The sequence below is a fragment of the Eumetopias jubatus genome, unplaced genomic scaffold, assembly GCF_037043125.1.
Source record: "Eumetopias jubatus isolate StellerSeaLion01/CBP00866 unplaced genomic scaffold, mEumJub1_p1.0 scaffold_13, whole genome shotgun sequence".
Lineage (NCBI taxonomy): Eukaryota > Metazoa > Chordata > Mammalia > Carnivora > Otariidae > Eumetopias > Eumetopias jubatus.
The window spans coordinates 38,710,286-38,998,643 of record NW_028274819.1 but is presented as its reverse complement, the minus strand read 5'-3'; the positions used below and the strand labels follow the sequence as shown (position 1 = coordinate 38,998,643).

At 38.5% G+C, this 288,358-nt stretch overlaps 2 protein-coding genes and 1 non-coding gene across 6 annotated transcripts; all 3 read left to right on the top strand.

Annotated features, from left to right (window-relative positions):
* Positions 1 to 34,856: 34,856 nt before the first annotated feature.
* On the top strand, positions 34,857 to 34,963 carry LOC114220062 (U6 spliceosomal RNA). The gene has a single exon (XR_003611510.1). It is a non-coding gene; the product is annotated as a U6 spliceosomal RNA (small nuclear RNA).
* A 52,440-nt stretch (positions 34,964 to 87,403) lies between these two features.
* Positions 87,404 to 102,584, top strand: HTATIP2 (HIV-1 Tat interactive protein 2). 3 transcript variants are annotated; one of them, XM_028117712.2, is made up of 6 exons: positions 87,404 to 87,451; positions 87,940 to 88,197; positions 90,767 to 90,874; positions 98,856 to 98,993; positions 101,047 to 101,108; positions 101,858 to 102,584. In XM_028117712.2, the coding sequence occupies exons 2-6, from the start codon at positions 88,003 to 88,005 to the stop codon at positions 102,081 to 102,083; spliced, it is 729 nt and encodes a 242-aa protein (XP_027973513.1). In that variant the 5' UTR covers positions 87,404 to 87,451; positions 87,940 to 88,002; the 3' UTR covers positions 102,084 to 102,584. The 3 variants fall into 3 exon arrangements, with proteins under 3 accessions (XP_027973513.1, XP_027973514.1, XP_027973512.1); XM_028117713.2 differs by having other exon boundaries at positions 87,405 to 87,451; positions 88,002 to 88,197; XM_028117711.2 differs by lacking the exon at positions 87,404 to 87,451 and adding an exon at positions 87,461 to 87,665 and having other exon boundaries at positions 88,002 to 88,197.
* A 3,369-nt stretch (positions 102,585 to 105,953) lies between these two features.
* On the top strand, positions 105,954 to 243,007 carry PRMT3 (protein arginine methyltransferase 3). Of its 2 annotated transcripts, none has more exons than XM_028117704.2 (16): positions 105,954 to 106,049; positions 106,290 to 106,425; positions 107,996 to 108,078; positions 109,527 to 109,576; positions 110,188 to 110,290; positions 116,895 to 117,054; positions 118,380 to 118,521; positions 122,832 to 122,897; positions 131,645 to 131,766; positions 150,801 to 150,900; positions 176,119 to 176,197; positions 190,558 to 190,745; positions 193,369 to 193,455; positions 226,106 to 226,156; positions 226,344 to 226,431; positions 240,728 to 243,007. In XM_028117704.2, exons 1-16 carry the CDS (start codon positions 106,022 to 106,024, stop codon positions 240,835 to 240,837), a joined length of 1,593 nt encoding a protein of 530 aa, XP_027973505.1. In that variant the 5' UTR covers positions 105,954 to 106,021; the 3' UTR covers positions 240,838 to 243,007. The 2 variants fall into 2 exon arrangements, with proteins under 2 accessions (XP_027973505.1, XP_027973506.1); XM_028117705.2 differs by lacking the exon at positions 240,728 to 243,007 and adding an exon at positions 233,946 to 234,182.
* The last annotated feature ends 45,351 nt before the right edge of the window (positions 243,008 to 288,358 follow it).

Below are 288,358 nucleotides of genomic sequence, written 5' to 3'. Positions count from 1 at the left end.
CTCTGGGTTTCTTGGTCAAAATATAAAAGGGATTCAGCCTACTCCATAGGTCGATGCCCTGTGTCAGATGTCTAGCCCTGTTCCCATCAGCTGTGGCAAGGAAAGGGTGTCACACTATATGAACCTGATTTTCCAGCAGGGGTGTGGAAAGAGACACTGCCAAAGAAAGAAATATGGTGGTGAGGTGTGCAGAGTCAGGGAATGAAGTGGTCAAGATCATCATCTTTTAGCAAGGACTACGTAATCTAATATAAGTAGGGTTTTTGTGGCAGATCTTAGCTGTAGATAGTGCTCAATAAATATTTGGTATTTTTGGTTATTAGGCAGACATTGTCCAAATATTGTCACTCCACTATCTTTTCCTCAAAGAATAAATAATCTACATTTTAGACACTCTGAGACAGTACATGCAATATTTTGGACAAAATTAAACTTGGAATCAATGCTGAATGATTGTCATAAAAACAGTTCAGTATTAATACTGAAAACTATTACAGAGGAATCTAGATAGAAAAGATAATTAGTAAAAGCATGCAAACTCTCTTGTCTAGAATGTGCTCAGAGTAAAAGAAAATCATTAATAAAATAAATAGTTTGAATTTATATTGATAAAAAATTTAATTCACAAGGGAGAATCAATAGAACTTTTATGGGTCAACTAATGAAGTACCAAAAATATATAAAGCCAAAATTGTGTGAAACATAAAGAGAAATGGAGAGAGACAAAATTATTGCAAAAGATATTATCATTTTCTGATATCAAGTAGACAAAAAGGACAGTACGCAGAATATAATTCTGAAAATGTATGTAACAGGGCGCCTGGGTGGCTCAGTTGGTTAAGCGACTGCCTTCGGCTCAGGTCATGATCCTGGAGTCCCAGGATCGAGTCCCACATCGGGCTCCCTGCTGATCAGGGAGTCTGCTTCTCCCTCTGAACCTCTTCCCTCTCATGCTCTCTATCTCTCATTCTCTCTCTCTCAAATAAATAAATAAAATCTTTAAAAAAAAAAAAAGAAAGAAAATGTATGTAACAAAGCTTTTTAAGCATCCATGGATCATGTAAAACATTGAAAATATACTGGGCCACAAAGAAAAGCTCAACACATTTTAATAGCATTAAGTGCCCTTTGTAATTGAAACAAAAGTTGAAATATACAGTTTTCTAAACAAGTGAGTGAAAGAAAAAAATCAAAACTTTAACAATTGTTTAGAAAGTGGCATCAGTGAGGGATGCCTGGGTGCCTCAGTCGGTTGAGGGTTGAGCGTCTGACTCTTGGTTTCAGTTTGGATCATGATCTTGGGGTCCTGGGACTGAGCTTCTCATCTGGCTCTGTGCTCAGTGCACAGAGTTGGCTTGTCCCCCTCCATCCCGCTCTACCCCTCCTGCTCTGCCCCTCCCCCTGCCCCTCCTCCCATTCACGCACATGTGTGCACTCTCTCTCTAAAATAAATAAATAAATGAAATCTTTAAAAAAATAATAAAGTGGTATTAGTGAAAACACCAAATATCAAACACTATTGGATATGAAAAAGCTGTATCTGGAGCAAGACTGCTAAGCTTAAAGGTATCAGCTTTTTAAAATTTTTTTTAATTTAAATTCAATTAATTAACATATATTATTGGCTTCAGAGGTAGAGGTCACTGATTCATCAGTCTTATATAATACCCAGTGCTCATTACATCATGCGCCCTCCTTAATGTCTATCACCTAGTTACCCCATCCCCTCACCCCCTCCCCTCCAGCAACCCTCAGTTTGTTTCCTATGATTAAGAGTCTCTTATGGTTTGTCTCCCTCTCTGATATCATCTTGTTTTATTTTTTCCTCTCTTCCCCTATGATCCTACATTTTGTTTCTTAAATTCCACTATGAGTGAGATCATATGATAGTTGTTTTTCTCTGATTGACTTATTTTGCTTAGCATAATACCCTCTAGTTCCATCCACGTCGTTGCAAATGGCAAGATTTTTCTTTTTTTTTATGGCTAAGTAATATTCTATTGTGTGTATATATATATATATATACACCACATCTTCTTTATCCATTCTTCTGTCAGTGGACGTCTGGGCTCTTTCCATAGTTTAGCTATTATGGACATTGCTGCTATAAATATTGGGGTGCAGGTGCCCCTTTGGATCACTACATTTGTATCTTTGGGGTAAATACACAGTAGTGCAATTGCTGGGTTGTAGGTAGCTCTATGTTCAACTTTCTGAGGACCCTCCATACTGTTTTCCAGAGTGGCTGCACCAGCTTGCATTCCCACCAACAGTGTAGGAGGGTTCCCCCTTCTCCGCATCCTTGCCAACATCTGTCGTTTCCTGATTTGTTAATTTTAGCCATTCTGACTGGTGTGAGGTGGTATCTCATTGAGGTTTTGATTTGTATTTCCCTGATGCTGAATGATGTTGAGCACTTTTTCATGTGTCTGATGGCCATTTGGATGTTTTCTTTGGAGAAATGTCTGTTCATGTCTTGTGCTCATTTCTTGACTGGATTATTTGTTCTTTGGGTATTGAGTTTGATAAGTTCTCTATCAACTTTGGATACTAGCCCTTTATCTGATATGTCATTTGCAAATATCTTCTCCCATTCTGTCGGTTGTCTTTGATTTTGTCGATTGTTTCCTTTGCTGTGCAAAAGCTTTTTATCTTGATGAAGTCCCAATAGTTCATTTTTGCCCTTGCTTCCCTTGTCTTTGGAGACGTGTCCAGCAAGAAGTTGCTGCCTGTGTTCTCCTCAAGGATTTTGATGGATTCCTGTCTCACATCTAGGTCTTTCATCCATTTTGAGTCTGTTTTTGTGTATGGTATAAGGAAATGGTCCAGTTTCATTCTTCAGCATATGGCTGTCCAATTTTCCCAACACCATTTGTTGAAGAGACTGTCTTTTTTCCCAATACCATTTGTTGAATAGACTGTTTTTTCCATTGGACATTCTTTCCTGCTTTGTTGAAGATTAGTTGACCAGAGAGCTGAGGGTCCATTTCTAGGCTCTCTATTCTGTTCCACTGATCTATGTGTCTGTTTTTGTGCCAGTACCATACTGTCTTGATGATTACAGCTTTGTAATAGAACTTGAAGTCCGGAATTGTGATGCCACTGGCTTTGCTTTTCTTTTTCAACATTCCTCTGGCTATTCGGGGTCTTTTCTGGTTCCATACAAATTTCAGGATTATTTGTTCCAGCTCTGTGAAAAAAGTTGATGGTATTTTGATAGGGACTGCACTGAATATATAGATTGCTTTAGGTAGCGTAGACATTTTCACAATATTTGTTCTTCCAATCCATGAGCATGGAACGTTTTTCCATTTCTTTGTGTCTTGCTCAGTTTCCTTCATGAGTAGTCTGTAGTTTTCTGAGTAGAGATTCTTTGCCTCTCTGGTTTAAAGGTATCAGCTCTTAAATATAACAAATAATTAAATGGAACACTATGTTTAAGAATAAATGAAATATTATATATTTAACCAAATTGTTCTCATAAAAACTTGTATGTGAATATTTGTAGTAGCAACATCCATAATTGCTAAAAAATGGTAACACCCAAATGTCCATCAGTTGATGAATGAATAAGTAAAATGTGGTATCTTCACATAATGGAATATTATTCACCAGGAAAAGAATGAAGCACTGAATTCATGCTGTAACATAGATGAACCTTAAAAAATAAAGCCAAGTCAAAGAAGCCAGATACAGAGGGTCAAATGTTGGATGATTCCATTTATATGAAATGTCCAAAATAGGTAAACCTATGTAGAGAGATAGCGCATTAATTGTTGCCAAGGGTTGGGGCAGTGACAAATGCAGAGTAGCTGTTAATAATAGGCATGAGGTTTCTTTTTGGAATAATGAAAATTTTCTAGAATTAGATAGAAATGATCGTTGCACAACATAATGAATATACTAAAAATCACTGAATTGTGTACTTTAAAAGGGTGAATTTTCAGAGTATACAGGTCTTTTACCTCCTTGGTTAAGTTTATTCTTAGGTATTTTATTCTTTTTGGTGCAATTACAAACGGGATTGTTTCTTAATTTCTCTTTCTTCCACTTCATTATTAGTGTATAGAAATGCAACAGCTTTCTGTATATTGATTTTGTATTCTGCAACCTTACTAAATTCATTGATCAGTTCTAGAAGTTTTTTGGTGGAGTCCTTAGAGTTTCTATATTTAGTATCATGTCATCTGCAACTAGTGAAAGCTTTATTTCTCCCTTACCAATTTGGATGCCTTTTATTTCTCCTCTACCTCTCTTCCTCCTTTTTGTCTAATTGCTGTGACTAGGACTTCCAGTACTATGTTGAATAAAAGTGGTAAATGGGACATCCTTGTCTTGTTCCTGATCTTAGAGGAAAAGCTCTCAGTTTTTCCTTATTGAGTATGATGTTAGCTGTGGGTTTTTCATATATGGCCTTTATTATGTTGAAGTATCTTTCCCCTAACACTTCTTTGTTGAGAGTTTTTATGGTGAATGGATGTTGTACTTTGTCAAATGCTTTTTCTGAATCTACTGAGATGATCATACGGTTTTTATCCTTTCTCTTGTTAATGTGCTATATCACGTTGATTGATTTGTGAATACTGAACCACCCTTGTAACCCTGGAATATATGGCAGTTGGTGGTGGTGAATGATTTTTTAATGTATTGTTGGATTCAGTTTCCTAATATTTTGTTGAGGATTTTTGCATGTATATTCATCAAAGATATTGGTCTGGAGTCCTTTTTTTTTTTTTTTTTTGATAGTGTCTTTATCTGGTTTTGGTATCAGGTTAATGCCAGCTTTGCAGAACGAATTTGGAAGTTTTCCTTCCTCTCCTTTTTTGGAATAGTTTGCGAAGAAACTATAAAACTATATAAGGAACTTAGGCAGCTCAACACCAAAAAAAAAAAAAAAAACCCAAAAAGCAAAAAATGATCTGATTAAAAAATGGGCAGAGGATCTGAATAGACATTTTTCCAAAGATGACATACAAATGGCCAACAGACACATGAAAAGATACTCAACATCACTCATCATCAGGGAAATGCAAATCAAAACCACAATGAGAGCTCACCTCATACCTGTCAGAATGGCTAGAATCAAAAGACAAGAAACAAGTGTTGGCAAGGAGGTGGAGACAAAGGAACCCTCGTGCACTGTTGACAGGAATGCATGTTAATGGAGCCAGTATGAAAAACAGTAAGGAGGTTCCTCAAAAAATTAAAAATAGAATTATGATACAGTAATTCTACTACTGGGTATTTACCTGAAGAAAACGAAAACACTAATTTGAAAAGATATATGCATTCCTATGTTTATTGCAGCATTGTTTACAATCACTGAGCTATGGAAGCAACCCAAGTATCCACCAATAGATGAATAAAGATGTGGTGCATCTTCTTTATATATATATGTAATATTTTTATATATATTCCTCAGGCATAAAAAGAATGAGATCTTGCCATTTGCAACAACATGGATGGACCTAGAGGGTATAATGCTAAGTGAAGTCAGTCAGACATAGAAAGACAAATACCATATGACTTCAGTCATATGTAGAATTTAAGAAAAAAAAAAATGAACAAACGAGGAAAAAAGAGACCAGAAAACAAAACAAAACAAAACAAAAAAACAAGACTGTTAAATACAGAGAACAAACTGGTGTATGTCAGAGGGGAAGTGGGTGGGAAAAAAGGGGGGGATGAATTTTATGCTGTGAAAATTATACCTCAATAAGAAAATATGCAAAAAAGGAGAAGAAGAGAAGGAGGAGGAGAAGAGGAGACAGCACTCAGACAGGAGAGCAAAGGAAGGGGCACTAGCCGGGAAGCTCCTATCTCTCAGCTCCACCCACGCTCATCCTTCTGTGCCCCGCTTTGTGATGCTGGGCCTGCATTCTGGAAACCACCTTCCCCTTTTGCTAGTGGGTGCCTAGGAGGAGGAACTGGCGGGAGATTGGAAAGCTGAGGAGGAGGAAGAGATGTGTGTCCGCTGTTGCTCACGGGATCTGTCGCTGTCACCTCACAGTGGTTCCTCGGCATGGCAGTTGCATTGTGTCCCCTTTCCTGCTTCTGTCCACACTCCCCGAGCCAGCCTCATCATGCCCCCTCAAGGAGCCTTGCAGTAGCAGATAGCAGCCCATCCTCAGAGACCAGGTCCTAAGTTCCCAGAGCTGTCTCCTCTAAGGATGGCGGGTTCTAAAACCTCCAGCCCCTTCTTTGTTCCCCCTTGGGACTGGAAGCTGTGTTTGTATTCAGTGGCTCTGTGCCCATCTCTGAGACCCCTCTGCCCTGTAAGTCTTGGCATACTTATTTCACTGGTTCCTTATGACACATTCTCTCTGTTCGCATAACTGTTGCGGTTTCTCTATTTTCCTGCTAGGATGTTAGAGGATACAGCAGGAAATAATGCAATGAAACCAAAAGTCACTGCATTAGAGAACAATGTACAGTTACTGAATGTACTGAATGAACTGAATGTACAGTTACCAAGCAGTAGTAGTTCTGGGATAAAATCAGTAAAAAAAAGACAAGCCTCTGCAAAATCAGATTGAGAGAGAGAGTAAGAAGACAGGTTTCAAAGCACAGGAAAAGATAAAGAGGTGTCCAACTTTAGTTTCTGAATTGAATTAAGTATTAATATACTCAAATTTAGCCCACAAGAAAAATACAGCTGGAATTTCCCAATGGTATTGCATGCAACACATTTCCACATTATGGAACACTGTTCTAGTAATATGTATGACCTGAAAAATGTGTCCTATAGTCAGATAAATGTGGGAAATTCTCATATCTTTCCCGTGGAGATTCACAAGGCTTATTTGCATGTTAAAGGCTCTCAGGATCTCTGCTATAAAGAAACCCTGTTGAAGGCATTTCCCCAAATATTTTCCAAATGTATTCAATGTTCTGCAGATACTCTTGACAGCAGCATGGAAACACTGCTGTAAATCTCCTCATTCATGAAGATGGGTGGAAGAATTTTTTTAAAATGCTACTACACAGAATTTGGTAGTACCTTTTAACCAAGTAAAATGTATAACGGGAATGCAAGAATAGTCTGCTATAAGAAAATATGTAAGTAAAATATATTATGGCAAATCAAGAAAAAATATAACTAAGTCAATGAATGTTGAAAAGGTGCTTGATAAAATGAGGACTTATTTCTGATTAAAATGCCTAGAATACTAGGAATAGATTAGTACTTCTGTAACCTAATTTAAAAAATGCATATCAAGCCAACTGTCATTTATCACATTCTGAGTCAGATTAATCATAAAATAACTTTACTGCAATATTGAGTTAAAAGAAAATTTAGGGGCGCCTGGGTGGCTTACTTGGTTGAGTATCTGCCTTCAGCTCAGGTTGTGATCCCATGGTCCTGGGATCGATCACCACGTTGGGCTCCCTGCTCAGCAGGGAGTCTGCATTTCCCTCTGCCCCTCCCCCCTTCTTGCTCACTCTCTCTCAAATAAATAAATAAAATCTTTTTTAAAAAGCAAAACTTAAATATTGTACAATAAAAAGATCATTAAATAAATTATGGCATGGCCATCCAATGTAATTGTTTGCAATCATATTGAATATCATTTTTTTTAATTGTGGTAAAACACATATAACCTTGGGTGCCTGGGTGGCTCAGTTTGTTAAGTGACTGCCTTCGGCTCAGGTCATGATCCTGGAGTCCCGGGATCGAGTCCCACATCGGGCTCCCTGCTCAGCGAGGAGCCTGCTTCTCCCTCTGACCCTGCCCCCTCTCATGTACTTTCTCTCTCTCTCTCATTCTCACTCTCTCAAAATAAATAAATAAATCTTTAAAAAAAAACACATATAACCTTAAAATGGACCTTTTTTACCATCTTAAGATACATGATTCCATGGCATTTGTTACATTCATAATGTTGTGCCATCATTACCATCATCTAGTTCCCGAATATTTTCATTATCTCGAAAGAAAACTCCCTACCCATTGAACATTACTCCCCATCCTTCCTCCCTCCAGCCCCGGACAACTGCTAATCTGCTTTCTGTCTCAATGGATTTGCCTATTCTAAGCATTTAATATATTTAGAATCCTACAATATATGACCTTTGTGCCTGGCTTCTTTCTTTCACCTAATGTAATGTTTTCAAGATTTATCCATGTTGTATCATGTATCAGTATTTCATTCCCTTTTATGCATGAAGAATATTCCAGTGTATGGCTATAACACATTTTGTTTATCCATTCATCAGTTGATGGATATTTGAGTTATTTACCCCTTTAGGCTATTGTGCATAGTGCTGTTATGAACACTTGTGTACAAGTCTTTGTTTAAGTGAATATGTTTGTGCAGGAAAAATTACAAAGTATTATACAAAGTGAGAAAAGGCCTACAAAACTATAATTATAGTAGAATTCGATTTTATATTCTACTATGTAAAGACTAGATGCATAGAAAAATCCCCAAAATAGTTACAGTAATTGCTACCGAGTCACAAATCTATGGACGATTTTTATTTGATGTATCTTTTTACATTTTTCAAAATTTCTACAGTTAACATTTATTTATTTAACAACTTATTTAAGGAACAGTGCATGGGAAGTGAGAAAATAGAGGTAGTGTCACCTCTTCTTTTGGGGACCATGTCTGGCACAGATGATAGGTGATGTGGTACTAGTGGAGGATGAAAAATTGCAGGATTTGGGGGACGCCTGGCTGGCTCAGTCAATAGAGTGTGTGACTCTTGATGTCAGGGTTGTAAGTTCAATCCCCACATTGCGTTTAGAGATTACTTAAAAAAAGAGGGAAAAAGGAATTGCAGGATCTTTAAAAAGATGGATGATTTGAACATATTTGTAATCTGCACAGAAGAACTCAGCAAAGAATGAAAGGGTAATGATGTAGAGGACAGAGGAAGAACAAGTTTCTGATCTTAGAGAAATCAGAGAAGGGGGTAATCAAGGATAGAGATGAAAAGACTGGCCTTAAAACAGGAAGATATGCATTTTTCTCTTAGATTCAAGGGGTTTTAGGTCAGAGTGCAGGCAGGTAGGAATTGGGTGTAGGTGTGTAGAGAAAAGCTGGAGAGATTTCACACCTAATAGACTTAATATTCTTAGTGAAATAAGCGAAGTCAGATGCTGGGAAGAGTGGAATGAACTGGGCTGTAAGCTTGAGAAATTAAAAGCTTAGGATGTACAACGCAGGCAACCAGGGACACCTGCTTTAATCTGTTGTTTATTGCCTTCATTGCGTTCTAAAATCCATTAGTCATACTTCCACTTATGAAAACTTTCCTCCACATAGATTCTTTTCTTTTTGTTGCAAATTTTGTCCTGTTTTATAGATGCACTAGCTCCTAGAGCTTATTGACATTACAAATTGACATTGGAGTTGTTTCTGTAGTTCTCCTTTGTTTCTTAGGTCTCCCTATTTTCTTATTCCTTTATCGGTCCTTTCTTTTGAATTGCTGAATATTCCTGTGTATGCAAAGAACTCTCGCAAAGAACTCTCTCCTTTTGCTCGTCTTTACAGTGGAAAGTTTTTTCCGGCATTGAAAGTTCTGTGATTAATTATGTGTGACCTTTATATAGCTCTTTAAGCTCAGATGAAGGGGAAAGTGCACACTTCTGAGTTACTATAGTTTTATTCTTTGAATCAGTTAGAATTAGGTTTGGCTGGATCAGACATAGGAAATAACAGTATGGAGATAGAAATTTTAAATGAGATAGAAATTTGTTTCTGTCTTATGTAAAAACCTGGGTGTAATCAGTCTAACACTGGTAAGGCAGCTCTCTCTTAAGTCCTCAGGGACACAGGCTCCTTGTAGCTTTGCCACCATAAAGGTGTATTCCTTATTCCCAGGGCCCAACGTAGAGTTGCAGCCATCACACCTACATTCTCAGTAGCAGGATGGAGGAAAGGAGAAAAAAGAGACTAAAGGAGGTTTATGGAAGCTGCCAGGTGATACTTCTACTTACATCCCAATTGGCCAGAACTTAGTCACATGACTGAACCCTAACTGCAAAGAAGACTGGGAAACGCTCTTTTTATTCTAAGCAGCAATACACCCTGCTAAACATTTCATTACTTAGGAAGAGAAGGAGAATGGCTCTGAAGGGCAAGCCATGATCTCCGTCCATCTTTCACTGACCAGACACCATGGAGCAGAAGGAAGCAGCCACCAGAGGGTCAAAGCAGGGATATTTACTTCTTGTGTGTGAGTTGTTTTTCCCTTGGATGTAGTTGTCTGAATTAACTTCACCACATTCTTCCCTCTTACTTGCAGGACACTCTTGCTGAGAACCACCTTTGGCAGACTCTTCTGTGTATTTTGACAGACCATCCATCCATGTCAGGTATGGTCTTTTGGAGCAGGATCCTGATGCCTTTTGAATTATAGCACTCTGCCCTTTTACAGCTTTAAAAAACTTGGAATTTGTCCCTTCATTGATTACTGCCAGAAATGCTGCATGCTAGAGACTGTTTTCTGGGCTCCATAGGGGTCTCTTCCTTTACGACTCAGTCTTTTTTCCCACGTGGCGTATTGTTGGTCCCTCCAGAAATATGGGAGTGCTTACACTGTAATCTGCAGAAATTCCTTAAAATTCTTGACATGTGAGTGGTACTATTCCCTACTGTCCAGTGAGAAAATGGATTTTCCTCACAACAGTTGATTTTCTTTGATAATTTTAGTAGAAATTTTGTTGCACGAGGGGAAGTTAAACATAAAGCATAATATCCCATTCTTCGATCAGAATCCATTTTTTGTCTTTCTTATGGTGTCATAGATTGTAACTTGGCATGTAGCTCAACAACTAGCCTGCATCCAACGTTGAGATATTAAGATGCGTTAAGACTTTTAAAAGGATTGGAGTCACTTTTTCCAGGAACCTCCAGAAAAGATAAACACTACTGCGCTTAGAGAAGTCTGGGCATGTTGGATCATAAACCCACCTGACTAACCTTAAGGGAGGGGGAGTGTTTGTAAGGATGTACATAAACTGAAACTAGAACCAGAAAACTACCTGTGCTACCGGTATCTGCTCTCTCAGTCTCTCTTATGGGCCATTTGGTTTCTCATAATGATGTTGCTGCTCTTGTTTATGTCTGAGCCAGTCACCTAGCTGTCTGCCAACTGGCTTTCTCCTAATTTCAGTATGTCCATAGTCCCAAGGGGACACTCTGGCCCCAGGTCTACCTTGAGATTTCTCTGCTCATCTCTAGCAATTATTATCTTGTTCTTTTCAAATTCCCCAAAGAAGAATCTGATTAGCTCAGCTCAATTTTGCTAGCAGGCTTTTCAAGCATAAGTCACAGGTCATGGACAGGCTGCCCTCAAGCCCAAGTCCACCTCAGTTCATGTCAGCTGAGGTGTAGAGCAATGTGAGAATCATGTGGTACAGAATAGGCCTGTTTAGAGCAGAGGGGCTGTAGGTCTTGCTGGGCTTGTCTGCCATTGGCTCTGACCCCGGTTGTGTCTCAGACTGTTCCACGTTCATTGACTCCCTTAGCCAACAAGAACAAATGACAATCTCCTTAATCAAGCATTCAAGGTTTTACACTCTTAACTGTGTCCACCTTGCTAGTCATGCCTCCCACCCTCACTCTCTTTGGCAGCTTGACGTTGCCCCAAAACCCACAATACAAATTCTGCCTCTGGGCCTTTGCTCATGCTCTGCCTACCTTGCCTTCTCCCCCACTCCTACCATCCTTCAAGGAGCAGCTGAAGTGACTCTTTCTTTATGCCAATGACAGCTAATATTTATTTGGCATCAGCCATGAACTAGGTATTCTCCTAAATATGTTACATGTATAATCTCATTTAATTCTTTCTCCGTATCTTCCAATGTAGGTATTATTACTCTCATTCTACAGGCAGACAAGAGGAGGCTCCGAGAAATTAAATTACCGACCCAAATTCACCCAGGGAGTAAATGTCAAAGTTGGGATTCTGAACCCAGGGCTGTCTAATTTTAAAATCTATACTTCTTCTGAAACCATGCTTGGTTGTAAAGAATTTCCTGATGACTTGAACCCATGGTTTTCTTGCCCTCTTTTGCATAGTACCCGATGTCTCTTCTGAATGACTGATTTGACACTTAACAGATGATTACTTATACTACTGATTGTCTTTTGGGGTGTGAACTTCCCCCTTCAGCTGAACTCTAAGTTTGTGGTTTTCAATGGGTGCAGCTCTGTCCCTAGGAGGCATTTTGGGAATGTATGCAATGTGGGGATTGAGCATCACATTGATCAAAGAGGATCGCTGTTATTTACTGTGCAGGGGTAATGTGTAGGACATTTCCAGGCAGTGAAGAATTATCCCATAACCCACAAGACTCTTCTATGTTCCATTAGACATCAAAAGTTAAAAACTTGTTCATAATTAGCCATAAGGTTCAAACCTAACTCTGCTTTAAATATAGACATCTAGTAATCTCTGTACAGTTTTAACATGTGGAGAATTTTCCAGGAGTACAATGACCATTGTTTGGTGGGGGGGGGGGGGGTGAATGATTATACTTTGTTTAGCTTGGTCTTTGGCCAAGAATTTTTCACCATTTCAGAAAATTACATCTACTGATGACAACACTGCTTATGGTATTTGAGTCTCCAACAAAATGCAGCCATTACATTACAGTCAGTTTTTATGCCAATTCCATTTACCATGATTCTATATGTAGAGGAAAACTTTTGACCTCTCTTAAACTAGTAGCGTAACCTACCTCTAGTATTCACATATTAAAATACATGTTGTTTTATTATAAATTATTTTCTTTTTATTCCTCCTTTATATTACTGATAGGGCATACATTGTTTTTTGAAATTATATATGTAAGTAGGTTATATCATATATGATAATATCTATGTTTCAAAATAAAGGGGATGTTAACATGATAATGTTGGGAGAGAAGAGGACAGAGAAGTAGGGCTGTAACCCCTGCGAGGACAGCGACCAAGTGTCATGCTGTCTTGATTTCCCAGAAATCCTGGTAGTACTTTGCCTCAGGGAGACTTGTGCTAATCCTAAAGGGGGAACACGGAGAATCACGCACAAATGTGTTCATTCTTATCAGAGAAGGAATGCTGGTGGGCTCAGTAGGGCAGCCTCCTCTCTAGCCCCCAACCCTACTGATTTTTGAAGATCCACACACCAATCAGCATGTAGATTCCAACCTTTCTGGTTTTATCAAGGAAGTGCGTGGTATTTAAAAATTGAGATCTCAGAGCTGGATCTCCCTGAAGTTTGCATATTGTGTGGAATGATGTTCCAGGGGAATGCTGGGGGGAAGGGAAGGATGAGGGCGCTGCCATGACTCTTGGACTCATCTTCCTCTTTCTGGCTAGAAGAAATCTTTTTGGAAGAGGAGGGTAAAGCAATCACTTTGTTTATTTCACCCAATGAAATAGAAGATGAACAAGGACTACAGAACAAAAAGAACAATAATAAAAGTCTCATATGATTTCCTTCCCAAGTATTCTGATGCCTGTTGCCTTAGGGAACTTAAAAGAGAAGTATAACAACATGCGTCTACCTAGGACATTTTAAAGAGTCGGTTTATAAGTATTAATGAAGAAGTATTGTCTCCTTTACCGAGAAGCCAATTTAGAGGACTCTGAATGGCAGATGGGTGAATGTCCTTCAGAAGCCAGTGACTGGCTTAAAAGGGCTCCTAAGAGTCTGGTAAATCCAAAGAATTCCATAAGAAAAACAGTAATAATATCATAGTAAAGTCTACTTTTCTATTGAGCTCTGTTTCCTACTGGGCGTCTTACTAAATACTTTACATATATGATCTATTTTAACCTTTGAAAGAAAAGAGCCTGTGAGATAGATTATTATTAGCTGTATTTTATAGTTGAGAAAACTGTGGCTCAGAAAGGCAAGTGACCTGCCCAAGGCTCCACAGGTTAGTAAGAGGTGGAGCTTGGATTCAAATCCAGCTTCATGCAGCTCCAAAGTTCCTGCTCTTCTAGGACATTCTGAAGACAAACATGCCCCCAGAGTTTCTATGCCCTGCAGGGATGCCCTTCTTTTTCAAAACCAAAAGAGACAGGGCTCAGACAACAAACAGAGCCTTTTTCCCTCCAGAGGAAAAAAAAAAAAAGTCTCCTCCAAGCCAAATAAATAAACCCATAAGAAGAACAGGAAGAAGGCCTGAGCCACTGGAAGTTGGCCTTCACCTGTAGAAGAAAGCACAGATTCATCCTGGGGACAGACGGCCCAGTTTTTTTCTCTTGTTTTGGAGAGAGGCTTGGCTGTCAGGCTTTGATTCAGAACAGGAGTGCATTCAGAAGCATCCTCTGGCGAGGCTGGGAAGCTGCTCACATCCCCGGAAAATTCAGTGGGAGAAAAAGTTTATGGAAGCGAGTAGGAGTTTATTCAACAGTGTCTGAGCCCTTTCAGAACCATGAGTGAGTGTCTATAAAGGGGCAGTCAAGCATAGGCTGGGAATTATCCCTGTTGGGTGCCTACCTGTGACAGGCCCTCATGAGCTGCTAAGAGGCTCATTCAGTGCTCAGGGGACAATGGCCAGTGGGGACAAACAATTCGGAGGAGTCTATCATTCTGGTGGTGTTATCTTTAGCACTGAATAAAACCGGAGTTCCCCCTTTCTGCCTCCTAGTCAGCACTATTTTTAGGAGCCAGTGGTACTTTTCAACTCTCTTTCAGGATTTTTCAACAGGTTCACAAGGGCACGAAGTGCAGTATATAAAAAGAGGATAATGACTTGACTTGAGTGCAGGAAAAGGCCCAATGAACAGAGCAGCCAAGCTTGCCGGGACGAGAATAGATGAAAGTTTGAAGAAGAGTCAAGAAGAAATGGCATTGTCTGCATGGTGAGACTCCCCATTTTCCATACAGTACTTCCGAGATGCCAAAGTAGACTTTCTCAAGTTCAAAGTTTAGAGAAGAAAGAGTCAAGTTTGAGCAGTTCTGAGTAAGCAATGGGAATAATGCTGGGCGGCCTTCTGTGTTCACAGAGGTGGAGCGCCTTTACTACCTGATCCTGACGCGGTAGCTTTCTTTGTGGGGTCTGCCTTACGGTGGTGTGACCTGGGCAGTCACACAGGACCCTGTGCGTGGAAGGGCCCTGCACTTGGTTGAATGCCCTGCTCTAGCCATCCTGAAAGGGACCCCACATTTCTATCATGCCCTGGGCCCAGCAAATCAGGCAGCTGGTCCTGGATTAGAGAGACAAAGAACTGTCATATTACACAGTCCCAGACACCAGGCCTTGCTGTGTCAGAATTATATGGGGAGTTAAAAGTATAATTTATATTTTATAAATCCCCGACTGGTAGAGCCAGTCCTGTTTTTTGGTTTTTTGTTTGTTTGTTTGTTTGATTTGGTTTGGTTTTTTTTTTTTTTCATTTTATATGTTGTTCCTGTTATAGGAAGAAAATTGGTGCTGGATTTTCTTTTTTAATGCATGCTATTTTAAAATTCCCCAAGGAGATAGTGGTCTTTGTCCAAACCTGTGCCTGCATTCTCTGGTTAATTCTATACCCCATCTTCCACATGGGATTCCATATTCAAGATTCCCTCATGTGATTCCATGCATGGTCAGAGGCTCCGGAAGAAATGAGGTCCTTGCTGAAGTCTAGGGGGAGTTGGTTTCATCCTGCGGAGACTTTTTCTTCATCTGCTAGGTATGGAAAGGAACAAAAGAAAAGTCAGCCTTCCTGTCTCTCAGAGAGCAAAGATCATAATACTTGCTGTTTCATAAGCCCAATCACAGCACCATAGCTGGTGACAGCCAGAAATAAGACGACATTTGCAGAAAGCAAAAGAGAAACACACATTAATGCTGTGGGGCAGTGTCTCCCTGGACTGGAATTGGAAGCCTGCCACATTAAACCCAGAGTGGAGCCAAGGACATACCCTGGATGATGCCCTGCTCAAAATTAAAATTATATATTAATGACATTTTACCTAAGTGACTTTGGATCTGGGCGCATGGGGGGGATACGAAGAGAGATATCATGCCAAACTATGTGATATGTAAACTTTCTACCCTTTAAGACTTTTCTAATTTTAAGAGGAAATTATTATAAATAGTACAATAATGACAAGAAATAGGAAACATACTGGATAATGATTATAGATCTGGCTTCCAATCTTGATTTCTGCATTTCTGACCAGGACGATGGGCAATTTCCTAACCTCACTGATCCTTGGTTGCCTCACCTCAAAAAGATGGAAGTGATAAGGCCTATCCTACACCCCAAGGTTTTTGTGAGTCTCAGATGTGGCTAATGTGTGCCTTAAGCCGCTCAAAAGTGGATAATGTGGTCATAAATGGTTACAGGCAATGCTTAGCCCTCCAGACTCTCTTGTTTGGACACAGAGCCCTTCCCACCTCTGTCTCCTCCCACCTTCTCTTCCTACTTCGGCTTCTCAGTCTAACAGTGCTCGGGGAGTGTGTCTGCCTCACATCTGGAATGTCCACGCTGCCTGCAGGAACCAGAACCTCTGTCTCGGAAGGGTTCTGGAGGCCCCACTCTCAACCCCAACAGCCAGTCATCTTCAAGGGGTTATCATCCTAATGGCCATCATTCCCTCACCACCGGAGGGTTACCTCACAGATGGAGGACCTAGTCTGTGGGAAAGAAGAGACCATGACTTATCAGAACATATGGTTTCTTAATTCAAGTTAAAATGTCTGAACCCTGTTGCATCTGGTGCCATTTTAGTTTGTTAAAAATGCCACACAAGGCTGTGACTAAAGGGGAAGAAATGGAGAAAAATACAGTTATTACACACTCAAGAGCCGGGTTTTGCGGCTCATTACCCAGTGGCCTCCGTGACTAATTAGGTTTTGTCACTGTTGCTGGGTCATTATGCCTTAATTTTTTTGCATAGTTATTCAGCCGTCACTTGAGGAAAAATGAAGTAGAGAAATACCCTTCTCTGTCTCTCCTGCTCTGAATCACTCAGGCTAAAAACTCTCCGGGCAGAGAGTACCCGAAACTGATGAAATGATCATTTTGCCACAAAGGGACAAAGGAGTGTTAGTGGATTAAAGAAGCGCTTCTTTATCTGATGGTATAGACCTCATTGAGGAGTGGAGGGCGCAATTCAGTGGGGAAGATCATTAACTTTGAAGTCAGTCATCCAAAGATAATGTTTGTCCCTTTGCTTCTTTGTTGCCCAACTGGCCTTAGCAACCTCTATTTTTTAACTCATCCTTGAAAAACTGGGGGAAAATGCATAATAAAATAAAGGCCTTAGGTTTTCTACAGGCCGGAGGCCTAGGTTAATTTTTGCTGGCAGCAGAGGAAATTGAAGATACCATGGTATTAGCACAGTGGGGTTTGTGTTGGGTCTGGGATAGTAAAAGGACCCATGGTGAGAGGGGAGACATTGGTGTCAATCATGGGGTGGGACGCCACAATGGCCGGTAATTGGCGTGGGTCCACCTTCTACGTCTGTCCCGCTGAGCCTGCAGCCCCCCGGCCCACTCTTGAGCCCCATCGCTAACAAGTAAACAATTTATCAGGGTTAGGTCTCCTGCGGGTTGCCCCATCACACGCTCCATTCAGCCCCGGTAACCCCCCCCAACCCCCGTGCCAGGCCTGCCACACACACAAAAATTTACGTACACCGTGCAATTTGGGGCAGACGCACCATGTAACAACAAATTTACAACAGGCCTACCATGAAAATGGCTGTGTCAATATAGCTGCAAACTGGGGTAGCAGAGCAGCTTGAACTGGTGGCCCCCAGAGGATGTCCGAGGAATAGGGTCACAGGCATCAGATCATATCAGAGCTAATGATGACCCTTGCATTTTTGACACAATAACTCACACAGATGTTCACTAGAATCAATCAATGTCTTGTAAAGAGCCGCACCATTTTAATGTCATTCTCTGGGTTTGTTTATTCTGAGCTTCATCTTTTTGAATGGGTTGGGGCTCTTCAGGAACCAGAGTGTGGGGCTTGGGGCCTGTGATGAGGGTGTTGATGGAGTTGGCTCTCGTCTAGAGAATAGGGCACTAGACTGTTCGGAAACCAAGCCAAGTCTCCTTCACCAGGTGTGTGACCTTGTTCAGCTTACTAGTTTCTTGTCTGATGGGCATGTTTTGCAGATTGAATGAGGTTTTTTGTTTTTGTTTTTTTTTTCTTGAGCTCTATGTCCAGTATAACACATAAATCTATATAAAAAGAGAAGTAATCTTTATTGAGAATCTCCTATGTGCCACGCTTTATGTCACATACCCCCAACTTCTGGGAAGGAAATGTTGTCATCTACCTTTTCCAGATTCGGTAAGCAAGGCTTCCAAATGGAAAGCGAATAGCAGGTACCAGAAATACAATTTAGCACCAAGTCTGTCTGCCCAGAGTTTATTCTGTTTCCATGCTGTTTTGCTAGGAACCAGGTCCTCTTAGGGAATTTAAAATACACAGTCTCATATTCAGAATGATAAAACAAAATTCTGCTTCCTGGAAAATATTTCTTTGGTGGGTTGGGATGGGGAGGGAAATTCCTTTAAGATGGGCAGAGTTTGCCATTATCAGGTTTTTATCTTTATCAATTTCAAATGTTTTGTCATGGACTTTCACTGGGAGGTTTTTTGTTTTTATTTGTTTGTTTTCTCTCAATCCAAGACACACTCAATTGCTATACACACCATTATTTTATATACCACCAAGAAAGGAAAATTCCTGCCATTTATAATTTTCAGGTGCTACTAGTTATAGGACTTATCCCTATTTGAGTGATATTAAAATGTAGAAAAATTGTGCATTTGGGAATCAAATATGTGTACTTGGATCTCAGCATCATGGGGCTGGTGAAGTTTTCCAAGTTCTTCTTGGAAAAAGCCTTGGCTTGATTTGCTGTTTCCCGTCTCTTTCTCAGAGGTCTGGACAAATCAGTACTTAGTAAGTGTCGAGGGCACAGAAGTCGGTGCATAAACAGTAAAAGAATAAATGAGTAAATGAAGTGTCTGATGTCTTAACCTTCAACTCCTGAATGAGAGCAGAAACTGCACTTTGGGGAGGAGTATTTTCTGTCCTGTCCAGGTGTCCAGGTCGTGTTTCATACTTTGACATAGAGATGAAGGAGGTCCAGGCCAGAGCACCAACCTCTTGGTGTTCACAGTTGCAAGTCTGGCTGATCCTGATTCCCTGCAGTCTTTGTGTAGCCTGGCCTGCTGCACTCAGGACAAAGGAAGGGAGAGGGACAATCTCACCAGCCAGGAGTCTCAGCGCCATTGCCCTTTCTAGCAGCTGAGACAAAGGAGCAATTTTATGCTAATCAGCATACATGAAATGAGCATTTTTTACAAATTTTACTTCTTTCTCTTGGAAACCCGATAAAGAGGTGGAGGCTGTAGAGCCACATTCTTCAGGGGAGGCATGTAGCTGCTGGGGCCTTGGTCTGGAATGCGTGCAGGCAGTGGAGGACTTGACAGAACCCGTCTGGCCTGGCCAACTCTTTAGTTGGTTCTTCAACCTGGGGCTCTCTGCATTTGTGGGCAGGGCCTCAGCGGGCATGGGCTGTCTTTGTGGAAATGAAACTGATATACTCACCTTTTTGAGGCGAGAATGATCCGTACTGGGGGTAGAAGGGAGTTGTCTCCCAAATCAGAGGCAAAGGAAAGTAGAAAAGAGCCCACATTAAGCAGACCTACACGAGGCAACTATACAAGGAAGACTTCCAGCATAAGGCAAGTCCTTTGAAAAAGCAAAACGCTTACACATACTCTGGTGGGCACTTTCTGTCCTTTACACTGTGTCCCCAACCTCCTAGATCCCCTATAAGCCTTCCAAACACTCATGCTCCTGCTGAGCAGGCTCTGAGCTTACCAGATCCCACCCTTGACCCTTGCCCATGCTGCTCCCCTACCATTGCGGTTGCCTTTATCCATCGGCCTTATCTACATCATCTGTCACAATCTTATGCATTTGCTTCATGTTCTGAGTCAACTGTCACCTCCCCCCCCCGCAATTTTTCCTGATTTCCCCTTATCAGAAGGGATGTCGTCTTTCCTTCCTGTTTAAAGATAAACTGAGGTGTATTAAAATTTTAAGAGTTTATCTGAGAAAACAGTGATTCCAGTTGGCTACACCAAACCAGAGGTGGTTAGGAGTCCTCCACCAACAGGAGCTGGGTAAGGACCTTTAGAGAGGAGCTACAAGCAAAGCAAGGACATTGTTTGATTGGCTCTTGCTCAAAGCCTAGTTGGCTCTTTCTGACTGGTTGTCCTTAGGTTTTGATGCTATAACCTTGAGGCATTTAGAGACTTAGATTTTGCTTTGCTTATGTAGGCCTCCTCGTTTCATTTAATACTCCTTCAACCCCAGGGCTACTACCTTAGAGTCTCACTGCATCTGTGTGATTGTCATTTGTGTCATTTCAGGGATACAGCTTAGGACTGCCCAATACTTGCAGGTTGCCGTGGCCTGCAAAGGACTGTGTCTGGGAGAAAGACCCTCTACCAGGCGAAGTAGGACGCTAAGACAGACACAGATATAGACACTTACATGCACTGTTCACCAGGCTGAACACAGAGCAATTTTTACAACTTTCTTAAAATGAAAAAAGAGCATCTTTAATGTTGAAAAATACAGAAAATCAAAAAGTTTTAAACCATTGCTGATCAGACTTTCAAACGCCACTTGCCTTGACTTTCAAATACATTCTTAAATTTTCTGCAGCTGTTTAATTGGGCCAACTTGAAGAGTCTTCTACTGGTCAAAGCTGGTACGATTTGAGTATCAATGGGACTAATAATAGCAATGGGTTGAACACATTAAATAGATTTAAATTCATAATTCAAAGTGCTAATCAAAAGATTCCAAAACAGAACTTCATGTGTGATCTTTAGAAGATCCTACAACACCAACTCATTATTCTAAATAAATAAAGGGAGAGAATAAAGCATTGATCCTGCCTTCCTTGTATGATTAGGCCAGCATAGTAATATCAGGGAAGACTGATCCCTGGTGACACATTGTAATGTATTCTTTCATTTCCACATTCACTCCTTCAGCAAACACATATTGAACCCTCTCCCTGCCAAGCCCTGTGCTAAATGCTGGGAATATAATGAATCTGAAGATCAGAATTTATCCTATTGACTGGGGCAATGTTATGACCAAAGGTAGGCACTATGTGATCACAGTGGTGCATCAGGGAGGGTCTGATGGATTGTGTACCTGTCTTCTACCCCTCCTCAAAGGCAAGCTTCTCAGGGTATTTGGATCTCTTCTCTTTTGCTCCTGTGACGGGGGCATCAGTGGTGCCCAGTAATAGTTTGGTAAATCAGCCTGGGCTCTTAGCTATAAGCCACAGAAAATATCTCTGGCAAACTTAATCCAAAGAGGAACATGCCTTAAAGAACAAGGTAGATCACCAAACTGATGGGCAAGTTGGGGGACCAGGCTCAGAACGACGGTTAAGCCGCAGGAAATAGTGCTAAGATCGTGAGGTGGCAATAGTCTCATGGGGATCTCAGATGTCGATGCTGCTGCAGGCGTGACTACTTCCTGGGTGTGTGAGCCCCACGGGAGCATTGATCATGTGAGGAGAGGGCGTATCTGACTCGTCATTTTCTGCTGTGGGAAGTAGAGCTGGGGCTCATACTGAGACCATGGGGGTACTTTCCCCCCCAAAACAGGAAGGTTGGTGCTTACTAACCAAAAACAATGACAAATGTCTGCTACAGTTGTTTGAAATGACTTATCGATTAGAGATGCCTTTTTCCTATCAATAAATATCTGCACTGTGGGAGAAACCCAAGGAGCCTAAATGGGTAATCTGCTTCCTTTTTGTTCACCTGCCTCACTTCTGGGGGTACCTTTGCATCCTGAACTCCACCTCTGCTTCCTTTCTCTCCTAAACCCTCCAGTTGGAAACAGAGGGACCAGGAGCACCACGGTCTGTAGGACTTTCAGCCGGAATGGCTGCTCAGCCAGCTGGCTGTGGGGAGGGGCACTCTTCAACTCACAGAAAACTAAGGGTTGAGGCCTTCCAGTGGAGCCTAGCCTCTCATCTGGGCAGAATCTCTTCTTTCCTGGAGTGCTTCCCTCCAGGAGAAAGCATGTCTTGGATGAAGTGGAAGAATTGGGATCTTTGAAATTATAACAGTAATTATCAGTGGGTCACATGTAGCGAGCACTTACTATATGTTAATCACTGATGTAACTTTGCATGATCATCTCTTTTATTTATTTATTTTTCATAATCATCTCTTTTAATCTTCATGATAATGCTATGAGGTAGACACAATTATTATCTGCATTTCATAGGTGGGGAAACTAAAATGCGGAGTGAAGTAACTGTCTAGGTCATTAGCAGAAATCCTCACCCAGAGCTTATGTGCTTTCAAAGAACCACAAAGCCTGAAGTATCACCGAGGAAACTACAGTTGTGTTTCAGTGACTGATTTGCAAAGCTGGACTTGAACCCATGTCTGGCTCACACTAATGCCTATTGTTATGAACTGACCTAACCCAGTTCGATCCATGAATAACTCAGATTCATTTTGGTAGATAGTTGTAGTTAGTGGTGGGTAAGTTAGCTTCTCTCCCGAATCCTGTTACAAGATTGTAATGTCGGTAAGTCTTAGACTAAATTCTGTACACACAAAGATATTTACTTACAGTTCTGGGTAGTTTCTACACTCTATCCTGTGAGCTTGATTAGACACCAGCTCTCTGTTCTGTCAGGTGTAACAACCATAATGCATATGAAAGATTCACCGGCAGCAGACACAGCAACATTTCTGGGCAATGTTCTCTGCCTTCTAGGTGGCATCACACAATCAGAAACTCTGCTAAAGCAATGGCTAGATGCAGGACCAATTTAGAGGTCAGGCCATGAGTGCCATTCCTCAGGGGTTCAGAATATAGCCTCAGTAGATTCTTATACCTTGTTCACACAAGGATGGGGTGGAAAACTAACCCTAACCTATTTTAGCCTTGAATGCCTCTCACTTTACCAATGAGAGCGATTTCCTAACATTTGTAATACTATTTAACAGGATGTTTGTTCCACTGATAATAGCCCCCTGTTTGATGCCCCCATGCCAATTAGCAATGTGTGAATTATCGATCAAGAATGATTTGGCCTTTTCTGGAGTATAGCATTAGCTGACCACTCGTGGGTAGTTCTTTCTTGACAACCTGTGAGCTGATCACCCCTGAAGTTACAGTTGAAGCTACTTGGCCCTTCCATACTATCACACAGATTAGACGGAGGTATTTTAAGGTGCAGCAGACATTGGAAACCCCATTCTGCTGACCACCAAACTGAGGTGTCAACAGAAAAAGTCCCATAATCATTGAAGCAGAGAGGCAAGGGTCTTTCTTTAGTAGTTGGATAGGTCCTAGCCTCATTTTACCTGTGAACCTCAGTTTCTTCATCTAAAATAGGACTGACTATACCAGCCAAACCTAACACCATACAGGATTGTTGTTGAGTTCAAACAAAATGTAAGTTGTCATCCCATCCTCCCAGCATGTCTCTGTCTACTGACTTGTTCCAAGGTTCTTGGAATCACTTATTTAAGTTAATTAGAGACTGAGGCTCTACAAACCCTGAAAGGAAGAAAATGGGGTTTAATCTCCAATTTAGACTCTCTGTGATATCTAAATGTGGTGAAAAATGAAATTAAGCAGAATATCCATTTTACCAATACAGGACTTAATATTCATATATTTTGAAACATCGCAAAGTGTTCTTGACTTTTTTTCACATTTCATCTGAATGCTGAAAAGGCCTGGTCTGAGCTTTGGTTTGGACATTAGCCCTACTAATTAACATTTGCCTAATCCCCCCTGTGGTTCCAGGGTTGTGTTCTCAAAAAAGGTGAAAAAGAGCTAATTATTAGGGCTTTGATATGAGAGTCCAGACATCCAGAGTTTCTCCCTTATTTCAGTGTCTTTGGTGGTGCAGAGACAAAGCACTTGGGAGATTAACTCAATGTTTCAATACCATGTTCCATTCTTTGTTGTGCAAAAGGGAAGATTTTAACTCTTTTTCCTAGAATGGAAACCCTTTTCCTCTATGCAGGAATACACACAACCAAGACTGTCTCTTGCATTAACTTGATCTATCTTCCTTTGGACGGTCTCCCTTTCACAATTAAAAAAAATAGAACAAAGTCTTATTGAAATTAATATTTCACTCTTATCTCATTTGCTCCCTGCTCTGTGGACCCTTTTCTTCATCTGTCAAAATAGACAAGCTGATTCCCCACCTAACTGACCCATGGATATTGTGATAACAAATTAAGTACTTGAAGTGAGCCAGCTTTAGAAAAGAAAGTCTAAAGTAATTAAGCGATTATCTATAGTGTATATGTGAAGTTTTCATTCATGCATTTGTATCTTTATGTATTTATTTAATGAATTCAGCAGACATGTATTGCATGCCTTCTCTCTGCAGGGTAGAAAAGTGAATAAAATATAGACCTGTCTTTAGTGGGAGTCCAGTATGCTGGATACAGATGGTTCTGTTCCTTCTCCCTTTTTTTTTTAATTGCTTTTTCCCCCCTCTCTGAATCTTCAATATCCTCTCAAAAGCAACACAAACCCATACTGTTTTGGCTGGACTCAGGGTTGAAGTAACAAAAGTTGGCTCAAGCTGTGGATATGATTACTTACTAGGGGAGAAAAAGCAGCAAGTGATTCCACATTCATTCCCCTAGGAGAAAAGTTCTTTCTTAGCAACCCAAAGAGTAAAGCATTTAAATTCTTTCAATGGTTCCAGTTTTGATGAAACAAAAATGGTATAAATTCATACAAATATTTTTCAGTTTAACTCAACTCCTATTTATTGAGTGCCTACTAGCACTCAGGTGACTACAATTGCATTGCTGTTGTTTTCTGTCACAAAGGCAGTGGACAGTAGGTGTTGGATAGGATGTATAATTCATGCCAAAATACGTCTAATCATGAGTGTCTTTGGAAGGTATCACACATATTTGACTTAATATTAGCAATATATCTGGATTATTCATTCATGTTTTCATTTTTTGACCTGGGTAAACAAAACAAAGCGAAACAATACAACACAACAACAACAAAAAAAAAAGAAGAAGAAGAAGAAGAAGAAGAAGGAAAGGAAACTTTGTGATTCAAAAATTGCAAATGTGTCCCTGAAGCCATTCACACAAGAATGCTGCTGCAAATTTGACATTGATGATACATTCATTGTTGCCTGGCTTTAAGTGTTGCTAAGTTGCCTGCCTGTGTTCCCTACATCATTGATCTCTAAAATCTTTCTATTGTGGAAATTAGATAGTTGTATTTCTGTTTAGTCATCAAGTGCAAGGAAGAACTACTCTATGGTGCAATTGGCATTTGTAAAGGAATTCTCTGAAGTAGCTGTTATTACTACACAGTCTGATGCATAACTGGTTAGTTTCTTCTCCTGGTGGCAATGGCTGTATGGGAGAGCATGAAGTTTGAAGTCAAGTGTTTCCTTATCATCTGGTACCTGCAGGGCCAAGGGAAATAATTTCTCTGCAGGATCTCAGCCTCTTTATCTAAAAGTGATAATAATGTATGCAACTTCCAGGGTTCTCATAAGGATAAGTGAGATGGCGTATGCTATTGTGATGTGTAAGGAGCGATACAAATATTAATTGCACTTGTCACCTTACTTCTAATTAATGAGCATTCGTTAAGCTCTCGGTGCTAGCTACCACATTACGTTGCCTCAGGTCCTCGTGGCAAATTGATGTTATTATCCCAAAATTAAAGCTGTGTCCTTGTTTTGTTTTGGTTTTTTCCTACTACGTTTACTGCCTTTCTGCAAATGCTTGGACTGCCTGGATTCCATAAGCTCGCTTGAAACTCTTTCCATGATTCAGAATTGTAGTCCCTCTTGCAATCTCATCCAAGGAACATCTGCTCTGAGAAGCCAGTCAATATTGTGGAGAAGTTCAAAGAATGCAGACCATTAGTAGTGTCAGCTTTACAACCGGGAGGTAATGGCATTAAAGGAATGGTCATAATACCCAACAATAGTGACCTCATTAACCAGTGATTTATCATGATGAAAAGACCTGTTTAACCTTTGGTCTCCACAAGCTTTCTCCTTTTAACAAAAAGGTCTATTATTTCAAGTTGTCAGGAGATAATTTGTGAGTTGTTAAAGGACAGATTCAATTACTCTTAAGACAATTATATGGAAACCGTACTCACTGCAAGGTGCCTGCACAACAATTTTTGTTTTCTTTGGTCATTTTTCTGGGAACAAAAAACACGGGCGTTTGATGAGTTTTGCTACAAGAAACAACTGCCATTGTACCTTCTTAGGGCCCTGCTGTAGATATCTGATTACAAATTGGGCTTTCTTTGGAACTAGTGTAAGGGGAATTTGAATGAGATGGGCTCATTGACATATAAGGTGACGTGTCAAGCTCCTCTGTCAATTTCATGTAACATTTATAGAGGGCCTATTCTGACGTCAGCCAAGTTGGGCTTTGTGGTAGGGGATACAGCAATGGATAGGCTGGGCTCTGCCTTCCAGAAGGTCGGAGACTTCTATGCGGATGTTCTCTCAGCTTGCATTTTTTATCCCCCTTCTAATGGTTCCTGAGATGATTGTGTCCCTGTAGGTCTCCTGCTGCTCAGATCTGGTGGTGGCAGGGGGTTGGCTTCTCTACCCTAAGGAAACTGATCAGAAAACCAGGGAAAGAGGTAGAAAAGAGATAGAAAAGGTGCCTGTTTGGGGTTGTGCAGATTGCTTGGAAGGATTAACTTTGCTGGGTGAATTTCGTCCCTGTGTTCCAAATGGAGGAATGAGAAAAACTATAACATCTGTGCCATTCCAGATCTGGGCCTCTTTAGAGCAGAAACTGTCAGTTGTGACAAATTGAGCTCAATTGTACAGAGGCTTTTGTGAGGTAGACAAATGTCCATCAGGGTCTCAAATGACCACCAAACTCCGTTCACTTGTGCTTTCTCTCTAATTTACACCCTGGGTCCCTGAGGTGAGAGACCCTGCTATTTGATCGCCTGACCACAGTAAATAACCCCAACTGGAGAACTTTTAAATGAAGATGTTTAGAAAAAGTCCAGCTTTCAGAGTGTGATGGCAGGCATTTCAGTTACTTGCTCACATTGTTTCGTTACTGATGCAGGAGGTATAAGAGTTATGTATAACTAGGATCATCTTTGATGAAGCTTGTATTCCACGGTAAACCTGAAACCCAGAGTTTGGTTATAGGTTAAAATTTTTGATGCTGTACCTAAGAAAACGTGTTTGCTTATTATTCATGTTGCTCAGATTCCTTGTATGTTATTTTGAATTTTTTTCTTAAAGACTAATTTCAAATTTTTACCCTAGGATTTTCTTGGGGAATAGAATTCCCCATTACCTGGTTTTAGTTGCTTGTGAAGTTTTTTATTTTTGTTTTAAGAAAATTATCTTCTTTTTTCCAGAAACCTAGTAAATCATCCTTGATTTCATTAGGAGGGAAATAATAAACAATATCCAATTTTAATGTAATAAATATTTGTACCTGATTATATATCATTATATGGATTTCATTAAAAGAAATGCATCTAGGCTCTTGAAAGACCTTGAGAGCTAAGTAATTAAACAACATAGTAGTGAAAAGAGAGGAAGGACCTAATAGAACCCATTCTTAAACTGCCATTATTAATTTAATCATTCTACTTTTGAGTGCTGTGTACCTGCTAACTTCCACAGAAGTTCTGAGATAACTTAAATAAAGTTGCAAGACAGATTTAAAAAAAATCATATAAAGGAAGGATTAAGTAATTATAAACTAGAGATAAAACCTTTGGCTTAAACCAAAGGGAAATATGATAAGTTACATAAATCCTATTTTGTAATAAACAGAAATACGTGGGCTTATCAGCAAAGTCAGACTTTTTGTAAAAAAATTCCAGAAAAAAGTTTTTTTTTTTTATTGGTGGTTGGGTTTAAACAATTAGTTTCAAAATGAAAATCATTTAGATCATTATCTCTTAAGGTTCTGGCCTTCACATTTCAGCAGACAAAAAGATTGGAAACTAGGATCTCTATATACACCTTATATTCCACCACTTGACTGTACAACAAACCAGAAGAAATTAATGCTGTGTCTATTATCTCAACTGAAAAAACCTAAAAGTATATAAGTAAAAACAGGAAAAATTTTAAACAAAAACCTAAGACAATAATTGAGAACAGAGGTTTATAAAAATCAAGCTAATTATCTAATTACCTAAGGAAGAAAACCCAACTGAATGTTTCTTGATAATTACTGACATTACTGGCTTTGAAATCACCATTTTGAAGAACAATTCTTATCATAAGATAAGCTATACATTCTTGGAGGACACAGATTTTACTTTGTTCATCTTCCCTGTTATAGACTTATTACATGAGCAGGGACACAAAAAACAATAGGTATCTGTAACCTTTGGCTAGGTTAAAGGGAAGTGGCCAGGATTGGTGAAAAGGACTAGGGTAAGGAGATTTCTCTGTGCATTGACTCTGGCAAACACCCTGAGCTTTGTTTGTTTGTTTGTTTTAAATAAACCCTTGGTAGAATCTCAAGGTTTTAAAACTGGAAGGTTCTTCATGTTAAAGTTTTGATGTGTCCAGGCATTCCCTCCCTCCACAAATGCCAATTTCAGAAAGAGTTGAGAATTAGTCATAGATTGCCAGTAGAGCCGCATTGGAAAATAATCTTGTATTTGAGACCCAGTGGAATTTCTAGAATTGTTACCTGCTTATGAAGAGGAGATTGGGTCTGCAGAACGGAGAGTGATCCAAACCAGTTACAAGGGAAACAACACACACAGACACAGGTGGGGCTCTACACCTGCCTCTAGAACGGTGCTTCTAGAACTATCTGTGCTGAAGAACCAGTTTTTCTCTTTTTTATTCCCAATCTATAACAGACCTATAAACGTATCAAATGCAGTAGCAATGAAGTACTAGGCAAATGAAATGAAGAAAGCAAAGACTTATAAAACACAAATTGAGGTGTTTATTAGGTATAAAATTATGTTTTCATTAATATAATTAAACAATAGAGGCAAAAAAGAATTACAAAACTGTATATGTAGTTCACTGAAAGGGTGCCTGTAGGCAATTATTATATAGAATTACTATTACCCTCATGACTTTTTGCCACTCCTAAATCATAACAAAACAAAAAATTATGACTAAAATAGCAATTCCCCACATTTAATGCCTATATGCACACTTTGAGTGCACATTGTGTATATCAATAACTTTTATAAGTCAAGTTTATTGAAGTATAATTTACACACAGCAGAATTCATCCTTTTTTAGGTGCACAGTCTGGTAAGAATAAAGGTGTACAGTTATGTGACCAATCAAGATATAGAATATGTCATCATCCCAGGAAGTTCCCTTACAATTAAACCCTTCTCACTGCTTCCTCCTTGGCCACCACCGATGTGATTTCTGATACTATGATTTTTCCTTTTCCAAAATGACATATAAATAAAACCGTATATGATATAGCCACATGTGTCTAGCTTCTTTCATTTAACATATTGCTTTTGAGATTCAGCTGTGTTGTTGCTTGTATCCATTATTTATTCCTTTCCATTGCTGAGCAGTGTTCCATTGTGTGGGACATAGTACAATTTATTTATCCATGCACAAATGGATGGACCTCAGAGTTGTCTCTAGTTTTGGTCAGTTATGGATAAAATTGCTGTAAACATTTGCACACAAGTCTTTGTGGAGACACATGTTTTCTTATCTCTTGAGTAAATATCTGGGGTGGCTGTGTCTTATGGGCATTGTGTATTTAGCCTTCTAAGAAACTGTCAAAGTTTTCCAAAGTAGCTTCCCATTTTGCATTCCTGCCAGTGATATATGAGAGTTCATTGCTCACCAGAACTCTGTATTGTCATTTAAAAAAAATCTTAGGTAATGGTATAATTGTGGTTTTAATTTGTATTTCTTTAAATAACTACTGAAAGTGAGCATCTTGATATGTGTTATTTTGTCACCCTGGTCTCTTATTTGGTGAAGCATCATTTTTTTTTCAAATTTAAATATTTATTCATCACGTATAAGGAATATTGTATTACATACTGAAGATGAATAAGTCTGAAGGACATCATGGTCTACTGGAGATAGGTATTTAGATAAATAATTGGAATGTGATATGATAAAAATATGGCCCAAGCTTGACATACAGAATCACATATGCATGAAGATAATTAGACTTACTCTGCAACATAAGAACAACATAAGCAAAATGAACAATGCAGTTGGATCATTTTTAAATGAAATTTTTCACTTTAGAGAATTTAGATAATATAAATACAAAAGAGAAAAGTCACTATTAACATTTTGACTTGTGTATTCCACTCTTTCTATTTTTTGTTAATTTATCAAATGGGCTCATACTACATCTATTTTTCTCCTTAAGCAGCTTTCTATGGTATTAAATATTTTCCTACAATGTCATTTTAATAGTTGCAAAGGATGCAATCATGTGTATATTCAAACATTTTTAAAACCAATCTATTATATTTCAGCTGTTTCCAAGTTTTTATACTTATGAACAATGATGCTCTATTGAACATCCTTGCAGTTGTACTCTTGAACAAAGTTTTCTTTAAGATAATTTTTTTGCAGGGAAATTTCTGAGTCAAAAGATATAAATATTTCTGAATTTTTAGTGGGTATTATCAGATTTTCCAGTAAAGTGGTATAAATTCATATCTACCATCAGCATAACAAAGATGAACACTGCGGGTAGTGTTTTTAAAATTAAAACGAATGCCGATTTCCTTTTAAGATTTTTTTTTAAAGATTTATTTATTTATTTTAGAGAGAGAGCGTGAGTGGGAGGGGCAGAGATAGAGGGAGAGAAAATCTCAAGCAGACTCCATGCTTACTGTGGAGCCCATCACGGGGCTCTATCTCATGGCCCTGAGATCATGACCTGAGCCGAAACCATGAGTTGGACACTTAACCAACTAAGCTACCCAGGTATCCTCAAATTCCGATTTTAAGTTGCATTTATTTGACTACTAGAAAGTTGAATATCTTTTCTGATGTGCATTTCCTATTTCTATGAATTATATCATGAATTTCTCCTTATGTCCTTGGTCTATATCTCTAGCTAAATGTTCATCTCATTTATTTGTAAGAAGTTTTTTTTCTTTTAGTGATCTACCATAATGCAAATGTGTTTTCTCTTGTCATTTGCTTCTTTTCATTATGTTCCTAATATTTTCTTCATTGAAGTTTTAACTTTATATGTTTTAACTTGTCAACATTTCCTTATAGATCTATATCAGAATTCAACCTTGTCAAGGCCTCTTCCACTCTATGATTAGTTGAATATTTATCTTTTACATTTAAATAAATGGAGCATTTGGAATTTATCTGGATATGTCACAAAGAATAAGGATTTAACTTCTTTCCCCAAATGATGAGCCAGTTGTCCCAGCTCTACTTATTGATAATGGACCTTAGATCTTTTTCTCAGCATTTCGAATCACATATCAAGTTCATTATATACTTAGGTAAGTTTCTGAACTTATCATTGTGTTCCAAAAAATTTCCTGTCTTTTCTAAAATGAAAATGCACAGTGCCACACTATTTTAATTACTATAATTTTATAATATGTTCTAATATCTAATCTCTAGTACAACCACCTCTGTGTCCTTCACACTGTTTATAATACTTCCAAAAAGTGTTCTAGACTATTCTCAGACCTTAATGTTCTGGGTGTACTTAAAATTATATTTGAGTTTTAAAATATCCAATTGGAACATTTATTGAAATTTCATTAAATTTATAGATTAATCTGAGAAGAATTTGTATCTTTATAATAATCAGCCTTATCACTGAAGGACATGCCAGGTCTCACCATTTACTCAAGTTTTCATTTATGTTCTTCAGTAAAGTTTTATAGTTATTTTATTTATTGTATTTTAATTCCAATATAGTTAACATACAGTGTAATATTAGTATCAGGTGTAGAATTTAGTGATTCATCACTTACATACAACATCTGGTGCTCAACACAAGTGCCCTCCTTAATACCCATTACCTATTTAACCCATCCCTGCACCCTCCTCCCCTCTGGTAACCATCAGTTTGTTCTCTATAGTTAAGAGTTTATTTCTTGGTTTGTTTCTCTTTGCTTATTTGTTGTTTCTTAAATTACACATATGAGTGAAAGCATATGGTAGTTGTCTTTCTCTCATTGACTTATTTCACTTAACATTGTACTTTCTAGCTCCATCCAGGTCATTGCAAATGGCAAGAGTTCATTCTTTTTTATGGCTGAGTAATATTCCTCTGTGTGTGTGTGTGTGTGTGTGTGTGTGTGTGTGTGTGTGTGTGTACCACATCTTCTTTATCCATTCATCTATTGATGGACACTTGGGCTGCTTCCGTAATTTGGCTATTGTAAATAATGCTGCTGTAAACACAGAGGTGCATATATGCCTTTGAATTAGTGTTTTTGTATTTGGGGGGTAAATACCCTGTAGCATGATTACTGGATCATAGGATAGTTCTATTTTTAACTTTTTGAGGAACCTCCATACTGTTTTCCACAGTGGCTGCACCAGTTTGCGTTCCCCCCAACAGTGCAAGGGGGTTCCTTTTTCTCGACATCCTCACCAACTAGTTGTTTCTTGTGTTGTTGACTTTAGTCATTCTGACAGATTTGAGGTGATATCTCATTGTAGTTTTGATTTGCATTTCCCTTATAATGAGTTATGTTGAGCCACTTTTCATGTGTTTGTTGGCCATCTGGATATCTTTGGAGAAATGTCTGTTCATTTCTTCTGCCCATTTTTTAATTGGATTCTTTGTTTTTGGGTGTTAATTTGTATAAATTCTTATTTTGTAAACCCTTTATTGGATATGTCATTTGAGGATATCTTCTCCCATTCCATAGGTTGCCTTTTAGTTTTGTTTGTTTCCTTCTCTATGCAGAAGCTTTTTATTTTGATGTTGTCCAAATAGTTTATTTTTGCTTTTATTTCTCTTGCCTAAGGAGACATATCTAGAAAAATTTTGCTAGACATATCTAGAAAATTATAATTATTTTAAATATGTTTGGGGTGCCTGGGTGGCTCATTTGGTTAAGCATCTGCCTTTGTCTCAGATCATGATCCCAAGGGCCTGGGATCAAGCCCTACATGCTTCTCCCCTGCCCCTCCCCCTGCTCATGCTTTTTTTCTCTCTCTCTGAGAGATAAATAAAATCTTACATAAATAAATAAATAGGTTCTGCAATTTTTGCTTCATCCAAGGTATTATATCGTTGTTCTTGTTATTACTACTGGCATCTATTTTTCCATTATATTTTCCAACTGGTTGGTACTTTTCTATAGCAGTCTATTCATAATTATTCAGTAATAGACAAAATAGTCTAATTAGTTCCAATAGTACTTTTTCTTTTGGTTAAAAAAACTCATAAGATAAAATTTACAATTTTAACCATTTTCAGTGTATAATAGAGCGGTGTTAATTATATGCATATTGTTGTGCAACAACATCTATAGAACTCTCACCTTGCAAAACTGAAACTCTATATTGGGCGCCTGGGTGGCTCAGATGGTTAAGCACTGCCTTCAGCTCAGGTCATGATCCCAGAGTCCTGGGATCGAGTCCCGCGTCAGGCTCCCTGCTCTGCGGGGAGCCTGCTTCTCCCTCTGCACCTCTCTCTCTCTCTCTCTCTGACTCTCATGGATAAATAAATAAAAACATTTAAAAAAAATGAAACTCTATATCCACTGAATAACAACTCCCTTTTCCCCTCTCCCAGCCCCTTACTTGTAATTTCTCTTTCTATTGGTTTGACTACTGTAGATGCTTCGTGTAAGTGGGAGAGCACAGTTTTTATCTTTTCCTAACTGGCTTATTTCACTTGGCATAATGTTCTCAAGGTTCATCTATGCTGAAACATATAACAGGATTTCCTTGTCTTTATTTTCTTGAGTTTCCCATATGGCCAATTATATAATCTATAAAGAATTACAACTTTCTCTACTTTTTCGATTTTTTATTTCATTTCTTCATCTGGTATTTTATTATTTAGAAGAATCTTGCTGAGAATTTCAGGTAATTCCTCATAATGTTATATTTTAGTAGCATAGTAAATTACATTATTACTTTTTTTGTTTATTGAGGTTTTTTTAAAATCAGGAATGGATGTTAATAGATTATTTTATGTTGAATCATTTTTGAAATTTTAAAATAAACCCTATTTGGGTATGTTACATCACTCTTTTAAACATATGCTCAAATAGGGGTGCCTGGGTGGCTCAGTCAATTAAACATCACACTTGATTTCAGCTCAGGTCCTGATTTCAGGGTTGTGATATTGAGCCCCATGTCAGGCTCCATGCTGGACGTGGAGGCTGCTTAAGATTCTCTTTCTCCCTCTCCCTTTGTCCTCCCCCCATATATATATTGTGTATCTCAGCAAGATTCTTCTAAATAATAAAATACCAGATGAAGAAATGAAATAAAAAATCGAAAAAGTAGAGAAAGTTGTAATTATTTATAGATTATATAATTGGCCATATGGGGAACTCAAGAAAATGTATGTGTGTGTGTGTGTGTGTGTGTGTGTGTGTGTGTGTGTGTGTGTATATATTTCCTACAGTTTGCATTCCCACCAACAGTGCAAGGGGGTTCTTTGCACAATAGTTCTTTGCAACTATTTTAATAGTTGCAAAGGATGCAATCATACAATTGTGTGTACATTCAAACATTTTTAAAATTCACCCTTTGTAGATGTATAGCTCAATGAGTTTTGTGATATGTAATGACCAACCACTCAAGATATAAAATAGTCTGATCATCCCCAAAATGTTACCTCATGTTAACCCCTGGCAATTCTGACCCTGTTGCTTATAGTTTTGTCTTTAAAAAAAACATATCATATAGTGCCTGTTTGGGCAGCACATATACCAAAATTGGAATGACACAGAAAAGATTAGCTTGGCCCCTGAGCGAGGATGACACACAAATTTGCAAAGAATTTCATATTATTTTAAAAAGTCTATAAATATTAAAGGGGACTCTTTGAGTGGAAAGACCAAAAGTGATAAAGACAAAAAAGAAACAGAAAATCTCCAGAAACAACAATGAAACAAGTAATAAAATATCATATACATGGAACCATATAGCATGTAGCCTTTGTGTGTGACTTCTTTGACTTGGCATGATGCTTTTGAGATTCATCATGTTATTACATGTATCAGTAATTCATTCATTTTCATTTCTGAGTAGTATTTTTCATTGTTGAGTAGTTGGATTTAACAAACTTTATTTATCCATATTTACCAGTTGATAAACATATGGGTTATTTCTGATTTTTAGTGATTATGAATGAAGTTGCCAGCTACAATCACCTATAGGTTTTATGTATATGCATGTCTTCCTTCCTCTTGGGTAAATAGCTAGGAGTGGAATTGCTGGGTCATATGGTAGGCACAAATTTTACCTTTATATGAAGCTGTCAGATTGTTTTCCAAAGTGACTACACTGTTGTATATATTCACAACAATGTATGAGAGTTCCATTTGCTCCACATCCTCACTTGCACTTCTTACTGTCAGATTTGTTTTCTTTTTCTTTTTTTTTTAAAGATTTTTTTTTTTAATTTACTTGACAGAGAGCTAGAGCACAAATAGGCAGAGCGGCAGGTGGAGGGAGAGGGAGAAGCAGGCTCTCCACTAAGCAGGGAGCCCGATGTGGGGCTCGATCCCAGGACCCTGGGATCATGACCTGAGCCAAAGGCAGATGCTTAACTGACTGAGCCACCCAGGTGCCCCATGCTTTGTTTTCTTTTAGCCATTTTAACAAGTGGCATCTTATTGTGGTTTTAATTTGCTTTTCTCTCGTAATTAATGATGTTAGCATGTTTACATGTGCTTATTGGTCATTCAGATCTCTTCTTTGGTGATGTGTATGTTCAAATAGTTTGCTAATCAAAATTTTTTTCTTACTGAGTTATAAAGATTTCTTTAAACATTCTGAATATAAGTCCTTTATCAATTTTTTTGCAAATATTTTCTCTCTGTGATTTGATTTTTTTCTTAGAAATGTCTTAAAGAACAGAAATTTAAAATTTTTATTAAGCCCATTTAGTCAGTTTTTTTCTATTATGATTCATAGTTTTTCTGTCTTAAATTTAAAAAATATTTGCTTGATATAAAATCATAAAGATATTTTCTCATGTTTTATTCTGGGAATGTTATAGTTTTAGGCTTTACATTTAGGTCTGTGACCATTTGGGGTTAACTTTTGTTTATGTGGTGAATAAAAATTGAGATTTTTTTTAATTTTAATTTTTTTGACATATAAATGTTCCATTTTTCCAGCACCATTTACTGAAAAGACTACACTTTGTCCACTCCATTACCTGGACAGCTTTGTCAAAAATCAGTTGACTATACCTGTGGCAAATTTTTGGCCCTCTATTCTGTTTTATTGATCTACATATCTATATTTACTTGACTATCTCATTATCTTTATTAGTGTAGCATTATAGTAAGTCTTTTTTTTTAAGTATAATTGATACACAATGTTATATTAGTTTCAGGTGTACAACAGAGTGATTTAACAAGTTTATACATTATGTTCACCTCAAGGGTAGCTACCATCTGTCCCATTACATCCCTATTACAGTATCATTGACTGTGTTCCTTATACTGTTTCTTCTATTCCTGTCACTTATTTATTCCATAACACGAAGGGCTGTATCTACCTCACCCTTCACCTATTTTGCCCACTCTCCCATGCCCCCTCTTCCCTCTGGTAGCCATCAGATTATTCTCTGTATATATACCTCTGATTCTGCTTTTTTTGTTGTTTATTCATTTGTTTACTTGTTTTTAGATCCCACTTATGAATGGAATCACATGGTATTTGTCTTTCTCAGTCTGATTAATTTCACTTAGCATAATACACTTAGCATAATACCCTTTAGGTCCATCCATGTTGTTTCCAAATGGTGCAATCTCATCCTTTTTATGGTTGCATCATATTCCATTGTTTATATATACCATCTTTTCCTTTTCCATTCGTCTATTGATGGACACTTAGGTTGCTTCCATATCTTTGCTATGTAAATAATGCTGCAATAAATATGGGTTTGCATTTATCTTTTCAAATTAGTGTTTTCATTTTCTTTGGGTAAATATCCAATAGTGGAATTATTGGATCATATGGTACTTCTATTTTTAATATTTTGAGGAACCACCATACTCTTTTTTACAGTGGCTGTACCAATTTACATTCCTGCCAACAGTGCATGAGGGTTCCTTGAAATTAGTTGATGTTCTGATTTTTTTTCAAAGTTGTTTTGACTATTTTAGGTACCATTTTTTTTAAGATTTTATTTATTTATTTGCTAGAGAGTGAGAGTACAGGCAGGGGGAGCAGCAGGCAGAGGTAGAAGCAGGCTCCCCGCTGAGTAAGGAGCCCGATGTGGGACTCGATCCGAGGACTCTGGGATCAGGTGAGGTACCAGATTTTCTATGTTAAATTTGTAATAAGTTTTTGATTTGTAATTTGTGTAAAGTATCCTAGTGGGATTTTGATTGAGATTGATTTAAAATACAAAGATCACTTTGAGCAGAGTTGACATCCTCCCAGTATTGAGTCTTATAATCCATAAATATGATATATCTATTTATGTAGGTATTTAATTTCTCTCATCAGCGTTTTATAGTTTTCAGCACGTAAATCTTGCACATATGTGGTTAGGTTTATTTCATGGTTTTTTTCATATTTTTTGGTGCTATTGCAAATGGCATTTAAAAATTTAATTTCTGATTGTTCATTGCTAGTAGATAGATGTAATTGATTTTTTATATTGACTTACATATTGCAACCTTGCTAAACTCACTTGTTACTTCTAGGACCATTAAAAATAGATTATGTGGATTTTCTACTTAGATGATCATATTGTCTGCAAATAAAGAGATTTCTTTCTTTCTTTCCAATTGTTTTATTTCTTTTTCTTGCATCTTCGCACTGGTTACAATCTCCAGTGTAATGTCGAGTAAGAGTAGTAAAAGCAAACCTCCTTGCCTCCTTGATTTTAGTGAGAAGAGCACTCCATTTCTTTCTACTAAGTATAATGTTAGTTATAGGTTTTCAAAGATGGCCTTTATAAGCTTGAGGAAGTACCTTTCCATTCCTAGCTTGCTGAAAATGTTATATCATGAATGGATGTTGGGTTTTGTCAAATACTTTTTTTTTGCATCTGTTGATATGAGCACAGAGCATTTTGTTTTTAGTTCACTGACATGACTGGTTAACTTTCAAATATTGAATCAACCTTGCATTTTGGGGATAAACTCTATTTGATCATGATGTATAATCTTTTATATTGATGGATTCAATTTGACAGAATTTTATTAAGGATTTTTGTTTAGCATCCATGAGATTCTTTTCCTATAATGTCTTTCTCCGGGTTTGCTATCAGGATAATGCTGGCCTCATAAAATGACTCAGGAAACATTTTCTTCTCTTCTATTTTACGTAAGTGTATGAAATCAGCATATTTCTTCCTTAAATGTTTGATAGAATTCACCAGCGAATGCATCTAGGCCTGGAGTATTGTTTTATGGCAAAGTTTGGATAACAGATTCATTTGCTTTAATAAATAAAGGGCAGGGGTTCCTGGCTGGCTCAGGCAGTAGAGCATGTGACTCTTGGTCTTGGGGCTGTGAGTTTAAGCCCCGCGTTGGGCATGGAGCCCACTTAAGAAAAAAATAAACAAATAAAAAATTTAAAAAATTAAAAATGACACTTTTAAAACACAGTTATGTGCCTTCTATGAGCAAGACACTGTAGAGCTGTCAGGGACACCAAAAGAATATAATCTAGGATCTGCTATAAGCTGGAGAATATCGTGCCTGAATGTTCAGAAAATAATAAAGGACAATTAAAATTATCTATTTATTCCTGAGTAGTTTATATCTTTCAAAGAATTTGTCTATTTCTCCTAAGTTATCAATTCACTGGCATAAAGATGTTTATAATATTATCTTATTATCCTTTTAGTTTCTGTAGGGTCTATATTGATGTCCTCTCTTTCATTGCTAATACTGGTAATTCGTATATTCCCTCTTTTTTGTTTCTTGATCAACATGGCTAGAAGTTTATCCACTCTATTGATCTTTTCAAAGGATAACTTTTAACTTTATAGATTTGTCTCTATTTTTTTAGTTTTATTGATTTCTGCCCTTATCTTTATTATGTCCTTCCCTTTGCTTGCTTTGGTTTTAATTTGATCTCTTCTTTTAAATTTTATAAATGGAATCTTAGATTATTGATTAAAGAACTTACTTGGTTTCCAATATAAACATTTAATGCTATATATTTTCCTCTTGACTACATCAATATTTAGTTTTTAATGTGAAAAATGAACTTGCTCCATGCTTAGGTTGAATTGACAGCTTTCTAACTGTTTAATGACAGTGTCTGCATTTCTTGTCATGGATTGGTCATAAACATTTTGGTCAGCAGGTCACATTTGAGTATCTCTGCTGTAGATCATGGGACCTAGGTTCTAACCCGGGTTTGCTCACTACAAGAATTAAAAAGTGAGGGCTGGAAGGAGAGTATAGTGCCTATGACCTGTGGGCCAGCCAACCAGAAAGAGAAAAGGACAGGCCTTGTGGAAACAGCAACATTTAATGCCCTACATCACCCAGGAGAGAGAAGTGGCTGCAAGGAATCTAGCCCTCTCCCACCTTAGGGAGTAGTCATTAGGAGGAAGGGCTGTCATTCTAACATCCAGAAGAAAGTAGAAATTCTGGTTCTACAAACCTATATAAATAAGGAGAAAGAAAGACAATGAGTCTACTCTCCTTCTCACTCTCCCATTACCATCCACTTTCCTGATTCACTCATCTTAGAAATAAACTACATTCGATAGTTTCCTTGTTTTATTATTTAAATTCAATTAGCCATCATATAGTACATCATTAGTTTTTGATATAATGTTCGGTGATTCATCAGTTCAGTGTAACACCCAGTGCTCATCACATCACGTGCCCTCCTTATTGTCCATCAAGTTACCCCATCCCCCCCACCTGCCTCCCAATCCGCAACCCTCAGTTTGTTTCCGAGTCAAGAGTCTCTCATGGTTTGTATCGCTCCCTGATTTCTTCCCATTCAGTTTTCCCTCCCTTCCCCTATTGTCCTCTGCATTATTTCTTATATTCCACATATAAGTGGAACCATATGATAATTGTCTTTCTCTGATTGACTTATTCCTACCTAAGCTCACAGTGCTTAAGTGCTATGCATAAACTCAACCAGCTTGTTAGTGTTAACAAGAGAGAATGAAAGATTTCTTGACTCTTAGCTTAATATATTCTTTCCATAATGGTACGTTTAAATGATCTTTCCCTTGCCTTTTAGCTTATAATCAAAGTGAAGAGTGAAGGGGTGTGTGTGTGTGTGTGTGTGTAGAGAGGAAGAGAGAGATGTGGATTTTCATTATTCAAAGGTTTTGATTAGTTAACCTCTGGTTAATAGAGATAAATGTCATAGCAAAGATTTCTGTGTTAAGAAATAGGAATTCAAATATACCATTTTGTCAACAGTGAGATATGTCCAAGTCACTGAATTTTGGAGCTGGGATCTGTCTGACTCAAAACTGTGCTCTTTTCACTTTGTCTCATTGCTTCTCACATGTGATTACAAGCCCCAAGTCATAAAGGCACTTGGCTTTCAAGTCCCAAAGGCATAATTTTCTTGCTATTTTCTCAATTGCAAACACTTGTCCCCAGAGTACTGACCCTGGGACATAGGGCTCTGATTGCCCTTATTCTCACTTTACAAGAGGAACGAAGGTTTTCACGGAGTAGTGTTTGAAGCTGAAACTAGTGTTGAAAGAACAGTTGCTCCTCTTACTAAATTGTCCCAAGAGCAAGGAGTCAGTTTGCTCTCTCCTCCCAGTCAGCCTCCCACCCCCAACCCACACCCCTTTTTACCAGAGCAAAGGAGTATGCATCTATCTGCATAGTCATTAAAATGCACCAAGTCTCAGAACTGGCTTTCTGTCCCTCTCATTCTACTGCCTGACAAAGGATTTGTGACAAAAGACCTTCTTCCCGGTTTGTAAAACAGTTGTGTAAAACTCGGACTGTAAAGTCACAGTTGACTGCTTTAATGTGGAACAGCTGGGAGGGTGTAGACACACTGGCAGGTTGAGACAGGGACTGGGAATGGTCCCCCATTCTGCGAAGGGTCGACTTAGTCACACCACCTGCTGCCCCTATTATTTCAAGAGCAAACCAGTCATGACAGCCTCAACAGACGGACACACGGCACCAGACGGTGCAAGGGAAGTTAAGAAAAGATAAATTAAGTGATCAATAAAGATAAGGGACCTGCTCAGCACTAAATGGTGCTGACAGACCAGACAAAACATGAAGCAAACGGGCATTTGATAATGTGGGGGTGTGCGGAGCTTAGCGTCAACCTTCATAGTATTGACATTTCGGAGACCACTGGGACATTGGCAGTGGATTTTCCTGGCTGGGCTGACTTGAGTTGGAGATGGTTGCCTTTATCTTTCCATTGTACATGTAGAAGAGTTCAGGGTCCATTGTAGAAGTGTACTAAGCCATATACATGGAGGAGGTCACAGCTGGCATTGACCTAAGCCAAACTAGATGGTGCATGAGGGTGAAATTTGAAGTCTAAGGTCCACAAAGATGCCTCTTCTTTTGACTTATTTGCTGAACATTCACCAATTTGTTCATTGCATCTAATCTTGAACAAGCATGTTATGGACTAGGCACAGTGCGAGGCCATACTGGGTATGGGTATATGGTGGTTGTAATGGTGATGATGGTACAAAATTGCTGTCATTTCCCTGGAGGATGTTATAGACTAATGAGAGATACAGCCCTCCCACTCCCAACACTCCATGCCCCCAAACCAGTTCAGATATAATCTCTTGAGTACTATAGTAGAGGGGTGTACAACATTCCAGAAAGTGACTCAGTTGGCTTAAAGGAATCAAGAACATGTTTACAGAAGAGACCAAGAGGGAGAAAGCTCAAGGAAAGACATTTTTGGCAGAAGAAACAGCACAAAAAGCACAGATAGGACAAATGTGGCCTTCCTTCCCAGATCTGGATCTGAGTTCTCAAAACCACAGGCTGCTCAAGGGTGAGTGATTTAAATAGTATAGTTTTATTAATGTAAACATGAGCAAATAGTAAAGAGAACAAAAATTCAAATTAATTTTTTGAGAGAAAATCTAATGCTTCCAAGAAATTCTGGGCTTTTCTAGAAGGCTGCTTCAGGCTTTGTCTCCAGATATTCTTGGGGTCTGTGCTTATTCTTCTCTGCCATAAGTAGAAAAAGCTGAGACTTGTGCATCAGGTCTTCAGTTTGGTGTAGCTAGAAAATGAGATGTCTGGAAGGAGAGGTTAGGATGGACAGGAGAAGAGAGCAGGAACAAGGCTGGTCAGAGGGGATGTGGCCATACTGAGAAAGGTCTCCATGCCTCATGTTTAGATGAAGTTTTACAATGTACAAAGTACTTTTACAGAAGTATTTCCTCTGACCTTCATCATGACCCCATCAATGACTTTGAAATGGGGATAACATGAGCATATCTGTGGAATTTGTTGTTTAATATTTGAATTTAAGAAAAGCTCTCTGGCTTTTGTAAGAAGAACAAACTCTCTGGAAAGATAAGATGAGGAAACTAAAATTTTTGAGGGCCTACAGATGTGCCAAGCACTTTAACATTCATTATCTTACAAAGGTTTGACCACAGCTGACAGAAAACTCAAAATAAAACTAGCTTAAATAGGTGCATTATTTTTAATTAATCATAAGGATATTTAGAGTTAGTCTTTGCAGGGCTGGCATGGGAACCACACGGTCTCTGGATTTAGGCTCCTCTAGCTCTCTGTTCGGTCACCTTCAGGGGCCAAGAAGTTTGTTGAGTTCTAGCCATCATGCCTTTGTTCCAACAAATAGGAAAAATTAAAGAAGGGCATGGAACACTCCTAATTAGATCTCATTGGCCCAGATTCAGTCGTGGGAACACAGCTAGCTGCAGAGGATGCTGCGAAATGTAGTCTTCTAAGCAGGCAGCAATGTGCTCAGATAAAAAGGAAGAGAATGGATCCTGGGGTTGACAACTAGAAGTTTTGCCACACAATCACCATCTAGGTGAAGAAGCAGTTCAGAGAAGGTAGATGATTTGTTCCAAGTCACAAAAACCATAAAACTGCAGAGCCTAGGCTCAATTCAAGTTCTTACTGAATCTGAATCCGAAGCTACTTCTACTCTAATGCTCCACTTGGACCTGGGGTGGTGGTGGGTAAGGAATGAAAAACTTAAAGCTGAAAAATAGGAGTACATTGAATAGCATATTGAAGGTATGAACTGATGATAAACTCTTATACCATATATTTATAATAATGAACTACCATGTCTTGAATCTTGGCCACCTATAAAACTTTATTCTACATTAGCTCATTAATTCTCCCAAATTTGGGAGATAGTTATCATTAGTTCTTATTTACAGATCAGGAAACTAAGACTCAGAGAGGTTAAATAATATGCCCACATAGGATTCTCTGGTCTATTTTTATGTCATGCTGTCTCTCAATGTATCATTAGAAAATAAATTTTGATTTATATAGGTTTTTATTTATCCACAGTTTTTCTGAAATATTTCTATATTTAATTTAGATCTGAAAGGAAGTCCTTATGATTCAATTTCCTTTCCACTGGTAGTGGGGACACTGAAGCACAGGAGTGTAACAACGGCACCCGTGGCAATGACAGTGATTAGAGTTAGTGTGTTGAATGCCATAGGGTAGGTGAGTGTCCAGCCTTGTCTCCCAGTGCCTGCCTCCGTGACCCCTGTAAAGGGAAGAAGCATTGCTAAGAATCTACAACATTGAATGGGTCATGGTTATCAATGGACACGGTCACTATGTTAAAACACCGCTACCATTTCCTGCTACCTCTGTGTGGTGAGCAGATCCAGACAGGGCTCTGGGCACATGAGCGTGGGCCCAATCATCTCTCTCCTCCGCTATTTCTTCCTCTCCTCCCGACCCCTCCTCTCTTTGCTGCTCCTCTTCCTCTTTCTCTCTCTCTCTTCCTTTTTTTCCCCTATCTTCCTTCTTTCCAAACCTGAGCAACTTTTTCTCTCTCTTGTTTTACTTCCTTTTCCTGTAAATCCCCCAGAAGGTAGATGATTCTGAGATTGAAACTCAGGAGGAGAGGAGAGTGTAAAGTCTCTGCTTCGTCCTCAAGATGAAACCGTGTGCTCTACCAAAGCTTTTCTGGAACACAGAACAAGGGTATGCCAGTGGCTAATGCCAAAAGGGCACTTTGATTTCCATCCACTTTTGTTCCTCACGTGTTTAACTCCCTCAGAAGGAGGGAGAGTGCAGGGCAGGATTTGGTGATGCCTGGGTTCCTCACTCTGATAGTATCAATTCTTCCTTCACCAGTAAGAAGAGTTTACCGTGTGCCAGGCACTGTGCTCAGCACTTTATATGCAGGACTTTACACAATCCACACATCAGCCATCTAAAGGAGTCACAGAGCGAAGGACTTGCCCGGTGCATGGCCACCACTGCCCATGGCCATGCCACCAGGATCAAAATCCAGGTCTGTCTGATTCCAACCCTGCTCTTTCTGATGGCGTGTATCAGTTCCCTCCAAAGTGCAAAGGGAGCCCACATGTGCCAATCAGCCCTGGCCTGGGAGCTGTTGCAACCCTAAATTAAATGGAAGATCCCCAGTTTTTCAAAAGCTGCTCCAATCGTGACCATCCTAGTCTTTGACTAATGCTTTGCACCTGTGAGCTGATTCCAGAGCAAGCTGGACATGGAACCGTTTCCTTTTATGAACTGGGCTCCCTGACTCTAGTCCTATAAAGGCTATGATGCAGTCTTGTTGTCATATCTGCTCAGTAGGCGTACCACATCCAAACTTGATCTCAGCAAACAACTGGAAGTGTTATGCCAGGGTGTGGAAGGTTCTAGAGGCAGCCATCTTACGCCTCATTTCGTTGTTCTGCCTTCATCTAGCCAAGTTTTTCTTAGCAATTTCTGGGCATCTTTTTTTTCCCCCACGTGACAATTACTGATCTAAGTAAGTGAGACATTGGGATGTCATGGGAAAGCTTATAATGGAGTGCCTGAACCACCAGTCCTCGTCCAGGCTCTTCTCTGTGCTAGACTTAACTTCTCTGCACACCAGTGTCTTCATCTGCTTATTAGAGGTGACAAAATGCTATTGGGCCCCAGTGAGTTAGTAATGCACAGCCATGTCTTGTAAAATAACCTAACAAATGTCATTTTTTGGTAATGATTTTCACTCTCGAATCTGAGCTTTTTCAGAAAAGAGACCATGTCTTATTCACCTTAGCTTACCTGTCACCAGGAAGATTAACACCTAAACTATCAGATTTTTATAAGAATTAAGTGAAAAACTCTCCGTAAAGCACCCAACATGGAGCCTACATTAAAAAGGTGGGAAATGAATATTAAATCTTTCCCACTCAACTCCTTTGTTTTGTGTCCCCAGCTCTTACCACATACTAAACATTAGCAAATATTGAAATAGGCAGTACAACATATGGATTATTAACAACAACAATAATCATCATCAATACTTGTGCAGACTCTGCACCAGGCAATATTCTAAGCGTGTTATATATATCCACTCACTTAATCCTCATAACTACCCTTCTAGGAGAGTCCTATTATTATCCTCATTTTACAGATGAGGAAACAGACGGGAAGAGGTCAGTTACATTTCCCAAGGCATCATGCTAACACCTAGCAAAGTCAAGATGTGCACGTAGACTTTCTGGCTCTAGAGTTAAGAGCGTGGATCACAGACCATGCGTTCAAGTGCAAATGGCCAACAATTCTTTACAGCTCTTCCCATCAAGAAGCAGAATCTATTTTCCCACCCACTGAGCCTGGACTGGCTTTGTGACGTGCTTTGATCAACAGAATACAGGGAAGTAACTATGAGTTCTGGGCCTAAACCTCAGTAGGTGTTGTAGCCTCTGCTCTCACTGTCTTGAAAGGCTGTCACTATCTGAACAAATCAGCATTAGTCTCCTTAAGGATGACGTGGAAAGAGGACCAGACATCCTCGTCATCCCACTTGAGGCCCAGACCCGTAAGTGAGGCCATCCTAGACCATCCAGCCCCAGCCACCCCAGCCCAGAGCAGCATAACCTTCTAGCTAAAAGAGAGAATCATGAGAAATAATAAAATGGCTATTGTTTTAAACGATGAGGTTTGAAGTGGTTTGTTATGTAACAGGAGGTTGATCTGCTTGGAGGCCGTGCATCCTTGGGTAGGCTGCTTAGCCTCGCTGACCTCAGTTTCATTACTTACAAATGAGAGTGATTATTTCCACTTCACAGGATACTGCATGTTTGACATGCTGTATGGTAAGTAGGTGCTCAAAAAATGTTCAAATTTTCCCCGTGAAGAATATATTATGCAAAGATAAGCTTTGGTGGCATGCAAAGTGGCTAGAAGATCAATTTGTAGATCAGGATTACAAAAATGGAAGCACATGATAGAGCACAAATGCTTGGAACAAGGAAGGGGGTATATTGAATTTTTGCTAAGAGGGGATTTAGAGCGTCACTTGCATGGTTGGATTTGAGGACCTTTAAGGTTCATTCTGTTCCTGAGATTCGACGAATCACTTGCATCAAGGATCATATGAGCTGGGTTAAAACTTTTCCTCTCTATCTTTCTAATTACATTTCCTTTACTGCACACTGATAGTGCCCTGTTGGGGTTGAAACTATGCGTGCTTTGTTGAGTGACTGTTTCTACCTCTAACATAGCAGAGAGTAGGGGCTTAAAAATGTTAGCTGAATTGAGCATGTAGCACAGAGGATCCAAATGCTTTTACTAACAATGTTACCAGGAATGGACAAAATAATTAAAAATAATAAAGGCAGAGGGAGATAGAAATGGAGAGTTTTGTTTTGCAGTTGGTAAAACACACATAAATATGCTCATAGGATGATTAGGATGTGGTGTTTTTATTCATCTGTTTTTCTGGCTTGCTTGCTTGGTTTTTTTGTTTGATTTGTTTTTTAAAGATTTGATTTTACTACGGGAAACCTTTTATAATGACTGGTATTGCTGATTCTCTGTTGCTTATGGGGGTCTCTTTGGATCCCTTAATCTCGCTAAACAATTTATCACTAAAAACCCTGCAAATGACCGAACTCAAACACTCAGACTTGCACTTGGTGGATGTTTTAATGTGTCCCTTCAGTGAAGACATATCGTAGCATAAACCCAATTGAAATGGAAAATTTCAGCAATTGATAAAAGTATTTGCACTGCAAGTTTCATATTAGAATTGGGGGGGTGCTCTGTGTAGGGGCTGTGGCTTTTAATAAAGAAAACTAAAAATACAAAATAAACCTTCACAGAATCTAAGTGAGTTGAAATATTCTCCTATACTTCTCCAGTATTTTTATGGAAGACAGATAAAATTCCTCATCCACATTTCCCTCCTGTGTTCCCTGGCTTCAAACTCTGGCCTTATGATCCGCCCACATTTCCCTTCTTCACTCTTCGCTGGTGCAAGTCATCTCCCGGCTTTGCAAACCCCAGCACTGCTGATGAATAAACATAGTTCTGTCTGTGGCGCCCCATACATTTTGGAGACAATGTTCAGCTTCAAAGTTTTCAGAATTGCCTGGTCGGTTTTGTTAACGACATTAGTGGGACCTCATTGTCGGAGTTAGGGGCGAGACAATGGCGCATCTCTTACATCATCAAGCACAAGGAGCTCTGTCTCCAGCTGTACAAACAGCACAGGAAATGGATTTTTTCTTCGTGTTATTTTTCGTCTATTAAAATTATGCAAACCCGGCAAATACAACAATTGCTTTGTTAAGACTCCCGAAATGTCTAACCATTCATTTCCCAAGTAAGGAGCCTGCGGTGCGTTTGATGCTGAGGATTGTTAATCCCAAATGTGGAGAACTAATAAAATAATCAAAAAAGGGCCCCAGAAGTGTTGATAAATTTCAATTATCTCTTGCTCTGTCTCCCAGGATTGGACTAGCAGGATGGAACTGCCTTCAAGTAGTACTTGAGTCGGGGCTGCATTTTCTCTTCCTTGGGCCCCTAGGCCCCGACGTCTGTCCTTTGTGGCTGAATCGCCTTAGCAGGGCTGGCGTTTGGAGGTGCTCAGGGCCAGAGGAGACAAAGCAGGCCCGCCGCACAAAGGCGAGGGAGCCAAAGAAAGCAAAATTGAATCTCTAGCACCCTGCTCCTGAGTAAACAGACAAAACTAATGGGTCTGCCATTTCTCCTCCCATCCAATTACTGGGTTCCAGTAGAGAGAATATGGCAACATCAGCTCACACAAATCCTAATACTCTTAATCCCTTCCATACATATAAACCTCACATCCACCCACATGACTTCATTACCCAAACCACCCAGGCAGACAGTGTGAAGGAATGGGCCCACCAGCTGCAGAAACCTGCCTTCTTCAGGTTTTAATCAGCTAATGAGGGATATGCAAATGAAAAGCTTATGGGATTATGCCTTGTCCGACAGCAGTTCACCCCTAGTGATAGAGGACTAATACAGGTGTTAGTAAACGGGTTATTAGACCCGGCCTAATTTAGGCCTATTCATGCCGCGCTCGCACTCTTAGCCTAAACATTTGCCCTTGTCCTGAGGGCCCAGCAGGAGCCATCTTCAGGCCTGTGGTAGGTCTGACATGAACTCCTCGCTAAAGATATGAAGTTAATAAATCCGGCCATTGGGTGTTTAGGCATACACAGCGACATGAGAGTGGCCTCTGGTAGGGGCTCTTTTTTCTTTCCCTACAGGAGGAAGGGCCTGAGAAACTGCTGGGCAGCAGTGAGAGGGAGTTTTACTCAACATCATTTACCACTTACTTTGATTCACAAGGAAATAGGGACAGAGACAGTGGTATATTGGTAGATGGTTGACAATCAGCTCTCTGGAGGAGAAAAAAGACCCTGATTTGTAAGTCCACTGATTTCCATGGAGTAAAGGCTCCTACCATGGATCATGTCTAACTGCTGATGTGATGTCAAGCGTCTTGCAAAAATTCTCAAAAAATTAACCATCAGCTCTTGCAAGCCAGTACGAGCTGGCTCCGGTGCACCACGGGATGCAGACCTGGCCCTCACGTGACCTACGGTCTAGCATAGTCATTCAAATTGAGCCTGGGAGCTGGACGCGGGGCTTGATCCCGGGACCCTGAGATCATGACCGGAGTGGCAGGCGGGCACCCAACTGAGCCACCCCGGCACCCCAAAACTGTTTTTACTTTACACTAAGATGCAGTTTGCCTGTTTTCATAGATTGACATTTGCCCTGATGGTGAAAAACAATGGTGATAAAACCGGAGGCTGAGCACAAACCAATGCACGGCTAGAACACCACCGTTCACTTGCAAGAAAACAAAAACATTCCAGCCTCTCTTAAGAATGAAGAGTAAAACTCATTAATTTGATCAAATCTTGACCCTTGAATACATGTCTTTTTAACATTCTGTGTGATGGCCTAGGAAGTGCATATGAAGCACGTCTTCATACCAAAACGTGATGATTACTTCCAGACAAGCCCCGTGTGATGGTTCAAGTTCTGAGCTGAACTTAGTGGCTTTTTTCATAAAATGCCATTTTTTACTTGAAAGAGCGACAAACTATGCTTATTCAGACTTAGGTATTTGACAGACATTTTCTTGCAAAGGAATGAGATGGGCCTGTCATTTCAAGAAAAACAACTCACAGCATCTGTTGCTAATGGTACAATTTGAGATTTCAAGCAAAAATTCAAACTTTAGAAAGCTGTATCCCCACATCATGAATTTGACACATCCCAATATAAAGACTTTTTCAGGGAGATTAGTGGTGATATTAATGCAAGTGATATTTCAGTGTTGAGTAATGAAATGTGTTAACATTGGAAGATTTGCATAACTTAGTGGGCTAATTTTTTCCAAACGATCAATGCATGATATTACAAAATCAGTCATGGATAAAAAAAAATCCTTTCAGAATGCCAGATAGACCAATGAGTTTTATTGTAACAGAGTATGAAAATCCCATTAAAATAGTTTCAACTTCCATGTTGCAACTAACCTTTAAGAAATTACTACTTGTTTTGTTTAGGTATAATGTTGAAGAATAAAGTCCAGTTATCCAGAAACGGTTATTAGAATACTCATTTTTCCCCAACCACATTATCTATGAGGTCAGATATTCTTCATATACTTCAACCAAGATAACATATCCCAACAGACTGCATGCAGAGGCAGATAGAATTCAGCTGTCTTCTACTAAAGCCAGACACAAATGGGATTTGCAAAAATCTGAAACAAGGTCGCTCTCTTTACCAAACATGTTTTGTTCTGGAAAAGAGTTACTCTTCATAAAAACATGCTATTTATGTTTTTTATTTATATTTTTTAATATTCAGAAAAGTTTTACTGCTAATAATAATAAAAAAAAAACAAGAAACAACTCCAATGTCTACTGACAGAATGGATAGATAAATTGAGGCATATACATAAAATCTGATACAGCAAAGAAAACAACTCTCAGATATAATGTTGAGTGAAAAAAGCAAGCCCAGAGACTATGCACAGTCATTTATAGAAAGTTCAGTTATGAGCAAAGATGAGCAATATATGTGGTAAAGCAATAAATCGCAGTAAGCGATTGACAAATATAAAATACTAAAAGGCCTAGTGTAACATCAAAATTTGGCCAAAACCAAATATCACCATCATGGAACAAATCTGTGAGATACAAAAACAAACCTGAAACTTCATTTTTAAAATTAATTATTGCTACATTTTTTAAAGGTTTTTTGTATTTATTTGAGAGAGAGAGAGAGCATAAGCAGTGGGAGGGGCAGAGAGAGGGAGAAGCAGACTCACCACTGAGCAGGGAGCCTGCTGCTGGGCTTGATCCCATGACCCTGGGATCACAACCTGAGTCAAAGGCAGACGCCTAACTGACTGAGCCACCCAGGTGCCCCTATTGCTACATTTCCATTAGTCAACATGTTAGTATTCACATTTGTTTCGTTTTATATTCAGAACAGGAAAATGATTTTTTTTTAATATGTATAAAACACTGTCAACTGCCAACCTGTTCCTGTGGACACTGAACGACACATTTATGACCATATAGATGCTCACTGTCAACTGAGGTCAGTGCAAAAACAAGATATTTTTAGGGTGCCTTCATTTTCTTTAGCATTTTCTTCATTAAATTCTTTACATTCTTTAGCATAGAGGAGATTGCAGATGATTTGCCATGGATGTGTTATGGTGTTTTTTCATGAATAAATATTTTTAAACTTTTCGGTTTTAACTTTTAATACTGAACACATCAAGAGATATAACCCTTACAAACCAAAACCTTTGGGATTCTCAATCATTTTTAAGAGTGTACAGGGGTCCTGATACCAAAAGTTTACCCACCATTGGTCTAATGGAACATTACCTTTCGTCTTGAAGAATCAGTTGGAGTTTGCCTGATGAAGATGATGGGAAGGAGAGGTCAACAAAATGGGTAAGGGCAAGAGGACATGGACTTGGGCTTCCTCAGAAGAGTCAGTGTAGTTGCAGTTGGGACATGGGGGACAGGCAGGGCTTGTGAAACTGCAGGGTGGGTGTTCCTCGTCCCCTGCCTGCCTATTTTGTGGCATCGAGGAGCCACATGAAGCCTTTAAGCAGGGTCACGACCTAACCTACAACTTAGAAAGATCCTTCTGGCTCCAGGCATCTTAATCAGGGGCCAAAGGCTGATGAGTGAGAGCCCAACTTCAGAAATTTTCTTTAGCTGGCACTGTGTTCTGAGAGTTTAGAATTTGACAGCTGGATTGTTCCAGGCCCCCTCATTCCCTGTGGTCTCACACTCCCCCTCCCCCGTGTTTATGTTATCTTCCTAGTCCTGAGATTGGTGTAAACCTGAGAACACCGCCAGTGGGGAGATGGTGAGGTCCTCAACCAGGGGTACACTCTCTTGACTGGGCAAAAATGGGAATTTCTCTGTGCTTTGCCAGGGTTCTCTTCAGCCTGAGAGCTCTTGAAATGCCAGCGAAAAAAAGAAGGAGGGTTTGTGTAAAGAGCAAAATCAGGCTTGGAGAATTTTAGATCTCTTTAAGATTTCTCTAATTTTCTCGTGGTGAAAGACTTTTGCATGTTATGACTTGATTTTCTACAAACTATCTCTTCTGAGAAAATAGTAAATTTACATGCCTGTTATCATAAGGGATATCTCTTACTCTCTTCATCTTCCAATAAGTTGGACTTTTAAAAATTATAACCGTTTTTTATTTTCCAAGGATTAGTGAGACATAATAAAAAGCCTGGGGTGGGGGGGGGAGGAAGGAAAGAAAGAAAAAAATCACCTCTAATCCCCCTCCGCATGGCTTTTATTATTTTTTTCATGTTCTCTCTCAGTGTTGGTCCAGAAGCATGCATAATGATTACATAGATGTCATCGTAGCATAGAAATAATTTTATATTCTACCCTTACTTTTCATTAAAATGAAGAGTAAAATGGACCTACTTGAGTGCCTGTGGGGTGCTAGAGATGGCTAGATGTTGTAGCATTCTTTCTCTTATTGGTTCTTACAAGTTACTTATTACAGTGGGTATCAATCAGACTTTGACATGGAGGTTACGTGACGTAAGTAGAGGCTAAACTAATACTAATTGGTTATCAAGTTAAGCAGCTTGTGAATGACTGAGGAAGGATCCAAACCTTTCTCTGGCTGCACATCCCCTTCCCCTTTTCATTGCTCCATCATCTCCATGGTAACTTGTGTTGGCTTCCCTATAATCTAGTGGATTATAAACTGCCTGAAGGCAGAAACCCTGTTTTACTTGTCTTTATCCCCAGAACCTAGCACAGTGTTCGGCAGGTTGTAGGTAGTTAATCAGTATTTGTTGAATAAATGCAGCCCCCGCACCCACCTTTTCCCAGAACTCCTGAAGAGTTTAGGGCTAATGAGGGCCTCCTCCTCCTCATTTACTTTATTTAACAAAATTTAATCAAACTGATGCAGCCAGCCCGGTCCGGGAACCCAGGGGAGGGTCCCACAGGACCAGCCAAGAGGATCCTTGGCTTCACACAGGATAGAAATCAAACGCAAGCCAGAGAAAGTGGAAACAGCTTATTGAGTAGCGTGAGTGACAGGGAATAGCAGACGGAGTGTTTGGGAGATTGGGAAAGGAGAGAAGAACGAGACTCATTGTTGCTTGGGATTAGGGATTTATATTGGAGAAGGGTCTAGGGTATGTGTAAAATTGCTGATTGCTAAATTGCTGAAGGAAGGGTCATTGATGGCAGTGTCAGCTGAGGTTTGTTTGAAGCAAATGTCTTGGAACATGTTTGGGATCTGGCTCTTAGGTATTGTCAGGTGTTTGGGGCTTAGGACAAAACTCAGAGAATGATTAGCTTTCTTGCTTCCTGCTTGGAGTGGGAACATATCTTCTGTAGCTTATTCAGAGGCAAAATATGGAACATGAGTCAATGGGGCCTAGCAGAAAAATAGCAGAATCAAAGCCTTTCTAAAATGGGAGTCCCAGGGCACCTGGGTGGCTCAGTCTGTTAAGCATCTGCCTTCGGCTCAGGTCATGATCCCGGGGTCCTGGGATCGAGCTCCACATTGAGCCTGCTTCTCCCTCTCCCTCTGCTCCTCCCCTCTGCTCGTGCTTTCTCTCTGGCTCTCTCCCTCTCTCTCAAATAAATAAAATCTAAAAGTAAAATAAAACGGGAGTCCCTTCAGCTCTCTACTTCAAAACTAGTATGTACTGGGCCCTTGACCGGGTACAGGGAAACAAAGACCAAAAGCACCCTGGAGGGAGGAAGGCAGGATACTGGGAGGGATGTTTTCCGTGCAGGTGTCTGAGGACAGCAACAGAGGGAAAAGCAGCTAGGGATGTGTGGGATCATCTGGGACGGCTCTCCAGGAGAGAAGGCTTTGTTCCATCTTCCACAGAGAGCACCTCAACCTCCACCAGCCATCTTTTGAAAATGTGCACTTGGCTACAAGAGACCAGAGATGAGAAGGATTTCCTGTTGCTAAGGGTTGGGATTTCAGGCTCATTTTCTGCCGTTGAGGCATTTTATTTTATCTTACACAGAAGGACATAATTCACATTGTTGTTTCCTGTATACCATATTGAGATCCATTAAGGCATCTTGCAATCTGAAAGAATTCTATTTGCAGTTCCCTCCATAAACAGAATAATTGCCACCACCACTACCCCTCTGCCATTTACCTTTTTATCTGGCTCTATACACTAAATTTTCTAAATTTTATAGTTTATAGAGTTTGGAGTTAGTGTCATGTACCAAAGTTTTTGGCTTTTAAAATTTTCTGGCCTGTCATTGCAAAATCGAGGTAAACTCTTATTCGATGGGTGCCTAGTTTCATGAATTTGCTAATGTGATTCTTTGTGTTCTCTCTATACCGACATCTTCAGAATTCAGAGAGGTGATATGAGAGTTCTGGTGCTAGATGAAATTGGCCAGGCACCTTTGCAGAGCATGTTGCACAAATACCTGAAGAAATGCTTTTCTCTCTCTTCAAAAATGTCATTTTCCAGGCGCATGATCTCATTGCTATAGAATTCCATCTTTGGATAACAGCATAGCCAAAGTCGGTGCTTAAGTTCTTTGCAGGATGACTGCAGAAAAATTGTTCTGGCCTTTGGAGTGTGTGGGGTTATGGGCTGGGGGCAGGTGTCCAAGTACACTTCTTTCCTCCAGCTCTTAAATTGTCTCCTTCTTCCTGCCCTTGCCCCAAAGCTGGATTTCACTGGAGAATTCATTGGCCTAAAGTGCAGAAAAGATATTGGAAGTATTTAGATGCCGGAATACCAGGTGATCACAGGTACTTCTTGGCAGTTCTGCTTGATCTTGGTGGAAAAGTAATTCCAAATGAAAGATGTTGAACAGGGAGCCATTCCCAGAACACAAAACAAGCTTTATTATTTTTTTATTTGTAATCTTCTCCTTGAAATGGGGAAATTTTTAACCTTTTTGGTTCCCTTGGAGAAGAGAGGACCCAACTAGATTTCTTGAATTCTTCCTTACAAAGGTCTTTTTTTTTTTTTGGTTCCCTAAGTACTTTTGCTGTTGGAAATAAAGAACTCGTCAGACTTAAGTCCTTCAGCAAATGTTCTAAACACCTAATTTGGGCCAACACCTTGTCCCGGGATTGGCCTGTTAACCTTTCACCCTTTACCCAGGCTGCCATGGGGGGATGATCCTCTTAGAATCCTCCCTAGGCAAGGCCACAACATGGGATTCTTAAGTCTATTTAACCTGGGGATTTGGGGGAGGCGGCTTTTCCACCCTGCATTGTTCATCATTGCCGTTTGTTTTCTATAGTTCCTCCCAATTAGTTGGCCAGGGCTTTGAAAACACATGTGATTTTAATGCCTTGTAGACCATTCCTCTATTCTGACAGGGAGAAACGAGAGCAGGCTCATGACACTTTATAAGATGTCATCATGCTTGCAGATCCAAGCGTAGTCCATAAAGAAATAGGTATCCCACATATTACATCGTACACAGACAATAACTGACAGGTGTAACACCATTTAGAATTTATAAATTATTTTCGATGTCTAACTTCCTTAGCTACTTAAAATAAACCTGTGGAGTAAGTGGCAATTATAAATGCCAAGTTTGCAGATGAGTAAACTAATGGCAAGGAAAGTCCAGGGACATTTCCAGAGTCACTTAGTTAGGTAAACCTTTTTTTTTTTCAGATTTTTTTTTTATTATTATGTTATGTTAGTCACCATACATTACATCATTTGGGGGTTTTTTGGGGGGGATCTAGTACATTTTTATTGTTATGTTAATCACCATACATTACATCATTGGTTTTTGATGTAGTGTTCCATGATTCATTGTTTATGTATAACACCCAGTGCTCCATGCAGTACGTGCCTTCTCTAATACCCATCACCAGGCTAACCCAGACCCCCACACCCCTCCCCTCTAGAACCCTCAGTTTGTTTCTCAGAGTCCATAGTCTCTCATGGTTCATCTCTCCCTCCGATTCCCCCCCTTCATTCTTCCCTTTCTGTTATCTTCTTCTTCTTCTTCTTTTTTTTTTTAACATACAATGTATTATTTGTTTCCGGGGTACAGGTCTGTGATTCAATAGTCTTATTGCCTGTTTTCCGTTTCCTATCTCATTGGAATAATAAACTTTTAAAATTTAAATAATTTGCTGTTTCACTTGATTAATTCATTTTTCTTAATAAATAACAACCAGCTAAGGAAAGTAGGACTTACCATGATTCTCCTGTTCTCACAGTGTAAGATTGGCAAGAGCATAGAAAAATAAAAGAAAAATAAAGCATTGGAGTCAAATAGAAAATCTCAAAAATAGTAAGATCTAGTGCATTTGAGAACTTAAGATATGAGATGTTTGGGGCACCTGGGTGGCTCAGTTGGTTAAACATTTGACTCTTGATCTCTGCTCAGGTCTTGATCTAAGGGTCATGAGTTCAAGCCCCGTGTTGGGCCCCATGCTGTGCATGGAGCTTATGTAAAAAAAAAAAAAAGATATTAGATGTGGCATTCTATTTCAGGAAGAATACATGTTTCATTTTATAAATGGTATTGACTACCTTCCTGGAAGAAAAAGACCCCCTTATACACACCAAATTGAAATATTACAGATGGATTACATATTTTAATGCTTTAAAATAAAATTAAAATTTTAGAAAATTTGGGAAAGCATTTGTAGAAACCTGTTATGAGGGAAACCTTCCTATTCATAGGACCTTGAAGCCATGATGGAAGAGAGATTTTTTTTTTAAAGATTTTATTTATTTGTTTGACAGAGACACAGTGAGAGAGGGAACATAAGCAGGGGGAGTGGGAGAGGGAGAAGCAGGCTTCCCACTGAGCGGGGAGCCCAATGTGGGGCTCCATCTCAGGACCCTGGGATCATGACCTGAGCCGAAGGCAGATGCTCAACAACTGAGCCACCCAGGCACCCCGAGAGATGTTTTTTAAAGTGACAAATATACCGTGACAAAATTAGAAAGCAGTGGTAGCCTAGAAAAAAATAAGAAATACATGACAAACAAAACAATGTTTCTACTATTCTATATGCTCCCATAAATCTTAAAAGGCAAACCTTAGAATTGAGCAAATAATATAAACAGGAAATTCACATAAGAAAAAATCCAAAAGTCCTAAAATATAAGACAAAAGACTTAACCTCAGCAATCAGGGAGATGCCAAATATAGTAACAGTGAAGTACCCATTTTGACCCATCAAATCGGCAAAACATAAAAAGAGCAATACCATTGTGAATTGGAGAAGATGCTAGAAAACTGCCATTCCCACAAATTAATGGGATATCGGAATTTGTCTATTACTACAGGCTTTTTGGAAAGTAATCTGGTGATACATATTAAAATAGACTTCATTTTAATGTATTAAACTTCCATTAGCTCAAGCAATCCTGCTTTAAAAAAATACGTTCCATAGAAATAAAAACATTAAAATAAGGTTCTAAGTTCAAGGGTGCTTATTATAGCAATACTTATAATCATAGAAACAAAAATAAAACCTTAAGTATTCATGAATAGTGGTATCTAGTAAATGGTAAAACAAATGAGTATATCTACTCTATGGAATATTTTTCAGTCTTTAAACAAATTACTGTATATCTTTATCTCTTAACCTAGATGGATCCCATGTATTTATTAAATGAAAAAATAGAAATTAATCTGGTATGATACATTTTTACTTTATAAAATTTTACAAGTTGTGTGTGTGTGTGTGTGTGAGGCTATTTGTGTGTATTGTGAACTTATCAGCCAATTTAGTCATGCACTAAATGTTACTAGGGTCATATTAGTAAATAATACTAACCTCTTAAAAGTTTTAGATAGGTTTGGGGCACCTGGGTGGCTCAGTTGGTTATGCATCCGACTTTTGGTTTCAGCTCAGGTGGAGATCAAGAGGTGGCGATCTCCTGGTCTTGTGATGGAGCCCCGAGTCTGGTCTCTGCACTCAGTGCAGAGTCCGCTTCAGATTCTTTCTCCTTCTCCCTCGCCGCTTGAGCAAGCATGCGTGCAGGCACTCTGTCTCCATTTGATAATATTTATTTAATAAATAAATAAAATCTTTAAAAAATAAAGTTTTAGGTAAGTTTAATAAGCAAGTCTCAGACTCTATCCCACTGCGTATATGAACATTTATAACAAGCAAGCACACACAGGTCATATCACCAGTTCTAGAAGCTCAGCTAAGTCCAGCTCAGTCCTTTAGTTCTTTTCCTCACCATCTTGCATGACAGGTTCACTTGAGCCAGATGTGACAATATGGCAGGAGCAGAATTCTGTTCTTCTTGTAGTCTGTATCAGGCCATCAGAAATTCTCCCAAATTGGACCAGTACTTTTTTTATATAAGATTTTATTTATTTGTTTGACAGAGAGAGAACACAAGCAAAGGGAGTAGGAAAGGGAGAAGCAGGCTCCCCGCTGAGCAGGGAGCCCAATGCAGGGCTCTATCCCAGGACCCTGGGATCATGACCAGAGCTGAAGGCAGACGCTTAATCGACTGAGCGACCCAGGCCCTAGATCAGTACTCTTTAGGATCAAGTCTTAGACACCATCCCTGAGTGAGCAGGGTATAGGCTTTGCTAGACATTTAAACCCTATCTGTGGGGCGCCTGGGTGGCTCAGTCGTTAAGCGTCTGCCTTCAGCTCAGGTCATGATCCCAGGGTCCTGGGATCGAGTCCCACATCCGGCTCCCTGCTCTGCGGGGAGTCTGCTTCTCCCTCTCCCACTCCCCCTGCTTGTGTTCCTGCTCTCGCTGTCTCTCTCTCTCTGTCAAATAAATAAATAAAATCTTTAAAAAAAATTAAAAAAAAACCCTATCTGTGCAGGGAAGTGGAGTGTCTCTAAAAGAGTTTAGATAAGTCATATATAATTGAATACCACCAATTTCACCAATGAGAACCCATTTTAAACATCTATCACGCTAACAAGCTACTAATTTCACCTGTGAAAAACCCATTTCTAACATTTACTATACTAATCAGTGAAATGTCTGTATTGATCAAAGATGAAGATTACTGATGCAGTTACAGTAGCCATATCTGAATTAGGACAGCTGACTTGGCTTGTGACTTAAACCAACTAACACAAACGACTATCACATTGTCTGGGTTCAAGCATTTTGAAACAAATTAGCTACATCATAACAGTATGATAGGGAGGAGGCAGGGTGTTCCACGCAAGAACAATTCATACTGGTTGAGCAGAAATGGGATGAGGATGGAGCTAGAATATTAACTTAGTCTTTATAGACCTTTATATCATTTCCTTTGACACAACACACATATCATTTTTGTACTTTAAAAATCTTAGAAACGTATTTTTGAAAGAGGCAGTAACTTTTTACGAGTAAAAGCAAGGATTGCCTTTGCACAAGCTCTTCTTTCTACATAGAACATCTCTCTCTTGTTCGTTAGCAGTGTTCTGCCTCCAGTTCTGATTCTGAACCCCATTTCCTTTGGGAAAGCTGCAGACAGTCACATGCTTGTTCTCGATGCTCCTAAAGCGTTCTAAATATTGCCCAGCAAAAGATTCATAACAATTCCTATTTGTCTGTTTTTCCTGTTATATTATACATTTTATACATGCCTTATTCAATGCTATGTCTCCTAGCACCATGCCCAATAATACTAAGTGCTTGCAAATCTGTGCTGAATTCATGAATGAATGAGGAAGTGAGTGAATGTTGAGATACAGCATTTAGTTTGCTTGTGGGACCTTTGCCTTTACAATGCTTATGAAATAGGCTTAATAAGATTTCAACTTTCTTGCTCAGCCAATTTATTATCATCGTTTCATGCAAGAATATATGCATCACTGGCATAATTTTCAATACCAACATCTGCAGTCCATAAGGAAGGAATAAAAATCTCCTCCTACAAGTTGTCAGGCATCATGGAGTAGGAGGTAAAATTATACTACTCCATACCTATATTTTGAGTCCTGGACTCACCATTTATTAAGTGTGGAATTTTGAAAGAGACTTTTAACAACTCACTCTGAGTTTCAATTTTGTCATCTGTAATATGGAATAAAAATCACTACTTCAAAGAATTATGGTAAGGATCAAATGAGTGTGGAAACGCTCTGTGAACTATAAAGTTAGAGATACATATTTTTGATTATAATGAATGTAGGATGAAGTCTCACATTTCCTTCTGGAGCATTAAGGTTTTTCCATTGTTAGGACTAGGTGCACCATATTTAATCTTTTGGGCACCTCAGAAGGGAAGAATCATAGGATCATAAAATATTAGAGTCTGAAGGGATCACAAAATCCTAGGCCATCCTCCCCATTCTGTAGCTAGGAAAACTAAGGTCCAAAAAAATGTTCTGACTTTACTCAGGCCATAGGGCAAGTTGGTTCAACTGAGGTCATCATATGCAAAGGATCGTCTTAACATCTTTTCACCAACTCACTTTTTTGTGCTGCAAAAAGAAACTCATTTCAGGCAGAATTTGCCTTGCTTTGACAGAAAAAAGTACTCTTAATCCCAAGCACAACACAAAGACTTCTTTGAAGAATTTATTCATGTGTTGAGCAGTGAATTCAATTATTGCAATGACAAATGCAAATTTCCTTGAAAAAAATGTGTCATCTGTTGGCCAATTCATAAACGAATCTTACTGCACAGTCTCCATGAGCTTGTGCAAGCCTTGTGCAACTCCAAGGAAACAAATATTAATGGCTATGAAAAAAGCCACAAAAACTCTAAAGTCTGACACAATAAAAAGAAAGACTGTGAACCACAACTCTGCCTTCCCATTGATACTGTGTTTGGGGAATTGTTTTGGGAAGAGAGCTTGGGGTTTTGTTTTTAGTATGGTGACAATAACTATCCCTTACATTTCTGAAGGCCTTCAGAATTTTCAAAGCGAGATCACGCACATTCTCACTTTGATCCTCTCAACAGCCCTGTGATGGAAGCATGCAATTTTCTAAGAAAATCCACTCATGTTTTTCAACTGATCTCCTCTTTTGTTTCAGGCATATTGCGACTCAAGGAGCTACAAGTCTCAAGTGCGAAGAGTCAGAATAATTCAGAAAGACAAACATAATGGTTGAGTTTTTCTAAAGGAGCTGTGTGTGTGTGTGTGTGTGTGTGTGTGTGTGTGTGTTTATGTGAATGATAAAGAAATAATAAGCAAATGTGGGAGGGAGTGGTGGAGAATAAGAATTCCAGTAACCTATGGGAATAGAATACATGTGACAACTGGATTTGCTCTTTTAAATTGTCTATTTATATGCTTCTCTTCAGATAAGGCTAAAGACTTTGTAACCTCAAAAAGATTTTATTTATTTATTTGTCAAAGAGGGAGAGAGAGAGAGAGGGAGGGAGGGAGAGAGAGAGAGCACAAGCAGGGGGAGCAGCAGGCGGAGGGAGAAGCAGGCTCCCCGCTGAGCAGGGAGCCCGATGTGGGACTCTATCCCAGGACCCTGGGATCATGACCTGAGCCGAAGGCAGATGCTTAACCAACTGAGCCACCCCGGCATCCCAATTTTGAGGAATTTTTAAGTTTAGCATGGCAGTGGTAGTCATGGTTGGATGATTTCTTCAGTAACAGACATCACTAGCTATGCAATAGCAACATTGGGACAATATAATATGGTGAGTAGGAGTGTGGACTCTGGAGTCAGACTACCTGAGTTCAAATCCCAGATTCAAAACTTACTGGTTGTGTGGAGTTTGGGTAAGTCACTAAACCTCCCTGCTTCATTTCCTCTTCTGAAAAATAGTTATAATAATAGTACTTACCTTATAGGGTTATTGTGAAAATTGAATGAGTTAGTATATATAAAGTGCTTGGAACAGCATCTGATACAAAATAAGTACTATATGTGTTTGCTATCATCATCATCATCATTGAGCATCAACATTGTTTCTGAATCTATGTCCCCGACCTCTCTTTGAACTAGGTATTAGAGTGCAAGGTGTGTCTTATGATGTACAAGGCTTTATAGTTTGGGGTCAGTGTTTTCTGAACCTTTTCACATAATAAATTGATGTGAAAGGATTTTGCAACCCATTTTGGAATTTCTTACACAGGGATTAGGAGTCCTGGCTCTAGAGCCAGACGACATGCACAAAATCTCTTCTCTACCTCTTGCAAGCTATATGATTCTGGGCAAATTATTTAATCTGACTGGAGCTTGGTGTAATAATGGTACCTACCTCACTGGGTTGTTTGATGCTTAAATGAGATAATATACGCAGAGAGCTTACCAAAAGGGCTCCATATAGTTGTAGAATTTGTCAGCATAAGAGGAGGAAGAGAAATATACTTTCACTCAGAAACTAAACTTCCAGGGGCACCTGGGTGCCTCAGTTGGTTGAGTGTCCAACTCTTGATTTCGGCTCAGGTCGTGATCTCAGGGTCCTGGGATTGAGCCCCACAGCAGGTTCCATGCCCCACGTGGAGTCTGCTTAAGATTCTCACCCTCTCCCTCTGCCCCTCCCCCCACTCACTCTCTCTCTCTCTCTCAAACAAATAAATCTTTTTTTAAAAAAAGAAACTAAACTTCCATTAAAAAAAGAGGAATCAAAAGAATAGCAAAAATGTAACAAAAACTTAACTGTGCCAAGTCTTATACTAACTCTGTATGTGCATTATCTCATTTAATAATGATGATAAATATATATATATCACTCCTGGTATATTTCTCTCATCTTTTATTCTATGACACAATTTTGAGATCATCTTTTTTCTCTGTCTTTTTCTCTAAACAATCACTCTCAGCTGACCTAGACTTATGACGCTTTAGTAAGAATGTTGAAAAAGTGAGAACTGTGTCAGTTTCTTCAACAGTTTTCATCAAGACATCAAATCTCCATCTTAAGGTGCTCAGGAAGGAAGGACATTATGCACTGTCCTGCTAAAATGTGCCCTCCATGGTCAACGATGTGCTTACTTAATGGCACAGTGGAAAAAATATACATGGGGAATGAAAATAAAGAATGTCTCCTTTTAAGTGCTAACACATCTTGGACTGATCTCTTTTTTATTTTTTATGAGAGTATAGTTGACACACAATGTTACATTAGTTTCCAGTGTACAACATAGTGATTCAACAAGTCCACACTTTATGCTCTGCTCACCGCAAGTGTAGCTACCATCTGTCACCAGACAACTCCGTTACAATATCATTTTTCTGTGCTATACCGTTTATCCCTGCAATTTATTTGTTCCATAACTGGAAGACTGTCCCTCCCACTCCCCTTCACCCATTTTGTCCATCCCCTCATCTCTGTCCCCTCTGGCAACCACCAGTTTGTTCTCTGTATGTTTGGGTCTGTTTCTGCTTGTTTGCTTGTTTATTAATTTGTTTTGTTTTTTAGATTCCACGTACAAATGAAATCATATGGTATTTGTCTCTGTCTGACTTATTTCACTTAGCGTAATACCCTCTAGGTCCATTCATGTTGTCACCAATGGCAGAATCTCCTCTCTTTATATGGCTGAGTAATATTCTATTATATATCTATATCACATCTTATTTATCCATTCATCTATCATTGGACACTTGGGCTGCTTCCATATCTTGGCTATTATGAGTAATGCTGCAATAAACATAGGGATGCATATATCTGTTGAAATTAGTGTTTTTGTTTTCTTTGAATAAACACCCAGTAGTGAAATTACTGGATCATGTGGTATTTATATTTTAATTTTTTGAAGAACCTGTATATTATTTTCCACAGTGGCTACACCAATTTACATTCCCACTAACAGTGCATAAGAATTCCTTTTTCTCCACATCCTCACCAATACTTGTTATTTCTTGTCTTTTTGATTCTAGCCATTCTGAAAAATGTAAGATGATATCTTATTGTGGTTTTGATTTTCATTTTCCTGATGGTTAGTGATGTTGAGCATTTTTCCATGTGTCTCTTTGTCATTTATATGTCTTATTTGGAAAAATGTCTATTCAGGCCCTCTACCCATTTTTAATCGGATTATTTGGGTCTTTTGTATAAGTTGTATAAGTTCATGATATATTTTGGATATTAACCCCTTATTAGATATATCATTTGTGAATATTTTCTCCTATCCAGTAGGTTGCCTTTTTGTTTTGTTGGTGGTTTCCTTTATTGTGCAAAGCCTTTAATTTGTCATAGTCCCAAGAGTTTAGTTTTGCATTTATTTCCCTTGCCTCTGGAGACATATCTAGAAGAATGTTGCTGAGGCCAATGTCAAAGAAATTACTGCCTGTGTTTTTTGCTAGGAGCTTCATGGCTTCATGCCTCACATTTAGGTGTTTAATCCATTTTGAGTTTATTTTTGTGTATGGTTTAGGAAAGTGGTTGGACTGAATTCTCGAGAAGATTCTCAGTTATAATCCCTGTGGTCTTCTTTGAGAGCTAAAGCTGACTTAAATAGATAAACAGCTAGCCTCAAAAGCAACTTGATTGAGGTATTGATCATCCTTTTGCTCTGAAGCAAATTCTGGATTGTATGTATGCCTGTTATAGGTAATGTTGTGTATTTAATCTAATAACTAGACGTAGGCTTTATGCTTTATTTTCACAAACAATCTAGATAATGCAGACTTTTTTTGGCTGAAATTATCTAGACCAACATTGCAGTGAGAGAAATGTTCCATATCAGCAATATTCTATATGGTTGTCACTGCCCACATGTGGCTCTTGAGCACTTGAAGTGTGGTTAGTGCAACTAGAGTATTAACTCTCTAATTTTACTTATTTTAATGTAAATTTAAATAGGCAGGTAGCACAATTATCTGTTGTTCCGTGACTGCTTCTTTTAAGGTCTGACCACTGAGAGAACCTGGGAGCAGAAAAGGGCCTAGATGAAGCAAAACCCAAAAGAGTAGCAATCTAGTGCCTGGATCTTGGCTCCTCAAAACTTTCTCTACTAAAAGGAACCAGAGTTCCTTTGAGAAATGACTGATTCAAGGGCTGGGGCAAAGAAGATATAAGATGAGCTCAGAGCCTTGTTTAATCAGAAAGCAAGGATGTGTTCAAAGAATAATGGACACATGTTAAAAAGACACAGAAGAGTTCTGGTTTTGATCCAAATGGAACAAGCATCCTGCACTCTATTGCTTCCATTGACTACAACTAAAACCCTGGACAGAATGTGTAAAGCAACTATTAGAGGACTCTGGAAAGGGGGTGGAGCAGCAGACTGTGGAGGGAACCAATGTTTGAGGGACGACCCAGATGCGAACCTCTAAAGTTGCTTCCCTTTTTTGCTCCTAGATATTCTGTCTCGGGCTCTAGGGCAGCCTAAAACCTAGAACTACAAGTGGGTGCAGACAGGAAGGGCTTTAAGAAGAGTCCATGCTTTGTAACCAGAGGGCTTAGAGAGGGGAGTCCTGTGGGACACAAGTCTTTTAACTTTTCCACTCTGAATGAGAGCCAGCAAGGGAATAGCAGGTCGCCCCACCCCCCCTTCAGTGACAGCAGCAGTGGAAGTGGCCCTGGTAGTGTGAAGCTTCTAAATTTTCCCCACCCTTTATCAGGTGAGCTCCGTTGGCCTGGGTAGAGGTGCCCACTTACAGGGCTGAGCCCTTGTGAGTTTCCATCATATAGCAAGTGAGCACCAGCAACAAAGGGTCATTACTGACATGCTCTTTCTGCCATGGCCAATAATTCAAGACAGTCTTATCTGCTTGAGTTGAAAAAGCTGAATCCTTTGTCAGTGCTCTGGATAGTACAAACAAAGGAAGGAGACAGAATACAGAATAGAAAATAATATTGGGGTCTTGGTATAACCATGCAACAGGGAAGACTGACCCACTCTATTGCTCCCAAACACCTGCTGCTGTGTACTCCCTATCTGACTGTTATAAACAACCATCCATTGGGAGGCAGCCTGGAGGCAAGAGAACATCCACTGTTTCCACCTCAGGCTATTATGTTGCTTATAGAGGCCAAGGTGGCACCTAGTGATCAGAGTGGGAATAGAGTAGCAAGACTATTGCTAAGAGACAGAAACCACAAGGGTGGTGTCTACATTCAGGGACCATGAACAGGATTTCTGGCTTTGGGCCTTCGTCCACTGTCACTAACAGAACACTAACAGTCTAGCCCCCTATCATGGTTTTAAGGGTTGTTATTGCCAGAGAGAGATTGCAAGCTTCCAAAATAATGTGTTGAAATTGATTAGCTTCTTTTGCAATCCCTAGATGCCAGAGCTCAGAGCAATAGAAGAGAATTGCTAAAGCAGTGCAGCCTTCAGAACAGGAATTCCCTCAAAATGTACCTCCCTGGAGCGGCCATGAGGCAAAGGACAGTGAAGCTTCCATCACTTGCAAACTTAGCCTTTGCTAATACAAACAGAACTTTGTTTCTCTCTTTTCCTGGCTAGGATGTCTCAAGATCCTCCTCCCATATCTTCCCAGGCCCAAGATCTCCTCGGTCATCCCTCCAAGCTCATCCCAACCCTGAGAGTAGAACTGAAAGCAGAGAAGGAGGAGGGACCATATTCCCTTTGGACCCAGCTGACATCTGGATGTTCAAGCCTGGCCTGATACATTTTTCCCACTTTAAGAAATACCCCAGCTCTGAGAAACTTCCTCACGACTGATTGCAATTTCCTTATTATCTGTTAAACTGGGAGTTTGAACTAGATGGGTGTTCAGGTTTTTTTTCTCCCCAGATTCCTCTGGGACATGGGACTCAGGCATCTCATTAACTAAAGTGCACCCGATTTAAGGAGCCATGGCATATGAATGGGTCCCTCTAATTCCCTGGCACAATGCCACGGTTGCAGTAGGTTTCTTAGTGACTATTCCATTGATTACTAATCTGGGGCAAAGCCAACACAACTAAACCTTTCTCCATATAGGTTCATTTTGCCTTACTGTTCTTGCCTTGGGCTGTTGTAGTCTTTTGATGAAGGTCTTAAATTAACAAGCTCGTTTCACATCTAGAACTAAGACAACCCTTCCTGTTCTCCCCATTCCAAATGAGAACAATTTCATCCCTATCACTCCAAGATCCCTTGTCCCCAAAAGCTCAGATACCAATTAGCCCCCATTGGAGATTAATAAACAATACAATAATGACAGATAAAAAGACTAATTCTTTGGCTGAGAGAATCACTTTAATTAATTTAATCCCGGCTGAAAGATCAGCTGTGCTCAGGCCTGCTCACCAGCAGGGTCCATTTATCCCAGTCTGTCCCTTCCTTGAAAGCCAGGGTGTGCTTGGGAGCTGCACTTAAGCAACAATGAGAAACAGATTGGACTGTCAGGCTTCATTAAAGGTCATCATTAGTATTCCAATTTGAAGACCGTCGCTCTAGCTCAACCTTTCACCAATTCTTCCCTGGCGCATTGTGAAGTTTGGTTCAGCTGTGAAACGTGAAAATTCTCCCTGGGCTCCCCGCACCAGGATGAGTATCATTTGACGCTTCTCGCTCTGCAGCTTAAAGAGCAAATCCCCCGGGGGGAAGTGACAGTCCCAGGACTCTATCTGAAAATCAAGTCCTGTGCAGCTGCCTGGGATCCGAACATTTCAAGGGATGGGATTTTCTAGGAGTCAGCCACAGCAATCAGAAATAGGACTTGTCATCTTCTCTGGGAATCTGATCCAATGTTCTCTTGAAAACTAGCTGAAAAAGACTTCTTAGTGGAACCCCAGCTAGTGACAAATAGGAATCACCATTATTACTCTAGGCCAAAAGCTCGGTAGAAGGACAGGAAACCACCCCCCCACCCCGCCACGGTCTGCCATTATTGCCCTCAAAGCACAGTCTCAGCTGGCTTTGGGGAGACAGTTTTCAGCCTGCTCACTGAGCACAGGATATGAAATGGGCATTTTCCTTCTCTGCAAACAGCCAATTTTTAACTACGTTCCCTCTGCTGAAGCAATTTTTATTTTTAGGTGATTGTGCGCATAGGGGTAAATTTTACATACTTTTTACCCTTTTTCCTAGTAAGTAGAGCAACAGCTTAGTCTCTGCCTGTTTTTGGAATTAGGTCACGTCCTCTGGGTGCTGCTCCATCACCTGTCTTTTCTGACTCCTCCTGCCAGGTTGTTTTCAGCGGCTTATTTTGGTTGTTTTTCTCTTGACCCTTTGAACCCGCTTTTCTCACATCTTAGTTGGTGCCGGGCCATGCTGTTCCTTTTTAAAACTAGGGTCTCTTTTGCACTGGATTCTAATCTCCAAATGAATTTGTCTCTGGAATGGATCTTAACCCTTCCTTCCCCCTTCCTTCCATGCCTCCCTTCCTTCTGTCTTTCCTTCCTTCCTTCCTTCCTTCCTTCCTTCCTCCCTCCCTCCCTCCCTCCCTCTTCCTCCTCCTCCTCCTCCTCCTTCTCTCTCCCTCTCCCTCTCCCCCACATTCTCTCTTCTTTCACTTGTCATTGTTCAGGTCGGTAAACAATGTCTAGGAGAGACAAAGTTAAACAGGAAAATAAGTGGACTGTCAACCACATTTGTCAACAAATACCTGATGTCCAGAGTGGTGTGTTACCGAGGACAAGGTTTCACTGGGGACATTTTCACAAAATCAGGGGAAAAGTAACTTTCAAGTAACTGCACTTATAAATGAGCCAACTTAAGCCTAAGTCTACCTTGCTGCAGTGGTTTCTGTTTCTGTTCGAGTGTCTTCTGAAGCTGTATATTTTGAATGGTCTGGCGTTAACCATAAGGATGAAGTCTTAACATTCACAGATCCCTCTGATGAACTCAGCTTCTGACAAAGCTCAGCTCATGGGCGCCTGGGTGGCTCAGTCGTTAAGCGTCTGCCTTCGGCTCAGGTCATGATCCCAGGGTCCTGGGATCGAGCCCCGCATCGGGTTCCCTGCTCCGTGGGGAGCCTGCTTCTCCCTCTCCCACTCCCCCTGCTTGTGTTCCCTCTCTCGTGTTCTCTCTCTCTGTCAAATAAATAAAATAAAATCTTAAAAAAAAAAAAAAAGCTCAGCTCATGTCAGTGTTTCTGTGGGGCTTCCTCTGACACTCCCCTCTCCAATTAGAAGTCAGAGCAGCCTCATCTGTGCCCTGGAGCTGTCCAAGTACATCCTGAATGAGAGCAATTTTAGCACGTCATTCTAGCTGCTTGTTTATGTGTCTGTGAGTAACCTGCAAGCAAGGATGGCTTGTAGTTGTTCTCATTTGCTTTATTTTTTAAATTCTTATACCCTTAGCACAGGCCTGGCCCAGAAGGAACATTCAATACAGATTGACTCAAAGAAATTATAATCACCACATGGCTCTCAGCCCTCAGTCCACTGGATTGTAAGTTCCACAAGGACACAGAACGCAAAGTCTTGTTCACTGCTGTATTCCTTAGTGTCTGGGTGTATAGTAAATGATCAAATGATCAAATAATAGTTTTGGGGTTCCTTCCTCATCACGCAAGGCTCTATCCTTCTGGAACCTGAAGCAGGAATCATATTTTAAGCCTCTCATCTCTGCTCAATGGCAATGTTGATAATAATGGAAATCCCTGATTATTTATGCAACACTCTGTAGTTCACAGAGCTTGGCTGTATAACGTGTCCTGTTGGACTTATGGTACCAGTGCCTTTTGGAGGTAGTGAGTCAAGAAAAAGGGCGATGATCTCTTGGAGTTGTGTTGCTAGACAGATCAATCAGTTGATGGAGTGCCTGCTGCCTGGGAGATAACAGGTGCATGAATAGTCATCAAATGAACAAATTAATGATCATGGATTGAATTCACAGCGCTGTGTTAGGGGTCCTGGGAAATGTTTTTTAAAAAGGATAAGATATAGGTCTTTGCAAAATAGGCTGAGGGAACCCTCAGCAACTTTGTGCCCTGCCCTTCTGGCCCAAAAGGGCCCTACAGCCTTTATTCACCTGGATATCTGTGCTGTGTGATTATAAGTCCTACTAGTTATGAGGCGAAGAGATCCAATAAGTCATTGATACTTTAGTGTAAATTAGTGATAAAAGCTCCCACCATAGGTTGAATTCTGCTTCTCAAGTGTCCAGGGTAGGGCCGTGCATGGAGTAGGCAGTCTATAGATGAGTAGAATCTGATTGAAACAGGAGAGGAGGAAGAGGACCCAAAGAAGGGTCTTATCAATGGAAGGATTTGCAATATATCCTAAGGCAGCAGGGCCTGCTTGGCTTCCCTTAAAATCTAAACAGTTATTTTCCCTTTCTTCACCTAATCCACGCAAGATCCCATGCATTCTGCAGAACTGTAAGATAAAATAAATGCCCTTTGTTACAAAGCCTCGAGTTTGGGGAGTGGTTTATTATGCAGCTTTATCGAAGCAATAGGTGACTAACTTAGTGTGGCGCAGGTGCCTTGAGGGGCTGGTCTGGCTTCGGGCGGGGGAGCGGTTGGGTTGGGAGGTGTGGATGAAGCGGGGGAAACTAAGCAGGTGGCGCAGGACTGCACCCCACTCCAACCACAGCAGCCGTACTTTTATCTACTTTACATACCAGGCGTTGAAGAAGGGCGTCTGAAGCAAAAACATTTTCAAACCAGAGTGCTATTTGATCTCTAATGGTTTTTACAGATTGGAGTTTCTAGGATCCTATGAAGACTTCCCAAGTTCTGAATTTAAATCTCACTAGAAATAAATGTGAATCCCAGAAATAAATACTATAAGGAAGGAGAAACAGCCTTCCCCACTGGACATTTCCTAAACTGCAGAGGTTCTGTCTGCTCATCAGACGCCCTGCATGTCACCTAAATGGGACCAATGAGAATTTGGAACTTCATTTGGTCCCTTCTTGGTACTCATTGGTGGTGCTGTCTGGCCACCCATATCATGCTATCTTTTAAACCTAGGGGGTCTTTTCCAGATGGCAGGCTCAGTGTTCTTTGGAAAATGCTTAATGCAGAACCCCCTGTAGTTGGCAGTTGCCATTATTTGGCTGCCCAGCCATTAGTCCCACTACTTTTTTTAAAATGCCTTTATTGAGATATAATTCATAAAGCAAAAACTGAACATATTTAATAGGTACAATTTGATGAGTTTAGACATATGCATACACCCATGGTACCATCACCACAATGACGGTAATAAATATCCTTCACCTTCAAAAGTTTTTTGTGTCCTCCTTTTTTCTTGTGGTAAGAATGCTTAATATGAGATGTACCCATGTTAATAAATTTTTAAGTGTGCAAAGCCATGTTAATTATAGGCACTATGTTGTATCACAGACCTTTAGAACTTATTCATCTTGTGTACCTGAAACTTTGTACCCACTGAACAACGATTCTCCATTTCCAGCTCCTGGTAACCACCATTCTACTCTCTGCTCTTGTACGTTTGACTATTCACATAAGTGGAATCCTACAGTATTTGGCTTTCTGAGACTGGCTTATTTCACTTCATATGATGTCTTCCAGGTTTATCCATGTTACTGTAAGTGGTAGGATTTTCTTCTTTTTTAAGCCCGAATAAAAATACAATTTCATTGTATGTATATGCCACATTTTCTTTATCCATTCATTTGTTGATGAATACTTGGGTTTTCTCCATATCTTGGCTATTGTAGATAATGCTGCAGTGAACATGGACATGCAGATATATCTTTGAGATCCTGATTTCAACTCTTTCGGATATATGTCCAGAAGTAGAATTGCTAGATAACATGGTAATTTTATTTTTAATTTTTTGAGGAACCTCCATACTGTTTTCCTTAGGAGTTGCACCATTTTACTTTCCCACCAACATTGCACTAGGATTCCAATTTCTTCATATCCTCGCCAATGCTTATCTTTTTTTTTTAATAATAGCCCTCCTAACTGGTGTGAGGTGATAGCTCATTGTGGTTTTGATTTGCATTTCCCTGTTGATGAGTGATGTTGAGCACGTATTCATGCATCAGTGGCCATTTCATACATCTTCTTTGGAGAAATGTCTTTTTGAGTCCTTTACCCATGTTTTAATCAGGTTACTTGGTTTTGTTTTGTTTTTCTTTTCTTTTCTTTTTTTTTTTTTTTTTTTGGCTATTGAATTGTAGGTAGTCTCACTTCTTATTTCCTTTCTGGATACTTCCCTTTTCTGTGTAGTCTTGGTAGGAAGTAGTAGCTAGCTCCTATCCTAGAAACCCAAGGTGCTAGATTTCACTCTCCATTTCATGTACAATAGAACAAATATGTGACTTCTGGTGGATCCATCTTGATCAAGTAGTGCAAGGATTTGGGAGAGATGGATGTCATCTGCATAGACTTTGGACTAGACTGTTGGTGTGGCCATTCCTGATGCTTACCCTTCCAGGAGTCTCATGCTTCCTTTACAGTCTCTAAGCCTGGTCCCTCAGCCTCCTGTCAATTCTATGAGCACCTAGTGTCTACCTAATGGGCTTCTTTCTTTTTTCCCTAATATAGCCAGAGTCTGTTTTCATTGATGCAATAAAAAATTCCAATGATACTCTCTGTAAGTTCACTTTCCATCTGCCTCTTCCTCTATAGATTCCCATGGGAAGAAAATTGTAGATGTGCTAAATGTCTGAAGGGAAGAATACAGGCAAGAGACCAGAGCTAAACATCATGTTTATAGAGTCTCAGACCTCAGTTTCTCACTGAGTACATTTAGAATAAGAATAAATGGACTTGTGCTTTACCAAGTAGTTAGCTAAAGCCCTATAGTCATTATAAGCTGTTATAGGAAAATCTGGAATAGACAATGTTCTTTCAACCTTCCTCCTTCAGGGCTATCCACTGGTTCCCAATCTTTAGTGTGCCTAAGAGTTATCTGAAATTTTGTTCAAACATAAACATCCTGGATATCCTCTCCCCACCCTACATCCCAAGATTCTACTTCAATAGGAGATTCTGATGAAGGTGGTCTCGGGATTAAACTCTGAATAACACAGGAAGCCAGCCTAAAGATGAAGCCATTACACAAAGAAGGAAAAATTAGAGAAATTCAGACAGAAACAATGGTAGAGCCCTATTCAAGCTGTGCCTAAAATCTCACTCCACCTATAGAGTTGAGAAAGAGAATACATTCCCTGTGTTATTATTTTTAAGACTTTATTTATTTATTTTAGAGAGAGGGAGCACTAGTGGGGGGAGGAGCAGAAGAGGAGGGAGTGGGAGGGGGAAAGAATCTTAAGCAAACTCTGTGCTGAGTGTGTAGCCCGATGTGGGGCTCGATCTCACAACCCTAGGATCATGACCTGAGCTGAAACCAAGAGTCGGAAGCTTAACCAACTGAGCCACTCAGGCGCCCCTACATTCCTTGTATTATTTAAGCCAAAATTAAAATTTTGGTTTTCTGTTACTTAAAACTGAAGGCATCCTAACTGGTATGAAAATACTTTCATCTCATACATATGATTGCATAATCACAACTACCCATGAAGAAGGTTTTAGTTTTATTCCTATTATCAGATGATGAAACTAGCTAAAAAAGCTGGAATCTTTGCATAAATCAAGCATAATTTAGAGCCAGATCCATGGAGGTAGGTCTTCTTGAGGCATAGTGACCCTCTATTATGGAAAATAGGATTGTTACCCCTATTGATACTGATTTTGCATTCCACTACCTTCCTGAAGTCTTTTCTGAAAACTGGGCCCATTCTGATATTCATTATGTGCATATAATTTGGTTTTTCTTACATAGCCTTATGTTTCAGTATTTCCTTTTTTCTCCAACTCTCTCATGAGTTTCTTAAAGACAAAGACCACATCTTGAATCCCTCACATTCCCCAGAAGATGCTCGACCTAGAAGATTGCCAATTATCGGCTGACTGAATTATAACAAAAGGACAGGTAAACCCAAGGGTAGAATAAACTGGTTTATTCAAATGTGTAACTGAGTTCCAGTAGTTTCTGACACATAGTTTGTCCTTAAAAATTTTCACTGAATGAATATCAATTGAACTTTTCTGTTATAATGAGACTCCATGTCCATGAATTGGAGAATGGACTTTTTAGCAAAACATTGACAAACTAACAGTAGGTTAATATAGGGTCTCATCTTTTCTTCAAAGAATAATGCTTTGAGATTGACAAATGCTTTGAGATTGAGTAATTTGAAGATTCCGTGGGATGCTCTTAGCATCAGTGCTAGTGGCACTAACCATGAAATGTTTGTAGCTCAACTTTCACATAATTTAAGATCAATATTTCTGCTTTGTTGTGCAGTACAGAGCAAGAACTGCATTACACTCAATAAAAATTACAGCATACTCAGACCACAGGTTAGGACCCATAGGGCAAAAAGATTTAAAAATTAAGGAATCGAGAACCAAAGATTGAGATTCTAGATTTTATAATATGTACCTGCCATGTTTTAATAGTATTAATAATTACAAAATCTTATATGTTGCCTAAGTCATAAAAGTTCAAAACTATGCTCTTAACTTGGCATTTCAACATGGCATGGTAGAATAGAAAGTAATTGTTTTAGACTAGAACACCTGATTCCATTTCCAGCTCTAACACATACATGGTATGGATGGACCTTAGGCAGGTCATGAACCTGAGACTTCTTTCCTCTTCTGTAAAATAGAGATGACACCAAAACCCCACTCCACTGAGTCATTGCAAGGGTCCAATTATGCAATAGGTGATGGAAAAGTACTTTATTAAATATATCATTTCGGGTGATTTGTGTGGCAAGAACAGAAATGTCAAAGTAGCTTAAATAAAGAGAGAAGGTATTGGCTTTCATAACTGGAAAGCCCTGAGATGGATTAGGCTTTGCTCTTCTCTGTAAGTGTATTTATCATTAGGTTGGTTTCATTCTTAGTTTTACGATGGCTGCCAGCAGTATGCTGGGCTATGGACTTCCTTGGGTTTTCCTGGGAGGAAAGATGCTTCCTATAACCTTCAAACAAAAGTTCTAAGTTTTCTTGTGATTGGACTATTCCTGAATAACAAGAGAGGTCAGGATTATTCAGACTGGTGTAGAGCAATCAGGGCTAACCCCAAGACCAAAAGATGAGGTCAATATTACCAAAAGTACAAAGATGATAGAAAATGAGTAAAGTTTTCCCAAAGGAAAGTTAGGAAACTAGGGGTGGGGGGGAGGAAATAAACGCTGAGTGGTTACAGATCTTTACTCCACTGTATACAAGCACAGCTTTATAGTTTGATTGATATTAGTATCATAGCTCAATTTGTTATACATCTGTGTATTTAATCTATTTTACAGTTTTGCTTTAAGATATTTAAGTGGTTTAACTCATGCTATTTCCTTCCTTACTTTTTGTTGCCACTTCTCAAATTACTGCAGTGCTTCCATAATGAGAGTCATATACACATTTGATTTGTAACATATGGAAATGCATGAAAAACTGGAAAGCCCTATGCAAATGGCAGATACTTTCCCTGCTACTTTGCTTGTCAATATGGGCCTTTGGCTTTGGGGATGGTGACTACCATGTTAGGATTGTGTGATTCTCTGGATGGCCACATTCCTTGGAAGCTAGATTTATTCATAAAGGATATGCATTATAGGTTCCAAGATGAAACTCCTCCGCCCAGGCCTTATAAGACAATTTAGCCTCAGGCTTTTTTGAACAGGTGGCTCATTGGCTCTTAGTATAATAATACTAGTAATTTTGGTAACAGCTTTATTTGTATAATGACTGACAGTTCACAAAGTGTTTAAGAAGTCTAGGAGCTGTGGATGGATGTGGAAATTCTGTAGAATTTAGTCCTAGGTGTCAGATCCCTGAATGAGTGGTATGTCTAGTGTAGACTGAGAACGATCATAACCAAAATTCCTAGTAGCATAATTATTTAAGATCTAAACCCAATTTTATTTCTTTATAAACTTCCTAAATGTCTGCAGTCTTGTAATTATTGCATGTTTTCACATACCTTAGCTCATTTGATTCTCACAATCTCTTTTGAGGTAGGTAAGGATTATTAGTTTATTTGCTTTACTTTACAGTTGAGGAAACTGAACCCCAGAAAGGATAAAGGACTTGCCAAAGGTCAAATAGAAAGTGTCAAGTCCAGATCTTTTGATTCCAAATTCACTGTTCTTTCTACATGCATATCAGATTCACTTTGGACTCCAGGAAAGGACTTAAACATTTGTGTTAGTAAGCGCATAGAATCAATTAGTAAGATAGGAATAGAATCCTGGGGAGTTTTACAAGGTCAGAAGTGTCTCCACCTTAATCCCAAGAGGCTGCAGGAATGGCTTAAAAACTCCAACTCTTAAATTCTGGAATTCTGGAATCCATATTTCAAGGGCAGATCATCATTCCAAGAGCTTTGATTACACTGTTAAGAATGACCTACCCATATTAAAGCATCTGTTTCTGACAATTAGCATGTTTTACTAACAATTAGGTTCACTTTTGAACCATGACCGCAGAGTGAACTAATGTTCTCTGGCAGTCCATCTTATCCCAGGGAAGGAGTAATACCATCCAAATGAATTCATGTTGGCCCTGTCAGAAGTGTGTGCTCTCCTCCACGCAATTCCAAGGGAAAGGGCCATCCAACTTTAAATTGAGGAATTTGGTTGGCAGATGAAGTCATTCATGGGGCCATTAACCATAGTTATCCAAGTTGATAACCATTACTCTCTTAGAATGGGTTTGATTTGAATCACTAGTTTTCCTACAAAGAACATATTTTTGGTTTTCATCTTTACTCCTATATACATACAGTCCTTGCAACTCAGATAGTTGCAGTGAATATTTCTTTTTTTATTTTAAGATTTTATTTCTTTGTCAGAGAGAGAGAGAGAGAGCATGAGCAGGGGGAGCGGCAGGCAGAGGGAGAAGCAGACTCCCTGCTGAGCAGGGAGCCCAATGTGGGACTCGATCCCAGGACCCTGGGATCATGACCTGAGCCAAAGGCAGATGCTTAACTGACTGAGCCACCCAGGCATTCCTGCAGTGCACATTTCTTTACCAAAGCACAATACATTTAATATGGTAATTTTGATATTCATTTTTGTAGAATGTTAGAAAACTGAATGATGGGATGCCTGGTTGGCTCAGTCGGTTAAGCATCTACCTCCGGCTCAGGTCATGATCCTAGAGTCCTGGGATCCAGTCTCGTGTTCGGCTCTTGCTCACCGGGGAGCCTGCTTCTCCCTCTGCCTGCCCCTCCTCCTGCTTGTGCTCTCTCTCTCTGTCAAATAAATAAATAAAATCTTAAAAAAAAAGAAAACTGAATGGTGATTTTGTAATAAGCAGAGTGAATTAAAGCAGATGCTTTTGAAGTTACAGGGGAGGGTGGTAACATGGATGTGTGGGGGTTATTTTTTGTTGTATTAGCACAACCAGGCTATTGCCAAAATTATCTCCAAATAAATGCTCATATTTTGGATGTTTTATCTTAATAAGCATGTAAAATTATTTTAACACAACAAGCACATGTTTATCTTAAAATTTAATTACTATGTTTGCATTTCATTCCAGTCATTTACATGTAACTGGATTTGTACCAAAAAGGGTATAAGGCAGGATGCTACATTTTAATTAAAAAGTAAGATTTTTAAAATGCATATATAGAGAATATTTCAGATCAACAGAAACCCAAAATACTAGCAGCTGATGTTTCACTCATCTTTTTGTTTATGTACAGTTTGAAAATAAACTCAAGTCTTTCCACTTTCCCATTCCCAAATGAATTCTTGATTCAGCCTGAATGTGTCCAGGCGAGTAGTGATGGTAGAAATCTTTCTGAACCTGCAGAATATTTACTGCTATTAAGTGTTAGACTCCCATGCAACAATCCCTAGGGGACCGGGGAGCTTCAGTGACTCCTTCTGGTCCTTGGTTCTCCTTTCTTTAAACTCGCCCCAGACAACATTGACTTGCTGACTGATTTATCCATAGCACAGTGATTTATTATGATTGACATCATGGGAGGATGGATGTTGTATGCCCAGGTGAATTATATTCACCAATTAAGGCTTAGCAGTCTTTTATATTGGAAAAATAAGGACTACATTATTATCATTACTACTGTTATTAGATCAGGTATGGGGATTTGACAAGAAAAATGGGATTATGAATTCTTGGCTTGCTGGGCTCTACTCATAAACCTTTCTTTGTTGTTGTGGTTGTTTTTAAGATTTTATATATATTTTTAAGATTTCATTTATTTCTTTATTTGACAAAGAGGTTGAGAGAGAGAGCACAAGCAGGGGGAGCGGCAGGCAGAGGGAGAGGGAGAATCAGGCTCCCCACTGAGCAGAGAGCCCTACATAGGGTTCGAACATAAGACCCTGGGATCGTGACCTGAGCCGAACCGACTGAGCCACTAAGGCACCTCTTAAGATTTTATATTTAAGTAATCTCTACACTCAACGTGGGGCTCGAACTCACAACCCCACATGCTCCACCGAATGAGCCAGCCAGGCGCCCCTCCTAAACTTTAACATCTTAACGTATAATAGGACATTTTCATCTGCTGTGTTTCTGCAAGAACTCTAATTTCTATATTCCAGTGAGTTATATTATACTGATCTCCATAGTCAAAGATGGTTTTTCAGCATGAGAATGAATGTGGCAGACCCAAACTAATTACACTTTTCACCCAGGAAGAGGAGGAAAATGAACTGTCTGCTGTTGTAATCAGATTATGTATTACTTGTCTTGTTCAGAAATGGGAAGCATTGTAACAATAAAATTTGGCAATAATAGTAATCAGTTCTGCTGCAGCTATTATGTCCCGAGCACTTCCTGTCTGTTGTCCTTTCCAATCCTCGCAAGAATCCTGTGTCCCAGGGCATCTATTCTACAGAAAATTTGTACCCTTTTACCAACTTTCCTCACGTCCCCTACTTCCCAGCCCCTGACAAACACCATCCCGCTCTCTGTTTTTAGTTTGACTTTTTTCCTTCCCTGATGGTATGTTTGTCATTGCGGTCAGCTTTGAGATATTTAGCACTGCACTGCCCTCTTGTGCTTTCCTCCGAGTTGACAACATCAAGACGAGTAAAATCCCCTCACCCCCTTCCTCCCACGCAATCTTTCTTTTTCCACTTCAACAGTTGAGTTTGCCACTAGTTTTACATTTAAATTGAGGTTTTCGAAGGCTCTTCGCAGATAATGGTGTCTTTGTCCACACTGGAATCCTGAATGCTTCCTCCCCTGCACTCAAGATTTTCTCCCCTTCATTGCTCTCTTAACAGTAAATTGCATAAAAGTAGTAAAAAGACCCCAAACCAGCCAGTTTCTAAGAGCTCAGATGTTTGAAAGACAAACTGCAGTAGTTATCAAGCTAAGTGGTTGACTGTGTTCTGACAATTCATTTTTATAATTACTCAATTATGAATTCCCATTATAAATAATTAATCAATGTTAAATGGATCTCCTGAGAGGAAACACATTTGACAAATGACCAAACTGATGAAAACCCCAACTCAAAGGCATACTTAAAATGACTTAAGAGGAAAAGAAACAGAAATTCTTCAAAATGACAAAAATGCTAAAAGATATATAAAAAAAACTCTGTCCCCAAAGTAAACCAAAACAACCAATTTTTGTAAAACCAATAACTGAGAAAAATTAGTTTTTTTCTAATTTAGTTTGCTCACCAAACCATATTTTGACTAAATTGTCCTAGGAGCCAACTTAATTTCAACCAAATTGCTTTCTTTCAAATCATATGTAGCTAAATTATTTCCAATTTGCATTTGGCCAAATCTTATGCTACCCTTACAAGCCAATCAATATAAGACATTCAGTCATCAAAATGAGATTTTTTTTAAACCTCTTTTACCCAGAAATGGCATGTATGCATTAAATTTATGTCTTCCTTTGTATATCTTGCTTGGTTTTTCAGCCTTTTCATAACTGTGTAATTTGATCCTCACAAAAAGCTGAGAGATCATTCCTATTTTACACCTGAGGAAATGGAGGTTCAGTGAGGCTAAAGGATTAGTGGCAAGTCTAGGATGAGACCCCAGATCTTTTAGGCTCTATGCTATGGCCAGTTCCATCACAGCAGTGACAAGAATGTAAACCCTTTTCCTTAAGGATGGAACGGAGAACAGAGTTGGGAACATTCACATTCTGTTGTGGTGTACTAAGCAGGAACTCACAGGATCCTGCTGTGGAATCTGAAGGAAAGGAGCTCCTTTTAAGGATAGAGTTGAAATAACTATCAGTCAATATGTGTGTGTACGTGTATTCATTTAGCTCCTACGATGTGATGATATCAAAGAAAGAAACAAAAAGGGATTTTTTAAGATTTTATTCATTTACTTGAAAGAGAGGTTTCTTTAGTGCCTATATTATGTCAGGCATCCTCCTAGGTGTTGAGGACATAACAGTGAACACCACAAAGTCCTGCCTTCATGGACTGTTCATTCTAGTAAGACTGTAGTAAATAGGAGAGCACAGTAGGTAATTGAGGGATAAATGTGGGGGCTCTGAGAGTGACCTTGACCAATACTCAGAGAATGGAAGTCAGTGAAGGTTCTAGTGTATGGAAGTGTGCCTGTGACATGGAGTCTCAAATGACTGAGGTCATACTTTCTAAACGTGTTACAAAAGCGCATATTTTTGTCATTTCTGGGGAATATCAATTTTATAGTAAGAGTAGGAGTAGAAATGTTTTTAGATCTTGATGCTTCCATTTATTAGCTGTGTGACTTCGATGGGCTCCTTAATGGTTTTTACTGTTTCCTCATCTGTAGAATGAAAATCCTATCAGTACCTGTGTCGTCTCTACCTCATAGAGCTATTATGAGGATTAAAAGATAAGACAGAAAAGACATGGAAAGTACTTTGCACAGTAACTGACACACATTTAAGAATTAATAAATATAGCCGCTGTATCAGTCAGGATGCTTTTGGTTGCAAGTGATTGAACCAAAAGAGAATTTATTGGCCTGCATAATTATATCTCCGTCTGTGATTTCTGCTGGACTCCCAAGGATGGGTAGTATCTGAATAAGAATGAATAGACACTGAGCTCTTAAATCTGAATGGGTCCAAACACTTTGCATGAATTATCTCAGTGAATCCTCACAACACCCAAAGAGATAGGTACTGTAACCACCCCAGTTTACAAATAAGGGAAGTAGGGCACAGGGAGCTTAATAGCTAGAAAGTGGCAGAACTGGGAATCAAACCCAGCTGTCTTACTCCAAGGCCTTTGTGCTTATCCCTTCCACAGACTTCCTCTGAAGAGTTTAATGGTGAATAGATGAGGAAGATAAAGAGAGTTCCAAAGACCATTACAAAAATTTTGACTTGTGAGTTACTAAGGAATTCAGCGGAAAATCGTGTGTTCACTTTTCGTGGCACCGACGGCATCTGACCAGCAGGCACCTACAAAGCAGCTAATAGATGTTTGCCAAATGAATTCATTCATCCCTAGAAAAATCTCCTTTACTTCTGCATTCTCCAACAATGCTTAATTATTTGTTTTTCCATTTGTGAACTACCCACCTCGCCCAAAAGTATTAGCCAGTAAACTTATGCATATAGTCATTTCATTAAAAAAAAAATCAAAAGAACTGATAGCATCCTTATACTACGTGAAGACCAAAGATTTTTCTATCCTGGGGGTTCCGGGAAAACACGTTTCCGCCTTCTTTGGCGCCCCCTGGTGCTTTGTGGCAGAAACTAATCAAGGGTGCCGAGGCGGGCAGGACTGGAAAGGCGTGAAACTGAAATTGGATCTGTTTTCTACATAGTACACACACACCCTTACAGATCACACGTTTGTTTTCTCTCTCTGAACGCTACTGCAACCAGTGCCTGTGTCAGGAATTGTAAAATATTATGTGACCTGGGCTTCCCTAGTTCCCCTAGGCCGTGATCTCCTTTATCAGTTTGACTTTCCTTCCGCTCCTGTTCCTAGATTCTGTCACAGTACTTAGATTTTTTTTTTAAACAAAGTTTACAAAGTTCTTCCCTGTAATAAGACATGTATTCAGTGCCTGTTTTATGCTAGATACTAAGTGCTTTATTTGCATCATCTCATTTAACCCCCTAACAAAACCTCCATGAGTTAGGTAATTATTATCATTCACACTTTACAGATGGGAAAACCAAGGAATAGAAAATCTAAGGAACTTGCTGAAAGTCACTTAGCTAGCTGGTGGCAGAGTCGGGACTTTAAACCAGGTGCACTAATGCCATGGCATATTCAGGTAATTAGCCTCTACTGCCTTCCCGTGTCCTGTCTAATTGGAATTTTGCCATCAATCTGTGCAGTAAGCTGGTTTTGCTGTTATCCCCCCCCTCATTTATAGATGAGGAGACTACAACTAAAGACTTGACCAAATGTACAGCTAGTCAGTGTATAAGCTGGGGCTTATAACCTGAAATCCTATGCTCTTTCTATATTGCACAGAACTTTAAATAACCAAGGATGATCGTTATTTTAGAAAGTCTCTCATATGCATTACTTCCTCCTCTTTCCTGCAGTGATTCTCGGGTCCACACCTTCATCCCATGGGTTACTCTGGCGAGGGCTTCAACCACAAACCCTCTTCTGTCTTTATCCCTTCTCTGCACACCCCTGCTAGCTTCATCTTCATCCACTAAATGTGGAGCTCATCGAGCAACTCTTTTGCTTAAATTTGACTAACATTTGTCCCGTTTGCCATCTGTAGCGGGTTGAATGGTGCCCCCCACCAAAAGATATGTCCACATCCTGACCCTTGTGAATGTCACCTTGTTTGGAAAAAGGATCTTGACAGATATAATTAAGTTAAAGATCTCCAAATGAGATCATCTTGGATTACCTGGGCAGTCCAATGACTGTCCTTGTAAGACAGAGAAGACACAGACACACAGAGGAGAAGGCCATGTACAGACAGAGGCAGAGTGAGAATACTGTAGCCATGGCCGTGGAATGCCTGGAGCCACCAGCAACTGGAGGAAGCAAGGAACCGTTCTCCCCTACATCTTCCAGTGGGAACGTGGCCCTGCCACCACCTCGACTGCAGACTTCTGGCCTCCAGATTTGAGGGAGAATAAATTTCTGTTGAAGCTGCCCATTTTGTGGTCATTTGTCATGGAGGCCCTAAAACACTAGTATACTGTCTCTTCACTTCTTGACATTTAGGGCTCGAGACATCGGTGGCTTCCCCACTCATCCAGTCCGATGTCTCAGATAAACCCTCTGCTCCAGGCTGGTGCCCCTTCATGGTCTTCTGTATGGGACCCTCAGATCCCTAATGTGCTTTCCCTCGTGTTGCTTTCTCTTTACTGGAAAGCAGACATGCTATTCCAATAGAAGTTTTGGTAACTCATCAATCTCCCACCTTTGATCTTTTAAATGCCATCCATTTAGTACACTTACCCTAGATTACCCACCTGGAGTGCCATTATCTTTCCTATCTTGGACCCTGGCTAAAACAGAGGGTGAAGGGCTGGAGCCGCTCACAGACTTCAGGTTATCTTGTGGGGTCTGAGAGAAGATCACATGAAGGAGACTAGAGTCAAGGGAGCCAAAGGGACTGAGTCCTGGCCCTGTTGGCTGAGACCTGACTCTAGGCTATGCCCAAGGCTGTCACACACACTAATTTTTCATTTGCATGAGCCAGCATATTTTCTTTTTTGCTCCAAGCATTTTGAGTTGATATTTCAGTTGCTTCAGACAGGAAGAGTCTTAATTAGGTATAACTAAAAATATAGCTGAAAAGTGAAGATGCACGGATCCCTGATCCTAAAGAATCTCCATTTGACCTTAACACAGAATTACCTTCCAGTTCTGTTTCCATGAGGCCCAATCCTACAGCAGATAATATTTTCAGGTTTCTCTGAGATTCTGTCTCCCTTACACAATATGTGTATTCTCATAATATTCGCCATCTTTACTCAAGTAAGCATGGGTGAGTCTCTGCTCCTTCAAGCAAAATGAACATAATAAAACAGTTCTCTTTTTACAGATAACAAAATGGAGGCCAAGATAAATGAACAAACGTCATTTAAGTAAAGGTGATGTCAAACCTGAACTTGGCAGGTGGGTCTTCTCGCCCAGGATCTTTCTGTGTTCCTTTTCCCTCCTTCCCTTATGCTTTTCTCTTCCCATTTGCCATGAACTTTTGTGGCCTAGGACATGTCACATCATCTCAGGGCCTTGAAGCTTGCCAGCTGTCAAAGAAAAAAAGTCATGGGCTTGTCTTTTTCTGAGTTTCCATCTCTTGTCTCTATACTCACTTGGCATTTAGCATGTGCAAAACCCTATGAAGGTTTTGGGGATGCTTGATAATGTTAACATGTACTTTTATTTAGCTCCTCAACTATTCATAACTTGCCTTTTCAGGTGAGAGTAAATATATCTGGTATCTGATTCATCTTGGAAAGATCTATAGTGCCTAGTACAGCATTTAGCTCACATTAAAAAAATCAGTAAGTACCCACTGGCAAGATTGACTCAAAGGATTTTAGGCAACTGCTGGCTAACCTGCGGAAACAAAATTAAGGTGGCTCCAACATGATAGAAGTTTACTTCTCTCTCACTGCCCACAGGAGGGCAGGCAGTCCAGGGTGAGTGAGTGTCTCTGTTTTAGGAAGTCATCCAGGGACTCAGGTTCTAACTTCTTGCTCTGCTATCTTCTAGGGTATTTTTCTTCCCATAGTCAGAGCTGGCTCACTAGCTGGCTCACTGGCTCAGAATGTACCACATTCACGTTCTGGCCTAATGATAGCAGGAAAGGGAAAGTGAAGGGAAAGCAGGTAACTTTCTTATTAAAATGTGATTCAAGGGGCGCCTGGGTAGCTCAATCAGTTAGGCCTCCGACTCTTGATTTTGGCTCAGGTCATGATCTTTGGTCATGGGCTCGAGCCCTGGAACTGGCTCCGTGTTCAGCGGGGAGTCTGCTTGAAGCTTCTTTCTCTCCCTCTTCTGGCCTACCCACCCCCCCCCCCCATGCTCTCTCTCAAATATATAAATAAATATTTTTAAAAATGCAAAAATAAATAAAATGTCATTCAAACAGGTACATATTATCTCTGTTTGTAGCTCATTGCCTAAAACATTGTCACATAGTCACATTGACTTGCAAGTGATACTGGGAAATATAGACTCTAAATGGACAGTCATGTGGTCAGATATAACTTGGGACTCTCTTGCTAAAAGAAAGACGAGGAGCCACTTAATCATTTAACATTCACTAAATGACTAAAATTAAAAAGATTGATGATACCAAGTGGGTAGGAGAATAAAATGGTATGTTCACCTGAGTGAACTCTGGTCATTCCTCTCGTAGGTATTTACCTAAGAATAATGAAAACGTATGTCCACAGAAATACTGGTACAAGAATGTTCATAGGAGCCTTATTCATAATAGCCAAAACCAGGAAACAAACCAAGTGTCCATCAACAGGAAAATGATGCAACATGTTGTGGGATATTCATACAATGGAATGCCACTCGGCAATACAGAGAAACAAAGTACTGATACATGAAACATCCAGGGCTGGTTTACCCATTTGGCACAGCAGGCACAGTGCTCAAGCCCATGAGAATGTTCTAATTTCTTTAAAATCAGGAGGAAAAATGAACTTTTAGGCTGAAGAAAACATTTTATTAATGTTAATTAATATGGACATATTTGTTTTTATAGCAACACAGTTATAAAAATTTTTAACTATTTTTTATTAAGAAAGGCCCCATGAGGTCATTAGGGCTTGTGAAGGTCATAATGTAGCCCTACAAACAATAAGAATGAGTCATAAAAGCATTATGTTGAGCAGAAAAACTTGAGGTACCAAAGAGTATATGCTGTGTGATTTTATTTAATGAAGTTCTGTAACAGACAAAACTAGTCTGTATTAATAGAGATCAGAAAATGGTTGCTTCTGGGATGGGGAGGGATTGCCTAGAAAGAGGAATGAAGGTATGATTCCAGGATGACAGAAATGTTCTACATCTTCTTTTGGTGGGTTACCTAGGTGTATACACAATTGTCTAAAATCGTGGAACTGAACTGTTAGGACCGGTGCATTTTATTGTATAGCAATTATGCCACAACTAAGAAAAAGGAAGAAGGGAAGAATGGACACTAGAGGGAAGTTAATAATCTCTGCAACAGATATGATGAATGAATTCTTGAGACAGCGCTAGCTGACAAGATTTTAAGTTGCATTTTAGTAGAAAAGCTGTAGGGACTCAAAGAGAAAGGTCTAAGCACCATGACAGGCCACTGGGGAACGAATCACTCTGCTCTGTATCATTCAAGGAGGTTTTTAACTGCAAGCAAGAGAAAGTAGCTCTGGGCATTTAAGCAGAAACAAAATTTTTGGAAGAAGAACAGAAACTATAAAGAACAGGCTCTGAAAACAGGCAGGAATTGAGGAGGCAAAACATAGAAACGATCATACCATTAGTTGGCTGACAGATCAGAGGATGCCCTTACCCTATGCCTTTGCCCACCCAACCAAACCCTATCTCAAGCTTTCACTGCATCTATTTATTGCTCCCCAAAGCGAAAAACCTATATGGCAGTGTCCTGACTCCCACTTACTTTGGAATTCCCAAAAATAGGGATAGAGTTTGAATGCTGGGCGGCCCCAAATAACCAACGTTTATAACACAATCTATCTCTGTAGTTTAGATTCCTACTTGTGATTCTAACTCCCTGTCCAGGACTTTCAAGATCCAGGGTGTGTCCAGTGTAGATTGTTATGTTCTAAACACCACTGATCTGGCTTGGGAGAGGGAACCACAGGATCAGATGTGGAAGATCACCCTGGCTCACCATCTGGGACCTGGGCAGGGAAACCAGTTCCGCTGGTGAGCTATGGTGAGAGCGAGAGTTACACAAGAAAAATATCTGAAAGGCAGATAGGACAGGGCTTGGTGATTAAAATGGGCTATGGAGGGGCGCCTGGGTGGCTCAGTCGTTAAGAGTCTGCCTTCAGCTCGGGTCATGGTCCCACGGTCCTGGGACTGAGCCCCACATCGGGCTCCCTGCTAGGCAGGAAGCCTCCTTCTCCCTCTCCCACTCCCCCTGCTTGTGCTCCCTTTCTCGCTGTGTCTCTCTCTGTCAAATAAATAAATAAAATCTTTAAAAAAAAAATGGAAATAAAATGGGCTATGAAAAAGCCAGGAAAAAGGAGTCAAAAGGGACAGCCCAAATTTCTGTCTCCAAATTGAGACAGGAGGGAGGGGTGAGGAGTGTGAGAATGCATAGGCACAGTGAGACCCAAGAGAGGCAAGGAGGAGGTTTGTTTCATTTCTGTTTGGGGTGGCTGGGTGGGAAAGTTTAAGGTTTTGACGTAGTGAACTTCAGACAGAGCTGTCCAATACACAACTGAAATGACACGTTTTAGAAAGAGACCAGCGAAGGTCCAGTCTATTGGCTGAGGCCATGCGTAAGGGCGAGCTTAGCCTGGGTGGTGACACGAAGCGCGGAAGCTTGCGACACCGCCTGGCGCCGCGCACGTGTTCGCGGCCGGCCAGGCCCAGCGCGCAGACACCCGTCCGCGCCCACCCCCTCCGCCCTCCCCCAGGCCCCGCCCCCACTGGGCGGGGCGAGGCAGTAGCGCCGCAAAGTCACCGGAAGACACAATCGGGTAGGCGCGGGCTCAGCCGCCTGAGACCCCCGGGCGCACCTGGGAGGGGCACCAGCCAAATGGGGCGAGGGGACGGGGAACCGCCGGGAACGGGTGATGCCGGGACAGCCGGGCCCGCGGCGCTGAGCGCGGCCGTGGCGGCTGCGGCGGCGGCCCTGGTCGCCGCCCTGCTCCTGCTGCGGTGTGAGGACGCGGGATCGGGGGCTGGCGCCAGGTAACCCCTCCGCGCAGGGGGCCAGGCTGGGCCCTCGCACCCCAGTGGGCGGAGAAAGGAGGAGTTGAAACCGGGAGTACCGTCGGGGAACGAGGCCTCTGGGTGCCGTGGCACCTTTCTCCTGTTAGGGCCCCTTTGGAGGTGTAGATTGGCTCAGGTGCGGTGGATGGCCAGGGTGTCACGCCCTGCAGGAGATTCAGCACTTTCCCCGGGGCCCAGACTGCGGAGAATAACAATACCTTTTCCAAGCAAATAAACCACCATTGTTCCCCAGGATAAGCAAGGGCCATTCCTTAAACATCCCAAGACCAGCCGCTATCGATGTTATTTCTGCAGCATGGCCGAGACTGAGGCGCTGCCGAAGCTTCGGGAAGACTTCAGGATGCAGAATAAATCTGTCTTTATTCTGGGCGCCAGCGGGGAAACCGGCAGAGTGCTCTTAAAAGAAATCTTGGAACAGAGCCTGTTTTCCAAAGTCACACTCATTGGCCGGAGAAAGCTCACCTTCGATGAGGATGCTTATAAAAATGTGGTGGGTATTTGAGCTGGGACTCAAAAATGTAATTGCAGTGATTCTTCGGGGTGAACATATATTCATGCCTAAAGGCTGAACATTGCCCGGCCGGTGGTGAAGGAGAGGTGATCACAATGTGGCCGAGAATGGTCTGTGAGAGGCCCTCTTGGAAGCTGGAGTCCTGGTATAGGCCCAGGTTGGCCTCCTCACTCACTGTATGACCTTGGGCAAAGCCCTTCTCACAATCTAGACCTCTATAAGGCCGGCCTGGCTTGTAATGAGGGCTTGGAAGACAGAGAAGAGCAAGTTTTCAGGGCCATTCAAGCTGGGTTCTAGAGACAGTCTGGTAACCTGGGGCCATTTTCTCAACCACTTTGCTTGTTTTATTTACCTGTCCACCCAATATTAATGTCAGTGAATTGCAGGCAAGGTCTCTGGCAATAAAGGTGAGATTATTCACCTACAAGAATTTCCCTGCCTAACTTCCCAGGGCTGCAGCCTTGTAAGTGGAATATTCTCTTCATTGTCACACTTTCATGGTTAACCAAATGACATGCCAGACCTCCCCTAAATATTTGTAGTCTGAGCTTTGTGGAGATTCCTTTCCCCATGTAAAGGGAGTTGTGAAATGCAGTAAATTAAACTATAATGTAATCCTGAGACCCCACAGCTATAGACATTGGTCCCACAGGCTTCACAGGTGGACCATTCCAAATACCAAGTGGTCTCACAAATAAATGTTCTTAATCCCTGTAGGTCCATGGTCAGGTCATTTTATGTCTATCTTATGTCCATCAGGACTTTACTGTTTAAAATGGACATCTTTGCTTAGACTTAGTTAATATGTGGTCTTCACAGTCTGGCTTCATGGAGTGTGTCAAATACCTCCAGTAATTAGAAACTGAAATTGAGTTCTGTGCTTTGATAATCGAGTTTTGGTGGCACGTCTTTTGGTTATGCACTTAACGGGAACATACTTTTCTTTAGCATACTCACAGTGCCAGAAAAATCCTTTTGAAAGAGCTGATGGTAAGGAAGGAAAACTACATTTTATTTGAACTCCTGGATGATGGGAACTTCTCAATCTATCTTTTTTAAGTTTCACAACAAACTTATGAGGTTACGTGGAGGTTCTTTTTTTTGTAAGATTTATTTATTTTAGAGAGAGAGAGTGCATAAACAGGAGGAGGGACAGCAAGAGAGGGAGAAACGGACTCCCTACTGGACTGGGCTTGATCTCACAATCCTAAGATCCTGACCTCAGCCATAACCAAGAGACAGACCCTTAACTGACTGAGCCACCCAAGCATCCCTACATGGAGGTTCTTTTTTTTTTTTTTTTAAGATTTTATTTATTTTTTGACAGAGACAAGAGACAGCAAGAGAGGGAACACAAGCAGGGGGAGTGGGAGAGGGAGAAGCAGGCTTCCCACTGAGCAGGGAGCCCGACGCAGGGCTTGATCCCAGGACCCCAGGATCATGACCCGAGCCAAAGGCAGACGCTTAACGAATGAGCCACCCAGGTGCCCCTACGTGGAGGTTCTTAAATATGAGTGAGCACGAGAATTACAGAGGGTGCTTATTAAAAGTGCATTTTCTGCTTCAGAAGTATTGGTGCAACACCTAGGAATATGCCTTTTTTATCAAGCACTCACTGGCTGATTCTAACACAGGTGGTTCACGAATTGGACTGAAGGAAGGATTATCATTCCCATTTTGTTGCTGGAAAAACTGAGGCATATGACTTGGCCAAATAACTTGGCCAAAATTACATGCTTAGTAAGTAGCAGGCTCAAGAGTTAAACCGAGATCTTTGAGATTCCAAACACCATTCCTTGCCCTGACATTGTACTTCACTAGTATCCCTCCTGGTAGTACAGACAGGTCTTTTATTTTTCCAGAGAGAAAATTATAATTGAACCTGACTTTAGAGATCTGAATCACTTACAGTCCAGTTATGTATACTGTGGACATATAAGTGCATTGTTGATTTTGAATTCAGATTAATTGCTTTTTAGTGGGGGAAAAATGAGCTTGCAAAAAATTTTTATAATATGATTATGCATTTTCCTTAATTTAATTTCTATTTATCTTATTAAACTTGGTTTGTCTCCCAGCAAAGTATCAATTTGGTAAATAGCATCTGTAACAGTCACTTGATCATAGGTCTTAAAAGCTACCCAGTACCTTATTTATATTGTGTAAATTATTAAATGTATCCATGCTTCATATCTAATGCCCCAGTTTTCTGCCACTCTGCACAGTGCTGCTCTAGCTCTATCAGAAGTTTCTTACTAAGTAAAATAAGCACACTATGTGGAATCGCGATTCCCATGCCCTAAGAATCTGTCCTACTAAATCGCGATTCCCATGCCCTAGGAATCTGCCCTACTAAATAGACTAACATGGAAAAGATAGAAGGAGATTGGCAGAAGAGATGCCAGAGCAAAGAGCTTGCAAAATCTGATAATAAGCGGGCAGACTCTTCACTTATGTTTTCTAATTTATTCTTTAAATCTAGAGGGGTATTTTTCTCTCTCTCTTTTAATAACATCAAGTTATATACAGCTGTGTCCTTGTTGTCTAGAACCAAGAAGTGGTGGACTTTGAAAAGTTGGATGACTACGCTTCTGCCTTTCAAGGTCATGATGTTGGATTTTGTTGCCTGGGTACGACCAGAAAAAAAGCTGGAGCGGTAAGGAAGACATAGACCCCTTTCCCTTTGCTGTCTGGTAATGTCAACTATTCCTTTCTTGCTTACTCTTTTTCCTTACATCCGTAGTGCTTACATGTAATAAGCTCTTATCATTTATGATTTCATATGCTGCCATAGCCTTTGCTATACTTTGAATAGTACTGATAAATTCATCTTTCCTTCAAAGTAATCCTTGAGTTCAGTCCTTCGTGCTGGAGACATCATAAATATTTACAAGGTCTTGCCTCTTGCAAATAATTGCTATCACTCCGTCCCCTGACTAAGGCAGACCATTATGTCTGAGTAAAAGTAAATGGCTCATGCTGTTAGCAATAAGCTTTTTTTTTCTTATAAATGTTTTAAACTTAAAGCATTCTCTCTCACATATATGATTTGCTTCAACCTGTTTTCATGCCAAGTTTTATTTTTTATTTTATTTTTTTAAAGATTTTATTTATTTGACAGAGAGAGACAGCAAGAGAGGGAACACAAGCATGGGGAGTGGGAGAGGGAGAAGCAGGCTTCCCACCGATGTTTTCATGCCAAGTTTTAAACTTATGATATAGAACATCAGAACAGAGGCACGATTCAGCTAGCCTTTAGTGATGACTCAGCCTTCAGTGGTGATTCAACCCCAGTGGTGATTCAGCCCTGACTGACGCAGACTGTTCTAATCCATGTTTTATCTTCTTTTTAATGGTATTCTAAATCACATCAGCCTCTGTCCAGAAGTCCTAGGTTACTATCTAGTTAAAAGTCATTGCTTACTATGTAGAGCCTCAGCAAGTGTTAATACCTCTTAATTTATACCTTGACTATAGTTTATTCCTCTTGCAGAGGATTGTTGGAGCTAAATGTGTTCATTTATTTATTATTATTTTTAGAGAGAGTGTGCAAGAATGGAAGTTGGGGGGAGGGAGAAGGGAGGGGCAGAGGGATAGAAAGAATCTCAAGCAGGCTCCACGACTAGCGTGGAGGGCGAAGTGGGGCTCGATCTCACAACCCTGAGATCATGACCTGAGCCAAAATCAAGAGTTGGACGCTTAACCAGCTGAGCCACCCAGTTGCCCCTAAATGTGTCTACTAAGGTATTATGCTATTATGGTAGTAGTATCAGGATGCTACCATGGGGCCTTATCATAGACTTATAAACAGGCCCATGTATCAGAATCATTAGGAGGGCACATGGTTAAGAACTATTGGTTTATACCAACTAAGGAGTTCAGCTCAAATGTTTTTCTCTGGCCCTGTTGGTGATCCAAAGAATAATTCTATTTATGCTTTTGGTAGGGATGTATTTCCAAATCTTCTGCAGTTCTGTCATGTCCACTTTGGAACCCAGCTGGGTTTTGAGCTCTGTGCTGGGAAGTATGGATTATAGAGAAGTTTGACTCGCCCAGGAATTGGCACATTGTGTCTCCTAGAAAAGGTCATTATCCTGCTCAGCAGCTGGTACAGTCATTTCTGTCCCAGCAACAGTCACAAGCAATGTGCCCTCTAAAAAGCACTGAAAAACTTTTGTTCTAGTACACTGCAGGTTGAACTGTCTCAGGTGCCAAACTGATTTTGGTGGTTACTCAGCAAAATAAAAATGACTGCATTAGGCATAGAGCAGTTGATTTTCATCACATAAGGCAAATCTCATTATAGGGTGCTGCAAGAAAAAGTCGAAATTGCTTTGTTGCATTCAAATTTTGTAAAGCAATTTTAATCAGAGGAATTGTATGTCTTCACTATCCGGAATATTTTTTTTAGGTGAAGTTGGTTCCCCACCCGTCAGGCTACTCAATACCTTTTGTTCTCCAAAATCAGTTTGAAAAGATAAAAGTATTCATGGTAAGCAAGAGAAAAAAAACTAGTAAGCCAAATATAACCTCAGAAATGAGTTGGAGGTTAAATGGTTTAAGAGGATAGTGACAGAAAGTAAGCTGACATTTCCTCCAGAATGTCTTTTTTAAAAAAGATTTGATACTAATTTTGATTGGATGCAATATAAAGTTTGGAGGTCGGGATAACTTCAGGCAATTTAAGAGGTGACGGTTCACAGGTGGTTAGGTAATAATAGTTATTTGATGGGGGATTGTGCATTTCCAAGCTCACCCTACCTGGTATTCTGGGTCAGCAGCCCTGACAAAGAGCTCACAAAGAGCTCATCAGGTAGATACTGAGAAGCTAGTGCAAGCCTGGTGTCATTCTGTAGCTGTTTTGTAACTGGAATAGCCCACAGTTTTCCTTAGCGGTAGAACTTTCCAGTAGAAAAACTTCAAGAAATTCAGGGTTTCTGTCTCATTATTGACACCCTTGGGGTAGCCATCTTATTTCCCTATGATCTTCAGTGTGTGAATTTGCTGAGGCTCTTACACAAAGCACCATACCCAGGGTGGCTTAAACAACAGAAGTCTAGTGTCTCACAGCTCTGGCAGCTGGAAGTCTGAGATCAAGGTGTTGGCAGATTTGGTTCCCCTGAGGGCTATGACGGAAGGAACTTCCAGGCTTCTCTCCCTGACTCCTAGATGACCACCTTCTCTCCATGTCTCTTCATTCGGTGTTTTTCCTGAGGGTGTGTGGCTATGTCCAAATATCTCCTTTTTATAACAGCACTAGTCCAGGTAGATTAAGAACCACCACTCTCAGTATGACCTCACCTTAACATCAGCAATGACCCCGTTTCCAAATTAGGTCACATTCTGAGGTACTGGAGGTCACGACTTCAACATATGAGTGTTGGGGAAGACATTACAACCCATAAAATTCAGGCTATTCAGATTTCCCCTGAAACTGGTGTCGGGATAGGTCCGTTAGCTTTTTCAGCTGTTTGGAAAACCATTTCATTTAGTCGTGTTAGATGCTGATCTTTTTCACACTCACAGGCCCCAGTTGTCCAAAAGTGCAGTGGCTTCCTTACTTGGCCCCAGTCCAGATCTACTGGGTCAGAATCTCTAAGGCTGGAAGCTTGGCAGCTATTTTTAGCAAGCTTCTTGGGAAATTCAGACACAGCCAAACCTCCTCTTGTTGGACCTGCTTTCACAAAGCATTAGGATGTGTTAGTCTTCCTCTCCTGCTGCTTTTCTAGGTACTGGAGTCCCATATGGCCTTCACCTGGCTTTAAGAAGTAACTTGTGTGCTAGTGAAGGTTGTAATACCCTTTGAAAACCAGATCTATTTTGGCCTGGGGTGTGGAGCAGAAACTCACAGATGTCACTGAGAATAGCAGTTTCCCCCTATTTGTCTTCAGAGAAGGATGTGGTTCGTGAGTTTGAGGTGGTGTAATGTGGTTTCGCCTCTGCATTGGCTTCCTCACGGTCCAGGTTCTTGGATTCTGTTGAATGGACAATGCTGGTAATGCAATTAAAGCCGCCGTTGTAACATTTATGAGGCATCATTAGAGTCTCCTGGCTTCTGATTCGAATCAGAATGAAACATTCTTCTAATCCAGGGGCTTGCGGACCACAGGCTGTGGGCCACATACAGCCTACCTGTTTTTGTGTAGCCCATCGAGCTAAGAATGTTTTTATATTTTTAAATGGCTAAAAAATGTCAAAAGGGGAATAATATGTCATGACATGTGAAAATATAAGAAATTCAAATTTCAGTATCCATAAATAAAGTTTTATTAGAACACAGCTGCTCTCATTACTTTATATATTATTTGTGGCTGCTCTGGTACTGTGATGGCCGAGCTGTGTCACTGTAACAGAAGCCTGCAAATCTGGAAGTGTTTGCTATCGCATCCTTTATGGGAACAGCTGGCTGCCTCCTGCTGTAATGTGTACTGTTTGATTTGATGTAGAAGGGGCTTGTGAAGTCATAGGGCCCCCAGTGACTTGAGGCTCTCTGTTTGGATACCAAATAGCCATGGGGCCTTGGGTGTGCTGGGTCACTCCCCTGGGCCAGTGCCTCCTCATCAGTACTGAGAAGGAGGTGACCACTGACCCCGTTAGCCTGCAGAATTCTTTGACTTCCATCACCCAGAGAAAAGAATGCCCCAAATGGAAACATTTTGTGAGGACGTAGAGATGGACTCAGGAATCTCAGGTATGTTTGGTTTTCTTTTTCTATCCAGAGCTTTTTCTCTAACCAAGATCTTGGTTCTACCGCTGTACATCAAATATAGAGATGCCTTCCAGAAATACAAACAAATGGGGTCTCAGATTATACCATTTGTTGTTTGTCAGCATCTCTGTCTTCTAGTCTAATTTATAGGGCTGGCTTGAAATGGGAATAAAGAAGAAAGAATTGAAGCAGGAATATGGCTAAGTGCGCCCCTTTACAGAATGACAGATCCTCCCTCCTTGGAGAAGGGTGCCCCGGATGTTGAGTCATTGTGGCATGCTCTCTGGTCGTGCCCGTCACTGCTGAAATACCTTGTTAGGAGAAGTTGTTCTCAAGCCAACGTGTTCCTAGTTTTCAGGACTGTGTAAAGATTAGAAGAAATACTTAGTAGCTTTGGATTTTAATAAGATTTAAAGAGTAATTGGAGAATTTGTCTCCCTTGATTGTGGAGCCTGTGAAGGTAGCTCTGCTGGGTCATATTACATTGTGCTTATTCTTTTGAGTGGGTGCTGGGAAAGGAAATTTATAGTGGGAACTTATTTAATCAATTCCTTTTTCTAGAAGGAACTCTGATTCCTAGCTTAAAGTAAGACACACTGACTATAGAATCATAAAGACACTGTAACAGAATGGACTTAATGCTCTCAGAAGAGATGTCTTTTCTCCTGCCATATGGTTAGGGAAACTAAATATGGTTTTTCTGGGAAAACACATGAAAACTGTGTTTCTGGGATATGAAGTAGCTTGTTTCTTCTATTGTTTTTTTTTTTTTTATTTTCACCGTTAGAGAACAAGAAAGGATGTTAATAAGATTTTAAAGATAGCTTCCTTCTATCCCTAAATGGAATCTTCCTCACTGCAGAGAAAATTAGTGTGTGTTGCTATCTCCAAGTCTGTCACCAGGATCCACGCTTAAGTTTGGTTTCTAAGTCCTTGAAAGCTGTTGACCCCTTTGCTTTTGAGTTTCATTCACCAGCTAAAAGGCCACGCATCAGGGTGGGGGAAGTGAAATTCAAAAATTGTGGGCTTGGAAAAGTGCAGATTTATAATCAGCTTGGGGGCTCGGAGGATTTGTGAAATCATTTTGGATTAACAGCCATTGATTGCTAATAAAACAATATTTAGCTTTGTCCAGAGAACAGCAGTGGAGAAAGGTCCGGGCACCTTGTCAACAGGGCCCATTGAATGGGGGTGACGGGCTAAGTGTGGGGGTTTCTGCAGCAGCGTGGGTGCTCGTCCTTTCACAGGGCCGTTGTCAGTTGTTAGCCAGGCCCGTGAAAGGAAGGACGCCAGAGTCTGATGGCTAGGGTGGTATTGATGTGCTTTAGCTGACTAATCAGATTGAAAAAGTCCCATGGCACTTACGTCACTTTAATTTTCATCAAACAATTGGAGATGGCAGGACTCTATTAAGGAGAGGTTGATCCAGAACTAAAGCCAAATAAATTAGGGTCTCAGTTTAATCAAATTATCCCTTTACTGGCTCTGGATTAAGCGAGAGAGACAGCGTCAGTCCAGGGACTTGTGATTGGCTGAATCTTTCCTTTATTTTTAAAGAAGCTGATGAAAGAAAAAAAGCATTTTAACAGAGACAACGATGATAACGCTTCCAAGAAATAGTGCTAAACAGCAGCAGCAATGAAGAGGTTTTTATTTCACTAGTCAGCGCTGTGATTTCATTGTGAGTAACAGAGCTGGGCTCGAAATCAAAGTTTGGGGATTCCTTCTGCACACGTAAAATCTCAATTCGGAGAATGGCTCTGAGGAGACTCACGTCCCTCTCTCAGGAGGAGCAGAGCAGTAAACTCGATTTGCTTCACACGGGTGTGAAAGAGCCGCATCGTGAGCTGGAATCAGTGTGTAGGCGAGTCTCCTGTGAAGCTTGAAGTGCAAGTGTACAACACAGAAGGGGGTGGTGGTGATGTGTGGGTGAAGAATGACATTTATGTTACCTGCCCTGCAGGTAGTGGTTAAGATGTACTGTCACTGCCGACAGAGGACAGGAGAGACTTTGGGGGTAAGGGGGACATTCTAGTTCTTGATCTGGACGTTGGTTGCAGAGGGGGTTCAGGTGATGAAAAGTCACAGCTCTGTCCTTTCAACATGTTTGCTTTTCTTTTATAATCGACTTCCATACAAATCTGAAAAGGTGTGGGCCTGTTGTTTTAAGATTGAAATCTGTATTAGTTTCCTACTGCTGCTGTAACATACTGCCTCGAATCTAGTGGCTTCAAACAACATAAATGTATCATCTTACAGTTCTGTAAGTTAAGTAAATCCAACGTGGATTTCGCTGAGATAAAATCAAGGTGTCGACAGGGCCACGTTCCCTTCTGGAGGCTCTGGGGGCGAATCCACTTTGTTAATGTTTTCCAGCTTCTAGAGGTCGCCTGCATTCCTTGGTACGTGGTGCCCTCCCTCCATGTCCAGGGCCAGGAACAGGAGACTGAGTACTCCTCACACCGCATAGCTCATCCCTCCTCTTCTGCTTCCCTTTTCCACTTTTAAGGACTCTTGTGATTACATTGGGCCCAGTTGCAGAATACAGAATAATCTTATTTTGAGGTCAGCCGATTAGCAACCATAATTCCACCTGCAGCCTGAATTCCCCTTTGCTGTATAACCTAACGTATTCACGGGTATGGGGATCAGCACACAGACATCTCTGTGGGGCCACCCCAGTTATGAATGAGTCCTTTTCATTAGCTGGAGGCAGTGTGAGATAAGAAGGAAGATGGGTACAATGGAGAGCACGGCTCAGAGGCAAGAATATGCATTCCACTCTCCGCTTTCTCTTCTTACCACAAGTTCACCAGGTCACTGGCCCTTGTTTTCACATCTCCCTAATGAAGGGGTTGGACGTGGTGTTTCCTGAGGTACAAGACCCACCTCTCCTTATGAAATAAAACATTTAGGATCATTAAGTACCCTAGGGCAAATTTTTAATTAAAAAAATCATTAGGGTGGTAATATCTTCCAATTTGGAATCGTCATTATAGAAAACCTCACTATACAGTGGTAGGTCTAAAGCTCACTAGACTTTAGACTCTTCTCCAGTGCTCTGGAGTTTGAGGATGGCCAACATTTGTGGTAGTCCTGAGAAACTGTTGCTTCATGGCATTCCCTTATCTGGGTACAGGCATGTGTCCTTCCATGAGGCCCAGGCAATGAGTTTACATTCTGTTGTTTGCACCATTCTCCCCACTCCTCCTATTTATTGCCACTTAGGTTTTTTTTTCCCCCAATTGGATTTGCCTTTTCTCTGCTTTTATTGGACTTTTATTCATTCATTCAAATATTTTTAGATTACCTATCATGTGCCGGGAATACACCGATGCTGAGATATGAATTAAGAAGAAAGACCCTACCACTGCACTCATCGGACTGAGTCTAGACCAGGGGGTCCCCAAACATTCTTGATTATATACTTGTCAGTAAAAAAAAATGTGAGGATTCACTCTTTACTGGTATATGAAGTATGTTGTAAAACATACCCCAAAAGTGGAAATTAAATAGACTTTGTTCTCATAGTGCCTGGAGAGAGTTCTCAGCTATGCCCTGAGACCCCCGCCCATTAGAGCTGACACAGAGAAAATTGAGAATCAGAAAGTTATTAAAAGACAAAGAAATGTGTGACTTCAGGGTGTTTCTTAGCCTGGTCTTATTGTTCCTTTTGTTCCTTGCAGATTGGTTTGGTGTCTGTGTCTCAATGTCACTGTCCTTATTACTTCACTGGCCTTGCTGCCGCAGCTGGTCTGCCTATCCTGAGCATCACACTTGGAGCTTTTCCCAGGGCCTACGCTTGGATGCATTTTATTTAGATCTCCATTCCCCTGCAGGCCTCCTAGCCTGCCACCCAACCTAAATAGTAATCTTTAAGATGAACTCACAGCTTTTTGGAAATAACTCACATCCTTTTCCCCCTCAGGAAGGATTTGTTCGTGTTGATCGAGATTATGTCCTCAAGTCTGCGGAACTGGCAAAAGCTGGAGGGTGCAAACATTTTAACTTGCTGTCCTCTAAGGGAGCTGATAAGTCAAGCAATTTTTTATATCTGCAAGTTAAGGTTTGTGCACATTTCTATCTTGCATATACTTTGGAGAACCCTGGCTAAGTGGCACTACAAAATAATGTAAAATGCTAACTGATACAGAAATGCATTAAATGCATTATATTATGCATTTTCTATAGTGGCAGGGACTGTTTTTTGCACGGATATGTTTAGTAAACAGGAGTGATTTGAAAGATAATTTCCAATGTCTTTCCCTGTGTTGATTATCCAGTAATCATGAAATGAGTTGTGACAGCTCTGGTCTTGAATATCAGTATGGAATCTTAGCATTAGAAGAGACTTGGAGGCAGTGATTCTTAAACTTTTCCAGAGTAGATGATATTTTAGTATTGGGTATGGCTCTTGTCCTCAAGGTATCTCTAATTTGCTTGTTTGGGGATTCCCCAAGGCTAGCCCCAAGTTTGGTAATTTGATAGAAGGTCTCACAAGATGCAGTATATAGTTACATTCACAGCAATGATTTATTACAATGAAAGGCTAGGAAGCAAAGTCAGTAAAGGGAAGGAGTGTATGGAGTGAGGTCCAGAGGAAATGGGTACAAGCTTCCAAGAGTCTTCTCTCAGTAGAGGCACACATGCTTAATTTCTTCAGCAATGAGTGTTGAGAAAATGAGAGAAATTTGCCTGAGCGCCAGAGTTCAGAGTTTTGATGGGGTCAATCACATTGGCACCCTGAGCCTGGAAAATGATTATAAACTTCCAGAAGGAAAGCAAGTGTTCAGCATAAGCCACATCATTTGTACAAATAGTTTAGGTAATGTAAACTACCCTATCAGTTAGGTAATGACGGGGACACTCCTGAAATCCAAGTTCTCGGACACAAGCCAAAGGTCAACCTTGCAGGCAGAACTTTGTAAGATTAAAATAGAGTCTCAGCCCTGCTATGTTAACTCTTCTATGCACCCTGCTAATAGAGACAAAACATATCTTTGTAAAAGCTAAGAGATTTGTCCACATAAACACTTGTATGTGAATGTTCATGGCAGCATTATTCATAATAGCCCGAGTAGAAACAACTGAAATATCCATCAGCTGATAGATGAATAAAATCTGGTATATACATACAAAAGAATATTATTCGACTGTAAAAAGGCATGATACATGTGATAACATGGGTGAACCTTGAAAACATTATGCTAAAAGAGAGAGGCCCATCACAAAAGGCCACAACTTGTAGAATTCTGTTTATATGAAATATCCAGAATAGGTAAATCTGTAGAGACAGAAAGATTAATGGTTGGCTAGGGCTTGGGGGGAAGGGATGGAAGTGAGTGCTAATTGGTGTAGGGTTTCTGGGGGGGGCGGGCGAAGAAATAATTCTAAACTTAGATTTTGGGGAAGGTGGCATGACTCTGTAAATATACTAAAAAACATTAATTTTTAATAAGTTTTTTAAAAAGCTGCTCAAGATTGTGATGCATCAGGTGAGGTGCCAAATGAATGGTATGAACAGGCCAAGAAAGAGGAGAGCATACCATAAAATTCACAAGGCCTTCAGATGTCCCTGTGTCTGGCATTTCTGTTCTTGGAGATGCCTGGCATGAAAATTCATGGTTGGTTTAACGAATTTAATTTAAAGCCGCCATATAGATGTAATCTCAGTCTCTTGAAATTTGATGGGATTTGTTAGGAAGACGGTAATACAGAGCATCTGTGGGTCTTCTGACCCACTGGAACTACCTGAAAACCAAAAAAGGTGGATGTTCATCAGCCTGCAACATTAATTCTAGACTAAGGGGAGGTTATTCTTTGATGGTTGAACTCCTAACATGTTACTTAGTCTCTGGATCTGTTTTAAAATCAGTCACATGAAAGGCTGGACTGACTAGGCAGCCATCCTCTCATTCAGGACATCAACTCTCTACTGCCTGTCAGGATAAACGATCTCTTCCTTAACTTCCCAGAATCTAGAATTCTAGATAAGGATACTTACAATTATTGAGACCCGCAGAAGCAGATTATCTTCAAAACCCCAAGTTATTCCCTCTTCAGCATTACAGTAAACTGGTCTTCTTGATTAAATACTAAAATTTGGTTTTGATTAACAGGGAGAAGTAGAAGCTAGGGTTGAAGAATTACAATTTGATCGTTACTCTGTGTTTAGGCCTGGGTAAGTATTCATACTGCCTAACAGTACAGTACTGTTTGTTATGCCCCAGAAGTTAGTTTTTCTTTTTCTTTTTAGTTTTTCATTTGAAGAGGCTGACAACTAAGATATCTAAGCTATGAAAGAAGTTGACTAGAGGTGTGGATTGCTTCTCCGAAGATCATACCTTCTGGCTTTGAAGGAAAGGGTAGACCGTTTGTTGGTGGCAGGTTCAGAGTAGTCTGGAATTTCCTGGGTGGCTTTTGCTGCCTTAAAAAAAAAAAAAAATCCTCTTCATTCACCACATAAAACCTTTCACCCATTGTATTAATCTGTTCAGGCTGCCATAACAGAATAACACCACAGACCGGGAGGCATAAGCAACAGAAATTTATTTTCTCACAATTCTCGAGGCTAGAAGTCCAAAGTCAAGGTGCCATCAGAGTTAGTGTCTGCTGAGGCCTCTCTTCCTGGTTTGTAGATGGCCTTCTGTCTGTGTCCTGACTTGGTCTTTCCTCTGTTGCACGTGGAGAGGTATCTGATATCTCTCCCTCTCCTGCAAGGATACCAGTCTTGTCCAATCAAGATCCCACCCTTATGACCTAACTTAATCTTAATTACCCCCCATAAATGCACTGTTATCAACTACAACCACACTGGGGATTAGAGCTTCAACATGAATTTGGTGGGTTGGGCACAGTACAGTTCAGAGCACCCTCTGTGGTCTGAAGACAATAAACCATCTCTTCCTCTGCTTTTCTTTTTCTCTTTAGAGTTCTACTGTGTGACAGGCAAGAATCTCGCCCAGGGGAATGGTTGGTTAGGAAATTCTTTGGCTCCTTACCAGAATCTTGGGCCAGTGGGCACTCTGTGCCAGTGACAACTGTGGTTAGGGCCATGCTGAACAACGCAGTGCGCCCAAGCGGCGAGAAGAAGGAACTGCTGGATAATAAGGTCATCCATGACCTGGGGAAAGCCGATAGCTCTCTCACGCCATGACCACGCTGGAGAAATGCTTTCTACTGTAAAGCTCAACACCCGCCACCTCATTGGTACTTTTCAGGGACCAAAAAAAGTCAGTGTGCTTCACCAGTCTCAGCTGCCCAGATCCAATCAAAAATTACTGTGTTCTGCACCAGCAGTTCAGAGCCTGGTCAGACGTATGGATACATCACCCGGGGAGCTTTCAAAAATAGAGATTTGTAGGCTCTACCTCTAACGTCTGAAGAAGAATCTTCAGGGTATAAGGGCAGGAATCTGTTGGTTTTTTTAAAGCTTCCCCTAGTGGTTCTGGTGCCACTGGTGGGGCGGCCTGCTTTGAAAAGCTGCTCTGCAGCCAGAGTAGCAGCACAAACCTTATCTATTATGCAGATGATCTCTATTCTATTCTAAAATTGTCATTTGTGTCTTTGAGTAACCTGCCGCCGACTGCTGTATCTGTGTCAGTGGGCATCATGCCTTACTACTTCTTTACAATGTATAATAAAAGTCATTATATAACCGAGCTTGTATAATTCCTGGGAGAACTAAATATAGGAAGGAAGATAAATGGACAAGTCCTGGGTGATCGTTAGAAAATGTCCACGTATCGGTGGTAATGTGCAGCGTTTTGGCCAGTGGGATGATATAACAGTGCTAGTGTTTACCCGGTGCTGGCTAAGTGCCAACCTATGCACATGCTCTCTGTCCTGTAACCCTCCACAATTCTTATAATCCTGATGGGTGCTACTATCATCCCCATATCTTAGATGGGGAAACTCAGGGCCCAAAGCTGAAGACCTGAAGCTAGGCTATGGCAAAGCCAGGATTCTAACCCAAGTCAGCCTGACCCATAGCTTGTATTATTTTTAACGACTCTGCAAAAGCCTCCGGTATCTGTGTATTTCCAGGAAGTTCCAGTTAACAGTGACTGGATGAGTACATGCTATGGATGAATAAAATTGAAATATTTGTTTTCTTTTATAGGGTTTAGGATCCCAGTAATGATTAACCACAAAATGTTCACATAGCCATTAGAAGTGTATGTCATGGTGCCACACTTCAAAAACTACAGAAAAGGAAAGATACAGAAGGAAGGGTCAAAGTCAAGAGGAGTACACAGTGTTAATTTCCATCCAGGAACGAAGGATAATGGTGAAACCCTGTCTTAACCTCTGTGCTGAGGGAAACAGTGATTTGAATGATTCAGTCCATTTTTACAGGGTCTACAGTATGCCAGGTACATTTCAAGCTTCAGTGGACACCAGACGATAAAGGCCATTCCCTTTAATTGGGGGTGTATATCTGTAGAAGGGATTGGACGTTCCCATTGTCAGTCACCCCGGAAAGAGACATATTTTAGGAAGGGGTGGGGTCGGGCGCCTGGGTGGCTCAGTTGTTAAGCCTCTGCCTTCAGCTCAGGTCATGATCCCAGGGTCCTGAGATCCAGCCCCACATCGGGCTCCCTGCTCCACGGGAAGCCTGCTTCTCCCTCTCCCACTCTCCCTTCTTGTGTTCCCTCTCTCGCTGTGTCTCTCTGTCAAATAAATAAAATCTTAAAAAAAAAAAAAAAAAAAGGAAGGGGTGGGGTCTTAGGATGTGGACTTTAGAAGGGAGATGGAACATTCCTCCTGCCAGGCAGGGTTCCTTTGGGCCTGGACTCTGAAGAGCCTTCGTGTTTGGGTGATAACAGGCATGGGTTCCAAGGAGTGAGGCATGAGGCGAGGGGACCCTATAGGGACATCCTGAGGCCTGTGGGCTCTAAAAGCTACCCACAGTGGCTAATTTTAAGTTATCCTCTCTATGTTATTTTCTTACCCACAAAACCTTCTGTCAGGTCACGTTCAACTTCCTATTCTGGTCTCAATAGTGAGATGGGATGTCACGGGTAGGGTCTGTCTGTGTTCATCTTTGGATTAGAAAGGAAAGTGGCTCCCTCCCAAACCCAGCATCGTGGTGAGACAAAAACTTAAAGGGACAAGATTCTGGCTCAGTCACCCTCCTAGACTGTGTGTTATTTCCTTTAGTGTGTTAACATCGACTGACTGGGTGTTACAAAGGAACTGAGCAGATATCCCTCCAAATGTTATACACACAGGGAGAAGGTGGCCCATGCTGGAGGAAGAGTTTATGTTGGAAGGATAAAGCAAAAAGGTGGATGGGCCCAGGTACCAGAGGCCTTGAATTATTTAATTCAGCATACTGAATGCTTCCTAAGCACTCCTGGACACACAGGCAGTGTGGATACATCAGGGAACAGTAAGTTTAACCTATTGGAGCCAGCAGCTATTCTGGCAATATAAGGACAAATATTCAAAACTAATACTTGATACATTCTGTCCTCTACAGATAAGAGAGAGGAGTACATTCAGAAGAGTTGAGCAATATAAGGCATCATTTTCACTCAGCAAATTTACCAAGTACCTACTATGAGTTAGGCCATCTATTATGTGACAGAGAAATGAAAGCAAAGAGACAAGGCCCTTTGAGACAAGGCACAGCGTTGGGGGTAAAACCAAAAAAAGAAAAAAGGAAAAACAAGCAAATGGTACATGCTCAGTAAGAAACTAACAGAGGGCTGCTGGAAGGACAGTGGAAACTTGTTGAGAAATGGTGGTTTGTATTTGTAGAGCATTCTTAGCAAAAGCCTTGAGGTGTGAAAATGATTAAAGGCTGGAGGGTGGGTGAAGGGTTGGGTTGACATGGAAGTCAGGCAGGGTTATGTGGAGCCTGGTAGGCCAAGGTAGTCAATTTAATTGGATAAACATGTGCCAGTCTCTGGAACTAGAGCTTGGTCAATTACCTACTGAAATTACTGCTGCCCGCTCCCACCTAACAAAGCATTCTGTGGTTTGAGTAGATGTTAGGAAGGGGAAAAAAGGCATGAAGCACGCAATGTTTGTGTTTTTCCCACCCAGCAGCCATTATGTCACTTTCTAAAAGTATGGAAGAGCATCACTCCGTCGCTTAACCCAGCAGGTCAGCTGCTTCCCATTGTTTAGGATAAAGATAACCTTTAGCTGACCTGCTGCTTCCCATTGTTTAGGATAAAGTTAACACTTGACGTCTAAGCACTTTACATGTATTAAGTCATTTTGTCCTTAGAGTGGCTCTGTGGCTAGTGCGGTTATTATCCTTGTTTTGTAGGTGAGGAAGTGGAGGCGGTGAGAGGTCTTGATGTTGCTCAAGATCAGAGTGACAAAGTGACAGACATAGGATTCAGACTGAGTAGGTTGGATCGGAGTCCATGCTCTCACTTAACCACTGCACTTTAAAGACTAAAATCCTTAAAACAGTCCTCCAGGCTTTGGCACTTATGTGTGCTCTGTACCCCCACACTGGCTCCTGCAGTCTTGTCTCCCCACCCTGCTGCACCCCAAGGGAATCAGGGAGCCCAGGAACCAGAGTCGAGTCTCAGGCCCTTGCTTGCGCTCCGTTTCTCCGCCAACAGAGGGCGCCGCGGGTAGTCCGCCCCCTCCACTAACGGCCTATTCCTCGAATAAGAGACGCACAGAGGGCGCGGAGCCCATCGCAAAACCGCTGGGCGCCTGCGTCTCTGGGCTCAGGGGCGCAGGGGAGGGCCTCCCGCTAAAACCTGCCGCAGCGCGAGGAGGAGACAAAAGACACATCAAGGTCTGCGGCGTTCGGTCCAGCTTTCAGCGCCTACTCGGCGCGAGATACATCAACCTTGCCGCTGGCGGAAGCGGAGCACCGGCTCCCGCCCCGCCCCCAACTCACGTGACCAACAACCACGGCCTCGAGGCCGGAAGCGCTTCCAAGCCGGCGCGCGCGCGTTCTCGCGTTTGTTGGCGACACTCAGGCTCCCCGAGTTCCGTCCCTGCCTTGCGCTCGCGCTCGTTCGCAGGGTTCCGGGTCCTGCTTGCTCGGCGGCGGCTGCGCGCACGCTGCCCAGCCGGGTCCCCGCCCCCAGGCGCGCGAGATTCCGGGGCAACACAGCCATGTGCTCGTTAGCGTCGGGCGCTGCGGGTGGGTATCTCCGACCCTTTAGCGCCGTGTTCGCCCGGCACGCAGGCCGCCGGGCGGGAGAAAGACCCTCCCCTCCCGGCTGCGGTGCGGGACGGTGGCCTGGCTGGGAGGGTAGGGGAGGCGCGGGCGAGGGCCGCGGGGGAACGGGAAGGAGGGCAGCGCACCCCCTACCCCGCTCCCCTTGCGCCCGGCTCGCACTGGTGTCTGTCCGGGGCAGGGCTAATCGTTTGCGTGTGCTAGGCGGCCGGGGCGCTGTGGCGGACGAGGACGACCTGCCGGAGCTGTCCGACAGCGGTGACGAGGCCGCCTGGGAGGACGAGGACGATGCTGAGCTCCCCCACGACAAGCAGCAGACCCCCTGCCTGTTCTGTGACAGGTTCGTCTTCCTCAGTGCCACGCGCCACCCGTAGGGTGCCCGGGCCCCGTGGGCCCGTTCGTCCGAAGTCCAGCCCGAGCGGCCTGCCCGCGAATCCTTGAACGGGTGGTGTGGAGTGAGGGTTTGTTGAGAAAAGGAGGAAGCACAGTGCTGTCGAGGGAAGAGCCATGAACTGGAAGCCAGGTTAGGCTAGCTTCTCTTCCACAGGCCTCAGTTGCCCCTTGTGTGAAATCTGAATCCGTGGTTCCCAGACCTAGTTGTGCGCCCTTGTCACTTGAGACTTGAAAAAGATGCTGAGGCCTGCGCCACAGCCCTCCTAAATCAGGGGTGGGGCCTAGGAACCTTCTCTTTTTATAAAGGCATTTTCTGAGGTGATTCTAACGAGGAACAAGTTTGCCAGTCACTAAACCACATAATCCCTCAGGACCCTTCCAGCTTTATCATTCTATACTTCATTAATGAGTACCGAGCTTCTCAGCTGTAATATTTCCACTGGAGCCGTCTGAAGAATCACCTTAGATAGGGGCTCCCCACCCATTGAAGGGAAAGGAATTGATGCCTTTTTCACTTAGGAAAAAGACGATGCTATCAGTAATTTGTTCAAGGTCACAAAGCTGTGGTTTGTCTTATATCCAAATCCATGTTTTTTTTCCACCTAAAATTCTGCCTCTTCATCTCAGTAAGCTTTAACTTTGGTCGACTTTCTGGACAGGTGGGCGTGAAAGAGTCCTGCTTGGCATTGGCCAGTGTTACCTGAATAAACATTTTCCAGTTGCCCATAAATCTGGGCATGGTGCTGATTGGTGGTGTATTAGTTCCTCCTGATTGTCATTGTTCTCGCATGTAGCGCCCTTTGCATAGGTACAGAATGTCTCCATATACACCAGTTGTCATAAAATAATATTTTTTGAGCATCAGGGATGTACTTCTTTGTAATAGGCTAAGTACAGCAAAGTAAACATTTGTTGAAAACTAACTGCTGCGTATGGGCTGGGCGTACAGAGGTATGCAGCTCCTCCTCTGTGTATTCCTACCTTAAGTATCCTTCAGTTTTGCAGGTCACATAATAGAGAGGCTTGGTCCTCACAATGTCTGTAACACAAGTACTTTCGGAACACTACAAGATCACTTTGGGAATATGCCACCTATAAAAATTACATTTTATGCTTTATTTCTAAAAGGAGTCTGAGCTGTCACAGTTCAAAGCCTCTGGAAGCAGCATTGACACAGAGCAGAAAAGAATCTTCTGTAGGGAATTTTCATATCGAGAGAAACAATCTATCAAAGGGAGTTCTCTTCCTTAAAAGCCTTTTGATAAATTCAGTGCTGCTATTTGGCAAATAAATTAACCTTGACATTTAAAATGTAGTTAGTGTAGGGTGTAGAACGGGACTCAGAAGTACTAATTCCCTTTAGAAATGCTGGGTCCCTCTCATCTACAGGTATGTTTGTTTTTTCTTAATTGGATATAAAATAGGAATCAGCAGAATGGGGGATACATATTTAACATGAAATCAATATTTAGACTTTTGAGGGAACTATTTCATAAAGTTATTATTTGATTTTTCAGGTTATTTACATCTGCTGAAGAAACGTTTTCACACTGTAAGTCTGAGCATCAATTTAATATTGATAACATGGTCCATAAACATGGTGAGTATTTTTTAGAATAAAGAGAATTTTAGTTGTGAAATTTAAGTTCAAACTTTATATTCTTCCAGATCTTTCCTTTCCTACACAAGCTCAATGTAGTGAAAAATATAACAGCAACCTATCTTACGAAGTTGTTTTGACAAGTAGCCTTTGAGGGAGGACTAATTATAAGTCATTCTTCTAGATGAGATTCACTATATTTAAGATTATATTGACCACAACTAAAAAGGAAAAACAACCTTGGCATGTGATTGCATTTTTATCATATTAGAATTAGGGAGAGCAAGGATGGAGGTGGACTTTGGAAAAGGAAGTGGGTCATTGTGAAAAAAGCTTACCAGGTCGAAGCATAACATGAACTTCAGGGCATACAGGGTTGAGTTTGGCAAGAGTATAGAAAAAGGAGTGATGAAGTTAAGGTGATGAACAAAATATTTAGATGATTCTTTTGAAACTTGCATTTGAACATACTTCCCTTATAATTAAAGTCTTCTTCTTTAAATGGATGCAGAAGAGTTACACGATTCCACTAAAATTAACTAAATACAGAATTGGTTTTTTTTTAGTCCCTATATTTGCTATCAACTAGAAAAGACATTAAATATGTGATAAAATGTGTTTATAAATCAAATTCAACCGCAACTGCTTTTGTAAGACATGAATGACTTACTGGGTTTTTTTATGTGCATTTTTAAACTGAATTGGAATCCTACCTTAAATATAATTCTGCTTTTGTAAGACATGAATGACTTACTGGGTTTTTTTATGTGCATTTTTAAACTGAATTGGAATCATACCTTAAATATAATTTTGTAATTTTTTTTCACTTAATAGAGGTTTTTGTATGCTGTTGTGCATATAAAACATTTTTAAATGCTGTTATGTTTCTTATGACAACATTTCTCACAACAACTAATACCCAGTTGGTTAGATAGCCTGTTGCTTTTCCTTGCTTTAAACAGTGCTTCATTTCTGGAAAGAGAACAAGCCTCATTGTTTTTTAATTTATATCATTTAACTTCATGTAAAAGCTAGTATACTTTATATACTCCATGTCCAGGCAAAATTGTAATTTGGTAGGCACCCTAAATGTAGGGAATTTAGAGACTTCTGGCTCCAATATCAGCTGCCAAATACTTGGTAAAATCTACAACCGAATTTTCCTGATTTGTTTTGTTCTTACAAATGAGGATTTGAATTCTAAAAAGTAATTTCCTCCTTTTTAAAAATGCAAGAAAAACATTAAAAACTGTTATCCATGTGGCTGTTTCTCAATTAAAATTTTCAGAAGTATTTAAGTCACTATTTCTAGTTCTTAATAAGAAATTCAAAATATTTTTAAGTTGTAGGTTAGAGGTTATTATCTTACCAGAGAAGCCTCTATAGAATAGGTCAGTTAAACAAAACTCATATTAAAATAGGTGAATTATCTTTTTTTTCCCCATTAGGACTTGAATTTTATGGATACATTAAACTAATAAATTTTATTAGACTTAAGGTAAGTCGGTAGCTTAATTTACAATTTTGTTTGGAAACTAAAATACCACAGTGACTATTGGTGTGTTGATTTTAGAAGAATACAAAGAACTATATAATCCTCATATTGGGGGAATCCTGGACTTTAGGAACTAGTACAACATACAGCACCAAGTAAATGAATACACACCATGCTTAGTAAAGTTATCATTTTTAACTGTGTCCCAGAGGTGAATTGATTTTATGTGCAAAAGTAATTCAGTGTCAGGTAATACTGATACCCAATATTTCCCTAAATCAGAAATAATTTCTAGTGTGATTTCAAGTACTGTGGTTGCCTTCTTGTTCTATGTTTTAAATACTTAGTCCTTTTTTCTCTCCTGTTCTAATGAATGTTTATGATGCTACTTCCCCCAAATCCAAACAATAAAAAAGTATGTAAAATCATATTGCTTAATCTAAGCAATCATCCAATCAGGTTAATGAAATGACAGGTGAACATAGACTCCTTAAATAGAGATTTTATGTGAAGTAGACATGATTCCTTTTTGGGGGGCTTAATTTTCCTATTTTTTCCGGGGCGGGGTTGTGATTATATGCAATGAAAAAACATGCAATTAATTTTACGTCCAGAATCCTACAGTTGAGTATATGAATTCCATATACAACCCAGTGCCTTGGGAGAAAGAAGAGTATTTGAAGCCAGTATTAGAAGATGACCTATTACTTCAGTTTGGTAAGATGAACATACTGGGTCTACTTTAACATAGGGTCATTTGTAATGGCAAATCGTGGTTAAGTTTTCTAAGAAAATATATCGTCTCCTTAATTCTTTAAAGACCTTGCTAGGTAGTTGGTTTCAATAGCAAAGTTAAGTTATTTAAGAACTGATAATTACACTGACCATTACTAGAGAGAAATTTAGAAATACGAATTTCTTTACTGTGTACTAGATGTTCTGAAACATCGGGATACTTGAGAAAATAATTTTTAGTTGTAGACTAATTTTTCTACTAAAATTGACTAAAATTTTAATTTAGTTAAATTAACTAAATTTTTAATTTAAATTAACCAAAATTTTTAAATCTACTGATTAAAAATAATTTTATTTTTTTATTTTTTTCTGCTTCAAAGTAATTTTAAAGTAGATTTAATAATATTTGCTGCTTTTGTCTGATATATTTAGATGAGATAATTGATTTTTTTAAGACATCTAATTTACTGAGTTTTTTTTTTTTAAGATTTTATTTATTTATTTGACAGAGACACAGCGAGAGAAGGAACACAAGCAGGGGGAGTGGAAGAGGGAGAAACAGGCTTCCTGCCAAGCAGGGAGTCCAATACGGGGCTCAGTCCCAGGACCCTGGGATCATGACTGAAGACAGATGCTTAACGACTGAGCCATCCAAGCACCCCTGAGATTTTGTTTTGATGCAGAACAGATTCCACTCAAATTTCCATGGGCTTACCTGCATACACTAACTCTATAGCCTTCCTTGTGTCAGGGCCACTCTCATTTCTTGACTATAGCTTTCTTACTTAGTTATTTATTCTGTGCATTTGCTCATTCCCTGTTTTACTCTTTTTAAGATTTATTTATCTGAGAGAGAGAGAGAGAGAGCAAGTGTGTATACGCAAGTGGGTAGAGAGGTAGAGGGAGATAATCTCAAGCAGACTTCCCCTGAGTGTGGAGCTTGTGGTGGGGCTTGATCCCAGGACCCGAGAGATCATGACCTGAGCCAAAATCACGAGTCAGGCTCTTAACTGACTGAGCCACCCAGGCACCCCAGCTCATTCCTTATTGAACAGGGATCTTGTGAAAATTCTTTTGGCTTCTTATAGATACTTTATTGTTATAATTTATCAGGGTTAATAATGTATGCTTTTTTTCCCCTTATTTATATTATCTTTCATGTTTCTTGTGTCAGGTGAGGTAGAGGGTTTGCTCTCTTCAGGTCAGTGAGACCATTCTGAACGGACATGTACCTTCACATACAGAAGTTTGACAATGTGGAGTTGAGCAGTTCTCTGATTAGTGAGAACTGTGGAGACCTACTCATTTCCTTGAGAAGGACCATCATTAAGTTGTGTGGCAGTGCGATGTAGTAGTAAGGACCTTAATGTAGGATTCAGGAACTGTGTGACCCTGGACAGAGCTTTCTGTTATTAAGTTTTCATCTGAGATTCTTTCTGGCTCCAAAATTTGGTGAGTCCCTGGTTGATTCTTTCCTGTTTTTACAATTTCTCTCTAATTTCATTTCTCCCAAGAGTGATCAAAGTGATCTCGTTGATAAATGACAGAGTGCCCACTAAGTGCTCTCCATGACTTCCTAAATTCAAAATCATTTATTGAACACTCACAGGATGAAAGTAGTACGTTAAATGCTTTAGAAATGTAAAGAAATGAATCTTTCCCATAGGGAGCCCACAGTCTTAAGAGTGTTTTGTTTTTAAACGCCTATCTTGTATTATGAGGTCAAATATGATAAATTTCGTGAGAAGTAGAAAAGGTAGTACTGTTCAGAAGAGGAAGAGGTTATTCAGATCAACAGATATTGAATGTTGTGTCCTGGTCACTGTGGGCACAGATCGGTATCGAATCTAATTCTTCAGTGATTTTTAAGTTAATTTCTTTCAGCCTTAATTTGTGAAAAGGTGATAATGACACCTACCTTATAAAATTGTTGCAAAGATAATGCATATTAGCTCAGCACCTGTCAGAGGGTAAGTGCTTAATAAAGGAGAATTTATTGTTATTAGTAAATGAATAAGGCCTACAGGAGTTTGGATGAAGAAGCCATGATTGCAATCTGGAACACTTAAAGAGGCCTAGTAAAAGAAGGAGAACTTGAACTGGGCATGTCCTGGAGTGCACTGCCTGCCTTCTCTCAAATAGTCTGTGCTCCTAGCCCTTGGTGGAGAGAGATGGAAGAGAAAGTCATTGTTCTCTTGGCTCCAAGCTTGATTACTGACCATTGCACCTCCACTGCCTTTCAGTAAATATCTATCGAGCATCTGCTAAGTATTAGGCTTTGAGGATTTAAAGATGATTGAATTAATAAAGGAGATAACTAAGAAAATAGGCAATGCAAGTACAGTATAAAGGGGGACAAGTAACTTTACAGGGGAGAAACCTGGCAAACACTACCGTAGCCAGATAATCACATCAGCGATAAATCATGTTGATATTATCAACTCTTTATATAAATGTGATGAGAATGGCACTTTCCCTCTAGTCTTCCTCCCCAAACCAATAACCTCAGTCTAACCATGAAAAATCATCAGACATACAAAGTAAGGGTCATTCTACAAACTACCTGACCAACACTCCTCAGAAAACTGTCAAGATCATCAAAAACAAGGAACATCTGAGAAACTGTCATAGCTAAGAGAGGCTTAAGGAGACCTAACTGAATGAATTATAGTATCCTGGATAGGATCTTGATACAAAAAGGGGGTGTTAGGGAAAAATTAATGGATACGCACTTACTTTTTAACACAACAGTTTCACAGATAAGAATCTATTTTGAAGGTACCCCTCCAACATTCTGAAAATTCATGTACACAAATTTAGTCAGTATAGCATTGTAATTTCTAAATATTGACAACAATTTAAATGCTCATACATAGGAGAATAGTTGAGTAAACTCTGGTATATCCACACCATCTATTAAAAAAAAAACCCAAAGATCTCTGAACTGATAGAGTGATATCCAAGACATACTGTTAAACAAGAAAAGGCAAAGCTCAAAGGAGTATCTATGGTATGATATTCTCTTCATGTAAGAAAGAGGGATTTGAGAAAATGCATGTATCTGCTTACTTGTACAAAAGAAATACAGGAAGGATAAACTAGAAACTAAAGAGAGTAGTGACTTGTGGAATTTAGTGGGACAGATATGGAGAGAAGGGCACATTGGGGTTGAGGTAACAGGGATAACGAGGGAGTGGCGTTTCTCTGAGGATCCCTTTTGTATAGCCCCGACTCTTAGGACTGTAGTAGTATTTCTCATAGCCTTCATGTAATAAAAACAAACAACAAAACAACCAGGTTATGTGAGGGTAGTAGTGGTGCAAAATGGAATATAAACACTAACAAATGAACTCAACTATATTACAAAGGAATAATGTAACTGCTGAAGGGGGTGGCAAAGGAAAGAGCTGTTTGAGTAACTAAAATCTTGACTGGATATTGTGCTGAGGCTCCAGGTAAAAAGACTACATAAGTGCTGCAATCTAGTCAGTAAAGGTGTTTCTCGCAGGGTATGTATAAATAGCAATTCTGGGACTACGTATTGTCTATAGTAGCATGGACAAGTAAGTAAATATATTATGGATAATAAGAGGTAGCTTTCTTACTGTTGGAGGAGGTTTCAGATACAGGAAGTACAGAAGGATGAAATGAGTCCTATGGTGATAGATTGGGATTGGAGATATCAGTATAAATTCACAGTTTTTAATATACATACAGATAGATACAGAAATATAAGTGTCTGTGCATGTGTGGGTTAGTATATACACATGTATTTCCTAGCTCTGTTGAGAGAGCCTAGAAAAACCCCAGTAGCAATGAGTATGCCTATTGCCCAGATTTTAACACTATTGTCCAATAAAAGGAACCAAGGCTCTTTAGAAAAGTGATTGATTCCATGGATGGTGCAGGATGATAAAAGATGAGTCTGGAACAGCTTATGCCACAAAGTAAGGAAGTACTTGAAAAGATAGGGAGGGGGACCTTACACAAGAATACAGGAGCCAACCTGAAGGACTCTTCATGGCCAAAGCTGGAGTAATTTGAGCAACACAGAAAGTGATAGTATTTGGTTTTAGCCCATAGGATAGAATAAATATCCATGGATCCATACTGACATAATCAACTAGATGAATAAACAGAGAAGGAGCAGCTCGAACTTAGAGTAAAATTTTCATTAATAAATATAGAAGGGAAGAGAGAAATAGAAAATCACCATTAGGCAAACACCATAGTAATAACTTGCAGAAAAGATCCACCAATGGAGGGGCATCTGGGTGGCTCAGTTGTCACACATCTGCCTTCAGCTCAGGTCATGGTCCCAGGATCCTGGGATTGAGTCCCGCATTGGGCTCTCTGCTCGGCCGGGAGCCTGCTTCTCCCTCTCCCACTCCTTCTGCTTGTGTTCCCTCTCTCGCTGTCTCTCTCTCTGTGTCAAATAAATAAATAAATAAAATCTTTAAAAAAAAAAAAAGGATCTACCAATGGATGCTAAGATTAGTGGGCAAAATTTAAGATGAAACAGGATTTGCATAGTTCAGAGTATCTCCCCAAGAAATTTAAATACAAAGGAGATGTTAACTTTTCCAGGAGACAATACCACAACTGAGTGATCAAGGTTAACATCACCATTAAGTTCTCTTGGCACCTTGGTGAAATGCACTCAGGGTATAACATCATTTTTCTGCTGTTCTTGCCAAAAATGTGTAACTTTATTCCAATAATGAAAAAACATCAGCCAAACCCAAGTTGACGGACTGACTACAAAATCAGTACTCTACAAAAGTGTCAGATACAGTTCTTGGGTGCAGTGTTCTAGAAATAGGTAGTTAAAGGTGCTGAATATTTTAGTGTTCCGATCTTTTATATGTTTCTGAATTTTTCTAATTCATCATTCGTTGATAGGGGTGTATTTACATTTCTGTGACTGAAGAATTGTCTGTTTTTGCCTTTTAATTCTATCAGTTTTTGATTTTGTGAGGTTTATACTCATTTATAATTGTTATGTCTTCTTGATAAATTGACTATCCTTTGTGGTAGTTCTCAGCTGCCAAAATGAAGTATCCACGTGATTTGAACCTCCTGAGACAGAATGTAGATGTGGAAATTCATCTTCCTGAATATGGTTTAGGACTTTGAATTAGACTTTTGATAAATTATAGTTATGGATCTTAATGTTGACTGAATCCTTTGTCCTTTTCAACATTTAATATATATGATTATCTACATTATTAGTGTTGAAAGTTTTTACTCTTATTGCAGCAAAAAGCAAACAGAAACTTTCTAAAAGAAATCAGTTCCTTTGTTCAGTTCTGATCTGTAATTTAAACTAACAAATTGGCTTATAAACAGTTTGAAGAAGTTTGAAAACAAGATACATAGAGTTGTAGTAAGAAGTAGAAAATACGGTGTACCGTCCTTAATGTATTTTGTTCTCATTAATTTTTGGTGAATTAAATAGTGAATGAATCTATAGTTTTTTTTTTAAAACAGAGACTCGGCGTTCTGTCAGACTGATAGAGATTAGTGGCATACCATACTACTGCTTTCAGAAGTTTGACTTAGGCTCTAGTCTCTAAGTTATAATATTCTCATGTATTTGTTAAGCTTATTAGTTCTTTTTTCTCAATCTATTTAGAAGTGTCACAACTAAAAACTGAATAAGAAAAAAAAGCCATATTTCTCCCAGTACTGTACTGAAGAGAAAATATATCCACATTGTTTTTACTGCTTTAAGTTGATCTGAAAGTTAATTGGACTGGTTAATAGACACTGGGATTTTGACCACAGTCACTGACTCCATATATTAACTTCTGTTTGCAGAGTTATGAGTTCTACAGTGGAAGTTAATGAGTTTATACATAGTGAAATTAAAGTTAAGTCAAGAACTTTTAATATTAGGAATTAGGATATCAATAATATCAGCAATAAGACATCGGTGTATAGATTGTACTACCCTTTACCTAGGATGAATAAGTTACTGAATGTATAGAATTCTTTATGTACACACTGTCCTTAGTGAATATCTAAATGTAATACCTGTTATTCTATAAAGACCCAGAGTCTGAGAAGGGACCTTGTGTAGTGGCAAGAATATGAGCTAGAAGGGCAGGCGTGGGTCTGTATCTTAGTTTATTCATTCAATAGCCAAATGACTTTGGGCTACTCACTTAATTTCTCTGAAATTTATATTTCCCATGCCTTAAATTAGCGATAAATACTTACATCTTAGGTTTGTTTTGAGGAAGAAACGAGATGCAATGTGTGTACTTGAAAGAAACCTGGTGATCAGTACATATTAGGGCTTTTTCCTTTCACTTTTTTGTTTCTTCTTGCGTTTGGTTCAGTATAATTAATGCTTTTATATATGGTTAATTTAGCCTCCTAATGAAAAACTTTTGACTGTCAGCATGCTCTTTAAATGTAAATGGAAGCAGTCTGGATATTAAAGATTTATTTAATTAGAAGTACTTTTACAAATATTTCTCAGTTGGCTGCATAATAGGCACTTAGTATATATTGATAACATGTTTATGTTTGCTTCATTGTCAGAAGATGGCCTGATAATAATGTCCATTTATTTCTTTAGATGTAGAAGATCTTTATGAACCAGTGTCAGTGCCATTCTCATACCCCAATGGACTCAGTGAAAACACATCTCTTGTTGAGAAGTTGAAACATATGGAAGCCAGGGCACTGTCTGCTGAAGCTGAATTAGCTAGAGCACGTGAGGATCTGCAAAGAATGAAGTAATTTATCAATCTTAAAGAAAAGTAGTTATTTAGAGCCCAAAAGTAATGCCACTAATAATAAGGTGGAATGTGGTAAAACTTTTCATGTACTGGAAAGCACAATGTAGATATTTAATTTTAAATTTATTTTAAATTAATTAATATGCAACATTTTCATATGTTATGTAGTTGATTAACAATAAAATTTTGTGGTTTTACTTGTTCTCACATACTTCTTTATAATTACTTTTGTACTAATGGTTATTGTTCTGGGAGTGTTGTCCTCTTGAGTGCTTTTGTTCTTTGGTATTGCCTTCCTTTGAACTACTCTGTATCTAATAGATTTTTCCATTTGCTTTTTTTCTCCTAGGCTTTTAAAGGGGAGTAATTAATATTTTTTAGGGTTGGGGACAATACAGGGTTGAAATTTTTGTTTTTAAAGAATCAAAGTATAATTACGTAGTACTTAATTAGAAAACCAGATACATAGGATGGTTTTCTCCAGTGAGTAAATTAGCCTTCTTCTGGCTTATTACTTCACAGAATTTAATGTGCATATGAATCACCTGAGAATTTGTTAAACTGTACATTCTGATGCAGAGGTCTGAAATAGGGCCTGAGATTCTGCATTTCTACCAAGTATAGCTTTAGCTGTTGGATTTGTAAGTTGGTTGCCATTCCCTCAGTGCCCATTTGATGGTTTGCCAGAAGGTCCAGCAGGGAACATAGTGTAGCTGATTGTGGTTCCCTTTCCCCATTTTGAGATTTTATGCTAGTTAATCTGATAAACAACGACAACTCTACTATCTGCCTCTTTGCATTTCTCCTCCATGTATACATTATAGATTCTTAATATGTTGTGATCAGAGAGGGAATTGAGCTTTAGAGCAGCAGTGGGTGGTGGTGGTGTATGTAAATAATTCTCAATTTGGGTCAACTTTTTGTCCATATAACCCTTCCATGAAATACGGTTTCAAAGAATATTAATAGTGTTGAAATATACCACATTGATCAGCTGCTAAAATAGGATTTTAGAACAATAGAAATAATAAAGTTGAATAAAGATAATGTGATTTTGTTCAGTTGGAATATACAAACAGCTATAATCTTCAGTTGGCAGTGTTTTTGTGGTTTGCAGAGGGAATGTTTACATACGGGTTTAAATATGCTGTTGCTTAAGATCCAGCAGGGGGAGCCTTCAGTTCCTTAAGATAGAATGTGCTGGAAGGCTCATCCCACTGCATACCCCACTCCCTCCCCTTTCCTCTCCCTCAACCTCTAGCCTTTCCTCTTTTCATGGTCCAGTAAACCTGTCTCAAGGGTGTATTTCAAATTGATTACAGACAATTTGCTCAGGATTTTGTGATGAACGCAGATGTCAGAACCTGCTCGTCATCTACTGCCATCGCAGACCTCCAGGAAGATGAGGATGGTGTTTATTTCAGCTCATACGGGCATTATGGGATACATGAAGAAATGCTGAAGGTTAGAAAAGAGCACAAACGCACCAAATCCATACAAAAGGAAAAAGAAAATAAAACAAGTTCTTAATATATATGCTGGGAGACCTGGGGGTTTTTTGGGTTTTTTTAGAACTGCTTTTTAAATCTCTTTTGTGCTTAATAGCACATCTTGGGTTGAAAAGACTACAGGAGCATCACAGCCACTGTAAATTCCATTTAAGATCATTAATCTTTATTATGAAATCTTTACTTTTGCTTGAAATAGAACAGTGGAAAAAACTGCTGCTGGTTTTCGTCTTCTTAAGAGCAACTATTAAATGGGAACAAATAAATTATACGTTTGCCTTTTAATGTACAGAGGGGATGCTTAATTTTAGTGTTTTAAAAAGCAGTACTGACTTCAGTTTGGGCAAATAATTTTTTGGTACAAAGTTTAATTATAAATAATCCTCACAATTGTCATGGCATAACTTTTTTACATTTGAAATCATTGATATGTAGAATTTCCTAAATTGGTCAAATCAGATTTTTAAATTTGGTTGGTTTTAATTTTTATAATGATAATATCCATATAAAATATAAGTAGATTTCTAGCTATAACTAGTAATTATACATTTGATTACGTTATTATAGATTGTAAAACAGTAAGATGTAATTTTTTAATTCGGTAAAACTAAAAATATCTATAGTTGAACAAGTGTTGGAATGTAAAAAATTTATTGAAAATATTAGATGTTCATCTCTGTGGATTTTAGATGCCCCTACCTTTTCTTGAAAACCAACAAAAAATTCGTTCCTAAATCCTTCCTCACAAGATTATTTTATTTTGGAAAGCCCTGAGACTGTGTTCCTGTGACACAGATGCGTTTAAAACACCTAGGGATATTTAATAACACGTATGTATTTTGTTGAGTCAGGTTTGCAGGATCACAGAGTGGAGGTCTGCTGATTAATAGCAATTGTAATTACTTGGGGTGTTTTAAAGTAATGTCATGTTATTTCTCTACTAATGACATGTCACGGTTGTGCTTTTTGTTGTCACTTGGGTAATGGCATAGCGTTATAAATAACAGTTATCTTATAAGTGATAAATTATTTTAAGTCCAGAGTGAGTTTGTTTAAAAGAAATTGACTCACTCTGTTTTCTTTGTTAAAATTAATTTTATTGTGCCTAGAATTTTTTTTATTTTTTTATTGTTATTTTAATCACCATACATTACATCATTAGTTCTTGATGTAGTGTTCCATGATTCATTGTTTGTGCATAACACCCAATGCTCCACACAGACTGTGCCCTCTTTAATACCCATCACCAGGCTAACCCATCGCCCCACCCTCCTCCCCTCTAGAACCCTCAGTTTGTTTTTCAGAGTCCATCGTCTCTCATGGTTCATCTCCCCCTCCGACTTACTCTCCTTCATAGAATTTTTTTTTTTTAAGGAGTTCACTTAAGCCCATGTTTGTCATTTTAAATCGCCCCATCAATTTTAATGCCTTTGGTATGGAAATTGTGTGGGTTTTCAGACAGATAAGGTTACTGAGACTCCAAGGAGATAGTACATAAAAGTATCCTAGGTACAATCATCAAGGGAATCCAGTTTGACTACTTACTTCCCAATGTCTGTTCTGGACATTTGTAGCTGTATATCCATAACTAGAACATCTTCATACCTGATGGCATATCCCTAAGTCCTTTTGACGTACATATGGATTTAAGAAGTTCCAGCTTGAAGTTTCCAGTGCTAACCTTTTCCCTTTTAGAGAATCATTTAAGAATCCCTATTAATAAAATTTTCCATGCCTCACTTCCTGTTAGCTATTACACAATGTAATTACCTCTCCTTGGTGATGACTTGATTAAGTGTTCATAGGAAAAAGGATATATTCCATGCAAAAAGAACTATTTATCCAATTTATATTTTGCTAACTTACATACTGCGGGTGAGTAGGAAATGTTTATATCAAGCTGTTTCTTATCAAAAACAGTTCTTAGCTCAACATAATCTGTTTAAGGTTGTGCTACTACCAGAATCTCACTTGATCTTTATAAATAATTTAAAATTGAGAAACCATGAATAGGATTTATTTTTATGCTTAGAATTGGCCTTGCTTTTTATAGGGAGAGTATTTGGATTTTTAGTTAGTTAGTCTCATATTTCAATGACACTATTTTGGCATATGTTGTGATTATAATTATAAATAAAGGTACTTTGTGATCTTACTTCCTGGAGTTCAGATGAAGATAACATTTTGGAATTCCAGAGATACAGTTGATGGAAGGATGGATTACATGAACTTTCAAAATCCTTTGCCACTTAATCTTTCTGAAGAACAGTCATTGTTGACTAATGTTGTAGATCTGAGATGCATCACTCTCTTTTTTCCCAAGAAAAACATTGTTCATCCTGGTGAACATTTATCACAGATCATAGTACCATTAGATAATTTTTCTTTACTGCATTCTTCTCATTGTATCTCCAGCCAACTCATGCATTCCTTCCACCTTCATGAGCCTGTCATTTAAAACATACTGTCATTTATATATATAAAATTTGTAGTATATACTTTACTGTAGTCTCATTCTTAAATTTTTTTTTAACACTTGCAGGAATAATTCCATGGCACTTCACTAGTCTTAAAAAATTATTTTGCTTCTTAGTATTAGAGCTCTGATTTTATTTTTCTTTTGTGTTTCTTAGTTTTAATAGGCTGGTGAAAAAGATAATTTTTAAGATTTCTATCACCTTGTTTTGTATTGAAGTGTTAGTGTTTTCTTAGAATACATTTTTAGAAGTGGTTATGAGTGCTAGTCTTTTATTTGCTTGCATTTTCATGTTTAGTGGTTTTTCTTTCAAAACTTCAGTTATTAAATTGAAGCTCTGCTATGTCCAAGGCACTCTGTTTGGTATACTTTGGATTTTATTGCCCCAGAGTGAGCATGTGAATGAAAGCAGATGGATCTGTAGAAAGAGCACTTATAAAGGACTGTAGTTGAGGGAGCAGCGGTGCATGGATTTAGGACAGGAGCAGTGGTGAGGCAGTGTGATTGGCGATAGCTTTCCAAGTGACTGCCTCCTAGACTGATGTTCACCCAGCAAAAATCACTGGTTGTAATATAAGATGAGTATAAAAATGATGGATGTATGGAATCGTATATATTTTTTTAAAAGACTTTTAAAATTCATTAGTTAATATGTGTAAATTTATTTAAACATTAGATTCTTTTAGTAAGTCTTAAAATAATTTCAGGGAAAGGTTTAATAAACCTTATTTAAAATTTTGTTCATAAAGCAATTAGAAATAATTCCATCAGAAAACATGGAATTCTAAAAAAAAAAACAAAACATGGAATTCTGCAATTCCCCGTTTTTATATCCTGTAATTAAGTAAAACAACTTGGCTTTTAATTTAAGACCTTTATATGTTTTTTTGCCCTAAAATTGTTTTTTGAAGGGTATAGATTGCATAAATTTTGATATCATAGCATTTGCTGTAATATTTCTTTTTACCTAGTGTGAAACCCAGAACTGGAATTCCTAATCTATTTTTATCGTGCTCATTTTATTTACTTCACAGCAGAGGCCCTTACTGCTTAATTTGCTGGCCGTATATGTCTCAACTGAAGTAATTTAAAAGGGAATTGGCTCTATTCTTGAACTAAAATAAATGTTTGCATTCAGTGCCTGTCTCAGTCACAGGTCATGTGAGACTCCAGAGTGTAGAAGTCTCAAATGTGAGCTGCAGGGCTCAAATGATTTACCTATGGGATTATAGACTTTTAAGCATCATTTCCTACTACAGACATTTCTAGAAACAAAACAGGATTATAAATCAGATAGGTGCTGATCAGTGACTTTCTTAGAAAAACCATACTCCATGTGGCTTCATTTTTTATATGTAACTGTAGCTTTTACATTCACCTGTTTTGGTTATTTTTCTCCCATGTTTTAACATAGCATTTTAACATTTAACATAGTAGTCTCCCTTTACAACATACAGGTTGTCAGGCTCTAGATTCCAGGCCCTATTTGAAGGAGCAAAACATCATGTTCAGCTTCTGTTAGCTTTAATTATCAATTGAAGTCTTGAAATGATAACGCGTGTCAAGACAAAAATTTGTACATGTTTAAGAATTTCGACCTTATCTGACTTTAAGTAATTTTCTTTGTGTGTCGTTGGCATTTCTATTTTTTCTTGTTTTCTTTTAGGACAAAAAAAATAAGCTTAGCTTTCCAAGCAAACTAGCAATATGTGATAAAATAACAAATAACTTCCTAGAAATTTTTATATTTTCAGTCTGTCCTATAAACAGAATGCTTTTCTCTACTCTAGGACAAAGTACGAACAGAAAGTTACCGAGATTTTATGTACCAAAATCCACATATCTTCAAAGACAAGGTGAGTAGCATAGGCTATAGAATTGCACATTTCATGTGGATCTTGGACAGTAGAAGTCCTCTCTTGGGTCTCATGGTGCTAGCAGTTGATTTAGTGTACTCTGGCTTTATTTCATGGAAGACTTTTATGATGCTTCTCTGTGGTGCAGAATCCTGATAGCAGAAATGCTGATTGGTGCTGCCATTCAGTGTATAGATTTTTTAAATTGAAATTCATTAATTACAGTGACATGGTTTTAGTTAAACTTTGCTTCTCCAGATTATTTTGCTTAAACCATACTGTTGATTTACTGTGATTCCTATGAATTTCAAATGTATCAGATAAGCCCTGTACCAAAGCATACTTTTAGTGATTACTCTGGTGTGTGTTAATTAGTTAAAAATTAATAATTTTAAGAAGTTATTAATAAGTAGGGTCAAATATTGTAAGGTAGAACTTAGGTCCTTTAAGACCTCATATACCCCTTCATGAGACACTTTGTATTTTACAGTTAGTCTTAATATCATTTCAGGGTATTTCAAAGATGAAATTTCACACTGTGTTTGTGTGTGTTTGAAATTTGTGTCATTTTTCTTTCCTCCCTTATGAATTGTTTTCATTTTTTCTTCTTCACTTCCTCGTTCCCTCCCTTTCTACGTTGGCATGTTTACCTAAAAGTTCAGATTTTCTGTTTGTTCTTTCTTATTGGAAATTAGTCCACTAATTTAGTCAAAGATACTATCATTTCTGCCACATATATACCTCTGGGAATTTTTCCCCACCCTTTCCACTTAAAGAATATATATATTGACAACATACCAGGTTTTTATAATTCCCCTTTCACCTTCATTTTAAAAGATAGTTCTCCAAGGTTATTTCATAAGCTTTACGTGATACTGCAGCAGTGACTAACAATCTTTATATTTTAAAAAATTTCTTTTCCTAATTTGCATATTGTTTGGAATATAATACAGATTGGCTTTTCATTTTCCTTATCTGTTTCCCAAGAGCTGTGTTTCACTTGTGACTTAGCTGAGTTAGACAGTTGAAATTTATATGGTACTCTGATATCTTTGCCAAAGCATTACCTAACATGAAAGGTTTATGATAATATGTATTTCTTTGTATTTACTGATCCCCTGTTATAGACAAATAGGTGATTTCATTTTTAAAATCTTACTTTTTATCATTTCTTTGTACTTAGCTTTTTTGTGTGCTTTTTATATGTTTTACAGCAGAGACTAAGAATTCTTTTATGTTTGGTTTTTATAGTTACACCCAAATGCTGGAACAATTTATTTAATATGTCTGAAAAACCACTTTGTTTCCCAAGAAGCAAATATGTTACTATTAAAAATTTTGCTTTATACTTATAGTTAGACTGTATCCAGATTTTTCTTTTATTTTTTCATTAATATGTTGTAGAGAAATTAAGCATGTATTGGCCTGGGTCATTAATCCTGCCTGGCTTCTCAGGAACGAGATATATAATAATTTTAGACAAGTGGATGGATCTCTTTGGGCCTCATCTGTAAAATGAAATCATTTTAATCCCTTCTGGTTTGAAAATTTTATGATTTTTTTAAATTGTAAAAGCACTGGTTTTGAGCCATCTTTTCATAATACTTTTTGATGCAAATACTATAAGAATTTGTTAAGTGAAAGTAAGTTAGAAGTATCTTTTCCAGTATGCTTCTGAATAGACTCTTGTCTTATGATATCTAAAAATATACTGAAAAGGCACAAATATTTATAATTAGAAGATTAATCATTGAGAAATTAAGTAATTCTGAATATTTCTATATGGAATGCATCTTAGTGGATTCATAGACATACAGTCACTTTCTGCTTCTAGTTTTTAATTTGTAACGGTATTATAGAAATGTTATGTATATATGTTATACATTTTCAGACACAATACATGCCCATGGAAAATATATAATGTTTCAGTTATTTTGTGCTTTACTTACTGCTCTTACTGGAGACATTAAATCTGCCAAAGTCAGAAAACAGCTTATTAATAATTTAGGAGTATTTTTCCTTAGCAGTTTCTCTAAAATGCTTTCATTTAAGTTAATCAGTGTGTAATTAGTTTTGCTTAGCACTTATGGCTTCTCAAAAATATACTGCAATGTAAAATATTATACCTATCAATTTTTAATTCCTTAAAAAACACTTTCAGGGTTTAATTTCTGTAATTAACAGTATTAAATAATCTAGCACTTTCATATTTTTAAATGATTTGGGATACTTTATCATACTATGGCTACAGATTTAGAAAATTTACTACCATGTGTTTAAGTAGCATTTGATAATTTATATATTGCTTTCAAACACGTTGTGTCATTGTCACTGTATAGTATACCTATAACTAGGCAGGGCAGGTATTTATCTCCTTTTGCAAATGTAGATATTTGAGACCAATAGGTTAATTGACTTGCCCTAAAACAGGCAACTAAACCAAAAACAAACACTTTCCTCCTAGTCTAGTGCCCTTAACCTTGTGCCACTGCACTTGAAATACCATTATGTTAAAATAGAATGAATAATTAGGGTGGGATGCATTATTTTAATTGACATTTTTCATACTTGGGTCATACAATTTTTGTGTGCCATGATAAGAATATGTTCATAAAATTATCTTTTTTAAATGTATGAAATAACTTGTTTTCCTATGTTTTATTACCATTGTTTTTGTTTGCTTTTATCTCCATTTGGTAGACAAACTTTATACAATACTAGCTTCTATATCATATAGTGCATAGTAGAGTTTATTTTCAAAAAGATGCTTATAATGAAAAATGTGTTTCTTCCTTTCTTCTCTTCCTCCATCCCTCCCTTCTTGCCTTCTTTCTTTTATTCCTTAGTACTGTTTGAATTCACAAACCTCCTGTGGAGGCCATATGGTTTCTCAGATTTAATTTAATTTGGGTGGCACTTAATCATGTTATCACACACTCGTAATTAATTTCTATTTGTAGTCCATTGAAGAAATTCACAGTTAGGTGCCTTCACTATGCTTTTGATTATTATCTACAGTTAAATTGATTCACTTTTTTTCTTTTCCTTTTTTTTTTCCTTAGAAAAAGGAATCAAATTCCTTCATTTTATAAAATAATGTTAGTTTATTCTGTCATCATTTTTACCTTCCTTTGATTCTGTCAAGTTTTAAGTTTTAGTTTATTACCTAATTTTGAGTAGGTGTAATAATTAATATATAATTAAAAATATTTTTAAAAATATAGCTTTAGAAGCAGATTGGCCTATGTTTGCATGCTAGCTTTACAAATTACCAGCTTTATGATTCTGGACCTGTTCCCTTCCCTCTCTCAAGCTCTCTCATTTGCAGAATGAGGATTAAGTAAGACTTTTTTATATATATATATATATATATATATATATATATACACACACATACACACAGACACACACACATATATGTACATATATATAATACATACACACACGTGCATATATATGCATATGTATATAAATTATGTGTGTGTGTATAGGGTTACAAAAGAACACATACTTTAACTGGAGTATATGATATATATCCCTCTGTACTTAGCTTTCTTCATTCAGCAGCTTTTCTTAAAGATGATTCCTTATTAACATTCTTTTAATGACTTACATGTCCAATGTAAGAATGTCCATAAGTTTTAATGTTTTATACTAGAAACAATTCATATAAAAGTATAAAATATTTAAATTTGTTTTTAATATATGTGAGAGTATAATAATAAGATAAATTCCTTTTTTTTTTTAAGATTTTATTTATTTATTTATTTGTCAGAGAGAGAGACCACGCACACAAACGGGAAGGGGCAGGCAGAGCAGGCAGAGGGAAAAGCAGGCTCCCCAATGAGCAGGGAGCCCGATGCAGGGCTCGATCCCAGGACCCTGGGATCATGACCTGAGCTGAAGACAGACGCTTAACCAACTGAGCCACCCAGGCATCCTAAGATAAATTCCTAGCAGTGGACTTCCTGGGTCAAAAAAGGTTATTTATATCTTGGATGGTGTTAGTGCTGCCAGTCTGTCTTTCCATAAACGGTGTTGTGATTATTGATATTCCCAGTCACCATTGCCAAATACTGTAGTATCATACTTCTAAATTCCACACTGACTTTTTATTTTTAATTTTTAAATTTTGCAAATATCTTATTTCAGTGAAAGTTTCTCGGAATTTATCACTTATGATTGTGTTATATATTTTCCCACTTTTATGCCATATAATATTTCAAACTAATGTACTATAAGCGCATATGCTATTATAATATTTTCTTGCTGTTATGGTTAATACATTTTATTTGTAACTTAAGAAAATGTTTTTTGTTTGCAATGTCATATAGTTTCCACCTTAAAATCCTTAACTTTTTTGTATGTTAAAGTAGTTATGTTAAAATGTGCTGACTCAACTCTAGACGGGGCACATGTACAGGAAATAGATTCTCCCTCTGAAAGCATATGGGCCTTGTCCTTCTTGAAAGGGCACGGGTTAGGAGACACAGAGTAGTAACCTTTTGACAACTTTATTTCTTCAACAAAAATCAGGTTGTTTAGATTTCTCTCCTTTGGAGTCAGTTCCAGTAAATTATGTTTTCAAGATATAATGGAATGAAGCACTCTACTCGTAACAGTAAACAATACAGAGATAAAATGCATATGAACAAATTTAAATAATATGCAGGGCTTATATGAAAAAAAGCTTTTTTTAAAAATCTGAAGGACATGATAGATGATTTAAACAAATTGAAAGACTGTGTTCTTGAGTAGGAAAACTCAAATTGTCCATTTTCTCTAAATTAACTTAGAATTTTAGCTCAATCCCCATAAAAATACCAAGACTTTTTTTTAAAAACCTAGACAAGTTTATTCTCTTGTTCTTATGAAAAAATAAATATATAAAATTTTCCAGAAACACTGTGAAAAAAATTTTGCAGTGAGAGTATACCAGCCTTACTAGGCACTAAAACATTCTGTAAAGCTTCTGTAATTAGAATAGTTACTGGCACATGATTATGTAAACTAATGGAGCGGAGTAAAAATCCAAAATATATACAGAAATTTTCCTTAATGCTCAAGGTCCCTGTCTTAGTCCATTCTGGTTGCTGTAACAAAAATACCATGAACTTAGGGGCACCTGAGTGGCTCAGTCGGTTAAGCGTCTACCTTCGGCTCAGGTCATGATCCCAGGGTCCCGGGATCGAGCCCCACATCGGGCTCCCTGCTCTGCAGGAAGCCTGCTTCTCCCTCTCCCACTCCCCCTGCTTGTGTTCTCTCTCTCACTGTGTCTCTCTCTGTCAAATAAATAAAATCTTAAAAAAAAAATCCAAAATATATACAGAAATTTTCCTTAACGCTCAATGTCCCTGTCTTAGTCCATTCTGGTTGCTGTAACAAAAATACCATGAACTTAGGGGCACCTGAGTGGCTCAGTCGGTTAAACGTCTGCCTTTGGCTTAGGTCGTGATCCTGGGGTCCTGGGATTGAGCCCCGCATTGGGCTTCTTGCTCAGCAAGGGAGCCTGCTTCTCTCCCTCTGCCCTTGCTCATGTGTGCTCTCTCTCTCACTCACTCTATCTCTCAAATAAATAAATAAAATCTATAAAAAAAAAATACCATGAACTTAGTGGCTTATAAACAACAGAAATCTATTTCTCACAGTTATAGAGGCTGGGAGCTCCAAGATCATGGCACTGGCTAATTCCGGCGAAGGCCTGCTTTGTGGTTCATAGAAATGCCTTCTTCCTCCAGAGAGGAATCTTTTATAAGGGTACTAATTCCATTCATGAGGGCTTTGCCCTTATGACCTAATTACCTCCCAAAGACCTTCATTTCTAATACCATCACTTTTGGTTAGGATTTCAACATATAATTTTTAGAGGGACACAAATATTCAGATCGTAACAGTCACATATCAAATTAGTAGGGGAAACACAGACTGTTTAATAGCATGTTGGAACAGTTGGTTAGCCATCTGAACAGAAGTACAGTTGAAACCATACCTCTTAGTATATACTATGATAAAAACAAACTTAATGAAACCATAAATGAACTAGAAGGAAATATATGAGGTTGAAATAGGGAAGAAGATGGGGAGGGTCAGTCTAATTATGATCAAAATTCAGAAGGAAGCCATAAAAGACATGACTGATGAGTTTTACTATAAGTAAAGAATTTCTACATTACAAAAGTCACTGTAAGCTGAATCAAAAGACTAAAATATATGCTGAGAGAAACATTCCAAGTTATAGAGGTCTAATCTCCTTAGCTTACAAAAAACTGTAATTTGGCAAGATTTATAAGAAAATTTTGATTAGAAATTTGATAAGAAAAAACTTAAGAACTGGAAAATAGAGAAAAGATATAAGTACATAGTTTACAAAAAAAGAACCGCAGATGGCTCTGCAACATAAGGAATGATGCTAAACCTCATAATAATGGAATTGCATGTTTTAACTAGACCAGTATATCATTATTTTGTACTTGCAAGATTGGCAAAAAGCCAAAAGTTTCATTGTATGTTCCATAGGCTAGTCTCACCTGTAAAGCCATTAGCACTTAAAACATTGCTGGTTGGATTGTCCTATGGAAGATAATTTATTTGATTATGTCTACCATGATTACAAATATGTATATTCTCTCTGACACAGTGTTTTCACTTTTAGAAATATATTCTACAGATTTACTCATGAGTGAATGGGGTTGGGTATAAGGTTATTTATAGCTTTGATTATCATAGTAAAATTTCAGAAACTACCTAAATGTCCATCAGTAAAGAACTAGATCAGTAGATTCTGGTATAGCCATAATATGGAATCTTATACAACTGTATGAGAGAAAGAAGTTCTGTAAATTGATACAGGAAGATCTCTACATTACATTGTTAAATACAAAAAGCAGTGTGTAGCGAGGGCAGTGGGTATGCTTCCATTTGTGTAGAAAGGGGAAGGAAAAAAATGTATTGTGTTATATTTGCATAGAAAGTCTCTTGAAGGATAAATAAGAAATAGTTTTTGGTGTGTAAACTATGTGACTATATTACCTAGTTGAAGAATAAAATAATTCTTGAACAATTTAATAAATTCTTAATTCTAGTTCTGTTTTTCTGACAGTAGCTTCCCATTACTCAGAATAAAATCCAAAAGTTCTATGTGATATGGCCCTTCTTAACCCCTCACCTCACCTCCAAGCAACCTTTTCTCACCCAGCTTAGCCACATTGGTGTTGCTTTGCCTGGTATTTTGTGCCTTGCCTTTAATATCGTCCATGGTCAGAAGACACTCCTCCAGATCTCTGCATGGCATGCTCCTTTATTGCCTTCAGTTCTGTGCTCACGTGTGTCAGAAACATATTCACAGACCTATTTAAGATTCTGAAAAGATGTATCCCCTCTTCCCTGCTCTAACCTCTACTCTGATGCTTGATTTTTCTTTATAACACTACTATCTGACATTATTTTGTATTTGTTTATTCATTGGTCTTCTCCACAAGATGGTAAGCTTCATTAAGACAGGGACTTGGTCTTGTTTGTGGCCGTATCCCATCACTCTGATCAGTGCCTGCTCTTAACTGTGAATATTTACAGGAGAAACCTGAAATCATTTCATATTTTGGGATAAGTACATAGGATTTAGACCATCAATAATGAAAGACTTAAGGCACTACAGTTTTCAATAATTTCACAGAATAGTATACCTCTTTGTACTTTGCTTAGTGTGTGTCCTCAGCAATTTGTTTTTGTTTTTTATTGACAAGCAGGTTTCACTATACTATCCTGGAAATAACATGCAATTCTTGATTTAGAAGTAATTGCTTTTTACCTGTTCCCAATATCATCTTAAACTTTGGTTCTTATTGCCTTCACCAATGGTAATGAGTATCATTTTAATTTATTTTTATTTTTTAAAGATTTTATTTATTTGAGAGACAGATATAGTGAGAGAGAGCACAAGCCAGGAGGAGAGGGAGAAGCAGGCTCCCTGCTGAACAGGAAGCCTGTTTCGGGGCTCTATCTAAGGACCCTGGGATTATGACCTGAGCTGAAGGCAGACGCTTAACCGGCTGAGCCACCCCGGTGCCCCAAGTATCATTTTTAAAACTTATATTTTGAAGTTCTGGAAGCCAATTTATTTTTATTGTACCTGTATTGTTTAAATGAGTTGAATATTTAATTTTGGAAATGGAGGGGATATGACAATATTCTACATCTAGGATTCCTTTATAAACATTTTTTAGTTGTATTGGATCAAGCTATCCTGCTTAAGTTAATTCCTGCCTTTCAAACTTGAGAAAGTTTATTTCTACTAAAATTTAGAATTACTAAGCCTAAATTAGAGCATGCAGACAGTAGGGAAATTACAAACAGAATACTTCCCTATTAAATCTGTGGAAACTGCTTATTTCATATAAAACATCTCTTAATTTACATTGTTGCATCTGATTGTAGCAGCATATGGCCAAACATGCTATTGAGAATATGAAACAACTGGCTTAATCAGTAGAGTACAAGACTCTTGATCTTGGGGTCGTAGTTCAAGCCCCATGCTGGGCATAGAACTTATGTACCCCCCTCAAAAAAAGAATTTAAAACAACCCATTGTAATGATACCTTCAGTTTCTTCAAATAGAAATTACTACCATCGTTGATCTGTAAAATTTTAAAATTTCGTGGTCTGTTCCTTGCCAGTAATGTCAAAATATATGAATAGAACTTAAAATACTAGACCTTCTCAGTAATGCCTGTTTTTTTTATTACACCAGGTAGTTCTGGATGTTGGTTGTGGAACTGGAATTCTCTCTATGTTTGCAGCTAAAGCTGGGGCAAAGAAGGTTCTTGGAGTTGATCAGTCTGAAATACTTTACCAGGCAATGGATATCATAAGGTAGATGTATTTTAAGGCTTGACTTAAGATTATTTTTAAATATGATGATTTAACAGGTCTTCTTGTCTTTAATAGCTATCTAATGCAAACTCAAGATGTGTCTTTTAGTAAAAATTCATTCCAGAATAGTAAGATTTTAGGTTAGATTGAGCTAGGCATGTTTGAGCTATAAACAGTCTTTTCACAGTTCTCATTGATGAGAATTATTTTTATATAATTTCCTATCTTTCCAATTATGGCTATAAATATGCTAATTATAATACAAAATTAGAAGTCGTTGGCATATAGAGTAATATTGTTAGAAGACTCAACAAAACTAAATATTTATTTCAGTAATGTTTCCTTTAGCAAATAACAATCAGACTAAAGACTAAGGGTTATTTTTTTTCTTTTTTACAACACTAACCTTTGTGCCTCCTTCAAATTAAAATAAGTAAATTCCAAAATGACTACAAACAAAGCAGAGTGGATTTAGTTTATCCCCTAAAACTTAATTTTATTCTCTAAAAATATCTCCTCTCTGAGGAATTAAGTTAGGTTAATCAATCAAGGATTGACTTTACAATTGGCTTATGTTGTAGTAAGAAGGCCTTTTATTTGAACTACAGCTTACAGAACTAGATTTCTTTAGCTGTATACTTAACAAAGCACCTTAGACTTGGAACTTCGGAGTAATTTTGAGAGTAAATAATAGGAGCTTCTCAGCAATTTTCTCCCCCACAGCCTCCCCCCTGCTTTATTGAGATATAATTGACACATAACATTTTATAAGTTTAAGATATACAATGTATTGCTTCGATACCTTTGTTTATTGTAAAATGACTACCACCGTAACATTAGTTAATACCTCCATTGTATCATGTAATTACCATTTTTGTGTTGAAAATATTTAAGATCTACTCTTTTAGCAACCTTCAAGTATATAAATACAATATTACTAACTATAATCACCTGCATACATTAAATCCCCAACAATAGTTCTTAAATGGTCCTCCCATTGGTACTTATGTTCTCTTCTTAAAATTGATTAATATTAATTATTTCTTAATAGTATTAAATTTAAATATAGTTGTGTAAGATGTTTAAACTTTTAGATATTATCGCATAATGTAGAAGTGTAGTGTTGTGCTTCAAAGTGCAAGGTTTGAGTCAGGATTGGTTTGAATCCTCACTCCTACTTACCAGTTATTTGAACTTCAGTGAAATTATATCTAATCTCTTTGACACCTGCTGTTTCACTGTCAAAATAAAAATAATAATGAATACCTCATATGATTATGAGCAAGGTAAGTTACAAGTAAGATAAACGTATAAATTTCTTTGGCATATTGCTTGGCATGTAATAGGTATTCAAAAGTTAGCTACTAATATTACTAACAAGTACCAAATTAATGTTAATGAAAAAATTACATTGATCTTGCTTAGATTTTTCATAGTTTTGGGTTTGTGGTTATTATTTTCATACTGGAGAAAATGGCGTATGCGTTGCATGTATATAGACAGCTCTGTAATCTAGTGAAGTTTTTCCTAGTTCTTAGCATACCAGTAAGGACATCATCATCATTTTGGCGTTTCCGTAAAGAGCACCCTCACTTGGTTGTGCATTGCCATCCAAACGAATATGAGAAACAGTGTTCTAAACAAGAGATTGTTTTAGAAGAATTATCAAAAACTTATTGTTGATAGGAAGATTACGATAAGATATTTCTACTTGAAGCCTAATCTTATAAAAGACCATGTATATTTATGTATTAATTTTCATTTTTGGTTTCTACAAAGTGAGACTAGCTGTGCTCTCATTTTAATTCCTTTATGGAAGAAAAAGATAGTAATAACACTCATTTTACTTTGTATTGTTTTGTTTTGTTTCACTTTATTTCACATAGAATTCCTAGTGCCTTTTTACAAATATCTTTATACAATGATTATATTCACATTCATTGTATATAAAATTTAGTGCTGCAGTGTATGGAACTTTTACATAGGGCATTTATTGAGAATGACTTAGCACTCAGTTTTAGGTACTTCACTGTAATAATAAAAATTGCTAACATTAGTACTCTGTTGAATTTCCTTTGAGGTAGATATAATTACAGTATATGATTATCCTTATATATATATTTTTTAAGATTTTATTTATTTATTTAACAGAGCACAAGAGAGGGAACACAAGCAGGGGGAGTGAGGGAGAAGCAGGCTTCCCGCTGAGCAGGGAGCCCGATGCAGGGCTCGATCCCAGGACCCTGGGATCATGACCTGAGCCAAAGGCAGATGCTTAACGACTGAGCCACCCGGGCGCCCCATGATTATCCTTTTTATAGAGATTAAGAAATTGTGGCAGAGATTAAGTAAATCTCCTTATTTGTAGTGGAGCCAGGATTAGATCCCAGGCAGCCTGACTCCATAGTTCATCCTCACAGCTAATTTACTGCACTGTATCTCCGTTTGACTACTTACAGGGCATGTGTTAGTTGTATTCAGTAATTTGCTTTACTTAGAACCTATAGAGTTTGAAAATCAGACCTTTTTGCTTTAGATAAATTTTGTTTTGGATAAGCCAACATTAAACTGTTTCTTTGGAGATATTGTCCTTTGCCTACTTATATTGTGAAAAAGATAGTTATTTCCATAGTGTCTATAAGCATCTCTCCCTTGTCTTTTGTTTGAAATTTTGAAATTTATACTGTTGGGTAAAAGAACTTCTTTTCTTCTATTGATGAATGTCTCTCTAAAAGGATATGCAGGAAACAGTTTACTGTTAATATTCTCACAATTTACTGGCTCATTGTTCTACTGGTTGAGGAGGCAGCATAGCATTTCTCTCAGCATCTGGAATCACATGACTTGATTTCTGGTTTTGTTTTTGATTAATTAGCTACATAATAATGGGAAAATTACTTCTTTAATGTCTGGTTTCTTCCTTTATAAAATGAGGTTGATGGTGGTAACTATCTCATAAGATTGTTACAAGGATTGAATCCATTTATGGTCCTTTACAAAGTGGCTGGCATGTAATTGCTTACTAAATTTTATCTGTAATTGTAGTATTATTAATTAGTAGTAATAGTGGTATGTTTAGCGTGGTACCAGTGCCTCAAATAATATTTTATATTTTGTTGGTTGTGTTTCTAAAATAATCGCTCATTGTAGCTATCCCCCCAAAATATGGTGACTCTGTTTTCTGCATTTTTTTTTCAATTATTCATGGTCTCTACTCTCTTATACCATTAAACTTCAAGCTTTGGCCAGTTTTATTCTGTACTCACCCTTGAAATCTGCTCCCAACTTCTCTCTCTCTCTCTTTTTTTAAGATTTTCTTCTTCTTCTTCTTCTTCTTTTTTTTTTTTTTTTTTTTTTTAGAGAGAGAGCTCATGCATCCATGGGGGACGGTTGGGAAAGACGGAAGGAGAGTGAGAGACAATCTCAAGCAGACTGCATGCTGAGCACAGAGCCTGACCTGGGGCTGGATCTCATGACCCTGGGATCATGATCTGAGCCAAAGCCAAGAGTCAGACGCTCAACTGACTGAGCTACCTAGGCACCCCCTCTCAACTTCTCTTATACTTGTCTATTATTGTATATTGGAGCTTTCTAGAATTATCAGTCAGTGAAAACAACTCATCCAGTTAGCAGGCTGTGAGTTGTCTTTGCTCTTCTGAGGCTATTTTGTCAGAGATCTGTACATAGCAGAGTTTCTATAAAATTCTGTAAGTTTACATCTGTAAAACACTTTAAATTCTAAGAGGGACACTTTTTTTTTTAATATTTTATTTATTTGACAGCGAGAGAGGGAACACAAGCAGGGGAGAGTGGGAAAGGGAGAAGCAGGTTCCCACGGAGTAGGGAACCTGATCCGGGGCTCAATCGCAGGACCCTGGGATCATGACCTGAGCCGAAGGCAGACGCTCAACCGACTGAGCCACCCAGGAGCCCCGAGGGACACTTTTAAAATGCATTTTTCATTACTTTTAAATATATTTAGTTTACAGTCCTTGAGTTACATTCAAAATATGATAAAATAATTTGTATTCCTTTATTTAAAAAAGATCTAATATTTCTAAAGAAATGAGTTTAGAATGGAGTAAATATTGATTTTAATGTAAACTGACATGTATATTAGAGCATATATGTATATGTCACATATAAATATATATTTTTTTGGCTTAAGAAGAAGGTCAGGCTTGCAGTTTTGAGGTTGCAGACATGAATAAAGTAGAACATAGGTTTTCAAAGATGTTGTATTAGCAGGGGAAAATAGAACGCAAAGTGAAATATGGAAGGAATGCAAAATTGTTTCTTATTCATGCTGTTGTACTTCGAACTCTGAAGTGAATGATCATTTTTTTTTTAAAGAGATTTTATTTATTTATTTGACAGAGAGAGACACGGTGAGAGAGGGAACACAAGCAGGGGGAGTGGGAGAGGGACAAGTAGGCTTCCCGCTGAGCAGGGAGCCTGATGCGGGGCTCGATCCCAGGACTCTGGGATCATGACCTGAGCCGAAGGCAGACGCTTAACAACTGAGCCCCCCCAGGCGCCCCATGAATGATCATTTTAGAAACATAAACTTACCTAAGGATAGCAAAGCTATTGAATTGCCCGACAATTGTATATTGTATTCACCCTCAGGAAGCAGGGATAGCTTCTGGTAATATTTTTACTGTTACTCGGGCTGCCTTTGGCTTCTCATTGACTCAGCCATGGAATAGCTCATTATTCAGACTTCTGCATGTTATTGCAGGGGAGCTTTCATGAGAAGGTTGATCCATCATTCAGCTACAAGGCAATACTTTCAGTCTCACTCTGACATTAAAGATGCAATCTTTTATATTGCCTGTATCTAGAATACTGTTAGAAATGAAACAAAAGCCTAGAGAATATTTGATATGTTGTCATGTTTATATAAGTGTCCTCTGGATTCTAGGACAGGAGCTATATTTTCTTAATCTTTTTATTCCAAACACCTAGCAAGGTGTCTGATTCACGGCAAATGCATAGTAAAGGTCTTTGAGAAGAATGAACTTAACATAATGATTTTAAAGATAGTGGTAGCCCCTATATCAGATTTGGAACAAGATCACAAAATATACCAGGATAAATTCTTGAAATAAAGATGTTCCTTCGTATTTTGTTCCTAATTTAATAGAAATAACATAGGAGAGTGAGTTAAAGCTGCAGAGAATTTTGAACTGCTGATAAGGCTAAAATGGCAAAAAACATATTTGCTGCTCAAAACCCATAGAATTCTTATGAAGGTAATGAAGGTGATCAAGGCACTGTACAAGAAAATTAAATTCATTTTTTTTCCCACCCCACCAAACCCTTAGTTTCCCACCCACTCAGTGATCCTGTTTTGAAGGTCTCATGACTACCCAGTAGTCCAGTGGTTGACTGGGAAAACTCCTAAAACTCAATATAAAGTTGTATTCACAGTTAAGATTTATTATAGCAGAAGACACAGTTCAGGGACAGCAAGAAAAAGATATCCATCAGTAAAGATGTCATGTAGAGAGGCTCCCAAGTAATCCTTTATTTGCAAGAGTCACACAAGATGTACTTTTCTCTCTAGCTGCAAGTTTCAGAGACACATGTAAGATGTCTCTGCCTAAGGAAGTTTGCTTGAGTCTTAAGAGTCCATAGTTCTCAAAGAGAGCTAGTCATACAGGCACCTGCTCTATGACCCGCCCCCCCCATGGTGTAAATGCATGTCAGACACCAGATACACATCAGGAATATTCATGTTTACTTTAAACATGCTGTCATCCTGGTTTATCCTGGTCCATGGCTTAGAGCATATAGAATAGCATCATTACACAATAATTATGTGAATGTTCAGGACTTTTGTTAGAGTTTGGTCAAGAATTATTGCCATGGTTACAGAGATAAGACCTGAGAGAACAGACCTGCATTGATGCTTTTTTCGCGGGTAAAAATTGAAAACCTGGGATTCATACTTAACCTTTGCTTCTTTTTTACCAACATTCCTGTTGGAGATAATCCTGTTAACTGAGAATCCTTAATGTTTCTCAAATCCATTCCTTGTCTGTTATTGACGTGTCTTGAATCCATGTCTTAGTTCCCATTCTTACATTTCTCACCTGAATTCATACAGCTGCGTGTAACCAGCTCTGTTATTTGTACGTTGCCTTTGCCTCCCAGCGGCTGTCATCTGTTCTCTCCAGGGCAGCCAGACTGATTTCCCTCCTCAATTCTCCTCCCCTTTAAGTAAAAAAGGGGAAAAGGATGTGTTTTGTGTTGGGAAGACATAAGAGATGATAAAGAAGAAACAAAAGATTACCTGTGATCCTAGTATGAGAGATCACTATCAGCATTTTGGTAAGACTTTTTAAAGCTTTAGGTCAGGAGATGAAATACATAAAAATGTGAGTTTTTCCAGAATTTCAGCTCTTCAAGGTTAGATAGGGATTTTTCTCTTTTTTTACCACCAGGAAAGGTAATGTGGCATATAGTAGGTATTCAATTTAAATACTTATTTAATCAGTGAATTTATAAATTAATGAATTTTCAAGACCCGGGACATCAAACAAAGCAAATCAACATCAAACCTGAAAGCCCATTTTCTCTGCTTGAATCCAGACAATTCTTTTCATCGTTTTTTTTTTTAATGTATTAGAAGCTGAGTTACTGCTAATTTTAAACAATAAATGTTCTCAGTGTTAGTAATTCCACAACTACACACCTGTAAACACAAATGATACATTTGGGACGGAGGCAGTTCATTGTATTCGAGGAATACAAGCCTTATTCTGACTCCATGTCTGGGGCCTGCATTTGAAATGATCTGCCTGGTAGTATTTATTTTTCATGAGATATACTTACATCTACCATTTGTCTCAGATGGTTAAGAATCCTTGTTTTTAGGGGGCACCTGGGTAGCTCAGTCTGTTAAGTTTCTTCCTTTGGCTCCGGTCATGATCCCAGGGTCCTGGGATCAAGCCCCACGTCGGGCTCCCTGCTTGGTGGGGAGCCAGCTTCTCCCTTTCCCTCTGCAGCTCCCCCTGCTTGTGTTCTCTCTCTGTCAAATAAATAAATAAAATCTTTAAAAAAAAAAAATCCTTGTTTTTTTGTTTGCATTTATGAATAGAGGACTAGATTTTTTAATAAAGGTAGCTGGAATGTGTTTTGTTTCTGAGGGAAGTGGAGGGAACCCTCTCTTTCTTCCATTGATTTTTTCAGTGTCTGTCATTTCTACCTTGTATACCTCTTAACCCCAGGGCTTGTGTTGTGAAGAATGGCCTCCACCTCCACTCTAATCTCTGCTGTACGCACCAAGCACTGGAGCCTTCTTGACAAGTTTGCCAATATAATTTAATCCCCCTTTTTCTCTCACTAAATTATCAGAATCTGCTGCTTTGATATCACCTTCTAAAATCTTTGCATTTATCAATTTACTGTTGTATTTTATATTGCTTTATTGTCATTTCATTGTGCTTTGAGGACAAAAGAGAAGTATCTGTGCTTGGGTGCCATAGTGAAATGAAAGCAAAGTACTATTATATAAACCTTATACATTTTTATATCAGGATATTCCCTCCCTACCCTTCCTTAGCACTTATGTATTCTTCTAGATGGATTTTGTCACAAACTTTAAATGCCACTTGCTTGATTGCAGGTCTTCATTGCATGAACTTCTGTGATGCTTTATGCTGCTTTTATTTATCTCCCTACTAGACCATGTTCTTCTTTGGACCTACACCAGGTCTTTAATCTCAGTCACATTGGACAGAAGGACATTACACATTTGATCCTATGTTTCCCATTCTGAAAAATCCTGAAATGACTCTTTACTACCTTTAAATAAAATCTAGACTCTTTAGTATCACCTCTACCTCTCAACTTTGTCACTGTATACTTATTACTCTAATCATAGTAAACTATAGTTCTTCAAATTTGCCATTTCTCTTAACACACAGAGACACGTGCACACAGAGATGACCCTCCCTTACATATATGTATGTATATCTATATATATATATGTAGATAGATATATAGATATATATATGTCTTTGTGGGTGCTGTTTTCCTGGTTAAACTCAAATGTCCCTCACTTACTTAAGGGCTTTTTATATAAGCTCTGTGATACCCTATGCTGTTTACTCTTCTCTCTCCCTTAGACCATGTTCTTAAATGTATGGACTGTGTCTTTCATCTCTGTATGCCCAGTATAAGATAATTAATCATGCTGATGTTCCTGTATCATGAAATAAAAGTTAAATTGCTACTTTTATGATAGAACAACCAATACTTTCCCATCTTATTTCCTAACAAAATTTTCACTCAGAAAAATAGATGATTTCAGTACTTATTGGATTAGTTAAGAGACTTATTTAAATACTCTTCTTATTACAGTGTCATATTTCTATAGATTAAAGCTATGCTAGTTTCTGAGCAGGTGATTCTAGAGATAGAATTTTTGGCATGCTTTTATGCTAAAGAAAGGTTTAGTGAGTAGCCACTTGAGAAAAGTCAGTAAAAAGTATAGTTTTTTTCATGAATGGGAAATCAGGTGGTGGTTAGGATGAGCAGTCTCAAAAGAAAGAAGTTATCTGTGTGAATGATACCTGTGTTCAGCTGTTTAATACAGAATTACTGGGAATTATGGCCTTTGTCTTTTTTCTGTGTATTGCCTGAAATGTTAATCTTTTCTGTTATATTTATATTTGAACAAGTAATTACTGATGCAAGTAGGATTATGACTTGTAGCAGACAATAAACAGCCTGAGCAGATGGCCTCTTACAGAACACATCTTGTTTCAGCATTAGCAGTCTGAAGATATTTCTAGGCAATGGGAACATTTTACTCTTTTAAGAAGCTCACTTTTTGTTTCCTTTGAAGTGTTTGTAACCGTTAGAGCCTTAATAAATATTTCAGTAAATAGGGCATCTGGGTGGCTCAGTCGTTAAGTGTCTGCCTTCGGCTCCCGTCATGATCCCAGGGTCCTGGGATCGAGCTCCGCATCAGGCTCCCTGCTCCGCGGGAAGCCTGCTTTCTCCCTCTCCCACTCCCCCTGCTTGTGTTCCTTCTCTTGCTAAGTCTCTCTCTCTGTCAAATAAAGTCTTTAAAATATGTATATGTATGTATTTCAGTAAATAGTAAGCAACTACAGCAGTTTTATCAGAAAGAATTTTATTAAGTACTTATTTGAAAAAAAAAACAAAATATGATAAAACATCCCTTTTTTTATTTTTGTATGAAATGTAACATATGTATTAAAAGAAGAAATAGAACATTACCACACGATAGATAGAATCCCACCCACCTCCATTTGCCCTTTTTCGGTCAGATGCTGCCCTTGCCTGATTGAGGAGCTACTGTCTTGACTTTGATAGTAATTACTTCTTTTGTGTGCTTTATACTTTAACCACTTACATCGCCATCCATCTAAGATAGTTTACTCAACTCTGATTTTTTTAAATAAACAAAATGATATATTATGCATTTTTTTTGTCTAACTTGTTTTGCTCATTTTTTTTTAGTGTTCATTCATGGTATGTATAACTGGAGTTCATTCATGTTTATTATTGTAAAGAATGCTATGGATGACTATATCACAATTTTCTGATCTGTTCCTGATGGACATTTTTTAGGTTTTCCAGGTTAGAGCTATTATGAAAAATTTTCTTACAAACTTTTTGTACATAACAGTTCTGGTTGGTATTGTCTTATCTTTTCTGTTTTTTTCCAGTTGGTCTTATAGCACCTCATTGCAATTTAAATTTACATTTCTGTGATGACTAATGAGGCCAAGCACCTTTTTAGGTGATTATTGGCCATTTGAGTTTCCTTTTCTGTGAAATATCTGTTGATACCTTTTCTCAGATTTTCTTGAGTTGGATCTTCTCCTTTATTTGTAAATGATCTTTATATTTTTAAAATTTTAGTTGTGGGCGCCTGGGTGCCTCAGTCGTTAAGCGTCTGCCTTCGGCTCAGGTCATGATCCCTGGTTCCTGGGATCGAGCCCCGCATCGGGCTCCCCGCTCTGCGGGAAGCCTGCTTCTCCCTCTCCCACTCCCCCTGCTTGTGTTCCCTCTCTCACTGTGTCTCTCTCTGTCAAATAAATAAATAAAATATTTAAAAAAAAAATAAAATTTTAGTTGTTTATAGGTTTCATGTAATGCCGATGTCTTCTGTCATTCTTGGGTACCTTTTCACTTTCTTCATAGTGTCTTTTGATGTACTGAAATTCTCAGTTTCCACATAGCAAAATTCTTGTTTAAGGCTATTTGTGAGCTGAGTAAGAAACTTTATTGAGATATTCTCCTATATTCTGTTGTAAATGCTTTATAGTTTTGTTTTACATTTAGGCCTATAATCTCTTGGGCGTTGTTTTTGTATATGGAATAAAGTAGTGATTCAGTTTTATTCTTTTTTGTTTTGTTTTTTTGTAATCTGTTTAAATGACCTAGTTGTCCCAGTCTCACTTACTATAGAGACCATTCTTTCCTCTCCGCTTTGCAGTGTCATTCATCTTTGTCAAGACTCAAGCACCCATATATAAGGGCAGTATAACCTTTATACTGAAATTCTACTAAAGCAGTAGAACAGAAAATTACAGATTACTCATTCATGAACATACATGCAAAAATCTTAATCAAAATATTAGAAAACTAATTGAGCAATATATTGGAAGGTAAAGTTTATCCCAAGAATATAAGGTTGGTTAAGTATGAGAACATCAGCCAGAACAGTCTACTGAGATCATCTCAATAGATGCAGAAAAAATGGTTTGATAAAATTCCATATCCATTCAATGTATCAATGTATTACAGTGCTTAGCAAACTAGAGCTAAAAAGGAATGTCCTAACATGATATATAGTATCTACAAAAAAAATACAAGCTCTATGGCCCATATCTTGATGAAGCATTGAAAGCATTTGCTTTAAGTTCAGGAACAGGACAGAGATACCTGCCATCACCTCTTCTGTTAACTCTGTAAAGGAGATCCCAGTACAGCAAGGCAATAAAAAGAAAGCTATGAGAACTGAAAATGAAAAAAGAAAACTATTCATATTCACTAATGGTATGTTTATAAATAAGGACTTCAGAAATAAACTATAGGGTGCCTGGGTGGCTCAGATGGTTAAGCGTCTGCCTTCGGCTCAGGTCATGATCCCAGGGTCTTGGGATCGAGTCCCACATCGGGCTCCCTGCTCCTTGGGAGCCTGCTTCTCCCTCTGCCTGTCTCTCTCTCTCTCTCTCTCTCATGAATAAATAAATAAAATCTAAAAAAAAAATCCATATGAAATCAAATTTTAAAAAATAAACTATAAATAAATTATTCCAATAATAAAATTATCAAGATGCTGAATACAAATTAATATACAAAAATCAATTGAATTTCTATAAGGAACATGAAACAGACATTGGAAATTAAAATATGTCAAAGTATATTGTTAATATTTCTAACCTCCTGGATAATGCAAGGACATTAATTCACTTTTAATGGAAAATTCACCCATGGGTTGAATATCCCCCAGTAAAGGTTGTGCATATCACAAGTCAGCTGTTATAACTTCTTCTTAAAACATTTTCTGCGGGCGCCTGGGTGGCTCAGTTGGTTAAGCGACTGCCTTCAGCTCAGGTCATGATCCTGGAGTCCCGGGATCGAGTCCCACATCGGGCTCCCTGCTCAGCGGGGAGTCTGCTTCTCCCTCTGACCCTCTTCGCTCCCGTGCTCTCTGGCTCTCATTCTCTCTCTCTCAAATAAATAAATAAAATCTTAAAAAAAAAAAAATTTCTGCAATAATTTCTGCTTAGAATAAGCCTGTAAAGACCCTAATGACCCTGCTAGGATATGAACCATCCTCTACAAACCTTGTTGCTAACTTTTCACTGTCTTCATTCCTCTTTTTCACACTGTTTTTCCAAAACCTTATAAACTGTCCTTCTCAGTGAGCTGGTTTTTGTTTCCTCCATTTTTTCTTTTGTCGATCCCCCTTTCTTTTGTATGTCAGCAACATCATTTTACTTTATTTTTTACTTTACATTTTACTTTACATTTGCCATTCTTGGTAATTAAAGTAATCAGATACTACCTCTTGATTACATATAACAAGGTTGCATAAAATGCTCAAGAATGAGGAGTCACTGAATTCCACATCTATCATCATCTCTGTCAGTAGCATTCAATTATATTGTTATTGTAAAGCCAGTCTAAGTTTACTTGCACTCATAGCATTCCTTCTGCTTTAGAGGACTATCTGTGTGTTGGGAAGAAGGCAGAGCAGTTACCCTCATGGGGTAGGTATACTGTAGCCCAGCTCTTACTTACTGAGCAGTTTAGTTGCTGTACCACCTAGAAGTACCTGTTCACTGCAACATACGGATCTATCATCAACCCAAGTAATCCTTTCTACTCTGTTGTATATAAAATAAGTGATGCATCCTCCTGATTGTCCATGCCAATAATGATTCACTAGGCTTTTCTGGTACGTCTTTGTGAAATGCCCTATTTCTTTCACAAAATAGGCTCAGTACTCAGGAGTCCTCTGACTTTGTCCTCCATCTACCTGTATCATCTTTGGGATAACCCATAGCCTTAAGTTCATTACTTTCCTAGTGGATACTTAGTCTCCCCAAGTAGCCATATAAGCATAAGGAGGCCTTCCAGTGAGAAGAAAAACTGTTCTTACAGGTTTTTTTTTTCTCTTGGTATTATCTCCTCCCTGAAAGGACTAGAATTTGTCAGACATGCTAGTAACAGCCAGAGAATAGAACTTTTCACTGTCTTCCCCTCTGCCTACGAATCCCTGCCAGGCCAGTGGCCAGTTTCTCCGAGTCTGAGTTTTCCCATTTCATACCAAAGATGTCTTGGTAACCATCTGAGGATTAGATCCTTCTATTTTTTTAGTCCCCTCCTTTTCCTGGTTTAAAAAGTACCCTGAGCCTTTGTGATTCATGGATCTGTATGAGAGTTCTCCTACTAGCACTACCCTGAGCTAACATATTTTCCAAGAGATTCACACAAACCTTATTACCCAGAGATATTACCCAGTGTTAAACTTCATTAATAATTTCAAAGATATTAGCAATCAAGAGACTCATAGTAGGGAACAATCTGGTACATGGAGAGGGGCTCCTTACTGAGAAATCATGTCTACACTGGGTGAGAGAGTACATGCCTGACGTAGAGAAGGAAAGACCAAAGCATCTGCCTTTAACGTCCCAGACTTCTCTGTAATTAGGACCTCTTAGTTGCCTGTATTTTTGAAATTGTAAAGCTTGACCCTGATTAGAATCTGTGGTTCATGATCCTTTGTATTCACTCACCCATAAGTCCATCCTTTCTTATTCCTTCATATTTCACTATCTCAGATCATTTTCCTTCTTCCTGAACTAATTCTTTAACATTTTCTGCTCTTATGGCTGTAGCCAAACAAAATCAAAATGGTGCTGGTTTGCTCAAAATAAAATCTGCTTCTGTTTTGGAGATATTTTTCTCTGCATGGCGATTCTGGGTTGGTGTGAAAATGCTCTAGTATAGAAGTCCATAAACTTCAGCCATGGACCAGCCACCTGTTTTGTAAATAAAGTTAGGACAAGCCATGCCCTTTTGTTTACATATTGTCTATTGCTGCTTTTATCCAACAGTAAAACTTGAATAGTTGCAGCAGAAACCATATGACCTGGAAGTCTAAAATACTTATGATTTGAGAATTTAATAAAAAGTTTTCCCACCTCTGCTCTTGTTCATTGGTATTATCATCCTATTACCTTCTGGCTTCTGTTGTTGCTATTAAGAAGTCATGTGTCAGAGTAACTTATTTTTATTGGAGGGATGAGGGATGCCTGGGTGGCTCAGTCAGTTCAGTGTCTGCCTTCAGCTCAGGTCATGATGCCAGGGTCCTGGGATTGAGTCCCGCATCAGGCTCCTTGCTCAGCGGGGAGCCTGCTTCTCCCTCTGCCTGCTGCTCCCCCTGCTTGTGCTCTCACACTCTCTCACTCTCTCTGGCAAATAAATAAATAAAATCTTTTAAAAAAAAGAGAGAAAGGATGAGAATTTTCTACAACTGACAAAAAGCATTAAGCCATAGATGAATCCAAAGAATCTAAGACTAATTTCTTTTAAATCCATGCATTACAGTACAACTTCAATAAAACAAAAACAAAGACAAAATCTTCAAAGAGTACACAAAGAAGGTGTCCCTCATCCTTTATTTCTTCAAGGATTTTTATTTGTTCTCTTTCTGTGACCTCATTTATTTCTGTTCTAGATCTTCTCACTGTATAGTCTTAGCTATGCTTCTGTAGTGCTCTAAAGCAAGTGCTGGCAAGCCTGTTGTGTAAATGGCCGGATAGTAAATATTTTAAAGTTTGTTTGTCACTTGTGCTGCAGTTAAATAGCACACTTCTAAATAACCAGCCCGTGGTTCAAAGAAGAAATAACAAGAGAAAGAATTTATAAAATATTTTGAACTGCATTAAAAGCACAGTGTATCGGGCACCTGGGTGGCTCAGATGGTTAAGCATCTGCCTTCGGCTCAGGTCATGATCCCAGGGCCCTGGGATCAAGTCCCACATCGGGCTCCCTGCTCCTTAGGAGCCTGCTTCTCCCTCTACCTCTCTCTTTCTCTCTCTGTCTTTCATGAATAAATAAATAAAATTTAAAAAAAAAAAAAAAGCACAGTGTATCAGAATTTGTGGGATACAGCTAAAGCCATACTCGAGGAAATTTAAAGTTTTAAATGCTTATATTAGAAAAGAAGAAACATTTAAAATCCGTGATCTAAGCTTCCATCTTAAGATATGGCAGAGAAAGAAGAGTGAAATATACCCAAGAAAGAAAGTAAAGATCAGAGATCGGTGCAATACAAAACAAAACAATAGAGAAAATTAATGAAAATGAAATTTATTTAAAGAAGATAACATTAATAAACCTCTAACTAGAATTATCGAGAAGAAAAGAGAAGATACAAATTACCAATATTAGGATTGAAGATGGAAACATCACTATAGATCCTCTAGACAAAGGATAATGAAGGAATATTACAGACACCTTTTATGTCAATAAATAATGACAATTTAGGTAAAATGGAAAAATACTCTGAAAAATGAAAGTTATCAAAATTGATTCAAGAAGAACTAGAAAATCTGAATATACCTAGATCTAGTAAATAAAACGAGTTGGTGGGTGCCTGGGTGGCTCACTGTGTTAAGCATCTGCCTTTGGCTCAGGTCATGATCCCAGGGTCCTGGGATCAAGCCCTGTATCAGGCTCCCTGCTCAGCAGGGAGCTTGCTTCTCCCTCTCCCCCTACTTGGGCTCTCTCTCTCGCTCTCTCTCTCAAATAAATAAAATCTTAAATAAATAAATAAAATGAGTTGGTAATTACAGTCCTTCCCACAAATTAAACTGCAGGCCCAAATAGCAAATTTCTTATAACGTTTAATGAAGAAGTAATACTAAACTCTTGGAGGTGGACAGAACCCTTCACAACATAATTTATGAGGCTGATATTACAGTAATACTAAAGTCAAACAGATATTCCAAGAAAATAAACTACAGACCAGTATCCCTATGAACGCAGATGAACATCCCTATGAACATAAAATTTAAGATTTTATTTATTTATTTGCCGGAGAGAGAGCATGGGAGAGAGCACGAGAGTACAAGCAGGGGGGAGTGGCAGGCAGAGGGAGAAGCAGGCTCCCTGCTGAGCAAGGAACCAGATGTGGGACTCAATTCCAGAACCCTGGGATCATGACCTGAGCCAAAGACAGAGGCTTAACTGACTGAGCCACCCAGGCATCCCATTTTCTTTTTTTTTTTTAAAGGGAAACATACTTTTTTAATTTAAGTAGATTGGGGGGATATACAGTATTAGTTTCAGGTGTACAATGTAGTGATTAGACATTTATATACATTACAGAGTAATCACCATAGTAAGTCTAGGAGATGGAAATGTTTTTAACAGAAAATTAGCAGATTGAATCCGTTAATTTATAAACAGGATAATAAGCTATGACCAAGTGGAGTTATCTTAGGAAGGCAAGGTAAGTTTAACATTTGAAAGTCAATATAATTTATCATATTAACAGAAAAGAAAGAAAAACTGTAGAATCATCTTAATAGGTGCAGAAAAATTATTTGTCAAAATTTGAAACTCATAAGGAAAATTCAGCAAACTAGCCAAAAAAGGACCTTTGTTACCTGATAAAGATAGGTAGTGTCATATTTGATAACAGTTAATGAATGTAGGGGATGTACACTCTCACCACTTCTATTCACTGTTGTCTTGGGGAATCTAACTTAAAGTGCAATAAACCAAGAAAAGGAAATAAAAGATTTGAAGGAAGTAAAACTTTCATGACTCCCAAATGACATAATGATATACATGTAGAATCCTAAGAAATTTATAAAATAAATCACCATGTTGTACACCTGAAACTAATATAACTCTTTATGTTAACTGTAAAGAAAATAAAGGAGTAAAATGTTAAAAAAAAGTAATGTATATATTAAAGAGGGCACATTCTGCATGGAGCACTGGGTGTTATGCACAAACAATGAATCGTGGAACACTACATCAAAAACTAATGATGTAATATATGGTGATTAACATAACAATAAAAAATTTTTTAAAAAGTAATGTATAAAATAACCACTAAAAATCCCACAGTTATAGGATTTAAGGTGAAAATATGAAAATTATTTATACTTTTTATTAGTAGTCCCAAACAAGTAGACATTGAAACTTAAATAAATATATAGCATTTACAGTACAACCAAAGTCATCAAACATTTAGGGGTAAATTTAACAAAGTATGTCTAAGATATTAGCACTGAAAAGTGCATTACATTACCAAGAGCTGATGCTAAAATTCATATGAAAACACAAATGACCTAGAGTAGCTAAGAGAATTTTTTAAAAGAAGAACAAAGTTAAAGGATGTACACTGTCAGATTTTATGACTTAATTTAAAGTTGTAGTAATCAAGATAGTGTTGTATTGACATAAGGATGCATATTTAAATGTTGAGGCAGAATTGAAAGTCCAGAAATAAACTTACACATATATGGTTACTTGATTTTTGACAAATATACCAAAGTAATCCTTTGGGTTAGTGATTCTTTTTCTTCAGGGAAGTTGAAACTATCCCTTGTAATAGTTTTTCCACCATATCAGTTGGTATTATTATGGAAGAAAATGAACATGATACTATGTGGAAAAATTAATTCAAATGGAAACAAAAGTTTTAGAAGAATACAGGTGAAAAGACTTCATGTAGGCAAAAATGAACCACAAAAGAAAAAAAATATTAATTGGTCATTGTCAAAATTAAAAACTATCTCTTCAAAATATACCATTAAAAAATTAAAAAGCCACAGAATGGGGAAATCATTTACTACACACAAATCTCAGACGGTTTTTATCTAGAATGTTAAGAACTCCTAAAATTCAATGATAAGAATACAACTGACTTGGTTTTTTAAATGGGCAAAAAATTGGAATAAAAGGCAATGTAGGGATATGGCCAATAAGCACATGGGAAAAAATGCTTGATCATTAGAAAAATGCAGTTTATAACAATGATGAGATCTCATCACACAGTTAAAATCTAAAAGCTTAACAATACTAAGTGTTGACAAGGATGTGAAGCAACAAGAATGTACATATACATTGCTGGTGGAATATAAAATTGTATATGCACTTTGTAAAACAGATTGACAGTTTCTTTAAAAGTTAGATACTTTCATTTGACAGATCAGTTTTACTTGTACACAAATGTTTATGGTAGCATTTTTCATTATAACCGAAAGCTAGAAACAATCCAGAATTCCATCCACGGGTATGTGGATCAACAAAATTGTTTTATCCACATGGGAATACTAAGCGACAACAGGGAATGCACTAGTGATATACACAAAAGTATGCATGAATTTATATATTTATAAAATATAAAACAAACCACACACAAAAAGGTACATTTGCTATGATTCCATTTATAAGAAACTCTACAAAATACAAATCTAATATGTAGTGAAAGAAAGAAAATCAATGTTTGCCTGTGAACAGGAGGATTTTCTGGGAAGGAGTGCTAATGAATATTTTCAAGGAGGTAGATATGTTCTATATATTGATGATGATAGCAATCACTCAGATGTCTCTTTTGGAGAAGTTGACAAAATTTACCCTTTAAATGAGTGCATTTAATTTTATGTTAATAATACCTCAGTGAAATTGGGGAAAGATCCTCCTTTGTTAGTAGAAAAAATCCTTTGTAATTTAGATGTATATCCTCTGAGGATTGAGTTTATTTTAACTAGATAAAAACTTAGCAGCTTGCTTTTAACTCTGAAATTATCTCCTTAACTGTTGTCTATTTCACATTTTAAAAAGGAAGGTGGAAAATATGTGCTAGTCTTAGATCAAGCATATAAAAATACCTAATGAGTGTCAGTGGACAAGGTTAAATAATTTAAGATTGTAGTAGATAGGTTCTATGCAGCATGTAATATTTTGAGGAAATATGTGCTGCTTTCACAAATATTTGATTCTCAGAATCAGCTGCGAAGTAGATAGGTCAGGCATCATCATTCTCTTTTACACATGGAGTACACCAGCTCAGAAGATTATGATATAATTTGATGAAGATCACTTAACTGACAATTACAAGGGGATCTAGGGTTCAAATAAAGAGCTTCTGGCTTTTAGTTCTCTCTCCACTGTGAAACACTACTTGCCTTTAAAATGTACTCTTGTTGTCTGGTCTGTATGTCTCTTTCCACCCCTCCCTTAAAACAAAACAATAACTTTATTATGTGTTCTTGATAAAATTCATATTTTTTCCAGGCTGAAGTTTTCAATATGGGTTCAGGGTATTGCCATATTAATCAGAAACATTCTTGGACATTTATGAAGTGATCAAAAGTAATTCTAGTGTTCAGGGAATAATCAAACAAATTTTGAACATACAAAATAATATGAACCGTTACCAACAAATTATGTAATTTAACTAGTTTTCTGAGTCTGTTTAACATACTAATTTATTTCATTATGATAATTTTCAGAATAAATAAACTTGAAGATACTATTACACTAATTAAAGGAAAGATTGAAGAAGTTTGCCTTCCTGTAGAAAAAGTAGATGTTATTATATCTGAGTGGATGGTAAGTGTTTGCAGAAAAAACTACTTGTGTTGGTTTTAAAAAAAAGAAAGCAGTGAATAAGGTAGTAGTTTTCTGCATTTAATTAATTTGATAAATGTCAGAATAATGGCATTATTTTAAAAACAGCTACAATCTTTTTATGGTAGTTTATTCTGATATGGCACTTATTTACTGGCCGTTTGTAATCTTTTTAAAAAGAGAATAAATTAGCTTTTTTACTTTTAAAATCATAATAAAGAATTATTGTTTTTCTATTTTCTAAATTTGTGGAGATCTAAATATGTTTGCTGAAAAGCCTGTGAGGACTAGTAAGGACTTATTAGGACTGTTTCATCAAAATTAACATGATGTTGCCACTATTGCTCTAATACTGAATGTCCTATCTTTCTTATGTCAGGCCATGTAGTCAGTGTTCTTTATCACATAAAAGAGAATTTATTAGCGTGATTAAAATAATAAAATTAAGATACGTTTATAGCTTTAGAATTTGCTTTTGAAATCGTAAGTCAGGGCACAGAATGTTTATTTTTAAATGTATATGAAGTAAAACTAATGGTATTTGACAACTGATTTAACTTGTTGATATGCCAATTTGATGAAGACAAGTTAGCGTTTCCAGATAAAGATTTCTTAAGTTTTTGGAGAGTTTTAAAGCCTTTTTTTAAAAACCTGTATTTGATGTATATATTTTCAGTAAATGAATTTATCAAACAATGTTGGAAAAAATGCATTATGCTTTATAATTATCTATAAATTTTGAATAATCATAGCAATACTTCTAGCAAAATAGCAGGGATTTTAGGGAGCTTTTGAAATGTTCAGATTTAATGTATAAGTAAATTTCAATCTAGAGCCAGTGACAGTCACTGTTGTTAGCAGTTACTCTTTTGTACATGAAAGAGTATGTTGATTTTTTTATGGTAGGGTTGGCTTTTAATAATTTTTAATCACAGTGTCATTATTTTTCTTATACCAGAGAATTTGTATTAGCACTCTGATTTCTTTTATGAATTGGGTGAAAAGATACGGATTTAGTTACATATAATTAAAAATCCAGCATCTTTTTAAGGACGACAAAAAGGTGCTTTGAAGAAGCACATTTGAGGCATTTACTCAGCAATATGTTAAAATAGTGTGTGCTAAATGTTGGCTGACCTGCTCATTTCTCCATGGACCGTTTTACTTTTCTTGGAAAATGCATCTATTGAATTACTCCAAATTAGGATATAAGCAAACTGAGACAGACTTTACTAAACTTTCTGTCATCCCAGTTGAACGTTTTTCCATATCTGGTTATAACTAGTTGGATAGTTCTTGACCTGCCTAGCAGAATTATATTTCTAGATATTGATATTCTAGGAATTTTCATTTCAAAATCTGAAAGATGATCTAGAAGTACTAATATTCAATTGAAATCTTAGAGGCAGTTGGTATAATAAAAAATTAGCTGGATTGAGTGAATTTATGAGATCGTCACATTTACGATATGAACTTTATTGAAAAGCTGTGCTGGTCTTGGGCTTATTTGTCCTCAGGTGCATTTTACACTCTTCTGCCTGCTTCTGTACTGAAGGAGGGCTAGCTCTGCAGGCTGCTTTTTCTAGGCTCCAAGGACAACCATCATCCGCGGGGTTTGGGAAACCCAACGGGAAACACTGATAGGAGATTTAAAGAAAGGGAAAAGTCAGGGCATTTCTTTGCTTCTGTTTGCCTCTAGTTGTATTGCTGGCAGAAGCTGTTTCTTTTGTGACTCCAATTCCCACTGGACAAGTCTGTCATAATTCCAGTGTCCACTGTGTGACTCTGCCCTGGACTCTTGTAGCACTGCTTCTTCCTTTTGTCTCTCTAGCCTAGGAATGGTAGTTCCTTCCTGGTGTCTACTCATGTCCAGTTGTCTCAGTTCCTTCTTGATCACTTACCATATCTTTTACCCTCTCTGTAACCAACTTCCTGTATTCATTTTTCTGTTTTCATGACTTATGGTTTCTGTTCTCCTAGACTGTAATTGATGTAAAGGGTACCTTTCATTTTGGAGGACTGGTCAGGTCTGATCTCTGCCTTTATTAGGAAGGCATTATAATACAAATAATTCTGAGTCACTGGAACCTGGAATGAAAGCCAGTTGTTTGGAACCAAGGTGCTTTCAGAAGCCCTTCACTAAGGGAAGTAAATCAGTGTATTCAGGAAGTGTTAACTAAGAACTTTCCTTATTCCTCTTCACAAGGGTATAACTTAAGAGTTTGCATTATCTTACTGTCTCCCTTTCCTTATAGGCATCAGTGGAATTGAAGTCTAGCAGATCATGTTAAATGTGTTAGGTGGAGCATTAGACACCATAATTTATGGCCGTTATTCTAAGGCAGTCAACTTTGGATAGCCTTATTTCTCTAATAAAATTTGCATTAAGCTTTTTAATGGACTTGTAATGCAGTGTAGCAGTGTAGGTATTGTATGTTACAGAGATGTACATTTTGTTTTCTTCTCCTATAGTCCACTAACTATTCCATGTTAATCTAGATTTATTTTTTTGTCTACAACTATTCATGAACTTTGCTTTATTTTGGAAGATGTTCTTAGTTAAGCCTGCTTCTCCCTCTCCCACTCCCCCTGCTTGTGTTCCCTCTCTTGCTTTGTCTCTCTATGTCAAATGAATAAATAAAATCTTTAAAAAAAAATGTAATTTTAAAAGCCAAATCATTGCTGTTAGCATATTATTTAATAAGCCATCACTTGCCTCTTAGAGTTATGAATTTCCAAACTTAGGCTTTCTTTTAATTTTACATTTTCATTTTTTATTGAATGGAAATTCCATTTGGTAAAATTATTATCAGTTATATAAATAACTGATATTAAATTAGCCAATATTAAATAAATAACTGAATGAATAAATGACTTAAATCAATTTAATCTCTGTAAGATGTTAGTATTTATGCCTATGAGTATCTCCTTTCATTTTCCATATTTTACTCTACCAATACAGCCATTCTTTATGACATCTTATTTCTGATTGTCTAATAAAACTGTCCAAAGTAAGTGTCCCCAATTCTGTGCTACAAACGAGTTAAGCCAGATTGACTCATTTGGTGTTAGTGTTTTCCATCTATGTTTTCAGTGTGACCTCCTTATAAATACATAGATAAGATCCTGGCATCATATGATACGATTGCCAGCAATGATTCTTGTTTGCACGTTTGTTTTTTCCATCATCAGGATTATCAGCAGAATTACACATTAGGTGAACTTATTGTCATGATCATTCCTGACCTACATTAAAATTGTCTGAAGTCCTTTTTTGCAATTTTTCTATCTTGGCTTGCTTTTCACAGAAGCTACCTAAAATTTCTCCTTACTCAAATATTCTTGGATGTGTCCTTGAAATTTAAGAATTAACTTTCCTACCCCATCTTCACCAGCACAAGTGTATCTGTGTAATACACATGCATGCACATACCCACACCCACAGTGTTATCTTTTGTTCATGCTTAATACTCTTTATTAATGAGTAGCATTTCAAGATATCATTTAAAAAACAACATGGCTTGTGATTTGGCTTATCAGCAATCCACAAACTGACCATAAAGCCTGTCATAGGTCACATTTTAAACTGGTGGATGTTGAAATGTTCTTGTCGTCTTTAGTCTGACAGTGAAGCCATGCCATTTCAGCCAACTGCCATGAGGATAGGTGACCTTTCTTGGTCTGTTTTTAACAACACAAATTATAGTGTATTGTAATTAATTGTTCATGTACCTTTTTCCATTCTCCTGAGACTGGGAGCCAGGATTTACTTGGTATGACCAGATTCTATCACAAGGCTTAGCATGATGAGGGAATGTACACCATAAGAGAACTTTACAACTTAGAAATTCACTGGCCATAGATATGATCTTATTTATAATTTGCTATACAGCACATGAAGTCAAGGAGGTAACATATGACAATATTGAGAATGTTGCTGTGGAGTTAGACTACCAAACCCTTTGGTTTGTTGCCTTGGGCATGTTACTGAACTTCTCTGTGCCTCAGTTTCTTTCTTTGTAAAATGAAGATAATAGTAATACCTACTTCATAGGGTTTTTGTGAAGATTAAATAAGTTAATAGATATAAATTTCTTGAAGCATTTTCTGCACATAATAAAATCTCAGTAGTTAGCTCTTTGGTTTTGAAAATTGTATAGTCTGTTAAGCACTTGCTAACTAATGAATGAACTGCCTGACTAGGTTATTCAGTAAGTAAAATTTGAAAATGGTAATATACATGAAGTAAAGACTATTAACACTTGGGTGAAGAACATTCCTAGTGCTCCCCCCCCTTGGTTTATGAGCCCTTTGTTAAAGCAGAAGAAGTAATGCTGTTTACTTCTACCTGTGAATGAAAGAAAGCTCCTAAAATTTACAGTTTTCATTTTCAGACAGTTGGGCATTTAATATAAACACAGTTAGATTATCCTATGTAATTGAGTTGGCACAGGTAGTGTGAAGTTTCTACTTAAAAGTTATCCATGAACAGATATTTGATTCACAAGAATGGAGTAATCATATAGATGCCACCAGTTTGTAATAAAGAAAACTTGCTCACATACACCTCAACCTGGATTTAGAGAACCTGCCAATCATGTGTTTGAGAAATAACAGATTAAGTATGGTGTGAAAATTTGGGAGGGAAAAAGCATTATTTGTATTTCTTTGGAGTGGAATGCAAAATTCTCACAAATTTTTAAGATAAAACATTAGCCTTCATAGCTTTTTGAGCCCTCCCAGGGCTGATTTTACTAAGTCCTTCTTACTTCCTTGGGAGTTTCAATTCATTCTCTTTTGCCATTTAGAGATACTTCAAGGGACAAGTTTAAGAAGAAACACTGCTTTTTGAAACTGATTTAAAAGGGCTTGATGAAGATAATTGTCCTCTGAAGTTTTCTTCTCTTGGGGTACAGATCTTTCACATGTTATATTTTCTTTAATAGAGTCTTCAAATTGGCAAAATTTAGATAGCAGAACTAGGAAGTCATTGTTCAGTTAGGTGAAGTGAGAATTAGGGCAGGAGTTAGTTACAGTAAATTTTGATCTGTTCTTATGAATGAATGTTTTTTTCTGACCTGTTTTTGGTAGATTATGTATTTTGAGTAAATTCTTCAGTAGTGGTGATACATCGATTTGGTCTGCTCCATTTTCCATTCTCTTCCCTTTATCCATTTTTAATACTAGAATATTTATTTGGGAATACCCAATTTAAAGTAACATGAAGTTGAATGAATTTGAGGCTACCTGACCTTCTCAGGAATTCAGTCTTCAGTCTTTTATTAATTTGTGCTTCTGTCCAATAAAAGCAAGTGACCAGAAACAAACCCAAGGCTTAATCTAGTTTCTCTTACTAGGAAATGACATGTAATTTATCTTGATCAGTTTTGCTAAAGTTTTGTCGTTTACTGCTCTTTTCAAAGAACCCGAATTGTGCTTTGTGTTGATCTGTCAGCATTTGTTTTCTATCATATTGATTTCTGCTTCAGTCTCTATTTCCTTCTACTCTCTTTAGAGTTTAATTTGCTGCTCTTTTCTAGCTTCTTGAAAAGGAAGCTTAGATCATTGATTTCCAGCTTTTCTTTTTCTAATATTTGGCATTAGACGCTAACATTTCTAAGTACTGATTTAGCTGAATCCCACATTCAAGTGATTTTTTTAAAGATTTTATTTATTTGTTTGTCAGAGAGAGAGAGTGTGTGTGCACAAACAGGGGGTACAGCAGGCAGAGGGAGAAGCAGGCTCCCTGCTGAGCAAGGAGCCTGATGCAGGACTTGATCCCAGGACCCTGGGAGTATGACCTGAGCCAAAGGAAGACGCTTAACCACCTGAGCCACACAGGTGTCCCGACATTCAAGTGATTTTTAAAAATAGTTCTAAGTATTACTTTTTCCTGAATTATTATCTTTTATGCTGTTATTAAAATAAACACTCAAGTATTATCATATTTGAGAGATAATCTACCATTAATAAAGCAGAGTCACTGGCACTCTTATTCTCCACATAAGTTGATGAGGTGCTCTAAGGAACCCTTATTGCAGAACCAGTAAACCCTGAAGAGCACACATTTTACTTTTTTTTCTTAGGGATATCAGTTTTGATGTCATTTCCTCTTTCCTTGTTCAGTTCTATTGTGACTAGTGTTTTTTAGAAGAGAAAACACACACACAGTTTTTTTTATTAGATAAGCAGTAAGCCAGAATGTGATGTGCATCACAGGCAATCACTAAGAGCTTGCAAAGACAGAAAGAAATCTCATTTTTTATACAGCCGACAGATAAAACCCATTACAAGCATGTTCCTGAGATAAAAAATAATAAGTTTTGTGACTGTTTTTAATTCCTAGTTTTTTCCATTTCATTACATAACCAGAAAAGAAAATTCTGGAATCCAATTGTATAAGAATTTGAAAGGCAGTACATAATTCAAATATTTAATAATATTTAAAGACTAACAGTTGTCACATTCAGTGTGCTTATGGTTCATTTTGGCATTCTGTGAAATTTCAGTTAATTTCTTTTGGCTATATTTCTGTTGGAGATCTTTATTTTTTTATTATTTTTCTGAGAGTTCCTTATTTATTCTAGTTGCCAATCTGTTGTTAGGGCTCTTCTCATATTTTCTGCATCTCCTGTTTTCTGGGCACATATTAGAATTTAACTCTCTGTCCCCTTCGAAGTCAGATGTGGCCCTATGACTTACTTTGGCCATTGAAAGTCGTATCCAGACAGAATGTTTAACATCCAGTACACAGTTTTCCATATCCCCTTTTTACACATCAGTTACTGTGGAAGCTTGTATTAATATAAACCCTCTGTCAGCCTGACTCCTGAGTAATTATAATAAGCAATGACTTGTCAGCCTGTAATGTAAGAAATAAATCTTTTCTGTTTTCAGTGATGATTTGGATACTGTTTATTAATGTAAGATAACTTAGCTTGTTGATGGATACAACTGATGGATTCCCTATCAGTTATTTTTGTTAGCGGCACATGGCTTATCATTGCATTATTTTTTGGTGTGATTTGATGAATAAGACATACTTAATGTATTAAGTTTACCAGAATTCTTTTATCGTTTGAGTTTTTGTATCTTGTTAAATAAATCTTTCTTGAATTGCCATTACATATTTATTAGACTTATCTATCTTCTGTGCCTCTTATACTCCTTCATATTTTCTATTGTTTTGACTTTTTTGGCTGTATTCTGGGTAATTTCTTCAGTTCAGTCTACCAACTTACTAATTTTTTCTGAAGCTCTTTTTTTTTTTTTAAAGATTTTATTTATTTATTTGACAGCGAGAGCAGGAACACAAGCAGGGGGAGTGGGAGAGGGAGAAGCAGGCTTCCCGCTGAGCAGGGAGCCCGATGTGGGACTCAATTCCAGGACTCTGGGATCATGACCTGAGCCGAAGGCAGCCGCTTAACAACTGAGCCACCCAGGCGCCCTGAAGCTCTTTCTAATTATCTGTTAAACTCATCTATTGAGTTTTATCTCATTTAAAAAAAAATTTTTTTTTTACTTCTAGAAATTCTCTTTGGTTCTTTTAAAATTTTGTTTGCTTATTACTCCTATCTTCAAGCCTCTTAATCTCATAAATTGTAAACAATATCCAGCAGTTTTGCAGATCTGCTTTTGCTAACTTGTTTCTACTAGCCTTCATTCATGGTGCTTGGTGCTTGTTTACTTGAGTGTTTAGTACTATTTGATTATTCTGCCATATATTTTCTAAGGAACTTTATCTATGAAAAACTCTTTGGGGTGCTTGGGTTTTACCCCAAATAATTTGGCATTTGTTTTTGCTTTGTACCTGGTACATTTACAGATGCAGACCACTGTTATTTATTCTTTTTAATTTTTAAAAACACTTTATTAGGGAAAATTTCTAATGTAAAAATTTTAGAACAAATGTTTCAATGAACCTTATGCACCTATCACCCAGCTTCAACAATTGTCGGTATTTTGCCATTTTTGTTTTATTTATCTTTGCACTGTTAAATTTTTCTGCTATCTTTTTTTAACTGATAAGGACTTTTTTAAATGTATATTTATTATGCCTTTATTTATTATGTCATTGAGCCTAACAAAATTACCGCTATAGGCACAATTCCATATTCCAAAAAAAATTCCTAATATTCAGTCTGTTTTCACATTTCCCTGATTGCTTCATGAATTTTATATATATATTTTTTACAATTGATTTGTTTGAATCAGGATCTGAGTTATGTCTACACATTGCATTTGATTAATTTATCTCATAAATCTTTTTTTAATTAAGCTTTTTATTTTGAGATAATTGTAGATTATATCACATGCAGTGGTAAATAATCCAGAGAGATGCCTTATTCTCTTTACCCAGTTTCTATAACATCTTAAAAAATCTATGGTGCAACAGCACAACTAGGATATTGATACTGATACTGATACCATTGGATACAGAACAGTTTCATCACTACAGGAAGCCCTCCTGTTATCCTTCTATGGCTGTACCACCTCCCTCTTCCATTCACCAGCCTTGACTTCTGGCAGTCACTAATCTGTTCTCAATTTGTATGATTTTGTCATTTCAAGAATGAAATGGAATTGTACAGTATGTGACCTTTTCGGGTTGGCATTTTTCACTTAGCTCAATTCCCTGGAGAGTCATCCAAATTATTGTACATATCCATAGTCTCGCCCTTATTTCTAAGTACTTTTCCATGGTATGAATATACCAAAGTTGTTTCAACCATTTAACTTTTGAAGAATATCCAGTTTGGGGCTATTACAAATAAAGCTGTATGAACATTTGTGCATATATGATTTTGTGTGAACATAAGTTTTCATTTCTCTCAGATATATGCCCAAGAGTATAATAGCTAGTCATATGGTAATTGCATGTTTAGTTCCATAAGAAACTGCCAAACTGTTTTTGCAGAGGGGCTGTACCATTTTATATTCTTACAGCAATGTGTGACTGTTCCAGTGGCAATATCTATCTACATTCTTGCCAACATTGTATATTGTCACTATTTTTTATTGAAGCCATTCTGATAGGTGTATAGTGATATCATTATAATTTTAATTTGCATTTCCCTAATGGTTAATGATGTTAAACATCTTTTCATATGCGTATCTGCCTTGTATCTTTTTCAGTAAAATATCTGTGTCTTTTGCTCATTTTCTATTTGGATTGTTTATTTACTGCTGAGTTTGATAGTTCTTTTTTACTAGTTCTTTATTGGATATGTGGTTTGCAAATATGTTTTCCACTTTATAGCCAGTCCCCTTAACAAAACCTTTCACAGAGCAAAAGTTTTTAATTTTGATAAAGTCCAGTTTATCAGTTTTTATTTTTATGCATCATGCTTTTGATATCAAGTCTAAAATCTATAGTCTATACATTCACCTCCTCCCTTTTTTCTTGCCATTCTTTGAAGAAACTTGGTCAGTTGTCCTGTAGAAATTTCTACTTTCTAGATTTTGATGATTGCATCCTCATGGTGTCACTTAATATGTTTTTCTATCCCTTGTATTTCTTGTAAACCAGAAATATGGGGTCCAGAAATAGAGGTTTAACAAATTAAAGTTGTTGTTCCCCCCCCCCCGAGAATACTTCATGGGGGGCAGTGATGGTTAGTTTCTGTTGCATTGAATCAGGGGACTCAATGTCTGGTTGTCTCCTTCTATTATGTTAAGGTTGATCAGTGGCTTTTTGGAGCTGTTAGCCTAATCTGTTCACTATAAACCTACCTAATGGTTTTAGAAGCTGTTGAAAATGATTTCTTGGATTCATTATTTCATTAAAAGTTGCCAAGTTATGATATTCTACCTGTACCAATTATTCTCTATTTGTTAGCTGAAATTATTCCCAAAGTACTTTGTCTCCTCAAATATTTGGTTATGAACTATAGTTTGAATAGGAAAAATAGGATAAAATTTCCATATTTTCTATTTATTTGCCATTTTCATAGTAATGAATTGTCATGCAATGTCATTGCTTATATATGTTTATTTTAGTGGACAGATGTAGCTGTTTTTTATTATGAAGAATTAAGAGTTTATACTGATTTTTCCAAATTAAGATTATGGAATTTTTTAAGTTTTTAATTTTATACTTGTATTTCTTCTGTACAGAAAATCTTGATTTCTAAGATAATGCTAAATACTTGTTGACTTTATCATGTAATTGCCCATTGTAGTTTTACAAATTTTATACCACCTTTATTACTAACAGTAAGGCTTCTACATGCAGTTGAAGATTTCTTTGTAATTTCTTTTGTTCTAGAATATAGCTCATGGGAAATATACAGTCTAACTACTGTGTTTGAAAGTCATTTGAAGTAATTATTTTCACAGGTTAGTATGTCACCAACACGACATACACTCAGATTTATTTATTTCCTTGTTCTTCAGTTTGGGACATTGCTTTTTGCTTTACTTAGTTTAATTTTGTGTTTTAATTATGAAGAAATGATGTGATTCTATTTCTTTTGTCCCTTAGTGAATAACCTTTTTATAAGGTTTTGACTTTTTAGAAAAAATATTAGATATGTATGTATTTATATTTTCACTCTTGTCACACAAAAGTTAGCATATACTTTATATGTTGTTAGATGTGTGTGTGTGTATGTACTCTGATATAAAGTACTATCTAATACTTTAGTTGTAATTTTTAAAGTAGAATATCCAGTTATAATTAAGATTTTTTTTCAACTGGTATGAGGGTTGGGAACATGTTTAGAAATTAATATTTATTGGGGCACTTGGCTGGCTCAGTTGATAGAGCATGCAACTCTTGATCTCAGGGTTGTGAGTTTGAGCCCCACATTGGATAAATAAAAACTTTTTTAAAAAGTAAAAATTAATATTGCATTTCATACCCTTATCCTTGGAAACCGATTCTGTAATTCTGGAGTAAGACCCATATGTGCATTTGGAAAGATCTTGAGATGATTCGGTTTTGCCTTTTTCTTTTTTTTAAGATTTATTTATTTATTTGAGGGGGGAGCATGTGAGCAGGGAGGGGCAGAAGAGGGTGAGGGAAAGAATTTCAAGCAGGCTCCACGCTGCTGTGGAGCTCGATCTCACAACCCTGAGATCATGACCTGAGCTGAAACCAGGAGTCAGACACTCAACCAACTGAGCCACCTAGGCACCTCCAGTTTTGCCTTTGATAGGCTTGCTTTTTGGACCATTTGCTGCAGTTTGAGGAAGAGAACCAATTTGACTGTCAGTCTTTTGTTCATTAGGTGAGAGTGCCATCTAGTGGGGAAAAGACTTTTAATATGACAGGAGTTTTTTGAACTTTAGAAGAGTATGCAGAAGGAATTATCTCCTGTGCTGTTATGTTCTCCAGAAGTCCATGGCACTTAAGAAGTGAGAACTATATGTTGTGAGGTATGAGAAGAGGGAGGAAATAGTCTTGCAGGAGAGTAGCAAGCACATAATAGTTGCTTAATAAATGGTAGCTACTACTACTATTTTCATTCTTCTTGCGTGGGAGGTAATGATCAGGTGAAGTAATAATGAAATAGCTGCTCTGACAAATATTTGTTATATACATGTAAAATTTTATTATTGCTTTTTGACTATATAATTACACAGAAGTTACAAATTTCATCTTGTCTTTACACTACCACTCAAGACTTACACTGATTCCCCAACAAAATCTGTTACCAAATTCTTGTGTATCCTTCCTGAAACATTATAATACGTTATAACATATATCTCTACCTCTTGGCATATTGATTCATTTCTTTAACAAACATGAGGCTGCTATGTACCTGGCAGGATAAAGCAGTGAACAAAATAGATGACAAGCCTCACCCTTATATTTAGTGTAGAGTAAGCATATTCTGCATATTGTTCTACACCTTGCTTTTTTCATCTCTTTTAAATCTATAAATTTCCCATTATGACTGTAGCTGTATTCCACAAATTTTTTGTTCAACTCAAAATATTACCCTGTGATCTCTGCTTTGATGAATGAATTATTTAGAAGTATATTTAATTCCTAAATGTTTGGAAATTTTTTAGTTATCTTTCTGTTACTGATTTATGATTTAATTTGGTTGATATCAGAGGACATACTGTCTGTATTATCATTACATTAAATTTGTTCAGACTTGCTTTATGGCCCAGAATATGGTCTGTTTTGTTGAATGTTCTACATTCATTTAAATGAATGTGTATTCTGCTGTTGTTGAATGGACTGTTATATAATTGTCAATTGGGTCAAGTTGGTTGATAGTATGATTCACATCCTTTAAGTGCTTATTATTTTAAGTATCTGTTCTATTAACTACTAAAAGAAGAAGAATGCAGTTTCTACTGATAGTTCAGGAGTTGTTTCTCTTTTCACTTGTCAGTTTTTGCTTCAGATAGTTTTATGGATAGTTTTATGTAGTTTTTAGGTTCATACACATTAGAATTGTTATGTATTATTGATAAAGTTTGGCTTTTTTTTTTCCTTTACCATTATGAAGTATTGTCCTTTGTCCCTATTAAATTTGGTCCTTTAGTTTACTTTAGCATTTTTGCAATTAATTGTATACTATTCTAGACACATTTTAACATTTATAAACAGATCTGAGTGTATGTTCCTTTTGCCTTCTCCCAGACTATTGCATATTATATAACTAGTCATAAAATCTTCCTTTTAATAAGTTGTGAAATACAACATGCACAGAAGATAGCATAAACTTACAGACACAGTGTAAGAAATAGTTATATAATGAACACCTGTATAATCATTAGATCAAAATATAGAAAGCGGCTGTCAAGTATCTTTTCAACTTTCTTCAGATAATCTTTGTATGCTAATTTCATCTTCAGATGTCTCTTACAATATCTTTTCAAATATTTTAAAATAACTTTTTATCTTTTAATTGTATCTGTTACAACTTCTTTCCCATCCCAGAGAGGTTACCACTCTCCTGACCCTGTGGTAATCATTTACTTGCTTCCTTTATGTTTTTGCCACTTAGATTTACATTCCAAGGCAGTGTAGTTTATATTTTCCAGTTTTTGAGATTTATGTAAGTGGAATCAAAATATAAATATGTTTTTGTATTAAAAAATAGTTTTTTGCTTTCTTCACTAAGTCACATTTGTAACATTCATCAATATTGCCAGTATGGATAATTTGTTCATTTTCATTTTTGTTTATTCTATTGTGTGACTATATAACAGTATGTTTATTATTCTGCAGTTGGTGGACACTGGATCATTTCCAGTCCTTTCACCATGACAAATGATAGTGCTGTTGTATACAGGTACATGTATGCCGTTACACTCAAGCGTGCTTTTCTACCTGTATATTTAGAAGTAGAATTGCCAGATAACAGGGTGTGCTGCTCTTCTGCATTACTAGATGATGCCAAACTTTTCTAAAAGTTGTAAAAAAAATTTTTATTGTTCCATAGACTTGTCAACACTAGACATTGTATGACTTTGTAATTATTGCCACTCTGCTAGTCAGTAGTAGTTTCTATTGTGTTTGAATTACTGATGAAGTTCACCATCTCTATATGTAATTTGGCTCTTTGGATTTCCTGTTTTGTGAAGTAATTGTGTATAATTCTTTGTCCATTTTCCTTTGGATTGCCTTTTTTTTTCTTAATGATTAGTGTTCTTTGTCGGAAGTAAAGATATGTGTGTGTTTGATATCTTTTCAAACTCTTTTTAATTCTTTTTATGTTCTTTGATGAACAGAGGTTCTGAATTTTAATCTAGTCAAACTTATTGGTCTTTTTCTTTATAGTTAATACTCCCACCCCACCCCAGAACATGAAAATATTCTCCACAAACTTTATATCTTTTTAAGCTATATGTAAGTCTTTAATTCACTTAGACAGATGTGGGAATAAAAATTGTAAGTCTTTCTGGAGGCATTTTGATGATACAGATCAAAATCTTAAATGTGCATGTCCTTTAATCCAGAAATTCTGCTTTAAGAAGTTTATCTTGGCCAAATACATAAAACATTGAAACGTTGTCTGTGTGTGTGTGTACATATACATGTTCAAAACGTTATTTTTCTTACTCTACAGTAAGTGAATGCAAAACATACAGATATTCTTGTTGCTTGATAATGTCAGCCACCTTGCATTTGCCAAGTGTGCAAGTGTAGTATCTGTCTCAGTCATTGTAGAGCTGTCAGTAAGGAGGATACCTCAGTATCTCGGTATCTTCATTATCACATTTGTGATAAATTCATTAGCATTAGCATATTTTAAGTTGAAAGAGTCAAGGGATAGACTGGGGAATCTTTGAAAAAACTACAATTCAGGTATTCAGTGTGTAAGGCTATTATAAATGTAATGGTGAAATAAACAGGTTACATTATATCCTGTAAAAACTTAAGTTTGGTACATTTTTAGCAGAGAGCATTACAGATTAGGAGAAAGTGCTTATCTGATTACTTTTTGGATATGTCTAGAGCAGTGGTTCTCAGTGGTGAAGGGTATACAGTTTTGCCCCCCTGGGGATATTTGGGTATTGGGAAATGTCTGGAAACGTCTTAGGTTTTTACAGCAGTTGGGGGGGTTAGGGAGGGAGAAAGACAGGAGGAGAGTGCTGGTGGCCTTTGGTAGGTAGAAGCCAGGAGTACTAGTACACATCATACAATGGACAGGATTGCCTCTACAATACAATATTATCTGGCCCAAAATGTCAGTAGTGCCAACGTTGAAAAACCCTGCTTTAAAGTTCTCGTTCCTGTGCATTGATAGTAATTCAATTTCTAAATGAGATCCTATTATGAAGGCCACCTGACCTAGTATGGGACATCAAGGAAGATTTTCCTTAAAAGGTGTCATCATTAAGAATATACTTTGTCACATGGATATACAATAGACACGTCCTTAACCAGTCTGCATTTCATTCAATAAATTAATGATGTTCTGCATTCTCTCTGTATGACATGCTAGATTCCATGGCTAACTGAACACTTAAAGCTGATAAATTACCTTCAGTGTGCTGCTCCTGTTTTGCTCCTATTAATTGTTACAGGTTTACCAAGAGCTTATTGTGTTTGTTTCCCTGCTTCTTTGCATAATATCAGTTAATATTAACTTAAACTATTGAACAGGATTGTAAAAAAGATTCCTGTTAAGTAGTGAGTAAAACGACTGTGACAGAATAGAAATGGGAAGCTGGGAATTATAGAACTCAGAGATTCTCCATACCCTTAGATTCTTTTTTCTATTTTAAAATAACCCAAACTGGAAATTACAATCCATTATGAGTGTGGTTTTTGCAAGGAAGATTGTGAAGATCCTAATTAATAGATTCCCCCTCAAAGAGTATTAGTAAACATATCTACATTTATTTGTATTTTTTTCTTAAAATGTATTGCTTTCAGTTAACAACCAACTAGTAGTCCCAGCCACATTGGATAACAGTTCTATCTACAGTAAATTTTATAGAATTGAGAGTAGTATTGGAAAAAAGTGTCATAAAATATTTATTATGCTTCAGAAATATAAAAATTGGGTTTAGATTTTATAGCCTTGTTTCTTTGTTAGAAGTAATCTTTTATTTTTATCTTTAGATAAATTAAATTATTGAGTATTTGTCACTAGACTTTCTACGGATTAACTCTTCATTTTATCTGTAACTCTCCCCTGCCTCTCTTTTTTTAAATAATTAATTACGCTTAAGAGTGTATCAGTAACTCACTTATTTGCACTAAAAAAAAGAGAAAACCTTATACTGAAGGTATCACAAGTTTCTTTTATCATTAATTTATTCTCAGAAGATATGAACAGACATTTTAAAAATAAGGTTCACATTTCAATGAATAATGATAATATCTTAGTCCCAGATTTAATCCAATGTGTACCTTTTGTAGTAATTAATTTTTGAAGTGTAAATGCAAATTTTAATTTTAAAAAGTAAATCACTTTGGAAAGAAGCGTGCCCCATGAGCATCATGGGAGAAAATATTGGGTGTAATTCTCTTCCAGATGGCACCCCTACAGGTGAGGCAGCAGCCTGTGAAATTACAGTCTGAATTACACTGCAGATGAGCCGGACATTTGGAGCAGCTCCTTTTGATATCAGTAATAAATGCCTTGGTTCAGAATCAAGGACAGTTCCCAGGAAATTAAAGGCTATTCTATCACGTAGGGAGCCTATAGTAAAACGAAGTTTAACAAAATGGAAAGTTGAGAGAAAGGACAACAGTTAGCAATACATATATGAATCTTTTCATCTGCTAGTATTTAAAGCTAGATATGTTAATTTATCTCATAGATACCATATTTTGGTTCTACATATATTCTAATATTTGCATGGATTTTCTAAACTGATAATTTTCATAATGGATGGTGGCTAAGAGCCAGTTGCCAACTAAGCTATCACTGTGACATATTACGAATCATGTACCTATTATAAATTCTAATCTTGTTTAATATGCTTTATGGGAAATTTTCCATTTCAGAACACTTGAGTCCTTAATTACAAAGGTAGTATATAATACAAATACTAAATCTTATTTTTAATTAGGTAAATATATTTAAGAAGCAACATAGGATAGTTATTCAGAACGTGACTCTGTAGTTAGACCAAGGTTCAAATTCTGGGTCATTCAGCTATTTCTGTGACTGTTATAAGTCCTATGGTTTTAAGCTATTTAACATTTGTAAGCCTTAATTTCCTTATCAGTTAAATGGAAAAAACAATAATGTGCTTTAGGAAGATTTAAATAATCCTTATAAAGACACCTAATACAATAAAAGTCAGCAATTATCACTGCTATTTTGAGAATTTTAATTTTAGAAAGCAAACAGCATTTAAAAATAACCAGTTTTAGGGGTGCCTGGGTGGCTGTCAGTTAAGCATCCAACTCTTGATCTCAGCCCAGGTCTTGTTCTCAGGGTTGTGAGTTCAGGCACCACATTGGGCTCCACACTGGGCATGAAGCCTACTTTAAAAAAAAAAAAAAAAAAGCTTAAAATAACCAGTTTTATTAAATACCAGAAAAATAAGAAAAAGTAGGTACTGTTTCATTTTTAACAAATATAATGAGGTATGATATTAATAACTCTTTATTCTTTTATTCATTTAAAAATTTCATACTGAGTTCCTGCTGTCTACCAGCCACATTTGTAGCCCTCAGGAATATAGCTTTAAACAGTATAGATAAAATCTTTGTTCCTCTTGGAGCTTACATTTTAGTCAAGAGTTAAACACAAAAATAAACCACATTTTAATTCATGAGGGTCACAATGAAATACAAAGTAGGGTAAAGAGATGGAGGTTGATAGAGAAAAAAGATGATATTTTATGTGGAGACATCAGGTAAATCCTTTTTGAGGAGGTAATAATTGAGCAGAAATCTGACTGCTGAGTGAAATGAATGACCAATAAAATTGTCAGTCTTCACTGAAGACTAAATGTGAAGAAATGTGAATCTATTCTTGGTTTGAAGGAATGCTTTTCTGTTGATTTACTAGTTCAGCTAGTCTTTAAGTTAAGGTTTACAAACTACTTTGACAGAATAGAAGCCTCATCATATACTTACATAAGCAATACTTTGATACTGAAGTAAAAAATATAGATACAGAATACCATTGTTAATTGTACATCAATGAAGAGAGAAAAGGGGGATAAAAATGGGGAAAGATGAAAGAAGAAATTAGCCTTCTGCTTCTATCCATGTTAGGCCAATTCTACCACATGGTAGCTGACCCCACATAGTGCCTTCTACCAAATTTAAGAATCACGTGGTACGGTCTTTCATAGGTTTTATATGTTAACCCTATGCCAAGAACTGAGCTAAATCCTTTACCTTTATCAACAAAAGCATTTGATTATTTGCTTTCAGAAATTCACTGATCAGTAATGATGACTGACTGAAAAAATGGGAAGGAAAAACATGGCATTTATGAAAGGGTATTTTTGCTGCCAAGGATGATTATCTTCTTTCTTTTGTTTGTTTGCACTTGATTTTACTGTTGAGTTTAGCAGCAGTAAGAATTGAATCATAAAACCAGGGTTTTGTAAGGGGAGCAAAAAATTGTCCAGTATTATTCATCCAGTCATGTGACTTAAGTCATTTAACTTTTCTAGTGTTGATGTCTATAATGTGAAAATTAGGTCATTTGAATAGTTAAAATCTTAGGAACTATCTCTAATATGGTTTGATCAGAATTGTAAGCTTAGCTAATGTAATCATCATAGGGTATGTGGAAAAATGCTTATTGATGTTTTCTATTTTAAATAGAAGCAGACATATGGGAGCATCTTAAGTGCAAATACCAAAATTTGAAGTATTAAATAAAACTGATTTTCTTTTTTTTTGTCTTGGGGGGGAAAAAAATCCCTGTGATTATCTTTGTGAGAAGAAAAAGTTGGAATTGGCACTAATTTGGCCAATGTGACCAAATTACTTTTATTGGGTTTTAAAATTCTATTTCTTAATGTAAAGAAATTTTGAGTGTTTTGTATTTTTTTGTATGTGCACACATATACATAGTCTTGGTTGGTCTGAAAAAAAGTGACACAAGAAAATGTATTCTCTTAGACCCCTGGAAAAAGAAAAAACAGGAATTCCAGTTCTGAGTCATGGATTCTAATATAGGACCATTGACTAAACAAACGAGATGATTTTGGCCAGGCTGGTAAAGCTTTATTCTCTAATTTATTAAATATAATTTTAAAATTTTGATTAGTCTTCACAAGCATATTTTTTTAAATTTTTTTATTATGTTAATCACCATATATTACATCATTAGTTTTTGATGTAGTGTTCCATGATTCATTGTTTGTGCATAACACCCAGTGCTCCATGCAGAATGTGCCCTCTTTAATACCCATCACCAGGCTAACCCATCCCCCTACCCTCCTCCCCTCTAGAACCCTCAGTTTGTTTTTCAGAGTCCGTCGTCTCTCATGGTTCCTCTCCCCCTCTGACTTACTACCCTTCATTCTTCCCCTCCTGCTATCTTCTTCTTTTTCTTTTTTCTTAACATATGTTGCATTATTTGTTTCAGAAGTACAGATCTGTGATTCAACAGTCTTGCACAATTCACAGCGCTCACCATAGCACATACCCTCCCCAATGGCTATCACCCAGCCACCCCATCCCTCCCACCCCCCACCACTCCAGCAACCCTCAGTTTGTTTCCTGAGATTAAGAATTCCTCATATCAGTGAGGTCATATGATACGTGTCTTTTTCTGATTGACTTATTTCACTAAGCATAACACCCTCCAGTTCCATCCACGTCATTGCAAATGGCAAGATCGCATTCCTTTTGATGGCTGCATAATATTCCATTGTGTATATATACCACCTCTTCTTTATCCATTCATCTGTCGATGGACATCTTGGCTCTTTCCACAGTTTGGCTATTGTGGACATTGCTGCTATAAACACTGGGGTGCACGTACCCCTTCGGATCCCTGCATTTGTATCTTTGTGGTAAATACCCAGTAGTGCAATTGCTGGATCATATGGTAGCTCTATTTTCAACTGTTTGAGGAACCTCCATACTGTTTTCCAGAGGGGTTGCACCAGCTTGTATTCCCACCCACAGTGTAGGAGGATTCCCCTTTCTCCACATCCCCGCCAACATCTGTCGTTTCCTGACTTGTTAATTTTAGCCATTCTTACTGCTGTGAGGTGGTATCTCATTGAGGTTTTGATTTGGATTTCCCTGATGCCGAGTGATGTGGAGCACTTTTTCCTCTGTCTGTTGGCCATTTGGATGTCTTCTTTGGAAAAATGTCTGTTCATGTCTTCTGCCCGTTTCTTGATTGGATTATTTGTTCTCTGGGTGTTGAGTTTGATAAGTTCTTTATAGATTTTGGATACTAGCCCTTTATCTGATATGTCATTTGCAAATATTTTCTCCCATTCTGTCGGTTGTCTTTTGGGTTTGTGGACTGTTTCTTTTGCTGGACAAAAGCTTTTTATCTTGATGAAATCCCAATAGTTCATTTTTGCCCTTTCTTCCCTTGCCTTTGGTGATGTTTCTAGGAAGAAGTTGCTGCGGCTGAGGTCAAAGAAGTTGCTGTCTGTGTTCTCCTTTAGGATTTTGATGGACTCCTGTCTCACGTTTAGGTCTTTCAACCATTTGGAGTCTATTTTTGTGTGTGGTGTAAGGAAATGGTCCAGTTTCATTCTTCTGCATGTGGCTGTCCAATTTTCCCAACACCATTTATGGAAGAGACTGTCTTTTTGCCATTGGACGTTCTGTCCTGCTTTGTCAAAGATGAGTTGACCATAGAGTTGAGGGTCCATTTCTGGGCTCTCTATTCTGTTCCATTGATCTATATGTCTGTTTTTGTGCCAGTACCATACTGTCTTCATGATGACAGCTTTGTAATAGAGCTGGAAGTCCAGAATTGTGATGCCGCCAGCTTTGCTTTTCTTTTTCAATATTCCTCTGGCTATTCGGGGTCTCTTCTGGTTCCATACAAATTTTAGGATTATTTGTTCCATTTCTTTGAAAAAGGTGGATGGTATTTTGATGGGGATTGCATTGAATGTGTAGATTGCTCTAGGTAGCATTACATCTTCACAATGTTGGTTCTCCCAATCCATGAGCATGGAACGTTTTTCCATTTCTTTGTGTCTTCTTCAGTTTCTTTCATGAGTATTTTATAGTTTTCTGAGTACAGATCCTTTGCTTCTTTGGTTAAATTTATTCCTAGGTATCTTATGGTTTTGGGTGCAATTGTAAATGGGATCGACTCCTTGATTTGTCTCTCTTCTGTCTTGTTGTTGGTGTATAGGAATGCCACCGATTTCTGTGCATTGATTTTATATCCTGCTGCTTTACTGAATTCCTGTATGAGTTCTAAGCAGTTTTGGGGTGGAGTCTTTTGGGTTTTCCACATACAGTATCATATCATCTGCAAAGAGTGAGAGTTTGACTTCCTCTTTGCCGATTTGGATGCCTTTGATTTCTTTTTGTTGTCTGATTGCTGTGGCTAGGACTTCTAATACTATGTTGAATAGCAGTGGTGATAGTGGACATCCCTGCCGCATTTCTGACCTTAGGGGAAAGGCTGTCAGCTTTTCCCCATTGAGAATGATATTCGCTGTAGGTTTTTCATAGATGGCTTTTATGATATTGAGGTATGTACCCTCTATCCCTATACTCTGAAGAGTTTTGATCAAGAAAGGATGCTGTACTTTGTCAAATGCTTTTTCTGCATCTATTGAGAGGATCATATGATTCTTGTTCTTTCTTTTGTTAATGTATTATATCACGTTGATTGATTTGCAGATGTTGAACCATCCTTGCAGCCCAGGGATAAATCCCACTTGGTCGTGGTGAATAATCCTTTTAATGTACTGTTGGATTCTATTGGCTAGTATTTTGGTGAGAATTTTTGCATCCATGTTCATCAAGGATATTGGTCTGTAATTCTCCTTTTTGATGGGGTCTTTGTCTGGTTTTGGGATCAAGGTAATGCTGGCTTCATAAAATGAGTGGAAGTTTTCCTTCCATTTCTATTTTTTGGAACAGTTTCAGGAGAATAGGTATTAATTCTTCTTTAAATGTCTGATAGAATTCCCTTGGGAAGCCATCTGGCCCTGGGCTTTTGTTTCTTGGGAGATTTTTGACTGCTTCAATTTCCCTAGTGGCTATAGGTCTGTTCAGGTTTTCTGTTTCTTCCTGGTTCAATTTTGGTAGTTGATACATCTCTAGGAATGCACCCATTTCTTCCAGGTTATCTAATTTGCTGGCATAGAGTTGCTCATAATATGTTCTTATCACAAGCATATTTTTAAATATATTTTTTAAATAGCTCTTAATTTTTTAAGTTAAAATAATAAGATTTATTTTTCTAAACTTTTATATGTGTTAACATATGTAATCTTCAGAACAGCCTTATAAAGTAGAATACCATAACTGTCCCTTTACAGATGAAGAAACTGTGGTACAATGATGTTAATTTGTCCAAATTCATATAGAGAAAGGGACTCCTTGGGGTGCCTGGGTGGCTCAGTCAGTTAAATGTCTGCCTTCGGTTCAGGTCGTGATCCCAGGGTCTTGGGATCGAGCTCCCCACCCCAAAGCAGGCACCCTGCTCAGCAAGGAGTCTGCTTCTCCCTCTCCCCCTGCCCCACCGTCCTCTTCCCCCTTCCCACTCATGCTTATGGTCTCTCTCTCTCTCTTTCTCTCTCTCAAATAAATAAATAAAATCTTTTTAAAAAAAGAGAGAAAGGGACTCCGCTGGGATTTAAATCCAGGAGTGCACTCTTTTCACCACTATATTATTGGTATTGACTTTAGCACCAGTTTAAAATACGCCACAATTTAATCTCTGATAGATAGCTAATAATAACTTTATCATAAATGCAGTAAATAAGCATGTTGTTAGAAGGAGCTACTTTCAGTTACTGATGGAAAAGACTTTGGTGTATTTGTGGTACATGGAAGTAAGACAGTTTGGACATGGGAAGCAAAATACTTAGCTTTTTTGCCAACTACTTTGAAAGTTAATACTAAAAACAGTTTGACACAATGCCAAATCAATGACAAACTAATTTTTTTTGCCCCCTTCCAAAAAAGACTGGACTATAAGGAATACTTAAGTTTGTATCAAAATGTAAATTAATTTATTTTAATTAATGTTTTAACATGCAGTAATCTTGCAAATAAGGACTGTTTTTTCCCCAACCTATTAACATGTTTTACCAGCTGATCTTTTTCCTTTGTCTGTGCACACATATACATAGTCTTGGCTCGTCTGAAAAAAGAAGTAATAGAAGGTAAATAGAATACTTCTCTTTTAATAATTCCTTGGAATCAATTAAAATTCACTTTAATTAACAGATGAATGCTTATTTATAAGCAGTTGTGTGCATAGGTCTGCATGAATTATGTCAGATTGATAAAGATTTCTTAGTTGACTTCCAGAAGTTCCTTGTTCTTTGAATACACAGATGATATTAACAGTAAACACACTTGTAAGAGTTAGACGTATTACAGAGATACTCTAACCAGAACAGTTTCCACCAAATCCTTAATTTTCCTGATGTAAACAAATTGAGAAAAGGCTTTGTTGCTAATCTTTCTTTTGTAGGCAAGTATTTTCTTTTCAATGAATTGGTATGTTGCTGGGATTGGGTAAACATCAATGTAGAGTTGCTAGTGGCAGTTTAATTAGGTTTTTTTTAAGCGATTCAGGCTTGTGAGCTACATTTTCTATAAATTTAAATGTGCTGTTCATCTCTTGTGAAGATTTGGGGCACCTGGGTGGCTCAGTTGGTTAAGCGACTGCCTTAGGCTCAGGTCATGATCCCAGGGTCCTGGGATAGAGTCCCGCATTGGGCTCCTTGCTCAGCAGGGAGTCTGCTTCTCCCTCGGGCCCTCCCCCCTCTCATGCTCGCTCTCTCTCATTCTGTCTCTCTCAAATAAATAAAATCTTTAAAAATAATAATAATAATCTCTTGTGAAGATTTTCCATCCCAAGTTGCAGGTTTTTCCTCTTCTAGAGACCCCTTTAAAAAGTCTTTGTTCGGGGCACCTGGGTGGCTCAGTCATTAAGTGTCTGCCTTCAGCTCAGGTCATGATCCCAGGGTCCTGTGATCGAGCTCCACATCGGACTCCCTGCTCAGTGGGAAGTCTGCTTCTCCCTCTCCTACTCCCCCTGCTTGTGTTCCCTCTCTCGCTGTGTCTCTCTCTGTCAAATAAATGAATAAAATAAAAATAAATAAATTCTTCTTTAAAAAATAAATAAAAAGTCTTTGTTCATGTGATTAAAGAGTATTGCATTTATCCTGTCAAACAGTTATTTGTGCACAGAACAAATGAGTGAGAACTTAGAATGCTGTCATTAGGGCAGAATTCATGTTGGTTTACTCTAAGCAGTAAGAAAGTGTTTCATGTGCTAAGCACTTGACTCTTCCTACTGCTCTGGGTAGTTGGGGGATAGGCTCTCAAAGGAGAAAGACTGACTCAAGCTGTCATTGATCCCTTACTCATTATACCAGTAGTGGTAAATTTTCTTTTCACCTGTGCTACGGTTATCCTTTCTTTTTTTTTTTTTTAAGATTTTATTTATTTATTTGAGAGAGAGAGCATGAGAGGGAAGAGGGTCAGAGGGAGAAGCAGACTCCCCGCTGAGCAGGGAGCCCGATGCAGGACTCGATCCCGGGACTCCAGGATCATGACCTGAGCCAAAGGCAGTCACTTAACCAACTGAGCCACCCAGGCACCCTATGGTTATCCTTTCTTGGTAGAGGATTCATTACTGGTCTCTAAAATCTGGCGTACTCCAGGGCTGTATTTCATGAACATAGAACACTAGTTGTGCAAGATACTGATAGGTGTAAAATAGGAAAAAAAAAAAAAAAAAAAGGTTTGTAGGCAAACCTACAAACGTAACCATGTTACGTTAAGATACAGTTAAGATATATTCAGTAGACCTCTTTACACTACCCAGAACTATCAGTGTGCTAATGTGCATTATGAACATGGTTAAGATATGTTCAGTAGACCTTTTTACCATAACACTACCCAGATCTGTCAGTGTGCTAATGTGCATTACGAATCTCAAGATGAGGATAAAGCATCTGGTGTTTCTTAAAGATTTCCTTCCTTCCTTTTTTTTTTTTTTTTAACGAAAGAGAAAGTCACTGGGCAGGAAGCTTTTTGGGAAACGCTGTTCTAGACTTAGGCTTTCTTAACCTTAGCCCTTCAACTTTTGGGACTGGACAGTTCTTTGTTGTGGGACTTCCTGTGCATTGTAGCATGTTTATCAGCATTTCTTGGCTTTATATTACTAGATGCCAGTAGCACCCTTCCTTCCCTCCGAGTTGTGACCATCAAAAATGGCACTAGACATTGCCAGATGTCCTCCAGGGGACAGAAATCTGGTTGAGAACCACTGTCTGAATTAATATTGCAATATTCCAGGGAGTTAGAGGGTACATTAACAATTTCTATCTCAGATTTTCCTTTTAATGAGGAAGAAACAATGGTCTAGAAAGTGGAAGCACAGATTAAGAAGGTTCAGTACATTCGACCATAATAAACTTTCTGGGTCCACTTTATACCCTGACCTGATTTTTTTAAATGTACTTGGAGAATTTAATGCAAAAAGTAACTTCAAACTTTGCAGAAAATTATGTGGTAGATTCAAAAGCATATCTTTTGTAAAAAGAGTAGCCCAGATATTTAAATTGATATACTTAATGAAGATATTGATTACACATTTCTAAATCTTTTTTTTTTTTATGTTTTTTATGCAGGGCTATTTTCTTCTTTTTGAGTCTATGTTAGATTCTGTCCTTTATGCGAAGAACAAATACTTGGCAAAAGGAGGATCAGGTGAGTAAAAATTCTAGTTTTAATAATGTAATTTCAGTCTGGCAGAATCAAGTGAACCTTTGGATTTCAAATAAACTATGCATGACTGAAAAAATTCCCAATAGAAATGAAAGATGTTTCCATTAGATGAAGCTTGAAGACAGTCGTTTACTATACTGTTGGTAGTAGAACATTATAGAAGATATGCAGGACTTCAAGTTAATGGTATCTCAAGAATGCTTTTTATAAAAATACTAGTGGTAGGACTAGCTTTGGAAGCTATTTGCTGTTGAAATGAAAATCTAACAGAAACCCCTTTTGATTTTTAATCCTTATGACATTTGGTCTTTTTTTTTCCCCAATAGAGTATTACATACTAGGTTGGCTATTACCTACTGTACTGGAAAATTTTCCATGACTTCACTAAATATATAAACCTGTCATCTCTGTGATTTAATGAGAACATTTAAAAAGTGATTGGTTTCTACTAAGTTTATGAAGTGCAGCATACCCAATCAGTACTTTTATACTGGACATACTGGACTTTTTTATCAGTATTTTTATTAGATCGCAATAAATTTAGAAAGCTTTCTCATATTAATTCTGTATACTCTAAATGAGAGTATGTTTTGAGATTGTGTTTTTATAAGCCTTCTGCTATGAACAGTTATATACAAACAGTCCTTTTCAGGGCAGGGATTATGTTTTGTCCATCTTTTACTCTTGAACAAGCTCTACTGCTCCTGGAACATAGATAGAGCATCATGTAAGTTTATTTAATCAAATCATTAAAACTGAATTGAATAGCATCTGTCTCCCTTCATTCATCTCTCCCTGAACCTTCACTTTCTCAAAGCTTCAAGATCAACAAATGGTTTCTGTGGTCAGAGTACAGTTGGTAAAATTGTTATGTAAAGGGGCGCCTGGATGGCTCAGTTGATTAAGCGTCTGCCTTCAGCTCAGGTCATGGTCTTAGGGTCCTGGGATCAAGCTCTGCTCAGTGGGGAGTTTGCTTCTCCCTGCCCCTCTGCCCCTCCCTTTCCTTTCCCTCCCCTCCCCTCATGCTCTCTCTCTCTCTCTGTCTCAGATAGATAAATAAAATCTAAAATCTAAAAAATTATTATTAAAAAAATAGATGAAAATTGGACATTTTGAACTAGTGACATAAAGCACCTGATCATAGTTATGCCTCTTGCCCATCCATATTCTGTGAAATCACTTTGGCAATTATGGTACAGTAAAAATCAGTGAGGCCAAAACCTAAAGCACAGAAAATTCTCCAGTACAATAGAAGTCTTTTATAATAGCTTTTAAATGGTTTGCCTATCTTTTTCAAAATACTTTGATTTATTTTATCACTATGTTTTCTGCAAGCATTTCAAGATGTATTACTGATCTCTGACATGAACCTGGCTAGAATTTTTAGATATACTTTACCCTACAAAAATTGGCTATATCTTTTTATAGTTGCAGTGGCTTTTTTTAAATGACTGTTATACTTAATGACTGAAACTAATTATTATCTACCATTTGTTGATTGTCTACTAGCTGCCAAAAACTATACTTTTATTTATATTATTACATGTCTAATCCTCACAACAGCCCTTTGAATTTTAGAAACAAAGGTGTCCTAGAGGACACATATTAAGTGGTCAAGCCTTGACTATTTTTTTTAAAAACTGAGATCTGCCAATTCCAATATTCGTGTTCTTTTCAACATTCCTTTTTGTTTCCCTACTAAAGTGTACTTTATTGAATCTGATTCTTACCTTGAAGTTCTAGGGAAGATTCAAGAAACTGTTTCCACACCTCCCTGAATGGTATTCATTGATCTTACTGAAGGACTGACAGCAACTTAATATATTTAAATTGAACTCTCGATGAAATTCATTAAGAACTTACAGCATGAAAATAATGAGGTTATAGTTGATTAAACAGTAGCAGAGTATTTCCCATCATCAGGGATAAAGTGGAGGCTCCTAAGTCTAGTTCTTTTCATATTTTTATGTACCTAATATTAGCACTAAGGTAATCTGGAGGCATATTGAAGAGAGGTCAGCATTTAACTGCCTAGGCTGTGCTATTGAATGTTGCTTTTAAGAGAAAAGAAGGCAAAGTCAGAAATGAGTAACATGAAGTAGACTATTTAGCTTATTTTGTGTTTGAGTATGCCTGATGAATATCTCCAGTCATCTAGGTGCTCATTCTTCTGTTACAAAGCAAATTTTTCTTTATGTTTTTTCTAAAAGAAAGATTTACTAAGCAATTAGTGTAATGATTTTAGAAAGAATGATTGAATTATGAGAGAGGGAAAATATTAAAGATTCGTAAAAGCATGAAGGGACCACAACTGATATTTTTCCATGAATTTACGTTCAATTTATGTCTCACTATATATACAATGGTATGAAGGAAGTCCTTTATAAAACACAGTCAGCCAAAGTATTTCTTCTCCCTGTTATCACCAAGCAAATTCTGCAGTATTTTGGAGGTACTCATTTACTGCTGTTACTACTAATAAAAATAATTTTATAAAGTTAATGAAAATGTATTTACTAAAGATTGCTTCTACTATTTTTAGCTAAGATTTATAAAGCACTAGTTGTGTTCAGAAACTGTAGTGTTTTACATTCAGCTAGGATATAGATAAAGAGGAAAACTAAGGAAATGATTTGCTGTGGGTGGGGGGAATGGGTTAAATACCCAATGGGTATAAGAAGGGGCACTTGTGATGAGCACAGGGTGTTGTATGTAGTGATAAATCACTAACTTCTATACCTGAAACTAATATTGTATTGTGTGTTAGCTAGCTGGAATTTAAATTAAAAATTGGGGGGAAAGAAAGATACACTGTGACCTATGCATATTTTTACAACTAGAATTAAGACAAAAACAAATGTATGTTTTAGGATGACTACAAAGAATGTATGTATTTTATACCCTAACAATGTCAAATACTGTATTTTACAAAAATTGGAACGAGAATGCAGGAGGAAGGTAGGAAGAAGTGTATATACTTGAGTTGCATTATCTTTAATAGCAGGAATACATGGACTCTTATTTAAAGGTGACAAATCAAGTAATAGAATTGTAAGCAAATTTAGCACTACAGAGTTAATATTAAAATAATACTATTGATTAAATTTAGTGGTGAAGCTTGTGGTGAAAGATTCTGTCTATATCTTGATTGTGGTGGCGATTACATGACTGTATGTGTTTATCAAATCATGTAGAATAATACACCGAAAAAGCCAAAAAGAGCAAGTTTTATTATTGCGTGTAAATTATACGTTAATAAAAGTGACATTTAAAAAAAAGTGAAGTACCATTTCCCACCTTGAAGTCAATTGGATTATGACATGGTTTGATTTCTAACTCCCAAAAAATATATTAAAGCTGTGTACTAACTCTGTGCCCACCTCTGTATTTGCTGTTAGTATCATCAATACATCTACCTTTTGAGTTTTAAAAAAAAATTATGAAAAAAAGAGAAGGGGAGGAATAAAGAAATATACTAATTTTATCATTGTTCTTGATAGGAGATTAATAAATAGTGTTGAAAATAGAGTACCAAAGGTATTCTATAATGTAATTACGAAGTTATCTACTAAAACAAAAACACAAAACTTCCTAAATATAAGAACTAATACTGAGGAAAAAGTAAAAAAGACCATGTAGTGAACTACTTAAAAACAAAAGAAAACAGAAATTACAAATACAAAAAAAAAAAAACATAAAATGGTAGAGTATGATCAAAAAATGTTTTTCGTATCCATCAATGTAAATGGGTTAAACTCACTTATTCAGAGAAAAAGAATTTCAGTTTGGATCACCAAAAAAACCCCAATTTTATATACTTAGAGAGGCACATCTAAAACAAAATTATTTGGAAAAGTTAAAAGGATGAAAAAAAGATAGTTAAGCAAATGCCCTCAAAATGAAAGTAGAAATCATGGTGTTATTGATACCAGGGAGAGAAAATTAGAGCAAAATATTATATAATCAATCATATGAGTAGGACTTAGAGCTAAGGCATAAAATCATGCCCATATTCATAGATACTTAAAAGGTTTTTGACAAAATACAATTTACATTCTTGATTTTTTTTAATGAGAAAATATGAATAATCAGACACTGGCTTATATGGCAAAGTATATTTATGTCAGGTGAAAATCTGTATCATGTTTAATGGGGAAATACTAAAAACATTTCCTCTATAGTCAAAACAGGATTTAGGTGGCTACTATTACACCATTATTTAATATTTTACCAGAGGTACTAGTCAGTGCTATTAGAAAAGAGAAAGAACATAGAAGATAAATCAAGAAGGAGAGAAAACTAATTCTATTTATAGATTCTCTGATTCAAACCGAGGCACTTCAAGTGAATCAACTGAAAAATGATAAATAATAAAATAATTTAGTACATTATTGAGCTACAAAATAACATCATTAGAAATAAGCAAAACTTATATGCCAGCAGCTTTACTACTAAAAGAAGGAAGATAAATAAATGGAAAGATAGATGTTCTTAGAAAAAGAGAATCAGTACCATAAGGATACTGATTTTCCCAAAATTAATTTAAAATTTAGTGTAATCCAAAACCATTGACATTTGTTGAAGATAGATAAGTACATGAGAGTTAATTATGCTCAAAAATATTTGATATTTTTATGGGATAAATTTTATAAAATTGTAATGTAATTCCAACAAACAGCTTTGGTGTTTTTAATTAGGATTTTTAAATTTTTTGGTAGTAATGGCAAGGAAAACTGAGAAGGGTACTGGCAGGGGGAGCAGGGGACAGGAAGACTTGTGCTACCAAATTTAAAACATTACAGAGCCTCAATAATTAAAACAATGTTCTTAAATGGACAGATGAATTGAACAGAATTGAGAATCCTGGTATAAACCAAATAATATATGGTATATCATATAATTTACTGTAGTAAATTATGTTGAGACAGTTAGGTAGCCCTCTGTGTTAAAAAAAAGAAAACATAGGGGCTCCTGGGTGGTTCAGTAGGTTAAGTGTCTACCTTCAGCTCAGGTCATGATCTCAGGGTCCTGGGATCAAGCCCTGAGTCTCCTTGTGTGAAGCTCCCTGCTCAGCAGGGAGTCTGTTTCTCCCCCTCCCTTTGCTCCTCCCCTGCTTGTGCGTGCTCACTCTCTCTGTCTGTCAAATAAATAAATAAAATATTTTTTAAAAAAGAAAACACAATAAATTATAAAGTAAAAAATCCACACAGTATAAATATTACATGAGTCAAGATTAAGTGCAAAAAAAAAAAGGATAAAAATACCTGAAGGAGACATACAAAGTTGGGGAGGGAAACTTTCTAAATAAGAACTTAGATTCAGAGGCCTTTATTGAAAGAAAGATTGATAAATTTGATTATATAAATAAATTTCTAAATGACAGCGTACGCCATATGCAAAGTTACACAAGAAAGTACAGACTGAAAAAATTTTCAATTCCTGTCACCAACAAAAAGCTAATCTCCTTAACACTTAAATAGATCCTACAAATAAGACCACAAACTCAATAGAAAATTGAGCAAAGAATTGAATGGCAGCTCACAGAAAAGGAATACAGATGACTTTTAAAAATGTCCTCAGTGGGCGCCTGGGTGGCTCAGATGGTTAAGTGTCTGCCTTCGGCTCAGGTCATGATCCCAGGGTCCTGGGATCGAGTCCCACATCGGGCTCCCTGCTCCTTGGGAGCCTGCTTCTCCCTCTGCCTCTCTCTCTCTCTCTCTCTCTGTCTCTCATGAATAAATAAATAAAATATTAAAAAAAAAATAAAAATGTCCTCAGTCTCTGCCCTATTAAGAAAAATGTCCAATCTGAGGAATCTTTGTCTTACTCAAGGTTTCACTGTATACTCCTGTGTTTATCTTGAAGTTACAGCTTTGACATTTAGGGCTGTGGTTCATTTCAAATTAATTTTTGTCTATGGCATGAGGTAAGGATAGATGTTAATATGTTCTAGCACTCTTTGTTGAAATGATTATCCTTTACCATAAATTGCTTGGCATCTTTGCTGAAAATTAATTGACCATATATGTGTGGGTATATTTTTGTATTCTGTTCATTTGATCTGTAATTCTCTTTTTCCATCAATACCATAATAATTATTTACTGTAAATTGCTTTGGCAGTTTGGTCCTTGTGTGTGTGTCTGTGTGTGTGTTTTTTTAAAATAAATTTTATAATCTTACCAGTTTTGAATCTGTCAATCTATCAATTTTAACAAGATTGCTAGAATTATGATAGGATTGGCTTGAATGAGTAGATCAACTTGAGAGTAATTAGCATCTTAACAGTGTTGTCTTCCAAACCATAAACACAATATATCTTTTCATTTTTTAAAGTCTTTAATTTCTCTTGGCATTATCTTGTAATTTGCAATTTAGAGATTTTTCACATCTTCTGTTAAGTTTATTCTTTTTTAAAAAATCTTTTTAGAGAGAGAGTGTGTGTGTTGTGTGTGCACGAGCAGGACGGGGGTGGGGGTGGTATCAAGCCAACTCTGCACTGAGCATGGAGCTCTTCACAGGGCTCAATCTCACGACCCTGAAATCATGACCTGAGCTGAAATCAAGAGTTGGACGCTCAGCCAACTGAGCCAGCCAGGCGCCCCTGTTAAGTTTATTCTGAAGTATTTAAATTTTTTTGTCATTTTTACAGGTGGAAATTTTTAAATTTCATTTCTCAGTTGTCTACTACCAGTACAAAAATACAATTGATTTTTGTTTATTAACCTTGTATCTTATGACCTTGCTAAGTTTACTTGATAGTTCTAGTAGTTGTTTTGTAAATTCCTTAGGCTTTTCTATGTGACCAGTCATGTTGTTTGCAAATACAGTTTTTTACTTCTACCATTCCATACTTTCTACCTTTAATTTGTGGGGTGGGAGGTGCTGTAACTCTTTGAATAAAATAGGAAACAAGTCCATTGATATATAAATAAATAAATGAGGGGGCGCCTGGGTGGCTCACTCGTTGAGCATCTGCCTTCGGCTTGGGTCATGATCCCAGGGTCCTGGGATCGAGCCCTTCAGCGGGCTCCCTGCTCCACTGGAAGCCTGCTTCTCCCTCTCCCACTCCCCCTGCTTGTTTTCCCTCTCTTGCTGTGTCTCTCTCTGTCAAATAAACAAATAAAATCTTTAAAATAATAAATGAATGAATGAAAAATCTGAAAGTTTGATTAACAATGGGATAGTTACCTAGTTTCAAAGAACCTCCCCACAAAATAGCTACTAACTACAAAAAGAGTAAATTTCAGTGTAGAAGCATAGCAGTCTCCACCTTCATCAAGTAATCAGGGTTGACATTCTCAGGAATGGGTCAGATTAAAATTGTGGTCTGATAGGAGCATATAGAAATAATTCATTTCTTTGAAACTTCCTCAGAACTGGTAATAGTTTTGTAAAATCATAATTGTTGCATAGAACATTTAGGAGGTCATCATAGGAGATATCTTCTTCCATATTAGTAGAAAAAAATGTTGTTTTTACTGCCTTTATCACAAGCAAAATGAAAGATTTTTCTCCCTCACAAAACTAGACTCACATTTCTTCTGGGGTTCTTCAGAATATACATCTTTGAGTTGTAATTATCAAGATTATGAAGTTGAGGACTACGTCCAGTACAATGCACAATTACCAAGGCCGTCAGTTCCTAACTTACTGTTTTCTGATCTTGACAGACCATCATAATCACTGGGCCTTTTGTTAAAAATATGGATGTTTGGGCCCCACATCAGATCCTTTTGAACCAAAATGTAGGAGGAGTCCTATTTTAAGAATTTGTTTGTTTTAGAATTTATTTGAAATATATATTTTCCTTTGTATCACTCGAGATTACTGTTGGAAGAAATAGAAATCTATCTTGGCTATTCAACAGAGTAGGACTTTATTAAAAAGTAGGTAGGGTGGCTTATTAAGTTTTTGTGAGAACTAGAAAACCAGGCTGGAAGGTTATACAGCCAGGAATAATGTTTTAAAATTATGTTACAGGCCGGTTTAGAAGTAATACCACTACCCTAATATTGGCACTAGCTGACATATTACATTGCTGATCTTACCAACAGTAGGCATTTCTGCCTCTGAGAAGTAGCCAGAATTTTAGGTGCTTATCATTCATTTGTGGATATAGGTCATATGTGCATGCCTAACCTACAAGGGAGAGAGGGAAAGCAAGCTTCTGTCATTTTCAGCCTCCATAGAGGGAGGCTGACCCTGCCTTGTAACATAGAGAATTTCACAAATAGTTCAGAAGGGGGCAGCTAAAAAGAGTGCCAGATATATAGGTGTATATGCTTCACCAATAGTTCTGTCTCTCTCCACAGTTCTGCGAATTTGCATTGGAAACCTGATCTGTGCTAATAAACTGCCTCTGTTACAAAGTCCCCATGTGCTTCTGTCCCTTCCTAGCTATACTTTATGTGGAAAGCTGGACTGCACAGCTTACTCACTGCTCCCTCGTTTCTACTAGCTTGCTTTCCTTTTTAGTGTTTCTTTTTGTACCATGATCTCCTTCCTTAACTCAGCTCTAATAAGTAAGTAAAGCTGAATGTTTCCATTTTCCTCACTTTGCCCTGAAATTTTATTAATCTCCAGTCTTTCTCAACCCCTTTCACCTTCCTCTTTCTCTTTCAACAAGTGCCCATTTACCTTGGGAAAATGGGGTTCCTCTTTCCCTTTCTTCCATTTGAAAAGCATAAAATGTAGCATCATGCATAATGGAAAGCATATGGATTTTACAAGTAGACCTTATGTTGAATCCCTGCTTTGTCAGATAACTAGTTAACCTAGTTAGCTGATTAAGACTGGTAATTTGGGCAAGGTACTGTACTGCTACCAACTTCAGTTTTCTTACCTGTAAAAGGATTAGAAGCTAGATAAATCTAGCTTTATAGAATCAAAATCATTAAATGGGATGCTTGAAATGAAGTGGTTGCTCAAAAAGGTTAATTCCCCTCCTGAGTTACGTCTGGTAAACTATAGATTTACAGTGAAGTGAACTATAGCTGGCAAAATGAGATTAGTGTTAGGTTTATACCTTATAAAAGTACTGAAATGAATTTAAGCATCATGCTATCAAGACTTGACTTTCACATAGTTCAACTCAGGGTAATCAGCCACTGCTTGTGGTTCATAGTGCTTGGAGATTTCCTTTAGTGTTTCCATAATTCACTGTCTACTTTCTTATCTTAAATCTGCGTTTTTCCCACATTTGTTATTTTTGTTTTGTTCAGTGATGTTGCAGTAGTATCATTTTCTACTGTTTTTCAATACATAATTTTTCAGTGTATATTGCAGCTAGCTAAGCTGGGCCTAGTCACTATAAGTTAATGATGGGAAAATGTTTCCAATTTCCAAATAAGAATTAATTTTTTAAGACATCCTTATTATATAAATTGGAAATTGAGGGGCACCTGGGTGGCTCAGTTGTAGAGCGTCTGCCTTCAGCTCACATCATGATCCCAGGGTCCTGGGATCGAGCCCCGCATCGGGCTTCCTGCTCTGCGGGAAGCCTGCTTCTCCCTCTCCCACTCCCCCTGCTTGTGTTCCCTCTCTCGCTGTGTCTCTCTCTGTCAAATAAATAAAATCTTAAAAAATAAATAAATAAATTGGAAATTGATTTTTAAGCTTATTCAACTTCAGAATTTTTGCTGATTTAGTAGCTTAGTAGTATACTTCCCTTTATACATATCAATCATTTTGTCATTAACTGTTAATTTACTAAAATCTTTCTCCATATTGTTAGCGTGTATTGTGAAAAGAATAGTTTATTTTGACTTATTATCTCCTTTTGTTCTAAACCTTTTTACTCTCTGGTTATTTATATACATGCAGTGATGCCAGTACTTACTAGGAATTGTTTCTTTATGCATCTCAGTTTTACCCTTTAGTGTCCCAAAGTTTGTGAGGCATTTCTAAGGGATAAAGGATTTCCCATCTTTATCTATTCACCATGTGAGCTGTTCTAGTGACAAATGAATTCTGGGCAGTGAATCGAGAAGGACACAGATGTCAAAGCCATGAATTTATAAATGGTCTGTTAAGAGGGTGCTTTGTCCAATCAGCGCTTTGTTAATTTCACCTACAAGAAGGTATAATTACTCAATTATGCTTCTATCGGACAAAAATCAAATGACAAATGTGTCAGAATGTGAAGGTAAAGGGTTAGTCAAGATTCTGGCAGGTGGCCCAAAATTTTAGCCAGCTGTGAGGAGGTGGATATGGAACTAAACTGACCTGTAACACTGATTACAGGTCCTTTATGAATATTCATACCTCTTACTAACAAAGATAAAAAATAATTTCATTTCTAAATGCTAGCAAATAAAGAAACCATAATTTTCTGTATCTTTGTGAAATATAACTACCTTGAAAAATGTACCTCAACACTAGAAAAAGTAAAGTCATATTCCGTTTCTTCTTACCAAAATATTTTTAAAGTTTTTTAAATTTATTTTAGTAAATTGTAGTTTTTCCTTGTGAAAAAGTTATCCTTATTTCTTAGTAATATTACTAGTATATCATAGTGCTTGATATAGAGCCAGAGGTCGGCAAACTTTTTCTACAAAAACCAGACAATAAATATTTTCAGCTTTGTAAGCCCTCCAGTCTCTGTTCCAACTACTCAGCTTTGCCTCTAGAACACAGTGCAGCCATAGACCATAGGTAAATAAATGAGAGTAGCAATGTTCCAGTTAAACTGTTTACAGAAATAGTCAGGGGGCTGAATTTGACCCATGGGCCATTGTTTGCCAGCCCCTGACTAATGATATTTTAAATTTTTCACTAAGATTTTTAATAATATCTGAAATAAAAGAACTCTGAGCTATGTTAAGTAACTTGAATGTCTGTGCACTACAAGACTCAGAAGGATATTCAGTTTCCCATAGACTATAGTGTGAATGGCACTCCCTGAAGTAGTACAATATGGTGGCTCTGATAATGACCTCCCTCATCCATTTCTCCCACATCTATATCAGGGATATACGTATCTGGCTTGCTGCCTGTTTTTGTAGATAAAGTTTTCTTGGAACATAGCCAAGCTCATTTATGTACATATTGTCTGTGGCTGGTTTCACAGTTCTAGCAGCAAAGATAAATAGTTTCAACAAAGACCATATGGCCCACAAAACCAGAAATAGTTACTTTGCAGAAAATGTTTGCTGATCCCTGATCTGTACCCTAACTATATTCCTTTTTAAGGATGGAGTTACAGGGCAAAATGTGGGAAACTTGTATGATTGTCTTACTAAGTCCAACAAAAGATCCATAAAGAAGTTGCCAGATATCTAAAGTTACTTTAGAATTCTGTTTCTGCTTCAATGTTTCCCATCTGAGGATCTGGTTCAAGAAACTAAACACACTTTCCTGTAGCTCAAGCTCTTGCTGGTTCAGCATAGTCAGCAACAAATCAGATACCTCGAAGAATTTCTATTAGTCAGGACTTTAAACACAGTCAAGAGACTTACCCTGTGTAGGTGGAAGAGGAGGACCGGAGAAGTAACTCAACGGTCCATGCTAGCCCCATACCCAGTACTCTAGCCCAGTGCAGCTATCACATCTGCCTCACATGCCCCTGTAGGGAGGACTTGAGAAACTTCTTATCAGTGACATAGCACGCAAGTATTTTTTCTGGGTATCGCACACGTCAGGCTTGAAAGGAGCAATTGCTTTGATGCCAAGAGATCTTATCATGGGCTTTATTAGGAAGATAATTTAGTGCTGCTGTCATTGAATAATAAATTCCTAAGGCTGTGGATAGAAACAAAGTTTGGCAGAAGGGGAGGCTTATTTCTCTGCTGTTTAAAGACTAGTTAATAATCATGGAATTATTTCTTTTGTGCATTTCTTTGGTACATATGTACTTGTTTTCAGTTTATTGATATAAGAAAATGTGATTTCTACTTTAATTCATGAATCCCCTGAATTTTATTTGAAGGACAAAATTAATTTTGTTATTTATTTGTCAGAGAAAAATATTTTTTAATTAATTAATTTATTTAAGAGAGAGAGCACAGTGAGCGAGAGAGAACACAAGTGGGGGAGGGAAGGGGCAGAGGGAGAGAGAGAAGCAGGCTCCCCGGTGAGCAGGGAACCTGATGTGGGGCTAGATCCCAGGATCCCGTGTTCCTGACCTGAGCCGAAGGCAGACGCTTAACCGACTGAGCCACCCAGGCACCCCCAATATTATTTTTTTTAATTTGGTGCTATACAGACTTTTTACCCTTGTTATTAGAATAGTTTCTTCCTGAATCACTCTTCTGTCATCTCTCTTAATACTTACTCTCCTGGTTTTCTTCTTGCTTTGGTGGCCCCAGCTTCTCAGCCATTTATTATCAGCCTCCTTCCCTTCTACACATCCCTCAGATTCTGGTACTCATCTTGGGAGTACCATCTAGGGAGAGATGACCTCATGAGCTCCCGTAACTTACATTTCCATTCATATGATCATCATCCCAAATTTATATCTTGAACCCAGATCATCTCTTAAATTTCAGTCCTGTTTATTCTGCTGCTTATTGGATATTTTTACCCATTTGTCCCATAAGCACTGAACTCTTTTGTTCCTCTTGACTCTGCCCTTATTTATTCTCTAATGTAAGGGTTAATACCAAGATCTGCCCCGCTGCTGAAGCTAAAAACTTGTCCATGACTCTTCCCTCTTCGTTACCTCCACAGCCAGCCAATCCTGTGAGTTCTTCCTCCTCAATATCCCTTGAACAATGTGGGAGTTAGGGGCATCACCTGCCCCACCTCCTATGTGGTCAAAAATCTATAACTTTTAACTCCCCCCAAAACTTAACTACTAATAGCCTACTGTTGACTAGGAGCCTTACCAATAACATAAACAGCTGATTAACACATTTTGTCTGTTATATGTATTATACACTGTATTCTTACAATAAAGTAAGCTAGAGAAAAAATGTTATTAAAATCATAAGAGAAAATACATTTATAGTACTGTACTGTATTTATTTAAAAAAAAAATCCATGTGTAAATGGACCCGTGTTGTTCAAGGGTCAGCTGTTTATATCTCCCCCTTTCCATTCCCACAGCCATTGCTCTACTGCAGATCATGCGGGTTATTACAACTATCTCTTGTTTAGTCTTTGTCTTAATTTGCATCTTCCCATTCATTCTCCACATTGTACTCCATCTGGCTTTTCCAAAACCAAAATCTGATCAGGTTGTTACCCTATGTAAAATTGTTCACAGGCTTGTCATTATTCTTAGAATAAAATCCGGTTTACTAACATGGTTTATCCAGCCATGTTTTCTTTGCTCCCTGCTTACCTTTATAGTCTTATATCTCACTCTCTTACATTGGAGTGTATATTAATTGTGACCCCATATGCACACTGCTCACTCTGCCTAAAAACTCCCTCCCCACTCCTAATTTATGTGGTCTTCAATTCTCATATAATACCCACACCCTTGGGGCACCTGGGTCGCTCAGTCATTCAGCGTCTGCCTTCGGCTCAGGTCATGATCCCCGAGTCCTGGGATCAGGCCCCGCATTGGGCTTCCTGCTCTGCGGGAGGCCTGCTTCTCCCTCTCCCACTCCCCCTGCTTGTGTTCCCTCTCTCGCTGTGTCTCTCTCTGTCAAATAAATAAATAAAATCTTATAAAAAAAAAAATACCCACACCCCTGCTATAGCCAAATCTGAATTAGCTATTTTTGCTGTGAGCTCCCTCAGTACCTTATACCTCCCCTTTATTAGTATTTATTACATCACCATTAATTGCCCCTTTTTAAATGATTTGTCTCTTTCTACATGTTTCAGAGTAATGTATAAAGATTTAGTATCTTTTTAAAGTTAGCATATTGTAAGTTTAACAAATATGTTCATTTCTGGTTTATTCAATTATGCTCTCTTGCTTTAATTATTGTAATAACCCATCATTGAAATCCTTATTTTAATCTTGCCATCACTGTAATGGAAATCTTTTTTTTAAAGAGGCTACTAGAGGGCGCCTGGGTGGCTCAGTTGGTTAAGCGACTGCCTTCGGCTCAGGTCATGATCCTGGAGTCCCGGGATCGAGTCCCACATCGGGCTCCCTGCTTAGCAGGGAGTCTGCTTCTCCCTCTGACCCTCTTCCCTCTTGTGCTCTCTGTCTCTCATTCTCTCCCTCTCAAATAAATAAATAAAATCTTAAAAAAAAAAAAAAGAGGCTACTAGATAGAACTTGGTTACTTTCCCTGACCTATACCTCCATTAATCCCCCACTACTAGTAATCAGTTGCTAGTAATTCATACTGATGATTTTGGGATTTATATTTAGCCTTTAAGTAAGTATATTTTGCCACAAACGGAGATAATGATAAATTGTTGAGTATTTTATCTGTTACAGTCTACCCTGATATTTGCACTATCAGCCTTGTGGCAGTAAGTGATATGAATAAACATGCTGATAGAATTGCTTTTTGGGATAATGTTTATGGCTTCAACATGTCCTGTATGAAGAAAGCAGTTATTCCAGAAGCTGTTGTGGAAGTTTTAGATCCGAAGACTCTTATTTCAGATGCTTGTAGTATTAAGGTAGGTGTTTTTTACCAGTTTTATTTTAACAGAATTGCCATTTTTACTAGTTTTCATTTATGAGTTCAGTATTTGAAATTAACATATTGATATTATATATGGTCTTTCAAAACAGTGATTATTCTTCCTATATTAACCAGTCTAATGTACCTTGAGGTTACAGTATTTACCAGTTGACTATATCATCCTTTGGAATCACTTCTCTGTACATCGCAGTTCCTTATACTGAGGGGTTTTGAAGGCGAAAAGTCCTTCTATATTATCATTTCTGCTTCATCACCACCTCCCTGGCCTTGTTATAATTTCTCATTTACAGCCAGATTATTCATTCATATCATATATTCTACACAGTTTAACATCTCACATTCAAATTTCTTCCACCTTTTCAAATTAAGTAATTACAGTAAATTTGCCTATGAAACTAAAGCCCTACTCTGTTCACATTTCTCAGTTAATTCCTTTTGTGTTTTAAAATCTTATTGTTGGGGTGCCTGGGTGGCTCAGTTGTTAAGCATCTGCCTTCCGCTCAGCTCATGATCCCAGGGTCCTGGGATTGAGCCCCACATCAGGCTCCCTGCTGCGGGGGAAGCCTGCTTCTCCCTCCCCCACTCCCCTGCTTATGTTCCCTCTCTCGCTGTGTCTCTCTCTGTCAAATAAATAAATAAAATCTTTTAAAAATAATAAATGAATAAAATAAAATCTTATTGTTCACCATGCCAATCTCTAGTTTTATTGTGAATTTTGCTGGGTCATATTTACATAGGTTAAATAATAACTTTGCAGTGAAAAGTCATTGCTTTTCTTTTTTTTTTTTTTAAGATTTTATTTATTTATTAGAGAGAGAGAGAATGAGAGATAGAGAGCAGGAGAGGGAAGAGGGTCAGAGGGAGAAGCAGACTTCCTGCTGAGCAGGGAGCCCGATGTGGGACTCGATCCCGGGACTCCAGGATCATGATCTGAGCCGAAGGCAGTCGCTTAACCGACTGAGCCACCCAGGTGCCCCAAGTCATTGCTTTTCTTAAAAAGTCCTTAATTTCGGGGCGCCTGGGTGGCTCAGTCCATTAAGCGGCTGCCTTCGGCTCAGGTCATGATCCTGGGGTCTTGGGATCGGGCCCCACATCCGGCTCCCTGCTCAGCGGAGAGCCTGCTTCTCCCTCTCCCTCTGCCTGCCACTCTGCCTACTAGTGCTCTCTCTCTCTCGTCAAATAAATAAATAAAATCTTCAAAAAAAAAAGTCCTTAATTTGTTTTAATAGATAAATTTAGTTTGTTCAGTTTTAGGTTCAGAACATTGCTTTTTGTAGTCACACTTTCATAGCATCAGTAATTGTTCTCTGCATAAAATGGATATTCAATAAATATTTAATTTTCTTAATAGATAAAAAATATTTAAAGTTGGCATAGAATAATAAACTTAAAAATTTTCTCAACAAGAGCAAGCTGATTAAAATTGCATTTAGCTTCTAAGAAAAAACTATAGCCTGGTTAATGATTATAGTACTGTTGAGGGCTCTGGTACACTGATAGTAAGAGATTTACTTGTATTCTTTGATTATGGGTAGGAGTGTACAGTTCAGTCAACTCAGCCTCAAGGCTGTGAAAAAAGAGGAGGGTACTGGGGGAAGGGGCTCATTTTTCTCTCTAGTGCTCTTTGTTTAATGCCAAAAACTGCTGTGAAGAAATAGTTGAAGTAGAAAATTTTAGACTGATAATGAAGGTATTTAAAATGTACACATACCCTTTCTCTTTTTTTTAAACATTAATCAATGTTTATTTACCTGTTTGTTTAGGTAAATATATTTTGTTCCACGTTCCACAGTCCTCTACAAATAGAAGGCAACCACACTATAACTTCTTTAAAATTTTCTCAAGCTATTTAAAAGAGGCTCAGTTATATAGTCCTGTGAATTGTGTATGCTATGTCATAATCTACTCATGGCAAGTCAGGCCTTCATGGCCTCCCTCTTGTCCCACTGCCATGGCCTGTCCCCATCTGCTCTCCATAGTGAAGTGAAGAAGGACTTGAACCAAGGCAGAACAGGAAAATAAGGCTCTTTGGCCATTGTTTTCCTGAGTTAAATCTTCTTCCTTGGTTTGGCTCTTTGATTTTATCCGTTACAGCTTTTCCTAATATCTAACAAACTTTTCTTCAAATGCAATTACCAAAAAGGAATCCTAAAACACCTTATCCTTTTCATTAGCCTATGTTTTCAAGTTGGCATTTCCTATAAAAATGTTGACTCTTACCATGCATAATTTATAGCAAATGTGTACCACTGGTAGTATACAAAATGATTTTAGTTGGAAAACAAGAAAAGAATTTTATTTGAAAATATTTTAGTGTATCTTAGAAAAACTTTAGCACATCAGAGCCATGATTTGATATATAGTGTTCTTACAAGAAGTCTAAGTAAAAAAATGCTAATTTGGTTTATACAAAAATTAACTAAATGATAGTGCTAGTAGCCTTTAAATTTGAAAACAACTCCAGAAGTGAGGTTTGAATGATTAAACTTTGCAGAACATTGGTTTACTGCATAAAAAAGGATATTTATCTGTTTGGTTTTGGTTTTGTTTTCACTATTTTTACTAAATTCTTCCTTCCACTCTTTTTTAATGGGTAGCAAATAGATTGCCATACAACATCTGTCTCAGCTTTGGAATTTTCTTCAAATTTTACCCTGCAAATTACAAAGACATCCATATGCACGGTAAGCTGTTTCATCTCTTTTCACAAATCTCACTAGCAGTGCAGTTGATTGGCAGGCTAATGAATTAATTACCAGACTTGTGATAAATGAAAAAGACTATTGCCCTCGACAGTCTGTCTTTGCCTTTGTTAGGCTATTGAATGGATCTGTTTTGATAGGTCAGTAGACTTCAAAAAAGTTAGTTTAGTTGAGAGGAGAAAGTAGTAGGACACCATGTTTGCACAATGATTTTTCTTTATAGAGTCTTCCTTATTGCCTCTCATGTAACTAATTGAGAGCACTCATCTTTATCTTCATAGACAAGTTCATGTCCTACACCTCCTAATAGCTCTTAACACTCAATGTAGATGGGAATAAAATATGTTTATTTGGTATAATATTTTATATTCCTGTATAAAATATAATAAATGATGATATACCTTTCTTTAAAGAAGCATCCTGGTGTAATGGGCATTAGAAAAGTTAGTCTGGATTCACATTTGGTTCTGCCACTCACTAGCTTGTTACTTTGCTCAAGTTACCTAGGTAATCTGTACCTCAGACTAATCAACTGTTTTAAGAAAAATGGTAATAATTTCTATCTTGTAGACTAGTTACACAGATTAATGAATTAATATATGTGGAAGCACCTACAAAGTAGCCAGAAATGTTAGGTTATTAAAATATTTTAATTTTTTTCTTTCTCAAATAATTTCTAAATATATATTAATACTAAGATAACAATATTTTTTACGAGGAGACTCAGAATGTTAATAAAATGTGGGCCTGTACTTAAGAAAGTATGAATTTACATAGGTGGTATTGATATAAATATTTATATTATTTAAAAAATTAATTGTATAGTTTTTGAAATACTAATTATACCTTAAAAATTAAAATTTTACCTAAAACTGTATGGTCAGTAACTGTGTGAAACAGATTATAGTCATGTTGACTTGGACTCTTGAACGTGATTTTTTAAAAGATAGACATACAAAAGATTTTATGGCTTCTTAAAAATTGTTTCTGTTCATTTTGATCCAATAATTATTTTCTATCCAAGTGAGTTTAACAGTGTGCTTTGATGTTTTGAGGAATTCTTTTCATTGAAATTGGTTTTACAGTTTTTAAAAGGTAAATATCTAGATCCCAGATTTATGATTTCAGGGCACCCATTATATTTAACTGATAAAAACAAAATTTCATTTTTCCCATTCATTTCTCCCAGATTTTCCAGTTTTCCTTTATATTAACTGAAATGATTTGGTCAATTGAAATTACAGACTAAAGGTTTTAACTCTTAGATTTGCTGTGTTTGATGTTAGTAATCCTTGAGAATTAAAAAAGACCTCTTGATTAATGACAGTTGATCGATCTATAAGGGAATTCTTAGATAGAAATTGCCGTATTACCAGTATTATTAAATAATATTATTTCAAATCTTCTTTCAGTGTCCTTCACATGAATCAAAGTAGAGCAAATGTAAAACTGTAGTGAAGACCTGAAAAACTGTTTTTAGTTGTGCATATTTTTTAGCCTTATGTAGACAGAGGGGTTTACTGAGTTTTTTTGAAATGTTCTTTATTTTTTGGGTTATTGGTCAGGGTTCTTAGTTTCAGACAACAAAGTCCAAATCAGCTTCTTAAAGCAAAAGGTGATTTACTGAAGAGTTAGGTAACATAATTCCAGACACATTGGGAGAGCTAAAGGAATAGACAAAATACTCTTAAACCGCATCTTAGAACTAGCCTGCTACAAAGCAGCCTGTACCACTGCAGCCCATGTAAACCCTAGAGCCCTCGGCCCTTTCAGTAAATGGTAGGCCCCACTGACATCCCCAGATGAGCAGAACTCTTCACTACCATCCTGTTCCTATCCCCCCTGCCCAAGTCATGCTGTTCAGTTCTTCTGTACAGATCTTCATTCAGCACCTCTGGCTGCACATAGGTCAGGTTGTACACTAGCGATTAAAAAGTCTTAGGAAGTAGTTTTAGCTGCAGTAGTGTTATGCTACGAAAGAGTTTCACAATGCATATATAGAATTCTTTTCTATTCTTGTTATTTGACATAGAGAACAAGAAGCTTTATGTTGAAATAAATTATACTTCTTTAATGATCTTGGTTTTATTCTGTATATTTAAAAGAATAAAATAGAAATAAAACACAAAAAAGCTGGTAAAGTCTGTTTAACACAAAAATTATAATAGAAATTTTTGTATAAAAGAACAAATCAAATAGATACTTGCTGCATTTGTTCCTGTACAGAGTTCCATAAGAGAAATGAATGAAAAAGAAACTGTTATATTACCTTATATCTGTAAAGAGCCTTTTAGATTTATATTTTTATTCCCAACATGCCTGAATGATTTTAATATAGAAGTCTGGAAATGAGGTAGGTCTGGGGTTTAGGTAGAAGGTGGCTGAAAGTTGAAGTGGACTTGTGTATGTCTGATCACTGCTGAAAAATGTACTTCTGTAACTCACCTTTGAGAGGAATGTATAGTTTCAAACCATATTTATTGGATGCACACCAGGTACTAAACATATAAATTTTAGTACTTATTCAATGTTAACCCTTCTGAAATCATTCTGTCAAATAATTTGTCAATATAAATTGTCTTGGTGATAATGTCTAAGTCATTGAACACTTGCATGCCAGACAATGTGCTAATCACTTTAAAATCATTATTTCATTTAGTCTTCTTACCTGCTTCATTTGAAGCAGGTACTAACATTCCCATTTTTGGGGGGGTGAAGAAAAATAAATCACTATGTCTTATGAAATATCCTGACCCCCAAAAAAACTCTGGTGGGATTGTACAAACTATTAAAGGAAGATACAGAAACTTATGAATGAGATATTCAGGATGTGGAAGAAAGGAGGTAGCCTGTTGCATTTGAAACAGATCTGAAAAATCTGAAACATGTTGCGTATGAAACAGGTCTGAATAATGTGATTCTCAGCCAATAGTCTAGCAATTTTTGGTAGGGAGAGAGAAAGAGATCAAAATGCACTCTTTCTCAGAGATAGGGGTGACAAATTTATATGATAAAATAAGTCACATATCCCATCCTCTTTGCTGCAGAGAGAAAGTAGATCTTCGAATTTTTTTTCCTTCACATTTTCAGAGTATATTTATTGTTATTTGGTCTTAGGAACTTTCTTTACTTCCCAGCATGTTTACCCTAACGTGAGCCTGGCATGAGTAAGGTTTTGTGGCCTGTAATGCCTTTATTACAGTTTCATTATTTGTGAATCCCAACTATCCATCCATATCTACTCCCAACTATCTTTTGCTCTTTGAGGTGGTGCCAAGTCCTTACACTCTTCTGCTACCAACCATCTGGAGCTATTATGCAAGCCTAGTCTATGAGTCTACTTTTGAATAGATAGATTATTCGCCTGGTTACTTGGGAATAATCCACAACAAAGGTATTAAAAAGGATGAGTGCCTAATTGGAGCTTTGTTTCTCCATTATATTATAAGAAGAATTAGTGAAAATACTAAAAATAATTTTAAAAAAGCAATGCATGTCAAAGAGATGGAAAAAGTTACTTTGGGGAAAAAGAGGTATGGCTTCTTTAGATAGAGTAAAGAAAAAAGTATCTGCTTTTGTACTGCTGAGTACAAACCTTCAAATATATTAAATACTTTCTTCCTTGTGCTTAAAACTTGAATGCATAGCCAAAAAGTAAGATGGATGATTTCTCTGAGTAGTTAAGCCCATTTTAAATATATGCATAACCATTTATTTCTAATGAGATTCTAAATTTGTAGCCTAATTAAAATATTAGAGGAAATTGGATTTTTCAAAGTAACAAGATGCTAAGAACATCCCCTTTGCATTTAATTTCAAAAGCATGTGTGCTGTAGACTGATAGTGTTTTTAGATGGCTTTCTCAAGTTTGTCAGAACCTTTAATAGAAAACATCTTTTCTTTGCAGTCTTCACCACCAACACACACCACAGAAGAAATTTGATAGCATTTTTAATGTGTTTTGCATTAATAAACTTTTTTATGTTTTGGGGAATTTAACAGGACATAATAATCATATATAAGTGTCTTGGATCTTGGTTAAAGGATAATTTTCCAGTGAATACTTGTAGCACATACACAGCGATTTTCTGAGCATTTTTTAAGTATCATATATTATTGACAGTTTAGGTCAAATTGCCTTTGCTTTTATGATGGGATATGAATTTAGTTAGCACCTGACTGTCTATCACAATAGCCTGCCTGACCTTGCAGTAAATGAGCAATAAAGTCCATTATTATATGGGAAGTTTATAAGTGTTCAAAAGCCAGTGGCTTAAAGCCATACAATTTAGAACTAATATGTTTTATTTTGTCAGTTCTAGTGTATTTTTAATGTCATTTATGTATTTGTATAATATTCTCCCTTTGTGTTCCAGCAGCATTTATATTGGCATCTGTCTGTATAAGCTCCTTAAAGATATAGGCAAGCAGATACATTAAATGACTCTTCATACTGCCTTTTGTATAACAAATGAGTTGTTTACCTTAAAAAGGAAAATATTTAATATGATTTTATGAGATTACATACATAAATCTGACATAAAGATTTTTATTTGATACCTTATCTCTTAGAGCAATCATTTCTGTATATTAATTTCAGCATTATATTTTCTTTTATTCTACATCTCTGTTAGCATGCACTGGAACAGTGACTGGTACAACAATGTTCAGTTTGTATAAACTTTCCTTAATATATTTCTAAACCTCATTTAACAAAGAACAGCATTTTTCCTAGGCATTTTTCTTTTACTACAGTTGCTAAATTAAAGATGAGCCACTGGAGTAAATAAAAACTAGCAGACTTTTTTTTATATTTGTATTTAAAAACCTCTTACAATAAAGTCTTTTGGATTTTATCAGAGTACATTAATATGAGTACAGAGGTACTGAGGGGTTTTTAATTTTTTATCAAAACTTTTAAGATCATTAATATAAGAATTTATATTAACAGATATTTCAGTTTGTTAAACAAATTTTAAATACTGACTGTGTCCCAGGCTCTTGTCTGAAATCTGCACAAACACGCGTGCGCGCGCGCGCACGCACACACACACACACACACACACACACACAAACACACAAACACAACCTGTTCTCTGTCCTGAAAAGGCACTTATGTGAGAGGAGACAGGGACTAAGAAAATTTCAGTATCACTATAAAATTATGAGTCTAGATATATACACAGAGTGGTTTGGGAACAGGAGCACAAAGATATTTTCTGGAGGAAAAATTGTAGTTTTAGGTAATTAAATTTTTTAGCCAAGATTCTATGAGGAAGAAAAAAACACTTTACCCCCCCCAAAAGATTTTATTTTAAATGAGGAAACCTGTTTCCAAGGATGAGAAGATTGAAGGAAAAGACTAAAGTCTAGTAGCCATTTAAGAAGTTCACTTTGGGATAATTTCTGTTTATCTCTTTTTTAATTCACTAGTCTTTTCTTCATCTGTATTCTTTCTGCTATTAAGATAGCTGCTAAATACTTTCATGTTAAATATCATGTTTTTCAGTTCCATAATTTCTATTTTTATTTTTTGAGTTATAATTCTTTCATTGTTTTAACCAGTTTGGTCGATCTTTTTATCTAAATTTCTTAACATATTAATAATCACTCTTTTAAGGTCTATTTGCTACTTCCCTAAGGCAACTGTGATTCTACTTCTGTTATTTTTTTTTAAGTTTTATTTAAGTAATTTCTGCACCCAAAGTGGGGCTCAAACTCACAACCCCGAGACAAAGAGTTGTGCACTCCTCCGACTGAGCCTGCCAGGCACCCCTGTTGCTTTTTTTCTTTTAATTATGGGTCGCCTTTTCCTGTTTCTTCTCATATTTCATAATTTTATGTTTTGTGCTAGCCATTATTTGAAAGGATAATACAGAGTAAAATAGTGATATTTTCCCCTAGAAGGGCTTCCACTTAACTTCTGCCTGGGTTGGTAGGATTGAGGGGCTGATACCTATTATCTAATCTGGAATTGAGCTTGGTCAGGGCTGGGTACCACGGGCCCAGGATCAGGGCACTCCCTCTCACCAATTTCCTAGGATGACAATCAAAATACAGCTGAGTTTAGGGAGAAAGACAAAGCACAGGATATTGGAAAATCTGATCATCGGTGGATCTCTCAGTTACAGAGCAAGGAGTTTGCAGGGGGAGGAAAGGTCCTGATACGGATTTGGCATGGCTCATGATCTAGTTGAGAATTGGCAGACACAATGAGAGGGTGAGTTTCAAAGTGAAGAGTAAACTGTCTAGTTGAGCCTTCTCTTCTTAAGAGGGCATTAGCTCTCAGGATTAGTTGAAAGGTCTGTTGTTCATATAAACAGGTTTTCTTAAGGTGCCTGAAACAAACAACTTCATCTTCCTGGGCAAGTTTCTGGAATAGCAGAGAGTTGAATAGTAATGTCATGTTAATGTGACAGTGAACTGTGTGCTTGTAGATGATTTTGGCTTTGGGATCTAAGCATTGCAAGAAAACCTCTCTGCCTGCTTTGCAGCACAACCACCAGCCTCATCCGCCTTCTGGGTTTACTTGCTCTACCTGTCAGGCTTCTCCAGATTCTAGTGTACCATACTAGCTCAGACCTGCCCATTAAAAATTGACTGGGTTCTCCTTGTTCCAGCTAGGTTGCTGTGCCTGTGGCATTTTTGCTGCTTTTCCCACTAAGGGGCCCAGCTTTGGGTAAATGCCCTCAGGTATGAAAGCCACTGTTTCTCTCTGCTCAACTAAGGAGGGCTGGCTGGCTCATCCCTCTCTGGAAATAGTTTATCTAGACTTCTTTGCCTCCAAGATTCTTCGGTGGTTCTAATGAAAAATATGATTGTTTAGTTTAGCGAAGTTTTTTTTATTTTTGTTGTTATATCAGAGTGAGGATCTTTTGCAAACCTCTACATCCTAACTAGAAACAGAAGTGCCTGCATGCATTGTTTTTAAAAACCCAATCTGGAAAATCTGGGCTTATGTATTTAAGATTTTTGAAAGTTAGGAAAAGTAAATGAACATAAATTTAGTCCATGAACTAAAAAATAAATTGTGTGTTACCTCCCAGTTCTCATTTCGGTTTTCTTCCCTGTTTTTAAGGCTAATGCAAGTGTTATTAAATGAAACTTTAAAATGTTTAAAATTCAAACTTTACTGATTCCTTACTCATAGTATTCTTTGTTTTTATTTTACTTTTTAATTAAGCTTTAGTTTTTTCTAATAGCTTACCAAAAACTTCAAAAGAGCCTATTTTCTTTGTAATTCTGTTCTTAAATCTTCTTGGAAAATCTCAGACAGTAGAAACCTGCTAATTCCAAACTCATTTCTTGGGTATTAAATCAGCTCTTAGTACTTTTAGGTGTAAATTGACCTAATTTTGACCTTGTAAAACTAATCAGCTAAAGAAACTAATTATTAAAACACATCTGTGCTGCTTAGAAATCGTAAGATTTGTTTTGAACTTGCATCATAGATTTTAGTGGGACATCTGGTATATATTTTAATAGGCTTCATTAAGTAAATTTTATGTGTTGGTGGGAGGACGTTTCTAATCATGTGATTCTACCTCTCCAGTCAGTTTTAGGTTTCTCCTTATATAAATGACCATATGATCTAGAGCATGGCCATAACTTTGTACTCTTCTCTGAAACCTGAACCTTTGTAGTTAGGCTTCAATGATGGTGACAATATTTAAATCTCTTCAGTTATTCTCGGAAACTGTTTTTGAGTACTATTATGTGCTAAGAGCTGTAAGGCATTGGGAATATAATAACAAGCCAAAACAGTTCTTTTATTCACAAAGCATAAATGAGGGAGACAGATATTTAAATTCATTTTATGGTTACATGTGATAAAGACATTCTAGTTATATAAGAAAATGTCAATATTTTTTAGAGATTTAAGCTGAAGTGTGTGTGGGAGAAATGACATATCAGGCATTTGCTTCAAAACAGTTCAGCAAAAAGAAGGGGACAGAGGAAGAAAAGACGAAGTAAATTTACCAAATAGTGGTAACTGTTGAATACAGGTGATAGGTACTCAGAGGTTTTATAATTGTGTGTATGCTTAAAATTTTTCATGTCGATGTTTTTAAAGAGTAATACTAACCGGACAGCATTCTAAGAAATGCATAGGAGTGAAAAGGCAAAGATACTGTGCTAAGTTGTTACCATACAACTGCTATAGCTACCAAAGCTGAACGCATGCTTATTCTATAGCTTAACTATTTCACTCTTAAGTCTTTACACAACAGAAGTGTGTTCGTGTTTGCCAAAAGACATGTACACAAGTGTCCATTGCACCCTACTTCATTATAATCCCAAACTGGAAACAAGCTAAACATTTATCGGCAGTGAAATGGATAAATAAATGTAGTATATATATGGAGTAGTATATATCAATGAAAAAAGATGATCTTGAGTTTACACTACAACATGGATAAATTCTTCATGAACAGGAAAAAAAAAATCTGGAAAGTTTAAAAACATACCCTGGAGCACCTGGGTGGGTCAGCTGGTTAAGCACCCGACTCTTGATTTCAGCTGAGGTCATGATCTCTAGGTCCTGCAGTCAAGCCCCACATCAGGCACCGTGGTCAATGGGAACTCTGCTTGAGGATTCTATCTCCCTCTTCCCCTCCCCCCAACTTTTGCACATGCATGCGCACTCTCTCTCTCTCTCTCTCTCTCTAAAATAAATAATAAATCTTTAAAAAAAATAAAGCATGTTTTTTAATACAGCATGGCACTCTGTTACAAGCTGTCTACTTCATCTGGAGCCCAGCCAAAGAAATGATGATGTGTGCCATTGCCAGAAGAACTGGTTGAATTGAACTTAGTGAGGGATGGTTTAGACATTAGACTCTAATGTAAAACTTTACTAAGGGATTTTCCAGAGTAATTTTGATTACCTGATTTTTCCATTATATGATTAATTCTTTTTTTAATTTAATTTAATTTTATTATGTTAATCACCATACAGTACATCATTAATTTTTGATTTAGTGTTCCATGATTCATTGTTTTCACATAACACCCAGTGCTCCATACAATACGTGCCCTCCTTAGTACCCATTACCCATCCCCCCACCCCTCTCCCTTCTAAAGTCCTCAGTTTCTCAGAGTCCATAATCTCTCATGGTTCGTCTCCCCCTCCAATTAACCCCCCTTCATTTTTCCCTTCCTTCTCCTAATGTCCTCCATGCTATTCTTTATGTTCCACAAATAAGTGAAACCATATGATAATTGACTTTCTCTGCTTGATTTATTTCACTTAGCATAATCTCCTCCAGTCCCATCCATGTTGATGTAAAAGTTGGGTAGTCATCCTTTCTGACGGCTGAGTAATATTCCATTGTATATATAGACCACATCTTCTTTATCCATTCATCTGTTGGAGGGCATCTAGGCTCTTGCCACAGTTGGGCTGTTGCAGACATTGCTGCTATGAACACTGGGCTGCATATGGCCCTTCTTTTCACTACATCTGTATCTTTGGGGTAAATACCCAGTAGTGCAATTGCTGGGTCATAGGGTAGCTCTATTTTTAACTTTTTGAGGCACCTCCACACTGTTTTCCAAAGTGGCTGTACCAACTTGCACTCCCACCAACAGTGGAACAGGGTTCCCCTTTCTCCACAACCTCTCCAACATTTGGTGTTTCTTGCCTTGTCAGTTTTTGCCATTCCGGCTGGTGTAAGGTGGTATCTCAGTGTGGTTTTGATTTGAATTTCCCTGATGGCTAATGATGATGAACATTTTTTTGTGTCAGCCATTTGTATGCCTTCTTTTGAGAAGTGTCTGTTCATGTCTTCTGCCCATTTTTTTACTTGATTATTTGTTTTTTGGGTGTTGAGTTTGAGAAATTCTTTATAGATCTTGGATATCAGCCCTTGTCTGTAGTGTCATCTGCAAATATCTTCTCCCATTCTGTGGGTTGCCTCTTTGTTTTGTTGACTGTTTCCTTTGCTGTGCAGAACCTTTTTATCTTGGTGAAGTCCCAAAAGTTCATTTTTGCTTTTGTTTCACTAGCCTTTGGAGATGTATCTTGAAAGACGTTGCTGTGGCCAATGTCAGAGAGGTTACTGCCTATATTCTCCTCTAGGATTTTGATGGATTCCTGTCTCACATTGAGGTCTTTCATCCATTTTGAGTTTATCTTTGTGTATGGTGTTAGAGAATGGTCAAGTTTCATTCTTCTATATATAGCTGTCTAATTTTCCCAGCACTATTTATTGAAGAGACTGTCTTTTTTCCATTGAATATTTTTTCTGCTTTGTCGAAGATTATTTGACCATAGAGTTGAGGGTCCATATCTGGGCTCTCTATTCTGTTCCATTGGTCTATATGTCTGTTTTTGTGCCAGTATCATGCAGTCTTGGTGATCACGGCTTTGTAACATAGCTTGAAATCAGGCAATGTGATGCCCCAGCTTTGTTTTTCAACATTTCCTTGGCGATTTGGGGTCTTTTCTGATTCCATACAAATTTTAGGATTGTTTGTTCCAGCACTTTGAAAAATTTCATTGGAATTTTGATCGGGATGGCGTTGAAGGTATAGATTGCTCTGGGCAGCATAGACATTTTAACAATGTTTTTTCTTCCAATCCATGAGCATGGAATGTTTTTCCATCTTTTTGTGTCTTCTTCAATTTCTTTCATGAATGTTCTGTAGTTCCTAGAATATAGATCCTTTATCTCTTTGGTTAGATTTATTCCGAGGTATCTTATGGTTTCTGGTGCTGTTGTAAATGGAATCGATTCTCTAATTTCTCTTCCTACAGTTGCATTTTTAGTGTATAAGAAAGCAACTGATTTCTGTGCACTGATTTTGTATCCTCCTACATTACTGAATTGCTGTATGAATTCTAGTAATTTGGGGTGGAGTCTTTTTGGATTTTCCACATAAAGTATCATGTCATCTGCGAAGAGAGAGAGTTTGACTTCTTCTTTGCCAGTTTGAATACCTTTTATTTCTTTTTGTTGTCTGATTGCTGTTGCTAGGACTTATAGTACTATATTGAACAATAGTGGCGAGAGTGGGCATCCTTGTCTTGTTCCTGATCTTAAGGGAAAGGCTCTCATCTTTTCCCCATTGAGGATGATATTCGCTGTGGGTTTTTCATAGATGGATTTTATGAAATTGAAGAATGTTCCCTCTATCCCTATACTCTGAAGAGTTTTAATCAGGAAAGGATGCTGTATTTTGTCAAATGCTTTTTCTGCATCAATTGAGAGGACCGTATGGTTCTTCTCTCTCCTTTTATTAATGTGTTCTGTTGCATTGATTGATTTGCGAATGTTGAACCACCCTTGCATCCCGGGGATAAATCCCACTTGGTCATGGTGGATGATCCTTTTAATGTATTGTTGGATCCTATTAGCTAGGATTTTGTTGAGAATTTTGGAGTCCATTCATCAGGGATATCGGTCTGAAATTCTCCTTTTTGTTGGGGTCTTTGCCTGATTTGGGGATTAAGGTAATGCTGGCCTCATAGAATGAGTCTGGAAGCTTTCCTTCTGTTTCTATTTTTTGAAACAGCTTCAGGAGAATAGGTATTATTTCTTCTTTGAATGTTGGTAGAATTCCCCAGGGAATCCATCAGGCCCTGGACTCTTGTTTTTTGGGAGGTTTTTGATCAATGCTTCAATCTCTTTACTGGTTATTGGCCTATTTAGGTTGTCAGTTTCTTCCTGTTTCAGTCCTGGTAGTCTATAGGTTTCCAGGGAGGGCATCCATTTCTTCCAGGTTGCTTAATTTATTGGCATATAGTTGTTGATAGTAACTTCTAATAATTGTTTCTATTTCCTTGGTGTTAGTCGTGATCTGTCCCCTTTCATTCATAATTTTATTAATTTGGGTCCTTTCTCTGTTCTTTTGGATAAGTCTGGCCAGTGGTTTATCGATCTTATTAATTCTTTTGAAGAACCAGCTTCTAGTTTCATTGATCTGATCTACTGTGTTTCTGGTTTCTAAGTAATTGATCTCTGCTCTAATCTTAATTATTTCTCTTCTAATATGTGGCTTAGGCATCGTTTGTTGCTTTTTCTTTAGTTCTTTAAGGTGTAAAGTTAGTTGGTGAATTTGGGATTTTTCTGTTTTTTTGAGTGAGGCTTGGATGGCTACGTATTTCCCCCTTAGGACCACCTTTGCAGTATCCCACAGGTTTTGGACTGATGTGTTTTTGTTCTCATTGGTTTCCATGAATTGTTTAAGTTCTTCTTTGATTTCCTGGTTGACCCAAACATTCTTGAGCAGAGTGGCCTTTAGCTTCCAAGTATTTGAATTTCTTCCAAATTTTTTCTTGTGATTGAGTTCCAGTTTTAAAGCATTATGGTCTAAGAATATGCAGGGAATAATCTCTGTCTTTTGGTATCAGTTGAGACCTGATTTGTGACCTAGTATGTGGTCTGTTCTGGAGAAAGTTCCATGTGTGCTTGAGAAGAATGAGTCTGTTGTTTTAGGGTGGAATGTTCTGTATATATCTGTGAGGTCCATCTGGTCCAATGTGTCATTCAAAGCTCTTGTTTCTTTGTTGATTTTCTGCTTAGATGATCTGTCCATTGCTGAGAGTGGAGTATTGAGGTCTCCTACAATTAACGTATTATTATCAATATGACTCTTTATTTTGGTTAACAGTTGGCTTATGTAGTTGACTGCTCCCATGTTGGGGGCATAGATATTCACAGTTGTTAGATCTTCTTGTTGGATAGACCATTTAAGAATGATAGTGTCCTTCTATGTCTCTAAACTACATACAGTCTTTAGCTTAAAATCTAATTTGTCTGACATAAGAATTGCTACCCCAGCTTTCTTTTGAGGTCCGTTGGCATGGAAGATGGATCTCCATCCCTTCACTTTCAGTCTGGATGTATCTTTAGGTTCAAAATGAGTCTCTTGTAGACAGCATATGGATGGGTCCTGTCTTTTTATCCTCTCTGCAACCCTTTGCCGTTTTATGGGAGCATTTAGGCCATTCACGTTGAGAGTGATTATTGAAAGATATGAATTTATTGTCATCATGTTGCCTGTGAAGTCCTTGTTTCTATAGATTGTCTCTATAAATTTCTGTTCTATATCACTCTTGGGGTCTTTCTCCTTTTATAGAACCCCCCTTAATATTTCTTGCAGGGCCGTCTAAGTAGTTACATATTCTTTCAGTTTCGCCGGTCTTGGAAGCTCTGCATCTCTCCATCCATTCTAAATGATAGCCTTGCCAGATAAAGTATTCTTGGCTGCATTCCAGGTTGCTTAATTTATGCATATTCTTCTCATTTAGTACCCTGAATATGTCTTGCCAGCCCTTTCTGGCTTGCCAGGTCTCTGTGGATAAGTCTGATGTTATTCTGATGTTCCTCCCTCTTCCCCCTAACTGCCCTTATGATGGTTTCCTTGGTTCTAAGGTTTGCGAGTTTTACTATTATGTGCCGGGGCGTTGGTCTCTTTTCCTTGATCTTGGGAGGGCTCCTCTCTTCCTCTAGGACACAAATGTTTGTTTCATTCCCCAGATTAGCAAAGTTCTCAGCTACGATTTGCTCACATATATCTTCTAGTCCTCTCTCTCTCTCTCTCCACCCGCTCCGGGATCCCAGTAAGTCTGACATTGGAATGTTTCGTGACATCTATGTAACTAATTCTTTACATAATATATGTGACTCTACTGTAAAAGGAAGCTTTGTCTCATATTCAGAGGGATTCTATCTAGTCTGATATTGTTTATATTTTGATTAAAGCCCAGGTGTATCTAATGCATTACCTACAAAATCTTAGATATTTCCATCTGACCCCCCCGCAATCTTTCGTTTTTCCCAACCACAGAGTCTAGCCTTCTGAGCTAAGCCCCAGAGGATTTTTTTTTTTAAAGGTTTTATTTATTCATCTGACAGAAACAGAGACAGCGAGAGCAGGAACACAAGCAGGAGTGGGAGAGGGAGAAGCAGGCTTCCCGCCGAGCAGGGAGCCCGATGTGGGGCTCGATCCCAGGACCCTGGGATCATGACCTGAGCCGGAGGCAGACGCTTAACGACTGAGCCACCCAGGCGCCCAAGCCCCAGAGGATTTTAGCCTTTTTAAAATCTAGATTTCTTCAACTAATTTTCTGTGGTTAGTTGCCTTCCTATCTATTTTTGTACTCTTGCCTTGGAAACATACCATTAAGAAAAGTTTAATTTTTAAAAAAGATATGTTTCCCACTTCCTATTAACTTTGAGGTGTGTGTTCATTGATTAGAGTAGCGGGATGAATCACCTGCAATATTAAACCATTATTTAAACATGCTCAGAGAGAATGCAGAAGTCCACAAAATGAGAAACTCTGAAGTTGAGTAAAATAACGTGTCCTTAGAGTGAATAGAGATTCCTGTGCTTGATCCTCCTTTGAAAGCCATGCTGTAAATAATGCCTCTGAATCTGCATTTTTAATGGTCCGTTAACAGTGATTTTAAAGCCTCCAGTTGAGTTATATTATAAAAGGATTTGAGCATCATATTGTCTAAAATATAATTTGAGTGGAGTGTTGAAATTCTTCTGCTATATTACAATCATAATGTAATTCTAGATAGGAATAGGGTCTTGCTTGAAATCATCAATGCCAAGGGTCAGAATAAATTTGAGAGAAATAATCACACTCAGGCAGGACTGAAATACTTATCTCAAGCACAGCAATAAGCATAAAAATGGTTTCTTTATCAAATAATCAATAATAGTGAACTCAGATTAGACGTGTCAGGGGAGTTCCTCCCTATACTTATCTCAGAGGCTGCCAATTAGCATTATTAGGTTGTGATAATAAATGAGTTTGACCAGGTATTTTCCTCTTTGATTGAGGCAGTTATCCCCAGAATAATGACCTATAAGGAAGTAATCTCAGTTTAAGATTTCCTTTGACTTATGTTGTGGCAGAAGCTGTCGTGAATATTGGCATTCAGAAATTCTGAACATTCAAAACACCTAATGTTTCCAGCCATCTGATGTATATGTATGTATTCACAGGAAGGATCGGTCTTTATTGGGAAATGAGTCAAGAATTGGAAAAATAAATTTTGTTACAAATACCGTATGGCTCAGAACATATTAGTTACCAAAATCAGTCCATCTTTCTCTTTTCTAGAAGACTGAATGAGAAAAGGGCCAATCTTTGAAATGGTAGGGAGTTTTCTAAAAATGATTAAAATCAAAGAGGAAAATTTAAATAGTGTTAATGTAACACTGTGGTTAAAAGCTTCAGCTTTAGGGGCGCCGGGGTGACTCAGTTGAACATCTGACTCGATCTCAGCTCAGGTCTTGAACGCAGGGTCGTGAGTTTGGGTCCTGTATTGGGCTCCTTGCTGGGTGTGGATCCTCCTTTAAAAAAAAAAAAAAAAAAAAAGCTTCAGCTTTAGACCCAATGAACTGAGTTTACTAGTATGACTTTAGAAAGAGGTATTTAACTTCTCTGAATTTCAGATTTTTCATCTGGAAAGCGGAAATCATAACACCAATACCTACCTCCAAGTTATTATTTTGAGTGTGATAAATGAGATAATGCACACAAGCACTTACCCCTATGCCTGGCACATAGAAAGTCTCCATAAAATAATCCAATTAATATTTCATTCATTTTCCTGTCTTGTTGCATTTTTAAAGAAAGGGTTATTTGTTTAGTTTTATTTTTAACTTATCCATTTGGTTGTGGAGATTTTAGATTGTGAGTATTGATACATGGAATTTACTTCTTCCATCAAAATTGAATAAGTATAACTGATGTGGCTGTACATACCACTTCAAAGACTAGGGTTTTGTTGTTTTAAGATTTTATTTATTTCTTTGAGATAGAGAATAAATGGTGGGGAAGGGGCAGAAAGAGAGAGAGAGAAGCAGACTCCCTGCTGAGCAGAAAGCCCGATGCAGGGCTCGATCCCAGGACCCAGAGATCATGACCTGAGCCAAAGGCAGACACTTACCGACTGAGCCACCCAGGTGCTCTCAAAGACTAGTTTCTTTGCAGGCAAAGGTAATGCAATGAAAACTCTTTAATCTGTCCATATACCTGACTATCTGATATACTGGAGAAATGAGACCTTTTTTCAAAATGTTTCATTTATGCAAATCAGCTTCTCAAAGCAAAATCACTTCTTTTCTACCTACAGTTTTGCAAACAGTCACATTTTAAATTTCTAGATCACAAAGACAGTGACATAACTATTACAGAATGCCCTTAGCTTTAACAAGTAATATGTCCTGACTGTCCTGAAAGATTGCACCATAGCATTCCATCTGATTTCTTACTCTTTTCTCCTCATCCTTTCATTCGGCATCCAACCCCATGGATATAGGATGGGCCAGAGTCAGTCCTGGGGCCCCAACAATGTAAGTGATTGTCTTACCCAGCAGTGTGCAGAGAAGGCAGTCAAAAAAACACTGAAATTACAAATATAAAGCCAGAATTTATGACAACTGTATAATTACCTTCTTTGAAAAATTGCAGCCTCTAAAGGACAAACATAAATGAATGCTACCAGGTATTTAGTTCTCACTTCAGATGTTGGATACTTTTTTAGTATATAGTTGGATACTTTTTCAGATGGGGAGGTGGAAACCATCCTTTTCCTCACTTTTTTTTTTTTAAGATTTATTTATTTATTTGAGAGAGAGAGAGATGCACATGAGCAGGGGTGAGGGGGAAGGCAGAGGGAGAGGGAGAGAGAGAATCTCAAGCAGACTCCCCACCAAGTGCAGAGCCTGATGCGTGGCTGGATCCCAGAACCCTGAGATAGTAACCTGAGCTAAAATCAAAAGTCAGTTGCTTAACCTACTGAGCCACCCAGGCTCCCCTACCTCACTTTTCAAAAGAGAAACTACCCTGTTCATTTCTGGAAAGTAAAGTGCACCACATCTTCTACCTGCCCTCTTTTTCCTGTCTGTCAGAGTTTCTTTCAGTGTTCATTTCTTAATTTATACTCCCAAAGGCCTGTAAAAACAAGTAGCATTTGGTAGAACTTGATCACCTAGTCACAAAAATGGGTTTTAAGAGTTTTCAGTTTTAAACCTCTTCAGTCATCATGAAACTGGTATCTTTTTTGTTCTGCACTGATTTTTAAATTCAGTATATCTGTTTTGTTCTTAAAATTTACAATGTTTACTTACCATTGATAGTATTTTCTGCCATTTGAGGAACTAGGAATGGGCCATAGAGCCTTTAGGTGGGTAGTTTTTAGGGAACATTGAAAAGCAGCATGAAAAATGGAATATAAGGAAACAATAAACATTGATATAAAACAGTGAGAAACTGATGATATGTCAGGAAGCAGGTAGGAGATAGAAATCTAGAGAAGAGAAGCAGGCGCCTGGGTGGCTCAGTTAGTTAAGCGACTGCCTTCGGCTCAGGTCATGATCCTGGAGTCCCGGGATCGAGTCCTGCATCGGGCTCCCTGCTCGGCAGGGAGTCTGCTTCTTCCTCTGACCCTCTGCCCTCTCATGCTCTCTGTCTCTCTCATTCTCTCTCTCTCAAATAAATAAATAAATAAATCTTAAAAAAAAAAAAATCTAGAGAAGCAGTGGGCTGCAAATTTTTTAGTGGCAAGCACATGCACACAAAAATACTTTTCAAGACAATTTTCACTTAAGCAACATGTATTGAATAGTACTGTGTGTACTAGGATGCTAGTTCTGGCTTCTGTGTTAGGTACTGTGAGTACAATACAATATAATCTCTGACTCCCAGGACCTTAGTTTAGGAGGAGAGGCCAACATATAAATAGATAATTGTAATATGGTATTCTATAAGAGAATTTAATAAGAGAAGCATATAAAAGATATACCCTTGGCCTGGCACACTCTTACCTTCTTGTTCTCAATAATCCTACTTATATTTAAGATTTTACCTTAGGCATGGCTTCTTCCAGAAAGCCTTCCTAATACCGTATGCACTAGATTAATGGAGAGCAAGTAATTGTTGTTGGTGTAGACTTCAGGGAATGTTTCCCGAAAGTAGTTGACATCAAATAGCAATTTTGAATTTAAAAAATAAGTTATAAGAGAAGTAAAGCATCATGATTTTCTTTTCCCAAAGGCTGATAGGAGTTGAGCATATTATATCACTTGATTATTCATTTATTGGTTCTCAATTAGCAAATCTTTCTTAATTGTCTATAGTCCCTGCCTTTCCTGGGCTCTTTCATGCCTTTGTAACTGCACAGTTGTCTTCACTGTTTAGGTGGAGTGTCCAGGTGTTGTGCTTGGGCAGTGAGGATATGGAGGAGAGCACAGACGTTGTGAGACTGCCCTTAAGGGCCTTTTGGGCTCTGTAATTAAACCAAAAGCACTATGAGCTTGGAAAGTGTTATTACAGGGAGTGGCGAAGCATCTATTCTGTGGGATTAGGGAAGACTGCCCAGAGGAAGTAACATTTAAACAGACACATAGTAAACGAGGAGAAGCTAGTTTAGGGAATGGGGGAGTGTTACAGGCAGGGAGCCTTAAGTAGGAAGAAAAAATGCAGTAATAAATCTGTCTCCTATAATGGTGGACTACATAAAATGGAGTGACCCTTTTGCTGAGAACAACTACAAAAGCTAAAGAAAATATAAAATACTATCTGTTTGAAGATAATCAGAGAGATAAATTAGTAAAGCATTATCAAGCTAAAACTCAGAAAAGAAGAAAATACAAAGAAATGAGACTGACATTTGGGACTGTTTTTGCCCTAAAGGCATTTACCAGCTCAGAAGTAGCAGCTAAAAGATTTGTGTAGCCCTTTGATAGCCTCACATGGATAGGAATACAAAAATCGGGCCTTTGTGATTCCCCAGTGCTTTGCATTGTGACCATGAAAGACTGCACCCAAGAATAGGGTAAAATTACAGATAAATAAACCCTTGCATGGACTGCAGCCTAGCTTCAAATCATCTGGGTGGCCCAGGAAATTCTCAAACCCCATTATTAGATTAAGATGATCTTCATGTTTGCTAGCACCCCCAGATTCCTTGCACAAAGATTCTTTCCAGAAGCTCATTCTCATTGGTCTTAAATTATTTCTACAGTTTTTCAAGTATAATGTTCAGATCATAATCAAAGGTAATCAGTCACACAAGGACACAAGACAACATAAATCAATAACCAGTTGAAATAGTAAGCAATAAAAACAGAGCTCCAGGTGCTCCAGGTTTTAGATATGTCAGATACGGACTTTAAAAATAACTCTGTGGGGCACCTGGCTCGCTCATTTGTTAGCACATTTGACTCTTAATCTCATTCATGAGTTCAAGCCTGATGTTAGGCATGGAGCCTACTTAAAAAAGTTAGAAATAAAAATAACTATGCATACTAAGTTGAAGGACAAAAGAAATTGTAAATTTCAAGCCAAAATTGAAAACATTTAAAAAGAATTATAGCAGATTTGAAAAGGAGTCAGATATTCTGAAACTTAACTAAAATGAGTTTAACAGCAGATCTTTTTTTTTTTTTAAAGATTTTATTTATCCATTTAAGAGAGAGAGAGTGAGAGAGCCGAAGAGGGGGTAGGGTCAGAGGGAGAAGCAGACTCCCCGCTGAGCAGGGAGCCCGACGTGGGACTCGATCCTGGGACTCCGGGATCATGACCTGAGCCGAAGGCAGTCGCTTAACCAGCTGAGCCACCCAGGTGCCCTAACAGCAGATCTTAACACAATGGGCACTCTGATTTTAGGTCAGAAGGAAATATCCAGGGTTGCCTGGTTGGCTCAGTCGTTAAGTATCTGCCTTTGGCTCAGGTCATGATCCCAGGGTCCTGGGATCGAGCCCCGCATCGGGCTCCTTGCTTAGCAGGAAGCCTGCGTCTCCCTCTCCCACTCCCTCTGCTTGTGTTCCTATCTTGCTGTCTCTTTCTGTCAAATAAATAAATAAAATCTTAAAAAAAAAATGAAATATCCAGTAGGAAGCATGGAGGGATACAAGATGAAGGTATGCGAAGGGCAAGAGATAGAGAGGATAGAAGTCCTAATACATCTTTAAATGGGAGTACCAAAGGAAAGGAGGTGAGAATATTTCAAAACAGTATTTGAAGAGTATTGGGCTGAGGATTTTCCAAAACAGATGAAAGACAATGAGCTACAACTCAAGAAGCACAACATAACCTAAATAAGATTCTTTTTTTATTTTGTTTTTATTCACGTATAATCACAATAGTGTTACATTAGTTTCAGATGTACCATATAATGATTCAGCAATTCTATACATTACTCAGTGCTCATCAAGATAAGTGTGCTCTTAATCCCTTTTATTTCACCCATACCCCCATTCACCTCCCCTCTTACAATCACCAGTTTATTCTCTGTATTTAGGAGCCTGGATTTTTTTTTTGGTCTCTTTTTTTCTTTGTTTGTTTTGTTTCTTAAAGTCCACATATGAGTGAAGTCATACAGTATTTGTCTTTCTCTGACTGACTTGTTTCATTTAACGTTATGCCCTCTGGGTCCAACCATACTGTTGCAGATGGCAAGATTTCATTCCTTTTTATGGCTGAGCAATATTATACACCACCTCTTCTTTACCCATCCATCCACAGTGGGCACTCAGGTGCTTTCTTATGTTGGCTATTGTAGATAATGCTGCAGTGAACATAGGGGTGCATATATCTTTTCAACCAGCAGTAATCACATTTCAAATTAGTGTTTTTATATTCTTTGGGTAAATTACCCAGTAGTGGAATTAGTGGATAATATGGTAGTTCTATTTAATTTTTTGAGAAACCTCCATTCTGTTTTCCACAGCGACTGCATCAGTTTGCATTCTCACCAACAGTGCATGAGGGTTCCTTTTTCTCCACATCTCGCCAATACTTGTTTCTTGTGGTTTTTATTTTAGCCATTCTGATAGCTGTAAAGTGATATCTCGTTATGGTTTTAATTTGCTTTTCCCTGTTGATTAGTGATGTTGCATATCTTTTTGTATGTTCATTGGCCATCTGTATGTCATCTTTGGAAGAATGTCTATTCGAGTCCTCTGCCCATTTTTAATCCGATTATCTGGATTTTTTGGCATTCAGTTGCATAAGTTCTTTATATATTTTGGATATTAAGCCCTTATCAGATATATCATTTGTAAATATCTTCTCCCATTCAACAGATTGTCTTTTTGTTTTGCTGATGGTTTCCTTCACTGTGGAAAAGCTTTTTATTTTGTGTAGTCCCAATAGTTTAATTTTGCTTTTGTTTTGCTTGCCAGAGGAGAGAGAGCAACAAAAATGTTTCTATGGCTGATTCAGGGAAATTACTGCCTATGTTTTCTTGTAAGAATTTTATGGTTTCACGTCTCACATTTAGGTCTTTAGTCCATTTTGAGTTTATGAATAAGATTAATTTTTAAAAATTCATCCACTTCTAGATACATACCCAAGAGAAATGAAAACATATGTCCGCACAAACACTTACACATGAGTGGTCATAGCAGTATTATTCATAATAGCTAAGAAGTAGAAGCAAACCAGATGTCCATCACCTGGAGAATGAATAAACAAAATGTAGGTCCATACAGTAAAGTAATATCTGGCCATAAAACAAAATATGTATTGGTATGTGCTACAACGGGGATGAACCTTGAAAAGGTTATGCTAAGTACAAGTAACTAACCACAAAAAGATCCCATTTATATGATTCCATTTACATGAAATGTTCAAACTAGGCAAATCTATAGACAGGTCTCGGATTAGAGGGGGAATGGATACAGAATTTCTTTTGGGGGTAATAAAAATGTTCTAAAATTAGGTTGTGGTGATGGTTGTACAACTCTGAATGTTCTTTAAAAAATTGAATTACACAGTTTATTTAAATAGGAAAATTTTATGGTACGTGAATTATATCTCAAAAAGAGGGAGAAGAAATCACCTACAACATCCTAATAAAACTACAGAAATCAAGAAGAAAATCTTAAAAGCAGTCAGTGGGGCTATGACTAGAGCACTGGAATTACCTTCAAGGGAGCAGTAAATAGACCGGTAAGTGATTTCTCAGCAGAAACAGTAGAGTTGAAAAGATAATACAGTGATGATGTCCTCAGTGTACTAAAAGAAAATAACTGCTTACACTGAATTTTACCCAACTAAAATATCTTTTAAGGATGAAGCTGAAATAGGTGGGCCTGGGTGGCTCAGTCGTAAAGTATCTGCCTTTGGCTCAGGTCATGATCCCAGGGTCGTGGGATCAAGCCCCTAATCAGGGCTCCCTGCTCAGCCAGGAACCTGCTTCTCCCTCTCCCATTCTCCCTGCTTGTGTTCCCTCTCTAGCTGTCTCTCTCTCTCTGTCAAATAAATAAAATCTTAAAAAAAAAAAAAAAGAATGAAGCTGAAATAAAAATATATGAACAAATAAAAAGAGAGAAAGTTTGTTCCAGGAAACCTATATTAAAGAAAATACTAACAGGAATTCAGGCAAACAGAAAATGACCCCGATGAAAGCCAAAATACAGGAAAAAGTAAAGATTAACAAAAGTGTTAAATATGCACATACCAGTAGTTCCACTGCTGGGTATATACCCAACAACAGTTAATACATATGTTCACCAAAAGACATGGTCATAAAAGAATGTTCAGGGGTGCCTGGGTGGCTCAGTGTGTTGAGCGTCCAACTCTTGATTTTGTCTCAGGTCATGATCTCGGGGACCTGGGATTGAGCCCCTGGTCAGGCCAATGCTTCTCTCCCTCTGCCTCTTCCCCCTCCACTCGTGCTTGCACTCGCTCGCTCGCTCTCAAATAAATAAATCTTAAAAAAAAAAAGAATGTTCATAGCACTATTCATTAAAATCTTGACTTAAAACTACTTAGTGCCTGTCAGTCAATCTTAGACTGTATAAATAAACTGTATAGTCAAATATGCCTTACAGCCATATAACAGTTTAAGTAAAATGTAACAGTATAAGTGAATCTAAGAAACAATAATGAGGAAAGTAGCCAGTCCACAAAATACTACATGATGTGTGATTCCGTTTATGTTGAAATATATAATAGAGAAAATGAATCTGTGATCTTAGAAATCAGGATAGTAGTGAGGTTACAAGTGCTGGCGAGGATGCGGAGAAAACGGACCCCTCGTGTGCTGGTGGTGGGAAGGTAAATCGGTGCAGCCACCGTGGAAAACAGTGTGAGTTTCCTAAAAAAATTAAAAATAGAATTAATATATGATCCAGCAATCCCACTTCTGAGTATATATAAAGGAAATGAAAACAGAATCTCAAGGAGATAGCTGCCCTGCCATATTCATTGCAGTCTTATTCACAGTAGCCAAAATATGGGAGCAACCTGAGTGTCCATCAATAGATGAGAGGATAAAGAAGATACACACACACACGCCTATATACACACATACACTGTGGACTATTCAGCCATCAGAAGAAGGAAATCTTGCCATTTTCAACAACACGGATAGACCTGGAGGGGATTAAGCTAAGTGAAATTAGAGATAAATACTGCATGCTCTCACTTACATGTGCAATCTAAAGAAGCCAAACTTACAGAGCAGAGAGTAAAATGGTAATAACCAGGGGATAGAGGATAGGAGAAATGGGGAGATGTTGGTCAGAGGATACTAACTGAGCAAGTTCTGGGGATCCAGTGTACCTCATTATGCGTATACTTAATAATACTGTGTTATATACTTAAAAGTTATTAAGAGAGTAGATCTTAAGTATTCTCACCACAAAAAAGAAATATTATTTGACACGATGGAGATGTTCATTAATGCTGTGATGGTAATCATTTTTGCAATATATAAGTGTATCAAATCAACACATTGACACCTTTAATTTACAATTGTTAGGTGTCAGTTATATGTTATATGTCAGTTATATCTCAATAAAGCTGGGGAAAAAAAATCAGAATAGTAGTTACCCTGTAGGGGTGGAGGTGCCTAGGATTGGCTAGGGCGAATTACTAGGGTGCTGGGATGTTCTGTTTCTTGATCTGAGTGTGGGTTTCATAGCTGTATTCTCTTTGAAAATTTATGATGTTCACTTAAGTGCACTTTTTTGCACATACACTGTACTTTAAAAGGTTTTTAAAAGTGAAAATATTAAATGTCAGTGATTATTGAGTGTATAAAACAGCATCTTGTGTTTATAGCTAGGAAGAAATGTAGAGCAGTTAGGGCATGTAAGCTATCAATTTATGAAATGTCAGAATTAAAGTACTTATGTTGTAGGCTCTGAAGAGGTGATTCCTTCTCCCCCCGCAAAGCACTTTAATAAGCAATTTTGAAATTACAAGGGACCCAGATAAGTAAATTTAAGATAAATTTCAGTTATAATCTAGGAATATTTTAAGTAGGTCACAAATTAATTATATTGAGTTTTTCAGTAAAAATACCTTTTTAAAAATATTTTTAGACCTATTGTCTGTTTTGCTACTTCCCCTATTGCTTGGTCTATTTCTAAACACTACTCAATTTGGCAGTATCCCTTGAGGAATATATGGCACTTAATGTGTATTGTTCCCTAGAGGAATCATGAAAGAAAGAAAAGATGCAAATTTTCTCTTGGGATAAAATAGAAATTAATTGAAGAAGAAAGAGTCCATAATTTAAGGTATAGTTAATACTGGGAGAAAATCATATATAATTTTCATATTTGTTGATTACATCTTCTTAGTTTAAATACCAGTTATTACTAGCAGAGTTCATACTCTTTATGCAGCAGCTTGCATGGCTTATGTTTATGTTATCATCTTGTTTTTTATATACAGTGATATAAGCTATAGTAATCATTTTTATGCATTTTCTTAGGCTTTCTTTACTTGCTTCAGACTCATCATCAGTTGGCTTTTGAATTCTGTATTAAGATTTTGAAAGAAATACTCCAACAAAAAAATGAATTGTATTTTTGTGATAGTGATTCTGCTGCATGGATTACAAACACTCTATCTCCATGCTTGGATAAACTCCATCAAAAGCACATTATCCTCCTACTTCTGTGGCCAGCTGCCTAATTGTATCTGCTGTAACCACACGCTGTTGGAACATGATACCAATGAAGAACAGAAATGATAAATTACTCCCTGCAGGTGATAGTGATAATGATAATTTTTAATTTCCTTCTTCCTCATAAGGTCTAGTCTGATCTTATTTCATTGGCTGCCGTCCTGTTACATACACACATGATACATTTTCTTTAAAGAAATACTCATCACACCAAAATACGTGAGGAAATAATTTATTTTGATTCTAAGTCATTGTTCTTCAAATGAGCATGTATAAAATGAACTGCATCTACCTTTGTGTATCTGGGATAAACAAGCAAAATATGGCTTAAAACAGATTTTTAAATATTCAATTTACACATACTTTGAGTTCTTTTCTTCCTTTTTGTGAAATCCTCAAAGACAAAACAAACATTTCATTTTGAAAGACTATATTCTAATGCTTAGGAATGTTTAAGATGCACAACAAAGCTACATGCCTGAATTCTTTTCCTGTATATGTGGAGGATTCCCACCAAATTACAAATGTGATCAAACTGTCCCAGAAGTTTGCTGTATGTGTATGTATTTTCCTTTTCTTCTGTTTTATTCTATAATAAGCATTGTTGTTGTTCTTAATTACCACAGATTCTCCCTTCTCTCAGTCTAAGGACTTTTTAAAAATTTTTCTGACAGTGGTATAATTCAGTGAAATTTTATTTAACTGTGACCTTGCCTTTGCAGATTAACCCAGCTCCTACCAATATTTTATTTTAATGCTTATTTTCCCTTCAGCAGTTCCCTTTGCCCCTGACAAGGTATACATGTGGAACAAAAGATAAATTTATTCTGTGCTCAGGCCTTATAACCTATCTGATCTTTTTCAAGCACGTGTCAAGCTGTGCTCCAGTTATTTATTACCATTGCCTATTAGTCATCATTTTCAATTTCCTGTGGTGGTTGTTTATTCTTACATTTGAATGACTTCCACAGAGTGTAAGTTCATTGAAATTAACATTTGAAAGACCTAGAGATAGCCTGTCAATGGTAACAAGGTGGTGAAACTAATTGAAAAATAGAGGCATATTTATGTTTTTCAGCAGAATAAATAGCTTTGCCCCCTAATCTGCTGACATATTTGATTGGTTATAATGGCTTTGCAGAAATAAAAACACTAATCATAGTTCAGTTGGGTTTTATAGACTATGATTCAAGTTTAAGGTTTTTTCCTCTTTTTTTCTAATACTTTAATTATTAAGGACCACTTATGGGTGGGGGGAGCCCTTTCCCTTTCAGTAGCATTCTGTTTGAGGGTTAATACCCATTTTAAAACCAGAAATGCCCTTTGGTTTTTTCAGAGCAAGAGTTTTCTACTTGCTTAGTTATATGAATCTTTTTGGGTTTTTGTGGATTTTTTTAAAAGATTTATTTATTTATTTTAGAGAGAGTGCAGGAGCAGGAAGGGCAGAGGGAAGGGATCTCAAGCAGACTCCATGCTGAGCGTGGAGCTCCAGACAGGGCTCGATCTCACAACCCTGAGATCACAACCCTAGCTGGAACCAAGAGTTGGTCACTTAAACAACTGCGCCACCCAGGCGCCCCAGTTATGTGAATCTTAACTGTCTGATGAGTTGATTATCTGCACGTAATTTTTTACTGCAGGGAATTTCTTCCTAACTTCTCATGCTTCTGCTTCATATGTGCTATAGAACTGATTTTGATATTACCCTCCACCATTTATACATTTCATACTTAGATCACATTTTCTGACAATGTAAATTGTTATTATAGTAATGTTCTTATTGTGTTACAGTTGGGAAAACCTGTCATTTTTTTTTTCAAATTCATTTAGTTCCTATTACATATTAGATACTGCCCTAGCCCTTGGGGGTACAGAGATGAGTGATTTTTGGGTGTTGCTAAGGGAACTGATACAAAGGTAATAGTTAAATTGAATGTCTCTCCATGCAATACTATAGATCATTTAACTCAAGTTTTAGAAATAATGTATTATGACAGAAGCTGTTCATTTTTATGGGAAATATAAATTATAGGTAAGGATAAAGAATATGAACATTCCAAATCTATCATCCACTTTCAATAGCTTGGTGAATATCTTTTCAGATATGTACATATATATTCATATTTGCATAACATATAATAAGTACCAATAGTATATATCTTATTCTTTTTACCTAATAGTATATTGTGACTACGTTTCCAAATTGATAAATATTTACCTGTAGGATTACTTTTGATGGGCAAATGTTATTCCATCATATGGAGGTATTAAGATTTGTTAACTGGTCACCTGTTGTTGAAAATTTGGGCTAAAATTGGCATCTTATGGCTAACTCTTTGCAACCATACTTGATAAATTTCCATAGTATATTTTTTTGAAAGTTTAGATTACTGGGTCAATGAGTGTATGCATTAAATAAACATTTTGATTGAGTCCATAACATATACTTACACAACAGAAAAGTGCACAAATCTTAAGTGTAGTTTGGTAAAATTGCACAAAGCGAGTATCCCCCATGTATCCATGCAGCAGTCAGCTGAAGAAACAGAATATTATCCACAGCCCAGGAGCGTAACCCCTTTCTAGAATCTACCACTCTTGAAGGGTAACTACTATTGTGACTTAAAACACTGTAAGTTGTGCTGTTTTGAATTTTCTATATATAGATAGAATCATAGCATGTGTACCACTTTCACTGTGACTTTTTTTAAATTTTATTTTATTATGTTATGTTAATCATCATTCATTACATCATTAGTTTTTGATGTAGTGTTCCATGATTCATTGTTTGCGTATAACACCCAGTACTCCATTCAATATGTGCCCTCTTTAATATCCGTCACCAGGCTCACCATCCCCCCACCCCCTCCCCTCTAGAACCCTCAGTTTGTTTCTCAGAGTCCATAGTCTCTCATGGTTCATCTCCCCCCCCTTCATTTTTCCTTTCCTACTATCTTCTCTCTTTTTTTTTTTTTAAACATCTAATGTATTATTTGTTTCAGAGGTACAGGTCTGTGATTCATCAGTCTTACACAATTCACAGCGCTCACCATAGCACATACCCTCCCCAATGTCCATCACCCAGCCACCCATCCCTCCCACCCCCCACCACTCCAGCAACCCTCAGTTTGTTTCCTGAGATTAAGAATTCCTCATATCAGTGAGATCATATGATACATGTCTTTCTCTGATTGACTTATTTTGCTTAGCATAATACCCTCTAGTTCCATCCACATCTTTGCAAATGGCAAGATTACGGGGGTTTTGATGGCTGCATTATATTCCACACAGCACATCTTCTTTATCCATTCATCTGTTGATGGACATCTTGGCTCTTTCCATAGTTTGGCTATTATGGACATTGCTGCTATAAACATTGGGGTGCACGTACCCCTTTGGATCACTACATTTGTATCTCTGGGGTAAATACTCAGGGAAATCCAAATCAAAACCTCACTGAGATACCACCTCACACCAGTCAGAATGGCTAAAATTAACAAGTCAGGAAACGACAGATGTTGGCGAGGATGCAGAGAAAGGTGACTTCTTTTTAATATAAATGTTTTGTCTTCTATTATGTATTGCTAAGTTCCCTCTGGAAAGGTTATTTCAGTTTATTTTCCTAGTATGCATGCTACTTTCCCCACTAACTGTGGATATTATCATTAAAAAAATGTTTTCCCCATCGTGATCAAGGAAAATTGTATCTGATTGTTTCAGTTTACTTATTTTTCTAAATAGGTCAAACATGTTTTATATATGCTCATGATTTGATTTGTCTTTTATAAATTTCCTGCTTTGTCTTCTAATTTCTTTTGACAGTTTTCTTACTAATTTGTAGTAGCTTAATGTACAAAAGACAGTGCCCCTTTGTTATATATTATATATATATAACAAATATTCTCAGATTTCTTCATCTTTTAATTTTGACACTAAAATTTTTATTTTATTAATGTTTTTATTAAAGTATAATTAACATACAGTGTCATTTTAGTTTTGGGTGTACAACACCTGCTGCTCCCTCTGCTCTCCCCCTGCTCATGCTTTCTCTCTCTCATTCTCTCTCTCTCTCTTTCAAATAAATAAAATCTTTAAAAAAATGAGTCTGGGTTTTTTTGTTTGTCTCTTTGTTTCTTTGTTTTGTTTTTTAGATTACACATATAAGTGAAATCATGTGGTATTTGTGTTTCTGTAACTAATTTCACTTAGCATAATACCTTCTTGGTCCATCCATGTTGTTGAATGGCAAGATTTCATTCTTTTTTATCCTGAGTAATATTTCATTGTGTGTATGCATGTACCACATCTTCTTTATCCATTCATCTATCTATGGGCACTTAGGTTGCTTCCATATCTTGACTATTGTAAATAATGGCTGCAATAAAAATGGGTGCATGTATCTTTTCAAATTAGTGGTTTTGTTTTCTTGGGTAAATACCGTATAGAATTAGTAGATCATATAATATTTCTATTTTTAACTTCTTGAGGCACTTCCCTATTGTTTTCCACAGTGGCTGCACCAATTTACATTCCCACCAACAGCCCAAGTGTTCCTTTTTCTTCACATCCTCGTCAATGCCTATTATTTCTTGCCTCTTTGATTCTAGCAATTCTGACGGGTATAAGGTAATATCTTATGGTTGTGATACTAAAATTTTAAACATATTAAGTTTCTGCCTATGTGTGATGCTTAAAAAGCCTTCTTCACATCCCAGTTTTATAAACACTTGTATATGTATATGTATATATTCTTCCTCCTCCTAACCACCCACCAAACCCCCTTCACTGATCTTTGTGATTACATCTGCTTACATGGAAAACCCCACCAAATGATGTTATGTCATGTTTGCCTTAAACAATCATAAGTATTTTAAAGGAATTCAGAGGGAAAAGGTAATCTTTTGTATTTACCAAACTATTGATCATTTCTGTTGTTTTTCTGTTATTTTTGATTTTTCAGGTTTTCTCCCAGTATTATTGCTCACCAGCCTGAAGAACTACCTTTAACATCTCTTCTAAAAAGTCTTTTGGCAATGAATTCTTTTAGTTTTTCTTTACTTGAAACTTTCTTTATTTTGCCTTCATTCCTAAAGGATATTTTTGCTGGATATAGAATTTTGAAATGTTTTTCCCCTCTCCAGTGTTTTTTTCTTTTCCATCTGGACCTCCAGTTATGTGTGTGTTAGATGCACAGGTCTCTGAGACTCTTGCATTTTATTTCAATCTTTTTCCCCTGATTTTTCAAAGTAGGTACTTTCTGTTGACTTACCTTCACATTCAGTGATTTTTTTTTCTCTGTCATCTCCATTCTGCAGTTCACCACAGGGAGTTTTTTTGTTTTGGTTATTGTTTTTTAATTCTAAAATTTCCATTGGTTTTTTTTTTGTAGTTTCTTTTTCTCTACGAGAATTCCTATTGTTCGCTTCATTTCAGTGTGTTTTCTCTAACTTCATCTCTGTCACCTCATAACGACATAGAATTCCTGTCTTAAAGTCCTTGTCTCGTAATACCAGCTTCTGGACCATCCCATAATTGGCATGTGAGCAGTAGCTCTTCTCTTGAAAGTTAAAGACATTTTCCTGGTTCTTTGTATGTTGAATAATTTTTTATTGTGTTCTGGATGTTATGCATGTTATGTTGCGTGTCCTTTCAGCCCTATTATAATCATCTGGGGAATGTTGTTGATGTTTGTGTGAGCGGGCAGTCGACCAGTTAAAGCCAAAACATTAAGTTCTGTCAACCGTGTCTGGGCAGGGGGTGGTTCGCATCTCAGTCTCGTTCTCTAAACATTTGCTATAGTGTTTTGGGCTTTCATGCACAAACGCTGTTTAGTGATTAGTCTGACTTGTAGAGGTTTTTCAAATCTGCTTTGTTCTTGAGATCTTTATTTGTTGGTTTTAGGTTTTTGAGGCTTGTGCCAGTGATTCAGATTTTAGTTCCATTCTCTCAGCCTTTGTTATGTTGATTTGGATCTAACCTGTAGTTCAGAGGTCAGGCTGAGACTTGTGCAGGTTCATACAAAGAAGTAGGGTTCCTCTCCTCCCCCATATGTATCACACATACTCCATTTTTTTCAGTTGAAAATTATTAGTTCTATCTAAGGTTAGTTACTCGCTGATTTCATAAAGTGTCCTGACGACATAATAAGACTAGCTGAATTTAGGAAACTGAAGACTGAAAATTTTAACTAAAATTTATTGAGAACCTGCTATCTGACAGACCTGTGCTAGGTAAGGGGCACAACAATATGAATTACACATAGGCTTTGCTCTTAGAAAACACTGCAGTCTGGTAGCACGACTAACTATAAGATAGTATGGTAAGTATTGTAATAGAATTGTATATAATCACATTCTTTTAGCAAACATTTATTGTGTACTATGGGCCAGGCACTGCTCTGGACACTGGTGAACAAGACTGGCATACAGGAATAAATTTAAGAAAACAGTTGAATTAGTCTGTGGAGGGATACCAGGAAACCAGCTGAAAGAAGTCATGTTTTAGAAATGTTCTAATTAACTAGATGGTTTTCTATAATAATCTGTATCTGAGTACTGCATTGCTTTATATTTGTCTATTTGACAGTATTATAAATAGTACTTTGAATCTCTCTTGGTATCTAAAATATAATGAACCTCAGTGTTAAATATTGAACTTGTTTTGGGCCCAATCCGTATTAACCTCACAGATCAATAAAACTTCACATTCTCAACAAAAAGCAGCAGAGTACACAAATCAGCTTTATAGTGATTTTTCAATCATCGGTGTCCTATTTTTAACACTTTATAAGCTTTTTTTATTGCCACTTTTAAAATAGATTAAGCTAATTCCATTAGTGAAAGAAAAAGGGATGGTATCATTTAAATTTTAAACAAAAAGAAATGAAAATTACATATCCTCATCTGAATATTCGTCTTTTAGAGACCTTTTTGTACTATCACAGTAATCCTTAGAGTGACCTCAGAGGTTCTCCTTTGGGTATTTGCTTAAACATAAGTTTTATTTGAGTACTACTATATATTTTTTGTTTATCTTCAGGAAAAAAAAATGTGACATTTAAAAATTCTGTTGACCTCATCACAAAAGTATTCATAGTACTCTGCTTTAAAATTAGATGCACAAGATCAGAAGAAATTAAATGAGATCTTTGTATAAAAGAGTATGTTTAAGTTAAATTTATTGCTTTGTCACAAACCACCCTAAAACTGAGTGCCTTGAAGTCACAATCATTTAGATTTATTTGTGTATGATTCTGCAGTCTGGACTGGACTTATCCTCTAGTTCTTCTGCTGGTTTCTCCCCAGGTCTCTCAGGCTGCTGCAGTTGTCTGGTTTGACTGGAGCAAAGAGCTCCAAGATGGCTCAGCTTGCACAGCGGCCTCTCTTTGGGAGAGCATGGGTTAGCTAGGGGCTGGCTGAGGCCTCTTCCTTAATGTGGTCTCTCACTCTTCAGTAGTCTACCACAGTCATTTCTCTAATAAAACACATATTGATTATTTGATTAGCCTTGTTGCTCTTATTATTATATTGTTTCTGTGGGGGAAAGCCAAATTATATTACTTTATTTTTACATGTAACATCTTTTCCAGGAAAAAATAGTGGCCTGTCATAAATTTAAGAGGTATCTAGTCTTTGAAATGGTTTCTTGTTGCCATGTCTTGAAATACTGAATAATTAATTGTTATGTCATGTAATTAGTTTAATAATTATTTATATTCCCTTTTTTTTCTTTTAACAGGCAATTGCTGGCTACTTTGATATATATTTTGAGAAGGATTGTCACAGCAGGGTAAGTATCATGAGTTTTCTCATAAGAATTAATTATGTGAAATACATTGTATTTTTTTGTGTGTGTGCCCCAAGGTGTTTGATCATGAGCATTTTGCTGTTGTAAGCAATTGGAGCTTGTATTTGATGTAGTAGATTAATGTAGCATGATATTAAAAACCAGATACTTTTGAACTCTACGAATGCAGGTCGTGTTCTCCACGGGCCCCCAGAGTGCCAGAACACACTGGAAACAAACAATATTTCTATTGGAAAAGCCATTTTCAGTTAAAGCAGGTAAGAAAGAGGGCGCTTGGGTGGCTCAGTCGCTTAAGCGTCTGCCTTTGGCTCAGGTCATGATCCCGGGGTCCTGGGATTGAGTCCCCGCATCAGGCTTCTTGCCCTGCGGGGAGCCTGCTTCTCCCTCTCCTCCCCACTTGTGCTCTCTCTCACTATCTCTGTGTCTCTCTCTCAAATAAATAAAATCTAAAAAAAAATTTTTTTAATTAAAAAAAAGCAGATAAAGAAAAGGGGGAGAAATGACTTACTCATTTTGAAGTAAACAATATTCCTTCATTCTACAATGACTTTTTGTGTGTCCACTGTATTTGAAGCAATATAACATGCTAAGTAAGGTAAGATGTTCTTAGAGCTGCATAAGTTTTAGATGGCATATCATTTCATTAAAGTAGTGATTTAAAGAAAACTCTAGATTAGATTTATAATTCCTGCCAGTTAAAATGTGCTTTAGTATGTAGCTTTTGAGTACCACAAAAAAATTCTGAAAACTTTTCTTTAAGCAGTAACTAATATATACTAAGTTGCAAACATAACTAAAAATACTTTCACCTCCAAAGTGACTGAAGAGAAATATCACCCATAGAAGTGAAGTGTAAATTAAAGAGAATGCCATTCAGTAGTTATGGTGTTCAGTATATATGTCTAGGGGCCTCTCCACTATCTCCACCTGCTCAAATCTTACACGGTGCTCAAGGACCGGCCCAATTCCACATTCCTCTGTCTTACACCGCATTGATTGCTCACTCTGATGAGAACCTACAGTTCTTATGTACCTACACCCTTAGCTCCAAAAGTTAGAATTTGACTATAGAACCTTTTTTTATTTAAATTGTTTATTACATATAAGTTGTTCTCCCCCACCTTCACTGAAAGCTTTCTGACTATATGAAACCTGAATGTACAACAAATTTCAATGAAAAGATACTCAACATCACTAGTAACCAGGGAGAGAGGCCAATTAAAACTATGTAAGAAACTGTTTCTTATCCATCACTACAGGAAAAAAACATAAAATTTAACAAGGCTAAGTGCCTGTAATCGTGTAGCCAGATGGAACTTTTATATTTTATACTCTTCTGCTGATAGTCTTTATTGGTACAACTTGAGAGGACAGTTTGCTACCATCAAGTTAAGTATAGATGTATAAATATCCATCACTATAACCACAGTTTTTTTCTAGGCATATATTCTGAACAATCTCCCCTTCAGCCTGTCTACAACAATCTTAACAAAAGTATGGTTTGTAGAAGTGAAATATTGGAGGCAACCTGAATGTCCATTAAAAAAGATATATGGTAGTTGCATACATTAAAATCTCTGTAACAGATAAATCATATATTTGTGAATATCAGATCAGCAACATTAAGCAAAAAATGTTGCAGAATAATTCCTACAATACACTGTTTATATGGAGTTTAAAGACATTGAAACAGTTACACCTACACATGTAGTAAAATAAGAAGCGATACTTAAAGATGATAACTGCGGAATTCAGTACAGTGGCTACCCCTGAGGAGAGAGAGAAATAGGAGCAGGGAATGTAAAGAGGGTTCAGTGCCATAGATCTGAATTACTCCTTTTAGATTGAGGGAACTGTGGGAGAATGTTAAGATTTGACAAAACTGAGTGGTGGGTCCGGGTGGTCATTATATTGTTCTATATATGTTTAAAATATTCCATAAAATTCAATTATAGTTTGATTTCACTGTTGATGCATAAATTGAATTTAGTAGATGCAGATAAACACTATTAGAGTAAAGCAGCACCTTGTTGTCATGTTTTCACTTTAAGATTGCAATGCTATGGAAATAAAACCTTGATGGTGTCATTTTCTCTTTCTCCAAAAAGCTTGAGCAATAGCAAAACTGAAGTGTGGGGAACACAAATGAAATTTTATTACATTTTCATTTGTTTTTGTTTGGTTAGTTGGTTGGGTTTTGTATAGCTTTGGTATTTGGATTGATATTTGAAAACTTGAAAATGTTGCTTTCTTCTTCATGGTAACCATTTTATTATCTTAATGCTAAATTTTAAGGGTAGTGCTAATTCATTCATGTTTTAATCTTGAGGGAGACTTAAGATAGCATTTGAATTTTCTCCTACCTAATTACAACAAAATATTATTTTATGTCTAGTGAAATTTTGAAATCCTAACTATTCATTACCCAGTAATCCTTAGAGTAACTGATTCAGCTTTTTTAGAATACTATGAAGGAGGTGTGTGATTTTAATATTGCCTTCTTGTCTACATTCTGTATTTCTTACACTGCCATTATATATGTGCTTGTATTTAAATGCAAGACCAGTACACCACAAAATTTTGGAATCTCCTAAAATATAACTGGGAAAGACTTGAAAGGGAAATTTCAAAGTAAGGAAAATGGGGTCATTCTCAGCTAGAAGGGATTATATAAGGAAATACAACACTTTTTTTTTAACCCTGCTAAATTCTGATGCTAGTACTAATGAATAGAAGCCAGAAGTTGCAAGGCAGAGTACTGAAGAAGACATGCTAATCAGAAAATGCCTCCAGAAATCTACACACAATGTCCCCTTGAGTTTTAGAGGAGAACTAAGATGTATGCATGTAGGATGAAATGCCTGAGGTCAAGCAAAGCATCCGGGGCAGCTGTGAACAAATAGTTCTGAGTTTACATGGGGCTGTGGGGTATGAGTTTCAACCAGCTAGAGTGGGAACTCCTTTTGGACTCTATTCAGTCCAGAAAGACCATAGCTTCATAGTGGGAATAAACTGTCCCTAAAGTAAAGGCTAACCTGTATGCTCCTTAACAAAGCTTAAAAACAAGCCTTAAAAAAAAAAAAAACAAAAAAAACAAACGAACCCAAGTAACTTTATTGGCAACAAAGGAAAACAAAAAACATTGAACAACATAAAATTCATCATGGCCAAAACTTCCAATAAAACATTGAATGCAGGAAAATATCAGTTGATAGAAACAGACCCAGAAATGAAATTAGCACACAAGCATGTTGAAACATATTCTAAATACTTTTATATGAGAATATATTTAAAATCCAAATAGAACTTCTAGAGATGGAAATTATAATATCTGAAGTGAAAATGTCATTCAGTGCAATCAACGGAAAAAACAGGTCAGTGTTCTTGAAGATGCAGCATAAAATGTATCCAAAATGAAGCACAGAGAGGGAAAAAAAGATTTTTTAAAGAAACATATCCACAGTATCCTGTGGGAAAATATGAAGCACTCTAATTTAAATGTGATAAAAGAAGTCCCTGAAAGAAGCAGGGGCAGAAAATATATTTGAAGATACAATAATGGCCAAATTTTTTTCATTTGATAAAAGCTATAGCCCACAGATTGAAGACACTCAGTGAACCCTAGGTAAGATCGATACACTGAAAACAGCACCGAGGCATACTGCAAACCAGCTGCCCATAAATAGTGCTAGTAATAGAGTCTTCCCGTGACCCAGAGATAAACTAAACAGAGGAACAAAGGAAGAATAATTTCAGAATCTTCTTCAGAAATTGTGTAAGCCAGATGATAAATGACATTTTCAAAGTGCTAAAAGAAACTGTCAACCTAGATTCTATATTTAGAATATATTTCAAAAATGAAGGCTAAATAAAACTTGCCCAGAAGAAAAACACTGCGAGAATTCATCTCCAGCAGACCATCAGTACAAGATAAAGTAAGTTCCTCCAGTGAAAGGAAAAGATCACCAAATGGAAACTTGAATCTAAACAAAGGAATGGGAAATGTCAGAAGTAGTAAATGTGTGAGTTCCTAAAAAAGACTTTATTTTCTCACTTTTTAATTTTGTAAAAGATAATTGACTAAAGTAAAAATAATGTATTACGGGTTTCAAAACATAGCGACATAAAATGTATGGCAGTAATCAAAAAAATTGAGAAAATGGAAATATATTAAGTTCTTACACTGTACATAAAGCAATTTAATGGTAAATTATGGTAAATACGTATATTGTAAACGCTAGAGGAACAGGTAAAAAAAAGTTTAAATCAAGCCACAAAATAAAGCTGATAAGCTAGTAGTGAAGATAAAATGGAATCTCAAGCAAAAGATTTAGTTCAAAAGAAGATGCAAACATAAAGAAATAGAAAACAAATGGTATGGGGCACCTGGGTGGCTCAGTCGGTTAAGCGTCTGCCTTCAGCTCAGGTCATGATCCCAGGGTCCTGGAATCAAGCCCAGCATCGGGCTCCCTGCTTGGTGGGGACTCTGCTTCTCTCTCTCCCTCTGCCACTCCCCCTGCTTGTGCTCTCTCTCCCTCCCTATCTCTCTCTTCCTCTCTGTCAAATAATAAAATTAAAAAAAAAAAAATGGTGTGATGGTAGACTTAAATTCAAAATGAATGGTCTGTATATCCACATAATGGAATATTATTGAGTGCTAAAACGAAATAAACTATGATGCTATAAAATGACATGGAGGAATCTTAAATTCATATTCCTGAGTGAAAGGAGCTTATTTGAAAAGGCTACACACTGTGTGATTCCAGCTATATGGCATTCTGGAAAAAGCAAAACTGCAGAATGAAAAAGTAGTGGTTGCCAAGGGCAGGGGATAGAAATAAGCAGAGCACAGAGGATTTTTAGGGCAGTGAAAATAAGCTCTCTCACCGAATGCAGCTTGAATAAACCAGAATGCAGGGAATAGCTATTTGAGATCTCTGAAAAGTAAATTGGAGAAGACCAGAATTCAAATACCCTGAACTGGTGATAAATTTATGATTTGTTTGCCTCCAGTATCCCCCAGTCTGGTCTCCAGACAGCCTGAAACCCAGAATTAAGGCATCAGCGCAGACTAGCTCCTCTAATTCTAACTTGAGGAATGGGGAAAGGATCTCCTAATGCTTAGAGAGAGAAATCCACATTTTTCTCTATTCTCTTATACCCTCGCCCCCAGATAACCCCACAGTGGCAGCAGTGGGGACCCACAAACACCTTAAACTCTGAGGGATGGTAAGTAAATGAGTGGGTGTGGCTGTGTTCCAGTTAAACTTTATTTACAAAAACAGGCAGCCAGCCTCAAAGCCTTTCATAAAACAAATCTCCAGGCACAAATTGCTTCATTGCAAATACTTCCAACCACTTCAAAAAGTAACACCAATTCTATACAGTCTCTTCCAGAAAATAGAAGAGAGCTAATTTTATAAGGGCCTTAATACAAAAAAACAGACGAAAATTAAACTACAGAACAACATCTTTCATGAATATAGATGCACAAATTGTCAACAAAATACTAGCAAACTGAGTCCAGCAATATTTTTTAAAAAGAACAATACACTATGACCAAGTGAGGTTTAGTCCAGGAATCCAAGACTGATTCAATAATATAAAATCTAAAAATATTGTAAAATCATTTAATACAGTCAACCATGCTAACAATCTAAAGAAGAAAAACCACGTGGTCACATCAGTGGATGCACAAAGGCATTTGACAAAATTCAATATCTATTCATGATAAATACTCATAGCATACTAGAAATAAAAGAGAACTTCCTGAACCTGATAATAGGCATCCACACAAAGTCCACAGTTAGCATCATACTGAATGGAGCAAAACTGAATGCTTTTCCTCTGGGACAAGGCAAGAATGTTCACATTCACCACTCCTATTCTCTTATATTGGAGGTCTTAGCAAGTGATAGGAATGAAAAAAGAAGTAAATGTCATTGGAAAGGAAGAAATAAAACTGTCATTGTTTATAGATAACATGATTGTGTCCACAGTGAATTCTAAGGGATCTTCAAAAAAAAACTACAGAACTAGTAAGAATTTAGAAAGGTAGAAATTGACAGGCTGGGTGCCTGGGTGGCTCAGTTGGTTAAGCAACTGCCTTCGGCTCAGGTCATGATCCTGGAGTCCCAGGATCGAGTCCTCCCCCCATCGGGCTCCCTGCTCAGCGGGGAGTCTGCTTCTCCCTCTGACCTTCCCTCCCTCTCATGCTCTCTCTCTACCATTCTCTCTCTCTCTCTCTCAATAAATAAATAAAAATCTTTAAAAAGAAAAAAAGAAATTGACAGGCTGATTCTAAAATTTGAATGCAAATGCAAAAGACCTGGAGTTACCAGGCAATTTTTCAAAGAATCATATTGGAATCCTTTTACTATGTGATTTCTAAACTTACTAAAAAGTTATATTAAACCAGACAGTAAGGTTTTATACTATATATAGACATAGAGATTAATATAACAAATAGAGAATCCAGAAATAGACCCACTTTTGTATAGTTAATTATATTTTTCCAAAGGATTGGTGTAATTCAATGGGAAAATGATAGTCTTTTCAAGAAATGGTGCTTAGAACAACTAAATGTTTGTACAGGAAAATAATCTCAATGCTTACCTTATACTGTATTCAAGAACCAACTCTAAATGCGTCAAAAACCTAAATATAAATGTATAAAACTGCAAAATTTCTAGAAGATAACGTAAGAGATAAGAGACCTGGGGTAGGCAAAAGTTTACGAGGGTGAGGTAATGGTAAAAGTCATTGAACTGCACGTGTAAAATATGCACGTTTTACTGTATATAAATAATGCCTTACTAAAGTTAATTAAAAAAAAAAAAACCTCACTGGACTATCAATATTTCCAGGATAAAATCCAAATTCCTTACCTTGGCCCTTTACAGTCTGACCATTTTTCATCATTTCCAATCCCACTGTGTTATATTCCACATCATAAGCCCATCATATGCTCCAGCTCATATGGACTTACACAAATTGCTCATTTTTTAGCTAACTTTCCTATCTTTTCTTACTCCTTACCTTTGTCTAAGATAGTCTACATAGAAAGCTGTTTTGACCTCTTTCACTTGATAAATTTCGATTTTTCTCTTTATTACCCAGCTTATTTCTATAAATCTTTCCTCACCTTAGAAAATTAATTGCTGTCTTCTTTGTTCTCCTAGATCAATTCATGCATACATCTATTATCACATCTCAGTATGCTGTAATAAAGGGTCTAATATATGATGAGTTGTCTTTCTCCTTTTTGATCTGATGTAGTATTTGCCATATTGTAAATATTTTGTTGAATATACAAGTAAGTATAGTAATATTCATTGTCATTGAAATCTCATTTCCTCTAATCACCTTGGGAGACATCATGCCAGAGGCGTTTACTGGCTGTTTTATTTGGTTGTCCCAGTTTGTCAACTGTGATGTTCTCAAAAATTTTATCATACTATTGAACTTCAATAGATTGGTATTCAGATTTATCTTGGCATGTTTGAAGAGTTCTCTGTAGTTGGGTTTAATTAAAACTAAAAGTAGTTTTGTACTCATTATGCTCTAAAATTATTAGATAAAATTAAATAAAGCTGAATGTCTAATCAGAATAATTTACTGTGTATATAAACCTTGTCTTAGTATTCAGAAAGTAATATAAGATTTTTTAAATAAAATATTATGCCTTTCATCATGCTGCCTAGATTGTGGGCCATGGGGGCAGGTGTGTGAATATCTTCAATAATGGTAAATCTCTTTTTCCACCCTTCAGGGTAGACTTGATATTTAGAAAGTAAGAAAAGATGTTGTGTGAATAAGGAATTTCTCAGACTAAGAATTGTACATTTGGGGGCGCCTGGGTGGCTCAGTCAGGTAAGCGGCTACCTTCGGCTTGGATCATGATCCCAACGTCCTGGGATTGAGCCCTGCGTCGGGCTCCTAGCTGGTCAGGGAGCCTGCTTCTCCCCCTCCCTCTGCCTGCCTGCCGCTCTCCCTGCTTGTGCTCTCTCTCTCACTATCTCTCTCTCTCTGTATCAAATAAATAAATGAAAATTAAATTAAATAAAAAGAAAAAGAATTGTACATTTGGCCAAAAACAAAATGGAACTATAAAATAATAAACCTAGTTTGTTTTGGTGTTTGGCTTTTTTATTATATTTTATTCACAACCTAGATCTAAAAATATTTCAGAAGAAATGCTGTCAACATTTGAGCACTTCCAGCATTCTGGGAGTAACAAACCACCCTCCCAGAATAAATACTTTAAGGTAGTGGCTTTAAAGTACTTAAAGAACACTTACTTTAAAGTTTAAATTCAGTGTGTTTGTCCCCTTTCCTTTAATGTACAATTTTTTATTGTACAAACTTATATGACAGTGTTTACTGTAAAAATCCAGATCTTTTTCATGTAATTTGGCTTTGAAAATATAACTAAAATCAAGCTATTTTTCTTTATATGTATCTAGTAAGCTTTTATATAACGGAAAATCCATTTCTCTTTTTTCTTTCATTCTTTAAGCTGTAATAGTAATAATAATGATTTTTAAATTTTCCCCCTTCTGGGGAAATGAAATTTTATTGCTCGGGAAGAAATTAATTTTAAAAAGCCACTAGAACAGAATTGAAATGAAATCAGTTTTGTTCTTTGAACTGCAGCACTGCTTTGTGATACTAATGGCCATCTGCCGATGATAAAAAACAGGGTGAAAACAGCTCAACTGCACAGACAGTGTCCTTTGCAGCTCTCACCACTGTATACACACTTAACAGCATCGGTCATTTTATATCTATTTGACACTGATTAATTACTACCATCCATTCCGTTATTACAGCCACTGCCTTGGCATTTTTGTCAGGCCTAAACAATTGACGGGAGTTCAGCAGTGTGAATTATGTATTTATTTCTGTGACCCTTCATGCTATTTAATTAACTTAGATAAGTGCTGTTTGCACCCTTACTTTGAAATTAAGATTATTACAGAAATAGTTACTTTGCTTGTATTTCAAGACATGAAAATTATACTAGCTTATAAGGTAATTACTGTTATGACTCTTTATTCAGTGTTTAATATTGATGCTTAAAATTTTTTCTTTCATGAAAATTTAACGAAAGTATCCATTACTAGTTCATCTTGACCTGTGCTATATTTCTAAGCTGAGGGCTACATAGAACTCTTAAAAGTATCCTTTAAACTTGAAATGAAGAATTTGATGACCTGCTTCATAAGCTCTATAGAACATTTCCATTTTGAGCTTTATCCTAAGGATTGAATAGAACATTTACAAACAAGCCAACTTTCATTTTTTTAACACCTCCAAGGCACTTAAACAGCAGCAACCATTAGAGGACATGCACTAAAAAGAAACATTTGCAACAATACCTCATATACCTCAACAAAATCACTAACTTGAATGCACAAAGGATTTTTTTTTTTTTTTAGGTGGTGGTTAAACATTTGAAATAATACCCATCACCACCGATAATCACTGAAATGCAATCAAAGCAGTCAGATTCTGGTGGTTGTTTAAATAACAAAAATATTTTTATTCTCTTTTACTCATTTTTTTTGTTTGGTTTCTAATAACACCCAGTGTTGATGAAGATGGCAGGAATGTAAAACTGGAATATACTTTATGCCTTTTTTGAAAGTATTCCACTTCTGATCATTCATCCTAAGGAATCAAATCAAAATTCGCTTTTTAAAAAATATTTGCTCTTCTCAGAAGTGAAAGTATAGTGTTTTAAGTTGCCTTTTTTTAAAAAAATTATTTATTTATTTTGGGGGGAGTGCAGAGGGAGGGAATCCCTAAGCAGACTCCCTGCTGAGTGAGTGTGCAGCCCGACAGGGGGCTTGATCCCACTACTCATAAGATCACAATAGGAGCTGAAACCAAGAGTCAGATGCCCAACGGACTGAGCCACCCAGGCGCCCCAAGTTACTTTTCTTTCTTTAGAGTATTTTGCTTTGGAGTTTTGTTTTCATTTTTGTATAATCAAGTCTTTAACCTTTTCCATTTGGTTTCTGACTTTGGTTTCATACTGAAAAAGATTGTATTACTATATTTACACATTTCTGTTGAATTCTTTCCTCAGTGACTTAAAATGCCCCACTTACATGTACTAAATCGCCATAACGGATCTTTTGGTTTCTCTACTATATTCCATTTATCTCTGAGTCAGTTTATTCCTAAGTTGCCACATTTGTTAAAGTTTTTTTCCATAATTTACATACAATAAAATTCACATATCTTCATTGTATACTTTGATGAGTTTTGACAAATGTATGCACCATCCTAATCAAGATAAAAGATTTACATCACTCTAAAAAAGTTTCCTCCTTGGGGACGCCTGAGTGGCTCAGTTAAGCGTCTGCCTTTGGCTCAGGTCATGATCTCAGGGTCCTGGGATCAGGCCCCACATCACATTGGGCTCCCTGCTCAGCGGGGATCCTGCTCCTCCCTCGCCCTCTGCCCCTCCCCCACTTGTGCGCGCTCTGTCAAATAAATAAATAAAAACTTTAAAAAATAAATAAAAATTTAAAAAAATAAAATAAAAAGTTTCTTTGATCCCCTATGTGATTAGTCGTTCCCAGCTCCAATCCCCAGACCAAGACAACCCCTGATCTGCTTTCTGTCACTATATATTAGTATTACTTATACTAAACTATTAGTATTCTTTTAAAATGTTACACTTCTTTGCTTAACATATTTTGAGGTTCATCTGTGTATCAGTAGTTTGTTCCTTTTTATTCTTAAATAGTATTCCTTTATATGACCATACCACAGTTTACTTACCACATTCACCTGCTGCTAGACTGTTGTTTCTAGTTAGGGGCCGTTATGGATGGAGTTGCTACAAATATTCATGTAAAAACATGTCTTTGTGTGGACATACATTCTCATTTCTCTTGGGTGGATACCTAGGAAAGGACTTACTAGGTCTTATGGTAAGTGTATGTTTAACTTTATAGGAAACTAGCAAATTTTTTCAAAATCACTGCCCTTTTCAATGTTCCTACCACCATAGTGGGGTCAGCTGCTCCACATCCTTGTTAACACTTATAAAAAAGGTCAGCCATTTTAATTTGTCATTCTTTTGTCTGTAAGCTGTCTTTCTAATTAGCGTTTGCCTGATGACTAATGATGTCGAGCATATTTTCATGTGTTTACTGGTCATTTGTATAATTTGTGTGTGGGAGGTGTCTCTTAAAAATACTTTGCTGAATTCTTAATTGGGGTGTTTGTCAACTTACCGAATTAAAAGAATCCTTATATACATGGGTACAAGTTCTTTGTCAGATATGTGTTGCTAATATTTTTATCCCAAATCCCAGCATTTCTTTTCATTTTCTCAATATCTTTTGAAGTTTGTATTTTTGTGTCCTAATTAAGAAATCTTTGCTACCCTAACATCATAGAGTTTTTCATACATGTTTCTTCTAAAAATGTTGTAGTTTTGCCTTGTACATTTAGGTCTATAATGTATTTCGTGTTAATTTTAAGAGTAATAGTTTATTTTTTCCCAAACGTACATTAGGCTGTTTCTTCATCATTTCTTGAAAAGTCTGTCCTTTTCCAATTTAATTACTTGGCTCCTTAGTCAAAAATTAATTGACCATATATGGATATGTCTATTTCTGAGCTGTTTTGTTCCATTGATCTGTGTATCTGTCCTTACGCCAGTTAGACACTGTCTTCATAAGATGATAGAAGTCCTCAGGCTTTGTTCATTTTCAAAATTGTTTTCATTATTCTAGATCCTTTAAATTTCCATATAAATTTTAAAATCAAATTGTCAATTTCTTACCCAAAAAAGCCTGTTAGGATTTTGATTGGAACTGTTTTGAATCTATAGATTACCTTGCAGAGATCTGACATCTTAACTGTATTGTTTGTATCCTTCATCCACAAGCAGAACATATGTCCCCATTTACAGTTGACCCTTGAATAATGTGGTCAACCTCCTGTACAGTCGAAAATCTGCATGAAACTTCTGACTCCCCAAAGTCTTAACTACTGATAGCTTCCTGTTGACCAAAAACCTTTCCAATGACATAAACAGTCGATTAATACTTATTTTGTGTTTGTATTATATACTATATTCTTAAAGTAAGCTAGAAAAAATGTTAAGAAAATCTTAAGGAGGGGCGCCTGGGTGGCTCACTCAGTTAAGCGGCTGCCTTCAGCTCAGGGGGCGCCTTGCTTAGTGCCGGGGACCTGCTTCTCCCTCTTACTTTGCCAATCCCCCTGCTTCTGCCCTCTCTCTCTCTCTGTCAAATAAATAAATAAAATCTTAAAATAAAAAATCATAAGAGAAAATGCATTTATAGTACTTTACTATATTCATCAAAAAAAAAAAAATACACAATTAAGTGGACCCATGCAGTTCAAATCTGTGTTGTTCAGGGGTCAACTGTACTTTTATGATCTTAGCACTATTTCATAGTTTTATGTGACTAAACATTGTACATACATTGTTACATTTATCTCACATATGCTTTTTTTTTGATGCTGTTGTAAATGCTCATGGGCTTTTATTTCAATTTCAAATTCTAATTCTACATTGCTAACATGTAGAAATGCAATTTTCTACCCTAAGATTGCTAAACCATCTTACAGTTCTAGTAGCTCTTTTTGCATACTAGGATTTTCTCTCTCTAAGACCATGTGGTCTGCAAATAAAGACTGTTTTGCTTCTTTCCCCCCCCCCCAAACTATCCTTTTTTATTCCTTCCCCCACACCTTCATGCCCTGACTAGTACATCCAATACAATACTAATTAGAGGTGGTCAGAATGCCCGTCCTTAACCTCAGTTCCAATCTGAGGAAGAACACATTCAGTCTTTCACCATTGAGAATGTTATCTGGAGTGGGGTGCCTGTGTGGCTCAGTTAAGTGGCCCACTCTTGATTTTGATCTCAGGGTCCTGGAGCCGAGCTCATCACTCAGTGTGGAGTCCGCTGGAGATTCTCTGTCCCTCCCCCTGCGCTCATGCACTCTCTCTCTCTAAAATAAATAATTAAAAAAAAAAAAAACATCAGGCACCTGGGTGGCTCAGTCCGTTAAGCGTCTGCCTTCAGCTCAGGTCATGATCCCAGGGTCCTGGGATCAAGCCCCACATCAGGCTCCCCGCTCAGTGGGGAGCCTGCTTCTCCCTCTCCCTCTGCTGCTACCCATGCTTGTGCTCTCTCTCTCTCTGTCAAATAAATAGGTAAAATCTTAAAATAAATAAAATGTTATCTGGAGTTTCTCATAGATTCCTTTTATCAGCTTGAAGAAGAGTCCTTCTATTGCTAGCTTGCTGAAAGTTGTTATAAATTAATTTTGTCACATTTTTTCCTGTATTTTATGAGACAGTAATATTTTTCTAAAGGATTTTTGAATCTTTTTTTATGAGGGATATCTAATAGTGTGTTAAGTCTTCCATACTCTTTCTGGTTTTCTATCTAGTTGTTATTGCAATTATTGACAGAGGAGAGGTGAAATTTCCAATGATAATTGTGGATTATATGTGTCTTCCTGTGGTTCTGTCAGATTTGCATCATGTGTTTTGAAGCTCTGTAGTCATACAATCATACATAAAAGTCATTATGTCTCTTTATAAATTGAATGATCATTTTGAAATATGTCTATCTCTGGTTATGTATTTTTTCCTGAAGTCATCTTTGTCTGAAATTAATACTGCCATTTCAGACTCTCTATGATTAATATAGAATTACATTTTACTTTGACCCTTTATATTCAAAGTATATTAAACACATTACAGTTAATGTTATTATCTGTGATACTAGATTTAATTCTGTCATTTGCTATTTGTTTTTTCTCTATCCCCTCTATCATTTATTCCTTTTTTCCTTCTTACCTTTTTTTTTTTGATTGAATATTCTTTCATTATTTCGTTTTATCTCCACCGTTAGCTAAATAACTACATGTGTTGGGTTTGTTTTTATAATTGTTGCACTCGAGTTCCAGCATGCCTCTTTAGCTTACCAGACTACCATCAAACATTAGTAGTACACCATTTCATTTATAGTTTAAGACTCAGTAATTTTCTTCCATTTACCCCCTCCAATCCTTTGAGCTATTGTAAAAATTTCACTTCCCCAAATATAGATTATCTCCCAATACATTGTTGTTATTTATGCTTTAAATACTCAGTTTTGTTTTAAATTAATTTTAAAATTTTTCATTTTTTAGATCTACTTTGTTCAAAAATTAAACATAAAATTGCCCTAAAATTTAAATCGATTAATTTTTTCCAAAATGAGTGAAACATCTCACAACAATAAAAGAGAAGTACTAGGTATACATTATTACTTTTCTGCTACACTGTATTCCTTGAATTCTGTTTTTTTTTATTTATTAACATAATAATGTATTATATTTGTTTCAGGGTACAGGTCTGTGATTCACAGCGCTCACCATAGTATCTACCCTCCCCAGTGTCCATCACCCAGCCACCCCATCCCTCCCACTCCCCTCCACTCCAGCAACCCTCAGTTTGTTTCTGTATTCCTTGAATTCTTAAACACATCTTTTACCTTTCTTCTATAGGTGAAGCCTTGAAAGGAAAGATCACAGTCCACAAGAATAAGAAAGATCCACGTTCTCTCATTGTGACCCTCACATTGAATAATTCAACTCAAACTTATGGTCTCCAGTGAAAAGACTACAAAAAGCACAACTAACTTGCGGTTTTTAGTATGGGGGTGGGTTATGGGTAGGGAGTGGAGAGAGGGGGTTTTATGTGAGCATGTGGATGGATGATGGATCCTTTCCTAATGAGTCTCCTCAATACTAGAGACACATGGTAGGAATCTGATATAATTCAGCTAAGGAAAGGAACAACAGATCCTAGTGGACCACCTACATAATCACAGTCTTGGAAGTCCAGTCAGCAAGATTTTACTAAATGTAACCATTATATTGAGTTTAGCTATACTGAAAATCATTTAAATAGGCCTAAATTTGAAACAGAGATAGTCTTTTGTTGTTTTTAATGTTTCTTGCTATAAATTTTAAACACTAGTAACTGATTAGTTATTTAGATAATGTTTTATTAAGCTAGTAACTGTACACAAGCTATTATACATTTTATTGCAGATTTCTACTCTGAGGAGGAGTTTTTAATTGTATTATTTGCTAGAATATCAGAATATAATTAAAGAACAAGTGGGAGCGACTAAAATACGGAAAAGAATGTCACACAGATCATATTTGAAAGACAGCTTAGTTGATTATCCTCTAGTTCTGAACTTCTTGTTTTGTAGCTTCTTTTCTCTTTGCAAATATTCTTTCACCATACAATTTTCTAGTACTGCCCAGGAAATCTTAACATCAATATATGTATCCTAGGTTTCATACAAGTTTTTAAAAGTTGGGCAAAATAAGTACTTATTTACAAATATGTTACCTTTTTCAAACTAGATTTATGTGCAGAGTTAAACATGTAACTGTTAGTATACCTACAGTTGTGTTATTTACAGTTATTGACTCAATTTGAAATGCAGAATAGAAAACATTCAATAAAATATGTACAACTATTAGCATTATAAAATGGTATTTTAACATACTAAAGCCTTTTATAAAATCAGAAGCATTTAAAACAAGTCTTAACAAAGGAATCATCGTTAAGAAAACAAATTTAAGGACAGCTAGGTCATATACTTTTTTTCAGTTAACAGCTGGTTCTTTTTCAAACTAAGACATATACAAGGCAGCATAGCGTAGTGTTGAGCAGTGTGAGCTCTGGAGTCACTGCCTAGGTGCAGGCTCTGGTGACAGCTCTTACTTGCTGTTGGATCTCAGTCATGTTCCTTAACCTCTCTCTCCCTTTGTGAATGTGCCAGTTCATGAGTTAATACATTTCAACTACTTCAATCAGTGGCTGGCACATAGAAGACACTCAGTAAATGCTAGGTGGTCTTATCATTAGGCAGTCAAGGATCCCTTTCATGGAATATGTGCTATCTACATTGGATTCGTTGGGGAATCGAATACTACCCTTAAGTACATGAATGGGTGGGAAAATTTTAACAGAAATTAATATTTAATATAGCAAAAACTATTTTGAAAATTGTCTCTTGGTCTTAGAAAACTGGACTACTAGCAATGGGAAAATTAACCCCTTCAAATGCTGTATTTCAGACCATCATCTTTTAAGTCTTGTTCTTATATAAGCATGATTTCTGTTTTCACTGGGGTTAAACCAGCCAACTTGTTTTTGATTTAGAACATTAATAGAAATATGTGGTGCTTATAATATAGCTCAAAGTACTTTAAATTTTGTCTGGAATGACTTCATGTACAAATTTGAGTGTGGAAGAGTGATGAAAATAAGGAACCCCTGTGAAAAGATTTAATGGGTTTTTAAAGTAACCAAAAACTGTCTAATTTTTTTGCTTTATTTTTCTTTCATGTAAGTGCATAACAAAATATTTTTTACTATTTAAAAAAGTATTTCTCAAAAATGATTTTTTTTTTAAAAACTCTTGTTAGATTTGCCTAGGATTTTCACCTAGTGGCTCTTTTGATTTTCTCCTGGTTATAAATAGGCCAACCATAGTTGGTAGATCTCTGTTCTTTTCAGTTTGCCTTCCCAGGCTGAAACATTCTAATGTGTGCCAAACATTTTAAGAGAACATGAGAATCCAGATGTTAGCTCTTTGATTGGAATTTCAGCCGTTAAACTGCTACAAAAAATTAAAATTTCATAGCCTATGACAATGATACACTGTCCTTTCATACTGTGACAGATGCACATTTATGGATAGCAAACTACTCTGTGCCAAGGATTTTATTTCATTTCCATTAAAATGCATTTTCCTTCCTGTTTTTCTTTGTGAAATTAACATTGTTATTTTGTAATGTGTAGGATGCATCCAACTAGTCATCTCTGTTTACTAGAACAGTATTTTCTGGAAGGAGTGTTTCAACAAAACAACTCTTGAAGGTGTACAGCATTGCCCAAAGTGGTCCAATAAGGAGCCCCAAGTGCTAGGAATACATTGTGAAATAAATGAGGGAGCTGTCATTTCACTTTGAAATGATCCCTGTTTGAGAGGGAGGACAAGTAATTCTGGTCCTACAGGGTTATTTGCTTCTTACCACTTAATCTAGATTAACCAATCTGGTCCACCTGTGTTTTCCATTATTCTACCTTTCTTTCTTTTTAAAGTGGAATATCTAAAATGTATTGTGTGAAGTTACTGACTTGAGATCAGCCCATACTAATCTGACCAGTCAACTATCAAGTGGAGGGAGTGTGCTAACAGTACTGCTAAAAACTCTGAATAGGAAAGATTAAAACAGGATCATCTATCACTTAACTCCTGCCTGTCATGCCAGAAGTGATCATTTAAGCTGCTTGGCTGTAGCATAGATCCAAAACATCTAGAGATTCAGATTTTTCTGTGAAGAATATCTCAAAAACATATTAAATATACAATACTGTCACGGAATTTGGATCTATGATGAAAGGCAAGGTCAGTGAGATAGCTGAGGTCAAGCATTGCCTACTGTGGGTTGGCAAACTATAGCCTGGGGCCAGATCTACCCCATTGCTCATATTGATAAGGCTTTATTGGAGCAGAGATAAGCTAATAGTGTAAGTAGAATATTTCTTCACAAGATTCATTAATGGCTGTGGCAGAGAATATACACCCAATAGAACACATTACAAAGACTACAGTTTTTACAGACTTGAAGCTAAGCAACTAGATTGTACTTCATTTATGAGACTTAGAGGATTAACCAAGACTTACCCTAATTTAAAATATATATAGATACAGTACTTACATAATTGAGACTGGTGTCTGGAATTATAACAGTACCCTGTGCAAAGGAAATTAGTACAAAACTTTGAAGCTGATTATCAACTTGATTTAGAAAGTTTTAATAAGGGCACCTGGGTGGCTCAGTTGGTTAAGCGACTGCCTTCAGCTCAGGTCATGATCCTGGACTCCCAGGATCGAGTCTCACATCGGGCTCCCTGCTTAGCAGGGAGCTTCTCCCTCTGACCCTCCCCCCTCTTGTGCTCTCTCTCTCTCTCTCTCTCATTCTCTCTCTCTCAAATAAATAAAATCTTTTTAAAAAAAAGTTTTAATAAGACCAGAGAGAGGTGCAAACAGAACTTTTCAAAGTTAGAGATGGTTGAACCCCACCCACGAGCTACAAACTAAACTAATGAAGGACTTCTGTGAATCTCACTAATCTCTGGGTGTCTTTAAAAGGGTTCTGGACCCAAAACTAACTGTCAACATTAGGAGAGACAGTTGGGGAAATTGCTTTATATCAGCACTTTCCAACATGCCTTGAGGCTCCCAATGCCTGCCTTGCTTGGTTCTCACCCTAGAATGTGGTGTTCCTGTTGTATTAATGCACAAGGCCCCATGGGATGGTATGTAAAGTCCCTGCCCAGCTATCATATGAAGCCATGTTGCCTTGGAGGCTCATGTGTTTTTAATGATTTTGTGTTTGTTTCCTTACTATAAAGTAAAGGCAAATTTTTCCAAGCAGAATGATGAATAAGCGAAGTAAAGTGTCTTAGCAATTCACTTGTCCTTTCCAATAAAGTTTTGGGTGCAAAAAAAAAAGCCTACCAAAGAAACAGTTTTCATATAGTGCCTTAACATCTTGGCTAATGTGGGACAGTTAGCATTTATTTAGCTCTAGAGTATAGCTAAATATAAACAAAAATAGTCTATCATTGAGTTCATTGTAATTTTTTAAAATTAAGATAACAATAGCTTAAATAGTAAAGGAAGATGAAGCCCCAGCCTCCCTTGTTCTGCATCCCAATCTCCTATCCCTGTGCAGTTCTGTATGTCTCCTCTTTTTGTGCTGAAATCCCTTGCCCTCCTGAGGACATTGCTTCCCCCGAAGGCCTCTTAAATAGGCCTCTTAAAAACTGTCCTCTCCCACACCACTTACCTCCCTACACTTGGATGTGCAATGAGTGACTTCCTTGCTTTTGGTTGTCAGTTAAAAGACCATTCTCTCCAAAATCCTTCCTACCTCCTCCCATCTTTATCCTTTGTCATCAAGACTGTAACACAAACCATCTTACCGATCAGCTCTCCACCTCCAGATTGATCTCCATTCCTTGAAAGTTTTAACTGCCACCGCTGCCCCACACTGCTCCTGCTTAATCAGTGCGATGTAAGATTTCCTGTGAATGACCCTCTTATACGCTGACCTTTTGTCTCATTGACCTCATCCAGTGATCTTGCCTTTTACCTTAACTCAGCCCCTCCTATGGTCATCCTGTAGAACTGGCCAAACCAGAACTCAAACTCCTGTATAAATCTCAACATTAAGTATCATTCTGACTACCTCTTTTCAGCACACTCTCTTTTGTAATCCATTCCAGCAATTCTTCAACTCCACCAAGACCAAAATCCATTCATTCATACCACATGTCTTCCGTCCCTCACCTCTTCATGTTTACACCTCTCTCTCGGATCAGTTTAAAATCCATAGTCCATCATTATAAACACCCCCTTTCATATAGCTGCAACTTCTTCACCTCTCCTTCACTTTTCTGTACTCTTGACTAAACCACAGTTCTGCTTCTAACCCAAACACATGACTGCACATGCGCAGCTCAGTGAGGCTGGAGGAAAACACTCAACCATTCTGATGGTCTAAAATTTATGACTCCTAATCTCAGGTGTCCAATAGTCATTTCCCTGGTCTGTTTATCTCACAGACTCCTCAGTGACTATTTTATACCTTCTCTCCTCCAACCTCCAGAACATCCTCCTCATTCTTTCAGCTGAAGTCCTTGTTTCCTGTTTTACCAAGAAAGTAGGACAAATCTGAGAACTTCCACAGGTTTCCATACCACATGCCCCAGCCAATATTTATGCCTGTACATTGCCTCCCCACTAAGTGAACTTCCATTGCTTCTAGCTAAGCCAGCTTCTCTCCCTGTGTCCCACATCTCCTCTGAGTAGTTCAAAGTTAATTGCTTCAGCATGTTTCCCCTGTATCATTAGATTTTCCCTCCACCTCTCCAGTTAACATACAAATAGGTTATTATTTCACCGATGATATATTTTTTTTAAGTAAACTTCATGCTGGACATGGAGCCCAACACAGGGCTTGAACTCATGACCCTGGGATCAAGACCTGAGCTGAATTCAAGAGTGGGACGCTTAACCAACTGAGCCACCCAGGTGCTCCTATGATGAAAAAAATTTAACTCCACTTTTCCCTCTGCTATTGCCACATTTCTAGTTTTCCTTTTACATTGAGACCACTCAAAGAGTTTTCCATGTTCATGGTCTCTGCTGCTGCTCTTCCCATTTTTTGAACAACTGTATTGAGGTATAATTTATATAAAATAAAATACACGTTAAGTATACAGTATGACTTGGCAAATGTATGCATATACTCATCACCCCTGTTAATATTTAGAACACTTATTTCACACCAAAAAGTTTTCTTGTGCTACTTTGCAGTCAACATGTATCCCCACTCCCTTTTCCAAGCAAACACTATCCTGATTTCCATCAAGATAAATTTGTTTTGCCTGTTTTAGAACTTCATGTAAGTGGGGTCATACAGTATGTACTCTTTCAATCCCACCTTCTTTTAGCACAGTGTTTTTTGAGATTCATCATGGTTATGTGTGTCAACAGTGCCCTTTTATTACTGAATAGTATTCCATTTTATAAATGAAATTCTACTCGTCTGTTCATCCATTCAGCTATTGGTGAACATTTGGATTGTTTCCAAGCTGAAGCCATTATGAGCATTGACATAGAAATTTTTTTAAGCCCATGCTCACCAGGATTACTGCCTCTGTCACTTCATTGAAACTACTCTTAACACGGTCACCAGTGAAGTGTGCATGTTGATAATTCCAGTAACCAATTCGCAGCCCTCATTTTATTTGAGTTACCAGTAGTATTGGATGCTGATGATCATGCTCCTGGAAACATTCATCTTGGCTTTCCCCACTCTTTTCCTTCCTCGTGGACCACTCTTCGGTTTCCTATGTTGGCTTTTCCTCACTTTTCAACCTTTACATGTTGGCACCCTAGTCCTGAGATCTCTTCTGCCCATCTTCCCTCCCTTGGTGATTTTATCCAGTCTTACTGTTTTAAATACCTAGATGTTGATGATTCCTCAGCGTGTTCTCCAGCCATCTATCTCCCACTACAGACGATAGCCAACCGCCTACATGACATGTCTACTTAGATGTCTCCTGGGCATCTGAAACTTAACATGTTTCAGAACTATTTCTCATCTTCCCCAAACCCTGCTTCTGCTATCTTTCTCTACCTCACTTAATGGAATTTCTTCTTTTATTAGCTCAGGCCAGAAAACTTAAGGTCATCCTTGACCTTTATCCTCAACTCCACATCCAAGCTGGCCAACAAACTTTATCAGATCTACCTTTAAAATATATCCAGAACCAAAATAGTTCTAACTACTTCCATCACTGCTATCCTGGTCCAAACCAGCATCATCTTTCACCTCAATCATTAGTTCTCAAAATGTAGCCAGCAAGACGCCTGGTGACTCCAAAATAAAACTTGCAGAAAGTCCAGGAGATCAAAACTGTTCTTGCAATAATACTGATACATTGTTTGCCTTTTTCACTGTATTGGCATTTATACTGATGATGCAAAAGCAATTGTAGGTAAAAGTGCTGGCCCTTTAGCACAGAAATCAAGGCACCAAACTAAATCATTTTATTCTTCACTACCACGTACTCTCTTTAAAATGTCCTTGGTGACATGGTAAATATTAATTTTATTAGATCTTGACCCTTGAATACATGTCTTTTAATATTCTGTATGATACTAATAAATCCGTTTTTGCTGCATGCTGAAATACAATATTTGTCTCCAGGGAAAGCACTTGTGCAATTGATTTGTGACCTAAACTAGCCACTTTTTTCATAAAATATTATTTTTACTTGAAAGAATGACTGAGAAACTATGGCAGGCATTGTCCTGCAAAAGAAAAAAAAAAAAACTGACCTTAGCACTTCAAATAAAACAACTGGTAGAATTTGTTGCTAATGATAAAATACTAGTTTTCAAGCTAAAATTGGAATTTTTGAAAACCTGTATCTATCACTGTGAGCTTAAGGGCTTCCCAATCCTTAAAGACTTAAAGATTAGTGGTGTAGGGAAAGAAAAACAACTTTTTGCTCTACTCTTAAGTTCTCAACTATGACCTCTGTAGCAAAAGACAGACTAACAAGAGAAAAGCATACAAATTTATTTAACACCGATATGTATCATTGCACTTCACTTTATCGTGCTTTGCAGATTTTTTGCAAATGGAAGATTTGTGGCAACCACTATTAGTGCCATTTTTTCTAATAGCATTTGCTCACTTCTTGTCTCTGTAATTTTGGTAATTCCCACAATATTTCAGACTTTTTCATTGTTACTATATTTTTATAATGATCTGTGGCCCGTGATCTTTGATGTTACTTTTGTTAATTGTTTTGGGGCACCACAAACTGCACCCATATGAGACAGTGAACTTAAATTGATAAATGTTCTGATTGTTCTGACTGCTCTATGGACTAGCCATTCCCATCTATCTCCCTCTCCTTGGGCCTCCGCTATTCCCTGAAAACAACAATATTGAAATGAGGCAAATTAAAAACCCTACAGTAGCCTCTAAGTGTTGAAATGAAAGGAAAAGTCACATGTCTCTCACTTTAAATCAAAAGCTAGTTTAAGCTTAGTGAGGAAGGTCTGTCAAAGGCAGAGACAGGCGAAAAGCTAGGCCTCTTGCACCAGTTAGCCAAGTTGTGAATGCAAAGGAAAAGTTCTTGAAGGAAATTAGAAGCTCCACTCCCGTGTACACACAAACTGTAAGAAAGTGAAACAGCCTTATTGCTGATAGGAAGTTTTTAGTGGTCTGGATAGAAGCTTCAACCAGCTACAACTTTGCCTTTAGCCAAAGCCTAATGCAGAGGAAGGCCCTAACTCTCTTCAGTTCTGTGAAGGCTGAGAGAGGTGAGGAAGCTGCAGAAGAAAAGCCTGAAGCCAGCAGAAGTTGGTTCATGAGGTTTAAGGAAAGAAACAGTCTCCGTAACAGAAAAGTGCAAGTGAGTGCTGATGTAGAAGCTGCAGCAAGTTATCCTGGGGATCTAGCTAAAATAATAAGGTGGCTGCACGAAACATTTTCAGTGCAAACAGCCTTCTATTGGAAGAAGGTGCCATCTAGGACTTTCATAGCCAGAGAGAAGTCAGTGCCAGGCTTCAAAGTTTCAGAGGATAGGTTGACTCTCTTATTAGGGGCTAATGCAGCTAGGGACTTTCAGTCAAAGCTAGGGTTCTTTGACCATTCCGAAAATCCTAGGGGCCTGAAGAATTAATGCTAAATCTACTCTGCCTGTGCTCTATAAATGGAACAACACACCCTAGATGACAACACATCTGTTTACAACATGATTTACTGCATATTTTAAGCCCACTGTTGAGATGTGCTGCTCAGGAAAAAAAAAAGCTTCCTTTCAAAAATATTACTGTTCATTGACAGTGCACCTGGTCACCCAAGAACTCTGATGGAGATGGACAACGAGATTGATGTTTTCATGCCTGCTAACACCACATCCATTCTACTGCCCATAGGTCAAGGAGTAATTTTGACGTTCAAGGTTTATTTAAGAAACACATTTTGTAAGGCTAGAGCTGCAACAGATAGTGATTCCTCTGATGGGTCCGGGCAAAGTAAACTGAAAACCTTCTGGAAAGGATTCAGCATTCTAGATGCCATTAAGAACATTTGTGATTCATGGGAAGAGGTCAAAATATCAACATGAATAGGAGTTTGGAAGAAGCTGAATTCCAACACTCATGTTTGATTTTGAGGGGTCCCAGACTTCGGAGGAAGTAAATGCAGATGTAGCGGAAATAGCAAGAGAACAAAATTAGAAGTGGAGCCAGAGATGTGACTTTCTGAAATCTCATAATAAAACTTTGAGGGCTAAGGACTTCCTTCTTCTGCTGAGCACAGAAATGGTTTCTTGAGATAGAATCTGGTCCTGGTAAAGATTGTTGAAATGACAACAGATGATTTGGAATGTTACATAAACTTAACTGATAGAGCAGTGACAGAGCTTGACAGGACTGACCTCCGTTTTGAAAGAAGTTCTACTGTAGGTAAAATGCTGTCACATAGCATCACATGCTGCAGAGAAATCATTTGTATATGAGTCAATCAATGCAGCAAACTTCATTGTTGTCTTATTTAAGAAATTGCCACAGCTACCCCAACCTTCAGCAGCCACCACCCCGATGAGTCAGCAGCCATCAACATCATGGTGAGACCCTCCAGCAAAAAGATTGCGACTCAGTACACCAAAACAAATGATGTAATATATGGTGATTAACATAACAATTAAAAAAAAAAGGTTGCGACTCAGGGCACCTGGGTGGCTCAGTCGTTAAGCATCTGCCTTGGGCTCAGGTCACGATCCCAGGGTCCTGGTATGGAGCCCCGCATCGGGCTCCCTGCTCCACAGGAAGCCTGCTTCTCCCTCTCCCACTCCCCCTGCTGTGTTCCCTCTCTCGCTGTGTCTCTCTCTGTCAAAAAATAAATAAAAAATCTTTAAAAAAAAAAAAAAAGATTACGACGCACTGAAAGCTCAGATGATGGTTAATATTTTTTAGCAATGAAGTATCTTTAAAGTATGTACATTGTTTTTAAACATAATGCTATCGCATACTTACTAGACTACAGTACAGTGCAAACATAGCTTTTACACACACACAAAAAAGAAATTCAGTTGACTGGCTTTATTGTGACATTGGCTTTATTGTGGTGGTCTGGAACTAAACCCACAATATCTCTGATGTATGCCTCTATAAGTTTTACATAACACAGAAGCCTTCACAAGGAAGTAAATGAAGACCCAAAGTAACAAACCTGAAGGTTTTATGCTAGGTTTGATGTAGAATGGAAAGTTGTGGGGGGCGCCTGGGTGGCTCAGTTGGTTAAGCGACTGCCTTCGGCTCAGGTCATGATCCTGGAGTCCCAGGATCGAGTCCTACATCAGGCTCCGTGCTCAGCTGGGAGTCTGCTTCTCCCTGTGACCCTCTTCCCTCTCGTGCTCTCTCTCATTCTCTCTCTCAAATAAATAAAATCTTTAAAAAAAAAAGAAAGTTGTGGGAAGATGTGATAGGACAAAGGTAAGCTAAATGTAGTAAACTGGGGGAAACAGCAAGGCCTTTTCGTCTGAGACCTATCCTCTCTGTGTTCCTTCATTTTTGGAGATACTCCTCTCCTCCCAGCACAGGAGAGCCCCTCTCACATGAGGGTTTTATGGCCTGCTTCAGGGGAAAGTCCAAGAGTTTTTTCAGAAGGTGGAAGAAATCTTGAGAACGGTCAAATATATGTTCATTCTAATGACCACTGTTGAACACTGTGGGTACACCTATTTACTGAGAAGCAACAAATCACAAGCAGAGCTAACAAAATAGAAGGGAGGGAGGAAGGGAGGAAGAACCCTTCCTGCATGTGCCATTTTCCAAATTCCTTCAGCCTGAAATATTCCTTGTGCCAAGATGCTGTATTTTGGGGTACATGTCCTGAACCTGATCAGAAGTAATAATAACATCCTTGATTTTTGGCTATATAATATGTATCAACATTTGAAAGATCTGCATAATGCAGTGAACTAATATTCTCTGCCACCCAAAATGCATAAGGTTACAAATATTCATTCTAAGGACAAGATAAGCCTTGGATTTTAATGAAACAATATAAAATTTCAGATTCCACATTGCAATTGACCTTTCTTAAAGGTTTTTTTTACTTAAAAGTAGTTTTAAGAAACTACTGCTTGTCCAGTTTGGGTTGGCTATTAAAGAAGATTATATGAGTCCATATTTTTTCATACACCTCAACCAAAACAATGTATCTTAATGGACTAAATGCAGAAGGAGCTATGAGAATCCAGCTGTACTTCTGGTAAACCAGAGAATAAAGTGATTTATAAAAATGCTAAACAATATCACTTCTTACTAAATATTTTTTGTTTTGAAAATATAGTTATTTCCATAAAAATATGTTAATTTTGTTAACATGGGCCTATTCAGTGAATTAAGCAAATATAAATGTTTCTCAGTTTTAATTTCTAATATGGTAAAATATCAATAGATGTAACCCACATGAACAAAAGCTTTTTGGGGCTCTTAATAATTTTTAAGAAGTAAAGGGGTCGTAAAACCAAGAAAGTTTGAGAACCACCGACTTAGATTGTTTTAAGACCCTCCTAACTGGTCTTTCTGCTTCTGACCCATTCTACCCTTCCCCCTTCTACCGTTAGTACATCAGCTGAGGTAATCCTTTTAAGATATAAATCAGATTGTTACTCATTTACTCAGATACTCCCAGCAGCTTCTCAACTCAAGTAAAAGCTAAAGTCCTACATTCACCTACAAAGCCCTTTGCACTACAAAGTAACATCCTGTTACTCCCTAGAACCATTTCCTACACTTTCCCACTGACTCCTCTCCAGCTGTGCTCACACTCCTTTCCATCCTCACACTTGATGGGCACAGCGTCTGTCTGAGGCTGTTCCTTCTGCCTGGAAAGCTCTTCCCACAGATGGTCACCTAACTCACGGCCTTGGCTCCTTCAGGTCTGGGCTCAAGAGTCCTTTTCTCAACAAAATTTCTCTGCCTGGCCAGAGTAAAAAAGTGTAAAACCCATGGTCACACTCCCAATTCCTTTCCCTGCTTTATTTTTCTCATAGCACTATTGCCCCTAATATACTATATGTTTTATCAATTTATTTTTTTTTAATTTTCTTTCCCTTCCTCTAGAATGTAAGTGCCAGGAGGCCAGGGATTTTTGTCCATTTCATTAACTGCTGTATTGTGCACTGGTGCATAGTAGGAGCTCAGTAAATATCTGTTGAATGAAAAAATGAATGACCAATAATCTAGACTGGTAGTTTGCTATAATTAACCAGTGATACTATGGCAGTTTCTTCTCTTTAATCACTTTTTTTTTTAAGATTTTATTTTATTTATTTGACAGAGAGCGAGAGAGTGAACACAAGCAGGGGGAGCGGGAGAGGGAGAAGCAGACTTCCCGCGGAGCAGGGAGCCTGATGTGGGGCTCGATCTCAGGACCCTGGGATCATGACCTGAGCCGAAGGCAGATGCTTAACGACTGAGCCACCCAGGCGCCCCTAATCACTTGTTTTGTTATCTATGAATTACTTCATTTTGCCTCTCTGAATTAGACCTTTTACCTATCATTAGTGCACAATTTATATACTTTTTTCTCAACCACAATGATGTTTTAAAACTTCAAAGCCTGGGGCACCAGGTGGCTCAGTCAGTTGAGCGTCCAACTCTTGATTTAGGCTCAGGTCATGATCTCAGGGTTGTGGGATCGAGCCCCACATCGGGCTCCACACTGGGCATTGAGCCTCTGTAAGATTCTCTCTCTTTCACCATTCCTTCCCCCAGTCATGCTCTCCACCCCCCCTCAAAAACAAAAAACAAAACTTCAAAGCCTAGGACCATCAAATGGTTCAGTAAAACCCTGAATTTGGTTTTTCATTAAAGCTCCCCAGAACATGCAGACCTGCATTTTAGGGACAAGTGGTTAAAGCTACCAGTAGAGAAGATTTCTGAACCAACAAACTAGGAGTGATTTTTGGTTTTTTAGTATAGTATAGTTGACACACAACGTTATACTAGCTTCAGGTGTACAACAGTGATTCCACAAGTTTACACATTATGCTATGCTTACAAGTGTAGCTGCCCTCTGTCCTGATATATCACTATTAACAACATATCCTTTTCCTTATGCTGTGCCTTTAACTCCGGTGACTTGCTCATTCCATAACTGGAAGCCTATATCTCCCACTCACGCACTTTTAAATGGTTTTTAATTTACTTGCATGTTGATCCTTTTTAAAAAAGTAGATAATCTGGTGTATTTTAAAATTGGCAAAGGCTAATTCTGCTGTGTTGGTGTGTGAAAACTGCATGGATATAGTTTAAACTTCCTTAAGATTGAATATATTATTTCTTTTTTTTTAAAGATTTATTTATTGTTTTAGAGAGAGAGAATGCAGAGGGAAAGGGAGTGGGAGAGAGAGAGAGACTCTAGAGCAGACTCCCTGCTGAGCGGGGAGCCAAGGCAGCAGGGCCGGATCTCACAACCCTGAGATCACAACCTGAGCCTAAATCAAGAGTCAGATGCTTAACCGACTGAACCACCCAGATGCCCCTCAAATATATTATTTCTAAAACATTTTAATATTGTTTCATTTATTAATTAATAGGGAAACAAGGAAAAATAATGAGTAAAAATCTCTTCAACACACAACTACATTAATAATATCAATAATTAGGAATAGTTTAGCTAATGAGAAATCTTGATCAGAAAACTTTGTTAAACCCTATAGATATATTGGGGCGCCTGGGTGGCTCAGTCATTAAGCATCTTCCTTCAGCTCAGGTCATGATCCCAGGGTCCTGGGATCAAGCCCCGCATCAGGCTCCCCGCTCTGCGGGAAGCCTGCTTCTCCCTCTTCCACTCCCCCTGCTTGTGTTCCCTCTCTCGCTGTCTCTCTCTGTCAAATAAATAAAAAATCTTAAAAAAATTTTTTTTATATCCTATAGATATAGTTTTATAGCAATAGTGACAGCAAGGATTTCTTTTAAAGTGTTTTTAACCCCATTTCTTTTTTTTTTTTTAAAGATTTTTATTTGAGAGAGAGAGAATGAGAGAGAGAGAGCACGAGAGGGAAGAGGGTCAGAGGGAGAAGCAGACTCCCTGCTGAGCAGGAAGCCTGATGTGGGACTCGATCCCTGGACTCCAGGATCATGACCTGAGCCGGAGGCAGTCGCTTAACCAACTGAGCCACCCAGGCGCCCTTAACCCCATTTCTATCCAAAGGTTTTGGAAAGAACAAAAGCTTTTGTATGGTTTAAGAAGTGGCTTTGAGATGTTTTCGGAAAGCAAGCAGTGTATATTTTTCCCTCTTGGAAACTGGACCTGAGACCACAGGAACATGAGTGGAGCCCCAGGTCTTTCTTTCATGACTGTGCGTCTCCAATGACTCTCCTGCTGGGACCCTAATAGGATTTATTCTCCTTACACCTTCATCTGCTCTGGCTCCTCATGCGGTTCTATGGTATTTGGTTTAATGAGATAACTCCTGTGATCCAGGGCAAAAAAAAACTATATTTTCTTTAAACAGACAAAGGATAGCTGAGGGAATTCAGAATTCTGTTCTCCGCTGTCATTTAATGTGGCCAATATTTAATGGCAATCCTGAATATGCTGAGCCTTGAAGATGACAGTAGTCAATCTCAAAATCTCTGCCATGGCTGGGCAGACTGCATCTCAAAGAAATCTATTTAGCGCTGGTAATGTGGAAAGACAGTAGCTGGGAGGGGTCTGCAGTGGGGTACAGTAAGAACTTGAAATAATCTAGTGTCCATGGAATAAGCAATAAAAGTGTATATGTGAAATGTTTAACTAATGATGGAAATAAGAGTAATAGACACTGGGAAGGTTATGGCAGTAGAAGTAAGCAAAATCCTCCTCTATCAGAGAAAAGGAACAGATGATGTCTAAAATGGATGCATCAAAATATAGAGATACATTATTTAGGAATATAAAGGTGATCACAAGAAAAATTTTAAATTATTTAATAAATTTAAAAATGTTGGTTCTTGGGAGGAGTTGCTCCAGAGGACTGGAGCAAGGGAATCTTGTTTTACTATTATTATGATCTCTTCTCTTGTAATCTGATTTTATAACCAAGTATATATAGGTAATATATATAGTAAAATATACATATATGTGTATATATATAGTATAAAACATTTTTATATAGTATAATAATATATATAGTAAAAATAAAATATTTAGGTAGTAGATCTGATCCCCTCTGATAGTCAGGATGGGGCTGGAGAGAGAGAAGGAACAGGGTCTAGGATGGCCGGCCAAGGGGCTGATATGGTATATCTGATTTTGCTGTTGGCCATGTTCAGGTGTGAATGATGAACAAGAGGATTTGCGTGGCCTGCAGAAGTCCTGGTGCCCTAGCCTTCCTGTCCAGATGTTTTGGTTATTTCTGGAGGGTGAGAATGAGGGATTTTCTTTTCCTGCTCAGCAGGAAGCCTGAGTCTCCCTCTCCCGCTCCCCCCTGCTTGTGTTCCTGCTCTTGCTGTGTCTCTCTCTGTCAAATAAATAAATAAAATCTTTTAAAGAATACGATAATCTCGGGGCACCTGGGTGCCTCAGTTGGTTAAGCGTCTGCTTTTGGCTCAGGTCATGATCCCAGGGTCCTGAGATCGAGCCCCACATCGGGCTCCCTGCTCTGCGGGGGGGCCTGCGTCTCCCTCTCCCACTCCCCCTGCTTGTGTTCCCTCTCTCACTGTGTCTCTCTCTATCAAATAAATAAGATCTTTAAAAAAAAAATCTACCATTTAGATTGGCATATTGTAGTCCCTAAGAAGTGTTGGAGTGAAGAGACCTGTTAGCCTCAACCCCAAGTTTCCCTTTGCATGTAACAGCATTCAGCCTCCTGCAGGATGGGTGCTCCTTCGAGTCCACTTTGGGACATGCTGTGCATCTGGGGAAATCCTAGCAAAGCCATTAAAGCACCAGCTCTGGAGCCAGACCACCTGAGTTTCAGTCCTGGCTCTACCATTTCCTCGTTGTGGGTCTTTGAGCAAATAGAAACATAGCTCAGCTACAACATAGGAATAATAGTAATTCCTATTTCCTATGGTCATGGTGAGGATTAAATGAGTTAGCATATACGTAAAGTGCTTAGAGCAATGCCCGGCCCCTGAGAAGTGCTACCCGAGTATACGCCGGGATTACCCTTGTTGTTATACCACTCGGCCTCTAGCCCAATCCTCCATCTCCCGACTCTCAGGTTTCCCAACAAGCAGTATGGAAGAAGGCAAGGGTCACTTGACATTCTTTCCTAAGTTCAAAGCATTTCTAGCCACACTAGAAGGGTTTAGAATTTGTCATTTTCTTCCCAGAACCTGCCCACTCGGACTGTGATTTTAGATTTTATATTTAAATAAAAATGCCCTTAGTTAGAAACTAATTAGATAGCCCGGGACATTGATGAGAGAGGAATTTTCTCTTGCCATCAGGAAGATAATGGTGACTTTTAGCAGGCCTCTTCCTTCTGAGTCAGCAGCAGCAGCAGCAGGAATCGTCACTTTTCACAGAAGACCGGCTCCAGGGCCTGGCCTTCCCAGCTCTCCTGCATCCATGGCTTCTCCCCGGCACCTGAAGGGCACAAACCCCTCCACTGCTTTGCCTTCTTGCCAACTTTGCGAACTGCATTCTGCCTGAGTAAAAGGGGTGGTGGTAAGGTGACGGCACACGGAATCCCACAAGAGTTGGGTTAAGGGAAGCGAGTTGTGACTTCACCTTAGTTTTGTGGAAATCTGACTTTGAAAAAAAGTGAGTCTAGGCAAAGGGCATGAAGAGGTCACTCAAAAAAAACACATAAAAGACCAACAGACATAAAAATATTTCTAACCTCACTAATAATAATCAAAGAAATGTAATAAACTTAACATATTTCTTATATTAGGACAAAGATTTTTTTTTTCTAATTGATAAAACCTAGTAATGGCAAGAATATGAGGAAAACAGCATTCTCTGACACTATTATTAGGGAGTATAGAATCTTTTTGGAATACTATTAAATATAAATCAATATTTGAAATGCATATGTCCTTTGACACAGCAATTTGACTTTAGAAATTTATCATAAGAAGATAAAACTGGGCCAGGAAACAGAAGTATGTGTTCAAAGAGGCTCAAAATGGCTCATAAGTATTAAAAAATGGGAAACAAAACAATTATGTATGGGATAGATTAAATTATTGGTCTCAATTCTTCGCCCCGATCTGCACTCACATGTCTTCATCATAAGCAAGGTCTATTTCCCCATTCTTTGACTTTGGACTTGGCTATGTGGTGTGCTTTGAATGGTGTGTGGACAGATTCTTGGCTCCAGAAGGAGGATGAGAGACATATGCAGGAGGGCCACCCTTGGCCCATAGACAGAGCAGCTATAAACTGAACCTGAGCTACCCAGCTGAGGACAGCCTAAGTCCACCAACCCCAGCCAGCCCGCAGACATGTGATACTTGTATAACATTATATATATCCATCTGCATCTGTATGTGGAATTTACATGGAATATGTAAAATTATATAAATTATGTATAAGTCACTACAACTGAAGGGTGATTTGTTAAGCAGCAGTTACTCACCAGTACAGTCCATTGGTAGCACATGTATGTGATACCACACTATGCAGTTTTCGGCGATGGTATGATTCATACTTACTGGCATGGAAAGGTGTCTACCCAATACGGTAAAGTGAAAGAAATCAGATTTCAGAACACAACCAATCTAGGTACAGTTACACACACACAGATACAAGAACAGATGTTTTGGTTATTTCTGGAGGGTGAGAATGAGGGATTTTCTTTTCTCTGTAGTTTTGTATATCGCTTTTATTTTTCAAAGAGCACCCATGTTTTTTAGAATTGGAAACATGGCAACAGCAACGATTGTGATCTACACTGAGAGAACAGAAAAGATGAGTCTTTCTAGAATAAAGAGAAATGCAGTTAGGAAAAGAGGAGCCCAGATTACACGCAGCCTTGAAAGGTGGACAGAGTTCAGGTGTGATATATTGAGAACTAGAATAAACCTAATAGTTAGCATTGATTAGTGCTCACTCTTGGTATGCGGATAAGTGAATGATCTCATGTAGTCCTCATAGCAACCCTATGGGGTCATAATTTCAACTTTCCTCATTTTACAGAAAAAGAAACAGGTTCAGGGAGGATGAATAACTTGCTCTGGATCACATAGCTTGGATTTGAACCCAGGTCTGTCTCCAGAACCCATCGTCCTTCCAGTATGCATGCTTATTCTCATTGCATGGCTTTGAGTGAAGGAATGGCACAGAGGGGTGACAAGGAGGCACTAGGTATGGAATCCAAACACCCGAGCTCTTACAGCTTGAGGGGCTGTGGATAAAGGATAGGTGAAGGGCATTATAGTACAGAGGGTAGGTCAGAGAATCAGCCACAATCAGAGGTCCAAACTGATCAGCACTTAGGAGCTGAGTGATTGTGCACCAGTTACCTAGGCCCTTCTAACCTTGGCTTTATCCTTCCATGAAAATGTAGAATAATTAATAAACACCTCCTTCATCGTCATGGGAATCACTTTGGTGCGTGGCACATGAGCCCCCAATCAGTGGTTGCTAATATTTTAATATAAGTAAAATACTTTGGAAAACAGAAAATGCTCAACAGATACTGATAGTTGCAAGCTACAGTTTTTTTTAAAGATTTTTTTTTTTTTTGACAGAGAGAGAGAGACAGTGAGAGAGGGAATGCAAGCAAGGGGAGTGGGAAAGGGAGAAGCAGGCTCCCCGCGGAGCAGGGAGCCCTATGCGGGGCTCGATCCCAGGACCCCGGGATCATGACCTGATCCGAAGGCAGACGCTTAACGACTGAGCCACCCAGGCGCCCCTGCAAGCTACAATTTGAATGAACACAATATTTAAGGCAGGGAGATATTCCAATGGAAGAATCCATAGGACTTGGCAACTAGTTGGCACCTGCAGATGAATGAATGTGACAAAATTAGAAGGTCACCAAAGTTTCAAATCTGGAAAAATAGTGATGATCTTGATGAAGAAAGCTTCCTTGCTGATTTGTGAAAAATGTGTTGAAAAGTCTGTGGCAACGAAGGCTGTCTGTGAAGGATATGTTCATTCATTCATGCACAGATACCTATCGCATGCCTGGCACTGTAGGACACTCAAGCGCATCATGGTGTGAGGTGGTGGGGGGGGACAAATCTCAATCAGATGATCACACACATACATGTAAAATGCATCCTGTGATCAGTGCAGAGAGAAGAGGTACATGGGGTCATGAAAACAAAGACCCGGGAAGTGTTTCTTGAGAAAGTGATGATTCAGCTGAGATCTGAGGGATGAAGAGAAATTTAAACAATTTAGTTCAGGGGCGCCTGGGTGGCTCAGTCGTTGAGCGTCTGCCTTCGACTCGGGTCATGATCTCGGGGTCCTAGGATCAAGCCCCGCATCGGGCTCCCTGCTTGGCGGGAAGCCTGCTTATCCCTCTCCCACTCCCCCTGCTTGTGTTCCCTCTCTCGCTGCGTCTCTCTCTGTCAAATAAATAAATGGGATCTTTATTTTTTTTTTAAAGATTTTATTTATTTATTTGAGAGAGAGAGAATGAGAGATAGAGAGCACGAGAGGGAAGAGGGTCAGAGGGAGAAGCAGACTCCCCGCTGAGCAGGGAGCCCGATGCGGGACTCGATCCCAGGACTCCAGGATCATGACCTGAGCCGAAGGCAGTCGCTTAACCAACTGAGCCACCCAGGCGCCCTAAATGGGATCTTTTAAAAAAAAAAAAAAATTAGTTCAGGTGGTCACTTTGCAGATGTGAGATCAGCTTCCTAAGAGGCAGTTTATGTTTGGTCATGTAAATCAGAGGTTCTTAAACTTGAGTGTGCACCTGAATCACAGGGAGGGCTTGCTCATATACACGCTGCTGGGCCTTACCCACCAAGTCTGATTCAGCGAGTCTGGGCTGGGGCCTGCGAGGTGATGCCGGTGCTGCTGCTGTGGGACCTGCTGTAAATGAACACCTACAGCACCTCTTGCCAACTAATAGAACTAAACACGATCAACTTCTAACAAATGTTTTCCAGGTTGCACACCACAAAAATCAATTTCCAAAGTCTTTTGGTTGAAATGTTTTTACACCAGGTTGAATGTTAACAGTACATGTTCAACCTTTCTCTTTATTGAAAAATGAAAAAACAAAAAAACCACCACCATAATCGTACCCTTGCCCTGCAGTTAGCTCTGGGTGAACAAATGTCAGAGCACTGTAAACAAGGCTAATGGAGTCTTTGAAGGGGAAGAGGAGTGCCTGGCCCCCGAGACCGCTATGGGTGCAGAGCCAAAAGGGGGTGGGGGGCGGCTGAGCTGGCCGGGGAGTGGGTTGGTTCGGGATGATCCTATCATTTCCGGCATGGGAATTCTGTTCCTTGGAGGCTGGGAAAAGGGAAAGCTATCAGCCATCAACCACTGATCTATTTTAATACTTTGCAACAACACCACACAAGAAATGCATGAATATATCCCCTTCTAAACAAACCAAAGCAGTAGAGATAAGGCCTTCTCAGCATTCGTTCTTCTCTTCCTTTCCCCAGAACTGATTTCTGGTGCCAGTTTGGTGTTTGTTTCCAGACTCTCTTCTATGCCGTTTCTATGGGAACAATTGATTCTGGTTTCCGGGGAAGCTATCACGCTCTGCGTCGTTCCACAACTTACCTTTTTCTCCCATTCATCGGTATGTCCTATGGATTTTCCCATGTCAGCACAGAATTCCAACCATGCTCTTCTTGTTTTTTGCATTTACTGCATAAGATAGAACTAACGAAGTTCCTTTATAAATACGCAGTTAAGCTGCTTCCTCGCCTGCCAGTTTTGCTATTTTGTTCTGTTTTTTTCAGAGCCTACAAGCCATGCTGGAAGGAACATTCTTGGATGTGCCTTCCCATAGGCAGGTGTGGGCGCTTCTTGAAAGCATATATGGAGAAAGAGAACCATGGAGGCCCAGTATTTGAGTGTTTTACGTTTTAACAGATATTGCCAGACTAGCCCCCTACTCCAGCTCACAGGGGGCACTGCTTCCTTATATGTGTGCCAATAAAATTGGTAATACCAAACATTTCAGTGCCACCACATTGGTGGGTGAAAAAACAGTATTTCATTCATGTTTTAATCTTCATTTCCCTCATTACTAATAAATTTTAGCATATTTTCATATTTCTACTGTCCGTTCAATTTTCTTAGCTGCGAATCACCTAGTTCACCGGTTTCTGAGGACTCACCGGCTCATGGGTGCCTGTTTTGGGCACCTCTTGTCTACTCCTCCAGATCCCGTCAGCCCACTTGGGACTCCAGCCACCGTGTAGTGATCGGTTCAGCACAGACTTCGGCCTGCTTTGAGCAGGGACACCTGTCAGTCCCTCCCTTTGGGCTACCTCTCATGCCCCAGGCTTTTTCTGATACCCTGGGTTGGACACCTGAGAACTTGCTGGAAGTGCTGGGCAATTAACCCCCTCGGGCCACTGTGACCAAGGGGGGACTGAGCCAGTGGACATATGCTTCCCCTTTCATCCCTGGAAACAGTCCTGAGATGCATGCCATTAGATTCCCAGAAGCTCCCACGCATCATGGGGTGGCCGACTCCACAACACATCCTCATAGTGTATGTTTCACTTCCCCTCATCCCTCCCTCCTGCTCCTTGGGATCATATTCCCAAATAAACTAACTCCATGCAGGCCTTTATCTCAGGCTCTGCCTTCAGGGAGCCCAGGCTAAGACCTAACAGGACAGAGGTATCTCATCTGTCACCTGTTGGTCTCCAGCACAGGACCTCAGGCTCAGCCCCCTAATCCACACCTTCCTCCTCCCACAGTATTTCTGGGAATCCTCAAGGCCAGCTCCCCTGTTTCCATGAGTCTTCCCCACGTGTTCTTTGCTCTGGGACCCTCACTGATCATCACTGCCTGAGGAACCGCTGAAGGTACTCTATATTGTCCCTTCAGATCCTGCCTGCACCTGGTGAGGATGCATTCCTCCTCAAAGCACTGTTGGTGTTTTGAGAACACTGGTGTTCCCAGACCTGCAGCCCTGAAGAATGAAGGCAGCATTGCATTCCTGGAGCATTTCCTCAGGGAAGCCTACAGGGCAGTACGAGAGCTCATGGGAAGAAGAACATGCCCTCTAACCATCTCTTGTCACCTACCCCTTTGGCAGGCTGCTTGGGTCCATCCTGCTTGGACCCAATCTCCTCCAGCTTGCCCTTCTGCTTGCCCTCTATAGGGCTCAGACACAAGTCCTTGAGTCCAGGATGGGGACCAAGAGCCTGGCAGATACCCTACCCCTTCCCCAACCTTGTCTTCTCCCCTAAACAACAGCCTTTTCAGGATTAGGAAACTGAACTCATCTGTTTATCGCATAGATATCTGAACCCCATTTTAGACTATAGTCAAGATATCTGGTGTACTTGAAAGATAAAGGGCCCCGTGCATTTTACTAGTGTGGATGTCTGCATCTCAGAGGGAATCATTTCACTGGGCCTGAGACATGCCTGGTAATTTTCATTCACTGGGACTTGGCTCAGCTGTTATGGCTCCAAAGCCTTCCGTGTACCCCTCCTCCAGGCAAGGTTGGGCATTCCTTTTGCTATCAGACAGAACCCTGTATGGGATCTGACTCCTGTCTCTGTTGCAGTCATTTCTAGTGCTGACACTCCCATCAGACTGGCCAAATCTTCTGGGGGGTAGAACTATCACTAACAGATGGATTCAGACACAGACCAGCTAGCTGAGTAAGACAGGGTAGCACAGAGGCAGCTAAATGCTTGTTGTCCCTTCCTCCAGGCTGTATGCTTCATGACAACAGAGTCCATGTTTACTGCTGTATCCTCATACCTAGAAGAGAGCTTAGAACCATATATGCCCCATCAGTAGTTATGGAATAAATGAATGAACTACAGATCTATTTCCTTATGTTTTCTCTCTGGAGACATTAACTGGCTTGATTTTCTGGTTTTCTTCCCTTCCCAGGGAGGAGGAGGGCATGGAGCAAATCTTCTTCCCCCCCTCTCCCAACCCAATGGTGTACTACAGATGCATTTTTGCAAATGTAAGCTTGAACTTCAATGTCAGGCAAGCCAAAAGTGCACCCCAGAGAGCCAGGGGGAGCAGTCATCCAGAAACACGGTACTACGGATGGGCTGAGAGCAGGTGAGAACTTGGCCACTGAACTGAAACTGTAGGGCAGAAGGTAGAGGGTACTGTGGTATATTTTTCTTTTGATTTATTGCTTTTGTAAGAAGTGGCTCATGTACCCAGACAATTATGAAGATAATGTAAAAATCACTACACATCCTGCAGTCCTGAGGGAACCACTGTTAATATTATGAGCATCCTTGCAAGAATTTCTGGATGCATGTGTTTGGTTATGTTCACCTACAAATGACTGACAACGAAAATGATGATGATGTAAACGTGATCACAGCTCATTTCTCTCTCACGTGGACGTCTGCATAGGTGTTTCAGGATTGGCAAGGATCTCCACTGTGTCAGTCACCCCGGCTCATTCCGTCTTGTCACTGTATTGTATGTGGCCTCCATCTTATGTTCCCAAGGACAGCATCTGCATTCTAGAGGAATGGAAAAAAGGAAGGAAAGGAAGGGGGGTGGGGGAGGAGGAAAGGAAGGAAGGAAAAAAAAAAAAGAGAGATTGCAAGAAAGGCCAAAGGAATACATATATTTCTGCTTATATCCCATTGGCCCGAACTAAGTTACATAGCTGCAAAGGACACTGGGAAATGTAGTCCTTTTTCTGGCAGCCATCTGCTCAGCTACAAATCCTATTACCATGAAGGAAGGGAGAAACGGATATCCAAGGGTATCTGGCAGTCTCTGTCATAGTGTTTATGCAATAACACGTAACAGGATCCAGAGACAGTATGATATAGATCACAAGCTCTGGAGATAACCAAGCATTGAAATCTGGCTTTGCCACTTACTCTTCAGTTTTCTTGTCTGTAAACTTGGGGATTATAACAGAAGAAACCTATTCCATAGGACTGTTGTGATGATTGATGAGCTAATGTATGTAAAAGGGCTTAGCACAGCGCCTGACAATAAGCTCTCAGTAAAGTAAAGCTCAGCTCTATGGTTCTACTCTTCTGTTCTTTTTTTTGTTTTTAGCACTTCCCAGTACAGCATGGATAAAGTTCTAACTCATCATCTGTAAATTTACTTATCTTATCCTTTTAACGACTTCATAGGATCCCATTCTGTGGTGAGAACATAATTTATTTAACTAGGTCCCCCCCTTGATCACCATTTTAGGTTGTTCCTAATTTTTGCCATTATCAACGATACTTGAATCAACATTATTTTGCCCTTGTATGATTATCTCCTTAGGGTAAATTTCTAGATGTGGGCTAGCTGGGTAAGGTTCATGCAAGCAATTTTGATAAGTAATGACATTTCACCAAACCTGGATATTATTAACAGCTAGCTCCTGAGGACATGGAGCATTCCATTATAACCAAGTTTTGAGCACCTACTATATGCTGAACCTTGTGCTAGTTGCTACAGAGGGTCCAGAATTAATAGCCATGCCCTGCAATCAGGGAGGAAATAACCAATCAGGATTTGTGAATACAAAATTTGGATGCTGTGAATATTGATGACCTGGGGCTCAAGCTAGGGTGGGAGTCTGAGAAGGTCTCCCTGAGGAAGTGCTCTATCACCTGGGACCTGAGGCCCAAAACATGTATGGGTGTGGGGAAGGGGAGGATTGGAGCAGGAAAGCATCATCAAGGGGGAAAGGAAAATGTGTGTCGAACAGATAAGATAATGGCTAAGAACATATACTCTGAAGCCGGAGCTTCTTGGTCCAAGTCATGGCCCTGCTACTTATTACCTGAGAATGACTTCTTTAGGCCTCAGTTTTCTCATCTTTACAATGGGGGTGATAGTAATTACAGGATTATAATCAAGATTGAAGAAGTTAATACACAGCAGTATTTAGAAGCGTTCCTTGCACCTAGAAAGCACACTGTGTCAGCTAGTTTTAATCCTTTCATCTTCCTGCCTTTGCTTAAAAGTCAGCCCAAGACTAAGAGTTCAACAGTCAGCATCAAAGCCGCCCATTTGTTTCCCCTGTTTTCCCCAAGGGTTTCCTCTTTCATTCTTTCAACCTGCGTTACGGAACACCTCCTAGAGGGTAAGCAAAATAGTACCAGACCCAGGCTTTGAGAAACAACTGTCTGGTGGTGAGAGATAACTTGAAATTAAAAATCTCATACAAACAGAAGCCCATTTAGCTAGGAACCAATCTGCATTGGGCAGAGCACCACAGGGTGATCTGTGAGGGCTGATCAGGGGCAGGTCCAGCGAGGACATGAGGGAGAAGCCAAGACCTAGGGGACTAGGTGACTAGGGGGTTAGGGGAGAGAGGAGACCGGCCGAGGGAGCAGCCTACGGAAGGACCCTGAGAAGGGCTTGTCTAGCACAGGGGAAGGACTGAAAGACAGCAGTGAGCTAAGTGGAGGAGTGAGTGAGGGCATAGGAGGGCTCCAGCCCCCAAACAAAGACCACCTTGGAGTCTCAGGGTGAGCGAGCCGTCTGTGTCCCATCATGAACAACCTCCGTAGCCTCTCCAAGGTCTTCACTTTTGCCACCCGAAAACTACCTTCCTTCCAGCCACTAGTTTCTCAAAACTTCCTTGTACTTGGCTGCCAAATAATCCTGAAGCTCAGGAGGAGAGTCCATAGGAGCACTTCTTCAGGAAAGAAACAGCATGTATTGAACACCTAGTATGAGCCAAGGCATGCTCTGAGCCTTTTACCCATCTTATGTCATTTACTGCCTGAGAATCTGTGCAATAAGTAGTATTTCTCCTTTTGAGAAATAATAGAGACCCAGAGAGCATATGCAATTTGCCCGAAGTCACACAGCCTCTCAGACGGTAGAGTCAGGTCTCTGAAGCCAAGGGTGAATAGTTACTCCGTATTGCTCAGGCCGTGGGGCAGTCCTGGTGTTTCACATGGGCTTGTTAGAATCTCAGGAAACCACCTGGCTGTGCAGTGTGATACTTTCAGGCAGCAGCAAGCTGAAAATTACAGAAACCTCTTTTCAACCAAGTGTAGAGTTCATTAAGCTGCAGGGAGCTCTCAATATCTTCAGCATTTCCCGGCAGCTCTCTGCTCCATGAATAAAGGAAAGAACTAATACCCATCCCTAAAAAGGTGAATGAAAGCTTTTGCTAACTAAAATACTGCAGATGAGCGTCTCTCCCATTTGGCCGCAATTACCTTGGCTGGTCCCAAGTTACATCATTGCTAGTGAAATGATTAACAAAATAATGGTAATGATACCAATGGTAAATTAAATGGAAATAAAAGGAGCTTAGTGTACTATTCAATTTCCCACTTGGGGACCACTCCTAAGTTGTGTTCTTCAGCTTCCCACTGGGAATTTCCACATGTAAATAAATATGCCTGGTTGAAACTGCAAACTTAGACCTCTGTACAGGCCTAACCCTGGGATTGCTTCTCTCTCCTGCCGGGGAGAGTTCCCGAGGCTAATGTCAGTGAAGATGGATTTCCCCTCCCCCCAGAATGTTCCAGTGAATTATGTAAATAGAGACAAACACCTTATAGGACTGACCTCTGTCACAGAATTTGACATCCTCCTGCCCTAGCCAAACCAAGTGGAAAATTGGATTTACAGAAAACGAATCAGGACTTCCATTGCAGCCCAGATGCTTTGTGGTGTCTGGGTTCTTGCCACCACAAATCAACACAACCCCACCAAGAGAAATTACCAACAGATGTGACAAGGAATGGGCATGACAGTTGGGGTCCACTTTGTGTCATCAGCAGGTACCTATCTTGTCAGAAGCCCTTTTATTAGGGTTTCAGCCATAGTGATTAGTTTTTCTAATAGTACACCCTACAAGAAGAATGAGAGCCCTGGGTTTAAAATCCAGCTCTGCCTCTTATTAACTGTGTGATTTCAGACCTGTTACTTAAAAAGCACTCTAGGAACCATTTCCTCATCTTTAAAATAAGGATAATAATAGTACCTATTGACGATGTGGCTTTGAGAAGTGGAAAGGGAATACATGTTGCAGTGCCTGACCCAGACTATGCTCGAGAAATGAGGTCTGTTCTTATTTTACTATTAGCCCCCAATTAAAGGTTGATTCCATTTCAGGATGAGTATAAATTTGGTTTTAGACTCTGATTTTTAACATGACTTGAGGCTGCCTTAGGTCTTGAAGCTCTATTGATATCAGCTTGTATAAAATTAAGCTGTTCTTTTAAGAATTACCTGACACTTATAAGCAACGTAATTTGGAGCAAATCGTACCTTCACGGGGCCTTAGTTTCCTTTTTTGTTCAACTGAAATTGAACAAAGATAGAATTATAAGACTCTTAGAAGATGAAATTATAAGACTCTTAGAAGAAAACAGTAAACTTTCATGACCTTGGATTAGACAGTGAGCTCTTAGATATGACAAAAAATGGACAAGCGGTAAAAGAGAAGATTCACAAGCTGGACTATATCAGAACTGAAACCTTTTGTGCTTCAAAGGACACCATCAAGAAAGTGAAAAGACAACCCACAGGATGGTAGAAAATATTTGCAAATCATATATATTGGATTAGACATGAATCCAGAATCTATAAAGAACACTGACAACTCAACAACAAAAAGACAAATGAAACAATTTTTGAGTGGGCAAAAGATTGAATAGACATTTCTCCAAAGAAGACAGGCAAATGGCCAATAAGCTACGAGAAGATGCCCAACATCCTTGGCCAGCAAGGAAATCCAAATGAAAACCATGAGATCGACAGTAACAAGTATTAGTGAAGCTGTGGGGAAGTTGGAACCCTCGTACATTGCCAGTATAAAAATGTGAAAAGGTAGGGGAGGGGGGTGGGAGGATGGGTCAGTCTGGTGATGGGTATTAAAGAGGGCACGTTCTGCATGGAGCACTGGGTGTTATACACAAACAATCATGAAACACATCAAAAACTAATGATGTAATGTATGGTGATTAACATTAACAATAAAAAAATGGAGCAAAAAAAATAAAAATGTGAAAAGGTGTAGGAAAACAGACTGACAGTTCCTCAAAGGATAAACATAGAGTTACTTAATGACCCAGGAGCTGCACTCCTGCCAGCCAAGAGAAATGAAAACATCTGTCCACATGAAATCTTGTACAGAATATTCACAGCAGCATTATTCATAATAGCACCGAAGTGGAAACAACCCAAAGGCCTACTGACTTATGATGAAACTTGAAATCATTAGGCTAAGTGAAAGCAAAGCCAGTCACAAAAGACTACATATTATATGATTCCATTTTTATAAAATGTTCAGCATAGGCAAATCCGTAGAGACAGACTCCAAAGGGCTGGGAGGAGGAGGGTTGGGAGAAAGTAGGAAATGACTGCTGGTGGGTACAGTTTCTTTTCTTTTTTTTTAAATTTTTATTGTTATGTTAATTGGTGGGTACAGTTTCGTTTGGGGGGGTGATGAAAATGAATTTTTTAAAAAGATTTATTTAGGGCGCCTGGGTGGCTCAGTTGGTTAAGCGACTGCCTTCAGCTCAGGTCATGATCCTGGAGCCACGGGATCGAGTCCCGCATCGGGCTCCCTGCTCAGCAGGGAGTCTGCTTCTCCCTCTGACCCAACCCCCTCTCATGCTCTCTCTCTCTCAAATAAATAAAATCTTTAAAAAAAAATTTATTTATTTATTTTAGAGAGGGCAGGGGAGGGGCAGAAAGAGTGGGAGAAAGAAACCCAAGCAAACTCCCCACTGAGCATGGAGCCCAACAGGGGGCTTGATTTCACTACACTGAGACCAGGACCTGAGCCAAAGCCAAGAGTCTGACACCTAACCGACTGCACCACCCAGGTGAGCCGGTCATGATAATTATTTAAAATTAGATTACGGTGATAGTTGGTCAACTCTGCATATATGCTGAAAACCACTGAGTTTACATTTAAAAAATTCAATGGTCTGGGGACATGATTTATTTGGACCTTGTCCAATTTAACATTTTATAGAATAAAGCGGATCTTGAAATGGTGCTGGGCCCTACAGGAAAAGAATTCATGTTTGTGCATCATGAAGGATTTAACTTAGCCTGTGTACAGCGACAAAGCCCACCCTCCTACTATAAAAATTAGCTAATTCACGGGTTAGCTGCTGCATATGCAAACTGGTGGTCAGGCACTTTATAACCACTGACGTTTGTTGGGATGCTCATCCTATGCCTGCTCCTATTCTACCCACTTTCCATGGGTCTCATTTAATCCTCACAGCAGCCCTAGGAGGGTTCAAATGAGAAACTGAGGATCGGAGGATTACAAAGATAGGAAGTTGAAGGGTTAGATGCAAATGCAAACTGCTTGACTCCAAGGCCCTTGGCCATACTTCTTTCTGTCCTGCTGGCTTCCTCTATACATCTACCTGGGTGCAAGGAAAGTGTGTGCTTAATCAGCAGTGAGCAAATAACGCAGTTAAAAATAACCTTATCATTTCTAGCTTTAGTTCTTAAAAGCACGTGGGTGGTATGATCACTCGTTTTTTTTAAAGCCGTGAATTCAGCTTCCCTGGATGCTCAGGCAGGCACTGCGATTTGCTTGCAAGGCACACACTCCTGGCTTCCTAGGGCGAGATAGGCGCCTCTTATCAAAACCAGGCTGACTGTTCTTTTTAATTTTTCCTTGGTAAATGTCTGTAATGGAGCAGCTTCCCAGAGGGCTCCTAGAGCTCCGGATTACTCCACAGCTGGGAAGTTTGCTCCAGAGCCCTAAAAAAGCCAGATTTCAAAGTGCCTGTCCCACAGTCCGCAATTCTCCATCATAAACACCAGAAAACGCCTCTGGGAAGGTAGCGAGCTGGAGGCGGCGGCAAATTGCGAGGCCCCGCCTTCGGCGCTGTTGGTCCTGCCGCGGGGGCGGGGGCGGGGGCGGGGGCGGGGGCGGTTAGCTAGTGCCCCTCCCCGGCCCTCCTCTTCCTGCGCACGCTGGCGGCTGGGCCTCGCGCTACAGCAGCCTGCGGCAAGCCTGGAACGTTCGCTCGCCGCGGGCTTGTACCTGAGAAAGCTCGGTGCAGCTCCATAGATAAAAGGAAGGTTGGTGCCCACCCTGGGCATGAGCTGCAGGGCTCCACATAGACAGCTGGGCCTCCAGCGTGTGGGCGGCCCTCTGGGCCAGGCGTCCTGCCCGGCCCCTGCCCGCGTGCTTGCTCCGCGCACGCGGCCCGCGGTCCCGGCAGGCCAGGCAGCCGTGTCCTAGGTGTGTGCCCCAGTCGCCAAGGCCCAGTGGACCTCCGTGGGCACCAAAGGCTCCTTTGGGACGACGCTTCCTTTGCAGATATCTAGCGCTTTTGCGGACGAATTGTCAAGGTCTGTGCTTTAAAAACAAAACAAACACCCAAGCCCTAGACATCCAGAATTGTATGATGACATGACCCGGGGTGAAAAAAATAGCCCCAGAACACTGGATTCCCTCCTCTTCCATACCCCCACTTCCAGGAAGGGCTTCCGGGTGGGGGAGGCGGGGGCGGTGTTGGGGGGCTTGCTGAGCCCAACCTGGGGATTCCCTGTCTACAACCCATTTACAGGTGGGCCCAGAGGGTCCCAAGGCCGTGCTTGTGCCCGCTTCCTGCGTGGCCTGATCTCCCAGCGTCAGATTCACTGCTCTAGTGAATGTTTCTTTAACTGGCGAGGCAGCCCTGAGAGTGGGAAGAACCTGACACCAGCAGAGCCAGATCATGGAGCAAATCAACGGTCTCCAGTCCCTGCACCGAGGGGCAAGAAAGCACCGAGGAACATAACGCGGTGGAGATCGTTTTATTTCCCAGGACTCCAGGGAGGTAAAGTAACACAGGCACATACTTCGGTGAACCAGCTGAAACGGGTGGAGGTGGTGAGACCTCCCCAACTCCCTTGCCTGATCACAACAGGTAAGTGCTGCCTACTTACCTGGACGGTAGGTCAGGTTAATTGGAAAGGAGGCAAGCCTGGGCGGGAGTTGCTTGGGCAAGCAGAAAGGAGCCTGAGGTCTGCTCTGTGTTCATCCTTTTCCCTCCCCAGGCTCAGTCTCTATAGGACCACAGAACGTCTGATTGAAGAGACATCTAGTCAGGAGGCTTTCAAGATCCCCCAAGAGCAGGTTGGGGGGGGGGGTTGCGCCTTGTGCAGACCTCCCTTTCTGCCTCTGTAGCGTGTGGGGAGGGACCTGCTGGGTCAGCCTGCAACTCTGACTCACTGTGAAACCCAGGCTGAGTAATAGAATCTGAAGCTCTTCCTGTACATTTTCAAGATGGTTCTCTTGGGTTTTTTATTCCTCTCAGTCTCTCTGCTTCTGGCCTAAAAGAGCTAAGCCATAGTCCCATGATCAAAGCAACTGGTGCGAGACAATTGACTTGATTTGCTGTTGGCTTCACCTCTGCGTTACCCTCAGTAGCCTTTCTAATGAAGCCACTCTGAGCACAAGATTTTGAAACTCACAGGTATCAGGGCCCTTGAAGTCATCAGTCCTTCCCAATCTGTCCCAAGCCCCCCTTACTCTAAAAAATATTTTATGTACCCTCTTTACTATCCTGAAATGAAACAAATAATATAAGCAACCTGTATATATGATTTTTTAAAAAATCATCCTAATATTCTTACTATATTAAATAGGAGAAGTTAAAGTAATTTATTAGGAATATATACTTTAATATGGACGTGTTTGGGTACAACCCAACCAGAGACATAAGGAAGAAGTCAGCCTCCTCCTACGCACAAAATCATGTATACGATTCAATGTATATGTCTGTGTGAGCTGCAAATGCACAGGGATGTATTGGTGACTCAGACACTATGAGTCGTGTCAGTTTCCCAAAATGAGTTCCAGCCTTGGTGGTTCAGGGGTTCATTTTGCGCTGGCCAAAATGAATTCCAAAAGAATTTAAACAACTCTTTTTTTTTTAAAGATTTTATTTATTTATTTGAGAGAGAGAATGAGAGATAGAAAGCACGAGAGGGAAGAGGGTCAGAGGGAGAAGCAGGGAGCCCGATGCGGGACTTGATCCCGGGACTCCAGGATCATGACCTGAGCCGAAGGCAGTCGCTTAACCAACTGAGCCACCCAGGCGCCCAAACAACTCTTGATTAAAGTAATATTACTAATAGAGTAACCCAACAAATTCTACTCCTAAGTATATGTTCAAGAGAAACAGAAACACACGTCCATGCAAAGACTTGTACAGGAGAATTCACAGCTGCATTATTTACAGCAGCCAGAACAGGAAGACCTTCCAAATGTCTATCCGCTGGCAATGGGTTGAAAAGCAAAGGGTGGTGCACTTCAGTGGAATACTATTCAGCAGTCATAAGCAAACTAATCACCCATGGCACAATGCAGCTGAACCTCAAAAAACATTACGCTAAGTAAAAAGAAACTCAAAAGGCTATGTGTTGTATGATTCTGTCTATGTGAAATTTCTAGGAAAAAAAAATCTTTTGAGACAGAGAACAGATCAATAGCTGCCTGGGGGTGGAGCAGGAGTTGACTACAAACAGGTGCAAGGAATGGAAATGTTCTGAGTCTGCACCATGGTGATGATGGCCTGGCTTATCCAGGCTGCTGACATCACTGAAGCGGTTAAATACTTCACTGGATTGATAATGCTTTAGAAATGAGTGAATTTTATCAGATGTAAATCACAACTCAATACAACTATTTTTAAGATGTACTCTACCCTTGATTTACATGGTAATTCCATTTTTTCAAAAATTCGACATACACCAGTTGTGCCAAAAATGAATTGTATTCATATTTAAAGCAGAGCCAGATTTTAGCATCAGATAATTATGAACAAGTTTTTCCTGTCCATGAGTGTCCAGTAGGACATGGGACAGTTGTGAGGGACAGTTCGCTGTGAGGGACTGTCCTACATATTGTAGGTTACCTACTATTCCTGTCCCCTGCCCACTGAATTCCAGAAGCAGCCTCTAATCACTGTGACACTGAGAATGTCCCTATAGAAGTCCACATCACCCCCTAAGAAGTAGTTTCATCCCCACTGACAATTCCTGATGTAGTCCAATGTCACATGGGGAGACTGAGGCCAGGTGAGGGTCAAAACTTGCCCAGGGTCCCAGAATGAGTTAGTGCTTAGCAGCATTTGACCCAGACATTCTTTTTTTTTTTTAATATTTTATTTATTTATTTGACAGAGAGAGATCATAAGTAGGCAGAGAGGCAGGGAGAGGGAGAAGCAGACTTCCTGCTGAGCAGGGAGCCCAATGCGGGGCTCGATCCCAGGACCCAGGGATCATGACCTGAGCTGAAGGCAGATGCTTAACGACTGAGCCACCCAGGCGCCCCTGACCCCGACATTCTAAACCACACCTCGGATTCTCTGGCCTGTATCAGACCTATATCATTACTCTTATTTTTCTTTCTCTCCGGACTGCTCCATCCTTCTGGTACCTAACATGTAAACAGCTCAGGCTCATTCAAAGTTATATAATAGAGGAGGCAGGCAAGGATCTAGGGATTGTCAGTATTATGCTAGCCCAGGAAATTCATCATCAAGGAGCTCAAGCCATGGGGGCAGCTGTTTCTATGAGTCCCAAACATGAAGCTTCAGTGAGTGTATGGGCCCAGGGATGTCAGGTACCCTCCACGCAGGCTGCAGTTCCAACCTCTCTTCCTGGGGCAAACATTACTAACAGATTATGGCACGCCTCCCTTCTGAGACTGGATGCAGACTCCACCTCTTTCTCAAGACAGCCATTGTTAATTGAAATTTTCAGAAGAGACAGTTACTGTCCTAGAGGTGCTGGGTCCAGAGAAAGGAAATGGACTGGGTACAGGTATGAGACAAAGAGCCATCATTAGTCCAGGAGGAGGAGAAGGCTTCTGGGTGTGATAAACAAAGGAGCAGACCAAAATGAAAGACCAGACAAGGACACGGGAAACAACATTTCAGCCTTTGGTTCAGACAGATGGGTCCTCAGAGAGCAGATGCTCAGTAACTGCTTGATGAATGACCACTGAGAGAAGAACAGGGACTGTCTGTCCTGGTTTTATAGCAACATCTTGGTCGGAGCCCAAGTAGGTAGCTGTGTGTTGCTCCCCGAAGTGAGGCTGGAATCCAAAGGTCTCTGAAGCTGATCTCATAGCCTAAGCTCTCTGGAGAGTCTTTGTTTTATGTTAGAGGAGACTCATCCTAGATCCAAGGAGTTCTCCAGCACAGATGGATGTGATCACAAGAACAGGTTTCTCTTAGAGGGAACCAGAGACATGCTATGTCTAAGATTTGGGGAATAGAGTCTAGTGGCCAAGTGCATGAGCTTTGGAGTCAGACAGACGTGGGTTGAGATCCCAACATGGCCAATTACTAGCTTTGTGATCTTGAGCAAGTTGCTTAACTTCTCAGAAGTCATTTTCTCATCTCTCCATGGGATCTAATTCACAGAGTGTTGTGAGGGTTAAATGAATGGACATTCAAATATCTCTCTGGCCATTTGAAAGTAACCATGAAATTTAGTGAGGATGGCCTGCATCCCAAGCTTCAAGGATAGGTCACAACTGATCTAATCACTTCAGATAATCCCAGCCCTGTTGCTACACTGATTGGTTTGGGGATGAGTTACCTGGGCTGTGCCAATCAACATGTGGTTTTCTCCTGGTTAATTCAGTTTGGTTCAGTCAGTAAAATTTAGAAATGTTGTTTGGGTGTTAAGAGGAGGACTGACTCGATCTAACTCTCTTTTTCTCTGTCTCTCTTTCTCTTTCTAGATATGAATGAGGCATTATATGGCCTCAGCTTCTGCCAGAAGCTCTTTTGTGTCCATGAATAAAATCTGACCTGCAGAAATGCAACACATGCACTAAGTCAGAACTAGATCACAGAGAAACCAAACCAGACCCCTGATCAAACTTTACCTGACCCAGGATGATCTGTCCCTGGACTTTTTTTTTTTTAAGATTTATTTATTTTTATTTTGAGAGAGTGAGAATGAGAGAGAGAGTACATGAGAGGGGGGAGGGTTAGAGGGAGAAGCACGCTCCTCGCTGAGCAGGGAGCCCAATGCGGGACTCGATCCCGGGACTCCAGGATCATGACCTGAGCCGAAGGCAGTTGCTTAACCAACTGAGCCACCCAGGCGCCCTGTCCCTGGACTTTTAACTCAAAAAATGGATTGGGCTTCCTGTTACTTAAAACGTAAAGGGTTAGTACTTGTAAGCGCTCAATAAATGCTAGCAATCAGAACTATTAGTATTTTGATCAAGAGGATTACTAACTGAAAACCAAAAAAGGGTTTGACATTTTCATCCCAAGATACAGCACAATTTTTCCAATGGCATTCAGCTATTTCACACCTTTATCAAACAAATTAATTCAACAAATAATGATTGAGTTCCTACCACGTGACCGGCCTGGTGCTAGGTGAGCAGCTATAGTGGAGAGCCAGACAGATTAGGTACTGCCAGTTGCCCAGACCCACTGGCCCGAGAGCCTCACTCCATCACCACCCCTCTGAGGGGTCTCCTTCCTACTGAGCTGAAAGGGTGAGCTGCATGCATCCCTGAAAGGAAAACCTTGCAAAATGGTAATGCATGGGGAAGCTCTTCGTGACACCCAAGCAAGCGGTTTTTAGTGTGGCGTTGGCAGGACTGACTCCTTCCTTCCTGCCTCCCCATACTCCAGCTCGGCCAGGTAGACCCTCCTCACCTTCCTCTCCTCCTGCGCCTTCATCTGCCTTCAAGACATCACCAGAAGCCCTCCAAGATGCTTCCTGGCTGAAGCAGATGCTCACTGTCCTCCTCATGGGACCTCACATCCGTTTCCCTCCCCTGGTCGCTTAGTCACTCTGGGGCTCCTGGCTTCCAGCTGCTCGTACTTCCAGCCGTGACCTTGCCCTGCCCTCCAGGCTGTGGACTCTTTCAGTTCACCTTTACCTGTGCCTTCCAGCCCACTGCGCTGTCTCAAAGGTTTGCTTTAAACCTGCCCATAGCCCCACTTGCCCACAGGTGGCTTATAGGGCTTCTGAAGATAATTCCATTATGCTGAGGTTCCTGACTTCTTTTGTAGCTCCTGGCCCCCAGCCTAGACTTGCCTCGTGCCTAAATAAATTCCGACCTTTAACATAATGGGGACAGTGCCTTGTCCTGACTCAAGCTACATTGCAAAAAAAGGGGAAAATGCTGCATTGCTATCCCATTTTCCCCAGCCTTGCTTTTCCTTTGGTCGTATACGCTGAAAGCAAACAAGTAACACATATTTAAGGCGGGGGGCGGGGCTCACGTTATAGCATTTGATAAAGTAGAACGTTAAAGCCTTCCATCTGTTTCCCTCCGTCCCTCTCCGAGACAACTGTGCTACCAGCTGGCTGTGTAGCTCTGACCCCAGGTAGTCCTGGATTCTAGAGGCAGGTCCCCTGGATTGAAATCCCACTCTACCACTTATTAGCTGTAGATATTGAACAATGTAGCTAACCTCCCTGAGCCTTGGTATACTTATGTGTAAAACTCAAATAATAACAGGACCTACTCTTGAGGTTGCCTGGGATGGGGGTGGATGGACTAAAAATAAGAAAGGCAGGAAAGCACTTAGAACAGCGATTGGCATATGGTTAAATGCTTAATAAATGGAAATTATTATCTACCTCATTTTTAGTAACAGTCATGCAGGGTGCCATAGTTGCATGCCTTTTATTATAAGCTCATGTGGTTTATAGGTTCACTGACCAGTTACTCCAGAATCGAGATCCGATACTGAGAATGAGTATTTGAAGTTGGGGCCCCTTGGAAAACCCAGGATCTATGGTTTTGGTTTTCCTGTTTGGAATCCAGTGACATTGTTCATCCCACCTTCAGGTGTTCACATGCTGGCTAGCAGATATCGCAAGAGACCATTTTCTAGCAAGGGTCACCTTTGCATTCTTCTAGATGTGTTCTCGAACTACACACCCTTTCTTTCCTCCCAAGTTCTGTGTCCTGGGGAACCAGCAGCTTGGATGGCCACCTCTGCTCTGAGCTGAGCTTACTACCAATTAGAATCAGAGCACTTTTTCCCCCTGCTCTTCAGCATGCTAGGCTGGCAACACACTTGCTTCCTAGCAGGTTAAAGCAATCCCAAAGTATCCTTGAATAGTTCTCTTTCCTAGAGAAAAAGAAAGGAAAGAAGCAACAGACCAGATGGATCTAAATTGAACACACTTTTCTTGGCACTTAATTTCCCTTACACCGAGCACAAAAGTCATTTGGGGGCCTTCTGGGAATACTTCCCAAGCAACGCCTGGAGTTGTAACCATTTGACAGCCGTAAACCATATTGAGCCTCACGGGGCTTAGCTCCCCACCACCACCCAGGAGCGCGATCAGAAACTACCATTTACCCCGGGAAAGCGTCCTGTAAGTGGCACCAACCAATCTTCCCCAATACAAGCAGACCACAAGTGGTGCTGACAACCATGCTCAGCAGAAGATGCAGGGGAGAAGGAGAAAGAGCCAAGACAGCCCCTCAGAAGCAAATGCTCCACCTTCCCCAATTAAGATGTCCATGCCTCTGTTGTCCCTTTTTGTTCATGGTGCTGTCCCATGGCCATCTCCAGATCAAAGGCAGACAAATAGGAGGTGGGATTCCTAGTCGTTGTTTCTTGTTCACCACCTGTATCCAGCCAGCTAGCTGGTTGAGTCTACTCAAGGATGGGTCTTAGATCCATCCCAACTTTTGCTTCTCTGTGGTCTGTTTTCTAGTTCAACAAAATGTACTGGAACTATTGGGGGCTTTATCGGCACTCAGCTGACAGAACACACCCCAACAGTCCTCCTTATTAATTGTGGGACCTCCAGCAAGTCACTTCACCTCTCTGAGTCTTGGTTGTCTCATCTGTGAAAGGGGAAAACAATGCCCAATGTGGTGTATTACTGTACAGATGAAACGAGAGCCGCATCATAAGTGCTGATATCCACTAGTGCTCAATAAGTATCTATTGGACGATGAAGAAGTGAACAGAGACTTGCAGTTAAATGGGATGGAATTGCTTTGTATGTTTACTTTTTTTCTCTTCCCCAAACCATATCAAAATGGAAATAAAGAGAGAAATAGAAGTGTAAACTTACAGGGACGCAGAGAACAAAAACAGCATAACCTTGATCTGTGGCCCCTAAAGGCACAGGAAACAAAAAAGAAACCGTCCGTGTGACACCTGCCTATCAGTTAGTCCTTGCGTCACGGAACACTCCAAACATGATGGCCGAGAACCACAATCATTTGCTCGCAATTGTGTGAGTTGGTTTGGGCTGGGCTCAGGTGGGGGTGCTTCTGCTGGTATTAACCGAGTTCACCCCTTTGCAGTCAGAGGGGAGCTGGGGTGACTGAGGGCTGGGCTCTGCTGGGTGGGTCAGCTTCTCCCTCCCTGTGGTCTCTCACTATGCAGGAGGTGGCTTTTGCTTCTTCACCCAGTGGTCTCAGAGTTCCTAGCAGCCAGAGGGTATCACCCAGTGCACAAGCTTCTGCTTGACTGGCGTTTGCTAATGTCCCATTAGCAAGTCACAGATTCAGTGTGGGAGAGGATTGCAGAGAGTCAGGATGCCTTGATTCATGAGGGAACATTCTGCAACATTATTGCACAACTTCTGAAGCACATTCACCATCTTTCTCAGTTAAGAGGATCCTGTCTCCGTTGCCTCTCGATAGAGATGCTCTCCAGTGGTACTGACAGAGTCAGAGGTAGATCGAAAGAGATAAAAGCAGGTGCACAAGTGAGATTGACTTAGCCAACCAGAGAAAATGGAAACCAAAGTCTGAAGTGGGGGGACACCAAGAGGGAAACTGGTGCATGCTATGGATCCCCAGGGAGTCAGAAATTGAAGGCACCAAGTACATCTGAAATTCAGAGCACAGGTGGGCCTCAAACAGAGGAATGGGCTGAACGCCTGCATAAGAGGCACTGTCCTGCCCCTCTGCATCTTTGGTCCTGCCCCGCACAATCCAGCGAGTACCCATCCATAGCCCAGAGTTAAGATGGACCCTGGGCAAGGTGAAACCAGGATTCTTACCTCAGGAGACCAGGCACTGATGAAGGTGGGGGCACCGTACTAAAAACTGGGGGGTTACTCAGCTAACAGTAAAATAACAATAATAAGAAAATAAGATGATGCCACAGGTGATTAATAGAAACTCCAGAGAGAGAAAAAATATGTGAAGAAGTTATCAAAGACTTCAATATATTTCAATACAATTTCACAGTTTAAGGAAATGAGTTTCCAAATTGAAAAGGCCCACTGAGCACTTTGCAGAATTAATTTTAAAAGAAAAAAAGTGTAAAAAAAAAAGAAAAAACACAACTAAGGGAAATACTGTGAAAGTTCAGAATAGCGGGAATAAAGAGAAAATCCTAACAGCTTCCACAGAGAAAAGATCAAACAATCAGCAACGAAAACAAGACCCACAGAGGCTCAGAAATCCACGTGGCATCAGACTTAGTGGCTACAGCAGGTGCTAGAAGATAGTGGAGACATGCTTTCAAAATACTGAGGGCAAATGATTTTCATACTAGAATGCCATACTCAGCCAAGCTGTGATTGTGCTGGTAGGCTAATGATACTTTAGACATTAAAGACCTGAAGAAGGGCGCCTGGGTGGCTCAGTTGGTCGGGCAACTGCGTTCGGCTCAGGTCATGATCCTGGAGTCCCGGAATTGAGTCCCGCATCGGGCTCCCTGCCCAGCAGGGAGTCTGCTTCTCCCTCAGACCCTCCCTCCTCTCATGTGCTCTCTCTCTCTCATTCTCTCTCTCAAATAAATAAAAATCTAAAAAAAAAAAAAGACCTGAAGAAATTTACCTTACATGCATCTTTTCTTAGGAAGTTACAAGAAATAAGTCACAGAAACCAGAAAACAGGACCTGCCCGTTAGTAGCATATTGTCTCCTGTCTCAGAACTGTGAACCCACACTTGTAATACTCTATCACATGATGCCGGACCGAGACTCTGAAAATCCCTTCTGCCTTGGCCAGCTGGCTCCCTGTTAACTTGTGCTCATAGGGAAGGGTTTGCCAGAGGGGCACAGGAGGGCTGGAGAAGGAGGAGGGGACGTGCTCCCCCCTGTTTGCTTCCTATCTGCAATTCCTGAGAGGATCACGCTGGCCACCTCTTCACCCTGGCAGAAGAACCTTCTTGAAGCAACAGCTGAAGCCAGTTTGCAGTTTTCCCAACACTTGCAGAATCTACTTTACTGTGTCCTAGATCGCGATACCAGCACCAGCCCAGCCACCGCCTTCACTGCCCCACCCCCGCCTTCCCCGCACGCACATGCAGTCCAAATTACGGGTATGGTTTCTGAAACCTGAGGGTAGTGAGAGGAGACCCCAGCCCGACAGGCTGTGCATCAGACTGGTGGGTTGCTTGAACGGATAGCCCCAGTTGGTGACCTTCCTGCATCTATCTATGCTCTTTGCAGACTGACTTCCAGAATCTTTCATTGAAACATGGAATCTGTTTCTCTAGACCTTGATTCTGGATGGCCACTGTGACTTATTTGGCTGGGAGAATGAGATGGAAGTCATGGTGAACCAGTTCCAATCCTAGCCTCAGGAGGTCTTGGGTATTTCCTTTCTCTTTCTTTGGAGTCCTTGTCCCCACCATGCAATCTGAGCTAACCCGCTGGAGGAAAAGAAATCATGGGGCATGCCATCCTGCAGCCAGCTGCCCCACCCCTACCCTCCCAAGCAGGGCTGTGGTTAACTGCAGATGCCTGAGGGAGTCCAGCTGAGCCTGGGAGGACCAGGGCGAAGAGCTCAGCCCAAACTGCCAACCTGCAGGACTGTGAGCTGAATTAATTGATTGTTGTTTTTAACCACTACATTTTAGAGTGATTTGTTGTGCAGAAATAGCTAATTGATTCACAGGCTTAGTTAGAGAGCAACCAGTCCATTTCGGAGCAGGAGGCCTCAAGACTCACCAATGGATGTATTCAGGAAACAAAATATCCTTAGATAAGCTAATGTGTTTGAATATGTTGAAAGAATATTTACATTTCTAGGGGAGAGTTAAGTAATGATTTGCTTTTGGATTCATTTGTAGAAAGCTAGGCAATTTATAATGAAAAAAATTGTACAAGAAAGACAATGCATCATAATGTTTGACAGGTCTCACCTATGAATAATATTCACACAACCATAATAAAGCAAACACTGAATATTGTTTTAACCTTAGATTATGGTATAATGATATTGGGAGGCTGGGGGTGGGTGTGACTCATGCACATGTGTGATGGAAGATGAAGAGGTAAAACGGGGAGAAATCTAAATCCTATCTTCCATGATTAGAAGTTAAGAAATAGCAGAATGAATATGTTAGAAGCATAGAGCTAGATTTCAGAAGAAACAACTAAGTTAAGTAGATGGCTCTGTGGAGTCACAGTGTTAGTGGGGTGAGTTGGGACTTATTGTAAACTTTGTGGAACTATTTGATATGACTGTGTGTGTAATAAATAAATATGTGTATGTATATGTGTGTGTGTATATATATATATATATATAATAAAATTCAAATTTACTAAAATGAATGGCCTTTGTGGTTTTCCTTCTGCAGTAATTGCCAACTCATTATTGTGAACTTGATTCCCAAGGCTTGGAATCAGCAGTTCTGTCTTTCTGTGTTTTTATTAGTGGAAATGCAGATAATATTCCTTAAAGTTCTCTTGTGTCCCATGGGCCCTTGCTCCCAAATCTAATCACCATCTTTATTTCTCCCTCCCAAATACGGTGGCCCAGCTATCTCACCATCATGTGTGTACGAGAGCTCAGGACATCTTCCCAACCAGTTTCCCTGTCTCTTGTCTTTCTTGTTTCCTTCAAATATTCTTCACTGAGATACCAGAAATGATCTTTCTAAGCAAGTCATCTCAGGTCATGGCCCTGTCTAAAATTCTCCTTCATCTACTCACTAAAATGGCATGCTTGGTCCTTCATGGTCTGGGCTCTCACCTTTCCAACCTCATCTCTTGCCACCTGTCAAGCTCGTCTCCAGCCGCATAGCCTCTTCCCACCCCTTGTTTTTGTCATGTTCTGGTTTTCTGCTTAGTTTCTGCACATGGGATTCCTTCTGGCAGACGCTATTGGTTACCAACTCAAAATTCACTCTTCCTTCTCTTTTTACCTACAGATTCCTAGAAATCCCTCTGTCTCAGGGAAGGCAGGCCCTAGTCTTAGTCTGGAGGTGCCCACTATATAACCCAGTTCTGGCTAATTATTTGGAAGAGTTCTGGCTATGGAACATCAGGAAAGGTTTTCCCTTCGTGATAAGAGGAAGGTATGCAAGCAAAAACTCCCAACCCCTTGGAGATGGGTTAGAGACCTGGACCTGCTGTAGAGCAGTGGGAGGAAGAAAGGGGGTGCCTCCTGGAACTCAGGCTTCCTGCAGTCTCTGCACCAATGATAGAAACACCACCTGACATTTTGCTGTAGAAAAATAACTCCTCGTTTATGCCACTGCTGACTAGGACAATACTTGAAGCTGAAAGTGTTTATAGTGGATATACCTACACTTCCCAGCCGCAAGCCTGCTCATTAAAGAGCTCTGTCCCTGACCCTGTGCACCTAGAGCTGCTTTAATTATAGCACAATAGCTAACAGCACCAGCTCTGAAGCCAGACTGCCCTGGTTCTTCACCCAGCTCTACTGCCTACCAGTTGGTAATCTTGGACAAGTTATTTCTCCTCTCTGTGCCTCAGGTTCCTCATCTATTAAATGGGGATAAGAAATTATTAGCTTTATCTAATTATCATAGGGAGTAAACGAGTTAATATAGGTAATGTACTTTGTACCTGGCTCCTGATAATCATTCCCTTAAATTTTGCTGTTATTAAATAGCAGTATATTAGCTTCATCATACTCAATCACAATAGCCTAATAATTCTTTTCCCTGATAGGTTGTAAAGTTAATGAGGGCAGGGATACATCTGTCTAGTTTATTATATTCTCAGGGATACTTTGTCTAGACATACTGCCCAGTCAATATTTACCAAATAAATAAACATAGATCATACGACATACAGTATACAAAAAGTAAACCAAGTCAAACATTAACCCAATTGGAAAGGTTTTGTTCACCTGAAGTCAGTGAAAGGAGTTACAAATGCGTAGCTTTGTGAGTTCTAGAAGGCTACTGCAGGAAAAATTCCCATCATTGCTTCAAAAGACTAAACACCCATGTGCTCATCAGACCCCCAGTGAGCAAACTTCATTCCATCAAGGAAAAAACCACAAGATCAGCCAAAAGATACTCAACAGCCAGTGTTGAGCCAGATGTCTGTAAGCAATTGCCTTGGCCTTGTCCACATTTGGCCTTCTGAAGATGGAGACTGTATCAAAGATAGGATGTGGGAAATAACAATAAATCAAAGCACACCAATTCCAGATAACTGTTCCTCCAGTATCTTTTTTATTTTATTTTGATTTATCATGCTTTTCCTTGCCATTCATACCAGTAGCAGAGGAACTCCTACTCTCTGGGCTTTCATTTTTTTATAATTTATTTATTTTGGATTATTTATGTATTTGACAGAGAGAGACACAGTGACAGAGGGAACACAAGCAGGGGATGTGGGAGGGGGAGAAGCAGGCTCCCCACCAAGCAGGGAGCCCGATGTGGGGCTCGATCCCAGGACCCTGAGATCATGACCTGAGCTGAAGGCAGATGCTTAACGACTGAGCCACCCAGGTGCCCCTCTCTGGGCTTTCAACTCATCCTTATCCCTCACTTGAGCTGGAATGTCATGACAAAGTTATCCTTTACAGTGTGTGTGTGTGTGTGTGTGTGTGTGTGTGTGTGTGTGTGTGTGTGTGTGTGTGTAAATAGAGAAGAAAAATCTAGCACAGTATTTAGGATTTTCTGTTTAGTATGCAGTTTTTCCCCCTCATGTCTGCTGGTAGGTAAGACAGGGAAAAATACTCCCTGGGGCTTCAGAAAGTTTCTACCATCCATCCTCCTGATAAATCACTTTCTTATCTCTTGCTTTCCCCTTCACCTTCAGCAATTATGGCATCTTTATTTGCAAAAGCTCAGTAATTGGAAAACTGCTTTATGAATCTGCTAACCTTTTCTTCCATAAAGGTTTTTTTCCCCATCACACAGAAAGCTAAGGGAAAGAGAAGAGAAAGGGGAAAAAAAAGTATGTATTTTGTGAGATCTAAAAGGATGAAAATTGAACTTATTTAATACCCCCACTAGTTACTTTGCAAGAACTTGAAAAAGGGGCACAAGAATTTGAACCTTTGGATAACAAGGCTGAAGGTACATGAGGCATTTTCTTTTTTAAAAAATGTATATTTTGGGGGGGCACCTGGGTGGCTCAGTTGTTGAGCGTCTGTCTTTGGCTCAGGTCATGATCCCAGGGTCCTGGGATCGAGCCCCGTGTTGTGCTCTCTGCTCAGTGGGGAGCCTGCTTTTCTCTTCCACTCCCCTGCTTGTGTTCCCTCTCTAGCTGTCTCTCTGTGTCAAATAAATAAATAAAATCTTTTTTAAAAATGTATATTTTTTGTTTTATGAGTAAGCTCTAGGTCCAAAGTGGGGCTCTTGAACTCATGACCCCAGAATCAAGAGTTGCATGCTCTAACGACTAAGCCAGCCAGGTGCCCCCATTTTAAAAAGATTTGTAGCCTCTGCATTGATCAGACTTTAAACTACCTTTGTCAGAGGGTATTAGCTCCAGAGATCACTCCATAACAAAGAGAAATAAAAACAAAAGTAATAATAGCAACAGCTCACATGTGTCAAGGACTGTGCTAAGCACTTTATATATATTATTTCATTCACTCCCAACAAATCCATGAGATAGGTTCAATTATGATCTCACTTCCCAAAAGGAAATGAAAGCATAGAGAGGCTAAAAAATCACTTGCCTGAGGTCATGGAGCTAGTAGTAGAGGAGCTAACACCCCAAAGAGGTCTGACTGGAAAGTGCACCCTCTCCACCAATGTGGGAACATATATAATATGGGTTACCAGCATGGGACAGTTATCTGGAGCTGTTGTAAAACTCCCTCTGGTCTTCTCAGAGCGTCTCCCTTCCAAGTACAAGGTTTTCATCAAAGAGATGGCCACACACAAAGAGGGAAGGCAGGAGGTGCAAAGTACAGTTGGCACATGTGCTTTGCTTGCTCCGGAAGTATTTTTAGGAACACTTGGGTGGCTCAGTCAGTTAAGTGTCCAGCTCTTTGATTTCAGCTCAGGTCACGATCCCAGGGTCTGTGGGATCAAGCCCCAAGTTGGGTTCCACGCTCAGTGGGGAATCTGCTGGAGATTCTCTCCCTTTCCCTCTGCCCCTTTTGTGCTCGCGTTCTCTCAAATAAATAAATCTTTTTTAAAAAAGTATTTTTAAAGACAGTGTTATTAGGCAGGTATTTTTCATTTGCAACAACAAAAATTCCCATCCCTTTCTAGGACCCTTCATAAACCCAGAGAACGTTCTATCTGTGGAGGGAGTCCCTGCACATCACCCTCATCGGCCTCTTGCTAGCTACGTGATCTTGTGCAGGGGCTCCGCCTCTTTGTGCCTCCTTTTTCTTGTCTGTGAAGTGAACATAATAATAGCACGTCCCTCAAGTCATGGACCCAGAGGGCAGAGCTCCAGCCACTGAGGATTTTTCCCAGTCCTTGAAACTTGGTGGAATTTTCACTGATGGGTTTTAAAATTTTGCAATTCTTCTTTCTTCTTTCCATCTTCTCCCTTGAGGAATGAGGATGTCTATAACTGCCTGCCCCACCATTGTATTTTGGAAGTTTTCTGATTTCTAATTTCCCAGGTTCCCAGATGGAGAGGAATTTTGCTCTAGGATGGATCATACAGAGTCTCACGCATACTTGATGTAGATGACTTAAATGGTGAGATTTGGGACTTCGGACTGGGTGATATTTAGATGAGATTTTGGACTTGAGTTGATGCTTTCATGGGTTGAAATTTGGGGGAATGTTGGGGTGGGGTGACTTTATTATACATGTGAGACAGATGTGAATCTTTGGGGGCCAGAGGGCAAATAACAGGAGGCTGAAAAATGCCCCCCCAAAAGATATCCATGTCCTAATCCCCAGAACCTATGAATGTTATCCTATATGGGGGAAAAAAAAGTCTTTGCAGATGTGATGAGGTTAAGAATGTGAGATGGTGAGATTATACTGAGTTATCCAGAAGGGTCCTAAATGCAATCACATATATCCTTATAAAAGGAGGGCAGAGTGAGATTTTTCACACACAGAGAAGGTAATGTAGAGACAGACTCGGCCCTAAGCTAAGGAATGCTGGCGGTCTCTAGAAGCTGGAAGAGGCAGGAATAGATTCTCCCCAGAGCCTGTGGAGGGAGAACAGCCATACAAACACCCTCATTGTAGCTCAGGGATACGGACTGCAGTCTTCTGGCATCCAGAACTGGGAGAAAATAAGTATCTGTTGTTTTAAACCAGCAAATTTATTGGGCATTTGTTACAAAAGCATCCCACTTCCAGGTACCGGAATCTCTATTCGCTTCTTGTGGCTGCTAGGGTTATTGGAAAAATTAAATGATTGCATACATAGAAAGCCCTTAGAACAGTGCTTTAAAATAGTTGTCCTTTGTTTTTGTTAGTATTGTCATTGTTATGGGCATTGGAATGTTTTCAGGAAATAGAACTTTGTGGGGTCCTTCACCAGGGGTCCATGGATATTCTGGAGTGAACTATGAATTCCTAGAATTTGTTTATAGAACTCAAGGTGTATGTGCATATGTGTAGTTGTATATCAGTTTGCCAGGACCACAGATTGGCTGGCATCAACAACAGAAATTCATTGTCCCCTAGTTCTGGAGGCTAGACACCTGAGATCAAGGTATCATTTGGCCAGACTCGTTTCTTTGAGGGCTGTGAAGGAGGACTCTGTTCTAAGCCTTCTCTGTATCCCTTCATAAGATCTTCCCTCTAGGTGTATCTGTCTCCATGTCCGAATTTTCCCTTTTCTCATATGGATACCAGTCATACTGGATTAAGACCTACCCTCATGACCTCATTTTAACTTGATTACCTCTGTAAAGACTTACCTCCCAATAAGGTCACCTCTGAGGTCCTGGGACTTAAGACTATAAAATATTTTGGGGGGAGGACACAATTCAACCCATAACAGTGTGGATGTTTCCATGGCTTTCATCAGATCTCAGAAGTATCCAATACACATGCTCATACGTGCATAGTCACACTTGCTTACAGAGAATAAAAATCCTCTCAAAGGATAAAAGCCTAGAAGGAAGGCAGCAGTTAATGAATGGTTTTGGGGAGGGACTCATCTCAGTAGGCAGATGTCAGCTTTATGTGGTTAAGCAACCTTAACCCGTACTTGGAAGTAGGCAGTTAATTTGAAGGCCATGCATGCAGTGGAAGAAGCACAGGCCTTAGATAGACACCCATCTGCTTCGACACCTTGGCTCTGTACGGCCTCACATAACTGACTCAACTTCTGAGATTGTTTCTTGGTCTGAAGAATACC

Excerpts from the sequence above, each read along its gene's own strand:
- PRMT3 (XM_028117704.2), top strand. The coding sequence starts at position 106,022 with ATGTGCTCGTTAGCGTCGGGCGCTGCGG. Across the intron at positions 122,898-131,644 it reads CACATATCTTCAAAGACAAG|GTAGTTCTGGATGTTGGTTG; the intron begins GTGAGTAGCATA and ends TTATTACACCAG. Across the intron at positions 131,767-150,800 it reads CAGGCAATGGATATCATAAG|AATAAATAAACTTGAAGATA; the intron begins GTAGATGTATTT and ends GATAATTTTCAG.
- HTATIP2 (XM_028117711.2), top strand. The coding sequence starts at position 87,511 with ATGGGGCGAGGGGACGGGGAACCGCCGGGAACGGGTGATGCCGGGACA. Across the intron at positions 88,198-90,766 it reads AGGATGCTTATAAAAATGTG|AACCAAGAAGTGGTGGACTT; the intron begins GTGGGTATTTGA and ends CTTGTTGTCTAG. Across the intron at positions 98,994-101,046 it reads TTTTATATCTGCAAGTTAAG|GGAGAAGTAGAAGCTAGGGT; the intron begins GTTTGTGCACAT and ends TTTGATTAACAG.